Consider the following 288358-nt stretch of genomic DNA (forward strand, 5'->3'; position numbering starts at 1 on the left):
TGATCTAACTTTGCAACCAGCATCCCAGAGAAATGAATTGGAAATGGGGAAAGAGCAGTTGAACAAGAGAATTGAATCAGCAGCAGGTTTGTTTCCTGTTGTAATCATTTGTAATGGGTATCTTGAATGCTGCAGTGATCTGAATTCAGGCTTTCCAGGTGCTCCTTGCTACCCTGGTTTGCAGATATGCTCTAAGACTTTAATGGACTCTAAGCTCAGTAGCAATTCCATTCAGGCTCCTTGGGCACACAGTGATGGCATCAGAGATGCTTCCACTATCAGCGTGGTGATCTTGCAGTCTGTAGACTGCTCAGACATGAATTCACAGGTAAAAGGGGGAGAAGTGTAGGTAGCCAATGGCACATTTATAATGGGCTTTGGTATATCCTGTGGTAACTATCTCCTTCCAAGTATCAGAGCAGAGAGGATGTACAGAGACAGAGTTAAAACAAAGAGGCATGAAAACTGTCACACGGTTAATGCTACTCCTGGGAGTTGCTGGCCTAGAACGGTGTTTAGCATGAGCCCTGTGTTATCTTGCTGAGGAAAGCAGGGTGAAAAGATGGCTAGTGCTGGGAAGTTCAAAGAAGCTTGTGACGCTGCACACTGATGGACCTCTGGAACACAGTGGTGAGGTGTGGGTGGGATGCCAGTCTCTAGAGGGCAGGGAAAGAGGCTGATTTGGTGCTAGAAATGAGGAAAGTAAGCTTATCACTGTTCCCACTAATCACTTTTTGTGCCCCGCAGTGATTTCTGCCTGACCTCCGCGGACAGAGTTCACAGGGGCAGCTCTGATGTTGCTTCCTGTGGATAACAAGGCAGGCTTGTCACACTGTGCTCTGCCACAGCCTCTGGAGTCTACATCTATCTCCTAATCCAGGGAGGCAGAGGGAAGACAGCTGGGAGAAAAGAGGTGTTGAGGGGAGGGGGTAGGTAGAGGAAAAGTCAAAGGGCAATCCTGCACTTCACCTGTCCCCCAACCAGAAACTCTAAAATTACCCTTATGGTTATGAAGATGGTCATTATCAGACCATGTGCTACACCAATGATCTATCTGTTTCAGTATCCTGGCTATGGTGGCCCTGATGTCAGATGCCTCAGAAGGGTCATTTATGGAATAAACAGTCCAAAAGGTAAGTTGCTTCTATTCCCGCTGGTCATGGTTGATTTGGGCCCTGAAGCATAACTAGTTTGCTCCTATTTAACACTAATGAGCATACTCTCATTCTCACTCAAGTATATCCAGAGTTGTATTCATCAGTGGCTGGGTCATCTTGCACCTTTCACTTAAGTGTCAGGTGCTGGTCAGTGGCAGAGACCAAATACAGGCTACTGCTTCCACATAACCCAGTAGAAATTCCCAGATTGTGTTATTCATGTGAGTGCCTGATTCTACTTTTTGTCTTGATAAACCTGTGCTCTCAATGCTATCTTTTGGCAGGGAGTTCCATGGCTTAATTTTAAGGGTTGGGTTTTTTTTGCCTAAATATTACACCATTGTAAAGTTATTGGCTTTCAGTTCCACTGAATGTTCCCTTGTTCTTGCATTCTCATGGAAAGGGAAAAAACAGTCTCCAGATCTCCGGTCACTTTCTTCTCCCCTTCTTAGTACCTTCCTATATCTGCTATATCTTATTTCAAATGAAGTGAACATGACTGAACAGACTGGGGTGGATTCCCCCCTGAGCTCTGACCACTTTATGCAGTCCTGTAACTTTGCCTGTGTAGGGTCCCCATCCATTAGAAAGCTCTTGTGCCTGGGTAGAGCACACAGAAGTAGGAAAAAAAGAATCAAGTCCAGGATGCCAATGTTATTATTTCCCATTCACTTCCTTAAGCACCTTACCACTTACTTTCCTTTTCTGACTGCTGGGATACAGTGAAAGGTCACTTCCACTGAACTGTCCACTCTGATGCCTGGGTCTTTCTTCCTTCCATTAGGACTTCCAATAATGTGTAAGAATGTGATATGATGTCTTCCAATCTGCATTGCCTTGCTTTTGCCAGCACTAGAAGTCTTCAGTCGCCATGCTGCCGATATGCCCAGCTTTGTTATGTCCCTGTAATCCCCACCTTGCAGTCCTTTTAGTCATAACTAACTTAAACAATTTTGTGTCACCTGCAGATTTTTCCACCTTGGTGTTCACATCTGTTTCCAGATCACTGATAAATATGTTAAGCAACACTGTCCTCATTAAGCACTTCATGGCACTCCTCTTTTAACAGTTCCCCACACTGAATACTGAGTATTTATGGCTCCTCCTTGTTTTAAGCCTTGTCCAATTTCTAGCCCATGACATAACTTTACCTTTAGATAAGATTTCAAGGAAATCTTCCTAGCTGTAACAGCAGCAGGACAATAGAAAACTGGCCTAGGGAAACTGTGGAATATCCTTGATAGAAGGTTTTTGACAAGAGGCTGGGCTGGTATCTGTTTGGGATGGTTTAGGAACAGCAAATCCTGTATCAGTCCAAGGACTTAAGACTAGACAACCCTTGAGGTCACTCCCAACCCTGTAATTTTGTGATTTTCATCTGCTTATCACTTGCAACTGAGTTTTCCAAAGTCTTTTTGAGGGATGTTTTTGAAAACATTCTGAAAGTCCAAATAAGTTATGTCAACTGGTTTTCCTTGTTTCCCTGGTCTGCAGATCTGCTCTAAGAATTCCAGGACTCTAAGCTCAGTAGCAATTATGTTTCCAGAGCAATGTTCTCTGCTTTCCTATACAGCTTGAGTTTACAAGAGCCTGGGGTGTGCAGACAAAGCCACCCTGAAAAATCTCTTTTGCAACAAGGGGAGGGGTTATGGGCCATGGCTTTTAATTCAGTGCATCCTGGGTCTTGCATAGTTTATCTTTGGCAGTGATTCCTCCCACACCACTGTCATAGGAAAATATAAAGTGGGGACCTTTCCAAGAACTCATCTGAAATTTTTTTTAACTGTGCTGGAAGGGCAGGCATGCTCCTTCACACAAATCTATCCTAACTCCAGCCCTGCTCTTGAGCCCACAACAGCCACAGGAACTATGTATCCTGCCTTAGACTGGAATGTAGCCCTGTGGAGTCTGCCTCTGCCTGTTTCTTGGGGATGTAGGAGAGCTTAGCATTAAGGGAATTCTCAGCAGCTAATTTAGTAAGAGATTTTATACACTGAGAGCTACACATTGAGAACTGATGCACTTCATGTCTCCCATCATCTTCCTTTTCGATTCTTCTCCTCATTCTGCTGTTCCCAGTTCCCCTGGAGTACCCAGCTTTACAATACTGCTGCTATTCTCTGCTGTCTGGCACGTGCTTTCCAGGTGTTTATACCCTCTGAGTCCTGCTTCTGAGGCCGACCCCTTGATGACAGCTGCCTGGCCGCCTATCAAAGGTTCCATTTAGAGCTGGCCATAGAGCAGACAGAAAGCTGCAGTGTTAGACCCCGAAATCTGACACACTGTGGCCCAGCCGGTTTTCAGTGGGTCCTTGACAGCCCTTCAGCTCATGTCTGTCAGCCCCTCTGCCGGGCACACAGGTTCACTTCCATCTTGGAAGAAGGGGAAAGAGAAACAACATTTCACCAAGTGGCAGGCATGTCGGGGGCTGTAGTGAGATAAGGCTGGATCACAAAGGCAGCTGAAATCCCCAACAGATATTGCATTGCTGGCTGGATTGACAGGTTAAAAATACAGCTAGGGCAAGTGTCTCCACTCCCTCTCTCCCAGAGGGGTTCTCAGTGAGAACAGAGCCAGTTTCAAATGGATCTTGGCCTGTGCAGTAGTGTTGGATTGATCTCAGTCACAGCCTGCCTTTGGAACATCTCGGAGAAATTTGTTTCTGACTTTCCCCTGGGATTTATCAGTGAAATGGCTTTAAAAATAATAATAAACCTGGCAAACAACAAGTAGCAGTGGATGGACAAAACCTGTGTCCAAGTTGAAATATTAACATTTTTCAAATCTGTTTAGTGAAGAAAGCCCTGGGCACCAGTTCAGGTCCTTATGTAGGAAGCTATTTGCAAAGCACAAAGTTCACTCACAGCCAAAACCTGTCAATTTGCTCCGGATGGCAAAACTCCTTTTAAGTGACCAGTTGACAAATGGCCTCAAATAATGATGTCACACATTTCCAGCCCATCTTTCATCCCAAAGCACTTTAAAAACTTAAAATTAATGTGCAAGCTGTAGGGATCATGGCAACCTAAAATGTGTTCAGGCCTGCTATGAAAAGCAATGGTTCTATAGCAGCTACACAGAAACACTGGACAACAGTAGAATGGATATTCTGATTTGTTGAAAAGAGCTATGAGATGTTTAATGACCACAAGCATTCTTCACCCACCATTTCCCCTCATCAGAAAGGTGGTTCTGGCACATCACAGCCTTACACCAAATTGGTTCAGTGCTGATTCAGAGAGAAGACAATATGGCTTTGAGGAGGACCCTGAGCTTTTCTTGGAAATGTCTCTTCCAAAACTGTCCCATCTGTTCTGTTCATGATCCCTCACAGGATTACAGCACAAGGTAGTTTGGCTGGAGGGCATTGTCTGGTATGGTTTTTCTGTTCTGAGAAGGGAGCAGTTCCTTGTTGGCAGTTTATTCCTTGGAGAATGAAGCAAAGGCAGGCCTTCTTTTCTGGCTCATTGGTTCATATTTGTCCCAGATCATGACCTTGTTTTGACTCTTGTGATATGCAGTGTCAGTCTGGCTGGCATCCAGTAGTGAGGGCAATGATGGGGTGTGTGTGTGGGGGGGAGGGGTTGCATGTGTATTGGGGGAAGAAGGGGCAGATCCTCAGAAAAAGTGACTTCAGAGGTGATGCAAATGGAGCTGTAATTCAAATCTCCTGTAATCCCCTAGTCCCAGGGCTCCTGTCTGAGGTCAGAGAGCAAACACCCATGATTTACTGGCTCAGGAGCCAAAGCTGTTATTGATAGGGTTGCACTGCAGTGCACTGTCTCCAGCGTGAGCAGGGGTGAGATAAGAAGCTGGTTCAAGGCTACAAGTGGTGCCAAGGAATTCTAAGCAGGGAGGGGAAGCAGTGGGAGTTGATAACTGTTCCTAGCAAATAAATACAAATAAGTCAGGTGATCAGGAATCCTTAACGAACAATGAACTGAGAGATGATCCATGCATTACTGAAGGTGCCCTGAACTTCTGCAGTCAGGTTGCAAAAAGGAAATCACTCACCCAGCCTCTTCTTTCACTCTCCCATTTCTTTGCCCACTCCCTTTAGTTATGTGGCTTTTTGTATAAGCTTGGAGGCAGTGTAGCACGCTTTCTTTCTGGCACCCTTCCATCAGAAGTACCAGCAGCTCATGAGTAAAGGAGGACCTGTTCAGGCCATATGCCTGAAACTCTTCTGGGGGCTCTTCCGTCTCCCTTCCCAGCCCATCCTCCTTCCCGCTCTGCAGTGGCTATTACTCTGTTCTGCATGTAGCAGTGCCTGTTTCAGTCTCTACAGGGAGGTTAATAAAGGCCTACAGCCTTGAATACCTTCGGATTTTATAAAATAAAAATACAAATAGCAAGTAAGCAACATTCATTACCAAGTGCTGAGCCTTTGGCGGCATGTTGGGTACATCCCCCTCCCCTTAGCATCTCTCTCTCTCTCTCTCTCTTTTTTAATATGTTTTTTTTTAATTTGTTTTGATGAATGAGTGACAACCCTGACACCCGATTCGCTGAGATTAATAGAAACGACACAATATTTACGTCGCGCCGACGAGCAATTATCCTGCCATCTATCTTTGAGATTATCTTTCTGATTGAAAACTACTCATCCGTGTAATCGGAATTATTTGGAATTAGAAGGGAATTTATGGCCCCTCTCTCTCTCCCTCCTGTACGCCTCTGTCTCCATCTTTCTCTATTCCCCCTCCTCTAAATGTGTCACTTTCTTCCTTCTTTTCTTCTTCCCGTTGGCCTTTTTTCCCATTGTTGTGGATAGAATTCCAAGAGGCACCTGGGTAGGCGGCTTCACTCCATGATGAGGTTTGTTTGTTGAGATTTGGTGCATAGAGGTACTAGGATCACTGGGGGGAGGCAGCCAGGAAAATCCTGGAGTAAGAGGAGGAGGGGTGGTGAGGGGCTGCAGGGCTCAGGACACAGGTGGGAAAGTTGGTATTTCCTGTGTGACAGAGGATACATAGGCATGGGGGTGAGAGAGAGGTACCCATGAGCACTGCCCAAGCTAGAATCAAGTAGTACTGGGAGGGTGGGAATGAGTGTGGACACCTCTGCTGTCTTCTCCTTTCTCCTGCCTTAGCTTGTTATGATTCTCTCTTATCTAAGTGCTTCTCACTTGAGATTGGCTCAGTTAGCAGACCAATAACTGAACCGCTCTCAACTTCTGATAAAGTGCTTAGCTGAAAATAATTCTCCTCCTTCTTGGAAGAGAGCGAGATGTCCAGTGCTATGGAACATCCCCTGTTGGGAGGGAACCAATGCTTTGGTGGCTTTCTCTAGTGTCTGCAGTGACCCACCTGCTCTAGATTCCCCTGGAGAATGTTCTTGAGTGTATGCACTAGGTCCTGGTAACCTCTGCTCTATTCTAGTGGCCTCCGGTATGATCCCATGTGCTGGTTAGAAGTAGTTTTTAGAAGTTATTTTGTTCATCATTTTTGTACTAGCCAATTGCCCATCAAGAATGACCATGGGGGGGAGGAGTGGACAGGGACGGAGCCCCGTGACACTACCCATCTGGGCCTGCTCCCCTCTTCCCTCCTGCTGCTTGGGGTCTGGGCCTGCTCCCCTCTTCCCTCCTGCTGCTTGGGGTCTGGGTCTGCTCCCCTCTTCCTTCCTGCTGCTTGGGGTCTGGGTCTGCTCCCCTCTTCCTTCCTGCTGCTTGGAGTCTGGGCTTGCTCCCTCCCTCCCTCCTGCTGCTTGGGGTCTGGGCTTGCTCCCTCCCTCCCTCCTGCTGCTTGGGGTCTGGGCCCACCACCCCGCTCCCCACCGCAGTGGTGGGGGGGAGGGAAGGAGCAGGCCCAGGCCTGATGCAGGGAAGGACCGGGCCACAGACAGACAGATTAAGGGTTTTATAATATTAAAATATCCATGAAGAGCCAGCTGCTAGAACAGACTTCTTGGGACTGTGCAGAACCCTATTGCCCTGGGGCTGGCACTAGCAGATCTGACTGCAGGTTTCATACCTTCACTGGTATAAAAGACAACTGCTGATACCCAACCACTTTTCAGTACTGGAGTGTAACCTGTAATCTTCATGTTTCAGAATGAACCACCCTAGCTAAAAGGTGGCCCTACTTTCCTAAGATATACTTAGTCTAGAGAAGAGAGTACTGAGGGGGAATTTAAAAGCAGCCTTCAGCTGTCTGAAGGGGATTTGAAAAAGGATGGAGTGAAATTGTTCTCAGTGGTGGCAGATCACAGAACAAGAAGTAACGGTCTCAAGTTGCAGCAAGGAAGTTTAAGTTAGATATTGGGAAGAGGATAGTAAAACACTGGAACAGGTTACCCAGAGAGGTGGTAGAAGCTCCATCCATGGAGGCTTTCAAAACCTGGCTAGACAAAGCTTTGGCTGGGATGATCTAGTTGGGGCTGGTCCTGTTTTAAGCAGGGTGTTGGATTAGATGAACTACTGTGGTCCCTTCCAACCCAAACTTTTTATGATTCTATGAGAAGGAAAAGGGGTTGTCCCTCCTTTTTACCTCTCCATCATGGTTGAAGGCCTGCCAGGTTTTTTGCTTGTTTTTAATACACATACAGAGAGTTTTGTTTTCTGTCTGTTGCTTACATTAGCACTTTATATGTTGTCAGTTTTGTTTTCTTGGACAACTCTGTGAAGGATTGGAGTGTGCATGGGACTATGATCATCAGAATGATGTGCAAGTGAAAACTGATTAACAAGGAGGGGAAGTGATTCTTATTTCACTATTTAAAACATTTTGGTTGTTTTTAAAGCTCTTTGGTTGTAATTATTTAACTCAATTTCCCTGTAAACAACTGGGAGAAAAGTTCTTGTTATCAAGTATTCCATTCTTCTCCTCCCACCCCCCAATCAGTTAAGGATTGAGAAAGGGGCAGCGGTGGTATAGGTGCTAAGGCTCATGGTCGACAGCCTAAGATGTAGTAAGTTCAAGGTCTTAACCGAAGTGCTCACAGCACGGCCTGTCAGATTCCAATGAAAGCTACAAATTCCACTAAATGCTTTGTCACCAGGACATGAGCAAGGAAAGGGAGGATTGAGAAAGCTCACAACTAATGTCTAAGGCTTCTAGCAAGTCTTCCAGTAAAAAAGGGAAAGACAGGCTGGACATTCTTGATGTTAAAGGTTAATAAAGAGGAAACATCTTGGATCTTTCTTTATGACTGATAGGATAGAAAGTTATGTGAGCCCTTTTCTTACCCCAATTTTATTTAGTTTTTCATTGCAGGTCACTTCTTAGATGAGCAATTATGGCTTAATTATTGATAGACAAGAAGCGTTACTGTTCATAAATCCCACCAGATACCTTGATCATTACTGACTGCCATCATGCCCAGACGAAAACACTGGCCACAGAAAAACAGGACAGCAAGTGTCATCACTATAGGGGATGATTAAAGGGATGAGTGGGGGGTAGTTTCTTAAAAATGATCAGGACTAAGGTGGAGAGAGCGCAGGGGATATGGGTGGAACAATGTAGACAGCTGAGATTTTTAAGGTGAAACAAGGACTATCTGTATCTTTCACAGCAAAAACTTGAGAAGGGACTTTGCTTGGGTGAGCCCTGATGGGAGGCAGAGGGGAAGGTCTGTAGGTATTGGTGTCAATGCATTGACACACGACCTGAGCAATGAAATAATATAGCCCGAGTTTGTTTAGAAAGAGAGAAACTAAGGTTCAGGTTAGGTCAACAAAGGCCATAGGAACAGGGACTGGTGTAAACAGTTAATAGTGGAAGAAGGTAAGAATTTGGAAGGGGAAATGCGCTTGGAGATTCAGCTGCTCATTCAGCTCGAGAGACACAGTCCCAGATGGGAATCTCAGATCCTTCCGCCCAGAAATTCCCTATGTTGTTATTAATTAGCATAGAAAATATTTTCCTTTCTGCAAAGAGGTTTGTTGAATTGCCAGTGGGATATGGGGTGAGGGGGAAAAGGCTAGTCTATCAAGTAACTATTAATTAGGTTACTTCCCACTGCTGTTGATGTGCTGGGGGTGGTGTTTGTGAGCCAAAATAAAAGTGTCGGGGGGAGAGACATGGGAGAAAGAGGCTGGACAGGAGCCTCTGGCATCAGATGGCTGAATAAACAGGCCCTTCTACACTCAAAGCAGAGGAAAGGCAGAGGGAGAAAAGATGTGAGTTAGAACAAAAAAGATAAATTTGAACAGCAACAGTACTTTTTGGGCCCAGTTACACAAGAGAACTGTTTACTAGGCCTGTGCGAAGCAGCTACAGCTAGTATTCGCTTCGGATTTGGCTGATCTGGGGGCAGTGATTTGATTCAGCCGCGGAGATTCAGCAGCAGCTGAATCTCTGAATCAGCCAGGCCGGGCCCTTCCCCCACCCCTCTCCCAGCCCAGCAATGGCTGCCCCACCTGCTCCAGCTTGCAGCACTTGGGGGAAAAAAGCCCCAGGTCAGCAGGTGCTGCCAGGAGGGGGGCGATCCCCTTGTCTCCCACTGTCCCATGCTACATGGGGGGCTCTGCACAAGCCCCCGAGCCCCTTCACCTGCTCTCCCAGCCCCCTCAAGGGTGCCCTGCATGGGCCAGCTCTGGCCCTTTTAAGAAAAAAACCCAAAAACCTGAAGAAACCCTGGGACTCACCATTTCTGCCTGCAGGGAGTGATCCCTACTGCCCCACGTCATGTGGGGGCTCTGCATGAGACCCCAAAGCCCGGAGGCTGCACCAGGAGCCAGTTCCTGGGCTTTTCTTTGCTTTTTTTCCTTAAAGGGCCAGAGCCCCAGCAGGTGGGGCAGACATAGTGGGGGCCAGGGGAGGGGTGTCAAGGGGCAGAGCCCCCCCATGCAGCTTGAAGCGATGGGAATCACCCCCCTTTTGGCACCACCCAGTGAGCACTGGGGCTTTTTTTTAAAGTACTGAGCTGGGGCGGGCAGTGGCAGCCATGGTGGGGCTGGGGGAGTGGGCAGGGGTCCCCTCATGGTCCCCTCCCCCAGGCCCCCCTTCCCTGCCCCTAGTGCATACCAGCTTGGAGTGGCTGCAGCTCCCTGATACAGCTACCAGGGACTGTCTGAATCATCAAAACTCTCCGAATCATTGCCGAAGATTCGGAGACCTTTGAATCAATTTGGACCTTTAAATTGATCCCCTGATTTGATTCGGTGGCCGAACCTCTTAATCTGAATCGGGTCGAATCTCCTCCGAATTGAATCACCACCCAAAGCTTCGCACAGCCCTACTGTTTACCCCCTGGGGACTTATTTGTTTCCTGCCTTGCACCTTGTCCTGACATTTGGTATGCGTGTAAAGCGAGTGCAGGACAGTTCCTCTATCAAAATAGTGGTGACTGTAGGTGTAAAATAAAGAATAACTAGAATAATATACTGCCATGGGTACAGGTTACCTTCTTCTACTTCATTTGCCTTGGAATAGGAGCCCAAACTGTGTTGACTAATACACTAACGGGAACGTTCACCACAGCTTCCGCTTATTCTCTCTGCTTCATATCACACCACCACACTCACTTGGAGTTTAGAGAGACTTTTTTCTCTCTACCAGCAATGGAAGAATGCAGTCTCAAAAAGTAGTGTAACACAAGAGAGCTAGCCCTATTTATACTAATACCAGTGGGCCCTGCAGTTATAGTGCTGAGAGAGTGGCAGGAATAAAGGAGAGATGAAAAATGTATCTGGCAACATCAGAACAAGTGAGGAATCTATTCACAGAGGGGAAAGAAAACTGAGCAAGTGGGTTACCTAAAAATATCAGTGCAGGCTTCAGATTCCCTCACAGATGAAGAAATCAGTGCAATTACAGCCATTCACAGAGGTGTTTTTAAATTGTTTGTGGGGGTGTTAATGCAAAGAAATGATGATACCTGTGACATTTCATAGAACACCAACACAATCCTGAAGTCTGGCTCAAGAGAATACAGCTGCTATTGGTGTTTGCTAAGAGGAACCTGTCTGGTGAGATGATCGATTCTGGGCACACAAGGGATCTTTCCTTGTGTATGTGGAGTAAAGGAATATGCAAAATATTTTTTCAGCCTGTGCCATCTCATTCCTTCAGAAGCATGTGAACCTGCTGAGCAAGCAGCAGCCAGCAGAGGCAGTCTGAAGTAGACAGTCATAGAAAGAAGCTGCATTTATCCAAATGCTGAAAAAGCACCTCAGTTTATGGTTCCAGCTGCTTGTCTGTAACCACAGCAACTAAGTGATATGTGAAAGATCACTATTATGCATAGCACAGGCTTAGTGGCAGCTAGTGTCCTCAGCCAAAGCAGGAGGCAGGCAGTTTGAGTGGCTAGGATGAGCGCTTGGTGGGAGAGCAATAAAAGATAAATACCGAGTACCACAAAGGTCTGCTTTTCAGGACAAGCTGATTTTTGAGACAGACCTTTAAAAATAATGAATGGTTGGTATTTTTTTTCTTTTATAAAAGTAAAACATAGCATACAACGCAAAGCCCTGTTGGTCAAAAACTCTTGTTAGATTAATCTCAAACTTAATTTTTTCCTTTGAAATAATCTGACCAGACATTGCTCATGCAGCATTTCAGGCAAAAGAGTTCTTTCTCCAGAAAATGAGAAGGCAGATGAATACCACACCTGGAATTGCAAGTGTCTATATATTTGATTATAACCCTGTCTTCTCTCTTATGGGTCACTGGCTTTCCTAGGACTGGTCTTCACACAGGTAATTTTAACTCTGTTGGTCTGGAAATTAATAGATTAACTGGTGCAACCTGCACTGTAGACATAATTATATATGTATAAATGTTCTCATATCCGCATTAGCTGCTTTACAAGAACAAGCTATACCAATATTTATTTTAGCATAATTTTGTCCAGTGATGGCAGTTGTATTACTTTAACTAGAGTGATATACAAAGATGCCTGTAATTAAATCAGTTAAATTGGTACAAAAACTGTGTGGGCCTTGAACTGGGAGCTGTTTGCAGCAAGGACCATATCTTTATGTATGACAGTACAGTGCCTAGCACAGAGAGGCCATGATTCTGATTAGGGCTTCTCAATAGATTCATAGATGCTAGGGTCGGAAGGGACCTCAATAGGTCATCGAGTCCGACCCCCTGCATAAGCAGGAAAGAGTGCTGGGCCTACATTACCCCAGCTAGATACACATCCAACCTTCTCTTGAATACCCCCAGGGTAGGGGAGAGCACCACCTCCCTTGGGAGCCCGTTCCAGACCTTGGCCACTCGAACTGTGAAGAAGTTCCTCCTAATATCTAATCTAAATCTGCTCTCCTCCAGCTTGTGGCCATTATTTCTTGTAACCCCCGGGGGCGCCTTGGTGAATAAATACTCACCAATTCCCTTCTGTGCCCCCCTGACGAACTTATAGGCAGCCACCAGGTCGCCTCTCAACCTTCTCTTGCGGAGGCTGAAAAGGTCCAGTTTCTCTAATCTCTCCTCATAGGGCTTGGCCTGCAGGCCCTTAACCATACGAGTGGCCCTTCTCTGGACCCTCTCCAGGTTATCCGCATCTTTCTTGAAGTGCGGCGCCCAGAATTGCACGCAGTACTCCAATGTTGCTGTGTGATGACTGTTACATAATACAATAATAGTAATGTAAAGAAAGTTACAAATGTAATTACAGAATCATCACAGTGCATCTATAATTAGCAGTAGTAACAATTTTCACCTACACAGTACTTGCAAACATTAACTAATTACTAGGAGATAAATTTTAGCTGTATAGTCATTTTTGTGTCAAAATCTTAATGCCTTTTTTGTCAGGGAACTTCCCTACATTTTACTCCTACTTTTTATTTACCTTTGCTTCTGATTTTGTTGTTATGTTAAACATGGAGAAATTGTGCACCAATGTGTGTCACTTGGCCTTGATTAAAATATAATAAAATATATATGATATTACCTATATATATGGAAGAAATGCATTAAAACCCCCCAGGAAATCATGACTTATGAGGACAGAGAGTGAACCTTACCTTCCAGAAGCAAGGCCTTGGGCAGAAGCAATGGGACAGACTGGTTATTCCAGGCTAGGACCGGTTCAGCAGCAGAAAGAGTTCTGGATAAAGCAACACAAAGGGTCTGCAACTGGGGGGAAAAAAAAACTCCAACAGAAACCTTCCTGAAGCTGTTTCTAAAGCACTGTGAGTAAAATCATTCTAGATGACAGAATCTGGCTAATACTTTTTTTTTTTTTTTTTTTTTTGCAGTGTTAATCTGGATGAAGCTATGGCCTTTTTGAAAGGAGGAAGGTACATGTTGATAAGTATATGTGCTAGTTCCTGTTCAGCAGCTACCATCACCTAGCAGCCAACAAGTGCTGCAGTGGATTAGTGTCTTCCCTTTAGTGCCTCTCAAATCTTGGTACCTTTGGATTTAAGATTTGTAATGTTGTGACCTGCTGCTTTTAAGGGCCAGAGGAATCAGTGCCAGAGGGCTCTGTACAATTATCAGGCCCAGCTGGGAGGTCAGGTGTTCACAAGAAAGCTTTGAAAAGGTGACAGGACAGAGAGGGAAAAGGGAAATGAGTTTATGCAGTAAACCCTGAAGTAAGAGGTTGGAGGGAAAGTGCTTCAGAGGGTGGAATAGCCTTAGTGGGGGCAAAGGAATGGTCTTGTTGGATGGCTTGTTCCAGTATTATGTTAAAGCAGTGGTGCTCCTCCTATCTGGCCCTGTGGGCTGAATGAGTGGCACAAAGCTGATCCATGGGCTGGATCCCATGGCTGGGGTTGATCCATGTGTGCGACTCTGCGTGCTGTATCTGTACAGGGCCAAATCATCTGGCTGCCAGTCCCCCCATGGGTCTGGAAATTTGCCATCACTCCCCTGCCACCAAATTTACAAACATGTGGGGAAACGCATAGGTCAGACGACACTGTTCCACAGCCCAGCAATTGAGCACCACTGTGTTAAAGAATGAAACTGGTCTTGGGCAGGGGCATAGGTGTGGCAGTCAATCTTTCCTGGCCCAGTGAGGAACCCAGGAGCTTGCAGAATTCAGGGCAAACCACCCAAGAGAAGTGGTCTTATTATTCTCCTGCCTTATACATCAAACACATTGTCTTGACAGTATGCTGTCCTGGGTATGTGACACGCATGGCACTTGCTTAGTCTGCTCTTGGCTTAAGTCTCTCTCTACCAAGTTACTTATGGTAAAATTTAACTGAAGTAGGGGTTTGCCCTGGGTGATATCCTCAGTTTCCTCAGGCTTTGTTTGTACTTTGCTAATCTGCATGCACCCCAGTCTGCTTCCTTGTTCAGAATTAGTTCTGTTCTGGACATCTAAGTTCATGCCTGACCTGAGAGAAAAGGGAACTGCTCTTTGCTTGTCAAAACTTGGTGTGAAATCCTTCCAGAAACTTTCTATGTGCTCTCCCATAGCAAATCTGCTATGACTAGGTATAAACAAAGGTTTTGCTGCTTCTTTTTTTCTCTGTTGTGATGAAAATACCACCCTTCCAGCCACTGTCACTGGCTAGCCTAGGGGATGAGGGGAGCTCCAGAGTTGTTCCTGTCCTGATCCAGCCAGACTTTAACAGGAACCAGGCTCAACTGGGAACCAAGCAGGGGACAGAGGGAGGGGGAAGAGAGGGGATGTGGCAGTATCATCATGACCCTTACTTGCCCTCCTGCTGGCAAGGATCATGTTCACTAGGGCCCAGGAGCTGTGGATTTTGTAGCAGGACCTGTCCTTTATTAGCCATGCCATCAACTTCTGGTAGCCCAGTGGGCTAGATGGAGTGGTTCCATGGGCCGAATTCAGCCCACAGGCCATATGTTTGACAAGTCTGATTAAACTGAACCCTCTGTTGAAGGCAGGCTTATCCCTATCTGAACCATCCTGTACAAGTCTTTACCCAAATTATTCCTAACATTACGTAAGCAACCTTATCACACAACTACAATGCACTCTGCCCAAAAAACACAAGGAGTATCTTCACCTACCATAGGTGAAGCAGGGGGATGAGGGCACTGTCCAAGTCCCACCACTGCAAGCATTGTTAAAATACAGTTAAGAGATCCAAGGAAGAGGAACATGCCCTGTGGAAGGAGAGGAAGACAAAGCCTTTCCATACATGATCCATGCCAACCTAACCATGAGGTGAATGATCCCAAATGTGATCGGTCTGACTCTGAGCAGAGAAAGACCCTCTAACCAGGCAGGAGTTCTAGGTTTTTATTTGCAGGAACCAGCACATCCCTTTTAGGTATTTATTTGCAGGAACCTTGTTGGGTTTTAGTTCCAGCAGGCAGTAGCATAGCTAGAGGTGGGCAAGAGAGGCCAAGTTGCAGGGGTGTTGAAATTACCCCTCACCCCTGCAGAGTTCACACCCTGGCAGCATTCCCATGCCAGGACCTCCAAAACAGTCTTCTGCTGTTGTAGCTTTAAGAGCAAACAGCAGGAGTGGACAGAGCACAGGTGGCGGCAGCAGCTCAGCCAGGATTGTTTAGAAGTTCCTGGCTGGGTAAGGCTGCTGCCCTCCACCCATGCTCTCAGACCCCCTCCTCTCTGGAACCCACACCCTGTGCCTCCCCCTCCCTTTCCCCACTCTCAGAACTCCACTCTGAGAGGGTCCAGAGGAGGGCCACCCGCATGATCTGGGGACAGCAGGGCAGACCCTACAAAGAGAGACTATGGGACCTGAACCTGTTCAGCCTTCGCAAGAGAAGGCTGAGGGGGAACCTGGTGACAGTCTATAAGCACCCCCTGGCATAGGAATAACGGCCACAAGTTGTTGGAGAGGAGGTTAGGATTAGACATACGTAAGAACTACTTCACAGTCAGGGCGGCTAGGATCTGGAATCAGCTTCCAAGGGAAGTGGTGCTGGCTCCTACCCTGGGGGTGTTTAAGAGGAGGCTTGATGTCTACCTGGCTAGGGTCATTTGATCCCGGTTTTCTCTCCTGCCCAGGGCAGCGGGTCGGACCTGATGATCTACAAAGTCCCTTCCAACCCTACTTCTATGAATTTATGAACCCCTGCACCTCACCCCCCTGGCTCTCCCACAGATTTCCTCCAGGTTGGTGTCCTGCTGGGCACCAGCTAGGCTCGCTATACCACTGCCAGCCAGGAGCATCTGTGCAGTCAAGTCAAAATTCCCAGCAGCAACTACCAAAAGACTATGATCCTCCTTGCAGCATCCCAGTCTTATCTGGAGCTCTGCTACCTCAATGCTGATGGATGTGGCCTTGCGTGGTTGGGAGCTTTGGCAGTGTCAGTTTGAGGTAGTTTGGATGTGAATACTTTACTTGCTGTCTTGCTGGCCTTCAAGAACAGGAACTGCTCATTGGGTAAAATATGGGGTTCCCCTTCTCTGTACCGAGCATCACAGTGTTGCTTTCTAAACATTTAGGAGATGGTGAGAGCTGCTGCTTTAGCTCTGAATCAGATTCCTGAAAGAGAGTATTCTTGGAGAAGAGAGAGACAGTAGAAAAGTTAACTGACTTTACTAAGACTTGGGGCAGTGCAGGAGGCCATTGACATTGCTTTGGGGATGGGCATTGGGACCTGCACTCCCCACAAGACCCTACACTATAATCTGTGTTCTGTTTCCTGTTTTAGAAACTTAATAACTTTGTGCTGGTGATTTACCTCCTGTGTGTTCATCTTGTGTTACTGATCCATGAGCATATCCTCTGCATGGGTGCAGACAGGAGAACAGGCTTTCCTCAAGCAGACTTCAAAAGCAGGCAAGTAGCTCTGAATCCCTTTTAGATATTTATTCTCAGGCTTTATGGAAGAGAGATGACTCCTGGAACTGCTTTGTTCCTGTGTTACTTAGCAAGAGTCTGCAACCAGGGCTCCTATAGAGGGGACATATCCTTCACTCTTTGCTGTGATTTGGGTCTTTGTAAAATAACTGTAGGGCTTCTTAATGCATTGGGCGAGTGTGTGGGGAATCATTTGGATCGAGGTGCAAACAGGCTGAATTTGGAAGCTTGTTCTTTTTTTTTTTTTTTTTTTTTTCCTTTTTTGGTGGATTGAACCAAAACTACACTCAAAGGAGTCTGGACGTGGCTGGTCTCATGTCATTTTAATGTTGCTTTGCTAGAGTACCTCCTATTTAAGGATCTGTACTTTAAAAAACCCCAAAACAAAACAGTGTATATCCAAGGAGACTCTGTCCCTAGGAGCTCAGTTCCTTTCTATTTGCTCTGGCACCAGAACTAGTTTAAATCTTTGTATCTTTCTCCCCCTTCTCCTGGTATCAACGTTAGTGTGAACAATTACAATAGGTGTTTGCCATAGAGCCATGCTCTCTGGCTCCTTGCTGCCTGCAAGGTTACTGAGAACATGAAACAGTATCCCTTGTTTGAGCTTGACCTTATACAAATCTCAAACATACCAGCAGGCTATTAAGTGCACAGTTAATGCCCTGCCTGCACAGGTGTGTACTGGCTGGTGCTTTTAGGCAATAAACAATGGCAGTGGGTGCCTTTTGGAAATATATTGATGTTGCATTGCTGTGTAGAAAACACATAAGGTAGGTGCCTGCCCCCAGGAGCTTACTAAAATGATTGACTTGACAGGCAAGCAAAGATGAAATGTACACCAGGAAGTAGGAACAGTTAAGGAAGACCCTGGGTTATGATGAGAGGATTTCATCCTCAGTCAGCTTTGGCAGATATACATCTAAGGAGTTCAAGTCTTAAAACAATGGAGATGTGCTACCTGTTGAAGGCAGAGGCATTGCTGCAAAAATGAGCATTTAGGAAAGGTCTGAATAAAACAAAAATAGAAGTGAATGTGACACTACTGTGTGTAAAATACTGAGTGCAGCACACAGGAGCTACATACTTCAATAGAGAGCAGCATCTGGTTGTCCTGTGAGCAAACTTTACCTGGGTCCTTCTAAATTTTATTTGTTTGAAGACACAATTCTTGTGTACTAATGTGAATGCACTATTCTTTAGGCTCCTAACATTGAGTGACTAGTGTAATACTGGTGAATGCAAGGCTAAATAAATTGACAAAAGTAGCATTTGTTGTGCCCAATCCTGCTCCTGTTAAAGCCAGTGGCAAAACTCCTATTAAATGGCCATAACTAAAATCACTGGAATATTAAGAATTAATAAAATACTTAGGAATTAAAAAGGGATCAGAAGTCGGAACTGTTCTAACTCAGAGCTGTTCCTTTCTCTACTGATGGTAAGGAGTTGGCAAGACAACCTCATGGCCTTGAATCATGCTGGGGGAAGAGCTGGGTCCAGAGAGAGAACCTCTTATGTGCAGAGCGTACCAAAAATGCTCTATTAAGAATAGAGATTGCATTAAAAAGTATGTTAATGCAATACAAGTTTGCAGCATTAGAATTCCCCAAAGTTAGGAAGTAAAACAGCTAAGCTTCCAGTGGCAATGCTGACTCCCCTCTCTTGTGTATCCTATGCATTTTATGGTATGTGGGTTTTACAACAACACAAGGAGCTTGTTAAACCAGCCACTGAAACAGAAACAGATTTTTAAAAATATTCCATACAGGCAAAGTGTCTGGGCTTATATTACTAGTAGGATGTCTCTTTTTGCTAGCCTCAATACCATTTCCCTTGTATAGAAGAAATGATCTCTTCCTATGAAATCTTAGTATTTAAGTGGCACCTGTCTGAAGGCTCTGAAGTTCCTACCTTGATGAGGCTGGTAGAAAACATCCCACCTCTTCTGTCATGTTTGGCTGATGAGAGATTTCTGAGATTGCCTTATTGTGATGACCAAATCTCCCTAATGGAAAAGTTCAGCTACTGGTACTTTCCTTACATTCTGGATGTTTATTTCTTAAAAAGTGGTGAAGGGACTCTAAAACTACAGCTCTGATTTTTATTTTTTGTTTCTGTGTTTCGTCTAATGGAAAGGCAACTTGGGTTATATTTGGCTCTAGTAAAATCATGGCAGATGTGTTCAATATGCATAGAAATTGTTTTGTTTTCCCTATATTCAAATTGCACTAAGTCCCCAACTATTTTAATTGTATTTCAAATGTCAAGTCTTTTTGCTGTGGCACTATTTACAATTTGGTCTGTCTGTCTGTCCCATTAGAGCAAAAGTCTATTTTTATTCTTTCTTGCAAGGGCTTACAAATGGCTAACAGGACTTTGCCAAGATGCACCAACCTCCACCCTCAGGTCATCCAGTGCTGGAAATTTCACATATATTGTTGATAGTTTAGGAATTGTAGTTTGTAAAGAAGGGCTTACAATGGAGCTATTTTCAGCCTTAGCTATAGGAGATACTTATAATAGGTGTCTTTTTAAAAAAAACAAATGCAACTAATGAGTGAAGGAGACCACATTCAGCCATGCTTCCAGTTTTCTAGTTACAAAGTTCTAGAATTAGGGTCAGATCCTTTTCCATTTATTAGGCATCTAAGTGGATTTAGGCAGAGAAATGTGATCTTGTTCTAGTCTGCTCAGATCCCTGGAAATCTGTTAGTGCACCTACTTTTGTAACAGGCCAACATCTTACCTTCACGATTTAGAGTAATAAAAAGCAGTGGGCAGGAAGAGGACCCAATCTGTCTTTTTTCAAGGGATTTAAGCAGGGAAGAATAGGGTCATACAGAAAATATTGAGAGATGTAATATCAAAGGATGCTTAGTGTGCTAATTGTGATGCAACTGCTACATCTGCATGTTTCTGTAGCAATACAAGTATAGCAAAACTGCTCCAAGTTTAGCCTTATTTCATTGAGGGTCAAGGTTAGGTTGATTAGATTGCTTTTATCACTACAGGATCATGTAGACATAATAGTATGAATATAGCAGGTACCATATGTGAATAACAGCTTCCCCTCCCTTTTTAAAGTACTTAAAATATACATTTGTCCATACCCTTTGCTGCCTAACAGGTGGAACAGGGTCTGATCCTTAGGGTATGAAGGAAAATATTAACACTTTGTATCCTAAGAGTAACCTCTCCCCCTGCCACATTTTTAAATGCATTTCAAGGTGATTTTTAAAATCTTCTTTCTGCAGTATATCGAAGTGGTGGGAAAGTCTTAAGGCCTCTATCATAGGATTTCTTCCAGTGCTCTGGCACTTTTCTCTGAGTCTGCAGGACACAAAATCATTTTGTGCTGGGATGAAGATGTACTTTCTTACAGAAGGGGATTGAGGTGGGCCCACAGATTTGTTGAAGAATCAGCTGCAGACTAGAAGTTCTATTCTTGATCTCTGACTTCCTTCTCTAAAAGTCTAACAACCACATTCACATGCTCCAGCAGTTAAAAGCAAACATGATGATTCAAGGGATTCTGAGGCTGAGCCACTGAGCTACTGACCACCTTAGTCCTCTGGGCCCTCCTTTTCCCCTTTACGGTTTAATATGACCATTGTGATACTCACTTAATTTACATGGAGCTGGATTAGGTAAAGTCTTGAGGGGATTTAGAGGTCCATGGATGAAAAGGTCAATAGAAGGGCAAGGAACCATTTGGGGGCATTTATGTATTATCTTCAGAATTCATGTAACAATACCAGCAGTATAGGGACACAACATAGGGACATACCCAGGGCATGGGCTGTGGTGATTTCTGATGGCCAATCATGGTTGCAATTGTGCAGTTCCTGTTAGCAACTACTTCTTTTCTCCCACCCTGCTAAGTCAGTGCCAAGGTAAGTTACCCCATTAACCCTGCCTTAGTTACTCCACGGAGCAATATGTATATTAAAGGAAATTATTTCCCCAATGTGACTGCTAACTTTGGATTCCTCTGTTTGGGGGAATCTGGCTTTGCCATGCCATGGCCTGCTTTGCAGTAGTACTGCACACACACGGTTCCATTTGAAGGTACTGTGACTGCTCAATGTCTCTCCAACTGAGACCCGATGTATCTCGTGTTAGACACCCAACATAAGAAAGCCTAAATGACAATGCAGTTCAGTGTTAATCAAATTCAAGATTTGATGTCCTGTTACATAACCTTAGACCTTGGTGTTTATCTCAACAGATATCAATGGGTCAAATATGGCAGTAAAGGATCTTTATGGAAGTCAGTGGACAAGACATCTGTATTGAAATCAGTGGAATCTGGGTTGAATCTGCTGCACTGTTTATGGGGGATAGGAAAACATCTCATATAGCACTTCTCATCTGTAGATATGGGGCTATGTCTACATCACAGATTTACAAAGCTAGGCAACAACATGCTTAAACCTGCTAAATTGCTCCAGATGTGCTACCTCTCAAATGGGAAGCAAGGGGCTTGTGTAGCAAGGCAGGTTGGCTAGTTGGCTGTGTCTTTCTACAGTGCTAATTATCCCAGCTACAGCATCGCATAAATATAGTTATACTGCATCCAGTTGCAGAGGTAGTGCATGGAGCAGCACAGCATATTTCCGTGTGCTGCTGCTTCATACAGTAAATTTGCAGAACCTTGGCCACTGGTCCATTCAGCAAGAATGAGACTATTGGGAATAACCTATAGTGTTTTTGCTTCCCTAAAAACAATGAAGTTAAATCCAGCCATATTTACTCAGGCAAAAGGTATATTGACTTCAAAGGATGCACTGTGTATGCCAGGGCAGTAGGATATGGCCTTACAATAAGGTAATTGTTTTTTACCAGTTATTTTCATGAGGGATCATTAGTGGCATAGAGTGCAGATAGTCCCAAGAAGCTTTAAACTAGTCAGCTCAGGTACCAGTCTCAACTGAGCCACATGGCAGCATAATTGAGTTAATTGTCTGAGTATTTACCCAGCTCAATGGGGCTGCAGTATTTTTAATAATGATGTCTAATGTTATGTGGTGGTAAAAATGTTGGCATGCTGTCTATGCTAACATGTGCCAGCAGAGCTGAACTGGAACAAGCTGCAACCGTGGGAGATAACACCAGAACCTACTGCAGAGAAGACCACTTTGCCTTCAACTTTTTCTACTGTTCTCTCTATCCTGTTACTCACCTGGAGCTGCAACTCAGTGAAGTTTACCTCTGAGTCCAATTACCACCGAGAGCTATGTATCCCGTTGAGATGTCACTACTGCTGCTATGCATTTAGGAGTCGGAAAGGGCTGACCAAAGCCCAAGTTCCTGAAACTGAGTAACTTGTTCTGCTGAGCTAATGGCAGCCAGTGAGGGATGGTTGCTTGGGGGTTTGTCTAGCCTAGAGAGCTTTATCAATACCCTGACACTAGTTTTCAGGAACACTCCTGATCAAATGGAGCTTGGGGCACAGGAACTTTATTTTCAGTCTGCAAAGTTTTTGAGTTTTTTTGCAGAGTCCCTTTAGAAATGGTCTCACCTCAGCACTACTAACCCAGGCATCCATTGCAGTTTATTCTGCAGCAGGAATATAAACTTTTATGGAAAAGGGTTGGAGCACAACACAGAATGTAAAACTCTGCTCCTACTCTGTCAGAGTCCTCAAACTCTGCTTATTTTTTATTGCGTTAATGAGTCAGATCTAAACTGTCATTTGTACTGTTCGGTTTCTCTTTGTGCGCTGAATTTTGTTCACTTGCTCTGCATGCCTCAAGTTGCTGTAAATGCTGCTGGGGAAGTAATTCCCTTGCACTTTCCCTTTCCTATGCCCACGGATGACCGTGGGGACTCCTCCTCCCTGGGTGCAGTGCAGAGTTTAAAGCCCAGCTTTTCCTGCTTTGCTTAAGACCTGGTTATTTTTTTTTTTTTTTTTTTTTTTTTTGTCAGCTGCCTGTTATATCAATCACGGAGCTGGGATCTATTTATAGGTTGGGACTCGGAGTACTGTGTCCTAGTCACAAAGAGAGGCAGAGACGCAGAAGGGACTGTCGGTTGGTACGGGTGGAACCAAAAGATATTTAATCAGCAATTAGAAACACCTGAGGGCAAGGGAAATTCTATTCCAGCCCTGTGCTTCATCTCTCAACCTGCAGCATGTAAGTACCCAACTTCTCCCTTTTATTGTGATTTTTTTTTTTTTTTTTTTTTGGTTCCAAATATCTCCCTGCACTGATCATTTTATCTGGGCTTAAAATCCTGGCAGCATCACAATGTGGCTAAAGGAAATTATTTTTGCCATTTTCACACTGTCAAAGGAAGGTCAGGGTGACCCAGGCGCTGAGGAGTTGATTTCAGAACTTTATGTAAATCTGTCAGCTTCACTATTCAAGTGGGTGGCTTTTGGGTTGTTTTTTTTTCTTTTTTCCCTTCTTGAAATAACCAAATGAAAGTTTGAGTGGTATGAGATTGTTTGGGAAGTAGGAATAGTCAGGTTTGCTGGCATTCGGAAAAGGTCAATGTATAATGTAACTCTGCTTAAGGGCTTACCAAGGACAGGTGTGATTTGACTGGTGCTGGTAAAGGAACCATAAACCTGGAAACTTCAGCAGCCAATTGCAAAAAGAACCCCCTTTTTCTCCCTTCAGTAGCAGTGTTGGCTCAAACCTTCTGTAGCGCAACTGTGAAAATGAAATGTTGTATTACGGAATATATTTGGCACTGAGCAGCTGATGTTTAGCAAGTTTTAAAGTCCCCAAGCAACTATCTGTGGTGACAATAGAAGGGTGCAGTACTTTGAGAAGTCAGGCATGGTGACAATCAAAAGAAGAACTTATTGTCTCTGTGATGGTCGATGAGGTGTTTGCTTTAAAGCATCTAGAATGCAAAATTGTTTGAACAATAGAGCATTTTCGAGTGCTTTTTGTTAAGAAAAAAAGGAGGAGAAGCTCTTACTGTAAAGGTTTGAAAAAGAATTGGCAATTAGTTTTTATTCCTCAGCTTTTTGTATGTAAGTATTAAAATTAAAATAGTTTTTATTAGTTAGTAGTGTTTCATATTTTGGCCTCAAAGATTTGATGATTTTAACTGAATTTAGTTTCAGTTATATTATTTCAATATAGAAAAAACCTTTATTGTATATTTATGAGACTGCTTTGGAATTTCTTATATTTATAGTGTCTGAGAAATGGATCAAGATTACAAATTTTATTTTGCTTTTCAGTGGTTTTTTTTCTAGATTATAGACTTTCCATTAGTGAAAATATCAAGTACTCAGAAATAAAAGATAGTTTTGGCAAAATTGACTGGGGAAAGTTTACAAATAGATCAAATCATCTTTTTAAAGCTCATATAATTTGTTATGGGGTTTTTAAATTCAGTGTACATTTTAATAAGTCCCTAAGTTTTAAACTTGTAAATGTTTCTCTTATTTTGGAAGTTGTTTCAGATTGGTTCTTGTAGAGTTTCTAATCGTGGATGTAATGACTCAAGCTACTGAACTGGAATTTTGATACAGAGGTCAGATAGCAGGACAAAATTGATAAACACGTTGATTTTTTTTGCTTAAGTTAGTAACATTTAACATGATCCTTGCAATGCACAGCTTCCTCTGCAAAAAAAACCCAAAACCCCCCCCTAAAAAATCAAATTACCACTGTGAAAATGCTCACTATAGAAAGCTTAGTTTTGACTCATTAAGATTTTCTTTTTTCAATTCATTTTTTTCAAGTATGCTTGCTATAAACCATAATTTTTGTCTGATACAATACTGCATTTATTGTTTCTTTGTTTCTTATACATCACACTTTAATTATACAAATGAGAGGAGGGTTTTTTAAATGTAGTGAAGAAATGAAAAATGCTGATTGTTAATTAACAAAGTCACTATTATACACCTGATCTTTGGTTTTCTTAAAAAATCAAGAACAAAAACAGACTATTTTAAAATAAAAAAGCAACCTCTTGCCCCACTGCAAATGCGACAAAAATCCAATGTGCCTACATTCAGGCATGACTACAACTACCCATGACTGAACACTTTGCAGAGATCCAAACATTCCTGAACAAATATTCCCAATAAACCCCCTGCGTCTTTTGGTCTTAAGGATATGGGGAATATTTTATTGGTTGGGTTACAATAACAGGTCAACTTTATCCTCCTGCTCCTCTTTTAAACAACTACTATAGGTCTCTTCCTGCTCAACCTGCAGATTCTTTGTCTTATTCTGGCAAAAATTCTAGAAAAATTACCAAGCACCCACTGCCTTATAGCATGCAGATCAATAGATTATCGGACATCTTTTTTATCTTTATGCGTGTTTAGATAAATAAACAATTAGAAAACTTTGATGCATTGTGTGGAAGGCAGCCTGTTATTATTTACTTTCTGCTTCACTAACGATTAATTTTATGCGGACTAAGCACCCATCAACCTAGTCTCCTCCAAACTGACTTCTTAAATGTAATTTGTCACCGGGCTGTTTGTGATTTTGAGGAATGAAAAATCTTGCTTGTTCCACCCTTGTCTATTTGTTTCTTTGACTGTAAAGTAATGATTGACGCATGCATTCTCTCTGCCTTCCTCCCTTCTCTCTTTCGTTATGTATAACTCCTCATGGGAATTATGAATAAAACCTGTTCCAAATGGGCTGCACAGGTGTCGGAAACACAGCATGCCCAGGTGTGTATCTTTAAGTCTCTGAAAATATGGAGAAAACACTCTTCTTAGTAGTACAATTCTACACTGTTGGGGCCCTTCCAAATACAACTCCCCCCCTGCAAAGCCAGCAGCTACTTATTAAAGATTGTGCAGCTATCCCTTGTCTCCCTCTTTTTATTTCTTCACCTATACATCTGTCCATCTCTTTCTCATCTCTCTATTTTTACATTTCATTATGCTCATGCTTGCTCTCTCACTCTCTCTTTTCCTTTCCTGAAAACACATTTCTATCTGGCACAGAAAATAAACTCAGATTGCGGGTAGTTATGTTAATCTAATTCAATCCTCTGTGGGTTAGGAGTGAAATTCTAATAGTAGAGCTGTTGAGGGCTTTTTTGTTAATGGCTTGGGGATTACATTGAGTTAAAGGCTCATTTCCTAATCAAACAGAGAGGGAGAGAGTGACTCCGAATATTTATGAGTCTCCCAGCGCGAGTTAAACATTGAACTCCAAAAGCAGGATTTCAGGGCTGCAGAAAGAGTTAAAACCCCTCAGGGCTGCTATGGAAAAAAAAAAATGAAACCAGTTAAGCCATCAGCATTTTCAACCGCTGTACAACTTCAGTTCAGTAAGAAAAAAATAATCATCTCACAAAGCTAAAATGGAAACTGTAGCGAGATATTTAAAACAAAGTCAAGTGATGCTTCAGAGCAGCTCTCATGTAGGTAGGCATGGAGAGCATGTACAGGCCTAATAGAAACTCCAGATAAATCCTCTTCTAAATGAGAAGGGTGAGCTGCCCTTTTATCCGTTTCTAGAAGACTTGATTTAATTTTTTAATGGAATGTTTCTGGGCCTGTTTGACTCTTGGCCAACCCTTTATTCTTAAAAAATGTGGAGAGGTCAGCACTTCAATCGTGCTGTTTCTGAAGGGCAGACTTGCATGTTATTGAGCCATGTTCTACCCTTCAGATTAGCTGGAGACTTTAGGTGAAACGGTGTAGTTAAGAAATCAGAACCACTGCCATGGGGACTATGGGCCAAATTATTGCTTGAATGCCCTTGTGATTAATTACAGATACCCAGATAGATACTAGTCTCACTGGAGATGCTTAGAGTTCTAATGGGCTGTAGTGGATGCTGTGCTGTTAAGGGCTGGCATGTTGCAACATAGCCAATGGCCTTCTGCCCTTGGGTTGGGTTTGAAACTCTGAACCCATAAAAGATGAACTACAAGACACTAGCTGGTGCCTTGGTAATCCTCCTCCCCTGGAGTATGGAGGGGAGAAATATCTTTTAGTGGTGTGTGTGCTTCCAGGCACGGTCTCTGACTTGCTACATTACCAAGTCATTTTGCTGAATGCCTCAGCTTCCCCAGCTGTAAAATGGGACTAATGATGCTAGCCATCAGCAGCAGCATTGTGTGTTTGATAGATGTGAAGGTCCATGTAAGTGCTAAATAACTGTTTGACAACATATGACAAGCAGGGATTAGACTACTTTCAGTCCTGGTGTAACTTCATTGACTTCAAATGGAGTTGTGCCCAATGGCCCATGGGGGACAGGCCCTATGAGGAGAGACTGTTCAGCCTGAGCAAAAGAAGGCTGAGAGGTGACTTGATAGATGCCTACAAATATGTCAAGGAAGAACACCAGGACCTAGGTGAATAACATTTCAGAACAGCGCCCTCCCTTTCTCTCCCCTTCCCCCCAGGGAAGACATGGACCAATAGACACAGGCTAGTCAAGGAAAAGTTTCAGCTGGACATAAGCAAAAACTTCTTATCTGTACAGGTAACTAGAATCTGGGACGTGCTTCCAGCAGAGGTGGTGCAGTTGTCATCTCTGAAGGCCTTTAAGAGGAGGCTGGACAGATAACTCGTTGAGCTCATTTGAGCCCAATTACCTCCTGCGCATGGCACTGGACTGGACTTGACTTGATGATCTTATAGGTCCCTTCCTATCCTTCTTTCTATGATTCTATGACTTTTGTGGAGATGTATTGATCCAAGAAATAAATAGTGACCAGGGTGAAAGCTAAGTCACTACTGACCACAAGAAACAAAAAATCTTGAGGTGCTTCCAAATACCAAAACAAAACATGGATTCAGATTATATGTGACAATAAAAAATAATCAGTCTCCTCCTCTTGTGTCATCCATAGTAATAGAACCAGTGACAGCACCGGGGCAGAATATTTCCTTTGAAGCTCTCAGGCTGCTTTCTCTGGTCACACTCCACCCTTATAGGATCTTAAACTTTCCTCTTTTTTTTCCCTTCCACCACAATCCCCTCTCTTCTTGGCTGGTGCAATGAGGGTTTTTCCTTCTCTCTCAATCTGTTTTAATCACTGTCTGGCATTGTCTGTGAATGCAAGCATTTCTCTTGCTTTTCTTTAGCCAGTGTATTCTTACTCTCCATCTCCACTGCTGTGCAGCGTCCTGTGGGGATGGTCCCCTGCTCTTCACCTGAGAAGTGGCTACATATTACTGTACACATATAGGGCACATGAGTATGCAGACAGAGTTGCCCTGTTACGTAGCCAGCTCTCACCTGTGTGTATGCACACCTGTGCATATATACAGTTTGTGATGAACTTGGGAATCCATCAATTGTAGCATCTACAGATGAAAAGCAAAGATTGCTTTAAAAGGTCCAGTAAAAATTCATGCCCTACAATTATTTGTTCTTACATGCCATTCACGTTATAAGCTATTTAAAAAATATTTTAATTAAAAAAAAAAAAGTGTTGGTATACTTTTCATATCCCTTCACCTGTTTAAGCCAAGTAACTTAGTTGTTGTAAATCTAGTCACACACAGGTTTAAGAAGAAGCCTCAATAGTCTGAAAATGTCATATTTTTTTTAGAATCTGAGCTCTCAAGCTCTTCAAAGTCTGGAAGAAATAGCTGAGTGTCTTACTGGGAATCTTTCCTCCCTAGTGGAATAAAACACCCATTTGGCTAAACATCAGTCTTTGGTTGCAGTAACACAGGTGCCCAGCAGAGTCTGAATGTCATGTTTGAAGGAAGTGTCATTTGCCGCTTATTTTTCTTCATGGAGAAAAGGGACGTGAATGACTGCAACTTGCAAAGGTTCTTACTATTCCTTGCAGTGAATTGTTTTCTCTTGATAAAAGCATTTGCCAGATCAGCAGAAAATGACATGCTGCCTATCACTGATCAGCTTTTTATACGTTCTAGAGAGGAAAAGGCCAGGAGCTCTGAGTTATAGCCCAGGATTTTCTCTAAAGAGCTCATGTAGTCAGACATTCCAGATGAGAAAAACTTGATCAGCTTTAGGACCTGGACAGGTTTCCTTGCCCGGGGGACCAGCCCCTTTCATTCCCTGCTTTATCAGCAGATTTCTCAGTCCTTCCCATTTCAAGATATGAATCCTTATGTCTCTCAAACCCTTTATGCTACAGTTGCCGTTCCTAGTAGCTTTCTCTGTTGAGGGTTTTTTCCCTTTAGGTGTGTCATTCTTTCCAAGTTTCCCTCTAGTTTCACCACAGTGTTAGAGATCTCTGTGCCTTAAAACAGGAGCCACAAACTGCCTTATAAGGGATTTGGACAGGGGAAGACCCTCTGGGTCCCATTCTTGGCCCTCACTGCTCCTACAGGATAGTTATTCCAGGACCACATTCTTCTCATAGTTAGAAACCTTTTAACTTGCAGCCTAGTTTTATATTCATAGTTAGTTTATAACAATCTTTTATGCCTATATTGTCCTTTAGCTCTAATCCCAGCTCTGATATGCTCTGCCTGTTCAGTATTAGGCAAGTCCCTTTGCCTGTGTTTTTAGTTTGCCTGCCTTAAAATAGTGTTTATGTGCACCTGTCCCCCAGGAAAGCTGTAATGTGGAACAAGGCTTTTTTGGACACATAAAGCCCTGCAGAACTCCACCACTGTAGACTTCTATGCAGATGTACCCAGTGTGTTTTACCTCCTGGTTCATATAGTGCACAACGCACATGTTCTCTACTCTGCCTGGTATTGTGTCTCTCCTACCTTCTCCCTCACCTATGTGGCATCAGACTTCACTTTGGGATCTCTTTGGGATGCCAAAGCAGCTCCAATACTGTGGCTTGCTGTGGTGTTTGTCCACACCTGCTGTTGCCCAGAATGTCTCTTACATGAAAGAGTATGTATGAGCAGGCTCTCGGGGATGGAGTGGAGCACCACTAAACCTCTGCATTATCAAAGCAACAGCTGGGGACAGACCTGAAATGGTAGTTTCTCTCTTAATTTCCTCTTCCTTAAGAGCTATGGTTGCGAAGAGGTTAAATGATAGCAAATGAGGGGCCAGGCTTCTGGGGAATACAGACTGGCTGAGAGTATTGATTGCTTTAGCTTATTGATCCTTCAGGAAGTCATCAGCATGGAAGCAATAGTGCTGTTCTTGCCACTTTGGAGGATTTTGTTCCAAAAGCATCTTTTTGTTTACTGAAGCCAGTGAAGAATGTGCTGCTCCTCTGCTGGCCCTTCCCAGAGAGACTCCAGCCTGGGCAGCCAACCAGCGCAGCAGGGCTTCCCTTCTTGTCTGCCTGATTTTTGAGGGGAGCCTCAGAAGTAGCTTGGTAATGAGGGGCAGGGAGCTTGGTGGGATATTAAAGTTTCTCCCTTGTAGCTCTGTGGTAGCCTCTTACTTCTGGCCAAGAGCTTTGCTTACATTCTCAGTCCTAGGCTTTCAAGCAACTCTGCCAGCACATGCCAGTTATGACTTGCAATAATCCCTGTTGGTCATCCACCCAAGTGATTTTTCACTTAAACAAAAAAGGGTTGGATTCTTGTATCTAAAATTAAAAGGTCACTGCACTTACTAGTTGTGGCACTCCTCCTCTGTATACTCTCTTATGTATGCACAAGCATAGTTACTTCATACCCCCTTTATTTTTTTTGAATCACTTGCTAAAGTTATTAAGCATTTTGCTCATACCTAGACAACTTTCCCTAGCTGTATTTGTAGTTTGTAAGTGCTTTTCCCCTCCAACTACTGCAGAATTCTGCACAGAACAGAGACTGAAATCATCCAAAATAAGGTGCTCGTGTTTTTATTCATACCACATATTAGTTTTTCTAAACCAATGTAATTGCTTTATATATTGGGCCTGTATTTCACTCATTTTACTGTTGGTAACTCTCACTATTTTACTGAGATATTTTACTTAAAACCCCATTTCTGGGGGAGGAGTGATTGTGGGAAACTCTGTTGTTAGTATTAAACCTCCCCCACCCAAAGATTCTAGTGCACCTTATTATGGAGAGAGGAAGTGAGAACATTAGGGCTCAAAAACTAGATGACAAATAAAAAGCACCCAACTTTTAAAATCCTCATCATGCTTTTGAGGCCTACCTCATGACATCTGAACACTTGGGTTGACAATAGTGGGTTTAATACAGTACAAAGTATTGAACCATTACAACATGTTATGCAACCAGTCTGAAACCTATCACAATTCCAAGGTATATTCTGCCACTGCTCCCTTTTTTTAAAGTTCTCATTATTAAATAATTTCCAGCCTCTGGCTGTCTCTTGCACCAATGGCCTCAGTAGTTGTTGTCATTGTGTCTTGATTTATTTATTCATTTGTATTGGGATCAGGGTCCCCTTGGACGAAGGACTGCATAGTTGCAATAGATGGCCTCAGCCCCAAGGCTCTTACAATCTAATTTAAGGCAAGACACAATTGGAGGGTGTAATTAGTGAAGAGAGAGAGTAGGTGGAGGAAGGTGAGGATAAGGATAAGGGAAACGTGATTGTATTGAATCGATATAAACAAATGTAACCTGTTTTGAGTGCCAGGGGTTTTGGTTGCTGCATGGCTTATTACAGGATACAAAGACTTCTAGTTTGTACAGGGCACCTGCCTACTTCTTTGATTTCTAGTTCTTCTAGCTGCTTTGGTTTTTCTGTTAAGCGGAATGCTTAGCATGCTGTCTGTGTCCTTTTACTGAATCCTTTCATGTGCTACCCCCATTTTTCTACACTCTAGTGCTACCTTTCCTTGTATTAATAGCCTTCTTTGGTGAGAGAAGTATATAAGCCAGCAGTTCGTATGCAAATAACTGAATTATATGTATAGGTGATGTGAGGTCACAGAGTTAAAATATATACATCTCAGGCCTTGTTTTCACTGAATTTTTTGTTTTACTGATACAGTTAGTGTGGTGTGTTTCTACTAGTAAAAGCCTCATGTGCCACACTAGCAGAAAAGTGATGGTGTAGACAAGGCTGCAGGTGGGGAATAAGATGGTGGTTATACACAATCTGTACGCACTGTGTGCACCCTATGTAGAGTTGTTTATCTCTCACTGGTGGCATTGGCTGGACCTCCAGGCAAGGTCACTGGTGGCAAGGGCTGGGCTCTTGCTTGTGTATTTGCAGGACCCATGTATTCTGGAGGCCTCTCTATGTGCATGTCAAGCAGTGGCTCAGAAGTACGATGCAGAGGGCGATTGTGTTCTCTCTGAAGTCTGTGCACAAGTATAGGTTACATGCCAGTCACATTTCCCTGTTCCATATTGCACAGGGCCCTGGTAAGTGTGAAGTCAAGGATTCAGTCACCTGATGGGGTTTAATTCCATCCATGTGTCACATTGCAGAATTGCATGCAAGTGGAGGAACATCAAACAAACTGAACTGTAGTGTGTCATCCCTGTCCTAGCTGGATACTTTTTCCCTCTGATTTTAGGTTTTGTTTTCTGCTTTCTCTCTCCTGTTTGCAGGTGGAGGGAAAGTGACATGGTTCCAATGGGAGTGAATTAACCCATGGAGAGCTAAGCACCAATGCAACTCATCTGCATCTAGTATCTGTACAAGTTCATGCAGAGCAAGCTTGGGTACCTCTTCACTGTATGGTTCCATGTAGATATACTTTCTGTGGTGAAGCCTTCAGCCTTTGTTTTTTCTTTTTAGCTGTAGTCCAATCCCAGGTTCTTTGGCATGTGGCAAGAAAGGTAGGTTTCAGGGAGGACAGATGAGCACTAGGGCTGTGTGAAATGGGCCCTATTCGATTCAGATTCGGCCCGAATCGGGGACAGTGATTCGATTTTGTTGATTTGGATCACTGTCCCTAATTCAATCAGCTGAATCCGAATCTGAAGAGAATCAGTGATTTGGACATAGACGCAGTTTTAAATATTTTTTATACATACTGTGAGAGGGGAGGCAAAAGCCCTCCCAACATGTCCCAGGACCCCTCCTGACAAGCCCCGGTACTTACCTCAGGGAAGGAGACAAGCAGCAGCTGCGGGGAAATACCAACACAGGCTCGGGAGTTCCACAGCTTCCTGAGCCTGCGAATCGGTGAGCCCCGGGGGTGGGGCCTCGGAGAAGCGTGGGCTGCTCAAAGAGCAGCTGGGGAGACACAGGTGGCAGAGCCAGGCAGTGGCCCTGAGTGCGGGGAAGGAAGCTCCAGCATCAGCCAGGCAAGCCTGGCTGTAGGAACAAGGAGTCCAGGCTCTGGGAGTAGAGGATCGCTGGAGAGCCACAGCGGGGAGAAGCAGCTCTTCCTCACAAGCACAGGCGAAGCCACAACTGCGCCAGAGAGCTCAGGTTCTGCGGTGGGGAGGGGCAATGAGTGACAGGAAAACCCTGCAGGCAGCCCGGTGAAGAGGGAGGAGCAGGCGGCGGCTGCACTGGAGTCTTACAGGGAAGTGGCAAGTACCACCAGGTGGTGGGATCAGGAGTGATTAGCTCCTAGTCAGCTGGGCCCTGGGAAAAATGTGTGGAGAGATGGATGGATTCCTTCTCCTGTCCCAGGGGATTGAGGGGTCCTGGGAGCCAGAATCCCAGGCACCCATCGGCAGACGCTGAACACCTTTTTCAGTTGAGGATTATCCTAAGTTACAGTTAGCCCAGGCCAGGGCAGGTTTAGTTGCCCGAAAGTTGATCTGAAGACCAGGGATTGACTCGAGGGATTGACGGCTGGAAAGACCCAACTCGGGTCGAGGCAGGTAACGTGGATGAGAAGAGATCATCCCAGGGAAGACTACAGGGAGCAGTGTCTTCCCAGGCCGTGGATGTGGTAAGGGTGGGGTAAAGGGAAGATTTAAAGCCGCACAAAGAAAGGCTAGGATCAAGACCCCTTTGGAACCGCCGATGGGAAATGCCTCCCCATCAATTAACATCAAAGACGTGGCAGGAAAGTAGGGGCAGCGCCTGAAACCATCTTGGTTGCCCCAGGGTGTGGTCTCATCCTGATGTTTTTAGGGAACAAGGCACTGACCAGAAAGGGGCCGAAGCCTTACAACACCTACCAGTGACACATACCTTGAGGTACCAGGTGTGGTTCATGAACACTGTGATGTTGGGGTAGATGGAGCATCCCACAGGAGCGCATGCTCCGCGGCAAACCCAGAAGTGGACTAGAAGTACTTCCGGTTCACTTCCAGGTCCACCAGGGAGCATGCCGGGGTGCCCCCCTGTGGCCTCCCCCAGCTCAGTGATCAGCCACAGGGGGACCCCAGGTACCCCCCCCAGACCCAGGAAGCACCAGTTGCTGGGCCAGGGAGGAGGTGCAGGAGGGGGCCCCCCATGAGCTCCCCGGCAGACCCGGAAGTGCTTCTGGTCCACTTCCAAGTCTACTGCCAAGCACAGTGGGGACCCCCCACCCCACTCCTGTGGGACACTCCATCTGCCCCAGCATCGCAGCACTCATGAGCTGCAGTCCAGCTGCTCACCATGCATTTTACTGTAAAACTTGAAAGTCTTGGGGCTGCTGGGAAAATTCACTTTCATAACTGAGGGTTCAGCTCTGCAGCAAGAAGCCAGTGCTATACTCCTGCTTTACTAGCTGGAGAAGGGTGCTGAAAGGGAGCTGGTTCTGTTGCCTTTTGGGGGCTGGAGAAAAAGTACACTGGTTTTGTGGACTTTAATGCGGAATGGGGGGAAGAAAGGAGGAAGACGGGATGGGTGAAGGTATCTTGGAGTATGGGAAGGTCCTTTTGTTCTTCCCTCTTGCCTTCTAGGTCAGGAATGGTTACAATTTAGTCCCCCAAACCTCACTCCAATAAAATGACATTGTGGAGACTTCATTCTGGATCAGATGCAGTTGAAGTACTGTGTCCAGTTCTGGGGACTGCACTTTAGGAGGGATGTGGACCACATTGAGAGGGTCCAGAGAAGGGCCACTCGCATGACCAGGGGGCAAAAGGGCAGGCTCTATGAGGGGAGACTGTGGGACCTGAACCTGTTCAGCCTCCACAAGAGAAGGCTGAGAGGGGATCTGGTGGCCATCTATAAACTGGCCAAGGGGGACCAGCAGGCAGTGGGAGAGTTCCTGTTCCCCCGAGCACTACTGGGAGTAACAAGGAATAATGGCCATAAGTTGACTGAGAGTTGATTCAGGCTGGATATCAGGAAGCACTACTTCACAGTCAGGGAGGCTAGGATCTGGAGCCAACTTCCAAGGGAAGTGGTCTTCACTCCTACCCTGGGGGTCTTCAGAAGGAGACTAGATAGACACCTACCTGGGGTTGTTTGGCCCCAGTACTCTTTCCTGCCGTGGCAGGGGGTCGGACTTGAAGATCTGCTCAGGTACCTTCTGACCCTACCGACTATGAAACTATGCTGACAAGCCATTTCTCCAGTATGAAGCAACATCTAATGTGGCCTTTCAATGAGAGATGTCTCAGACCTACTGCTCCACACCACAGGATGGGGAGATGTTTCTTGAAATACTTGTGAGCTGTAAGCATTTATGTCCAGCCCTGTATTTGTTACATCTATCACCAGTTCATTGTGAGTGTAGCACTAGCTCCGTCACTAGCAAGAGTACAGTTTTTTATCTTCAGATACTCCTCTTCATTGCAGGGAGGGAACTATACTGTAGCAGAGTCTTTCAGGGATGGGGTCAGTGGTTGTCAGCACCACAGTATACCCCCTCCTTTATCCTAAAATAGTATAGGAGCCCCACTGGATCTTCCTTCTTTGTTGTGTTGTGGGTGGGGCTAGAAACCAGCTCTTCTGTATGATGTCCTCCCTGACAAATGCTTCTGTCAGTGATACAGATTCCCTTATTGGATGATAAATGCTTCAGTTGAGACTTGAAAATAAACTACGAAAGGTGTATGCTTAAAATACCATGGGTGTCTGAAGGGGTACCTGTGCTTGTAGATCCACACTCTGGGGACACAGCTGCTTTTCTGTGTGTTACATGTGCAGTTGCCGGTGTTTGTGCACTCAGGTGCCCCGGTGCATTGTTAAAGGTGTTTTGAAAATGGACCATACTCCTGGGAAAAGGTAACCCATGAGCTAAGCCCCCTATATTCTGAAATGCAATACTTCAGAAATTCCCTGGGGTGATCAGTGGTGCATGCTCCATAACTGAATTAAGAGCATGTTTGGGGCATTGCATATCCCTGGTTACCTTTTTACTGTAGGTCTTCCTTTAAAGATTTTGACACTAAGATTACATCTGGTGGGGATGGAATCTGAGATTCCGGTTGATGACAGTTGGGGTAGTTAATGAGATGTTCAAAATGATATGACTCTACACCTGCGCCCAACAGTCTTCCCTAATAGTTGCACTCAGCTGGCATCCTAGGTCAAATGTTGATGATACTTTCTTTAGGGCAGGGATGTGCTCTCTCCTTGGGTTTTTGTACAGTCGTTAGCACTTCTGGGTAATGCCCCTGGCTGGACTCAAGATCAGAATCTCTGACAGTGCTTGATCTCCTCTTACAAACATCAAGGACCTGACATGATGGGCCTGGAGTGGCAAGTGGCCACGTGTGCATCTGCTCTCTATACCCGACCATAAATATCATTCATACCTCTGTTTTCTGAGCCCAGCTGAAATGTAAAGTAAATGTGAATAACTACCGATATGGTAATGTATGGCATAAGTATATGTTTAAGAGAGAATCTTCTGTGGATATGTTTCAAAATGGAAGCAAGCAGAAATTGGTCCTCCTGGTTCTCTGTTCATCTAGGAACCGCTGCAACTTTGTTAAAGTCACATTTCTGGGAGGAAACAACTCAAGCTACTAACTTGACTGTTGGAGTTCATTTCTGGAATGGAGCAGTGTTCCACCAACAGAACAGCTGTCCTGGAAATGGTTACCCACCGAGGTCAGACTTCTGTCTGTGTGTAATCAATGAACACATGCCAGTTAATCCAAATCCTTTCAAGTTCCTTAAACCAGACCACAGCAGTACATAGAGATCTACAGGACTTTGACCTTTCTCCATTCCTTCTCCTATAGTTAAGGAGGATAAACCATGCTCCCATCCCACATTTAAATGTTTCTTAAAGGGAAAACCTAGAATCTTTTTGAAGCCTTTCTCGATGAGGACTGAAAGCATTTTTTGGTTCCCAAATTTTCTATGGTTATATTGTGTTCTCTTAGAACTCTGGTGATGCAGCCAAGTAACTGTGGTACTTTGAATCAGAAATTCAAAATGGAAAGGCCTGTTAGATCATTTAGTCCCTCTGTGCTACAGTGATCCTTAAGGTATCCTATTCTACTACACCTAGAGGGCAACTGCTGAAATTAGCAGGAGACAGATTCAAAACTAACAAGAGGAAATACTTTTTTTTTATCAAGCACACTGTTAACTTGGGGAACTCATTACCACAGGAGGTTGCACAGGCAGATAATACAGCCAGGTTCAAAAAGGGACTAGACAAATTCATAGGTGATAGATCCATCAATAGCTATTAAATGGAACAGTGATGTATCCTTTGGCATCTCTAATCCAATGATGCTGGATGCCAGGGAGGATATGACAGGGGATAGATCATTTAATCTAGGTATACCCTGTTCAATGCTTTCTCTCTAAAGCATTCATTCCTGTCACTGTCAGAGATAGGATATTTGGGGAGATGGACCATGGGTAGGGCACCTATTATGTTCTAATGCTTTATATGGTTGTAAACACCTCTGCTTCTGCTCCTTCCTGGAGAAAAATTCAGCAGCTTGCTCCAATCTGCTATTAGGGAAAGTTTCCTGATTACTCTATTTGACTTCTCCCTTTTTTAATTTCTTTCCCTTCCTTTTAGTTGGCCTGCCTTGTACAATCTAAACCATTCTTCTCCCCCCTTGCAGTTTTTACTGTTCAGGTATTTTTATAGGTGGATATTTGTCCCCCACCCTGTTAGCTTAGGTGAGCCCTTAGTCCTTTTAGTTTTTAAATCTTGTCTTTGAAGTCAGTTTCTTCAGCCTCTTCCTCATTTGAGCTGCTTTTCTTTTTGAGTTCTCTCCAAGTTTTCTGCAGCTTTGTGATTCCCTTCCTCATCTGGACATGCCAGGTTTAAGCCAGGGTGTAAGGCCAACCACTGGCAGCAATTCTTTACACATAGTAAAATATTTTCTCTCAGACTAGGTAGGGGCTCTGCCAATCTAAAGGACACCATCTGCTCAAGCCCTTCACCTGTGTTATCAGCACCAGTAGAACTCTGGTTGCATTGCTGGCATCTGCAATGGAGATCAACGTCTCCAAGGGTTCAGAGGCCTGGATAGCACGTGCAATCTGTGCTTTCAGCTTCTCCAGTGACTACTGGTTCTTCCCCTCTCCCCAGTCTATGTAAACATGGCTCTTTCATTGGAGTAAATGTAGCTTCTGTTCAAAGTGAGTAGGGAAGACATTCCTCAATGTGCACTAGGCCTTGATAACTAATTTTAAAATAGTCCCTGCCTTACCTATATTTGTAGTATTGTTCCTGTGACACGTGATCAATGAAGCTGAGACAGGTGTGAATGTATTTAGGGTAGATGATGACCTACCCTCTAAAGTAATTTGAACATGCTCATAAACCATCTTTGCTCTATCATAAAAGAGAACCTTATGTGACTCCAACTAATGAAACATTTGGGATGTCCAGTAGATGCATCCTGCACTGTTTAGGGCAGGAAACAGAGCAAAGCAATAGGTCTTTTTCCATCTAAGTTCTCTGACTTTTCAAGTGACAGGAATTGTGAAATTGTATAATCTGTCCCCAGTCATTCTAATGGAATGGTAGATCTGGAAGGACAAAGAATTTAGGTTGACCTCTTCTACTCCAGGAATTTCTTGGCGAGGGAAGCAAGTAATTGACACAAATTGGCTTTTCTGGTACCCAGGGTGCTGGATGAAGGGTTGTGATAGTTCAGGAGGTGAAAGAACATGGCCCTCTAGCATAGTTTTTAGAGGCTGAGGCCCAGAGGAAGAAGTAGATTTGAGATGGGTAACAGAAGGGGAAGTGATGGGATTTGAAAAAGAATCTAGAGTGTGGTGAATCAAAGGGAGGATTCGGAGAACATCAGTATGTGATCTTGGATGACATGGATGACTTGGCAGTGATTAAGATCAATAGAGGGAATATTTTTCAGATATTAGATCAAAATAGTTTGTTTTGGAACTCCACTGTAGTCACTGTGGTTAATTCAGGATTAAATTTGACCCACTGAATTAACAGCTGTAGTGCAACATCCAGAATCTTTTAAGACAACTGAAATAGAAGGCTTTGTCTCCATTGTGTTGTTACAATGCTGGGGCTTCAAGCTTGCCTTGGGCCTCAGGTGTTACCATACTATAAATCTTTACTATAATAATAGAGACAAAAATGGATAGGTGGGAAAAGTACTGGTGCACAGAAATGTAAGGCTATAGAATTAGCTGACTAACCACTATGATCCTACAGTTCAGCTGGCTTTCTCTCCTTTGTAACTCAAAGGAAAGAAAGCTTGTTTGTTTTTAATTTTAGTAATAAGTCTAATTGCTAGCTGGCGCACAGTCAGAAAAGTTTGAGTAAATAGGTTAAAAATACATTTCTCTTTTTAAAATGTTTTCTGCAGAATATCACCAGCCCAATGACATCACTGAATTCAAAACATGGGTAAATTTCACTGGCCAGTTTCCCTGTTGTTTTTAATCTGTATACTGCACAGCATTTAGCACTGTGATATATAAATGCTTTATAGAAGATGAGAGATTAGGCAGGTATTCTCATTGGCATAAACAGGCAGTTTTCCAGGGCAGGGATAGTGGAACGTTTAAGAAATTACCATTACATGAAAACTAGACATGATTCTTCTTAATTGAAGCTGACAGAAGAATAAAAAAGATGATGGATAACATATTCTATAACAGCACTTGTCATCAGTGAATATTTTAGCAGACCAGAAGCAACATACTGTATCCTTGTACATATTGCACTTTTGTAGATGAGTGTTTTCTACAATTTTAAATTGGCAAAAATAAAATAAATTAAGAAATTTCTAAGGCCAAAAAGGGCTGTTGTGATACTGTACGCTGAGCTTCTGCATCACACTGGCTGTAGAATTTCACCAAGTCAGTCTTGCTTCCAGCCCATAACTTCTGCTTGAGTTAAAGTATCTCTTCTAGAGATTCATAGATTGTAAGGTATATCCAGTCATGATTTATAGGCTTAAAGCAATGGGGAATCCAACATAGCCTCAGGTAACTTGTTCCAGTGGTTGGCTACTCCCCCACCCTCTTACTATTTGCAAATGCATTCCTTATTGCTAGTCTGAATTTATTTAGCTTCTGCTACCAGCCATCGGGGCTTCTTACTTTTTCATGCTAGATTAAAGAGCTGCCTCTTGCCCTAGTGTAGGTACTTATAGACTGTGATCATCACCTTTCTGCCTTCTCTTTGATGAACTAAATTGATTGAGCCTCTCAGGTCTGTCCCTGAAAGATGCTGGTTGCTAGGAAATATTGGCTTGGCCTGTTCCCCTCCTTTTAGTTTAGTAGTCCAGAGGTCATGCTGTCCCTTTACTCTAAATGCTGTCTTTTATCTGCACAAAAGTAAAACAAATTAACAAACGTGCAAAAAGTTTAAAAAACTGGTGATGCCCAAAATAAAACTGTTAGCAGTCTAAGTGGGCCTCTTAGTGACAACAGTACACTTGCTTATTGCATCAGTTATAAAAGCTGAGCTCTTAAAACGAGGAAATGGATAGGGAAGGACATCTTAAGATTTATATTGCTCAGAGAATAATTAATATGAGTGTTACTCGTATCCATTGAAAAATCCCACCCTGCAAAAAAATAGGAGTCTTTCATCAGTAATTTCACCAGGTGATGAACACTGCACAAAGTTGTGTCTAGAGTTTAGGTCAGTGTCCACTGGGTGACCCCAAGAGGAATAGGATATGTTCACAGCTATTCCCATGCTCTTTGAAAGAAGGGGTAATTGGGAAATAAATGTTCTTGACCCTCTTCAGAGTATTACTTGGCTAGCTCTAGTAGTGGACCTGTGTGCAGATGGCAAGGTTTGTGTGGTGTGGAGCCAGGATTCCGCTTCCTGTGTTTCTATTTGTTCTCGAGAGAGGATTTTTTGGGAAGTCAGTTCCTTCTCCCACACTGCATACCTGCTTCCTATTTGTGAGGCAGACTGCTCTTATGTTGCCATGCGGAGGAGAGGGGTATTTGTGTGCATTTTGCCACCCTTGATACCTGCATTAAGGATAGTTAAAATTTGACCCTATTTATGTATGTGTGAATGATGCATCTTGATCAGGGTTCAGTGTAGGTGCCTGAATGTGTATAGTTTTACCATAAATTGATACTGGTCTTTTTATTGTTTCTATTAAATTAGAGCTTTATTGTTAGGATGGCAGTTATAAATATTTTAAAAGTCTACTCTGTTGATAGATAGATGAATTGAATTGGTGCCATTTCAGACATAATCATATCTTTTAAAATAAAACAGTCATATATTGAATTCAAGGAAATGCAACTTTGTGTTGGAATTGGGGCTAGTATGGAGAAATGTGCCTTTCTTTGCATTTTCTCCAAATATGCAGTGATGTAAATTAGCCTAATGCCACTGAACTCAAAGGAGCTATCTGGCACTTTATGTTCTAAACTATTCCTTTGCTTGGGTGCAGTCTGATATAGATGTATACATTGTTACTATTTATCAACCTTGCAGGTATAGTTACAGGTATAATTAAGGGGGGTTCTTACTACTTTTGCAGTATAAATAGAAGTGAGGGAAGTTTTCTAATCACAGGTGTACTAGGTAGGGTGGAACTGAATGAGACCAATGTAGGAATGATTGCAAGTGGAAATTTGGAACCAATTTGCAACTATGGCATGTCTGCCAGCCCCTGTCCCCCGCACTCTCCCTGAGCCATGAATGCCAGCCTTGGAATGGGGTTTAGTTGTGTACACATCATGGATTAATAGGGTAACACCCCTGCTTTGTACAGCTCTGGTGGGACTTTCAGTTCTGAGCATTGTTATAGCAGAAAGATAGAGGAAAATTGGAGGGTAGGTGGGAGAAGAACAGCAAAAATAATAAGGGAGCTGGAGGGACTGTTTTCCAGAGGAAAGATCAGACGAGCTAAATATGTAGTGCTTGGCTAAGTGATGGCTAAGGGGGAGACGTGAAAACTACCTACAACTGTTTGAAGGATATAAATGGCAGAGCTGAGCAAACAATCAGGAAAACCAGGCTGTGCATTTGAAAACGATTTTCAGTTTACCCAGGTTTGCCACTCTTTTGTGTTCACTGTCTGCCAAAATGTTGTTCATGCAATCTTTGTTGAATGAGTTCTCATGAAAAGCACTTTTTTGCTCAAATACTTGATTATTGAATTTTAAAATATGGATTCAGGTCAAACATTTTCAATTTGCTTTGTGTATTATATTAGCCACCAAACTCAGTTAAAACAAACAAGCAAACATAAAACAGTCCCAGGTAACTAACCAGTATGGCATGAATCACTCTTCTAAAGGTCAGATATTCAGTTTGAAAACTTGCTTTTGGTCAGTTTTATTTTGGGGTGTGGTACTGGTTCTGTTTCTTGATGGAATGATTTAAGTAAGGGATCAACACAAAACAGTTGCAAATACTTGCAGTCAGCTTTTTGCAAGAGGTTGCATTCTCTCTCTTTTTTTTTTTGCTGATAGTCAACTTTTATTATGGGTATGATTTGCACCTTGAGCTGTTTGTTTGTTTGTTTGTTTTGAATTAAATATGTTTCTTTTAAGCATTGTCAAAACATCTGGGGCCCACAGCAAGAGATAAAGATATAGCTCTAGATAGAGCAAAGAGAGTAGTATAAGGTAGGGCACTTGTTTGCATGTAGGTGGATGTAATAAATGGGAGACCGTCACCATTTTTTCTTGGATGCTTCACAAACCAAGAGAAGTGAGGTTGTTTTTTCAAATATTAGTCCTTAAGCTTTAATAATTACCAAGGAGAGAAATCTTTGTTCTTCTAAGGAATGTCACTTGCAGAACTGTGATAAAATTAAGAAAAGTAAAATCCACATGTTAGAAAAAAATATTTCCAGAGGTAGAATAATCTCCTGGTGAAAGTTTCTACAAGCATTTACAACCAGTTTGGACAAAGCACCGGGAAACAAGCTGTAGGGAGGGGCTGTGCACTGGGGTAATCATTAAATGGACTGTATGATCTGATAGGTCATTTCTATCTCTGACTTTAGAGGCTCTATGAATTTCTAAGTATTTGAATAGTTGTCAGAGAAGGGAAAGGCCTGTTTGGACACGAGGCTTATTTTCGTGTTAATGCAGAATTGATGCATGCTGTCCAGAAAGTGATAGAAATATGTGCTGAGCTCTATAGACACACGTCAAGAAAATGCATCTCTGGCATGCTCTGTGTGTGTGTGTGCGCGCGCGTGTGCACTGTACACAAACTGCAGGCATTGACCTATGCAAACACACACCAAATTATAACCCCCCATAAACAAATTAGCATGCTTTAAAAGGTGAAAAGCTCTATAAAATTGTCTGCCCTGTTGTTTATGGTGTGAGTGGAGGATGCAGTATATTAGAAAAGCTCACATTCCTCTCTTTCTCCCCCTCTTGAAATGGACGTGTGCTCCGTCCATTTCACCATTGTTCCTGCCAGCCCGGTCCCAGCAGGGGTTCCCTAATTAGCAATCTCTTCATTTCCAATCAAAGCACAAAGCGGCCCCAAAAGCCTCTCTTTATGAGGGAGCTGAGCGGTGGCTGGGGACGTGGAGTGGGATAATTGCCTTCGCCACTGGCAGCAGTAAGCAGCCTGGCTAATTCATTATTGTAATAACTTTGCTTGTCCTTGGGGAGAGGGGGGGTTAGGGTGGGGAGGACTGAGCCTGACAGTGCTAGCTGAGGACAGGGGGAAGGGGGAGTCCAGCTAGGGTTCGGATAGGATGGGAACAATTAGCTGGGAAGATGAGACTGTTCCAGATGTATTTTCTCTTCTCCAACTCTAAATAGTCTTGGGGATTTATTTTGTAGCAGGATGGCCAGAACTCATGGCCATATAATGTTAACAGAACCTCTGGGCTCTGCCTGGTGCAATAATCAGACAGTCATACATAAAAGCCTATGGCTTGAGCCCAGCAAAGAGGCTGGAGAGGTTGCTTTTGTTGGGTGGAGAGCCAGTGGGACATCCTTGAATAGGCAGTTCACATAAAACTAGAACCATTGACTTGCCCATATCCTCTCATGATTCAGTGAGTACCAACGGAAAGCTGTTCTCAGGTCAGAAACTGTACCCCCAGTTTGTTCGATGGAGATGGAACCCGGTGTGATTTGAGGTACATGCTGCCATAGTGTCTATTTTGCCTGCTGTGGAATACAGCTTTGACTTCAGCAGGAGCTGTGTTGATTTACAGCAGGCATTGAGGATCTTGCTGTCTCTGTAGAAAGCTAGCTCTAGCAACGTGGGAGACCCCGAAGCCAGACACTCACAATGGGAGGTGCTCTAGGTAATGGAGTAGGAGAGGCCTGTTCGTAGCTACCTCTTGTTACACGAAGGACCTTTCCTTATGTGTGGGACAGCACAAGTCCATTGGGTGGGTTTTTGTTGCCTTCTTCAAGTTATAAACACGAGTCTGAGGTTAATGGGCCAATGGTGTGGGCAGGTGTAGCAAATCCTGTGTACCTGAGTCCCTTGACTTTTCCCATTTACCCTGTTGTCTTCAGTGCAGTTGGGAAGGCCTTTCTGTGACGGTGCATAGCAGTTGTGTTAGCAGCAAGGAATGGATGAACTCTATTGCTTTATGACTCCTTTCCATATCACTTGCAGCTCTTTACTTATCATTTGTCTTATGGTAGTATATTGTGGGGATCAAGTTAGAAATCAAGGCCCTGTTGTCTTGGGCATTGTACAAACCCACGCTGTCCTAAAGAATCAATAATTTAAGCTCCAAGTCCAGCCCTTCTGGCCCCACAGGTTGGATGAGTGGCATGAGGCGGGCCCATGGACCCCCTCCCACCTCTGTGTGCTGGATCCAACATATGTGGAGCCCTGTCTGGTATCTATGCTACACATTTCATCCTCATCTCCTGCAACTGGCATGTGCACATTCTGGACCAGCCAGAATATGTAGCATGGGTCCCACACTGGCTGGAGTAGGTACCTCATGTGGTGAATGTCACAAGTTCTGTATGTGGAACCAGTTGTGTGTGTCACATGGGTCAGCTCAGACCCAGGGACAGCACAAAGGGCCAGATGATGGGGCTCTTTGGGCTGGATCTTTGACACTGCAGTGCTAAACCATTGATTCAGGAAGAGGTCTCTGTTGGGTGGGTAGGGATATTGTGGAACAAATAAAGGCCCATTTGAAGAAAATACCTTCCTGACTTGATGACCTACCTTTGGTGATGAACCTTAAGGTTGACTGTAAGATGAACTTCATTGGATCTGGTAGGTTTCTGCAGCACTTTTTTTTTTTGTCCCTAGTAGGTGCAATTGGCCCCTGAAGCTGCCTTTCCTTCCTGCCTCCCTCCCTTAGGCCCCTCCCCCAAGCCAAAGCATATCAGCTTGGTTAGCTTAGCTGTTCCCAGGTTTATTAGAAAAGGCGTGTACTGGGCCGAAAGCAGTGCCTATGGCCAAGAAGAAAAATACGATTCCTGTGCCTAGTACACTTGTGCTGGTTGCCCCCTAACATCTCTATAGGTGATTTTGGCTGTAGCATGGGTGTGGACATGTACTGTGGTCCAGTTCCTATGGGCATACACAGTGGCTGTTTAGGTGCTGTTAAATTACTTTCTGAGTGTGTTGTGCTGGTTCCAAATTTCCTGCTCAGTGCTGCGTTCTGTGATTCCTACCTGTTTCAGCTACTTCTCTGATGTCTTGTCACTCTTTTTACCCATCAGAACCAAAAAGGGGCAATAAACTGAAAAGGAGGGGTCTATCTTCAGATTCCTAAAGGAAGGACAAATAACAGCTCAAGTGAAAAGTTATAGGGAAGCAAGTCCACGTGGGTCTCAGGTTAGCCAAAAATGAGGAATGTCCCCCCCCTTCCAGCTTCTGCAGGACTTTCCTCCTGTGTGTTGTCTTGTCCCTGCTTTGACTGAATGTGCACTTTTTCTATCACCAGCGCTTGGATAGAATCTGTGGTGCCACAGCTGCTGCATTTTTTCAGCAGTACATCAAAAGCCTGGGAGCAGCCACTCCTGTATTCTGTTCTGCCACAGAACTTGCAGTCTGATTGTGAGCAAGTCACTTCCCCTGTTCATATCTTTCTTCTTCTGTGGAATAGGGACAGGGTTGACCCATCTTCCAAGGAGACTTGGTGGCTGCAAAGTTTTTTGAGATCTTTTAGAAGTGGTGGGGCAATGTGAGAGGCAGTAAGACTTCAGGACATAATGCAGTGATGTAACTGCTGGATGCCAGGTTGTGGACAAATCCATGAGGACCCATGGATAGAACTAGCAGGGGTTTTTCAGCTCTGAAATGTCTCCTTCTTCCTTTAATGTGAGACTCTAAACTGTTGCATTGTTAACAATTGCTTGTAAAGAGGTAGGAAATGGTGGCAATGGGCAGGAGAAGGAATATTAATGATCCAATTTCCAGCTGGGTTCCACTCCAAGGCCTCGCCAGGCAATGTGCATTTTTAATCATAACAAACCAGAATGAGAAGGAGTCGCTTGCAGCTTCACACGTAGGTCTGCCTTTTTGCAGAATGGGATGCTCACACACCCTGGCCTACTGCACAGATAAGATCTGAGCTCAGCCTGGAGGATCCAGCCTGGGTGCGGGGGATAAGATCTACTGCTCAGGGAGATCTGGAAGGAAGGCTATTTCAAGTCGGAGGCAGACCACAAACAGGGTCACACCCACTACAGAAATGACACCCCTATTAAAATTGGCCAAGCCCACAGTAGGAACAGGATTGCTCATGGGAATGAATTTCTGGAAGAAAAAGTGGAAGAATTTTGAATGGGCTTGAACCTCCAGGTCAGACCCGATGGGCCATCAAATTAGACTGGTGCTTCAGAGAGAAGGTAGCCTGGGTTAGAAGCTGGATCTGATCTTAACTGAGCAGAAGCATGGATTGGATTAGGACCTCCTACAGAAGCCATAAAGTACATGGAGCTGAAACAGGCTCTGCCTCACACACACACCTTCACAATGAGCGGAGCTAAATTCAAACTGAACCAGTGCTCAAGACTCCATGGCCTTAGAGGAGCTGCAGTGTCATGTAGGAGCCCCCATGCAGTCCTCTGTGAGGTGAGGCCCCATTCTGTTGTCTTGGTGGTTGCACCAGGCCTTTCCCAGCATTTCTCACAATTCTTGGTGAGTGGGTTCTCTGGTTTCTAGGGGATGCTAATGCTGTCTACCCAGCCTGCTCAGCAGGAGCATATATTGTCACCAGTTTATATGATCCTTTTGTTCCTTACAGAGACAAGAGTATTGAGGGAGCCTGGGAGAGCCTTTAAGGTTCCTTCGCCTTCCCATCGAGCCACTTGTAATTGCCATTTTCTTTCTAGCTATGGAGAATTAATGCTGTATCTTTTGGAAGGCACCATTGTCTGCCTCAGGCAGCCAGAAGGAGTTGCTGTACATGGGGCATGCTCTGATCAGGGCTAAGTGCTCAGTATCTGCTGGGTTAATAACAAATCCTGCCCTTAGCGCTTGGACTCAGAAATACACAAACCCTATTCCATGTACCTGGTAGTTTGTTAGGGTCTGCATTCTAGGATGCAGTCCTTTGGATGCCTTAATATATTCCCCTTGAGCTTGCTTTCTGCCATTTTTCTTGTTTCCATGTTTCCCTTCTACACTCGAGTCTTTCTTTGTGAATTCGTTTTGTGCGAATTTGCTTATATGCAACAGCTTTATTTATACCAGAAATTTGCTTTGTGTGAGACAAATTCGATCTTAAGCGAAGAGGCATGCAATGCAGCTGTGCATGTAATAATGGATTTGCTTTATGTGAATTTGTTTTATGTGAGGTTTTTTTGGAATGCAACCCTCACATAAAGAGAGACCTGAGTGTATATACTTTTCAGTGGGCTTCGTTGAGCACAAGTTCATTTGAACATTGGGATTTAATAGCTGGTAATTTTGGCCACCTTGGATTTCAGTTCTGCAGCCACTGCATCCTGCAATCATCTGTTATTAATGGGGATAGATCTGACACTCAACAAGAACAGGGAAAAGAGAGAATCTCCTTAGTTCTGCCATTGGGCTGATGATACAAACTGAACCAAGATGCTTATTCCATTGGACAGGGCAGGTCTATATAAGATTAACTACTTAGTTAATTAACTGACAAGTCTGTTAACTCCATAGTGAATGTCTCAACTTCTACACAGCACCCCTATTAGAGCGCACAGAATTAATAAACTCTGCAGCAGGGTAGTAATTGTATTCACACATGTAGATGCTGACCAGCTGGCTGGGGCATAAGGATGCTTCAGAGGTGAAGTTGCCTGCTGGCTAGCCCTGCACTGAAGCACCTTTGTACCCCAGCCAGCCCCTCTGCAGCACATTGAGCCCAGTTGGAATTGCCCCAGGCTGGCAGGCTGACCCTGGGGCCCACTGCCAGGCAGGGCTGCTCTGATCAGGCTCCATGCACCATCCATGAATAAATTCTGGAGCTAATCTGGAGTTATTTGCTCCCAGGTGCACATTCAAGCGGTGTGCCCAGGAGCAAAAAAACCCAGAACAGTAAGCTCCAGAGTTTATTCAAGTGCACTGATTGCACGTGTAGATGTGCCCACAGTAGATCATGCTGTTACAGACTTGCCAGTACTTTAAACATTTCTTTTGCTATGGGTTTTCCCTCTGAGGAAGCATTTCACTGATTGCCTCAGCCTGAATGCCCCAACGTGTAGAAATAGATCTGGAGTTTCTCCTTGGACTGAAAGCACCCATTCTGCTGTACCTTTTGTGTTAACAGGGAAGGGAGGGAGGAGAGATGAAGAGACTTTTCCCTCCTTTGGTACCATGGGCTGTGTCTGTGGCAGGGGAAGGAAGACTGGAAAGGGGCTTGGCATTTTGATATCCCAGTGCTTCTGCATATGAGTGTGCTGACCCCAAGGAAGGAGCAGACTGAAGGGAAGTGGGAGGTGGGGTCTTGGAGGAATGGTCAATAGTCCTTATGATTGCACTAACTCACCACAAGGGGTGGTGCAAATTGACCCCTTCATTTGTATGCTGTGGGTAGCATCCTATGCTTCTCTGCTTCCTGATGTGAATCTCTTTCTTTGTGGGAAGAGGAGATTTCTAAAGAACACTAGTATCCAGTGGTGCAACTATGGGGGACAACAGAGGCAATTGCTGTGTGTGCCAACTTGAGGAGGGGGGTTGGTGAAAGAAAACAGCTGTTACTGGCAGCCACGCATTCCTATTTGGTATCACGGTGGGAACCAGAAGGCACTACTTTTGCTTTGCCCGAGGGCCTGGTCATGTCCCCTGACCATGCTGCTGCTGGTATCAATAAAAGCAGAGTTTGTCAAAGCCGTTTTTGCAAGTGCCTCCTGCGCTGCCAGGGGAAATGCCAGTGGGTTATATAGAGATGCGGTGTTTTTTGCTTGTAAGGAAATGCTGTGAAACTGCAGGAGTTGGATGTGAGCTGCTTCCACCAAAGAAGGAAGGGAGCACACTAAAATGACCGGGGTGAAGGAGATGCCTCTTAACTTACTTGATGCAGATGCTGCTTCTGGCATGAGGGCCCTGGCTGGTATGGTTATGCATGCTGTGTTTGCAAAGTGAATTCAGCCAGGGAGGGGCACTTACAGCCACCTGGACTATGGCTTTCAGCCACCTGGATACCCAAAGGTGAACCTGGTTGCTAACAAAACACTTTGGTTTGAGGTATTGACCCTAAATTCCCAAAGCGTGAGTCTGCTTGTGTGTGTGGTTTCTCCTTTCAGCAGGCAGAGCTGATTAGAAAGAATGGGATGAGTTCATATTTGAACCCCAGTAGCTGCCAAACAGATGCAGCTGCTTGTGATTTTTATGATGGCTTTTTAGGTGAGATGGATACAGTTTGCCAAGGAGGCAGGCATTCATAACTGTTGTCCAGGAAAAACTATCGGTGTATTTACAACAGCTTTATACAGCCTGTGCGTGTGTGTGCAGAGAGGGAGACGGAGGAGAAAGCATGTGAGTATGTGTGTGCATGCTTGTGTATGCCTCTATTTCCATACCCCAGCTGCCTGCCTCTGATTTAAGGGCAGGTTTTATTCCCCAGCTGCCTCAGGGCTCCTCTTTTCTGATTGCATTAAAGTCTCCGTAATTCTCCCCTCATTAATGATTGGCATATTTTTACCTCTCACTAAAGGAGCTTGGAGGCAACTCCCGGGGGGCCCTGCTCTCCAAATGAAACAATTTCATCCTGCTCCAGAAACGCATTAAAAAGGGTTTGTCAGGATCTTATCGCTAGTTAGGGAAAGCTAATCAAATTACTTCTATTTATTAGCTGCTGCAGCAATGTGTCATTCCATCAAGCACAGGTACCAGGACAGGCTGGGACTTCACAGAGGGCTCGGCATAGCCCATGCCTTTGCCTCATGTCTTGCAGTTCCTTCTGTTGGGGGAGGCTAGGTCTGGAGTGCTTGTGAGCCTTTCTGCAGTCCGTGCCAGTGCTCCCCACAGGCTTGCCTCTCTTTTTCCACTAGAATCTAGAGTTCTAGTGCTCCTATCCTGTTCCCCCTAAGACCACTGGGTGACTTTGCACCCAAATCCTGTTGCCACTGGTAGTGACCAATATTTGTGACATGCTATGTTGGTCTGGGTTTTTCTCTTGTTATATTCTGCATTAGATCAGTACTAGGCTTACTTATTTTGCAGTCCCTGTTCAGGATACGCCCGGGCCTGAAATAGCTAGAACACCGTGCGTCTGCTCAGGAGTGAGGTGTATTGGTGGACCTGTGTGGAGGGGAATAAGGAAACATATGATATTGCCCACTCCAAGCATTCAAAACTCACCATGGTAGTTGTGGGGTTTTAGACCATTTTATTTGTCTTCCAGTTTTTAAGTGTATAGAAAATATATTTTCAAGCTTTTCTGAACAACCAGGAAATCTAGATAAATTTACCTTTAAATAGCTGAGTTCTTACATAAACCCAGGAGTACAGGTAGGAAGAAAAACACCAAGTTTTTCAAAATTTGTGATAAAATCACAAGAGGCAGCCACCCAGAGGGTGTCAGTTATTTGACAGGAGTTGGGAAAGAAAGACAGCTTTCAGATGAAAGCACTCAGGTTCCTACATGGGCGCCACACAGTGAGTACACATCTCCCTCTCAGACATAAGTAGCAAGCCTACACCTGTGAGCAAAGTTACCCAAGTGTGCAAGTAGCTATTCCGTTGTCACAGTGCACTTGTGCATATATTTGCATGCAAAACTGCCCACGGAAATCATTATATACACCGGGTTTACATAAGAAAACATGACTCAACTCTGGATTTACACTTTTTCATGCTTCCTTAAGGTCTTAAACCAGGAATAGTTTTTGCTAAACACTTCATTTGGTTGAAGAAATGTTTGAGCATATAAGCTAATTTTTCCAGTGAAAACTTTGCATGATGTGGAATGTGTGCAGAGGTATGGGGTTGCAAAAGCTCCCCTCCTATAGTGTTTCTCATAGAAACTGTCATTTCATTTGATTTTAAAATGTTACCCTATGCAAAGTGGTCTGAGGTGAGTACAAATGCATAGAATGAAAGGGTAAACATTCAAATGCAAAACTTTATTGAATGAAAACATTGCATGGCATATGGTTGAGGGATATGCACATGCATCTTTCTGTGTTTTCACATTTGTGCGCACACGCTTGTGCTCACATGCTTATACATGTGCACTTAGGCATGTGTGCCCTTCACATAGATTATTTGTGCATGTACAGTTAGAAAGCTTAAAGATATTTCAGTGCCCTAATATGGTGGGCAATGATCTTGATTAGGGCTAGCATGGGGGAGGTGCTGGTGACCAGCTCTTCTGACTTGGGTGAATTTGTTAAGTAGTCCAAGGGCTGCTGACCTGCGGGAGTCCTGGACCCTGTTCCTGGGTGCAGCAGTTTAACAACATTAGTGAGGGGGCTTGCCCCGTCAGCCCTATGCAGAGAGCCACACTCCAGCATTGTCATTATCTCTGCAGTTCAAAAGGCAGTCCGGAGTGGTCCGTCACGTCCCACAAAAGACCGTATCGATTGGTCTGTCGGAGCGTTTCCTGGGGTCCTTTATATCTCTCTGCCTCGTCGTCAGTAATGAAGAGGCTGAGCACAGGGAGAGTCAGCAGACTCACGGCTGCTGGGATTTCTTCATCTTCTCATCAGGATTTTAATTAGACACGTCCGAGAGGGCAGCACCATGTGAGGGCGGGTGGGAGCTTTATCAAGCAGACCACATCTTTAATTACTGTTTACTGACAGATAACAAGGGGTGGGGAGGATAGTGGCGGGCATGGGTGGAGGGGGAGGCAGGGGAAGGACAACAGCCCCCACGGGATCCACTCAGCGATGGAGAAGGCCTTTCTAAGTGGTGGAAACTGTGCCTGCTTGCCAGGGGGAGGAAGCTGCCCTCTGGTCCCATTGTGATTGCTGCCTGAGGGAGGAGATGTGTGGGAAGGCATGAAATGAAGGAGGGTCATGGACAGTGGGAAGGGTGAGTTAAAGTTAGACTGGAGGGAAATGAGAGAGGTGAGCATTCTCCTTTCAGCTGTGCCATCTACCCCAACATGTGCACTGATGATACGATGTTGAGCATGCACCCTTCCTGCCTCAGATGGCTCTGCTGGCTCCATGTTCATTTGCGGATTTGGAGCAAAACTACATTCTCTGTTCATAAATTCTCCTGTCAGACTTTGCAGCTTCCCCTCTTTACTTCAGACCAGAAACAGAAGCAAACTTCTTCTCTGACACTCTTCACACTCTCTCTGCCCACCCACCGCTGGTGGGAGGCCATGCTCCTGTACAGCTGCTGACATCTAGAATAGGGTCCTTGCAGCTCTGTTCTGTCTGCTTCCCATCTGTTTTGAAATCTGATCTGCAAACATCCTTTTTCTCTCTGGCCCCTGAAATCCCCCTTTCCTTCCAGCTGTTATTTTTCTCTAATTCTGGGAGGACTTTGTGGATGGAGTTTGTAGTCAACCCATGATTTAGTTATGCAGGGATCTCCCGAACTGTGCTCTTCCAATTATATCCTGATTTGCTTGTGTTTGTCCCAGGGCCTAGCATGTCTGCTTGGTGTGAGCATCTCTAGATCTCCCAACTCCAAAGTGCTGAGCCTGATTCATCTTTTGTGCAACTGAGCCAGCCCAAGGGTTTGAGGCCAGCACATACAGGACAGCACAATGTTGAACCTAGAATGACTGAACGGTTGTCTGCCCAAGGCACCATTTAGTGACACGAGACGCTTGGCTGAATCTTACTCCCTCCAGCCAGCTGCTTGTTCTGAAAGCCATGCCACAGGCTCAGCTCCATTTGGATCCAATACAAGGCAGCCCTCTGGCTCCCAGGGATCAAAATACAGCTGCTTTTCCCAGCGTGGAGGGTGGTCAGGGCCAGGGCAGCCTTCGCCTTGGCCCTGATAGACTCCAGCTGATCTGTGCAGAGCAGAGCAAGATCTGAAGGATATGCCCAGGATCAGCAAGGACTCAGTAATTGGACTGTTGTTCTTTCATTTTGCTACGCAGTAGCGAGCAGATTATAGAGCCCACACACTATAGATTTCCTGTCATCCCTCATGAATCAAGTTCCACTGTCTTATTTACTGTCGACCAAGGCCTGTGAATAACATCACCCAGGGATACGCTCTCACGCACTTGTGCAAACACACAGTACAGAGCAGTTGCATGCACCTTCTCTGTCAGAGCTCTCCTTTCCCTCCCATACCCTTTATCAGAGAGAGATGAGACCCTTGTTTTCCGGCTGCATGAAACAGGCACTGGCTTGCCTAAGAGCAGCACAGACCTTATAACAGTAAAAGCAAATCTGTATTATCACAATAATGTTGTTATCTAGACCTAAATTGCATGAAGGTCAGGGAATTCAATTAAGACTTCTTCGGCCGTTTTATCCCTACCCCTTTGTGCATGGTCTTTCCCACATGTGCTGTGCGTACGGCTGCATATGCCTTCATTTCCTGGGAGCAGCATTTGATGTGAATGCTGGAAGGCCTTCACCACTCATCAGATGGGAAGGATGGCTTTGGGCTGAAGGCACAGCTCTGGCATTTGGGACTTCGGGCCTCTCTATTCGTCCTCTGCCCAGCCTGCAGAGGATGTTGCAGCTGCTCTAGGCACCACTGCAATACAAATAATAGACAATCAAATTGATTCCCCTAGGAAGTGCCAACAAGGCTTTCTGGGAAAGTTTCCCAACATTTCAGCTTTAGCTTATGAAAAAGCAGGAGACTGTTGATCCCAAGAGAGTATTGTTTTGGAAAGGGCCACCATCTTCCCCTGTGTCTATAACAAACATGGTTAATAGAGAAGTGTATTTGGGCAGAGATAAACAAAATTGCAAGGCCTTCCTATAGTAGTGTGCAGAATACAGAGATGGTGGCAGGTAAGTAAACATCAGTGGCAGGCTTACCCTTGTGTGAGGAGTCTGTTGCGGCCGACAATTAAATGGGGGGGCCTTGCGTGTTTCAGAGAAGTAGGATTGTGTATAGTAAGAAAGGGGAGTCTGCATCATCTCTCACAAGCTGGTCCTGTTGGTTGCCACTTCTCCTGTGCCTGGCATTTGTGAAGGCTACAGGTTTTCAAATGATAGGTTTGGCCTCTTAGGCCTGGTGGTACCGTAGGCTTGGTGGCTTGGTCTGTTTTTTATTGTTATGTTTTTTGCTGAGCAGGCAAACAGCTAGATCATAGACATGTTGTATTTAAAAGTCTGTAGGGTTACATATTTCAATGTGAGCCTGAGAGACGTACAGGGATCTAACTTTAAATATTTCTATCAAATAATTATTGGAACCCATAAACTATCATGTAATACATAAAGGATGCTTGTTTTAAGTATTTGTCTTTTTTTCCTCTGAGGTCTTCAGTCCAAATCTAGGTATGGCCAGACCCTGCTAAGAACAGCATCGCTCTCTAGTTTAAATCATGTAGCTGCTACACCTTCAGTTGCAACTGTCCTAATTTTTGTCCCAGGTTGCTCTTATAGGTAAGGCTGGCAGTATCATCTGTTTCCAAGGTTTCACATTACTTTTCATAAAACCTTGTTTTCTGTTGTTTATATATTTATTGAATGTTAACTGTTTGGGCTGAACTTCTTTGTTTCAGACTGAAAATATGGTTCAATTATTTCCAAAAATAAAGTAGGGAAAATATATTTTGGCCATCTTTAAAAATTCTGGTGACCTTTACTTTGAGCTGTAAAGACCTTCAGGTTTTGGAATAGGTATGCCATTGGGGGGCGTCTATTGTGTTATAGATGTGCATTTTGCTATTTCTGTGAAAAGCCAACCATGTTTGAACAAATCCTAGCTTCTAGGGGTTCAGTAGAGACCCCTGAGACTTTGGCAGCTACTTTTCTCAGAGACTCTGTCTTTACTGGGCAGGCTTTACAGATCTTCCCTTGCAATTGCAGGTCTGGACTGCTGTGGACTGCGTGGGGTTTGGGTCCAGGCACCTGAGCCAAGAGCAGGGAGCTTGTTTCTTGTGCTGCTCATGACCCCTGGCCCTGCTGAGGCAAGGCAGCATGGAGAACCAAGATGCCTAATTTGAATGCAGAGATGACAAGAACCAGCCTGGAGGAGGTGGGTGGGGGGTTACACAAGGGAGTAGATAAGGATAAAGACCTAGGAGGACAGAAACTGGAGCCAGAGGCTGATAAGAAGGGAGAGTGAGAAACCAGGATTGGGATCTGGTATGTTTGGTGGAGAGGGGGAGGAAGTGGGGAGATGAAACCTGTCTGGGTAAGCATGGTAGTGCAGAATGATGTTGCAGTCATGATGGTCCAGAAATAATGAGATACGCAAGGATTTCTTAGGATACCTTTTATTGGACTGCCTATGTAGTTGGGATAAAGTTAGATAAGCTTGAGCCAGGCAAGGTTAGAGTCAGGTAAGGAACGCCGGGATGAGGAAGTTATGGGGAATAGCTGAACAAGGAGGCTGGGACTGTGAATGTGGAGGGAGAATGAAACCAAAAGTCTGGAAGGGGGCGGGGGGGGGGACTAATTCTTGCTTGGCAAGGAGACTGGGAGTGGGACTGGGAATACTGGAGGAAGGAACATGCGACTGGGATGAGGAACCAGAAATGAGGAAAAGACAAGTGTGAGCTGGGTCCAGTTTGCAAGGAATGTAAAGAAAGGGGCCACCTTTGGAATAAGAGGAGGCTCTGCTCATTAAGAGGTGCTTCCTTCCATGGTTCTCCGATCTCACTGTGCCTCTTATGTCAGCAATTCCTGCAAACCCGTAGCAAGTGCCCCATCCCCCTCTACTTCTGGTCTGCTTAGGCTTAGAGGATGACAGCTGCTCTTTCTTACCTATTAGTTTAAGCAGCAGAAGTCATGTGATGTATCAAAAAGTTCTAGCCTTCCAGTGTAGGTGTCAGGAAGATGCTACCTGCTGGGATTTATTTGTTCAGATTTTGAAAATATAGGTGTTTGTGGCATAATTTTCTATGTTAAAATAACATTTTTAAGACTGCATGGTGAAGAAGATGGGAAATAAGATTAAGGCTGCTGTGTGTGCAATATGATGTAGCTTTTAACTATGTCATTGTAGACTGCTTCTACTACAGGACCCTGTCTCACTCAGGGCACAAAGCGGACCTGTGTTGGGGATGAATCAATAAGGAAAATTGTCTCGTGTTGCAGTGGCTGGAAGGATATAGTGAATGAGGCAGGAGATGTCAGGTAAAGAAAGTGAGGGTTTTATGGGTAGGACTGTCCTAGAGAGTTGGATTCTTATATGAGGCTGGTCAATTTGGCTTAACTTTTCACTGTCTTCATTATGTGTGTTCTCATGTGAGTGCTCAACTTGATGCCATGGGGCCTGGTTTATAGAAATGGTAAGTGCTTGTAGCTGCCAATGAAGTAAAAGGGGGCTGTACCTTGAATGGTATGGTAGTATACATGCTGACAAGTTAGATTCTAGTGTCTCAAACTGTATACCCAAAACTAGTGGAAACCTTTTATGTTCTCTGTGTGCCTCAGTTCCCCTCTTTGTAAATTGGTGATAATGCCATCCCTTCTCACAGAGGAGCTGTGAAAATAAATCTGCTAACCTTTGTGAAGTGCACCAATATTATAGTAATGAAGCCCATGAGAAAATTAAATCTTATCTTCAGAACAACGTTTGAATAGTGTGCAATAAATAAAGGCTGGGGCCACACGTGGATCAACAACAAACAAAAGCAAAATATTGAATTATGGAAGCAGACTCTGTTCTGTTCACTTAATGAGGGATGGTACTATGGAACAAAATACTATATGACCGTGCAGTTAGAGCCTGCAACTTACTGCCTAGAGACAAGGAGAGTGAATTCAGGTTTCACAAGTAACTTGCATGCTATCTTTTGACTTTGCAGTCTTCCTTATGCTTTCAACTTATGTTATTCTTTTTGTGAGTAGAAGCACAACATTGGGTCTGAGTCATTAGGTCCTCACATCCCTTAAAATCATGTTGTTTCCAGTCTGCCCTGTTAGAGTATATGTAGTTTCTTGTAGTTGCATATCAGTTATTTCCATGTGACCAAACTGTAGTACCTTTCTAGGGAGTAGAATTTTTACTTTGCAAGAAGATCCACTGAGGTACTACCACAACTACTAAACTACTAATTTGGATAAAGCTGGTCCATCGTTTGGCCGCATGCAAAATAATTGAAAGTAACTTTCTAAGGGAAGTAGCAATTAGTGGCTTACAGGAGGTGCAAGTAAGCCCTTATCCCTGGTTTATTTAAAAAAAAAACTAGCAAAAAAACTCAAGTTCTTGCTGTCTGCAGCAATGCAAGATAGAAGAATGTCACTGAGATCTATGAAAATGTGACCTAAAAAGCCTTTACTGTGAGAGGGAGAAAAGCTCAGCAAACGTGAAGTTTCTGGACAGAGGGCACAGCCATTTAATGCTCATGTTGCCTACCTTTGGATAATTGCATCTTTGCTAACTGACGATACACATATTCAGAGATGTGTTTTTAAATATCGTGCATTATAACGATGATAACGTGGGTGGTATTAATCCATGGATTAAAGCACTCCTACAGACCTGATAATCACATCCATGATTCTAGCCTTTACCTGTACCATGGTGCTTGTTTCCAGTGGTGAATGTTGCATCAAATGCAGTAAGCAGAACTATTGCAAGTAGAAAATATCAGTATTTCAACGTGTCCCTCCATGTTATTTCAGAAGGACTAGCCACTGTAGATGTTGTAGGCACCTTTCATAAAGCACATTCCCCTCTCTGCCCTCACCACCTGCATCACTTACTGTCTTGGCTATAACTTAGATTGTGTTATAATTTAATCAGGATAAGAGCCTGTTAGATTTCAAATGCCTTTAAAGCAGTGCTTCCCAAACTTCCTCAGCATGACCCCATTTATGGCCCCATTTCCTCAGCATGGCACCTCACTCCTAAGCCACAGCCCCTTACCCCCATTACCTCATCCACTGATGTTGCAACCATGTTTGGGGCCATGACCCACAGTTTGGGAACCACTGCTTTAAAGCATAGTACATACCTTTAAAACTAGATGGTCTTCCTTCTCCAGATCTGTTGACACTTCTTAACATTAACTAGTTAATGCTAGTCCCAGCATGTGCTGTGGGTCACTGTCATTCATTTTGGAAATGAATTAAGCTTGATCAAATTAAACCTTTCTTAATTTTGAATGACTTGTCCTCCTTAATTCAGGTTAATTTTCTTGAGCGTCCCAGCATGGATAAACCCAAGGTGTGGACTGAATGGGATAGGAAATACTGGTACCACAGTGTCCAGGAACTCTAGGGAATGTTCCTGCAGGGAGGGTCTGGCACTAATGGACAGAGGCATGAGGGAATAATTAGCAAAAATATCCTTTATATGTGTGAACAGATGGAAGGGAAAAGAAACGAGTGCCCTCAGGTGGGAGTCACCAGCCACACATGACTGAAGCCTACACTTACCCCTGGGGAGGTACAAACACCTGACCATTAAAATAACCTAGGGCCACATCCTCAGCTGGTATAAATCAGTGCAGCTCCACTGATTTCAACAGAGCAAGGCCTGGGCTCTTATCCAGAATTTCTTGCTGTTCTCTAGGGTAGAGGTGTCAAAACCACCCTATTCTCCAGGCCGGATCCAACCTACCGGGCTCCTGGTGGGCTGGAGCCAGGCAGCAGGGCAGGCGGCTGCAGAGCAACTGTGCTGTCAGCAGTCATCACTTGCCTCCCTGCTGCTGAAGGCCATCTGTAACAGGGCCCTGTATCCCTGATTTCAGCAGAACCCATCCCCAAATTTGGCAGTCCACCAGGAGCCCTGTGGACCAGGGGAAATGGCTTCGCTGGCCAGATTTGGCCTATGGGCTGTAAGTCTGAAAGTCCTACTCTCAGGTTTTCATTTATGAATCTCTAGGTGCTGAGCAAATCTTACCATTCAATCCACATCCCCGGTGCTTCACAGCATGAAGTGTTATTACCTCCATTTTACAGGCGTGGGAAACTGAGGCACAAAGAAAGGATTTGGCTTGTTCTGGAGATTTAGCTCCCAGTGCTGTCTCTAATCGCTAGACTCTGCTTAGTTCCTACATGTCTCGCGCTTTCAGAAGCAAGCGACTAAACTGGGAGTGACAGCAAGGGCGGAATAGTCATACAGGTATAGGTACAAAATGCAGTTGTTTCCATACAGTGCACATAGGTTGTTTTACAAATCTGGCTTTGCTTTCAGTACCCACAACCTTGGGCACATTTGTTTGAAACTATTGTCCTTGGGCATCTCCCTGCAAAGATCACCCTGCTTCTGGAAACAATAGCTTGGGTCAGAATGGGTAGAATAAGCCCCTTAAATAAGTGTGAGGGATGGCACTTTCCCTTGCTTCCATCCACCCCCCTGCGGCGGTGAGGGCATGACGCTGGGCACTGGAATCTGCATGCGACCAGAGCCTGCAATGGCCCAGCAAGCGTGACTTCAGGAGCTCCCCCTCATCAGAGGTCTGGCTCTTCACCGGTCTGTCAAGCGGAAAATGTTTGTTTGCTGCTCTGGATCCAGGATCTAGGGGAAAAGAATAAGTGATTTAACCTCCGCTCTGAGGAAATCACCTGACTGAGCAGGACGCAGAGGACAAATGGGACAAAGGACTTTACCTTATGCGGGGGCTGAGCTGGGGGAGGGAAGAGGCACAGGATTGGATTCATTTATTATTATTTATTATTAATCTTCTAATTTTTCTCTGCTCAGATTCCACAACTGCTGGAAATAAAGATTCTTTTAACTGTCTCAGTGAATCGGTGACACGAGAGCCGGCTCTGTGACATTGACTCTGTCTTTGAGATGTGGAGCGCCCTCTAGTGGTCAAGGATAATCCAGTGTCTGCTGTGACGGGCAGTCAGCTTTCCAGCAAGCAGGATTTCTGCTGCAGTGAACGAAGGGAATCGGATTAGTTACCAGCCAGGTTTTGGACTACTATTGTCACTGCTGTGACTGCAAAAGCAGCCGAGAAGGATGGAACAATCTCTTGGGATAGAAGCAGGGACATAGTATTTCAAGGAACAAATTTGCACTTTTTTTCATTCCCTCAGATTTTCTGGAATTGGGAGAATCTTCTCTCTGCTCCTGGCAAGATAGATGCAAGGTGCCATGTGTCATCCAGCTCACACATCCTGGTCCATTGTTCCATATAGTTCATCCCAAGGGAGAGACGCATCCAAATCTGTTACTGCTGATCCCCAGGAGCTGCTGCACCCAGAAGTGCTTCCTAATGGGCACAGAAATCCAGCTCACAGTCTCTCCTTAGGGAGGACCACACTTCTCTCCCAGAGGCACTAGTATCCATTCCACACCTCTCCTTGTTCCAAGTCAGATGAGTCTCTTTCTCCCAAGGGCTAGAGCCAGTACAGTCCATGCAGGGAGTGCAGGAATTCAGCTCATGTTTCCCTTCTCCTTCCCTAAGTGGATTAACAGGCTGAGGGGATTGTCTCTGCCTGCCTGTCTGATTCAATCTTCATTAGCTAACATGTTTCACCAGCCGCAGTCACATCCTGGGCTGGAGAGTTGTTTGATAGGAGCGGATTCTGACCCCAGCCTCCCAGGCTGGCAGGGGCTATAGCTTCCCTGAGAAGCTTTTCTTGATAGCTGGGCTCTGTGAATTGCGCTGGGGAGCAGGTCACAGATGGGAGCCCTGTCTTCCTGTGTTCAGTTTTCCCTCTATAATAATTAACTTTGGTAGTCACTGCTGATTGCGTCTGGGAGCTGGGCCCCAACACGCTCATGTCCCTGGTGAGCAGGGTGATTTCCTGAATCTTGGAGGTGCTGTTCTTTCTACCCAAGCTTCTTTTCCAGCCGGGGCAGAACGCAGATCTGGGCTCTTTGGTGGTTAGGTTCTGACTTTCAAGCACCATTTCTCAAGTGCACTTAACCTGATGGGATGATTCCCACTGAATGATGAGCCAATGATTAGTTCTCCCCTCCCCAGTCTGAGCAGAGGCTGCTTTATGACAATAGTTAAATCAGTACAAGCTGGTTGGTTTATAAATGCCATGTATCAGTTAGTTTTTTAATGATTTAAGCTTAGGCTTTGTCTACAAAAGAAACTTGTACCAGTTTAATATTTTAAATGAATATAGTTAAACCAGTACAGTTCCCTAGGTGGACACTCCTATATTAACAGAGTAATTTATTCTGATTTATCTGATTCCTAAGTAGGTCTTGTTTAAGCTGAAATAGTTGTTCGCACAGCCCTTTTCACCACTTACCCAAATCAATTTAAAATTATACCATACATTTTACAGGTGTACTTTTGTTGTACAGGGAAAACTTAAAGAACAAGAGAGTGGATTTGGGAGAGTAGAGGAAAAACAGAGCATAGCTTAGAGTAACTCCCATTGAAAAGGTAATTGCACTGATCAGTGGATGGTTGGTATTACAGCCCTCCTGGGCAGAGCTCTCCACTCTCGTCAGTGGAGAGAGGAAACTTCCTGGTAGCATGTAAATGAATGTAGTTGGGTGTAGTTTTGAGACCCATATTTCTGCAAATGTGAAGCTTCTAAAAAGCCCAAATTGTTAACCTCTTTAAAATTCCCCTGGGAAGGGTTATTAGATAAGCATCCTCCTCCTGTTTTCTGTAGTCCAGGCAGCACAGCAAGGTGCTAGTGCATGAGGCTGAGAATTCTAGTAACAAGAATCTGGCCAAAAGCAAAGCTGAATGGACTATCTGTTTATGACTTCCTCGGGGCACAGCTGTCCTCTGTATTGCTCTCTTGTCCAGTGCCGAGTTGGCTCTTTGAGCTTAATGATGAGCAATGCATGAGGAATTAGGTCTATATTCATACACAGACCTTGAAAACAGTTCTTTATAACTTACTGGGTGTGTTTACATGTGCACATTTAACGTGTGTTAGCCTAATTTAAGGTGCATTAAGGGTGCGTATCCACATGTACATGCTCTTAATGTGCTTTATAAATGGTGATTTTAAGCTATTCAAACCTAAATTTGATACCTGCATAAAGCAGGTGTCAAATTTTTCACAAAGAGCTGTGTTGCATTAGCACTGTGGGTGTCCATTGACTTGAGACTACTTTAGTCCCAAGTCAGTCTGCACACCTGCGTTAATGTGCCTTAGCGTGTTCATGTATAGATGCATGTCTAAGTTGCCTTAATGCACATTAGGCTAATGTGCTTTTATGTGCACCTAAACTTGCGCATATAGACATGTCCCCTGGGTAGCAGAGACCCCTTTAAGAGTATAGATAGGACTGGTATCACTGCAGGTAGCTTCTGGGCCAGGGGCTTGATAGATTGGCCTCCTCTTCCCCTTCCACATTTTGGGAGGGTCACAAAATAATTTTCTTGAGATTGCTGTGCAAAGGGATCTGATCTTCCAGAAAAGCTTGTTGGTGTGCACACAATACCACATTAACATGCCCATCCTACTGCCAGTTCAGGAGGTAGTGTGCATGTGGAGTGGGCCCAGCATGTCAGCATAGCCCCACCTTCTGTGGTATAAACATACCCTGGGAGTGACCAGGTTCTCCGAGGCCATCTTGCTGTCTTGCTCTCAGCCCATCAGATTTTCTGAGACCACCTCATATTGTCAGGTTTGATGATGATAACATCTTGTTCCTTTAGTGCTTTCCTTGTCAAAAGATCCCAAAGCACTCTACAAACTATTGAGATGATTCTGTGTAGCACTGAAGTGCAGTCATCTCTGGAATGGGATCCAGTGGCTCTTAAAGAGCCCTCCACTACATTATTTAATGGTTCATGAAGGAAAATGTTGCATCTGGGGAAAAGCACAGAAAGAATTTGGTTGAGCAGCAGATTGGAAAAAAAGGAGCTTGCCAGCCCTCACTACGTAGCTGCCAGATAGATTTGAAGCAATAGTTTACAGCCCTCCCTCCAGCTCTTCTTTCAGAGTGGCCTGGCATTTCCTCACTGGCAAATTACATGTGGCCATAAATCATGACAGGACAGAGTGTCCCACCCTCTGTGTACAGGTGTAGGAACCTGGCTACCCAAGCCCAGACATAGAGCTGTGTTGTCTTCCAGTGGTGAAAAAACCCAGGTTGCTCAATTGCTCAAAGTCACAGTGGTGCTGTGTCCACAGCGACTCCGTGCATGGTGTAAGTGCCAGATCAACGTGAGGAAGCTGTGCCTTTATGACTGCTGGTGTCATCAGAACTGGGTTACCACAAGGATTTCTCTTTTTAAAAAGGGAAGATGCTAGTGCTGTTACAAGTGGCACCTTCCTGCTTCTGAGTAGCTCCTCTTCATCTGCTGCTTCATCAGGGATGTCCAAGTCTTTGTGACCTGCTCTTTATTTTACCTTTTTGCATCTACACATTCCCTCTTGAGCAATCTTGTCTTTCATCAAGGGTGTTACCTGTAATATAGGGATAGGTGAGAACCTGACCCACCTTCACGGTAGGATCTGAAAGCCTATGGTTCCCTGGGTTATTTTTATTAGCTATAATGACTGATCTGAGGGTATCTGTTGGTATATTCAAGTCTCAGTTCTTTCACTGGAGTTCTCTCCATCAGTCAAGTCTGTTAAATGCTTGTCAGGTCCCTGGAGATGCTTGATCTATGTTTAAAGGGAAGCAGTTCAACCGCAAGGAGAGAGAAGTGCCCTCATACTCCAGCACCATTGTTCTTTAGAGACCTCCCTGAAAGGTATTCAAAACTTGCTAGGCAGGGTGGGTGCCTGGAGCCCCCTCAGCTCCATCTCTCTGGAGGCCTGTGGATGCTCTCAGTGGCTTTTCCTGCTCTTACTGGAACTTTTGCATGATTGATGTCACATGGGTGCAAATTGCATTTAATTTTCCTGAGACCTTCGCCTAGGGCTGGCTCTAGAGGATTCCAAGCAGTACCTGTCTTCCTCTTCCTTGCTCCTTCCAAAACTACCCCTGCAGAGATGTCCATCCCTGGGTGGAAAGGAAGTTCATAAATAAATAATCCTCTCTGTCTTTGCAGATCAGTTCAAGGAGCAACAAATACTCCTGGGTGCTTGGGTTGGCTTTTTAAATGGCTTTTAAACCAATTTCACCTTCCTCTGATGACCAGCTGCTTTTTCTCCTGGAAGAGCATGTGCCTCTTTGGGGAGTTGTGGGTTGTTTGTTGTTTGTTTGTTAGTTTTTTAAGGATCTTGTCTCAATGGTTGGGACCTACTGCTCTGGGGGAATGGGAATTAACCCTTTCACAGCTATTAGACCCTGCCTGTATCTTCCAACCTAGCTTCCTTTAATTCCATACTGAAGAGTGCTTCTGCTAACCATGCCCAGTGCTTGGTTTTCTACTGGATGCCTTTCATATCCTGAAGCTGCTGGTGGATATCATTCCTTTCCTCTTCACTCATTTCTTTTTGCCTCTGTGGTTTTAGTATTCCTGTTTGAATTCATTGAGCAGAGCTATAGCTTTACCTACAGATACAACCTATAAGAAGATGGGTCCAGGAACAGTGGCTCCCTGGCTTAGGCCAGCAGCATCCAAGAAGTACAGAGCACAGGAATGGTGCAGGGTCTTTCTCTCCTGGGAATTGCAGCATTTAGCTTATCACCCTTTGCATGAAAGCCTCTAGGGCACATCTAAGGCTCACTTAGAACCTCATAAATACCCATGAATAAACCCTTGCGGTGATCTAACATAGGAGCACTGAGAGGTTAAAGGACTTGGTTGAGGCCTTTCAGTCATCAAGTAGAAATTTGAGAATTAATTAGCCTCTAGCCTGTCAGTCCTTTCTCTTCTAAAACTAGACAACAAAAATGGCAGTCAGTTGACTTGTTCAGTGAAATGCCCCTAATAAGCAGTTGTTAGCTGACCCCGAAAGCAGCTATTACTAATACCCTGTATTAGTATTTGTGTAGTACATGCATGCATGTACATAATATAATACTTGGGAATAAATTATCCTTGTTCCAAAGAATGTCCGGCTCAGTCCAGAGAAGCCCTGTGTGTAGCTGCATTATCATAAAAACAATGTCTATGGTGCATTCAGGTCAGATGTGTGTGCTGCACGGCCAATGTCCCAGTTTTGTCTGTGCAGGTAAGTCCACCTGCTGTTCTGCTGCATGTGCTAGCATGTTCTGATACAGCTTACTTGCTGGGCTGTTTAGTATGTCTGTGTGTTGTGCTGCTGGCAGAATGAAATACCTCTCTGTGGTTGTTCTGCAAAACACTGCCAGTGCATCTGGGTAGAACGCAGCTGCCACATGGCTGACTATAAACTAGAATGAGCAAATGATGTGCTCTGGTTGGTGGTTGGTTTCCATGCTATTGTGGCTGAGGACCAAAACTGTTGTTTTTTTCTTTTTAAACTGCTCTACTTGGTTAATAATTGTTTAATGCCTCTTCCTATGAAATTAGTATTGCCAGTGTGAAGTGCAGGGTTCTTGCTGGACAAGAGCTTGGGATCTTTCACCTGATCTGCAGTCAGGATCTCCAAGTCACGTTTGTATGTCTAGTTTGCAGAACTGTCGATTTGAGGAAGTTCCACGTGACCTGACAAATCCTTTTCCTCTTGCTACTGCCCTTACATTCTGCTCATTGTCTGGCTCTGCAGTCGCATGAAACCACTGTTGCAGTGGTTTCCAGGGGTGTTGTAGTGGCATCTTGTGGCCCCTCACTATCAGTAGGTAGCTCGTCCATCCCTGCTGAGTTGCTGAATATATGAGTAACAGAACAGTGCAAGTTTGATAAACTGGTTATAAATGCTTAGACAGAGCCTATAGATTTCAGCTGAACATTTAATATTTGATGGAAGCGCAGTGGGCTCAGTAGAGGAGCAGAAGGAAGGAGTTAACAGTGCTTACTCATCACTAGAATAAAGCCATAAAGACTTAATATCTTCCCAAAAAAAACCCAAGTCATTTATGAAGATAAACTAGAAGAGCAAAAATGGGCCATTGCCTAGGAAGCACTGAGGAGGCCTGGAAGCAAGGATGCTGCTGGGAGGTTATAGCACTGAGACTAAACTTAAAATACACTGGATTCAGGTGTCATTTTAATATTATTGAGGTTAAACATGACTCTTCTTAAGGAGCAACAAGAGCGGCATTGGGACTTCTAGTGAAGTCCCTTATCTCACTTACGATAGGGACTTGATTGCTGACATCCTTGGCTTCTGTCCACGCTATGCCACAACTTCAAGGGCTTATAATTTTAAAATGCGTCAAAAAGTGGAGAGGGCAGTCAGCCAGGTGGGTTCAAGTGAATATCTGTAACAAGCACAGACTGAGTTTCCTATTTGTTTTTATCTAACAAGTTCAACTAGTGTGCTGGACTTAACCCAGCTGTGGATGAAATGTTGCCCACATTACAACCCCTCCCCATGGGGGTACAACACTAGGGTCATAGTGACGTTATGTGGCTAGGAGGCATTTCAACAATAGAATACCAGGCGGCAGAGCAACTGATTTGGTATCTAGGTATTTTGACAGATATAGATATGGAATAATGGGGTATGGGAGGTGCTGGTGTGGAAAGGGATTCACTGTCAAAGCTGCTGGAAGGAAGCTTGTCCTATACCATTTGTGACTCTAACCAGAGCATTTATAGTTTCTTGTTTGCAGTTACAGCACTTATGAAGCAGGTGTGGGTAGATGACTTGGGATGGGGACATCTTGTTTCAAGTTGTACCTGTCCTCAGCTGACTGGGCATCTGGTGTCTTGGCATCTCATCAGCTGTTTTGTTCCATATTACTTGGTGTGTTGTTTACAAAGGTTAGCCTGGGATTGCAGGTTTGGTGACCTGATACGAGCCTCTGTACCTCTTTATGGTGAGGTGAGTTCTTAGGATTTCAGGGGAGAGTGGATGGGTGAAGGCAAACCCACGGCCTTAATGCACAGACAACAGTTTAAACAAGCTGAAGGGTGATCTTCAGACTTTTCCACCTTCCTTAGGATTGGGGCCCAAGTGGAGTTGAAAGGGAACTCTGAGCAAGCCACTTCTTCCTAATTGCTTTTTTTCCTGCTAATTCTCATAAAGCAGTCAAAACTGCGATACCTGTTCTGGGAACCAGCTTAGCCCCCAGAGGCACCATTTTTGTTTCATTGTAATGTTGGAGTCCTGCTGTCTATGAAGCTGCAATGCTCTCGCTCATCCTTCAGGGAAGGGTGGTGGGGAGCAACCTGATTGTCCCCCTCCATCCCAGTCAGAAACTATGAAACACAAAACACTTCTCTTCTTCCCTACCCAGCCCATTCTCTCAACAGTGCTAGCCGCAGGGCATTTCAGTTTTTGCCGTTCTCCATTGGAATGGTTAACATGCATCCCTAACCGCACATAAGCTAATGATCCTTTGATTCGTTCCTTGTATCTAATAGCAAATAACTATTATTTCTTTTGACAAGAACAGACATTTCTTTGTGATCAGATGAGAGCTTGGCCTTAGAAACATTTGGTTCCTGAAGGTTTGTTTTTTTTTTTTTCTTTTGGGTTAGAGTGAAAAGTGTTTAAAAAGAGAAGCTAAAACACACCTCATACCAGAGGAGTGAATGAACATCCTCTTAACCTTTTCCATACCCCTGACTTTTTTATCCTGGACTGTGGAACAGTGTAAAAGGTGACCATGTTCTGTTTGACTTCTGTTGGAGAACTTTGAAGTCTCACTGCTGTTGGTATTGGTGACATCCCAAGTAAAGGTATTTCAGGGTCCTTTAATCCTTTTATGTCTCCTCCCCGCTAACCCAACAAATGACCCAGGTGCTGCCCTCTTGACTGCGCAGTGGCTCTGAGGTCTCAGGGGATAGGGGAGGCTCCATCTCTCCCCTGCTGGGGAGAAGAGAGAAGCATGCTAATAGAAAATAAGTAACTGTCAGCCCAAATAAGGTCACTTGCCAGTGAATGCCTCTCTTGTGTTCTGTCCTAGCAGTGTGGCCTGATCAAGGGCTGAGTGTAATACAGTAAATGGAGGAACTGCAGGAGAGAGTATCACTGGTAGGTCAAAGTTAAAGAGCCAAACCATAACTCTCATCCAGGTCTGCTTGGTCCAAAAGATCCCTCCATCTGCCTCTATAACCATTTGCCTCTTTTGTTGGTGCCAAGCTGCTGGCTGCTGTAGTTAAATTGGACTTATGCAAATATATATTTAAAAATCAGATTAATAAAGATGTTGGCAGAAATACTGTGAATCCCAATGAAACATTTTGGGGGTAAAGGGCATGAGTTGATTGTTCAAGTACTCCCTGGTTCTCTTCTTCCCTCTCACCTCTCTTCCAATCTTCTTTTTTTAAGCTGGAAAATAAGGAAACCTCCTCAGCTACATTTAGTTTTTTCTATTTGGCAATATTCTCCTTACCCAGCTCCTACCCTGTATTTGCCATCCCACTGAAGATATGGCTCTCTGTCTGGAATGCTTTTCTGTGCATGTACTTGTATTGGGGTGTCAGCAGGAGCATGCTCAATTCTGGAAACTGAGCTTGCCCTGCAATTACTACTAAAAAGGGAAAGCGGGTATAGAAGAGTAAAACAGCACGAGCTCCACAGAATAGTGACTGCTGTTTTGATTGTCTTCTACGTTCCCACCGAGAATTTCTAACTGGTTATCTTTATCTCTGTCTCAGGACTGCTTAACATAATTGTTTACAAGCATCAAAATAGGGAAAAATTAATAGTTACTTTCCTGGATCTAACAATCTTGAAAAACCACAGTTTGGGGACAGAATTTTGAGGTTAGAAAAAAGACAGGGAGCCAGTGACTTGACTTGATGCCCTGCTCTGCCACAAGTACGTTTGCTTTATGATTTTGGGCAAATGACTTAACCTTTCACTTCTTCAGTTTGTAAATCTCTAAAATGAAAACAATGAACTGACCCATCTCCCAAGAGTCTGATAACTACCAGTTAGTAATGTCATTGGTCTGAAGGCTAATAGTAATCTGAATGAATTGGCTGGTGCATATATTCCTTTGTAAAAAATAATAATAACAACAAAGGGTTAAAGTTGCTTGTGTGCAAATCCCATTAACATAAAAAAAGTTTAATCTACACACATCCATCCATCTTTCTGCGCATCACTAGTACCCCATCATAAATGCATAGCGCACACCCCTTGTCTCACTCTCCAAATTAAAAGTACATTCTTAATTATACTCTTGGTAGCTGACCATTTCAGGTGAAGAACAGTCTGTGTGGAGCTGGCCTGATGTTAGGAAATTGTCTTAGTGGTGTATGAATCATCTCAATGGATGCAGCATGCATTTTACATCATCTGTGTATAGTAGAAGTGTTGTAGCCATGATGGTCCAGGCAATATATGGGAAGCAAGGTTTTCTGGTAATAACTTTTATTGGAATAACTATGTGGCTGGGGAGATGTTAGACAAAGGTTTCAGGGGAAAGTGGTAATAGTCTTCCCTATGCTGGTCTTTTACAGGCACAGAGAGAAGTTACAATTTTCACCCAGTCTGGCCCCTGGAAGTGCTGTACAGCTGAGACCAAAAACAAGTGCATAGCTGCAGAGCACTTTAAAAGGGCCTGATCCCATGACAGTCCCATGACATTACATGAAGGTTCAGTTGAAGATGGTCCTAAATGGAGCACCTTCATTAATGTCTGTCAGCACATACTGTTGGCGGGGCCAGGCAAGACAAGGTGGGAGCAGAGGGGGAGGGCTCCAATCCACTCATCCCACCCTCCAGAGCTGGCTGAAAAAGCCCCAGACTGAACTCCTTCTGTTCCCTCCCCTGCATCACCACATTGTGAAGACAGAACCAGGGCAGGGAGGCGGATAGGCAGGCCTAGGAGAGAGCAGCTCTAGACATGCAGCCACTCCAAATTGCAGCTGTATTCCCCAACCCCCAGGACCCAACAGTGAGCATCTGTTGGGTCTGGGGGACTGTTGTAACTCATAGTGGTTCTTGTGAAGTCCTGTGAGTTACAGCAGGGAACTACACTTATGTCTGCCTTATTTGTTCTGGCATGTGTCTGAGAGGGAGTGGTATATGCTACCAATAGCTGAGAGAGATTCCTGTTTAGCTCCCATAGTTTGAGACCATGCTTTGGGACTAGAGGATTAGTGTTTTAGCCCCACAACCACTGCCATTGTGAAGCTGAGTGACGATGGTGTGCAGCATAGTGACATCTGTGAATTTCTAGTTAGCAGTATGACGAGTAGTGTCATAAATGGTATAAAATAATGATTTTTTGTTGATCATGCCAATGTTATTTGCCTAGTGGATTGCTGTGCTAACACAGCTACTCTGCCTTCAGTACATGAGCTAGCTGTGAACTGCATTGTGCCTTGTAGACATACAGTGACTCTCTCCCCAACACAGACTTAAGAATAAGTGCAGCAAGTTACTCTGCCCATCTCTCTGAAGCATTGCATCTAATTTCTCCTGCATGCAACTTCCACCTCCCTGACTTTCCCATGAGAATATTGCGAGTAATCATATTGGATAGGTACAAAACAATGCTAGATCTTTGCAATCCGCAGTATTTCCTTTATCCACAAAACCCACAGTTTTATCAAAGAGTAAAATCTGGTTTGCTTGGCATGATTTGCAGGTTGCTCTGATATTAAACCAAATGAATTTTCTGTCAGTCAATCAGTCAGCTTGTTGGAAAGTTGACCATTATTCCATGATAAATGTTAAAAAGTAAAAATTAATCTATCAGAAAGTAGCTTAGTCATTAAAGAACAGAAAAAAATATCTGTCCCTCAGCTCTCAGAAGATCAACTTAGGTGATATGAATTTTCTGGGGTTTTTTTAGAAAGCTTGGGGAATTGACACTGAGCCAATACTGATCATTTACATATAGGACATTTTCATAGTGAATGAAAGTCATTATTACCTGCTGACTATTTTCATGAAATTGACTGCAAAAGTATACATCTAGATGCCCACATTACGAAAACCACCAAAACACTTACCTCACAAAGGCTTACTTTTTAGCATACTCTGTACAGGGACCTAGAAATACAGTGGAGGTCTGGTATTTGTATTTTTACCTCTTCAAAGATGATTCTTTTACATAAGGTCTAGACAGATTGACAAATGTAGACCATGTACGTGGGGGAAACTCACCTGGATGCTGTAGTGCCCACCTTGCAGCTGCTATCCATTCCCCTGCAGATAAAAAGGCAGTATTTCAGTTTTCTGGCTGTCAGTCTGACACCCTCCACCATCTTCCCTATTTGTTTAGAAAAGCTTCTTCAACAAAGAACTCTTGCTCTTAACTTAACAGGTCTCAGAGAGGGCAGCATTCGGGCTATTGTTGCCATCTTTGATCTCTTTGTGGGTTATGGAAGTTAGAAGTTTTCTGAAGCTGTAATGAAGCCTCTCAAGCTCCAAAACCAGCTCTTTGAATTCCTGGACTTCTCTGTCTGGGGAATTCAAGATGGTGGATCCAACAGAGCCCATAGAGACTGTTCTCTCAGACTCCTGATGAGGGTGAAGGACTTTGTTTCTACTTCAGAGGTGTGGAATGGTTCATTTGTTCCTTTACATTGGATCTAAAGTGCTAATATTAACTTTTGCACCAATAATGGATCTCTGCAGCCACTGCACAAATTTCCACCTCCTGTTCGCCTGGGCAGTGCTCTGTCAGCAGGAACCCATTATCAGAACACAAACCCCCATTGTGTTAACATTATCAGTTAATTAGACCACATGGAGCCTGTGCCAGTCAATTGCATGGCTCGTCTCGCTCATATGTTAGGCCCTCATAAAAATTTAAGCACAAAATTTGAACAGTTGGGGAAAGCAGCACCCCTATGAAAGACTAGTCACTTGTTTGGCCTCTTATCATGTGAAATTGCATGATATGCTTCTGCTCTCTCCACCAGTCAGGATGCAGTAAGTGGGCAAGACTACACAATGAAGGAATTGGTTTTAGTAAAACGAGAACCAAGCAGAATCTGTTACCACCCTTGAATCAAGTTTTGCCCATTTTAAAGTGGGAGAGAGCTCACCCAGCCACATGGCCCTTGTGCCTTTTTCTATCTACTCTGTTGTGATCATGTGTCATTAGAAATTCTCATCAACAACACATCTGGATACCCTATTGCCTTCCTTTTAGTACCAGTAGTTACTGAATGGCCTGCTCTCTGGGCTGACCTCAGACTCCTACAAGAAGTACTCAGTTGCTTATTCTCTCCATTCCCCAGTCACATCTCCTTTAAAAATGGCAAGTTTATCTGCTTCTCCACTCTGATATGGAGTCCCAATAATCCTCTTGCTAGGCCATACAGACTTGCTACTCGTAATTTAAAGATGCTCTCAGAGTGCACTGTGGTCTTGTAAAACTTGGGTGAGTCAAAGGCCTTTTTTCATTCCAACAGAACTTCTTAACCTTATGGGCAGGGGGGGCTTTTACACTATATAGGGAATGGTTCTGCAGTCCTCTGGTATGCTCTGAGGCATAAATGCTGACCACTCCACCTTTCCTTTTTGAAAATGGGACCAGCAATAACCCAGTAAGCCAGTGATTGCCTCTATACCATGGTGGAGAGAATAAATAGCTCATTTCCCAATGGAATGGAAAGGCCATTACACCTCTTGCACATCAGGTTATGTGGACAGTCAGAATCTTTAGGTAGGGAAAGATTATGAAGATATGGTTGTGAAAGCTGGGGAGCACAAAGCTTTGCATAAGCTTCTAAGCATACCTGTGCTGAATCTTCAAGACTTTTTTTCCAATTTTCTATCACTAGCTTTAGTACACAGTGTAACCATTATTTTCATACAGCATCTGTAAAAATAATTTTCTGGTCTAACAGAACTAAGGGACTAATAGTAGAACATTCTCACAATATCCAGAGTTTTGGCTTAAGAAATAAAGCCTCAGCCTCACCTCTTTATTTATGCAGCATTAAGCAAGGTTGATGCTTTGACTGTATACAAATGTATTTTTTCCACAGGCTCACTCTTTAATGTACAATAGAGCATAAATTAAGGTTTCCTATCATGGACCAAACTCTTGCTTTATCAATTCAGTATCCCATTTCTGACAGAGATGGGCCAATGTATCTTGTGCAAAAAATGGCATTAAATGTCTCGCAGTGCACCTGGCAGTGTTGTATCTGGGAGGGTGTAATACACAACTAATCCCCTTGCTATTATTTAGCATGAGGTTTGTTTTTTTTTCTTCTTATTTCATTGTCTTGGCTCTAACAGGTGAAATGCTATTCATGTTCAGAAAGTCCCAAAATGAAGGCGCACAATTTGTATTGATGGCCTCCTCAGCCATGAACAGCTTAATAATATGCTGCATTATATAGATCCTTTCCTTTTTATTTGTGTTTACTAAATATCTTATTCTCTTGGGAAAATGGTCAAAGAGGGAGGTAGAGCTTTTACTAGAGGAATCTTGAGTAACGGGATCTCACTTATCTGCAGTCCACTGTTATCAAGATTCTGCTGTAGTCGGATATCATAAATGAGTCTTCTCTCACTCCTCTTTTGAAATGTCATCTTCTACAAGTCCCACGATAAGGTACCTCTAACCATTCTTGTCATGCTGCTGAGGTGGGTTTTTTTGGTCTGTTCTAGCTTAAAGTGAGTTGTGAGAATCCAGCATTGTTCCCAGGTGAAGTCATACCACTATTTTGTACAAAGCTTTAATTATAGTTCTGTATAGGGTTAGCTCCTCTGTAAATGTAAATCGATGTAGCCATATTGACTTAATGGGGATTTATGGAGCTATGCTGATTTACACCAGGTAAGGATCTCTCCCATTATTTTCCTCATTCTTTATCTCTGTGTCCTGCCAATACTGAGCCCCTTAGCTTATTTGACAAGCTTCAGACTAAGGTGGGCAGGGTATATTACTGTATACTTAGTCAAGTCAAATTTTACCTGCTGTTCTGCAATCCTCTTCAGCTGAATAGACATGATCTGCTTTGCACTCTGTATATCATTCATTGTCCACCATTATGGGCTCAAATTGGATTCTAATTTTTTTTGTAAAGCAATCTCCTGTTGGCGCTCATTTAAGTATTATTATTATTATTATTATTATTTTTTTCTCCTGGAACATGAGAGCAAGAGGGTCTGCTGTCTTCTTGGTATGATTTTGCCTTCAAAAAGATATCTATGTTTCTTGATTATTTATTAAATGAATTAATTTTGGGAAGTAGCAAATATCAGAAGATAAAGTAGAAAACAAGGCAGAGAGAAGTAAAAATGTCCAAATCTAGCTTAGAACACAGAGGATAACAACAGACAAATAGATCCTGTCATACAATTTGTATGGGACAGACTTCAGCAACAGACTATGTAAATTAGAAGCAGGTGTATGACAAATGCCTATGTTCATGATTAAGAGTGTTTGGGTAGGTTTGGTTGAGTCAAGTTAAATGCAAGATCTGTAGGTGAAAATTTGTGTAATCAAGGTGGTATGGGTGTTACGAGCTCCTATGGTCCAATAACAGCTGGTAAGTCTGTGTAGGGCTTTGAAAATGTCCCTGTGGGCGTAAGAGTAAGGATGTATGATAGGCGAAGCCTAAGATTTGACTGGGTGTATAAATGAATGGACATACAATGTGCTACCCTGAAAGACTGATCCTGATTTTATTTACACAGGTTTCATATCAATATAAATCCATGGATTGTACTGATATTACTGCTGACTTATGTTGCTGTGAGATGGGAATCAGGCCCTATTTTTTTTATATGGGTGTGTGAATTTGAGGGTTTGTATTTGATTGTGACTATTAGAGAGTGTGTACTTAAGTATGCAAAACCAAGGCTATGTCATTATTCATGCCCAGCATAGACTTGTATACACATATGGTCTTGTATTAGATGTGTATTTGTTCGACTGTGTATTCACAGTATACATATAAGTCTACAGGAGGAGTAATGTGTTTGATTGCAACAGTGCATGCATCTATGCATGTATAGATTAATTTATATGTGGGTGTATTTTGGTGTATATTTGGACTACCATGTGTGTAAGCACATTGGCATGCACGTGGCTTATAAAGAAAGCACCTTTCATGTCAGGATCGGAATATTTTGCTGATACTAACAAAACTTCGTAAGTGACCCTCTCAGAGAAGCATGGTATGTCGGTGAATAAGACAACTGAGAGGTACGTGTCACAATAAACTGCATTTTCAGACTGGGTCAGGGGGATTGTATTTGATATTACTGTTATCTGCATTGCTAAGGTGCCCATCACCATGGTTTCTGACTACAAGGCATCATGCTTTGATGAGTGCCAGTAAAGCCAAGAAGTTAATTTCACTTGTTAATTCAGACTTGTACATGCACATTCAGTTTGGTTCAACTCAGCAAGACTATTTTTGGCATTTCAAGCTATCCAGGTGCAGCCAAAGTGTAAACAGAGAACGACCTCTCAGGTATCTGTCAGGAGTAGGCAGGATCCACCCGGAACATGGCTTTTCTCCGTGCTTGGGGTTTGATCCCTTGGGTCTGCCTGTCAGCAATGTGCATTTAGGATCCAGTGACAGGCTGCTAGATAGAGCAGTGCTGTCGCTGCTGTGTCTCTCCTTTCTCCCAGCTTTTCTGCTGTGCCTTCTGATGAAAGCAGTTTTTCTTGTTCCCAATCACTTGAGGAAATGGTCAGGAGTTGCATGTGCACAGTAAGCACAAGGTTTTGGGGCTGACTCCCCTTGGCACTCTTCAGTAGTCACAGGCAGTGAGAGGAGCATGCAGGCTGTGCATTTGGAAACAAACAAAAACACAAAGCAAACCCACCAGCCACAAGGTCCAGCTCTCGCTCAGTCCTGCTGTCAGAGTAGAGGGCAAGCAGGGACCGTGTAAAGGACTGAAGGTCACTTGCTGTCCCCCTGGTTTTGTCTGGCTGGCAGTGGGATCACAAGCCTTCTGGCTGTGTGAGCAGCACTCTCCTCCTCTGCTGGTATTAGCCCATGTGTGGGTATGTGAGTCTATTGAAGTCTCACTTGCTTTACCCCCCACCTCCCTCCTTCTCACCCATCTTCCCCCCCCAGTTCTGCTCTGTCACTTCAAGTCCAGCCCCTGAGAGCGAACCAATAGCAGCATTGCCATATTCATCAGTCTCTCAGTCTTAAAGCTACAGTGGGGTTAGTGGGAACTAAATCTCTTGTGCCTGTGTCCTCTCAGCTGTCTCCTTTCCCTCTGCTTGTTTCAGTGTGTCTGAATGAGTGTGTGTGTGTGGATGTGCGTATGTCTTGCTCTCTCTCACTCTTTCCCTCTTTAACTGTCTCCTCTCTTTCCTCCCCACCCCCTTTCTCTCCTTTCTTGTCCCTTTGCTTGGAGTCTGGTCCCCTGTCTGTGGCTGTCTTTCTTTCCCTTCACTCTCTCTACAGTGCGATTTAGTTGCTTTTCTCTGCCAACTGGGAATGCTTAAACTGGACTGATGGACATTTCCGAACTTTGCATCTCAGACCCTCTCAGCTACCACAACCAGTAGGTGCCCGCTTTGTCTGTTGTTTTGTTTTGCTTGTGTTGGAAATAACGGGATGGCACTGGTGCCCTGCATGAGCCGGGGCATTGTCCAGCTGTGAGTTGGGAAGGGGAAAACAGTTTTTAATTTTAATTTCCTTTTCTTCCCTCCTTGAGAAGAAATTCTGTCACAGGTTTCCCACCTTTTTGACAAATGCCATGGAGGTGGGAAAGGGGCTGTATGACAGGGTGTAAATATTTAGCTCCTGCCAGAGGGCTACAAGGATGCAGATCTCCATTCAGAACAGGTGCAGAGAAGAAAGCTTGCTCAGAGCTGCTGCTTTTACTTAAGGAAACCTCCCCACAGTTTGATTGGACTTGAGTTACTTTAAGTGAGTTTTTACGATTGTCTTCTTGTAAGTTCTTTCTTTAATGCTTCATATCCCGGGAACCCAGGCCAATAAAATACGGAAAATGTGCAATGTGCTTCTGTTCTCGTAGATTTACTTTCTGTTTGCGCTCAGGGCTAGCTAAATTTTCTCTTGGATGAACTAGTGGGTGGGAACATAAACAGACCTATACTGTCCACACAAAGTAGATCCATTAAAACAGATATTTTTACCGGCTTCACTGATTTTAATCGAAAGGTAAAAGCTTCACTTGATATTCTCTCAGAAATGTGTAGCCATCCTAGGTTGGTGACAGGGCAAGCAGTATGGCGAAGAGTGAATGGAGTGGAGCAAGCATCCCAAGCTGGAACTGATGACAGATACCTCAGCACCTGCTAGGGTTCTTATTCTTTGTGGGTTATGCTAAAACGTGCCCATTACTGTGATATGTAAAATCATTAAGTTGGATTCGATCCTTTCAGGGAAGTTGGGAAACGAGACAAAATCCTCTCCCCATTTGTATCTAAAACATAGTGCAATTCATTTTCAAGTGCGTCTCTCCTCTCCGCTAAATCTGAGTTGCATCCTCTTTTGTGTGTTTGTGTGTTAATTCATGTGTCATCTACAAGAGCTCCAGATGTCATCAGCAATGGACGAGAATCATTTGGCTGGTTCATTGTTTAATAACTGAATTATAAATAGTGGAAATTAAAATTGAATTAAAAATTTAACATGATGACTTTTGCCCCCCTCCTTGTTATAGTTATCTTTCATCTTCCCCTTATTCCCCACACTGGTTTTCTGCCTCTTTCCCTTTTTCCTGACCCTTTCTTATTTCTTTTGTCCTTACACTCTTTCCTTTTTCCCTTACTCCCCTGCTTCCAGCAATGTCATTAAAATTAGACATTTTTAATGGAAATCATCCCTCTAACCCATGTGGATTTTGTGTTCCTGTTGGTGCTTCATTTGTGACTGTTCTACTTTGAATTAAAAATAAACAAACAGATCCTTAAGGGAAATGCATACTGTATCCCATCAAGTATTTTTAATACAAAGTCAAAATTAGAAAGTGTGGTTACCACTACCCAAAACAGCTTGATTTGTAGCGTGATAATCACTGACTGCTTCATCAGCTCTTAACTTTTTCTGTTCATCCATTGTACTTTTGAAATTCCAAAGAGGAATCCAAATAGCATGTACACAATAAAAGTAAACTGTACGTTTGATTACTGTTAGCAGCTTTTACTATTTGATAGTCTTCCTGGACAGCCCCTGACAGCAGTGCATCCAGAGCACTTCAGTTATGCTTGTGCCTCTTAACTTTAGCTTCCGAAGAGACTAAGAAAGGTGGCCCTGGAAGATGTGCCACTGAGACCCTTAGCTTTGAAGCGGGGTATGAGGACTGCCCTTTGAGATGGAAAAACTTTTGGTGTGAGGATGGAGAGAGAAGAAACTAAATTGAGAACATTAGGGGGGAAATCCCATTTTTTAAAATTTAAAAACGTAAAAAAGTTAGAGGCAGAACAATGTTACAAATGCTATTGAAGCTATGGCAAAATCTAGATAGTCAAAAAGAGGGAGGGAAGATGTAAGAAGCCTTAAAAACACATCTGTGCAATGAGTGAGTTTTTGCTTTGATTTACACCTAAGTGTAACTGAGACAATATTTTAGTGAGATTGCACAGGTGATACTCAAGATTGAATTTGGCCCAGTGTATATATATTTACCCAGTTACCCACAGTGTGTGAATTCTGCAGGTATACTGTATAGTGAATTTTAAAGGTTAATATGTGCTTGTATCTTTATCTACTTGTGTAGCATGTTACTCTAGTTAAAATGATTTATTATGGTGAATATTGGCTATTGAAATACTACTTCCAAAACTGTTGCACTTGATTGTGTTTCCTTTTTCACAAACTGAACGTTAAATTGAATACAAATTTTAAAATACGAGAGATGTTTCTTTATGTTTACATTTTGCCACAGTAGGAGCACCAGTAGGCTTGGTGCACTGGGTGGTCCATATAATTTCTTGGGAGTTGTAGCATACATATTAAATATGGACAAGAGCAAGAATGAAGCAGAAAAATTAAAAAAGGTATACCCCTCCATTTCAGAGGCAAAAGATCTAAATTTTACATGATTTCCAAATCCAGGATAAGTCCAAACAAGGAGTAGCTAAGCAAAGGAATGCCTCGCCTCTAATCAAAGACCATTATACTTAGGATTTTGCCTTCCTTGAGTAGTAAACATCCCCTTTCCTTCTACCTGTGTGCAGGTTGACTTGACAAGTTATACAGGGAGTCAAGAAGGAAGTTCTGGTCTTTGCCATGCATTGTTTCCTGCAGTGTGATATTTTGCAATGACAATGAGGAGGCATTTGTTCCTAAGTGTTTACCGTACGTGTGTGTGTGTGCGTGTTTGGTGTAGATACTTGATTTGAAGCGCTTTAGAATACTATTTTGAGCAACCCCCTCAGTGTTTCTGTGTACCAGTTTGGGTAAAGTTCTGTCCGTGGCAGGTGAAACGGCTCAGAGGAGGACCCTTTTGTAAGAATTAACAAACAAACAAAGCAAATGTATTGTGTCTGTTGTTAATCTCACAGGTCAGGGCAGGTGGAGTTAATACATTAGTTACACTATACTGACAAAGTCTGTCTGCAGTTTGTTATATACTCCCCATGCGCCAGCACATACAAAATGTGTACATACACAGGCATATTTATGCATATAGGTGTACATTAAATGCCATTACTGTATCTTCTGGAAGCGCGTCTATCGCTGTTTAACAGAGGAGTAAAATCTGGCGCTTTTACCCTTTAGTTTTAGCTTCACTGTCCCAAAGGAGAGGAGAGGTTCTTTTTTCTGTCTAATTTTAGTCACTGCCTGAGATGTTGTTGATAGGACTGTAGGAAAATACCACTGACATTTCAAATTAGTATCCTTTATAAACAAGAGAAACTGACCAAGTTACCATAACAAGGGGAAAATAAAAATCATTGGCAAGTAAGGGCATCCTGCCAGATGTTGTCTTTTTATATATTTCATATAATATAAAAAGAGATGCACAAATTGCTGTTCTAATAAATATGACAATTATTTTAGAATCAGAAAACAAGTAAAAAAGAAAAAAGGGATAGGTTCTTTAAGTGATGATAAAGAGACAGTATTGGAATTCTGATCCAGTGAAGGCATACATTCAGGAACTTTAGAGACAATAAGCAAATCTGTTGTTTTTGTTGATTCTGATTTATGGACTGAAGAAATGTGATTTGATTTTAGAGGTTCTTGGAAACCTCCATAGCCAGAGAATGAGAAAAAATTTGAGTGAAGCAGTGCATGCAGCTGTTTGTTTCGCGCATCTCTAAAAATTTGGACTAGGGAGGAGAAGTTGTTTTGTTTTTATTTTATTTTAATTTATTTCTTAAATTTTATTTCATTTAATTGGCAGAGTAAATTGAGAAGCATTTATAAGGAAAAGGAACTAGGATCTGTGTTCCCTGAGCAGATTTCCTCTCTCAGGTTTGGGACATGCTGTATTAAGCTTGTCAAGTATTGGGCTGACCCTGGAATTTGGTAATTCTGTAGGATTTTATTGGATTTTTATTAACATTCCTATCCCTTTCCAAAATTCCATGTTTTTAAAGAAACAGTCTAATCATATAAATTATTGAGAAATGTGGAAAGATCAATTTATTTTTAAACGCCCCCCAACACCAAACAGGAATTTTTTCATTGTATTGATTTGAGGTAATCGATAGATATTGCATTTAGCTCAAGAGGGAAAAGACTTTGGAAAGATTGCATCAGAGAAACTTGCTGTGGCAAAGATTTCGGATCCTAGTCCCTTCCTCTCAAAGAGAATGTTCCTTAGTCCCTTCTCCTCCCTTCTCCTCGATGACCCTCAGCCGTTTCTCTGCTGCATTACTTATGTCTGATTCCTAGTGTTCTTAATTTCACGCTTCTGGATATTTTTAAAACTCTGAATAATTTTAGCCCAATAAGGAGTAACATGCTAGTGCTAGCCATACTCTCTCCTAAAGATTTAATGCTTTGAGAGGACATAAACTCTCTAAGGAAACACAAGAAGGGGGAAGACGGTATATCTAAACCTAAATGAACACAGTATTCTCTGCTGGGCTGATGGACGTTCTTGGGATAACACCTTCAAGGAATACTCAGTGCCTAGGATGCTTTTAATTAGGGAAATAGAAAAAAATGTAGAATATGCAGGCTATAAAAGCCCAAACTCCCTTCTCCTATTTCTGTCCACTCTATTATGTGTTCCAGAATCCAGAGCGCACTATTTGCAACAAGGGTTTTGGTTTGTGTGCAACCCTATTGTAGATCTTGGAGACTGGGCAGATTCTTCCCGGCAAGTCCATCTCTGTTTTGCAGAATTAAATTAAATTCATTTTGCAGTTGGAGAATACAAGGGGCTTTTTAGTTTGCATGTGCAGTTAAGTAGTTTTAGCAGCTGTACAATGCTTAGCACCAGGAGTGTGGTGATGGGTTCCTAAGCACTCTTCCCATACACATAAAAATAATCATCAGAGGTTTCATAGAGGACCAGGAGTGTGCTGGCTGTGATCATCTAGCTATGATGATTTTTCTACATCTTGCCTTCTTTCCATGCCCTACTGTATTTTAGTGACAGGCATGGGGAACTCAAGGTGTCAGTTTGACTTTGCAGAGTGTGCCAGGGTCTGCAGGTGGAGAGAGAACACATTGTTTTGTTATTTAGGAATGATGATGACTGCCCTGGTGAGAGCTTAGTTAAGTGCTGGCAATTAATTTTTGCAACATTAAATTTTAGTAACTTGTTCCTTTATTTTAAATTTTGCTCCCCCTGTATTGCCCCTCTGTAAAGTTCCTTCTTCAGAGCACAAGACATGTCCACAAAATGACTTGTGCTGCTGAAGCACAGTGTACTTTGTAGATCATAGAGTGCTTGAGAGCTCTGCTGCTGAAAGTGACTGTTCGTGAGGAGGAACATGCCTGCTAGAGGTGGAACGCACTGTATAATAATATATTTGTCATGTTTGTAATTGCAAATGTAATTAGCAAACAAGCTCAGGGGGATTGAGGATTTGAAACTTTCGCTGTACATCATTTGACCCTGTGTTGGCTGGACAGGAGCTTGTGTACGGTTAACCCTTGCCAGTCGTTCACACTGCTGTTCTTTCAGTTTTGCTGCTGCTAATTTCTCTATTCTATAGAGCTGATTGTGCTTTGACCAGCATTGAGCATATATCTATAACTCTTTTTGTTTAGATTTAAAATGATCAAGGTCTTTTTACTAATATTTCCTAATCCCAAGTGCTTCTGACACTTCAAAGCATTCTGTGATGCCCTTCATGAAATGCACTGTGTACAAATAAGTCCTCCAATGCATTGTGTTATTCAGTGCATTCTGATCACCGCAGGCAAGGTTCCCGTTCAATGGCCCTTTGCTCTTCGCAAAGACAACTTGCAAAAATCAGGTGGCAGGCTGTTATCACACAACCTGCCTTGGCTCTGGGTCCCTGCTGAGCTGAATTTTTCTTGCTCTCCTCTTTTTACCCCCTCCTCCTTTTAGAAGAGGAACAAGAAATCTCATTATTACACTTTGTGGGAGCCCAGAAAATGCTTTCTGTCTGGAAAAAATATTCCTGACCCACATGGATGTTGGGAACAATAGAGCTAGAATCCATTCATAAGAAAGTCACAAACTTGTGTTTTGTGTGTATGTATAGAGAAGGACAGTCCTTTGCTTTCTCATGCAAATTTCTTCATTAGTTTCCTTTCTGTCCCTTTCTGTGCTTGGGATTCAAGTTGCAGGAGCATTCCAACACCGAATTGTTCCTGTTTCTGTTCTCCTGTGTGAAAGTGTAGAGCTAGAGCGAGGTGGCCTGTTTTTGTCCAATTTTGCACTGCTGGTGAGGTGTTCATCCTTAGGGCACCTCCCTGATTTTACATCCTGTTTAAAGAGGCTGACAGGGGAGAGATGACTATTCTGAGGGGTTTTTTTATAGGAGGATAAGAACAGTACATGATACCTTGTCTAAGAATCCTGAATTTTCTATCCTGGGAAATTTATGTCCAATTTACTGAACATTTTAAGTGTCAAACACTTCCCCCATATATAGGAAAACCTAGATTTTCCCCATCGGGAAGCGAGAGTGCCTGGGACCTCCAGCTTTGGGTATCCTGAATAACAAGAGAGAATCTCTCATCAAAGTGCCTTTCGTTCTAAATTAATTATTTACCCATAATGTAGCTGTTTTATTTGGAGATTTGTTGTTGTTTTTCTCTCATTCTCTGAGGCTAACCTACACATATACGGGTTTGGCAAGCATTATTTTTTAATTCCTTCTGTTTTTATCCTGACACTTGAAAGTTCCCTTCAGTAATAATGAGCCTCAATCTTCGGTGATGGAGCCGTCATCGTGAACAATACTGGTGAGTGTATTGTCTCACTGTCCTTTTACTCAAGAGAAAGGTCAAAAGAACAGTCTTAAAAATTGTTCGGCTCTCCTGTTATCATTCTGCATAGGGACATGATCATTTTAAGAACATCTCATTTTTTTCCCCCTCTGCAAATATCTGGGGAAGAGCGAAGGACAGAAATACCTTTTGCATCAATTGCCACCCATACATAACCATTATTTTTCATGTGTTTTCCAATGTGCTAGCAAGAATAATTACAAACCAAACCTTCCACTGAGCTTTATGCCATTTTCATATTTAAAAAATTAGATGCACAAAAATGAGGAACAGGAAGAATTTTGCTTTAATTAATGTTATTTTTTAAGTTTTTCTTGCATTTTTTTTAATCCATTCAAACTGACATTTCAAATGATCAACGATATTGTTTATTTGGTGATTTGAAAAGATGGTATCTTTATCAGAATTTCACAGACCTCCAGACACAACTGTTCAGAACCTCGGTTGGTCACGTTGGGTTCGGGGGTTCGTTTTAGAATCATAACCTTGCTGGATAACAACATTTTGGATTGCCCGAAATCCCTTTTTTTTAGACATATACACATTTTTCATATTTTGTCCGCTTGTGTTTATGTTTTTAAAACATCCATGAGTCAACCCCTCCCCCCCAAAAATAAAAGCACCCCCCCCAGAAAACCCACTACAGAAGAGTTCCTGTGTCTTTCATTTGCTGCTTGTTTCTGAGTTGTATACAATGTTAAAAACATTGCCTGACTTTTAACAGACTGAAGAGAGGGAGAAAATGAAGATTTGTTTACGGATAATGCACAGATTCAGTCCCTCCCTGGCCCCCTTCCCTCCTACCCCCCAGGGCATTGCTTTCTTTTCCCCATCCCTCACACTTGCCCCTTCATTCAGTCTCTTAAATGTTTGTTTTTCTGCTATTTGGTTGTTTATTGGGAGATAAGGAGAGCTTTGGTATAGGGAAATGGCAAGCAGAGGCTTTGGTGAAACCAAAAACTGTAATGCCCACTGTCTGGCACTCTTTCTCAGTCAGTTTGGTTATCGTATTCAACTGTAGTGCACAGGTTTCTGAAGGAAGCAGGACACTTTGTACACCTAACTGGGCTATAAAGCAGTGACTTCCAGGTGACTGAGTGAATCCTGCAATGCAGTCTAACTTGAGACCAGGGTCAGGGAGGAGAGGCACAGCTGTCTGATACAGTCAAAACTCACCTTCACTGCCAAAGGAGTCCCTGCACGGGGCCCTTGTACTCTGGTGCTTCAGCTCCAGAACGGATGTTAACTTTGCTCTGTTCCTTGTGGGCTCTTATCCAGGCCCTGCAGCCTCTCCCCACACTCTGCTCATGTCGAGCAAATTCTTTTTGGTATTGGTTGGTGGAACCGGAGCGTGCTCCGTCCACTCCATGCATTGACCTGGTATAGCAGTGCTTCCAGGACCGGTGCAAAAAAAAAAAATCCAGTTTAACAAATTGTAACAAATGTGGCTTTCTGAAAAGAATGGTGAGATGTATTGATGTGTCCACACGTATTATTGCTTTATACAAATGATGTACGAATCTCCCATAGAATAATTGATGCGAGTTGTGCAGTTACACCATACACACTGCACTGCACTAAAATGAATAAAATGAGAGAAACTGCTTCAGTTGCACATAGATATTTTTATGTGTGTATATATACACACATATGTATTTATTTAGATATAAACACACACATACTCTGTATGCATAAGTATATTTATAAAGGAAGTGCATCTATGCCGTGTATGAATTCATATAAATGTCTCTTCTATAAAGTGTGTGTGTGCTGTCTACATGCATGTGAATGTGCTAATCTACAAAAAGATTTGGTGCATCTAGGGACATATATTTGTATGCGTGTATATGAAATTATACATACCTTCCTTGAGGACCTATTCCAAGGCTTAATTAATCAATGATTGTAGAACTTCTGAGATCCTGGGATAAATGATCTGTAGAAGTGTACAGTAGTCTAATGCTACCTAACTAAAGTGTATATAACATCTGTATTTATAGATATTCTGTGGTTTTAATTGGAATAGATATAATTAGGTAGTAGATATACAGATAATAAGATTAGATGTCATCGGATAGACATGGCTAGCTATTCTATTTATTGATCCACCCACACTGGGATCTCTGATTTTAAAGAAGTGAAGTGATATTTTCTTTATTAACATGCAAGGAAGAAAAGGCAGGGGTGCAAAGCATAGAGGAAGCTGTGAAATTCTGGTTTGTTAAAACTGGGTACTTATGTCAAAGCTGGAAGCATCGGTGCTTGGGATTTTTTTCTTCAATTTAATCTTGAGATACCTCATCTGAAAATAACTTTTATTTTGGCTTTTCTGGATTTTAAGCATGGCATTTTGGTGGGGAAGGCACAAAATGTACCATACTTCCCGTCATGGAATTCGTCACTTTTGATAAAAGTTATTTGTTAAAAAATAAAAAAGACAAGTCCCACTATCAAAGCAAACAAACAGTATTTCCAGTCATCCTGTTTTCATATGATAGAAGTCTTTGGTGATTTAAAATGAAAAGGTAGTTATTTTTGTTTTAGCAATTACAGTTAAGAGGCTGGCATTGCTGAAAGAGCCATTTGCCCTGAACAGTGCCCATGGCCCTTTCTCTCATTGTAATGGGGACCCATTTTTTTTTTCCCTACTCAAATTCTTTCTATAACAATGACTTAACTTTTAAAAGCTACACGCTGCATTGTATTCTACAACTACCTTTTTTTCCTTCTTATATATTTGCAAAAAAAGAAGCAAGTTCTCCCGTCCCAATGACTCAATATTCTATGTATTTTTATGCATTCATTTTTTCCTTGAAATTTTTACCTAAGGTGTTTAGGGGAAAAAATAGACACAGCCTCACTTTAATTGTTAGTTGAAGGGAGAAAAAAAAAAATCTGCTTTTGGCTGTTCTGTGCTGTCGATGTAGAGATTCTTTGCTCAATCTGTGTAAAATGTTAGATTCAATTCCCGTGTTGGACCAAGAGTTAAAAATTAATTCATGAATAATAAAAACCAATCAGTCTTGTTGAGTTTAAGAAGGATTAGAAGAAAGGTTTTTGTACAGAAGCAGTTATATATCTTGGTACTGATATTGTTGGACTATTAGATGTTGTACGAGGTCCCACTGGTTATCTGATAATAGTAGCTGATTTGCAAATAGGATTGTTATCCTGATGACTAACGAGTCTAATATTGGGTGGATTTAAAGAGGTTGGTGGCTGGTGTCTGTTACAAGTTCTTGACCCTCTCCTAGGAGATAAATTATTTGATTCAAGATTGTGCTGCTAGAAAGGGAAACATAATAAAATACGTATTTTAAGAGTGACTTATTTGCGAGGGCTGGGATTTTCAAAGACTCCTTTGAGATGTAGGTGCATACTACCTTTAAACTTCACTGGGACTGGGGGCATTTGAGTGACCATAAAGTGCTGGGCCTATACAACCATTAAGACAGTCTCTGTCTTGGAGAGCTTATAATTTAACAAACAGGCATAGAAAGGTAAGGCACGCTGGCACAGCTAAGAGAGGAGTTGCATTCAGTAGTCCTCCACCTTCAAAATGTTGCTGTTGCAGAACACATCCTTCCCAGATTAGGATCTCCTGTGTACTTCAGGAGCACCTGGCTGGAAATTTGCTACCTATTAATTTATGTAATTCAGACAGATCAGAAAAAAAAGTCTCAGTTCTTATATTTCTCAAAGACTGGGTTATCACTGAAGAGAGTTTCCTTGCCCTTGAACACTGCCAAAGAGCAGTGTGTGTGCAGTCATCTTTTTAGTGCAGTCTTCTGCGCAAGAATGTGAGTTAAGGTGTGAGGGGGCAATAGCATGTTTTATATGATAGTGTCAGAGCACATCCAAGTGTGTGGGAGGCAGTCATAGGGCAGAAGCCCCAGGGTGTCTTTCTAAACAGGCAAGAGATTCACCATGATTGGTTGAGGAGAGGTGCTTATGTGAGTGAGGAAGGAAGGTACAGCTGAGTAAAGGGACAGGGCCAGCTTATGTCCTTCAAAAGTCTGTTCCTGTAAAAGCGCCTCAAGATTACATTGTGCAGGCGATAAAAGCACCTTGAACTAAAAATGACTACTCTGCTAAGAGGGTTTGCTGTGACAGGATCCCAGCTCTTGTGCCAAACGCCCACAGGACCTCCTGCTTTGGGTGGTCATTGTGGGACATTTATCACTGCAGAAGGTTTCAGAAGTTACAGGGCTTGTGGTCCCCTGTTTAATCTGAAGGAGACCTGGTGTTAAATAGGGGGAATAGGAAAGATGCTTATGAAAGAATTGCCATTCGGCTGAGACAAATGGATCTGCATCCTGTATAGGGAGACTGGTCAGTGACAATCCTCATTGCTTTAACCTGCTTCAGGATAACTCTGCCCATCATTCCAGCCCATGCACCAGGATGAGGAAACGAAGAACTCTACAGCCCCCTGCAGGGCTTCTCTGACACTGCGCCGGCATGCTGCTTTCTCAGGAATGAGGGTTCCCGGTTGTTGAATTACTGGGAAGAGTTACAGTATAATTTCAGATTATTTTCCAAATATCATTCTTAGAAATAATCAAAAACAGTAAGTGTGAATTTCTTTCAGTAGTTTATCCTGGCAGTCTTTATTCCCTGTTTTAGGCACAATCATAGATGTTATAGAAGGACTTAAACATTATCTAAGCCATCTCCCTGGGACAGTGCAGGATCCCTGCCCATTGTACTTTTTTTTTCAATAATCTATCTCATTTACTTGTAAGGACACAAGGCAAGAAGCTTAATTCCTTTCTTGTGAACTGGTTCCACAATTGTATTTATTTTTTTAACCTGCTTAAATGTTTTATTTTCTCATTTCATCCCATTCTTCCTGGTTATTTCTTCTTACCACCATGCTAAACAGTTCAGTTATCATTTGGCCCAGGCTGCCTGCCTTCCACTCATTTGTGATGTCTTAAAGCTAACCAGTTTGTCAGTAACTTTCTGATGATGTGATGCCCAGAAATCAGTGCAACCTTCTAGGCACTGTTATACCTCCAGTTCTAAGTATATAGTAAAGAGCTGTCACTTTCCTGTATCATAGCAATTTAACAGGATAGCGGGGTAGTAGTTGTGATTCAGATCTCCAAGCTGTGTTACCTCAGAGTCCATGATAAGCTTAAACCTTTATATGGTCCAGTTAGTAGAAGGGGGACAGTGAGGTTTACTGTAAATTTGGTGTGTATATTCCCTATGATATTACCAGCCCAAGGCATGGGAATTTTGTTAGCTAATTGTTATTTCATTTTTTCTAGAACAAAATTTGTTTGGACTAATTTAGGACTATGTATTCAAATTGTTTAAGTATTCTCTTTATTCAAGGTTTGTCATGGTCCTTCTTTCTTCCAGATTGTTTATTCTTAATTTATACTTGTTACACACCAACTTAAAAATAGAAACTCTGTCATTTCTTGGGTTGTCACCAATCCCTGTCCTCAATCATTAATTACTCTATTTTTTACCAGGGTATGATGTCATGATGTCCAATAGGACTGGTCTCAATGTAATTGCATGCATTTCCAGAGCTACAATTATGTGATGGATAATCACTAGGAAAAGAGCCCCAGTAGCCCTAGAACAAATTCTTGTTGGCTTCTCAGATTGAAGACCCATGCTAAAGCGACTGACATTCCCAATTTACTTCTTCGTTGGGTAATCTAAGCTGTATTTCATAATGTATAGGGGAGACTTGTGCAACTGATTCCATTTTACAGATAGTAATTAATTAGTAATAGATTGCTACAGGTTCTTTAAAGACATTAACCACTATGGGAGGCTGTTGGTGCTAATTTTAGAAGGAGATTGTTGGTCAGACTATAAATGAGAGATTAGGTTAGGAGAGGTCATCAAACATAAACACCTTTGAGTCCTGCTTGAAGGACCAGCTCTTGATGTTTAAGCCGTTTATAGTGATGTAAGTGAGAAGTAAAAATGGAAATCATTGGAGGGGTTAGTATTAGACCACTCAGCTCAACATCCTAGTAGTGGAAGATACTCCTGAAATGGCTTTGAGAGACCTCAGTGAGAAGGAGAGTCACGCTCTTGCTGTATAGAGAGGGGAACCAGTGATCCTCCCTTTGCAGAACTGTGCCAGGTGCTGTTATTGACTCTGATCACGAGCTGCTGCTTTCAGAGTTCAGATTTCATGCTTCTAATGCATGAAACTATTCCATCATCCCTTTGGGAATCATTTGGATTATGCTGGAGAAAGTAACCTAATGGTGACTGGGGGACAGTTTGATGCATGTACGGACAAAATGCCAAATGAAGTATGAGAAGAGATGAAGTGTGAACTTGAAGAGTTGCAAAGAATATTATTGGGATAAAGACATAACAGAGATGAACAAAGCAGGGCTCAGGTGAAGCACTGCATCATATGGAGAATCCATGAAAGCTCTAAACCAGAAGATGCTGTAGTGAGCATGTGAAGAGGAAATCCTTAGAAGAGGACTCAAGCAAAGGGTGGCAATAGGAGACAAAACGTCATCTCTGGGAAGTTTTAATGAAAGCGGCAATTGCAAGAAACCTAAGTCCAGGTTTCAGTCCCATATAAGCTACACAGTGCCACCAAACTGAGCAACAGTAGAGTTCCTACAGCAGCAGATGACCTCAAAAGAAAAGGTTGAAGGAGGATACTAAGAACCTCTCTGCTGAGCAAGGCATACTGCCTGAAATCTCTGCCTGGGTGGAAAATTTAACTAAAAGACTCCCTATCTACTCAAAGTCCAAAATAAGCAATATCTCAACAAGATCTATGAAGAAAGAGCTTGGGGGAGAAAATAACTGTACTGCTGAAAAAGGGATTAGTGCTTCACCCATATCTTTCAGGCCTCAAGGGAAAGCAGCAATGGCTGGATGACACTGTAGGAGGTAATTGCCCATTCCTGTCCCAGATTCATAGAATCATAGAAGTCGGGTCAGAAGGGACCTTGTAGATCTTCAAGTCCAACCCCCCGCCTGAGCAGGAGAAAAACTGGGCTCAAATGACTCCAGCCAGGTAGGCATCAAGCCTCATCTTAAAGACCCCCAGTGTAGGAGCCAGCACCACTTCGCTAGGAAGTTAGTTCCAGATCCTAGCTGCCCTGACTGTGTGAAGTAGTTCTTACAGATGTCTAATCTAAACCTACTCTCCTACAACTTGTGGCCATTATTCCTTGTTATGCCAGGGGGCGCTAGGGGAAACAAGTTCTCTCCCAAACCCTGCTGGTCCCCCCTAGTGAGTTTATAGAAGGTTACCAGGTCCCCCCTCAGCCTTCTCTTGTGAAGGCTGAACAGGTTCAGGTCCCTCAGTCTCTCATTGTAGGGTCTGCCCTGTTGTCCCCGGATCGTGCGGGTGGCCCTCCTCTGGACCCTCTCAATGTTGTACACATCCCCCCTGAAGTGAGGTGCACAGAACTGGACACAGTACTCCAGCTGTGGCCTGACCAGCGTCGCATAGAGGGAGAGGATCACCTCCCTGGGTCTACTTGAGATGCACCTGTGGATGCACGACAAAGTCCGGTTAGCCCTGCCAACCGTGACCTTGCATTGTCGGCCCATGTTCATCTTGGAGTCAATAATGACTCCAAGATCCCTTTCTGCCTCCGTGCTCTCAAGAAGGGAGTTTCCCATCTTCTAAGTGTGCTGGTGGTTACTACTGCCCGAGTGCAGCACCCTGCACTTGTCAGTATTGAAATGCATCCTGTTTTTGTTAGCCTATCCAGGGCTTGCTGCAGTCTTTCCCTCCCTACTAGCGTGCTCACCTCACCCCAAATTTTGGTATCATCAGCAAATTTAAACAAGTTGCTTTTCATGCCGTCGTCCAATTTGCTGATAAAGAAATTGAACAGCGCGGGCCCAAGGACCGAGCCTTGGGGGACTCCGCTGTGCACTTCCCCCCAGGTCGAATATGACCCGTCCACCACCACCCTCTGAGTACGACCCTTCAGCTAAACTGCAATCCATCTGACTGTGTAGGCATCAATGCTACAGTCACCTAGTTTTTTAATGAGGATGGGTGGGAGACAGTGTCAAAAAAAAAGATTGAAGACCTGAAGGAGATTAGGAGGTACAAGATGGCTTTATAAACAGGATCCTACAGTAAGTCCCTCTTGTTTGAAGACAGAAGATACAATGGAGGTAGAATAGGCGAGGCAGGAGGCAAGTCGCAGAGCCTGGGACTAACTACACTACAAGTAATAGATGAAAACTGAAAAGTGAAGAAGTCAACCCAATTGATGTGGTGGTCATGTCCCACACAAAGTTATTTCATAGAGAAGTAAGGATGGAATGGACTTCAAGGGATCATCTAGTCCAACTGGGGATCAAACTTGTGACCTCAGTGTTATGTAATGAGGTTTCCAGCTGTAGGTTGAAACTGATAAAATCTGACAAGCTCCCCATATTTCTGATTAGCTTTTCTAAATGCACATGAAAAAACCCAGGTCAGGGGCTGTTTTTGTGGAAGGAGAATGAGTTTTCAGGTGCTTATATGCAGCAGCTTGAGGAGGAGAAGGACTTTTTTACAAAGCCTTTGAAGTATTTTACTCCTGGAAACACAGCTGGGATTTGCCTAAAAATAAAGACTTAACTCCAGCCAAAATAAATGGCCCAAACTTTTCCCTGTTCTTCTAACAAATGTTTTACATCTAACTTGTTATATACAGTTTTGGATCATGCTGCTGAAACAGATTTTTCTGCAGGTTTGGAAAATGCACTGTGCTATCTCCGTCTCAATGAGAAAGTGGCGGCCAGAGTACAGTTAGGTTAGGACAAGGTCTGGCCAGTGCACAGTATTTTTCATCCATCTATGAAGCTTTCTTACAAAAATACACAGACCCTTTGTGCTAAATGATACAACTGTCCTCACTTGAGCCTACCCCTCTCTTAAGTGATCAGTCCTTAGAGCCGCATTACTATGAGCAGCCAAAGCTGAAGAATGACACTTTGAGCTGTGCCTGAGACCTGGTGAGAGTCAGGAAACAGGATATTTCAACGTGCAGAGGAATATGAATGGAGCTGTTGACAATGGAAAGATCCACCATATGTTTTGCCATGTGCCCTGAGGAATGGGAACCACACCCCTGAATTTTAAGATAAGTTTATGACAGGTAGTTGGTGTCCTTGAAGTTGGTGAGAGAAGACACATTCATTGGAAGCTAATGCTCTGAAAGGGAATCGAGTCCCACTATGAGACTTAATATGATGTGACAGAGTAGATTCATGAAAGGGTGCTCAGCAAGTTTGTAGCCCCGGCTGGGCACTGGGAGGGACCAGAAGCCCCAACTCATTGCATTGTATACTTGTTGCTGTGATTGTGATGGACAAAATAAATGAAACTGTGATAGAACAAGTTGGGGTGGGAGGGGAGAGGTGGAACTTGCAGCACATCGGTTGTGAAGGAGGGAAGCAGTGATTACTAATGGCCTTTCTGAAGTTTTTTCTGTCCCCTGCTCCTAGGGCTCACATTCCCCCCTCTTATGACTTTGACTCTGTTCTGACCCAGTCCTCAATCCTGTGCAGGTGGATGACCCAGCCCTCCAGTTACTTCCTTACTGTTTAATGGCAGTGAGGAGCACCCATCATTCTTGCTCTCACTTGACTTCTTTGTTGATCAGAAATGTTCTGTACTGAAAACAAACCAAGCTATGTGAGAACAGATCATGGCAGTGACTGTCTCTGCTTCTGACATTGAAGGACTGGGCTGATTTGCTCTATAGTCTCCACACTGATGGCCGGTTATGTTTGTAAAGGATATTCTGCCGGTGTTGTAAATGTCCATGTGGTAGTAGGCACCAGGTGTTTTTTGGGGAGTGTTAATCATCATCATATGCTTGATGAATGTTGTGTTTAACATAGACACAGGGGCATGCATGCCAGTATGTGTTGAGGGGTGGGATGTACGTCTTATTTCTTGGGGTTTGTATGTATGCTATTGTGCACATGTATGTTGTGCCTGTTTATTGTACATATATAATTCTGCTAAAACATGCAAAGAACAATTTATACCTAATCCCTCCTTAGCATAATTCCTGCTATCTTGGAAAGGGGCAGAGGCTCCCAGCCCAGTGCAAGTCCTAGCAGTTTAGCAGAGGAAGTCTCCATCTGGGCTCTGCTGTTAAAACTAGTCCCTAAAGATACTGAAGGCCCAGATTGGAATGCAAACTGCAATAATATGTCCATGCTCAGCAACTCTGCTACCAAATGGTAACCTCCAGGAAATAGAGGCCTCTTCTCCAGTGCCTGGTCCTGAAGAGGAGATTGGAAGTCCCAGACCCATGGAATTATTTATTACTGTATAGTGCTGGCAAATGTTCAGGGTACTTCAGTGATATGGATTTAAATGGTGCCTGTCCTGACTTGCTTCCCATTCTAAAGGACAAAGAACAAAAGAAGGATGGAGGATGGAGGAAAAGGATACAGCAACCTAGGGATTAGATGCATAAACCCTCTGGCTCCATCCAGGCCATTTTGCTGCTTGGGCAGGATTGTGCCCTATGGCATGTTTTCTAGTACTTTGTCCTGCCAGAGGAACTGTGCTCCCTGTGCCTCAACAAAATGTGCACCTGCTCGGAATAAGCAACGAATACCTGTGCAAGTGAATGATAAGCAAGCCAAGGCACTGTGGTTTCATGAGGAGCATGCGGATGGTAGAGGCATATGCCCACCCTTTGGAAGACTCCAGGCCTGTTTCAGACCTGTCCTGCTACTTGGTTTGGGGCCTATTTTGACATTTGCTTGTCACTCTGGGAGCAGGAACACAGCCTTTGCTTCTGGCAGCATGGAATAAATATTGTTCCATGACCAAAGCGGCCAGTTAGTCTCTGTGAGACATGAAACGGCAGCACTCAGAAAAATTAACAGCAATAAAAGTACATTATACAATTCATCAATCTTTGGTTTCCAGCACTGGAGTGATGCTGCTTGGGGCACATGGGTTATACCAGGGTCATCACTTTCATTAGGAAATTCCTCACCCTACTCCCTGACCACAGCTTCCCTTTCTCAGGGGCTCTTTAGTCCTTGTCCACTGAACTAGGGGCAGGCAGATGCTTGGCATCAGCGCCCAGGGCCAGGAGCTGCTGTTCAGTTTGAAGCACAGTGAAAAATCAGAGGCTGTTAGGTCTGAGTGAAAACATTATAAGTTTCCTCTGTGTCAGTACAGGCCAGTTCTGATTTTTAAAATGAAATATGGCAGCTAATTAATCTAGATCATGGTTTAATCGCCTGTGGTGGGTTTTTATAAAAACATTTTTGTGTGAATTTAGTGCTCATGAAAGTGAGGAACTGATATTACTCTGTAGACAAAGGCACAGCACAGACAAGCTGCCTCCTTCAGCCCCTGCCAGGGCTCCTCTGTCTTGGCCTGCAGTTTCTGCTATTCAAGTCCTGACCCTGACCTCCATTGTTACCAGTGAACTACACACCAGCTATACAGCATACCTTCAGACCTCTGTCAAGCAAGCTCGACCCTAGCCTGTGACACTTCGCAGTGCATTGTTAGCCCAGTCACAAAGACTGAGGCAGACTAGCATCTCTACAGATTTATGGTCTGATGCCATAGGCAAATGCCCATTATTATTTGTATTATGGTATCACAAAAGGCCCTCAGTCAGATTGGGGCCCCACCAAACTACATGCTGTTCAGAGATATGTTTCCTATCTGGAAGAACTTTTAAGCTGGAAAGATAAAGAGTAGACAATGGAAAGGAGAACAGGTGGAAACACAGAAAGGGTGATCAGGTGCACGTCTTGTCAGGGATGTTGTTTGCTCAGAATGGTAGAAGGCAATGAATGGGGAAGATGAGAAAAATCTATTATAGACATTGTGTATATTTGCATGTTTTAAAGATTATAAAAGATAGAGCGTGGGCTCTACCTGCCTGCTGCCTAACCCATCCATCACTAACTGGCTATTTTTTGAGAGCTGTTGTGGTAGAATTGGATCTCAGTGAGGGATGTTGTTGTAGAGGGTGGTAGCCTTTTGATTCAATTGTGGGAGGCTTTCCCACATGCAAGTGACATTGTTCAGGAAGGCTTGTAAGAATTGAAGAGGCTGTTTGGTGGACAAAACTGGCACATTTGATGGATCAGAGAAGGTGTGTGGGACAACATAGCAAGAGGCTGTCTATTAAATTCTTTAGAGTGGTTTAAAAGTCTGACGTTCTCTTTTATGTTATATGAGAGTTTTCAAAAATGCCTCCATCGTTAAATACCAACCACTTGCCCTCTCCTCACCACTTTTGCCATTGTTCTTGTCCAGGTTTACAATCTTGTCTGACAGCTCATGGTAGGCAGAGTTAAACCAGGTTAGTAATGTGTGAAAGGCAAGTAGGGTGATCTGTGGGGGTGTGCAGAAGATGGTACTTGGTGATCTCAAAGGGCAGTATTCTAGCCTAGTGTGAGGAGGGTGCTGACTCTCAGAGGAGATGTCAAACTGCCATTCTGAATACTGTGATCATTACCTGTCCTGTGGCGTTGGGGTGTTGGTCAGGTGGGCTAGCAGCAAGTGTCCTGAACAGATTCCGACTTGGATAATCCCATTCTGCCTCCTTGGATTTCCTGCAGTTTCAACAGGACACAAGATTCTTCTTAACTTCATGAGTGTGCCACATCACTTTACATGATAAAGTAGTTGCAGCTGTCTACCTCAGAAGTGGCTATATTTCTATGGTGGGTGAAGTGATTCCTGCACATGGGCTTAATTTGTGATTGGAAGATGTCATATGGTACGTGTTAAGTTACTGTATTCCAAAGCAGACAACATTTTGCTTTCTACCCCTAGTGTTCTTGTTACTGATCAACTAATACAAAAATGCTTATTCTCATGTGGGGTAATAACTGTATGTAGGCAAAAAAAAAAAAATAAAAAATCCAAAGCTAAAACCATAAAATGTTTGCATATCGATAACATTTAGCAGCACTGTTTTGAATCCTAAATATTGACTGATCTCAGGGATCTATTCAAGATGCTTAAAAAATATAACTAGGACAAAAATATTGTTTCTCATTCTGTAACTGTCTGGAACAAGATGAGGTGGTCATTTTTTGTTGGGGATACAGAGACTGAGTCTTGAAGGGACAGCAAATCAGCATGCAGGCATCGAATGCTATGGCTACTATTCACTGAACACTGACTGGGAGGGAATGAGCTCCATCTCAGTACTGTAGTCAGGAACCAGATGAACTTGAGCCTTAAAACACAACACAAAGAGGATGGATTTTGCTGGGCTGTGTCTGAGCCATGAATCTCCCATTGGTTTAGGTGACGGTATATGGGGTGTGTGTCGGAGAAATGGCAAGATATAGAGATCACTTTGAATTCTACGTGGAATTCTATGGATTCGCTACGTGGAATGAGCTCCAAACTTGTGTGAAATGACTCTGACTGTATTGTCAAAGGGAGCACATGCTGAGGTCACCAAATGTCACTTAAATGGTTTCAGGTAACCAAATGTCTGATAGGTCAGAAAATGAAAGAATGATAGATCAGAGCTATCTGTATCTGTAATACACTTGCACTTTGTAGCAGTCACATGTACAGCCTCTTAAGTTTGGCTACTTGCTAGAAGGAAGAAAAGTAATGTTTATATGGTCTTTTAGTGTTACCTGTTCATTCTTACAAAACAGGGACAATAGGAACCATGGGGGCAAGCTGTAAGTTCAGATTCATTTTAATACAGGTCATTTTAATAAGGTGGGATGTGGGATTGTTTCTCTGAATTGACTTTGTAAAGGTGATGGATAATTAGGATTAATTTTTGAGCATTTGATACATGAAGCTCATTGGCTAGTGACCCAAACCTGATCTAGGTGAGAAGGAGAGAAACATCAGGCAAGGCTAAAGATATAAGAATCACCTGAAGGAAGAGGCCTTCAGTCTAGATTATAGACAGACTCTATGGGATGTGTTTGGCTTTCTCAGCTCTAACTTCCATGATTCTACAAAAAAAATGGTGAGACAGGGCACCCAGCCCTCCTGGAGGGACAGGAATCCTGTGGGCTGCATCAAAGATTCTTTTTCTGAGTGAAGTTCTCTCCTTCCACTTTCTTTATTAAGAGGAACCAATTTTAGATCACACAGGGGTCAGGGCATTGCAAAAGGTGAAGACACAACTTTCACAACTCCTATCCAGTCCATAAAGTTGTTCCTCTCAGAGCTGCTGTCAGACTCCCTGGCCTGACAAGAAGGATCCTTTTCCTTTCATACCTGATTTCCTTCTCTCTCCTCAGGGGACTTAAGCTGATGTTACTGCGGGGTGAAGCTCATTCATTCCACTGGTGGCTTTCTCCAGGAAACTTGAGTTTAGTTCTAGGAGAAATGTTTATAGAAGACAAGACAAAGAATTGGCCTTCAAGAATAATTTTTTTATGAATTTGCTGAAACAAATGCTTGCTGTTTTCATTTTACAAAGGGAAATGAAACCAAAAATTGACCTCTGATGCTTTCTCCCCGTTTTTAATTTGTTCATCAATTTGCAGGAAATCAAAAAAAATTGCTAAGTTGCAGTTACGAATGTTCTGTTTACTTGTCGGTGAGAGACGGTGTGTGCCACCATACTGGTGAAATACATGCACGGTCCTTGGAGTCAGATAAATTTATCCTCATAATTGTTCCCTTTTCTATCTGTTGTTTAGTGAGGACCCTGTTCTTGTGGCTGAGGTACAGCTCAGAGAATCAAGGTTATTTTCCTCACTCTCTTACAGGCTTCCTTTGTGATCTTGGGTAAAGAACTTGGGGAAAGTCTACCCTGCAGTGTAGTGTCACGGGTGTGTTGTCGCCCTTCTCAGCTGGGTGAATTAACTATATGGAATTCCATACAGCCACAACTAGACTGTTTTCTGCTACCTGAGCTAGCTCATTGAAAGTGACTTCTCTGTGCCTCTTTCCCCTCCTCTGTAAAATGAGAATCGTAATATTTCTTTTCTCCGAGCTCTTTAGGGCAAGGACGGTCTTTCTGTAGGTGAAGGTATAGTGCACAGTGAAATCTCTGGGTACGTCTGTAATAATCATAAGAATGCCTTTTAATAATAGAGCCCTTGCTGCTCTATCCACAATCCTACAAATCAGACTGCTTTACATTTTTGTCTTGGCAGAAGTGGAGTTCCCAAAGGTGGATGTCATAAATGCTGGGTTCTGTAACTACAAGGATGCACTTGTAAATTCAAGAGGAAAGCTTTTGTAGTGTAGCACTGCACAAGCACTAACTTGTAGACACTTTTCAGGGGGAATGGCAGCCACAGATTTATTCCTCTGAAGATGTCTTTGCGTTTGTATGTCTCTTATCTGTGTCTGTACAACCTGCCCCTGAATATATATACTGAGCTATGTAAACACTTGACTTCTGTACACAGACTAGGAAGCACAGCTTTTGAAAATATTTTCCCACCTGGCCTTTCTCTTCTATTAGTAGTTATAGGAAAATTAATTAGGATTAAACCCTGTAACAGATGTATGCACACACCCACCTGGTGCTGGAACCATTTTGTATAGTTGTGGATAGACCTATAAGTGAAAGGATTGAGGTGTCATTAGGCTTCTTTTGTTGTTGTTGTTAAAATGTCAAGAAGCTGCTGGGCAATATATTATTGATTTTATGTTTTGTTTGTACTTCTAGTGACCTTTAATCGGGATCCAGGAACCCCATATCAGATGCCACACAAACAGCTAGTAAGAGTCCCTGTCCCCAAACAGTTTAATGCCTAATCCTAGAGTGCGCAACAAGCGTGTGAAAAAGACCAGTGGGGATGAAGAGAAGATTGGGGTAACAGTGGCAGGTCACATAGTACAGGCAAGGGTGAGTCTCAGGGTGAAGAGTACAGTCACTAGAACTTGGTGGAGGTTGCAGTGTTGCCAACACTTGTGAGATCATTGCAATTCTTGTATTAGTTGGTATTTATTGTGGTCCCCCCCTTTTATAAAGTCCTGGGTCCTGGAGTTGAGCAGTTCCTTCAGAATCTCCAGTTCAGTTTTTGCAGTAAGTTTCTAGCCCTCACAGGTGCAGAGAAAGGATGGAAACATGACTCAAGTGCACCTTGGACGGCTGGGAGGAAATCCAGTATTTTTTATTCTTAGGAGTCTCACAATTGTTAAGGTGTTAAGTTTTGGGGGCCTGGCTTGTGTGCTTTAATGTTTGAGTTGGTAGCTGTGAAGATGAATTTGCTGGACAGGTCTGAGCAATGGAGCAAGACATAGGGGGTCAAAATGACAGGTCTTTGTGTGACCAACTGCATGGTTGAGATAAAGTTAGACAAGCTTTTGAATGTAAGGAATTCAAAATGGCTGAAGATATTTTTGCCCCCCACAATTTCTGGACCATCAAGGTCTTTGTGCTGCACTCATGCAGAACCCCATGACCCACATCCACCGACTGCATTAACCCATGCAGATCAGTAACTAGAAAGGAATGATGCTGTTAATGTTGGGGTGGGTGCATCAGCCCACAGGCTTGGAGGTGAGGCATGTTGCACCCTAAGGAAGCTCCCTATGCATGGTATGTCTAACACGACAGATTGAGAAGACTTCCTCAGACTCATTCTTGGATTTGCTGCTTGCCGACAGCAGAGCAGCAGTATGTTGCTTTGTTCCACTTGGAGACTAACCCCTGCTCTTCCCTATCTATGGAATCTACACTTGTTTCTTCCCAAGCTCTCCTCCCCTCTGGGGGTACATTCCTGGAAGAACTTTGCCTGTGACACAGCAGATCAACAGGCTGAGACTCAAGTCCCCTCCCTTGGATCAATACAGTGTTGGAGAGTGATGTTGGGGCTGGCATTGCCTGCTCTTTTCAAGTCTGGCATTGATTAGCTGCAGCCTGCAAATAGCACTAAAGCCATAAAGCTCCGTGACCTCAATAACCCATCCTCAGGAGCCTGCCAGAGCCAAGGGGCTTCTTGCTGCCATTGCAGCCAATAGAACCATTTCATTAGGCTGGAAAGGTTAATTGCATTGAAAACTGGCATCACTGTCAGTGCATGGCTGTCGTAAAACTGCACAGCAGTGTGAGGCCTGAAACCCTTTCTGGGAACATGTGGAGTATGGGCGGGAGGGAGTGAGGAGTCCATCTGAGCATGAACCAGCATCACTCCATGTGCCTATATAGGAATAGTCAAAGACCCCTCTCAAAGCTCCTCTCTTTTCTATTCTGCTCCTCCACCAGCTGTCCTTTGCCTCCATTCTTGTTTTCTGCTTTCCTTTTATGGCTCTACATCTCTCTTCTCTGCTGTGGTACATCCTGTTTGGAATTTGGGTTCTCACTGGTGAAATCTGGTCGCCTGTTATGCAGCGTTCTGTAGAGCAGCAGTTGCCAAAAATGTGGCTTGCTGGCCAGGTCCAGCCCTCAGGATTCTACCACAAATCTGCTGCTCTTGTGGTTAACAGAAACCAGCAGCCCATAAGGATGACATGTTATTCCTAATAGCTCAGATCAAGATGGAGCATTGCAGGCTGGAACTCGTAGTCCCTGTGAACTGCAACTCTGTCATTTTAAGGCAGTTGAATTCTTCTCTATTTTATTCCAGTTCAGTGCAGAGCTCAAGCTTCTGGTAAATTGTTGCTACAGTCCTTGGCTGAGCGTAGTTTGGGTTCCCCCTGCTGCAAAATGCCATGTTTACATCTTGCATTCTTTCCAACTCTCAGCTGGAATTGCCACTTTTACTGAGCACCACAGGAAACTCTGATTTTTTTTTTCTTTTAAATCTTGGCCCTTCATCTCTAGTGTTTTATTTATTTCTTTGTAAGTTTATTTATTGCAAGATGGAAATGACCTAATCTGGTGTATGCCCTGGCTCGTGGAAGGAGAGTTGCATTCATAGCATCATAGAATCATAGAAGTTGGGTTGAAAGGGACCTTGTAGATCTTCAAGTCTGACCCCCTGCCTGGGCAGGAGAAAAACTGGGCTCAGACGACTCCAGCCAGGTAGGCATCAAGCCTCGTCTTAAAGACCTCCAGGGTAGGAGCCAGCACCACTTCCCTTGGAAGTTGGTTCCAGCTCCTAGCCGCCCTGACTGTGAAGTAGTTCTTACGGATGTCTAATCTAAACCTACTCTCCAACAACTTTTGGCCGTTATTCCTTGTTATGTCAGGGGGCGCTAGGAGAAACAAGGTCTCCCCCAGACCCTTCTGGTCCACCCTAGTGAGTTTCTAGATGGTCAACAGGTCCCCCCTCAGCCTTTTCTTGTGAAGGCTGAACAGGTTCAGGTCCCACAGTCTCTTATTGTAGGGTCTGCCCTGTAGTCCCCGGATCATGCGGGTGGCCCTCCTCTGGACCCTCTCAATATTGTCCACATCCCTCCTGAAGTGGAGTGCACAGAACTGGACACAGTACTCCAGCTGTGGCCTGACCAGTGTCAGATAGAGGGGGCGGATCACCTCCTTGGCCCTACTTGAGATGCACCTGTGGATGCACGACAAGGTGCGGTTAGCCCTGCCAACCGTGACCTCACATTGTCGGCCCATGTTCATCCTGGAGTCAGTAATGACTCCAAGATCCCTTTCTGTCTCCGTGCTCTCATGAAGGGAGTTTCCCATCTTCTAAGTGTGCTGCTGGTTACTACTGCCTGAGTGCAGCACCCTGCACTTGTCAGTATTGAAATGCATCCTGTTTATGTTAGCCCACCCCTGTTAACCTGTCCAGGGCTTGCTGCAGTCTTTCCCTCCCTACTAGCGTGCTCACCTCACCCCAAATTTTGGTATCGTCAGCGAATTTAAGCAAGTTGCTTTTCACCTCGTCATCCAATTTGCTGATAAAGAAATTGAACAGTGCGGGCCCAAGGACCGAGCCCTGGGGGACTCCGCTGCCCACTTCCACCCAGGTCAAATATGACCTGTCCACCACCACCCTCTGAGTACTACCCTTCAGCCAATCTGCAACCCATCTGACTGTGTAGGCATCAATGCCACAGTCGCCTAGTTTTTTAATGAGGATGGGGTTGGAGACGGTGTCAAAGGCCTTGCTGAAGTCCAGAAAGACTACATCCATGGTGACACCTGCATCCAATGCTTTTGTGACCTGATCATAAAAGGCAATTAGGTTGGTCTGACATGACCTGCCCCCAATGAAACCGTGCTGGTTGCCCTTGAGCATCATCCCTGAAGCCGGCCCATTGCAGATGTGTTCCTTGATGATCTTCTCAAAGAGTTTCCCTAGGATTGAGGTAAAACTGACGGGCCTATAGTTGCCTGGGTCCTCCCTCCTCCCTTTTTTTAAAGATGGGGACCATGTTGGCTATCTTCCAGTTATCTAGCACCTGGCCCGAGCACCACGAGCGCTCGTAAAGCCGTGCCAAGGGCCCTGCAATAACCCCTGCTAGCTCCCTCAACACCCGGGGGTGGAGAGCATCTGGACCTGCTGATTTGAACACATCTAGCCCCTCCAGAAGCTCTCTAACCCGGTCCTCCCCAACCTGAGGTCTGGAGGCGTTCCCCTCGAGTCCGTCTTGCATCACGGTGGGGAAGTCCTGGTCTCTGCACAAGAAAACGGAGGTGAAGAATTGGTTAAAGAGGTCTGCTTTCTCCTCTGGCGCAACCACCAGATTGCCCAGAGGATCTTGCAGGGGCACCACGTTTCCCAGTGCTTTCTTCATCCTCCCTAGATATTTGAAAAAGGACTTTTTATTATCTTTGATTTTGGACACTAGTTGTAGCTCTATGTCTGCCTTAGCTTTCCTGACAGCCCCCCTACAGGCCCGAGCAGAGGAGGTATACTACTCTTTGGAGATAGCACCCCCCACCCCTCCACTGGGTGTATGCCGCCTTTTTGGCAATCAGGCATTCCCTGACACCTTTGGTGAGCTGGGGGGCTTTCGGGCACTCTTGCCCCACTTGCTTCTTGTTGGGATGGTCACCCCTTGGGCCCTGAGTATCGTCTCCTTAAGGAACGACCACTCATCTTGGGCACTGAGCTCCCCTGCTCTCGAGAACCCCAGCACCTCTCCCACTAATCTCAGCTCGTTGAAGTTGGCCCTCTTGAAGTCTAGGGCTACCGCCTTGCTGGAGGCCCTTGACACCCTGCACTGGATGATGAATTCCAGCAGGCAACGATCACTATCACCCAGGTGGTCAGGAACCTGGAGGCCCCTTACCAGGTCGTCGCCTGTGGCCAGGACCAGGTCCAACAGGGCATTTCCTCTGGTGGGACCATGCACCTCCTGAATTAAGTGGAGGTCCTGTATCTCGGCCAGGAACCTCCTGGAACGGTCCAACCTGGCTGACTGTTCCTCCCAGCAGATGTCCAGGTAATTTAAATCACCCATGACAACTATATCCCTTGCCTTTAAGTGCCTCTGCAAGCTGGCCTGAAAATTCGCAGTCCAGCTCCTCCCCTTGGTTGGGGGGTCTGTAGTAGAGCCCCACCGTTAGATCCCTGTCCCCATGGCCCCCTTGTATCTATTCATTTTTAAGTTTATTAGTTGCTGGTTAGAGGGTCATATTTGATCAGATTTTTTGTGGACTTCTACATTTTTTTAAAATACACAGCAGGCTATATAAGCCATCAACCAGTGCTTGTCAAATTAAGAACTTCTTGAAGCAGCTTAAAAGTTTGTGAGGGTCTAGGAAACATGTTTTCTAGTAGCCAAAGAGGCAGTTTTCTGTTTGATAGTGGATGGGTCTCACGGCTAAGGCACCAGGGCTATGCCACAGGTTTTCTGTGTAACCATGGGCAAATGCTTTTGCTTCAATGTGACTGAATTTTCCTCTCTGTAAGAGGCAGGTGACTGCATTAATAGGGTTATGCTATGAGGTTTGATTCATTGCTGTTTGTAAAATGCTTTCGTATCCTCTCATGGAAGTGGGTTAAAAGAGGACAAAGGATTGTTCACCTGCTTGGAGCTGTAGTCTTGGCAAACACACAGCCTTCACTTCACTCATTCCTTTGGCTACCAGGGACTGGGCAACAGCTGGGAAATTTTATCCCCATTTATAGCTGCTTAAATAAAATCTTTTTTCCTTCTGCTTGTCTCCCACTATTGATTTTCATCCACCCACACTATCCCCCAAACGGGAGCTTTGTTCCTCCTCCTAATTTCTGCCAGGCCCCATGTAACAATGTGGAATGTCAACTTTAACAAGATAAGCAAAATGTTTAAAAGACAAAAATTTCCACTGTTGGAAACCAGAAAATGGGTACGTGGGGGGACCAGCATGTGGGCTGCTGCCTTTAAACCCAGGTCCCTTCTAGTAGACTCAGCCACATACTAAAGCCAGGACATATTCATTGCAATATCACAAAGGTTCAGGGTTATGATGTCCTGTCTTAGCCAGTACCACATCAGGATCAGTGTCCTACCAGCACGGGGCAGCTGTCTTGGAGTTAAAACACATCTTCAACCAGAACCTTTCTGGCTATCCAGACTCCATACTTCCTGGAGATACAGCAGTGTTTTGCTGTCAGAACAAAAAAAATCCCCACTTTTAATTTATCCTCAGTCCCCCTGCCTGGGACATCCCAAGGCTCAGTAATTCCCATGTCCCTGTTGCCCTCCATCAAGAAAAGGAGAATATGGTGTGCAGGGACCTTCTGCCACAGCTTCAAAGGAAGAGAAAGAAAGAAAGAGAGAAAAAAAGAAAGAAAGAGAAGACTAGAGGTTTGAAGCATGAAAGTGAGACAGGAGGATGGGAGGAATGTCTTGTCAGTGTCAAGAGGGTTGTTTTGTGTTTTGAAATGCGGTTCCCATGTGCACTGGGCTTTCTGTGGGAAGGGCACTGTGAAGAGCTCTCTCTTTAATACAGTGTGTGCTTTATCTCCGCAGACTTCTTGCAGACTTAGTTTAAAGATCTCAGCTCAATACCATTAGTGTATCTCTGGTGAAGGCCCTTTATAAAATTGATTAGAAAGTGGGCTTTTGCATGTGTGTGTGTGGGCTCTAATCTGATTTGAGTCCGAGATTCTATCTTTAATTCAGTGCATCGCGGCAACTACCTCACGAACTTCACTGAGAGTCAGGGCTCCTAATTTGGTTTGAGAATACATTAGCAAAACGAGCTCAGAAGGCCCCTTTTGAGAGAGGGGGGTTCTTTATGGGGAAACTGGGTGGTGGTGGGGGAGGATTGACTTGATGGAGAAGTGACGTGGATTTAAACAAGATCCTGGGCATGATATTCTTGCAACGGTTCTGAAAAGGAAAAAGAAAAGAAAAGGAGGACAGAGCAAGATTGATTAATTGCTAGGCCTTGTACAAATGATGGAGAACAAAGTGAACCTCAAGTAGGCTTAACCCTTACTACTCCAGCCAACAAACAATGCCAAAGGAGCTGTTCATTCAGCACTATTTTCCCTCTTCTCTGCTCCTCCTTTCCCACCTTTCCCCTCCCCCCGCCCCGATCTGGATTTCTGCACCATGCAGACACTAGTGATATGGAATCAAAGATGCATCTTTGGGGACTGGGCTGATCTAAAGAAGCAAATGATTCCCACCCACCAGTTCTGCCTTCATTTTCAGAGGTGACAGTGAAAGCAGGAGGTAGTTAACACCCATTTTGCATTGGCCCTAATAGGGAACCGCCTTGTGTATAATACTTACCTGTCATACTTGCCACATTTCACTCTAAACATTGAGAATTCGTTGGTTACTGGGGGTCAGGGATTGTGTGGCAGTCTGTATACTGCAAAACTGACATTTTAGTAAAAACCAAAAATATCTAAAAGTCACCATTACTCCCCTTCACTTATAAAATGATTAACATGCAATTAAAAATATTCATTAAGAGAAAACTATTGCTCTTTTCTATAGGGTGCTATGAGATTAACTGAGATTGACAAAAGTAAATATTTAATATGAAATGTTAATTGATACGCTATTAAACATACAGTGGATGGTGTATTAATTCAGCTTTACAGCCAAGGTTTTGCATAAACAGATCTGGGGGGAAATCCAAGTTCTGCCTCCATCAGTAACCATACCACATTCCCTTTGCAATTAGGTCATGTTTTATGGCTGTGAGTATGCAAACTCTTAATGTTTTAGGTCTGCAGCTGCCCAGCTGTTGTAAATCAGCAGACTTCATTTGCTTTGAGGGAGCTAAACCATTTTATACCAGATTGGTCCCTGATTATGGGAGGTGAGGCAAATTCTCAAACAGAGGTGCCTGAATTATGCCCGCAAAATATTTGCAGACAAACATACACAGACAAAATGCTCAGGCACAGAAAAAGTTGCTTGAAGATGCAATAACGTGTTCATAAGTGCAGTTGAGTGTATTTTATTTCTCTGTTTTCTGTGTCAAGTGTACATTTGTGGAAGCACCAATATATTTTGTGTGGAGCAACTGAGGTATATGTGCTTGAAAATATGGCTCCCTCTGTGCAACATGTGTGTGTTCCCACTGTTGTAGAAAGTGTTATGCAGGATTTCCTGGCTTTGGTACCTCTAAAAGCTTAAGCATAATATTCCCTTAGGATATTATCTTCCATTTGATTACTTGGATTAAAAAAAAATGCGAAGAGAAGAACTGGGTTGAGGGCACAATGTGTTAAGCAAGTTGCTCTATACTTTGCAGCAACTCATTCCTTCGCATTTCTGGTAGGTCACATTTTGGATGGAGCACTTGATCCCTGTTTAAAAATAAGGAACAGTCAGAAGTGGCTTCTTAGTAGTTGAAGTTTCCTGGATATCCCAGAACGTTCTCGTGGATGGCCATACCACTATCACTTGCATATGAATGGGATAAAGCTGTAGGATTTGACCATCTGGAACATCACACCATAGTTTTCAGTCTTATCCAGGTACTGCCAGGGTCCTGCAGATTGTATCCCCATATGGTTAACTGGTGAGTTTTGTTTTTCTACCTTCCCTGAAAAATTACCAAGGTCAGCTATTTTAGTTCAGTAGCCTGCTCTAATGAGCTATAGTTCTATACCAGCCTTCCCATCCAGTCAGCACTGCAGTGCAGAGAAATAATCCAATTTTGCTCGATTATTAATAATTACTCTGTACTGCTATTTTTTCAGTAGATTGATTAAAATAAACCCTGATGCAATGGGATACACCATCCTTACCGGTGTTCCTTTAGCCCTGGTCCTCTAGGGATACAGGGACCCCACATGGTTATGTGTAAGGGATTGTGGTCAGTAAGAGTGATCTCTACAAAATCGCTTTAATAGTATGCATTCTTAGTAAAATATTGACTGCTTGCTTTATAAATGAAGCTGAGCAGAATTCATCCATCTGGGTTTAAGAATTCAGGAACCCTGAATTTTATTTTGGGTTTTGGATATATACCCGGGAGAGAATCTGGTATGTATCTCAAACCCCTGGGTTATACCTAGCTGACATTTGAAGGCATACAAAATAACTGAGTCTTTTGCATTTTGTTTTTCAGAAGCACATATCAGCTCAGGTTTGCATACCTGGGAGGATTTCACTCTGGAATTCACCCCTCATTACAGCCTTGTGAGAGCGTGCTATAATCCAACCAGGAAGTTCCCTCTAACATCTGGAAATAGGCAAAGGAAGGGATCATTCAGTCCCTCATGGCCTGAAATTCTATCCAGCAGCTCTTCAGGGACAGAGGAACGTTAAAGCGTTTGCAGAATTTCCAGAAACCTAACCACCTCAGCGAAATTACATACACAAAAATAGGAAAATTAACATTGATAGGGACAGCTGTTTACACTGGAATTGTGCTGGGTCAGAAGCAGTTGCTCCCAGGGCTGAAACCCAATCCTTGTGGGTTTCTTGAGTGGCTCCCATTCTGTATGGTATTAAGCTTTTATCTTTACACAGGTTTCTTATAGATGCTTGGGCCTGAGTGATCCTGCAGCTGTATCCCAGCCACCTAGAGGGATTAATTTAGTAATTGATGTGACCGATACTTTTTCTATTGAATAATTACTGTCACTGGAGGCTGGGGTGCTCCTGTGTCAGGTGGCCTGTTCTATGTAGCGGATAGCATATTTAATCCTTGTCTTAGCTTGGTGTCTTACCTGAGTTCCTCCTGGTTTTCTTTCTTTTCTGGGGGCGTTGCTGGTGCAAAACATATAGTTGGGTCTGGGCAGAATTTTTTGCAATGAGTGAAAATTAAGCTCTTTGTTTGCAGGTTATGAATCCAAGTCAATAGATGAGTCATCCGTACATAGAAGAACTTATTTACTGAAGAACACCTATGGGGTGGCCTGAATAGAGTGGATGAACCTACTCATAGCTGACAGTGAAATGACCTCTCTGGGTTATACCACTGGCTAACAGTGGGGACTCAGGTATTCATTGTTCCCATTGATACTCAGAGGAGTTGAACTGTAGTGATCACCAGCTGGTTAACTAGTGCCACAGTCAATCCCCACAGCATGGCCTGCCATTCTGTCAGCCTTGTTCTCTGTCTTTTCCTTGCAATAACTGTGCCTTTGATCTAATTGTTTCAAGAAGGGCTGATTCAGCCAAGGCAGGCAGGCAGGCCTCTAGCATATGGAGAAGGACTTTGCAGATCCACCCTGTCAAAAGAAAGGTACCGGGTAGTGCTAGTGTCCACTATATTCAGCTAAATACATGCAGGTCTTGTATCTTTAGATCTAATTCCTTTTGAAGTCAATGGCAGCTTCTCTATTTAACTTCAGTGCAAGCTGGACTTATTTTTGCAGGATTTTCAGTGGAATTACAAAATATTGGGATTGGATTTAGGTAACAGACAAAGTGTCTCTGATCATGTCAACCAATTCTTTCTTGGCAGATTAGAATTCTATATAATTCTGCAGTTTGTGTAGGAACCCGTGGTCCCTGTTACAAGTGAATGAGCAAGAATTTCTGTTCACGCTCACGTCAAAGTGAACAGAATGTTCAATTACTTTTTACAAGTTGTTAAGATACTAGAATTTCTAAGCCTCTGACCAGACCCTAGCTCTGAGTTCATTACATAGCAGGAAAACTGATGTAAAGCTTTATGGTAGCACATGAGAACACAGACCGAGATTTGTTCATAAGCACTAAGCTTGCAAAACAGGGTGGTTGGTTTTGGCTGCATGTGGCTAATCTTTGCCTTGTATAAAGCACTGAATAATTAATATATGAGTTAAGGACGCAGCTGCTGCTGTACTCTTGAATTTCCAGGGCTTCTCTTTTAGTGTTTACGGCTTTTTAAGATTACTTACATTTACTCTGTATGTGCCTCTCTCATTTATATGACTGGGGAAGCCAGTGAGGAAATGTCCAAAACATTTTTACACATATATGAGGAAAACATGAAATGTTGTATCTGGTGCACATAAGGGCAGAGCAAGGCAAGACTGTGTGCTATATCTTGTATCTGTTGGATGGAGTGGGGACTAGAGCTGACTGAGTTTTGGACTTGCCATCTAATGGGGTCACAACATTGGCATTTCCATCTAACAGGGGGGAAATATTTTTATCTGTTTCATATAAAATATGATGTAAACCCAACACTTGACCATTTTTAGAAAATAAAAATTAAAGAAGAGTTTTTTGTTTTAGAAACTTTAAAACATTTTGTTTGGTTATTTTCTGAACATTTTAAAAATGAATTGATCTCAGCCAGTCAAAAAAACAGTTACAGGGTAATACGTGCAGCCTATAGGGAAGCTGCATAAATGCTTAGAAAATAATAAAACAAAATTTGGTTTTATTTGAAGTCACTCTGAAAAAAACTTCAAAAAAAGAATCTTGAACATGACCTAATTTTGTATTGAAATAAAAATTACAGTTTTTGGCAAAATAAAGTTTTCCTGAAAATTTATCCACCCACTCTAGTTAGGATGTAACAGCAAAATGGATTTATGACGATGGGGTCAGGAGACAGGAGGAGTGTGAAATGGGACCTAGGGAGATAGAGATAGGATTAGACAGTGTTAGAGATAAGGATATTGTGCAGATTGGGTCACAGGGTAATGAGTTTAAGGTGCATTAAGATGGGGTTGAAGGAGGACAGAGTTGGTCTCAATAAAACTAATACTTAATGTAACAGATTTATAAAGCGTATGTTGTGTTTCTTTCTTGGCTCATCCACATAGAAGGAAATGGCTGCATACTTCTGTCAACTAATGGAGTTGCCCTGTTAGTGGAAAAATTAGAGGTCTCTGTTATAATGCTGAAGGAATAGGCTCAGCTTCTACCAGCAGCCTATAGTGGTGATTCTTTTGTGAGGTGCTTCAGTCTGTCCATCTGTCATGGCACTTTTAAGGCATGCATCCCATGTTACCTATACACTTTATATCTTCAAAGCACAGCATAAATGTCAGCTAATTTATACTCTGTGTTTCTGGAATGTGGGTCAGTCTGTACTGTTATCTGCATTTTCCACCTGGAGAAACTTAAAGGCAGTTGATATGACTTGCCCAAGTCTTTTGTGGAAGTCGGTGTTAGAGTTGGAATTAGGATATTTCCTGGCTTCATGGTCCCTCATCCCCCCAGCACTTCTCGTGGGACCTTAGCCTTGGTAGGCCATACTGCATTTCCCACCACACCATCTTAAAAGACTGGGGGATACTAAGCCAGCCTCCTTCTGAACAGCCCATCATCACCAGTTCTACACGCTCGTGGTCCGCACCCTCCATCATCCCATCCTCATGTCCCACCCAGACACCAAGTGGTGGGACGCCCTCATCCTTGCTGGGGGTCCCTGCTGGACAAGCTTGTATTCTATTTTGGTCCTGCAAATCACTGGAGACCGCAGCTGGTGGCTCCACCATGGACATGCATCTCTCATGGTTCATGGACTCTCCCAATACCTGCCCTTTCTGTGAGCAGAGGGAGACCCTGGCGCATACCTACTTAGACTGCACCAGGCTACAGTCCATTTACTGCCTCCTCCTGAACCTCCTGCTGAGGTTCTGGCTGCACTAGTCCCCTCACCTTTTTCTCTTTTGCACTCCCCATTGGTGGCCCTGCCAAGTCCTAGTACTTTCTGGTCAACCTTCTCCTGGCCCTAGCCAAGCTGGCAATCTATCTGACCAGGAAGGAGGCTGTAGTTAGGTGGATCCCCAGGGATGGGGGGCCCGCTATCCTGTCCCTGGTCAGTTCATGTCTTTGGGCAGAGTTTCATTGGGCAGTGTCCACTGGCTCCTTGAACTCATTTGAGAGCCAGTGGGTTCTTGGCACTCTGCACTCTGTCTGGTGTCCTCTGCTCAGTGTCTTCCCTTGGTGAACTTGTTTTGATCCTTTGACCTTCACTCCTGTCCCTATTTTTTCCTGTAGGTGTACCAAGGGATCAGTAATGCGCCCTTAGTGGCACCCCCCTCATGAAGGGGGGAGCTTATAGGTCTACTTGGTGGTCTTTGGCCCACATACCAGAACGGCACATCAGAAGGCCTGTCTCTGTAGCCAGTGATCTGTGTGGTAGACTACGCTGGCCTTCCTGTGAGTATGATGAACTCATGATCTGAGACATATAGTACCACTCTGGGATACGCATGGGATGAGGGCATACAATGAGTTAGAGGAAGATGCGATTCAGGAAGCCATTATCAATATAGTGAGTCAGCAGAGGAAGCTCAAAAACAGACTGGCAGTAATAGGTCATATCAGGGGTAGGCGAAATGGGCTGTATTTGATTCGGATTCAGACTGAATTGGGGACAGTGATTTAATTCATTGATTTGGATCACTGTCTCTGATTCGATTTGGCCGAATCCGAATCTGAGCAGCAGAAGTCTGCTGCTTCCTGGGGGCCCGCATCCGAGACATTGCGGAGAGGATCCCGCAGCTCCTGCGGCCTACAGACCACTACCCCATGCTCCTGATTCATGTGGGCACCAATGACACGGCTCAGAGCACCCCCAGCCAGGTCACGAGGTGCTACAGGGAGTTGGGAGTGGGGCTTAGGGGTCTGGGAGCTCAGGTGGTGTTTTTGTCGATCCTCCCAGTCTCGGGCTGTGGGCTGAGGGGGGAGAGGAGGATCCATGCAGTGAACCAAAGACTGCGGTGCTGGTGTTATCGGGAAGGCTTTGGCTTCCATGACCACAGCCCGCTCTTTGGAGAGAGAGGCAGCGAGCTGCTGGGAAGAGATGGCCTCCACCTCTCTCCCCTGGGGAGGAGGCTCTTCTCAGCCAGGCTGGCTGACCTGCTCCACCGGGCTTTAAACTAAGCCCGCTGGGGGATGGAGGGACTACTGCCCCTGCTGGCCCGCTGAACGGCCCTTGCAAAGCCAGCGGACCAAGGCACTTAAAGGGGCACTTAAGGGAGCCCACCCCTGCCCCAGCCCTGGTACAATCTGTGGGCAAGGCAAGAGCCCCCAAGGGCACACTTGTCTGCCTGTACACTAATGCCAGGAGCCTGGGCAACAAGCAGGATGAGCTCGTCCTCCTGCTCAGTGCAAAGAAATATGATGTCATTGGGATAACGGAGACCTGGTGGGACTCCACCCATGACTGGACCATGGGTATAGAGGGCTATACTCTGTACAGGAGGGATCGTGTTGAAAAAAGGGGCGGGGGTGTAGCTGTCTATGTGAAGGAAAGCTACATGTCCCTGCAAGCTGATGTTGGCGACCGGCATGGACAGCTAGAGACCCTCTGGGTAAAAATTCGTGGGGAATTCGGCACAGGGGACACAACGGTGGGAGTCTACTACAGACCTCCCACTCAAAGTCCCGAGCTTGACCAGGAGTTCGCCCGGGAACTGACTGAGGCCGCTTGCTCCAGGACCTTGGTTGTCATGGGTGACTTCAATTACCCGGACATCTCGTGGGAAGATCACTCAGCTAAATCTGAGCGGGCGCAAAGCTTTCTCTCATGCGTGGATGACCTCTACCTGACTCAAGAAGTCTATGGGCCAACGAGAGGCAAAGCGCTGCTTGACCTGGTACTGGCTACGGGGGACGACCTAATCGGCGACCTAGTGATTGATGGGAAGTTGGGTGACAGCGACCACGAGCTGATCATCTTCACCATCTGCCGTAAAGCTGGCAAGTCAGTCAGCAACACAGAAGTCCTTGACTTCAGAAAAGCTGACTTTGACAAGCTCAAGAGGCTAGTCAGTCAGGCCCTCAGGGACCATGACCCCAGGGAGTTGGGAGTTCAAGAAGAGTGGTTGCTTCTCAAGGAAGCGATCCTCAGTGCACAAGCTAAATCTATTCCAACATGGAGGAAAGGCAGCAAGAAGGCACAGCAGCCCCCCTGGCTCTCCAGAGACCTAGCGGACCTACTGTGGCTAAAAAGGAAAGCCTACAAAGGATGGAGGATGGGATTCACCTCCAAAGAGGATTACTCCGCGCTGGTCCGGTCCTGCAGGGAGCAAACCAGGAAAGCCAAGGCTGCAACTGAACTCCAACTAGCTTCAAGCATCAAGGACAACAAAAAGTCCTTTTTCAGATACGTGGGGAGCCGGAGGAAAAGCAAGGGCAATGTTGGACCCCTGCTAAACCAGATGGGGCAACTGACAACTGACGCCCAGGAAAAAGCCAACCTATTAAATAGGTACTTTGCGTCAGTCTTTCATCAGTCACACGGGATGCCCATGCCCGCTATGGGACAGGGAAATCTGGGTGAGGGGGATCCCCTACCCTCCATCAATGCTGACCTCGTGAAGGAACACCTTGAGAAGCTGGATACCTTCAAGTCAGCTGGCCCTGACAACCTGCACCCCAGGGTACTCAAGGAGCTGGCGAGCGTTATAGCCCAGCCCCTGGCACAGATCTTTGAAAATTCCTGGCGCTCTGGTGTAGTGCCCGAAGACTGGAAGAAGGCCAATGTGGTGCCGATCTTCAAGAAAGGGAGGAGAGTGGATCCGGCTAACTACAGGCCCATTAGCCTGACTTCTATCCTGGGGAAGATCTTAGAAAAGTTTATTAAGGAGGCCATCCTTGAGGGACTGGCCCAGGCTAACATTCTAAGGGACAGCCAGCACGGGTTTGTTGCGGGTAGGTCTTGTTTGACCAATCTCATTTCCTTCTATGACCAGGTGACCTATCACCTGGACAAGGGAGAAGAGATTGATGTCATATATCTTGACTTCAAAAAAGCTTTTGATCTGGTATACCATGATCACCTCTTGGCCAAACTGGCCGGTTGTGGCTTTGGCTCCACCACGATCCGCTGGCTGGGAAATTGGCTTCGTGGTCGGACCCAGAGGGTTGTGATTGATGGCAGTCACTCATTGTGGTGCCCTGTGACCAGTGGGGTCCCTCAAGGCTCTGTCCTGGGACCCATCCTGTTCAACATCTTCATTAACGATGTGGACATTGGAGTCAGGAGTGGACTGGCCAAGTTCGCCGATGACACCAAACTTTGGGGCAAAGCATCCACGCCAGAAGATAGGCGGGTGATCCAGGCTGACCTGGACAAGCTCAGCAAATGGGCAGACGAGAACCTCATGGTGCTTAACACCGAAAAATGCAAGGTTCTCCACCGTGGGAGGAAAAACCTGCAGCTTCCTTATAGGCTCGGCAGTGCTACGTTGGTTAGCACTACAGAAGAAAAAGACTTGGGGGTCATCATTGACCACAAGATGAACATGAGCCTGCAATGCAATGCTGCGGCTAGTAAAGCGACCAAAATGCTGGCTTGCATCCATAGATGCTTCTCGAGCAAATCCAGGGACGTCATTCTCCCCTTGTACTCGGCCTTGGTGAGGCCGCAGCTGGAGTACTGCGTCCAGTTTTGGGCTCCACAATTCAAAAAGGATGTGGAGAAGCTTGAGAGAGTCCAGAGGAGAGCCACGCGCATGATCAGAGGTCAGGAAAACAGATCTTACGATGACAGGCTGAGAGCCATGGGACTCTTTAGCCTGGAAAAGCGCAGGCTCAGGGGTGATCTGATGGCCACCTACAAGTTTATCAGGGGTGACCACCAGGATCTGGGGGAACATCTGTTCACCAGAGCGCCCCATGGGATGACGAGGTCGAACGGTCACAAACTCCTGCAAGACCGTTTCAGGCTGGACATAAGGAAGAATTTCTTTACTGTCCGAGCCCCCAAGGTCTGGAACAGTCTGCCAGCGGAGGTGGTTCAAGCACCTACATTGAACACCTTCAAGAGTAAATTGGATGCTTATCTTGCTGGGATTCTATGACCCCAGCTGACTTCCTGCCCTTTGGGCAGGGGGCTGGACTCAATGATCTCCCGAGGTCCCTTCCAGCCCTAATGGCTATGAAATCTATGATGTGATGCTGATTTGGAGAATCAGTGATTCGGCCATAGACACAGCTTTAAATGTTTTTTCTACATACCTCAAGGTACCAGGTGCAGCTTGTGAACGCTGAGATGCTGGGGCGGATGGAACATCCCACAGAGGTGTTGCCCCCTCCCCCTCCAGTCCGCTGCTGAGTGTGCAGGGGGGGCGCCCCTATGCCTCCCCAGCTCAGTGATCAGCTGTGGGGGGAGCCTGGGTGGGCCCCCTGACCCAGGAGGCACCAGTTGCCAAGCGCTCCTCGGCACACACCGAGCGCTCCTCGGCAGACCCAGACTTGGGTGTGCTGCCAAGTGTGCTGGAGAGCTCCCCACACTCCCATGGGAGGCTTCATCCGCCCCAGCATCGCAGCATTCACGAGCCTCCTGGTACCTTGATGTATGTAGAAAAAACATTTAAAGCTTTGTCTCTGTCTGAATCATTGAATCTTTCTGAATCTCTCCAAATCAATTCAAAGGGTTTCAGTTTGATTCAGAGAGATTAAAATGTCTCCTGATTAGATTTGGATTTGGAAATTCAGCCACCAAATTGGGCCAAATCTCTGCCAAATCAAATTGGGGACTGAAACTCTGCACGGCCTATTTGGCTCTGAGGAGAAGACTTGAAGAGCACAGAGCAGCCTGGAGGGAAAGGGAGTTGGGATACAGGCTTAGTCTGAGGTCAGAGGGAGGTGGGTTGGCGCACAAGCTCCAGATGAGGTCGGAGGGTGTGGAGTTATAGATCCTGTCTTTCTGCATCACATTGATCTCATATACTGAGTGTTTCATTTATATAATGTGGATATTTTGTATGGATTTTTTAACCTTCAGATGGCCAGTAGTTTCCCACTTCGTAAGAGAGAGAGAAGCTGAGTGGCACTGGGATGGAAAACAGACTTCAAGTGTGGGTGAAGGCACATTTCTAAGCAAAATGGCTTAGAAATTCAGAACCAACTTAAAAAGAGCACATTTAGCTTTTCTAGACCAAATCAGAAGTAAATGTATTATCACAGTAGGACTAATATTATGTTGGTACCTAGGAGCCCTGGTCATGGCCACCAGCCCCTTTGTCTTAGACGATCTATAAACACAGAACAAAATGTGGCCTGATTATCCTTTCCTATGTCTCTTGCTCTAGACATTGATAGAAAATGTGTACCAAATCCAACAAAGCCAAAATGGTGGTGTTTTACAGGCACTTTGTGCTGGTGTGAATGTCTGTTTGAAGATCAGGGCAAGGAAGAGTCAGCTTTATTGTGACTTTAACCTTCCATAGGCAAGTGGAAAATCCTGACTGGAGTGATGAGACTGACATTTTTTTTAAATTCAGGCATGTTCCCAAGGGTTTTTTCATGAGAAAGAGCATGCATGGAAGGGGGAGAGGGAGGCACCACATGCCATATTTCATGTTCCTTTGGTATTACAGAAAGTGGCAATTTGTCAGCCCAGTGGGGTATCTAAGAGGACATGTTCTTGTGGGGTAGAGCGATGTTGCAGGGAAATGTCTGTTACAGTAAGCATACTTATTACTTAACTCAAAAAGGGAGCATTTCTTGTGTTATATGTGAAGTGGCCATCTGTCCACTTCTGTATGACAAAATATTCCAGTGGCACTGTGGGATATGTTATCTCAGAGGCATCAGAGGGAAGGCTTTTGCTGCCTCAAGGAGAGACGAGAGTCCTGTAGAGAAGAATTGGATGGTACATTCTCCTCAGTGCTGCAGAACAAACTGTTTTGAGAACAAGAAGTGGCAGAATAATCTAAATGCCAGATGTGCTCTACAGAAGGGTCTTATTAATGGATGTCTTATAAGAGGCCTCACCTCTGGATTTTGGTCACCTCTGTGCCTCTATTTGTGTGTGTTATTAGTGGGCTGTATTATTTGGCTATTGATACATTTCAGTTGCTTTTAACCAAAAAAAAAAAAAAAAAAAAGAAAGGGACTGTATAAAAATAGGACTGGTTTAACAGATCCTGATACCTGTCATGGGAACGGGGTTTGAAACTTTTGTAAACCTAACCTATGCCATGTGATTTGGACCAGAAAGATCTGTGTCTTACCCACATTTGTGTGCCCACATCACACTCCTACTGCAGCAGTCCCACAACTGTCCATGATCACTCCTGTCTCTGCATCTCTTCACAGTTGCATTCAGAACTTAAAAACCTTTTTCCTCCCTCCAAAGCTGAAGTGCAGTGTCCTATTTACAGTGTGTGTGCTGCTAAATCCCCAAATATCCAGGAGGAATATCCAGAAGGTAGACTGACTTACAGCTAACACCACTGGCCCATAATCTCACATTGATTTCCATTCCTTATGTCTCTCAATTGCTTCTCCTCCCTTCAAACCTCCTTGTGAACATAGATCATCTGCTGAGTGGACCGTCAGGATTGCCTGTGTGAATATATATGGCCATTTGAATGCTGGAGTGGACATAGGCCCCCTTGGAGACTGACAGACATTTTGCCAGCAGGATGTCTCATGTTGTAAATGTAATTGTGGTCCTGCATATTCTCATCCTGCCTCCATCCTATACATGCTTTTCTTTCTGCCCACGTCTGTCCCCCTTCAGCCCAGGACTGTCTGTCCGTCTCCCTCTCCTTCTCCGCATCTAATGGAGGGCGGTAATCCCGTTAGGTGCTTGCAGCAGGCACAGCCGAGTTTGCTCAGAGCGCCTGTGCCAGGTCGAGTGTCATTGCCAGCAGCGCTCTTGGCGGGATGAAGGTTGCATTAGTGAACAGTAATTGAAATGCAAAATAACATTTTGATCGAGCGAGCAGGCTGTTTATTTATCAGATCAATAGCCAAAATGCCCCATCTGGAGAAGTCAGCGTGATAATAAGTGATAGCATTCCAAGGGCAAATGGAACGCACGCAGCAGGGAGGACACGCCGTCAGGGTGGGCTGGGCTGTAGGTATCTCTGAAACACCCTCCATTCTGAGTCCCCTTCCCCACAGAAGGCAGCCCCCCTCCACGAAGGGCTGTGCTTTCTTTTCTGCCCCTCAGGAAAGAGAATGTTGTCTCTTCAGACCATCAGATCTGAAACGGCACAGACATTTGTCAAACCACAGGAGATAGTCTCCCTTTCACGTCCCAGTGGAGATGGGACTCTGATGCTGGATGCAGCTTGCAAGCATTGTTGGGCAGAAGCTTTCTTTTTTGGCTTAGTGCATTTTTGTCTGACTATGAAGCTCTGTGTGCAATTATGGTGCTATGTAAATGTTGAACTGGAGCTGAGCATGTGTAAGAAACTCATCACCATGGTTTCCCTATGCAGTGAGAGCGGGAGACATGTAGGGATGTGTGAGGGAAGTGTACTGTATGTTTGTGTGTACCATAAACCTGCATTATATATGTGTAGTATGTATAATTTTAACAGCCTGAATTTGGGGGTGCTGAGTTCATTGCATGTTCCTAACTTTAATTTAATATTCACAGTGCCTCAGTATGTTCTAGTTAGACACATGCACATCACTATAGAATGTGACTTGTTTCAGGTTATTTTCTACTTTGGATGAAGTCAGGTCAAGTTTACGTTTGTTTCATAGAGCTGCCAAACGTTAGAAACAATGGAAATTTGAGCATATTTTTGTACGTCCTGATATACGGAAGCTTCAGTTGAGAGTTGCCTTCTCCCATGTATCCTGAATAAAGCCCATTTCAACCACAACAAAGGACATAGTCTTTCAATTCCACCCCGGACTTAGGTAGTCTATACTGGCTATCTAAGCAGAGATAAAGCTCCTTCCCTGTGGGTTACTATGTGCCTGTCTGTGTTACCGTGTCTATTTCTTGGCTTCTTTTTGTTCGTTATAAAGGGGAGCAGGAAATGAAATTGCCATTGAAGTTGTTGCGAGTTTGCTGCATCTCCCTCATATCCCTAAGGAATAATACAAGGGAAAGGGAGAAATTCCAGGGATGAGAGGATTTAATCTTAACTGAAAGGATTGCTTTGTTTTGTTTTGTTTTGTTTTTTACTGAGTTTATTTTTATGTTGCTGTTCTTTCTGCCCACATGTCAGCTAGAACTTGCTAAAAACAATGGGGTAGTATTGGATATAACTAACATAAGAGAATAAAAGAATTGTTCCTTCAAACCCTTGCCTCAGTGTACCTGAGACCTGACTGCAGAGCTGCTTATGTTCCAGCCCTGGGTGCTACACAGCTGCATGAACAAACCTCAGCCATGACCCTATGATATCGTTCCATTTCTGGATTCCACACTATGTACAGATATGGACACAGACGTGTAGACGTAGATACCTACATAGATCAGTTATGCTACAAATAAAATCTGCAGAGCTCTTCAGAATCTGTTGGGATGAAAGGTTCTCTGTAAAGTATGGTGTTCACTATATAATATAAGGGCCTGTTCACGGTGTGTGGCCTTCATTAGTGGCCTTTGGGTATGCTCTGACCAGTAGTGAACTTGGCTTTCTCAGTCCCAGATCATACAGCATAAGAAGTGAAATAGTCTTGTAGCCATTTCTGTTGACACTTTCTGATTATTGGTGTGTCTTTCCAAGTCGATGTTTCTGCTCTTTGTAATCTTAGTTCTACTAGTCCTGGGGTGGTTTGTATTTTAGGGGCCGGGAGTATTTCAGATTGACCCTGTTTTGGGGTTTTTTCTCAAAATTCTGTAGAGCAGCTCATTGCCACTGACACTCTCTGTCTGAAATAAGAGAGGTAGTTAGTCATGTTAATGTAGGAAGGCAGGGCAGGGTGGCACCATACTATGGGCACCTGTACACATGCAGAGGGGTTGGCTCTGACACACTGTAATTACAATGCTACTGAGTCTGCTGAAGCACAGTAATTTCTACACTCCAGCAGACTCCAGCATCACATGTATTAGCAGCCCCATGTGGAAAACTTTCAGATACCTACTTCTGCCCAGGCCCTTTGTTTCCTCCTCTAAGCACTTACAACCTCCGAGAGAAACCTCTACTACTTTTATGGGTATGCGGAGGAGAGACTGTGAGGTCTGTGCTTAGTCTAATCAAAAAACAGTTTATTATTATCTTGAACTCTGTGTTAGCTCTCTTACCTATCTGACTCAAGAGATGAGCTGAGGCAGAGCCTGGGTAGGGTGGAAACTTCTTTGTCAGTATGAGGGAGAAGTGAGAGGAGGCTGGAAAATAAAGAATGGTATGGCTTTAACATTAAGGTTCAAAGCCCAAGCTAGAACTGTAGGCAAGTTCTAATGCTACTTTGTAAAATGTGTTTTAAGTGCAGTGCTAAATACTGACCAAAACTTTTTAAAACTTGTACAAAACTGAACTAAAAATCTTAGAGATTCATGGCTAAAAATACTCCCAGATGTTACAGAGGTGTTTGGTGCACGTAAGCAAATTTAGTTGTAATAGGGATTGGTAAGTACAGTGGGTGAAGATATTCTGTGTTCACTTAACTCCTTTTTAATTTGTCTCCATTAATTACGTAGAGTGAGGCCTATGGCTGGCCAGTGCCTCACAAATGTACTTCACCCAAGTCTTCCAGTGGAGCTCAGTCTTGATCTGGAGTTTCCTTTCCTTTTATATATAAATCCTAGATTCACAACATATCTGTGCTGCTGTACTTTAGTCTTGCTCTGAAGCATTCATTTTTCTTCCACCCCACGCAACTCATTCGGATTTACTTAGTGCTGGATTATGACATGCTGAGGCCCTAAACTATGTCCATCGTAAGAGGTCCCATATGATAAAAATAATCCACAGAACCCATGAAAATGGATTTTCATGTCATTTTAAGATGAATTATTGAATTATTGTTATTTCTGCACAAATTTATGAACTCAATATGAATAATAACTGTGGAGCCATATATATGTCATATTAGAATGAAAATGTCCTGTTCTTTTCTTAGTTAGAGGTCCCTCATATTGTGAGGCCCTAAGCTGTAGCTTAAATAGCTTAAACCTAAATTCAGTACCGGACTTGCACTTCATTCATAGCACCCTTGCTACTATGATCCTTATTCCACGTACTGTTCAGCCAAGAACCTAGATGTTCTGTGGCATCCAGATCATGTCAAGCCTTATGTCCAATCTCACACCATCACCCTACTTTTGCACCCTCTTAGCCTTATTAATGCTTCCAAGAAAATTAGGGATAGAAAGGCCTGATGGAAAAGCACTAATTACTCCTCATTATTTTCCATGCTGTAATTTGTGTGGGATGCACATTCAATCAGATTTCCAGGATCAGTCTGGTTTTGAGTGATCTTTCTAATGATGAACTCCTTAATTATAGATTTCTCCAAGAGCTTGGGGTGGTTTCTGGGACAGGTAGTCCTCCCTGGTGGGTACTGGAGGGAAGGAAACGGAGGTGATCTGCTACTCCTGCGCTGGAGTTTGGGACATGGAATAAAGGAAAACTAAAAAAGAAAAGAAAAAGAAATAGAGTGACAGACCAAATGGTGAGAATATTGGGTGCAGTGAGGTCAGAGAATGGGTTTCCAGCTCTGAATAAGCCAGGATCCAGTTTTCACTGACATATACTCAGTTACTCTACTAGTGGCTTTTCATCTGTGTTGCTGGTTTGACATGCCAGAATTCTCTGTCAATTCATTCCTACTTCATTCATCATGACTCCCTCCCCAAATACCTTATGCACTCCAGTAATTCCTCTCTTACTCCGCTAATATCACCTCTCTGTATTGTAGGGCCAGTTGAAAGCAGATGCTTTCCATGGAAATCGGAAAGTGAATCTATGCCACAAGGAGGTGCAAGGAGGCTGGGCTAGACTGCACAATTGAGAAATAGAGATTTTCTTACTAATGGTTTTCAGATGACTTGAAAGAGAATGAAAGATGCCAGTGCTGAGAGAGCAGAGTGGGTCGCTAAAATGGTGGAACCTTAGTCAAGGTGCTTTAGGTTGCCTTTCTTTGCCCTTGGGAGAAGCTGGAGCTGAATTCTGTATCTGAAGTGGTGTCTGAAGCAGTCTGTTCTACCTAGGTCATTTCAAGACTTGCCTTTCTGTATCATCTGAAGGAGATTAAGAAGGTGAAGTTTTTTTCTGTAAATACTACAAAGAAAAAGAGATCCCAAGTTGCAGGACATAGAAGAGCTGAAGGGTGGCTTAGAATTTCAGCAGGGGACAGATTTGCAGATGTAGAACTGGTAGACTAAAGTGCAGTCAGACTGGAGATGTGAAAAGTAGAATGCTAGGTAAGAACTTGGGGATAAATGAGAATTGGTGGGTCAGTCCTTATCTTCATGTTTGTTAAGATTTTACCAGCAGCTCTTTGTTAAAAATATTAGTCCAAATGATAAAGCAATTCACTTTGGAGGAAATGCTTGCAGTGCATCAGAGGGCAAAGTACCACTGGAAGCTGACCTGTTAATGAGAGTGAACTGACATATGTCACTGCTCTGTATTAATTCCCTCTTCATTTGTGTAAATCTTCTTGCAGAGAAATTTTGAGGAGGAGGAGAAGGATGGAGGCTAGCTGGGCATCCATAACATCTCCATACATCCATAACAAGAAGTGTTTTATTTTTAAAGCCAGCACATGGGGGCAACTTTTATCATGTGATCAGACCTGGCTTACAGCAGGTCTATTGATGTGTAGCTGGGATTTGGTTACACAATGGCTCAAAGGGATAAAATGTTTCCTGGGTTTCAGACAAGTGCAAAAGCCTGAATTTGAGCATCTCCCATCTCCCAAACTCGCCAGGGAGCCTGGCTGTGAGCCTCCACCACCCCTTCCATGAAACGAATCAATTTCTTCGATTTGTGTGAAAGAACTGGGTTTCAGCCAACATCCCACATCAATAGACCTAATATAACCCAGTTCTCCTCAGGCCACCAGTGGGACTGCCCCTTGGAGACGGTCTCGAGACAGGCTTCCCAGGCTGTGGAGCTTTTGATTTCACTGGCTGGTTCATTTTTTTACAGTTTCAGTCTAACTCCTTCAGCTTCCCGACTCCCGAGTTTTCTCCCCACCCACAAGAAAATACAAAGCCAAAAATTACATGGGCAAGCTGGATATAGTGTATTTGTACTAAAGAAACCAGATACAGATCATCAGCAAAGAAAGGAACAGCAGAAAAATACTGTGGGTTGCATTAGTACTGTATGGACACTTTATAACACAACTCGGATACTTTGCACTTCGTTACAGCCTAATAATGCTCCATCCAGATTTGTGAATCTGGGCCTCAAATTTCAGTTAGCTTGTGGCTGTGAATTGAAGTTGTGCAGTGCTTGATGGCTTTTCATCCCGATTCTGAGCAAATTCAGCACTCTTTAACTAAATGGGTTTTTTGAGCCCCAAACTGAAATGTAGTTTTTGTGAATAAAAGAAAAACCTATACAAATACAAATGTCCTTCAAGCTGAAACACTGAGATTTGCTCTGCTCTCGAGAAGAAGTGCAAAAGATCTGTCAAACAGAAATGCCATCCAAAAGGAAGTGTTTCTGGGAAGCTAAGAAGAGCTCTTAGAAATAGCACCTATAATTTAGGCCAAAAAAGAGCTTGAATTACTGTTGAGATTCTTGGACACTAAAGCACTATACACAAAATCCTACAGGTAAAAAAGAATCAAAATCCTACTTGTTGGAAAAAGCTGGAACTTCATAGTCATGACCCCTTCCCCCCCTTCCAGCAGTGCTTTGTGCTGCCTGCTTATAAACCAGAAACACTTTCCTGCCTCTATGCAGAACTGAAGTTTTCCCTGCACAGTGTGTATGAATCCCAACAGGATGGTCTTGGGATGAGCTAACTCACATGGTCTGTGGCAGGTTCAGCAAGGCAAGGTTTCAAGGGCAGTTCTTGGTGTCCTTGGGGTACAGACTTTACCCTGAAAAGAGACACCAACTTTATCAGGAGACGGTGTTGTGATAATGACATTCTCCATCCTGGTGGAGCAGCATTCAGGTCTCAAACTGAGTAGGTAGCTGATCATGAATTACTTTAGGTGCATCTTCCCTTTAAGTGACATGTTCCTTGTTGACAGATCCTGAGTGAATGGAGACTAGGGTTGCTTCCAGAAGCTACATTTTGTCATGCATTTGGCCTCCTGAAATGCTCTATAACTATGCCCTGACAGAAGTACATAGCTGCAGGTGCTTTGAAAGTGCCTGATAATGCAACAATCAACCCTCATTACATGAGGATTCAGAGGAAGGTGCTTCAAAGTGGAGTGCCTTCATCAACTTCTGTCAGTACGTGCCGGGAGCAGGGCTGGACTGCATCAACCCACCCCATCCCTGGTGCTGTGTTCAGGATGGGAAGGGGAGAAGGGAGGGGAGGGAGCTCCATCTGGGGTTTGCCCAGCCTGCGCTGGAGGGTGGGGCAGATGGATTGGAGCCCCCCTGAATTGGGGGAGCTCTAATTCACCTGCCCCACCCTCCAGCGCAGGCTGGGCAAACCCCATATGGAGCTCTCTCCCCTCCCTTACCATCCTGAAGACACCACTTGAGCTGTGTGGGGGAGCTAGGCAAGAGAGGTTGCAGCTACACAGCACAGCTGTTCCAAACTAGAGCTTGATCCTCCAGCCCCCTGGACCCAACAGTGGATGTCTGTTGGGTCAGGGGGATTGCTGTAACTCAACAGTTCCTGTGAAGCGCCATGAGTTACAGTAGGCAGTTGCACATCTGGGCTGTCCTTGGTGGTGGAAGCTGCCAGACAGGGTCTGCCTAGATGACAGCTCATCTCTTACCATATTGCTCCCTGGCTTGAGTCCTTTGCAAATGCAGACCAAAATACATTGGCCACTGTTGCATCCATGTGACATTTTAAACTCCTGTCTGATTTGTTGTTGGTTCTACCCCCACATCCCTTATTTTCTCTCAAGCATACTTATTTCTGGGGTTTGGTTTACATTTCCTTAATGTATTTACTGCAATTGTAGGGTGAAATCTCATTTTGAGTTGATTTTGTGTTCATGTTTTCAATCCCTTTAACTCCCCTTGGATTATTTCCTTATCCTCAAGAATCTTTGCATCTCCTCCCAGACTAGCATCATCTACAAATTTCATTAGCTTTTTTTTTTTTTTTTTTTAACCTCTGTTATATTCTACTAAAGTGGCTTTGAAGGACAGTCAAAACATCCAAACTTATCACAGTACATAAACTAAAATTATTACCCAATAATTTTTTTTGCCTCCTTTTAAGGTAGAGGAAAAATATTCCCTCTTTGCATATCTCAAATATACCACTGCAGACCCTGTTTAATCAGTAGTGCTTGTGGGAATTAAAATTTCTTCAGCTTTTCCTGGTTGAGCATTAAAATGTGTTGTTGAAAATGCCATTTGTGTCACAAACTGGTATTTTGAGGTAATTAGAAATATAACAGAGGCCTCATAGATATTTGCCAGCAGAACTTGTAACAAACCGTGAAACCCCCGTTTCATGTTGCCTGCAGGGGGTTTAAATGTTATGGTAGAATGATTAAAAGCATCAAGATTTCATAGTTTGGAATCTAGGTTCTCCAGTAAGAGCTACCAGAAAGTCCCCTTCGGACTCTTTGGAATGCTCTGAGTATCCAGAAGAGAAGTCTTTGCAAGTAGATAATAACTGTGATGCCCATTGCCCACCTGAGAAGGGACTGTATGTTCAACAACTTCTCTTCCTTCTCTCCTGAATATTTGCTGTTGCTCAGGGGGGAATTGTTTAGTGTGTGTTCATTTTAACCATATTTTGCCTCTTAGAAATCCCAACAACAGTGCGTGAGTTTGTACATGATTTGGGCACAAGACACTAGTGCCAGGTCTGGCCCATAAAGGGCATAACCTCCAATAACCTTGCTTGCTTTGACTGCAGGAAGTTTATAGTCTGGTGCCAGTGATGAAATACTACTGTTCCCAGATGAAGGCATCAGCATTGTTTACCTTTGCCTCTAATTTCCCACTCCTTTGACATAAAGTGTTCCTGGAAGGAGCAACAGGGCAAGGTTCTTGGTATTGCTCCCACCATTTTTGGCTGCTAAGGTGTCATAAAATGACTAGTTTCTGCCTGTATATATCTAGCAGAGAATCTCTGTGGTGGAAGGGACCCCCTCTCTGGCATAAAATCAGTTCTTGTACCAGCTGCCGTACTCCAGTGTAAAGGATTGTGCTGAGAGAGGATGGATTCTTTGGCACGAGTAAGAGCACTACTAGAGGTTAGCAGACATTGGCTTCCTACAGTCAGAAGTCTGGGACTCAGCAGCAGTGTGTGTGAAGAAGAGGAAGGTAGCAAGAATGAGGATTCCCTACAGAAGACATCACTAGTAACATGCTGTAGAAATAGGCATAGGAGGTTTATCTAAACATGTCCAACTTTGTGCTGTTCTTTATTATTTTCGTATTAGAAAATTTAATTAAAGGCATCTTACAAGACAGTGTTTGCTACCTTATTTTTATAAAGACAATCTTTTTCCTTTCTTTAGTGCTGTTATTCCAGTGGCTCTTCCAGCACTTAATATTTCTGATGTTCCTAAGAGTGTGTTAAGCCATAGGCAGCCCAGGCATTGCATAGAAAAGAGGAAGGATGAAAGGCAGGAGAGAAGCTAATAAAGAGCTGAAAAAGCTTGCAAGTGCCATCCCATTAACCTAAGTCACCTAGCAAGATAATACAACAACTATTAATGAGTAAAATCTGCAAGTGTCTAGAGCCAAATTCTGTTTTTGTCTGCTGCCATTCTCCTCTGTCTGAAATCAATGGGATTTATAAATCTATGTCTAAGGGCAGGATTGGGCACATTAAGGGTAACATCACAAGCAATAAACAGCAATAGGTTTATGAAAGGAGAGAGCAGCAGACAATAGACTTTCTTGATACAATTAGATAATTAGTGGGCAAAGGATATGCAGTAGATAGACTCTCTGAACTGTATTCAGGCTTTTGACATAGATCCATGCAAGATCTTATTAGGGAAATTAGATCAAATTGGTTTGGATACAAATCCTGTGAAATGGATCGCAGAGTAGCTGACAGTGTGTAAACAGAGGGGCAAGAGACATTCTTTATCCCTCTGGGTGTGTGTGTCCAGGGGGTCAGCAGTAGGTCTGCCTTTTCTTTTAAATCTTCACAAATGATTTGAAGGAGCATGTAAAAAGTGCAGCTGTAATAATCACAGTAGTCTCCAAGTTGCAAATGTTAAAAATGGAGGGAAAGGAGTGGTGGGGGGGGAAAGTTAGAGGAGTTTGGCAAGATGAGCAGAAATTGGTAAAGTACGATTTAAAAAAACCCCATGGGATGAGGAAAATCCCCAAATGAGGTATTGTATTTAATGGGAGCAGTTATGTTCAGAAAAAAAAACGGGTGGGGATAGTGGTTATCAAATGACATTTGTGTGTGTATACACTTATATGCATGTGTGCCTATATATAGATATAGATATATATGATTGATATAGGAAAGAGAGAGTCCCACTCCATACAGCTCTGGTGTGATAGTACTTGAGGATCTGCATGTATTTCTAGGCTTCTCACTATAAGAAATTGGAGAGAATCCAGAAAAGGGCAACAAAGATGCTAAAGGGATTAGAGGGAATGACCTATGAGGAGGAAAGGTGAAAAGAATGAAATGTTTAGAACCTCTAAGCCTGTTACATGGGCACAGAAATAGTAACGGAGCTTCCTGTGCCAGCTCAGAGGAGAATTGGATCAGGTCTCTTGCCTTTTATATTCCTAATAAGGTAACTAGAGCCGAGCAAAATGGCTCCTGTTCACATCAAACTTTTTGTAGGAAAGACAGAAGTGTTTGGCTGCTGTTTAGCTCAAAATGTTGCTTAGGTGAGCTGTTTCCAATTTTTACCTCACTTTGTGCATTTTGCTGTCGCTGCCTTGGGTCCATTTAAAAACAACCACAAATGGTACCACTCAAAGACAGTTCTTTATCAGGTGTTTTCATGGAACCAGTGGAAAGTTTCTCATAACCTGTTGAAATTGTGTAAAGTTATTCACATAAATAAATTGGAGAAACATGGGCTGGATAAAACTACTACAAGTAAATAACTGGCTTAATACTAATAGCAGGAGGATTTGAGTGGAATTCCACAGGGTCTGTCCTGGGCCCAATGCTGTTCTTTGCATTTATTAACTATTTGGATACTGGCATAGAAAGTTTCTTGAGACAGTTTGCAGATGACATGAAACTGGGAAGCATTGTAAACATACTGGAGTATGTGAGAGCAATTCAGAAGGATCTTGACAGACTGGAAAGCTGAGTTATTGCTAACAGGCTGAAGGTCAATGCAGAAAAATGCAAGATGCTATACCTTGGGAGAAATAATCAAAAACACAAATACAAACTGGGGGGACACCTGGCTGGATGGCAGCTGCATAGAAGAGGACTTGGGAGTCTTGGTAGATCAGACTCAATAGAAGACTAGCTGAGGGAGCTAGGCATGTTCAGTTTGTGGAAAAGCTGCTTAAGAGGGGACATGATAAGTAGTCTTCAAATACTTGAAGGGCTGCCATAAAGAAGAGGGAAAGCACCTTTCCTCTCTTGTTGTGGAGAGAAGTATGTGGACCAATGGTTTAAAGTTGCAGCAAAGTAAATTTTAGATTGGCTATCCAGAAAAACTTCTTTACTGTTAGAACAGTGAGGCAATGGAATAGGCTGCCTAGGGAAGTTGTAGACTCCCCATCACTAGAGTTTTTCAGGAAGAGGTTGGACCAGTTGCTCCCTGCGCTCCCCTCCCCACACACTTTTCCTCTGTGTCATGATGTTTTTAAGCTTCCCAAGAGGCATTTGGTATAGGCTACAGCTAAGGCTGAGGACTTCAATTGCAGTGTGCCAATTCTCCTGCTAGGAGCAAAGCCAGAGGTTCTGGGCTAGAGGGTCTCCACTGCTCACAGTCATATTTGGGGTTAGGAAGGAATTTTACCTCGTGCTTAGATTGGTATGGACTTCAGGTTTTCTGCCTTCTTCTGTAGTGGGGGGTGTGGCCCTCTACCTGGGACCTCTTAAGCATATATTTAAAACATCTTATAGAAGTAGGACATTGGCTGCTGTGATTTCCCTGCTTCACCTATGGCAGGTTAGGGTGTAAGTCATTGTTGTGTCAGGGTTGAGGGTAGTCTTACGTAGAGTTTAGATTATGGTTGTATGGGTTGGTTTGGATAGGGACAGTCCCGCCTCAGGCAGGGGTTGGACTAGACCTCTGGAGTCCCAGCTTTACTTCTCTATGACTCTGACTCTCTCTATAAGTTCAACTTTGTCAAGCTTTTCTCAGTGTGCAGAGTTTCTGGGGACCCCAGCACTGTGCTAACACTGGGAGGTGGTGGGTTGTGCACATTGTGACAAAGCATATAAAATAAAAATAGAGGTCCAACAATGAGCTATGGTATTCTGGTTGCCAGTTCAATTTCTTGTTGAGACATGGAGCCTTTTACCTTTCGATCACCGATCCAGATCTGGCTTGCCCAGTAAGCCTTAGTCATTATTTATCACATTCTGTTGTTAACTCTCTGACCCATGAGAAAAGGCTTGGGGAGACACCAGTCTTCATTCTAAGGAACTGATGACAGCATCTGAAAAACCAGTAGTACAGGGATCTGTATATGGCATTCAGTTAGAGGACTGAACCAGGCCACGGAGACAAAACTCTTCTCTTGCTCCTCTAGGTCAGAACCAGGCACATCAATGGGAGAATAAGAGGAAAACCCAACCTTCTGCTCTTCACACCCAGCCTGTTCTGGCTCCAGTGTTCTGGGCTGTCAGTCCTCTACCAAATCCACTATTCAAAATATTTAAAAAAAAAATAAAAAAAGCTTGAGTGTTGAGAGCCATGGCTTCTTTTCCTGTCTGGCTTGTGCCAGGCCAAGAGATGGGCTTACCTTCGTGAAACTTGGTTACAAACCATTTTTGAAAAAGGAAACCTCAATATGGAAATAAAATGGAAGGCACTTCCTGAAATGTTCCTGAATCTCAGCCAGAGGGGATGCAATGCATTTTCCTATATCATATCACTGTGGAGGAATTCACACTAGTTAATGCTCCTATAACTACCCCTAGCCATCACAGCTCTGTTCCTTCAAATAGAGTTGGGATTTATATAATTGAAAAATGCTATTAGATTATGCATGGCAGCAAGCTGAGCATGGATCTTAAATGACTTACATGTGGGATAGGCTTTTCCAAGGCCGTGACAGTACCAACTGAGAAACTTGGTGCAGTGTTTCTCAGTACACTATTGGGTTCTTCAGCCCCTTTGAATCTCATTTCTGTTTGACTCAAATTCTCCCAGACCTTAAACTTACCCGTTTTCAGTATCCTTTTCTCAAATCATATAATATAATCTGCCACCTTCTGTTCCTCATTGAGTGTGTGATTTCTTGACTTCTCAAGATAGAGACTGGGATTCTAATTCACCAAACTAAATTTGGAAATTCAGCTCAGATCCCTGTCAGATCTTTTTCATAATCCCCAGTGCAATCCTGGGGGGCTTGCCTTGAGGTACAGCATCAGTCCCTTTGTCTGTCTGTGGTGCTAAAGAATCCTATGGTTGGGAAGAACCTCAAGGGTCATTTAGTCCATTTCTCTGCCTGAACAATGTGCTTTTGTACAATGCGCTATTTATAAATCATCCAGGGTAGATACCTATCTGGCCTCCTTGTGAAGACTGCCAGTGAAGTGAATTCCACAATTGCCCAGGGTAGCTTGTTCTGCTATCCTGCTGGTCTCACACTTAGGAATTTTCCCTGAGATTTGATCTAAATCTGCTTTGCTGTAGTTTAAATCCCATTACCTCGTGTCCTGCTATTGGTGGCAAGAGAGGACACTTTTTCTCTGTCTTTTTCATGGCAGTTTTTCAAATACTGGAAAACTGCTATTGTATCTCCCTCTTGATCATACCTAGTTTCTTCACCTTTTCCTCATACAGCTTGCATTTCATCCCCTTTATCCTTTTTTGCTTTCTTGTGGATCCCCTGCAGTACAGAGTAGGCAACTGTTGAGCTTCTGGGTCATGGCGTATGTGTAAGAGATCTAGCCAGGTACCTGATGGATCTGCTTGAATGGAGTCCTGAGACCATCACACCAGAACCTTTCACATGTACACCTAGGTAAGATCCTTATAATGCAGTCAGAAAAATAGCCACAACACTGCAGCTTGTGTCTTACTAGTACTGAATGGAGTGGTATTGTCACCTCCTGTCTTTTGTATACAATGCTTCTGGTAATACAACCCAGCAGTACAGTTACTTTTTGTTGTGACAGCATCACAATGCTCTGATATTGAGTTTCATTCTACCAGATCCTTCTCAGTAGTACTGCTATCCTCCATTCTGTATTTTATGTACTAGAGTTTTCTTCATTTGTAGCATTTTACATTTGTCTTTGTTGAACTTCCTTTGTTGTCTATACCTCAGTTCTTTAATTTACAAAGATCTCTTTGAATTATAATCCTATCTTTCAAAGGGTTTACAGACCCCTTCTCAGTTTTCTCATCTGCATTTTTGCTTGGTTTACTCTCTATCCATGTATCCAAGGGCCCAGAACAGCCCTTTGTAGAACCCCACTTGAGACCTCCTGCCAGTCTGATATCGATCCATTCTAGGTACTCTGTTTGCAGTTATCCAACCAATTGTGTATCCCCCACCTCCTCATAGTAATTCTATCTGGTCCACATTTCTCCAGTTTACTTTTCAGAATGGTGTGTGAGATGATCAAAACCCATACTGAAGTCCAGATATGTTCTGTCTACCACATTCCCCTTATCTACCTCACTGAGTTACCCTGTCAAAGAAGGAAATCAACTTAGTTTGGCCATGATTTGTTCTTAGCTCTACCATTATTGAAGCCAAATGCACCAGTCTATAATTACCTGGAATCTTTCTTTTCCCCCTGCTAAAATTGGGCACCATATTAGCCCTTCTTCAGTTCTCTGTGACCTTGCTTGTCATTTTTTACTTTGCTGACATTGCCAGCAACTCTAAGACTTCTCCAGCTAACTTCTTCAGCACTGTGGGCTGAATTCAGTCAGGCCTTGTGGACTAAAATTCATTGAAATTTGTCAAAAATTCTCTGACATACTCTTTACTTATTATTATCTGCTAGCCTTCCCTCTCTTTGTTTATGTTAATATCATTAGTTGTGTGCTCACAGGTTATGGATTTTCTTCTTTGTATGAAGACTGAAGCAAAGCAGATGTTGAGCGGCTGCACCATCTATTAAACTGCTGAGAATAACACACTTCCTTTGAGCAGCAGGGCCATAGTTTCTCTGGCTTTTCTTTTCTATCTGATTATATTTGTAAAATCCCTTCTTATGTTTCTTAACATCTCTTGCCTTAAAACTGCACCCATATTTTCTTCTTTGCTTTCCTGATTTTGTTTGTCCTGACTTTACTCTTTATCTAACCTAACTGATATCTCCCTTTTACTTTTCTCATGTGCTTTTCTCATTTCTTCCTTTCCTTAGAATCATGGATTCTATAAAACTCTGATCACTTTTTCCTAAATTTCTGACCACCTCCATATTTATAACCAGTTCATCCCTTCTGATGGATTCAGGCTTAAATTTGTGACTGAATTGTTTCCTCAACTTGCTTAAAGCAGGAGATTGTCCTCTGACCACCTTAAGAAATTGCCACCACCTTGCCTTATCTTTATAATTTTGGGTTTTTTTCTTTTTTTCTTCCACCCATCAGTTCTTTGGTATAGTAAATGGCAGCTGACATGGTTTTGTTTGAGCTTTACCTTTTGTTATTACCCAGCCATGATATTAAAGTGGTAACTGTTATTGTGTCAACTGGTCTTGAGATCAGTGATGGGGAGTGAAGCCAGCGGAGTTCAAGAATGCAGTCACCATGGCAGCTTTCATCTTTAATCTGGAGATGAGGCTATGGAGGCTTAAGGTATTTCCCAGCATATAGAGTAGTATTCTAATCCAAGCTAGTAAGGCAACTTTTGACGCTGAGAATTGTAGTCTCTTCAGCTGCATAGAAGATGAATGCAGCTTCAGTCAGCTAAATGTTTTGCAAGATGCTGTGCCCTGTAGTCCACTGTAGCCCTTTGCTGGGCAGAGCTTAGATGACCAGGAACTCTTCAGAACTGCCTCCAAGAAGGACTGATGGATGGACTAATGGATGGCTGTGTTCCTCTTTAGTATCACTGGTACAGAGAAGCCCAAGAGTGAGAGCTTCCAACTCACACTGTCATGGTCAGCAGTTTCTCTAGGTAGCTGAGCTGTTGGGCAGATCTACTTCAGGTGGCACAAGTAGGAGTTCAGACATGCTGGCCTAAATAGAGAATATAGGAAGGAAAATTAGGAGTCTTGGTTAGAACTAAGTTGTTGTTATTGTAGTCTTGAGACCACAAGATTCTTTGGGTACAATATCATGAAGCTGCTGCATATGTGCACACGTGTAGACCAATACGCAATCACAGCACTCATGTATAGAAATAAATAACAGCCCAGCCATCTATAGACGTGTGCTTTAATCTTGATATACAACAAAAGCTCTATCTTGTCCTCTGTCATGGCTTTACCTCTCTGGTGGCCGGATGTTGCTATGTATAAATTTATCAGGTAAATGGATTGAAATTAGAATTAGAAATGCAATGATAAAATACCTAGATAGCCATGATATAGTAACTACAAACCAACAGAGCTGCCTCAAAGGAAAATCATGGCTCTCCAGTCAAATAGAATTCTTTAAGCAGCAAAGAACCCCCACGGTATCATTTGTTTGGCTTTTCTAAGGGTTTGACAAATTCCCTCACAAGTGGGGAAACTCAGTAGTCATGGGATGAGAGGTTAAGTACTATTATGGATTTAAAAATGTCTAGGGACAGACATTCAAAAAGCTTGAGCCTGAATTGATTCAATCTTTGTAGGTTAGTCTAACCTGGCTAGGCTGAGCCATTTTGTAACTGTACAGACATGCCTTCTGGACTGAAGAAATGCAGGCATATGCATGCAGTGGCTCAGGCTAGAAGCTGGAGAGCAGGGTGGGGAGCACTAGAGCAGCCCTCCCTTCCCTTCCACAGTCCTGAGCTGGGGGGGGGCGGGGGAGGAGGGGTCTGTGGCCAGGCCCTGCCAGAATGCTTTGATTAGTGAGGGGTGTAAACCCAGACCCTGCCTGCACTGTCCCAGGCTTTTCCCCGCTCACTGCTCAAGAAGTAGGAGTATTGCCAGACCTGAGCCCCAGGTTAGCACTCTGAAGCAAAGGGCAGGGTGTGCAGTGCATGCAGCTCTTGATGATACTGTGCTTTTCAATCTCCCTCTCCTTGCTTCTTCATACTGTCTGCAGCAAACCTGACAGGTGAGGGAGCCAGCAGGGAGCTGATAACAGAACATTTATCAGCCCATCAGCAAAGCAAAAGCCTCTCTCATTAGTTCAAGCTTTTCTTAAACAGCTTCTTCCAAGGAAGGAATGGAGGGACATTACCAGCTGACCTGTTGATTCGCCCCAAAAAGCCCTAAGCGGGCACTGTTCTGGCTGCCTGTCCCAGTGAAATTGGAGACACACACACAGACTCCTCTCAGCATGAGCTAGCATATCACATGCCTACAGTCTGTTGGGGTGGGATCTAGGCTATGGAAATGGGGGAGGGAGGCAGGGGGGATCCCTGCTTCAGCAGTGAGGGGTGGGGGGGAAGCCAGGCAGACCTTGCTGTGCCTGTGGCTCCACCGGAGCTCTGGATAGGGACCAGAGGGGCAAGGTCAGGCCTGTTCTCTGCAGAGAGCAAAGCCCAGCCTGCAAAGCATCTGGGATGCTGGGAGACTCTGGTTCAACTTAAATCAGCAAGGGGTCTGGGACAGACATTGCATAAACCGGTTTGACCCAAATAAATTATCATTTATCAGCTTCTGCAGCCTCTTTTCCAGAGGGGATAAGAACGGATTTACAAAAAGAAAGAAATGAACACAATAATGTACACTTCTTATTGCAAGTGAATTTACAATCTGAGACAGTCCCTTCATGTCCATTCCTAGGACAGGATGACGTGAACTCTGCTTGCTTGAAGCAGTGGTAGGGAATCCCAGACTGAGGGACCCTTTCACATGTATGGCACTGCTGTAGATCTCCTCAGTGCAGAATCTCTAGTGTCTCCCATCCCCAAGTGTTCTTAATTGCAATCAATTTTGCACTACTTGTAATGGTGGTGACCGTGCCTCTTCATCAGATTGTTTGCCACAATTTGTGTTGGTCTGAAAATTTCAAATGGGAAAGAACTATGCTGGGGATGTCCAATACCTTTGTTAACAAGAAACAGAATTGCAACCCCTAGCAAACCAGACTGATGTCCTTTAACAAGTCAGATGAGACAAAAGGCAGAAAGGACTGGGGCAGGTTGAACTAGCTTGAGATGATTGCAACTGGATCAAAGGCAGGAATGGGTTGGACATAATGGTGACCATGCCCTGCCTGATATTTCTGCAAACTAACAAGTTCCTGTGCTCTCTTCCCGCAGGCTGCTTGGCAGGATGTCCACAGAGGAGCGGCACCTCTCCTCCAGCTGTGGATCTTTCATCAAGACTGAGCCCTCCAGCCCATCTTCTGGCATTGATGCCATCAGCCACCACAGTCCCAGTGGCTCCTCTGATGCCAGTGGTGGCTACGGCATCACCATGGGTGGCCACTCTAATGGCTTGGACTCACCACCCATGTTCAATGGTGCAGGGATGGGTGGAGGGTCCTGTCGCAAGCGCTATGACGACTGTGCCAGCGCCATTATGGAGGACTCTCCCACCAAGTGCGAGTACATGCTTAATGCCATCCCCAAGAGGCTGTGCCTGGTGTGTGGGGACATTGCTTCTGGATACCACTATGGAGTGGCTTCCTGCGAGGCGTGCAAAGCCTTCTTCAAAAGAACAATCCAAGGTACAATGGGGTGGAAGGGGAGTATGAGAGAGTGAGGCAAGATTTGCTCCAGAGGGGGCCACTTCTGGTAGCTGCAGATGCAGGCAAACACATTAGGAGATGCCTGCACTCAGAATCTTAGAAAATGAGGGTTGGAGGAGCCTCAGGAGGTCATGTAGCCCAACCCCTGCTCAAAACAGGACCATCCACAACAATATCATCCCAGCCAAGGTTTTGTCTAGCCAGGTCTTAAAAATCCCCAAGGCTGGAGATTCCAGAATCTCTCTGGGTAACCTGTTCCAGTGCTTTACTCCCCTCCTAATGAGAGGTTAATAAAGTTTTTTCCTAATATTTCACCTAAACTTCTTTTGCTGCAAGTTGAGACTGTTGCTTCTTGTTCTGTCAGCTGCCACCACTGAGAACAGTCCAGCCTCATCCTCTTTGTAGCCACCCTTCATGTAGTTGAAGGCTGCTTTTAAATCTGCGTCCCCCCCACATCGTCTTAAAAGCAGCAGAAGCCAAAGCCAGCAGGCCCCCTGCTTGTGGGTGCAGCTTTATAGGCAGAGAAGGCCTGCTGCTCCCAGAGCTGTGCTACTGCCAGTAGTTTTTTATTCGTGTGAGAGGACATGATTGAGTTCTGACAGCTGAACTTTATAGCATAGATAAAGCCTTAACTTCCACCCCCAGCAAAGCTCTGCCAGGCTTCCAACCTTTTCCCTGGCCCCATGTGAAAAAAAAAACCTGGATGTGAACTAGACTGCTGTCCTTTTGCAGCTCAGGAAGTGTTGTCAGGTTCCCAGCGTAGCAGGAGGATCATGACACATGGCAAAACTGCTTTGCTAAATGCTGCTGTAACACATGTAATTCCCAGGAGCTCACCAGCTATGCAGTGAAGAGCCAGAGCTCCCTGTTTCAGGAGGGGACCCTGACCTATTGCTATTAGGGGTGTTGGGAAGTGGGGGGGGAAAGCGGGGGGCAGAGCTTTGCTGTCAAAGGGTCTTTGTTTGGCATAGACTTATCTGAAGAGCAGATTCTTTACTTGCAGAGGGCATCAGAATAGGGCAAGGGCCTGGTTAGTGATTTGAACTGGAGCAAAGCTTGAGGGAAAGAGGGAGTGTAACATAAACCCATCAATCCTAGTTTGTGCTAGTGAGTTTAACTTTAGAAGCAAAACAGGCTTCACTTAGATGCAGAACGGTAAGTGCAAATACAGAGCCAAGCTTATATCTTTCCTTTTTGAACTGCACAACACCTAAAGATTTTAAGCTGCAGTTTTCAATCACCTAGTAGTTTTGGAAACTCAGGGCCAGATTCTGTTTCACCTGTTGATAGATGGACGTAGGTGCCTAAGCGTGATTCTGTTTCACCCTGCTTCAGTCCCTGAAAAACAGTTCATATAAAAAGGAAGTGGGCCCTTCTCCTTGCTGTAGTTTTTTGTATCTCAATCTTAAGAGCAAGGTGATGGTGTGTTACAAAAGTCTGCAAAAGTAGATGTGTTCATGGATTTTCAAAACTTGAGTAGGATGGTACAGAATTGCACTTAGTACCTAAATTCACTTACTCAAGTTCCTTTACTCCCATGAAATGAATCAAAGATACATGTGAGAAGGGCACTTATTATATTTAATTCATTGAAATATTGGTCACTTGCACCTGATTACATCCCATCCCTGCAGACACAGCTATAGGGAGCAACCTGTGGGGTGGCCTGTTTATGTCTCATCACTAACACGCTCTGTAGAAGTAAATATCCTACCTGCCCCAGAGAGACGCATTGGTCAGTCTGTTGGGAATTTCTTCTCTCATTATAACGTTAAGAGAGCATGTGCATCTGCTGGGCTTTCTATGCAGTATTTCCTAGGGTTGGATCTGAACTTTTACATCCATTCCTGACTGTCAGCACTGAGTCATGTCCTTCCAATTGATTCATTTGCTATGTCTGTTCTGAACAGAAAGATGTTAAAGGCAGGTGATGACTTAAGACCTGAGGCCGGGGCATCAGGGGACACTTATACGGGAAGAGACTGAAAGGTTAACTTTCTAAGGGAGCAGCTCCAGAGAGCTTCTGTAACAGAGAAGACAGCTTGATCTGTTAAGCTTCCAGACAGGACGGAGAAAGGTGCAGCGAACTTGAGGAGTTTCAGGATGAATTAGAGGGGAGAGGAGGATGGACAGTAATTGGAGCCTGGAGCAGCCCATGTGAGATGCACAGCCTGATTTCAGCAGAGGGAAAGAGAAACTCCTTTCAGTACAGCATCCTTGCCTGCTGCTCCCTAATTGATTGCCTGTTAACATGTAACAGATGGGAAGAAAGAGTTAAGTGAGGATTTCTCTGTCTCGCAGCCCTCTTACAATGGCTTGGCCCAGCAACTGGGGAACTGCAATGCCCTTCTCCATCAGAACAGCAGAACTCAGCCTCATGCAGCTGAGGTGGAAGTCTGTATTCCATCAGGGTGCTGAGAGCTGGAGAGAGATAGGCAGAAGTGGGGAGGAAGCAGGCCTAGGTTTTGGTTTGCAAACCAGTGAAATAGGCAGATTCTAGGAGCAGAAAAGACTCCTGTGCAGCATGCATTGAGCTGAAGACTAATTGAGCTGTGAGGTGTGAGCATAGCTGGAGGCAGAAGAGCAGAGATAAAAGCACCCTTTAGATACCAGTAAGAATTTCTAAATCAGCATCCAAACCTCTTAATATGCCTTTTTGCATGTGAGAAGCCTGCAAAGTGTGTGGTATGTGTGCTGGGGTATAACCTATCACATCACTTGTTAGCATAAAGAACCTTTTTGTGGCTATGATGCCCAAGAGGGGTAGTGCCTAGAGCTCCAGTAGATTCCACAGCTGTGTGCCTGCTGCAAGAACCTAGGCAGACAGGTGCCATCTGGAGGTTGTTTTCAGTTCTGGTGCTGACGTCCTTCACGGCCTTGGACAAGTTAGTTTACTCCTCCATGCTTCCGTTTCTCAGTCATCAAGACTAGGGACAATTCATTTGCATGGGATAGCTAAAATAACAGCAAGCACAGGCCAAATGCTTGCACTGTCCCATAGTCAACAGACTAAAGAAGATGAGGGCTTTGAACTGTAAGGCAGAGGTTCACCTGAGAGCACAAGTCATTGGTGCTCCACAGCTGCACTCCCTGTTGGTTTCAGAGTGGCATTTCAGGATGCAAAACCCAGTGGTTTGGGAAAGGAACATTTGTTGATCCTCTCGCTCCCTGTGCCAGTGCCCCACTGTGACCAGGGAGGACACTCCTTTTGAAGCCTTTTTATTTAAAAGGTTGACAGAGCTTGTTTTCTTATATCAACTTTAGTACTCACTCTTCCCCCTAAGCTGCTAGACAGCTAGAGTTATGATTTGGGGAACATCTGAGCATGCTGTAGGAGTCATCTCTTTTTCAAGTTGTGGGAGAAGATGGGCTTAAGGAATAGGAGGGTAAAGGCTCATTATAGACAGGGCCAGTTGGAATTTTCCCATCACTGATTGTCTGCAGCTTAAAGTGCAGACCAGCTAGGTTATTGTGTAGTGGATGTTCAATAATTGCCATATTTTCTCACATACAATATGCACCTTTCCCCCAACAACCAGCTGCTGGAAATTGGAGTGTTCATTACTTGTGAGAAATACAGTAAGAGCAAGTTCTGCCATTTATTGGTGAAACCAAAAGTACAATCTGACAGAGAGCAGAACAGTGAGGATGCTTTATTCCCTAGCTGCTGCTACTCAATTACTTACGATATGGAAAGTTCTTTTTTCCCTTCACCCCACCTTTCAGAAACAAGGTATTATGTTCTGGTGTGTAGCAAATACGATATTTGTAAAACTAAAAATGTCTCAAAGCTCCAAACAGGCAATAAAATACATTTAAATGGCTGTACTCCCCATTCCCTTTCTAGTAGATCACCATGTATTGTCCTCAAAGGCCCCTAAAAGCCCAGCAAGTTATATCACAGGTGGTACTTGATCTTGCAGTTAGTAGAGACCCAGAAAAAGACGTGCATTTTACATCCTGTTCTAACGGGGCAGATTCTGGATCTTGTAAACCTCACCCTCAGGCCACATAGCTGAACACAATTGTCATGATGCAACACAGAAGATAGGTGATTTTTGAAACAGCTGGGGCTTATACCATTTAGGGATTAAAATATGGACAATGCAGCTCATTCACTTCCCTGGGGTAGGTAGGATGATTTATAAAGCACTTGTAACAAAACCAAAGTTTTCTAGCGTTGCTGGCTGATGTTCTACTTTGACTGGCCACTGGGAACTTCAGAGCAAAAACCTAAACTACTGATACTTGCTGAAGGTGAATCCCCTTGGCAGTGGACAACCTATGACAGGACTGAGCAGTTGTGTTTCCTTCCAGTAGAGAAGAGTGGTACATGCATGCGAGTGTTCCCACTAGCCCTCTTTCATACTTACCCCCTTTCTGGGTTATTTTTCAGCTCTAAGGTCACAGCTCAGCAAGAGAAATGTTTAGGAAGTTCCTTTACAGCAGCATTGATACAACCTCAGTGTTCTTGCGTGCTGCTGTCATCTCTTGGCAGAATCCTCCTGATACTGCAGTCCACCAACTCTGACGAGATGGCCAAACCTGCCTCCGAATTCTGTTGTTTTTATCTGAAAAAACAGACTCTTGCTAAATGCAGACTTACAAAGGGCTCTCAGCAGGGTAGTTTCTGTGGGGCCTGTTAAATTATTTATGTTTTCTTGTTACATTCCTATGATCATTAAAATACAGAAAAGCACAATAATGGCAAAGTATTGCGGGTCCTTGTCCTGCAGGCTATGGCATAGGCACAGACTCTGGTGTTCCTAGGGTGTGCCACTGATTCCAGTAGTGCTGTGTGGGAGAGCAGAAGCTCATCTGCCTGGAGCAGTTAAAGGAGTGACATCTCTGAAGAAACTGTTGACTCCAGCTTTATGCTTGTGACCACCATGATGTCATCAGACACTCTTGATGCTCTCATCTGCTTTCCAACTTGCAGTTCCTTGTTAAATATTCCATCCTTTGCTACCTTGAAACTTAGGCTGCTGAATCTATATGTGTGCACCTTAGTAAGTCTCCTAATTTTACAAAGTGTGGATGGGAATTGCAAGATGCTCTGCATTTTTTTAAATCAGGCTGCTTATTTAGATGCCCAAGTATAGGTTTAGGAGTCTTAGGATCTTAATCCTTTGCACTCTTTTCTCTCAAATGACCAGATTTTCCCTCAGGTTTTCACAACTTTTGATGCTTGAAGTTCCAAACTAAAGGGGACATTTGTGATAAAGTTAAACAGAGTCAACCCTGCAAACTATCAGTGTTAACATAAAATGAGCAGGAAGAGGAACTGGTGCCTAGGGAGAGGCATTGCTGAACTGGAGCCTTTACTGGTGAAGAGGTCCCGCTAGATCATTTCCAGTATCTGATCCAAATAAGTAAGTCCAGCAACTAAACTGAAATCAGAGATGAAAAGGTAAGCAGTGAAGGGGGAAGAATGACAGAAGAGGATAGGGGAGCATGAAAAAGACAACTCAGGGCTAAAGCTGAATAGCTTTAGTTTGAGGAGCTTCCCCAGAAACTTCTGTGTCTGATCCCTCAGACATCCCCCCAGTAAGCTGGAGATGTTTGCCTGAGGGCAGGATCAGTATAAGTGGATAAGCAGAGGCGCAGTCCATATTGGGCCTTTCACTGGCATACTATTTCTGAGCTCATCTCTGCAACAGAAGCTCAGTAGACCTCTTAAACAGGAGCTTTGTGGGATGCTGCCAAGTTCTCAGGGCCCAGGGGAGCATTCCTCGCTCCTCCCTGTCCCAGCAACACGTTCTTTAGACACAGTGAAAAGGTGGAGTTGTGCAGCTGCAGCTGGCACTCATGCTTTTTTGCAGGCACTTTCTCCATATTAGTGCATATGAGTACATTGGAAATTATGCTACACACTTCTTGGCAGCCACTGGTTCCCATTTTACAGAAAATGAGGTCATTTTAGTGCTCTCCACCATAAAGAAATCCCACTATCTAACATGTTAATAGTCCATTGCCCGGTCCTAGCATCCCCCAGCTGAAACCCCCCAGTGTACATTTCAGGCATTACTGAATCCAAGCTTGCAGGCCCCTGGAAGGTGGGCCAGTGTTCACTCCCTTTTACAGCAGGGCTAACTGAGAGAGGATGTTATTTGCCCTGTGTGGCCACAAAACAAACCTATGGCAGAGCTAGGAAAAGGGCAGAGCCTTGCTTGAATTGCTCTGCCTTCAGCAGTGTCAAATCATTTCTGAGGTAAATAACGTACAGTGATGTCAGGGGAATCCCACCAGCTGTGTTTGGATCAGAGATAAACACGGGTTTAAGCAAAGAAAGCTCCTGTAATGAGGGGCAGTTCAGAACACAGCCTCTTAGAAGGTCAGCCTAACCCCTTTTCTAGCCTTCTAATACCCAATGCACACGCAAACTTGCCACAAACGCATACCCATGCATACAGGCTCTCATGCCTGAGCAGAGGTGCACTGTTCTGCAGGGAGTTGCTGACCTGCATGGCCTTCTCCCTCCTTTCCCTCCCCCCAGCTGTCACAGCGTGCCCAGAGTCCTGCTAGCCTCCCTTCCCCAGAGCACCCGAAGCATGGTGGCTGCACTGGCAGCATGACCGCCAGCCACGGAGAGCCTGCTGGAATTCCGATGAGTTAATCTCATCACTTTATCACAGGGCACTTACAAAAATTACAAGGCAGTATGAGCAGCTCAGCTGTGCTGGCAGCCTGCCACAGGGCCCATAAAAGAAATTGAGAGACAAAAAAAAAAAAAAAGTTAAAGAACTTTGCTAAAGTTGGGAAGATAGTTGTTTTTCTTGGATGAGTTTGCTTGGCTGACGCTGACTGCGTCTTTCTCTCCTCTGTGGTGTCCTTATTTCCTCCCAAACTACAGAGCACTGTCAAGAAAAGGAATCTTCCTCTGCTATAGCACTTAGTCCTGCCTACAGCTGATAACATGTTTTTGAGCCAAGTGTACGCCCGATGTAATTCTGCGCAACTGAATGGCGTTCTCACCCCAGTGGGGGATTCATGTCAGAGGGAGCACAATGAGCCTGATCCTCAGCTGGCTTGGCTCTTTGTGTTTGCACACAAAGTAGGTATAAAATTGCTGCTGTTCTGATTTGGTGGCATATGCCACCTACTTTGCACAGGTACAAATAAAGGCACAAGGCAAGAGGCGGGGAAGAATCTGTCACAAGATATGAAAGGAGCCTAGAAGTAGATATAGAGCGTGGAAGTGGCATAAGGAAATTCCAGCTTCTGGGTGTGTGGTTTGGCTACCTGGGGAACATGTAGGCAAAAAGTCTGCTACACAAGGGACCACTGTTTTGTCACTTTGAAAGGCTGGCCTGAGAGGTAATGAACAGGGTTCAAATTGTACTTTGACTGTGAGGCCTGCAAAAAAATTGGGCTGCCTATCACAAGCCCTAATAAAATCAGAGACACCCCAGGTTATGATTTTCAAATCTTACAAGGGGGGCTCCTGTTTCTTATGAGAGATGGGGGGTCAACCCTCCCTGAGCTCCCCTGTAATTCAAACCCCGGTGACGAGCATCCCTGGGCTCTGAAGTGGTTGCTGTGCACAAATGTCATTGACACATGCATGGACACACTAGTCTTTGCAGGTTAGGTGGTTAGTCTGATGGTATTGGAGCTTACTCAGGATGTGTCCCAGTGTCTTGCTTGACAACTGTATCATCAGACCAGGGTCTCTGGGAAACTCCAGAGTCATCCTTCAATCAGCATGTGGTGAGTTTGAGCCATAGCAGGATGAGCCATTACTGTCCATTTGATATAAGAACACGCAAAATGCATAGCAACACAATAGGTTATAGCTGCATAATGAGATGATTACTTGGTGCCTGATGCAAAACAGAAGTGATAGCCATACTCCAAACTTGTGTAAAGCAATGGGACTTGTCGGGGGATGAGTCCTTGCTTGGAAAACAGGAAGGCAGTATAGACCCAATTCCTTGGGATGAGGCTGCTTCATTTCCTCACTTGTATGAGCTTGTGGCCAGGGCCTTGAGGCTTTTGAGCCTTTGGCTTCCTGGGTGCATATATCTAGAGGAGTTCATTTATGACCTTGGGATCAAGCCTGAATCTTAATTTCCATTTTTCAGAGATATTTGATATTTGGCTGGATATTGTCATTCAAGTGCTGTCATTTCATGAGTTACAGACGCAACAGAAGCTACTTGTGCACTGCTTTCTGCTTCTGCATAGTGTCTGTGTTTCAGGGATGGCAGGGCTGTGGGTGTGCAAAAGGGCAAGGCCTGAGAAGGCAGCCATCATGGTGGAGATCAGGGCACAGGTCATACAAGACAAGACCGAAGGCAGAAGATCCACATCCTAGATGCAGTCAGTCCTTATCCTATGGGACTTACAGTACTCCTGGCACCAGGTCACCCAGCAGGGTCTAGATTTCTCCAGCATAATACTGGTGAATCCCATGGTGCATCCTTCATTTTGAGTCTCCCTGCTCTGTCCATCTTTAGCACATTCCCAATCAGCATCTTGATGGGCTTTAATTAAACTTCACCTCCCTCATTCTAGGTGGCTAGTGGGTACTATTGGACAGTTGCCATTAGACAGGGGTGAAAAGTCTTGCCCTAGACCACAAGAGTCCACTGCAGTTCCAGTAAAAGAATCCAGGGATTTCCTGCTCCAGCTCCCCAAAGCCAATCTCCACCTACCATCTAGTTGGAGATGGTAGAATCCAATGGTCCTCAGTCCCTGACCTTTGTTCTCATGAGTTAATTTACACTCCTTGTCCGGACTGTGAGTGGGACTTTGGAGTCTGAATCACTGATTCCTGCTCCAATCCATCAGAAACACAATCCTCCCCAACTTGAGTGTCGCACCAAGAAAACCTGATTGAGCATCTCGTTCTAACCACCAGCCTTACTGCCTCCCTTAAATACATTATTGCCATCACATCGTTGTCAGCTTTGGATTACAAACCTCCTGTTTTCACTCCACATATTGAGCAGTCCACTTAAGAAAAATCATCTCTAGAGGGAGTGGCAGGCAGTGAGACAGCTGTCTCTCTGCTTGTTGTCTTCTAGGATTAAATAACTGTTCTGCAACTCCATGACCTAACATCACAATACTTTCATCTTTGTGTCAGGCCACTGCATCTGTGGCTGGTGTTGCCTTCTTGGCTCATGGTAGTATGCAGTGCAAGCAGGCATAAACTTGGGATGCTTCTTTTGCCCTTTAAGCCTTGGAAGTGAAAACCAGGCCCATAGCAGTTGAAGAGAAAGATGACTCCCAGAAAAGGGTGAAAGTGAAAAATGTGTTTGGAAACATGGGGGACACTGTGCTGAGCTAAGGGGCAAGAGGTAGGTGTGGCCAGGGGTCAATAAAAATGCAGTCAGAGATTATGGAATGGGAAGCTCCCATCTCCTTTAGTAGCAGAATTCTCAAGAGAGGACCTATTTGCAACATAACCAGGCTCTTTCTACCTTCAGTAACCAGATCCTTGCCAACGGTCACTCAAGTTCTGCCACATCCAGGACTGGGTTTCAGGAGAATTGGGTCTAGTTTATAGTTTCTGATTATACTTTTTCATGATTTTAACCCCAAATCAGGCCAAACTCAAAAGCATTCAGCTTGCAGTGTTCGGGTTGATTTGGACCGTGGATTCAAACTCAAGGTTTGGGGGGGCCAAATGCCATACACAGTGAAACCAAAAAGAAGGTTTGTATTCAGGTCCCAGGAACTGAAATGCATTAAACAAGCTTATCATCACAAACCCAATGCTTTCTTTGCCCTGTAATGTGATGGATCACAATGCCCTATAGCCACACTGGAAATAGCCTTCTCCAGCTCCAGAAGCAAAAGATGGGAATGATCAGACCCAGTTCTAAAGCGCAGAGGAAAGCACAAACCTCATGTGAAATGGTGGGACTGGGACATACCCTGGAACTGAACTGGGCCTGTGCTAAGTGCTGGCCTTTCAGGCCCAGGGTTACAGTAGTAAGTGATATATGCTTGTACTAAAGTTGTTGCTTAAGTAGTAAACAGTGGGTCTTGCTTACCATGGTATCATATGACTGAAGACCTGGCATCTACAGTCACCCCTGCAGGCTGGATTTCTACTGAAGCTCCAGGGCAGGCACTGCCTTTTCTTCAACATTGCATTTGTACAGTTTTTTGACAAATGGGTCCCAGCCTGTCTACTTACCCCAGACGCTCACCAGTGACATTTTCATTAACCACTCAGTCTTGGGTGTATGAATGAATGAATGAATGAATATGTAGCATGCATGCTGGTGATGCCTGTGGCCTGTTGGGCTTTACCCAGCACAAACCAGATGGACTGTACAAAGGCCATTAAGGCAATACCTGCCATTGAAGGAGGAGAGCAAGAGTGACTCTCTGTCTGTTTGATTGCAGGGAACATTGAATACAGCTGCCCAGCCACCAATGAGTGTGAGATCACAAAACGGAGGCGCAAGTCCTGTCAGGCCTGTCGCTTCATGAAATGCCTCAAAGTGGGGATGCTGAAAGAAGGTAAGAGAGAAGGGCCAGGGACTTGGGATGACTCACTCTCCTGGCAGGAGCCTGATCCTGAGTGTGACCTTGCGACAGTCCCTAGATTGGCTATATGTGAAAAATCCCGGTCTTTCCCAATGTGAAGGCTTTATAAACAACTCAGGGTAGGTAGGGATCTACTTCTATCAAGAGACAAGATTTGGCTCTTTGAAGCATAGTTCTAGTTTCCAAAGGCAGAACAACAGCAGAGAAGGAAGGAAGCAGAAAGCAAAGTCTGAGATCAATCAGGGAACATATGGTAGGAAGCAGAAAGCAGAGGAGCGGATTGGGCAGGGGCAGAAAACAGAGCAATTGTTTAGCCAGGGGAAGGGGATTGGAGTGATGCTCAGGGAGGGTGCAGAGCTGATTTGTGGTACACCTGTCAAAAAGATTGGCCCTCATTGAGCTAGGGCATGACCATCGATAGCATACAATTCTTCTCTAAAGAAATCCCAGACAAGAAAACATGCCTGAGCAAGGTCATTGCTGTATCCTGTTGGCTGAACCAGGACCTATACAATGGGAGTGGGGGTTTTAACTAAGGATGGCTCGTTAAAGATGAGTAGTCTGGGCTGTTTATGAAGTATGGCAGGGTTCGTGAAGCCATGTCACAAAGTGCAGGGAGAAGCTTCCAGCTGTTCCAGTTTGAGGGGAGGCTTTAGGAACATGGTAGGAGGCACAACATTGTCCATGAGCTGGGGGTCCCTCTGCCCTTTGTGCCTGAGTCTCTCAGTCTATCGATCCACTCAACGCTCTCTGAACAGCTGAACAGTGCTTGGCTTCTTTCTTATGCTTCTTCCCCCCGCTCCCTTATCCTCATCCATTCAAGGTGAACCACTGGGAATTCAGTGGCAATTAAACACATTCTTATGGATTGACTTTAAGGCCTAATTTCCCTGGCATCCTGCTGGGAGGGGAGAAAGGGGGAAGGGAGGAGAGGAGAGTCATTGCCTGGAGCTCTCTGCATTGCTATATCTGCCTAAGCATGGCAGCCTCAGTCTAACCACAACAAATAGCCACTGGCTACAGACTACGCAAGTCCAACGTGCATGAGCCAAGGCAACCAGTGCACTGCTCACATCCAGTTGCACCCTATTAGCAGCCAGTGATGAATTGTAAAATGTTATTAGAGTTTGCATTACTTGCAGTAGGGTGCTCATTTTTTGAGATGCTGATTGACAGCAGCTAGTATTGTTAGGAATGTAGATTAGATTTTAAACCTTGTCTGTGTGTTTTGATGGATGTGTAATATCTATGGGTAGAGATCTTCCTACCATAGCTGTCCAGCTACCAATCTCAGAGGGGGCAGACCATCCATGACCTTGCTGTTGAAGGTGATGGAGTTCAAGTAGGATTCAGAGAACATACCTATTTGCGGGGTAGGAAAGTGACCCCTTGATACCTGATTTTCTGCATTCAGTATAGCAGAGAATGAAATATTTCCTGGCCCCATGTGCTTTTCTGAGTTATTGATGCTTCCTTGCTGTCATACCTTTTATCATCAAACTGCTTTAGTAATAGAGTATAGCAGTATTCATCATCTACTGGACTGATCCAGCACCATTAAAGTGAATGGTGGTTCGCTATTGCATCCATAACTTGGACCTGTTATATTTAGGTATAGAGCAGGGGTCAGCAACCCCCAGCACACGTGCCAAACATGGCACACAAGGCCATTTCGCTCGGCTCGGCACACCACCGCCAGCCCAGGCTCTAAGCAGCTGCTGCCAGCCACAGAGCCCAGGCTGCTCCGAGCAGGCAGCTGGGAGGCTGCAAGCCCTGCTGCCAGCAGACTGGGCTTTGTGGGCCAGCTGCAAACAGCTGCTCTGGGCTCCAGCATGTTGGCACTCTGGCACCTTCCAAGGTAGATATTGTGTTTTTTTCGGTACTTCAGCCAAAAAACGTTGCCTACACCTGGTATAGAGTATATAACATAAAGATGTATTGACAGGACTATGATAGATGTCCATAGAAAAATATATGTGGGGAGGGGAAGCCAGACCTAGTGACAGGTCACAGGGCTCCTGAGTTCTCAGCTGCTTTTGACACTGCTTTACTGTATGATTTAGGGCAGCATTTCTTAACCCATGGGTCACAACCCAAAAGTGGGTCACAAGAGTATATGAAAGGGTCATGAATAAACTTTCAAAATGGATCAACAAGCTTTAAAAATAGATTCTCCTTTAAAGGAGAAAAACATGGGAAATGGTGGCTTTTCCTTTGCAGGCTGGCAGAGTTCCAGCCTGCAAGGGGCTACTTGGAGCCACCCCATGCCCCACTCATCCACCCCCTGCTCCACATACTGGGGAGGCTGGGTCCTGGGGATGGGGGGTAGTAGGTTGAGAGTGAGGGGCACTGGGTCAGGACTGGCCATTGATGTTTACAAATGGGCCATGGTACAAAGAAGGTTAAGAAACACTGATTTTAGGGCATGTTCTTTCTTTCTCTCTCTCCCTATTTTCCCATCTGTGAAATGAGGGTCACACCAAACTGTTTTGTGGAGGGATTCTGAGGATGGATTAGTTAATTTATATTAAGCCCTGTGGAAGTGCAAAGTATTATTATGGAGAATTCAATCGATACACATCTTTAAAAGCAAAATCCAAAAAGGGAGAAAAAATGGTTTTATGGCTCTTGGTCTCCACAGTCAGGAGTTTCTGGAAAGAGCAAATCCATAATTGTTTAACTTTCTGCTCAAAAATGCAGAACTGACAAGGGATTTAAGATTATAAAGGGGTCATTGGTCTTTCCCACCTCTGATTTCCATCCTTCTGTGAGATCAACCATGCCATCTCCCAGCCCAAGCAGGAGTGGTCTCTTTTGTATGTTTTCTAGTGCTTTATCCAATTTGGTTTTAAAAGTCCCATGTGATGAGGCTTCCCTGGAAAGATCGCTCTTTTGTCCCATAGAGCTCACTGGGAAGAAGCCCAGCTTTGTTTTTGCCCTTTTATTAATTTCATCTAATTATTTCTAGTTCCCCCTATGCCACCGTCTTATATTGCACCAGATAACTCCTCTCTTTCCTTTGCCTTCAGACATTTCAAAAGGCTGCTAGTGTGTTCCCTGCCCCCTGCCTCTGGCTGCTGGCAAACTGTGGAGTGAGTACCCAAAGTCAGGATGGTCTTGTAGTTAAAGTTAGCATCCTTGAGTTCTGTTCATGGCTCCTTCATTGACTGCCCGTGGGCCAGTCACTGTAACAGTTGTGTGTACAGATGCTGACCTTGCTCATAGAAGGGGTGGGATACTATTGTTATATTTGGCCAGCAACTGCTATGAAAAGGGAAATGTGCCTTTTCCTAGTTATTTTGCATGTATTATGTACTTAGACCGTTCTGCTTCCTGGGTTCAGCCTTAGCTTCAAACAGAAGGGATATTTGGGAGCAATAGGCAGCGAGGACACACACAGGTGGGGTAATTCTGATCCTTGTTTTACTCAACTTGAAACTTTTGGCAAGAATCCTATTGTGGGAGCAGGCTCAGGCTCCCTTCTGGGACTTTGCCCCTTTAAGATCCAGCAGGACCTTCCTTTGGTTGAACGCAGCAGTGTAGGTTTGTTATGGCAATGCAAAAAGTGAACGAGAAACAGGCAGGAAGGGAGCTGAGTGAGCGATCAATATGTGTCTCAGATATCCAGGCCTCTTTCTTTAAGAGAGCTCTGATCAATGCACTGCAACCAGGGAACTGCATGGACACCAGAGCCTTGTCAGCTCAGGTTCTCCCAGCATGACGCTGAAGAGCACGGGAGACTCGCTGGGGAGAGCAACCTGGACAGAGCTTGGGGCAGGAAAGGGCAGAGCCCCACTGGCTCAGATGTCTGAAGCATTTGCCTGCTTGTCATCTTGCCTATGAGACTCACTCTCCCTTTCCATTGAGATGGTACTAATTGACCTCTTTGTTAGCAGTTTCAGCAGAGAGGCCAAAGACTCCCAGACACGGATCCTGAAATTTCACCTGCCCCCCAGAGCTGGTGCCGCTAGGGAAGGGCTTATTGCCTGGCATATCTGTGCTATTTAATGCTCTGTGTCCTTGCCTTAGCAGCATCTTATAGAAGACAGTGCAGGGGCAGGCATAGTTCTGGTCTTTTTGCTCCCATAGAACAAAAACTGGGGGAATCTAAAGTAAAGACTCTCCTATGAGAGTCCTCAAAGTAGCAACTGTGTGTGTACACACTTGCAATGGTTTGGTTTGGAAGGGAGCACACGTTTCATCAAGACTGGGATGGCTTGAACCCAGACGCTTCCCTGATATTGTGTCCCAGACACGTACCAGCTGGAGCATAGCTCCTGCTCACTCCATTTGGGCAGCGCTTAAAACTATCGTTGCTGTAAGTGCTTGTACTTTGTTACCGGTACTTTCCGGTTGTGGATGTTTGTTTGTGGTTGCAGGTTTCTGGAGTTCTGCACTTCTGACTTCAGCCTGCGCCGTATCAGATGTGGAGAGAGTGAGCCCCCTCCTGTCATGCCCCAGTCACTCATTGCCCTTCTGTGATAGTTTCTCAGTTGTGCTCACAGTTTTCTTGTCTAAAAGTGGAGGCAGTGATTAATTTTAGATAATGAGAAATATGTGTAAGTGGGTTCAGTTGAAGGGAGTTTAAGTTGAGATGCAAGCTAACAACTCCCAGCCTAGCTTCTCCGCTTTTTGACCCTGATGTCCTAATCCTGTGTGGGTTACCTCACAGGGTGTTGCCATGGCAGTGACTATGATGCTAGCTTTCCCCATAGGAGCCAAGCGAGGAAGCTTTTCCTTTAACACCAGTATCATGAGCAGGTAGCAGATGTGAGGAGAGGTGTGATGTACAAGGGAGAGGTGGCATGATGTCAAGCTTCCCCTGGGAAAACCCCTCTTTAAGGGCGAAGAGAGTGGAAGGGGGGCTGCTTGCAACCTCCTTAGAAGTCTCACAACAGAGAAGTTGGCAAATCAAAGGAAAGAAGAGATGGTGCCTGTAGCACAGAGTCCACAACAAAGCCTCCAGCCCCCCACTGGCCAAGCTTGTGAGCAGCTTTCCAGATGGAGCGACCCAGCCGTCCTTTGTCAAACAGGCCCTTCCTTTCTCGTTGTGTGGCATTCACAGCGATGATAGCCCTGTGGAGAGCTTTCCCCATCAGGAATGTTTGCCCTCTTTCTGAAGCTGTGCAGCCAGCAGGCAGCTGCCACCACTTGCTGTTTTTGTACTGGTGTCATTTATTCCCAGTGCAGCTCGACACACTCCTGGCAGGTTACCAAGGCTTAACCCAGGCCGTCGCTTTCAGCTTTGAAAGAGAAACTGTCTAATCTTTGCAAAGCCCTGTCCTTTCAGCCTCTGCTCCCTTGATGCTGTTTTTCCTTTCGATTCCACTGCAGAGGACTATAATCCTGCATTTTCGAAATCTAATAGGAACCAGAGCAACTGGGGGCAGGGGAAGGACTCTGAGGTCAGGGGAGCTAGATCCCCTCACAAAGCATGTGCATGTGTGTGCATATGGGAAAGGCAAAAAGGAACATGTCCTCAAAGTGCATAGCCCTGTAACACTCCTGCTGGGTGTTTGTCCCTTCATTCTTTTAAATCTTCACAAGCAGTAAGGATGTGCTTTCTATTGCTGACACACGGCCATCTCCCACTTCCTGCAAAGCCTGTGATGCGACTTATCTCCTGGCTTATGATGAGCAAGTTTCTCAGAAAGGCTAGTGGCTTCTCTCTAATCCTACTGGAAAGGAAAAATCACTACCACAGTCGGTACTTGTATGCTCCCAGCAAAGGACAAAGATGGAATGAGCTGTGGAGACAGGACATCCTTTTCACTTCTAGAAACAGTCCCAGAAGGTTGAGGGTGAAGAACAGTACAGCCATTGTCCACAGTGCTCGTAATCCTGTGGATAATAAGAACTTTGCTATCCATGGATGTTAACTGGCCACAATCTGTCAGCACCAGATTTGCTTTAATATGTTGAACTTAAAGGGCTGAGAGGAATTCACTCAAGGAGGGGCAGTTGCTAGGCTGCTAATTCAGGGAAAGCCATTCTATCTAAAGGCCTAAAGCCTGTTCTAAGGAAACTGGCCAATGACTGGGGTTTGTCAGATGCCCCTTCTGATCTGATACTTCCGGGGCTACTGCAGGAAGCTGTGCACTATTCCTCCCAGTTGGTGTTACATCTTAAATCTAGGAAGTCTTCCCTTACAAGGCTGTTCACTTGTTGCAGACAGCAGGGGATAGCCTCAAAGTCTCCCAGATTTTCCAGCATTTTACTCTTATGAACTGGACACCATAAAGGCAGGACCTGGCACTTCCAGTTTAGGGAGCTGTGGATTGCAAAGATTCTGTCCTTCCAGAATGCCTGGGAAGGGAAGTCTTTTCCTTCTGGAAATACTGTAGGGTCTGGAAAGTTTGCAGACACTGAAGGTTCCCCTTGTAGCTATATTTCTTAGGTGAGTGTCAGTAAGAAGTGGATGAGGAGAGCCAACACATGTGAAAGAAGGTGCTTTTTTCACAAAGGAAGGAAGAGGCTGGATCTCCAGGAGGAGAAGTGACAGGTTCCCAGGGGCTTGCTGGGACAAGGATATGGTTTATTTCTTTACATACGCAGATCCATTCTTTCCAAGAAATGCATCTGCTGTTGAGTAGAGATGCCATGGATTCAGATTCCAGATTGAACCCTTCCTTTCTTGGCCTTAGCTACTTGCCTTTCTAAAGGGAGTGATGCAAAATGAGTTAAAATTCAACAGAGCATCCAGCTTCTTTCTGTTACAAATCCCACAAGCTCTTGGACTCTTATCTGTCTCATCTAATTTATTCCTCCTGTACTCATCACTAGAATACTTCAGCACCAACACTATAGGGGTAGGTAATGAAACAAAATATGAAAGAAGTGAGCAGACAAGAACCACAGAATTTATCCAATGAGCCTTTGTATTAATGGTAGATCTTCCCAGGGCATTTCCAACCTCTATGGGGACTGTTTCAATCTCAGGAACTTGCAGCTTCATATCAGCTAGATCTTTGCACTCCCCAAACCTCTACCTGTCATTACACTGGGGAGGTGGTCACTGCTCACATTTAGAGGTGACACAACCTGAGGGCCTATAGACAAGAAAGCCAAATTTGCCTTTCACCACAAGCAACTATCCCTCACAACTTGATCTTTCTTTTGACAATCCCAGTCTGTAGGCTGTGAAATCCTATACTCAATGGCACCTTATTTAAGCTTAGCCTCAGCTCTGCTGTTTCTGGGCCTTATTGCATGTAGTGGTGGGGTGCCCCCAAGAGTTTTCCAATTGAAACAAATTCACTTCTTCCCCTGGACAAGCCTGGCCTCTTGTGCTGTGTCTGCCCTTTAACTAAACAGAAGATGTCAGGCATTGGCAATCTCAGTCTACTTCCCTTTAATAACCACTGGATTCATCCTTCAGTAAAGCCTGGTAACTGGATAAATAGGAGAGTGCATTTTCAATGCTGTAACTAAAGCTGGGGTTCTTCATTTCTGTTTTTAAATTTCAAAATCTCTCAATGGAGCCAAATGTTTCCAGAACCCTCCCTCCTCTCCTCTGCCTGCCCCCATTCTCACTCCCAGACCATGTGTTTTCTAAAAGATATTTGATTTCAGTGAAAGCTCGGCTGACATCCATGCAATATGCTCGGGCTCTCTCTTTGTGATTCCTGGGAAGGATGAGGACTCCTCCGGGGATTCTGGGTAATTGGGTTAGTGGCCAGCTCATGTCAGGAAATTAAAAGGCAGCCCCGATCAGGTTGCTGCTGCATGGGATTTAATGGCTTTGTATTTATAGAGTATTCTGCCTGTAGCCGGTGCCAGAAATATCACTATTCTAGGCATCCAAATGAAGAAAAAGAATGAAAAAGGATGTTTCTTTCTCCAAAATATGCCTGTGTTTAAAGCCAGATAGACAGACTCCAGGCTCAGAGTTGCAGGATCCCCAGGTGCAGTGAGTGACACCTTGATGTCTGTATCATCCACACCTGACTACCTTCCATTGCAGGAACACAGCTTGCCACACCTCTGCACTGTTTGGCTAGAGCATTAACTAGCCCAGTATCCTACCTCCTGCTGTACCTGAACAAAACATTAATCTCTCTAGGCTGGTTCCCCTCCCCCCCATTCAGTCTAGCTCATTGATCTGTTTCGTTCAGTATCTAGCCTGCTGCCACACCAGATTGGACCACTCTTCCGTCAATTCTTGTGTATAGCCTCCATTAGTGGTACATAGCTGTTGATTAAGGAAAGGGGTTGTCTGTCTGTACCTGGCACTCAACAAATGTCTTGTATATAAGGGTCTTTGGGGAGTTTAATCAATCTCAATCTCATTTCTCCCCCCATATGTTACTCTGTGTACCACACAGTTGGGGGGGGGGGAGAGATTTCTTTTAATAGCTTAGTAAAATGGACATTAGGAAAGGATGAAGGAAGGCCCCAGCTGTGCAAAGGTCCTGATCCATGAGGTACCAGATTTTAGCCACTTTTGGCAACACTATGTTACAGAGAGTGCTGCCACATAACCCCAAATGTGTCTGAAGTCCCCAAGGCATCTAAGGTGCCCAACAGTGCAAAATATTTTCCACTGGGTTGTGCAGGGCCATCCAGGTCATGAGAGTACCTAGCAGCTCAAAGCCCATAGCCTGGCAGGACTCACTAACTTGCGTTCAAATCCCCTCTCTGCCTGAGAAGTGGGGATTTGGATCCAGATCTCTGTCCTTCCAGGAGACTGTCCTAGCCATTGGGCTATAGGATGTTCTGTAGTGAGCTTTTCCCCCATAGATCCTGGTGCAAATGTTGCACTGCATATAATAATAATAATTAAATATTGATTGGTCAAAAGAGGAAAGTCCTGTGACTACTTCGTGTTTTGCACAAGAAAAGATTGATCCTAGTTAGGTGACTAACTCCAGGGAGAGGTTCATGGCTATTAAATCCTGGAGATTCACAGGGACAGATCTGTTTTGTCCCCATTTCCTTTTGCCTGGTGGTTCCTTGCTCATCTGCTGGGCCTTTGTGGATCTCATGCTTAGGTGTTCTAGTGCCTAACTCATGACAGTTGATTCTACTGGGCAGCAGTGCCCTTAGAAAGATCTTTGTGGATCTAACTAATTCTCAGTGAAAGCTAATAGGACTTGGTCTTGGTGTCATTTGGGCTGTTAGAAAATTCCCTCAGTTTTACTCTCACCTCCTAGTATGTGATGCTTGTGTGTACCAACATATCTTCTCCCAAATCACGCGTGGTGGTGCTCCCCTGAAGTGTGCGGTATCCAACAAAGACTTGCACTGGAATCTCAGGACTGTATATTGATAATGCAATAGCACATAGGGGCTCCAACCAGGAGCTGAGCTCAACTGAACCAAGCACTATAAAATACCTAGAAAAAGCAGAACCCCTGCCCTGATGAGAGTGCACTTGTAAGAAAGTAGGTACCATGTGAAGGACTGGGGAAAAGGGTATAGACCATCTGCAAGTGTGTGCACTTCCAGTAGAGACCAAATGTTCCTTATGTTTCTTTACCCACAAGCTGTAGATAACTGGCTGAATTCTTCAGGCTTCCCAGCCAAGGTGGGTCTTGACGAGGGTTCTGAAGTGGGGAGTTGGCCGTGCAGGGCGGGTAAAACACGTGTGAGGTACAACAAAGCATGTGCTGCGGAGAAGTCTGTGAGGAGCTGACAAATCTACAGCTAAAGCTGACATCAGTGGGAGAGGTAAAAGGGGAATGGATGTACTGGACACTGCATGGTATACCACTTACTGCAAGCTTGTTGCAACACTGTTGTGCCATTGGTCATAGGTTTACAGTATCCAGCACAGCCATGCATATCAGGATACATTCCTGACTCCTTAACCAGCAGGCTCTGGTCTAACCAGGCTCTGGTGTGAGTACTTGTGTTGACATTTAAACAAACAAAATGATGGAAGGAAAGGCATTGTAGGGCACAGCTGCTAATTCAGCATGAGGGGGCTGGTCTAAGCTTGCCCCTGAAGTCCCCTTCCATCCCTGTGGTGTCTTCAGTCAGTCAGTGCAGTCAGCAGCCTGCCTCTAGCTTGATTTTGATGTCTGTCAATACAAGTGGCCAAAATCCATTCTCAGTGCAACCCCAATGAGAGTGATGAGTCCCTCTCCAGCACACCTGGGCAGCAGCAAGGGAGAATACCCATCCAACTGTCATGCGACTCAATTAATGTGTCCACAAGAGCAGGGAGCATAACCTAGGCTGGAAGCCCTGTCTGCAGGACAGACGTCAGCGCCGGCACAGCAGTGGTGGTAGAACACCCTGGTGAAGACACAGCATATGCCGACAGAAGGAGTTTTCTGCCCATATAGCTGTATCGCCCCTTCAGACAACAAAAGACAAACTGATAGAAGCCCTCTTCTGGTGATATAGTTACACTCACAGAAGGGGCTTCATGAGCATGGGGCTACACTGGCTAAGAGGGGTGTGATCTTCATATTCCCCTAACCAACATAACTATACCAGCAAAACTATAGCATTGCCTGAGTGCAAATGCTGTCTGCCCTGATCCAGTCTGCCAACTGGCTCCTAAAGGGTAGATATGGCTTGTACCCTAGACACACCTGTGTTTCACCCTGGCTCTCACCAGGAAGGGTAGGATTTTACCTATTTCCCTATGCTTCTTATGGTGTTATTTGTCTGACATAGGAAAACAGTGGACAAGACAACAGCACATGTGGGAAGAGGTCTAGAGGAAAGACCAGATAGACAAGGGGGAAAGGACATCTGCTTGTGAGAGATGACCATGTATATAGAGCTCAGACTTGTCATATTTATGTTTTATGGGAGGTTGCAAGTGATGTCTTGATCAAGTGGTCATGTATGAACAAGAGAGCCAACCTGGGGGAGGGCAAGAAACTGCCTTGGCAAATGAGGAGAAACAAAAAGTACATCTGTTAAAAATAACAGTTCCTGTGGAGGCTCATTGCATGTGCCATCCAGCCAGTGAAAACCAGGTCCAGGAACTGAGCTTTAACATAGAAGCAGCTGTCAGACTAGGCACTGCAAAAGTGTCCTCATCCCTCTGGCTGATCTGCAACAGGCAGATCCTCCCAGTCTGAGGGCTACTTTAAGTCATGCTAGCTAATTATGACCCTTAAGAGGCCATTCCAGCAGGGAATCATTGGGTATGGGGATACGCTAGCCATGTGCTAGCGAAGTGCTGCTTGGGCTGGGAAAGGCTGCTTTAGGCAGCATGCAAAGATGCCCAACTACAGCCAAGCCTCTATTGGTGCATTTCAACATTTTGCCTCAGTTACTTTTTATACATAAAACCCTTAAATAACAGAAGGTAGATATGGCTCACAGGATTTTGTGAAGGCCCATTCAGCTCCACTTAGTCCTAAGCATGACTTTTCTCTTCAGTCCATTTGTTTAAGGCTTTTATTAGGTGTGATTTTATATGGCCATCTTCACCTCCTTCTCCCTTAAACCCCTCTACTCCTGTCATAGCTCTGTACCCTGACATATCCCACTGCAACTTTGATTTGCGGTTCAGGGAAAAACACAGGCTGTTCAGAGGAAAATCACAGCATATCGCTGGCAACCATGCTTCCCCTCCTTTCTGTATACTTTCTGTATACCCTCCCACCCCCCCGCCCCACTGTCTGCACCCCCCACCCTTCTTTGATCTCTAGCAAGACATGTTAGTTATGCCTCTGCTGGTGAAAACATTAGGGCATCATGTCTTGACTGGTTCGTTCTTCTTAGTGCTTCCTTTACCTGTGCTCTTCTCCATCTGGGCACAAGCCATTCCATCAGAGTCCCTTGGCTTCATTCCTCCTCTAGCAACATTTTCTGGCTCAGATGAATCGCTCTGTTACTATCAATTCATGAGCATGTGATAGGACTTGATAGAAAGTGATGTGAGGCTAGTAATTCAACACGACAGCTGATATTGGGCCTCGGATGCATTTCCCACTGGCAAAGCTGAGCTTCACAGAGATTTTAAAAGTATTTTTAGTCCCCCCAAAATAAAAGAGAAACTAAACCTGATTCCTGGTGCTGCTGCCGTTGCATACTCGGCTATTTTTGCTTCCGACAGACTGGGCCTGGGTCCAGCTTTTAAAAAAAGGCTGGAATTATTTTACTTCCATTAAGAAAAAAACCCCCAAGCCTGATGTTATCAAGTCAGTGAGAGGACATCTGATCCCGAACTTGTCAGGCAGACGTCTCTCCGAGGGGGCACGTCAGAGAAATGCAGGGAGCTTGAACAGATCAGCAGATCGGCTCTTGCACTGCAGAGACTTGGCACTGGCACAGACCTTCTCTGTACACAAGCTCCTGGAACATGAGTGGCACCAACAGGATAGTTAGAAAACTGACAGGCCTACTCAAGACAGGATGCTGGGTTGAAAAGGACTGGACACTGGCAGATACGTGGTTACCACTCCTCTGTCCTAAGACCCACATTGGTAGTGGGGAACAGACAGCATATACCACAAGTCTAAAGAATCCGGAACAATGCGGCAGATACTATGGGTGGTCCTATGGCAGGCAATAGGACTACGATACAGGGGTCCCCTCAGAAATGACAGGACTGGGGTGTGCCAAGCTTTTTGTTACAGTTTAAGTGGATCTGTGAGATTTCCATCCTGAACAGCCTCCATTTCAGAAGCCATTGCTGCCCTAAAACTAGTACAGCACAGATGAGCTGCCCCAGAACTGCCCCATGCTAGTATGCCACGTAGCATATGTGGAGAGCCTTCCTCTGGTGTGAGAAGAGAGTTAACTTGCTATGGCCTATCAGGCCTTCTCTCTTTGCTGAAGTTGTCTGCTGGGGGCCTTGAATACTGATGTTGAGGATAGTTTTGTGATACAGACACCTTCCCTGCTAAGAAGTGCCCTGTGGCAGCCTTGGCGTGAAATGGGCTGGGTAGGTCATCTGGCACTTGGAGAGTAATGGGTTGTCATTGCTACCAGGTTGGAAGCAGTAAATCATGCAGCAAGTTGTCCAGTAAGATTTTCTCAAAGCAGTTTTACGCACTGCAGTCAAACGTCAAGGAAGTTAAGCGGTTGGTGTGAAATGCAGAATGTTTCACCACCAGGTGACTTTGCAGCGACCTTCCTCTCTCTTTCAAGGCTCTGCTCCTCCCTTCTTGCTCTTTTTGCTCCACTTCAGTCTCTCATTATTTCTTTTTCATCTGCCTTGTCCTATTCTCATTTCTGAGCCTTCTCCCCTGCTGCTCCAGCTCCAAGACCACCCCACCCAGTCGGCTTCCTCTTGCTCCTTTTCTGTGTCCTTCTTGGAAGCATGATTCAGCCCACCCCTTTCTCAACCATATTTAAAAAATGAGTCAGCAAATGAACCAACAAAACGCTAAATCCCAAGGAAACAGGAAGGTGCCTGAACAACCCTGCTCAATTTTTGGGCTTTTGTTATTGACTCCACCTCTTCTTCCATTGCTATGTGACCACTTCAGCTGTTAGTTTCCTGGAGTAGCAGGGTTTTTGCCTAGAAGCTTGTCTTGAGCATTTCTTATGCACTGCACCAATGACAAATAGCAAGACATGTAATAAGTGCATGTCAGTCTGTTCACTTGCTGTGACACTTTAGACCACTCTGTTCAGTGACTGGGAGCCAGGAGGAGCTGGCCCATATATGGGCCACTGTGCTCACAAGCTCTTCCAGGCTTGTGGCAATGGTGACAGGGTGGAACAATGGTTGTGTAAACTGTTATTTAAAGTGTTTACCTCAAGGAGTGTCAAACAGGATGGGGAACAGGAGAACAGATTGGTTCAAAATTAATGAGCCAAAGTCCTTGGATGAACAGACCTATATCCACTCAGCACGAGGAGAAGGACAAATCTCCTTGAGTCTCTCTTATCTCTTTTAATGCCCTTAAGTTTTTGTGTCCCTATAATCTGATTGAGAGTCCCTAATACTGTTGCAACCTGTGCAACCATCTCACCAGCCAAGCATTGGGGCCACTGCCCCCATCTGCATGTGTCTCCTTTTTAAGAGTGACTTCATCCTCCTATTTTTTTTCCTTTTACTGCATCAAAATGTACCACAAAGAATTGCAAACTGGTTTCTTGCTTCTGCTGCTAGGTGATGCCACCTTCCTTGCTTTTTAGCAAGGGGCAATGGACAGCTGTGTTTCATTTGGAAAGTCCTTTATGGGCCAGGGGACCCTCCTGCTTCCCCTGTCAAGATTTAAGAGGTTTATTTGGACTGCTTTCCAGATGTGGAGCCAGTTCCCACTCAGCTGCTGATTCACCACTTCCCAGGAATGCATATTTTCCCCCTTACTGACCAAAAGGAGGCACTGCTTATTCTGCACAGCAGGGCGTGGAGACCTTTTGAGGTTTCTCTCCTTCGCAATCAGAATACATTTATATACATAGGAAAGTCGTAGGATGGAATCTAGGTGGAGGGCTCTCAGCCATCACCACTCTGTATCACTCACTGAACTGGGTTGTGCTATTAGCAATAGCCTTTGTTGTCCCTCTGGAAGTCAGCCTAGGACAGTACAAGTGATGGTGTGGGACATTAGGTGGAGGTTGTGTCAGCACCAGGCTGCTGTGTTGCAGTATTACTGCTGCTAGTATAATGGTATAAAGGTTTCAGTGCAGTGGTAGGTTAACAAAGGGATGGCTTGAAACTTGACAGATTGAGCCTCTTTCTGCATAGACTGTCTGGGAGAACAGTAAGAGTTCCTCAGATTTATTCATCCAAAACGCTCATGTTTATTACTCAAACATTTAGTCACAATATTTGTTGTGTAGTGTGGCTGCTCAAGGAAGTCGCATGAGTTTATTTCTGTTCCTTGACTGGATGATCACACAAGTGTGTGTGGTGTAAATATTTGCATAAAATTCAGTTTGACTCTAAAAATCACTTTCAGTGGCTGTTTGTCACAGCTGAACTCGATAGTTGCCTAGTTTCATAGATATTGAATACAAAAGACCAAGGGTCTGGTCAGAAAGAATTTACTTAATCGAGACAAATATTCATGGATTCTTTTCATTACTGACCCACATTTCATACTGACAATACTGTATGTGCAATTGCTGTCCTTATGATATTGATTATTGATGCCAATATTGCTATTTGAATAGATATGAAAAATTTTGGTATTGCATTCAATGTTCTGTTTGCAGTCTAACTGTCTGTATTTTAAAGAGCCACAGCTACATTTCTTCTGTGTTTCCCTAGTTCCATGTTATCTTTGCCATGCTATGGTAAAGATTGTTTCTATTTATATTTAGTTCTTTTCTTATTATAGTTGCCTTGCTTGATAAAAATGGTAACACCTTGGTTCTGTTCATATTTCTTAATCTCTTTGTTATGGGCAGCTTTCCTCAAATATAGATGGTAAGAGGTCACAGAACATTTAACTTTTCATTTTTAAGAACAATGTCAAGGGGTTTTTTTTTTTTTATAACTTCAGGTTCAGTTGACATTTCTGAGACTTCCTTTTTTAAAAACATGATCATCCCGAGGGCACTGAAGGCTGAAGCCCTCAATTTATCCACCAAGCAGTTATTCAAAAGTAGGGGCAAGCTAATTTTTGTTTTCGTTAATGTGGTGGAGAAAGGTAACTCTTTCAGTGATGCTATCAGGCAGCCTCCTGCTCAACCTGGGATTGATGGGACAGCTGGATTCAGTGATCTGGTCAGGGAGATTCTGCTGGATATGGGAGGACAGGCACTCCTCCTCTCTTGAACAATATTCCAGACTTCATCATGGCACTGCTAAGAGGTTATCAGGATTTTCTACCTCTTGTATCTGCAGGGGTTCGCCTGGATCGAGTCCGTGGGGGGCGCCAGAAATACAAGAGAAGACTGGACTCTGAGAGTAGCACTTACCTGAGCTTACAAATACCCCCTCCAGCCAAAAAGCCATGTAAGTATAACCAGCACACTGTGTTCTTTGGGTCTGTTTTCTCTTGGTGCCACGAATCTGCAGGTAGTACTATGCAGATAGCATCCCTTTCAATTTCCATTTATTACTGTCAGACAATTCTTCCCCCTCTGACTGTACTGTAGGTGTGGAAATGTGTGTCCATCCTATTGTTGCTATATCCTTTCTAACCCTAGATCCTCACTAGAACTTTCCCAAAGAGAGAGACTAAGCATATAACCTCAGTGATGCTCTGGTCTTCACCTGACCTATGAAATTAGCCCCACACCCTGATCTCTCTCTAGCTTATCATCAGCTGGTTTCTTAAATTTCTCAGCTACTGTATTTCACATCCCTTGCCCTCTTCATATCCCTCTTGGCTCTCTACCCAAGATAACCAAAGAATTTCTTCTTACAGTAAGTTTGTGCTTTTGTCAACAGTAAAAAGTGCTGGTTTAGTGCTGAAGTCTCACTGATTCTAATTTCCAAGCCTAAGGCTAACTACAATGCAATCTACTTTCTGTGAACAAAAAAAAAATCCCAAATTCAGACTCCATGGTACCAAAACTCCCTTCAGTCCTGGATTCTGCCAACTGTAGTCTCAAAGCTTCCTCCTCTTGAAAGAGTATGCTAGTAACTTCTCTTTTGCAATCTGCAGTGACTAAGATCGTCTCCCACTTGTTGGTGGCAGAGCCAGAGAAGATTTATGCCATGCCTGATCCTACTATGCCGGAGAGTGATATCAAAGCACTGACAACCCTCTGTGACTTGGCAGACAGAGAACTGGTGGTGATCATCGGCTGGGCCAAGCACATCCCAGGTAAAGTGGGGAATTTGGAGGTTTGGTATAAAAGGAAGGGTGGGGGGTGATTGATTTGGTCCACTACTTTGCCTTTAGTGGGGTGTTCTGACACATTGATGGGTTGAAACTATTTCTGGAAAAACCTGCTGATGGTGAAGCCCTAACTGGCAACATGCCCAAATACAATATTTACATATGTAAATCGATTAGCATATGCACATAATGCCTTTAGGTTATGTGGTAGCCTTGTAGATGATATAGTTCAGCTTTCAGTAGTACTTGAAAGTGAGTGGTACATAAACAATCCCTGGGATGATGTGGTAAACTGTGGTGATTTTGTGTGTAATGTTACATTGGATCCAGCCTGTCTTAGATCATTGTGTCTGTAGATAACCAGGGTGACCAGATGGTGTACCTAATGGTATAACATCTCATAGAAATGTAGGTTGTCATAATGCCACTTTGCTTATAGTACAGGGCTCTCGCTACTCTCTGAAGGGGAAGCTTTCCTCGTCATACGTATTTATCCTAGTGTAAATCCTACCCATCTGAAAGACTAGTTCAGAAGCCATCTTGGAACCCCAGTTTCTTGTGCCAGTAGGGTATAGGGATATCTTTATGGCAGTGTGATTGACCTTCAAGGCTGATTGTAGTATACTACAGGATCCTGCGTTGTTTAGCGAGCAGACCAGCACTGTTTCATGCTTCCAAGTAGAGTACAAGTACTTCAGTAATAGAACCCAGGTTGAAGGAATGGCCATCACCTTCATTCAGGTATGGGAGGCTCTCAGAGGATTTCTGACGTTAGACAGTTATGTTGATTCCTCAGTATGACCTTGTGTTAACTACCATGATGTAAAGAATCAAGGAAAAGTGTCCAGCATCGTGGGTAGAGGTTCTGAGTGGACCAGGAGAATGCATGGGTCAGCGTGGAAGGAATGTCAAATGTGTCCTCTGTGCTCACCTTGCTGCGTTGCAGAAGACTGCTTCAGCTAGACATGCAGCATGAATAATCCGATACAGCAGTCTCATCCCCACCCCCGCCTTTCTTCCCCCAACCAGGGGAACATTTTGTACTCAGCTACTGGATGTAATCCACTATCAAACAGACATTTTAGATCTTATTAGACCATTTGGGAGTATGTGACAGGGTTTAGTTGTCCTAGTCTGGCACACATTTAGTTCAGGTAGCACTTTCTTTCTCTAGTGTTTTCCTTGTTCTCTCTATGGCTGCTGCCTCTCTCTGCTTCAAGGAGCTATTTTCCAGTAAAAAATTCCTATTGCTGGATTAGGAGGTTGGTGGCTCCCCTTAAAAAAACTCCCTGGGCTGCTTGAATTGGTGACTCTCATGCACCTTAACTGTAGGGCTCAGACAAGTAGGTCTTTCTGAGGACAGTGTTTTCTGAGGAGAGGTTAATCCAGGTGGTGCCCTTCTTAAGAGATCTGCAGTATCAGAGATTACCCCACTCACTAGCTGTGGAATCCACATTGGGCTGATTCAGCACAAACTGGGTTATGTTGCTGATTAAGAGACCTCAGCCTGGATTGCTCCACTAACCCAGCATCTGGGGAATGTCAACAGGGAGGGTATTAACCCAGTGCAAATGAAGGCAGTCATGGGGTTATGTGGCTGTGACTGTTATGTCTAGATGCTGCAGTCCATCCTTACTAGCTATGGTTACTGGGGATGCCCAACCATAGATCCATAACCACCTACTACTGCTTCACTCTGAACAACCCTTGTTGGGAAAGATGCACATTCCATCTCTGCACTGCTGCTGCTACTCTCTTAGAAACGCAGCAGAAGAGCAAGGTGACTCCTGCTTTCTAAAGAGGGATCTTTTCCTTTTGAAAGGACACAGTCATCCTGCAGCCCTCCTTCCTGTAACTCCCTTACCTTTCAGACACCTCATAATACTGTAGCAAACCAGCCACTGTAGTCAAAGCAGCTCACTCCTGATCTACAGCAATATCCATAATCATGTCATTTTTAAAGGCAAGTGCTTGGGGTGATTGTATAAGAGATTAGAATTAAAAAATAAAATGCCAGCAAGGCTTGGCTTTTTGGTTTCTTTTTTTAAAACCTCCTTTTAGCAATGTGAAATGAATGAAGCAAGTGGGCTGAGTCAAAGCAAGGAGGAGGGAATAACTGTCACAGAGTGGCCAGGCAGCTTGGTCCCTTGGCTTTGTATAGAATCCCAGACCCCAACACTTCCTCACATCATGGCTATCAGATGCTTGGGCTCCCACATGCCTTGGGTCTTAGACGCTGAGAACACAGGGAAAGATTTGTGGGGTTTTTTGTTCAGCAAAGGGTAAGGCTGAGACCAACACCCTAAGGACCCAGTTCCCAATACAAACTCCTCCACAGTGTTAGCAAAATGAAACTGGTTAAGCTTAAAGCCACTTTCCTGCAAATAGGAACAGGAAAATGTTAGATTATTAGCTCAGTATCTTCCCTAGCCAGGTGGTGACCTTCCCTCTGGATGAGACCCCCTTCTCCCTTCCCTTCTCCTGCCTGCCCTCTTTGTTAGTCACCTTTGTATTTCTTCTACCTTTTCCACGTGCCTGTGCAGGAAGGGATTTCTCTTGAGAGGTGATGATGATGGAGGTTCTCCCAAGATGGCTGTGGTGCTGTTCTTGTTGGGAAGACGCTAGCACCAGCACAGAATGAAATATGACAAGTGGAGTGACAGCAGCTGTGTCTGGAGTGGCCTCAGATCCTATAATTACATCTCCCTTTATTACCTGTGCTAATGGTACTGTAGGATGACAGAAATCATAATAAATTAGCAGATTATGAACTTCACTTGCCACAAATTAAGTGGGGGTTTTTTAAATTCTGGGAGCTCAGAGCTGCCAAATCACTGAAATAAAGTAAACAAATCTGAATGTCAGATCAGATAGAGCAAATAAAGCAACTTTTCACATGGGATCTGGCAGCCACCAGCTGGAGTACAGGAGGGAAAGGTGTGTGTGTCCATGTGCTAGAGGTGACCCAGTAAAGTACGGGGAAGTAGTGAGGGAATGCAGCTTGGACTCAGCACTGCAGGCACAGGATGCTTCAGTATGAGGCGCGGAACTTGGGAGGTAGGAGAGGTGTGGGGCTGAGTTGATTTCCCAGCGTCTTTCTGGATCAGGTCCACGTAATGATTCCTGGGTGCTGGAGCCCAGTGGAGAAGATTTACCTGTCTTTCATTTCTGAAGGGTTCTGGGTGCTGTGCTGGAAAACAGCTCCGATGATGCAGTAATGTTCAATTGCTAGAGATTCTTGGATGCTATGAAGCAGCGGCTCTAGTGCAGTCATGTTTCACAGCAGGAAAATCCTAGGTGCTATAACGCTAGCATGGCTGTGACCTTCCACACACAATTTTTGTATCAGACTCCTTGGGTTGCATTCCTTTTGGGGCTGTATCTTTGTTGGTCTAAGCAGTAGGCATGTGCGAAACAGGCCCTATTTGATTTGGATTCAGATTTGGCCCAAATCAGGGACAGTGATTTGATTTTTTTGATTCAGATCACTGTCCCTGATTCAATTTGGCTGAATCCAGATCTGAAGATTCAATGCTGATTCTCTGAGACCTGGAGGTTGATCAGGGGCTGTTTCAGCCCCATACAGCAATCTAGGACAGCTCTGACTTCCACCCAGCAACTTTCATCTGGGGAGACAGAAGTAGGTCCCTCCTCCTGACTATGCGCTGCCAGGGGATCCCCCCTGTCAGAGGACTTCTTGTGTAGGCAGCTTTGGCATAAAGGAGTGAGAGTGGAGAAAGCAGCATCTGGATGAGAGCCCCCAGTGTTATTTATTTATATCACTTTACACCAAAGACAAGTGGTTTGTGGCTCTGCTGTGCCAGGCACTTCTTAGTAGGGCTGTGCAAACCATCAGTCACTGATTTAATTCGGCAGAGATCTGGCCCGATTTGGTGGCCAAATCTCTGAATCCAAATCAAATCAGGAGACCCTTTAATCTCTCCTAATCAAACTGGAACCCTCAGAATCGATTCAGAGAGATTCACAAAGATTCAGCGATTCGGACATAGACACAGCTTTAAATATTTTTTCTACATACCTCAAGGTACCAGGCGGCTCATGAGTGCTGCAATGCTGGGGCAGATGGAGCATCCCATAGGAGTGTGTGTGTGTGTGGGGGGGTCCCCAGTGTGCTTAGTAGCAGACCTGGAAGTGGACCAGAAGCATCTTAGGTCCACTTCTGGGTCTGGTGGGGAGTACGTGCCTTAGTGATGGCAGTTTCAAAGATTTCATAGATTTGATAGACATCAGGGCTGGAAGGAACCTCGGGAGATCATCGAGTCCAGCCCCCTGCCCAAAGGGCAGGAAGTCAGCTGGGGTCATAGGATCCCAGCAAGATAAGCATCCAATTTACTCTTGAAAAGTTAAATGGCAGCCTTGAATTGTTACCAATCAGCTTGAGTAAACAGGAGTTTTCCAGCATTTTTACTGCTTCTGGCGCTCCCCAAAGATCTCTGCCTGAATTCCCTGGGCCAGGTTCTAAATGGGGAGAAGGCAGCGCAAACCCAGTTATTCCACGCAAGTCCCATGAAATTCTACTAAAGGCTGTCACTTTAAACGAGATCAGCATCTGGCCTCTTGACTTGGAAATCTCTGGCAGTAACTGACCTTCAAAGGGTAGATCCAAGAAACCAATGTCCCTAGGTCCATCTAGTGTACACATACACTTCATTTGTACCAGCAGGCTAGTGGTTTTCCAAGCTGTTCTGTAGCTGCCTGCCCTTCGTGCAGATATACAGGAGGGTCCCCAAGTTATAATACAAAGGCAGTATAGGAAGCAAGTCAGATTTTACTCTTACCTGGTGTGCAGCCCCTTGGGGCAGAGGATGCCTGGGTCCAGCATCTCTCTTTAGGATGGGCTATGGGGTTCAGAGCCCTCCCTTTGGGGATAAAGATTGAACACAAGCAGCAGGAATTAATTGCCTTTTTGAGGAATCGAAACCTGGTAGAAACATCAGAAAAAGTAGATTAAAAGTGCGTGATGAAAAGTGAATTTGGGGTGCAGAGGTCTCAGGGGACTGTTTTAGGTGCAGCTGGCATTTTGGGGAAAGGATCTGCTCCCTGCCTGGACAAGCAAATGTGAAGCTGAGGACAGGGAGGTCAAGCTAGAGGATTTTAAACAGGGAGGGAGGATTGCAGGATGGAAAGACTTAGGAACACTAGTGGTGAATTATCAAGTCAGAGATGTGTTCATGGAGTTGGGCAGGTCAGGAGATTGATGAGTGAAGCCAAGGGAATCGGGGGAGAGAACTGTTTCCAAGTTGTGCCAATCTGTTTCTAGTTCACTCATGCTCTTTAGCAAGTTGTTCCTGTGTGCCAGGGTATAACTGTCCCCCTTTCACAGATGGGGAACTAAGGCACAGACAGATTAAGTGACTGACCCAGAAACTGAAACAATTGTGTCCTAGGTTAGCACTCAACCCCTACACGCTACTTCCTTGCTAGCATTAGGTGATAGGCTGATGCAGGAGTGGTTTGATTCACGGAGTAGGGAATGGTGATGGGGGGTAGGTGGGGGAGAAAAAACAAACTAGAAACTTTGGAAACCAAAACTACAGCAGCTCTGCCCAGGACAGAGCCCCTCTCTCCCCGAGGGGATAAAACCAACTACACATGTTGCCAAGGCATCAGGAATCCAGGGGCCAGGGGTCTGATGCCCACAGCTCATCCCAGCACCTTCCCATTCACTCATTCAGGAGTGCTGCATTCAGGAGCAGGGATAAAGGGAGCTGTTTACTAGCTGCCAAAGGTAGGGAGAGAGCAGGGCTGAGACAAAGGAAGAAGCAAGTACCACAGAAACAATCACAGAGTTAAACACAGAAAGGAATCCACATTGTTAGCTTGCAGTAGGGAGCAAATTTGTTACAAGTCCAGCTGTGAACACAGATCCTTACAGGACAGCCACCTTTGTGGCCAGCTACAGCTGCCCCTCAGACCCACGGGGGGCACAGGACAGGCTCATTTTGCTATCTGGAGAGAAATCTCCAACACTGGGGGATCGTGTGAGGCATCCCTCAGGCAGTGGTGCTAGAACAGATGCTGTGGGACAGATTGAACCCCCCTGGCTGAGGGCTGTCTGCCTCCCTTTGCTCTGTTTGGCTAGTATAGGATTTGCAGTTTTGCTCCCTGGTGGCTTGGGCTCCTCTTCAGCTGCTCCCTCATTCCCTCCGGCACTCCTCCCCAATGGCTTATCGATTCCTCCCCCCACCCACCTCAGACCTCACACACACAACACGTGACAGCTGATTGGTATCTGTTAATTAATGTGGCCGGGGGGGCCTCTTCTCTATTCAGTGGCCTGATAAGGGAAATTGGATGTCCAAGGGCTGCCATGCCATTATCACCCCTTGCTTCCCCTGGTAACACAAACACAAAACATGGCGTAGTGATAAATAAATCCCACTAACCCATCCCTCTGCCCTCACTTCCCTGGGCTGAGATAGTGCAGATAGAAAAATGGAACCCACGGCCAGTCGATACAGCAATCACTGGGTCTTTTGTTAATTGCTGACTTGATAACAAGAGAAATCAAATGATTATTCAGGTGGCTGGTTACTTAGACCCAAACACAGGCCCAAGTGTGTGTGCAGGGAGGGCTGTGGGAATAAAGGGCATCGTGCTAAGCACAGATCACGGCTGGCAGGGCTGGTGGCTCACAGACAGGCTGAGTTCAGAGGGGGGTGCCCAAGGTGAGGGAGCCAGGGGCAAAGACAGGAAAGAGGCTGAAAAAGTGGTAGAGAAAAAACTGGGTGGGGTTGGAGAGAGAAAGTCTGGGCATGAGTGAAAGAGGAGAGAGAACCCAGCACCAAGGGTTTGGGTGTCCTCCATCGTGCTTTCACATACCCAGGGTACTCCAAAGTGCCCTGAGAGACTGGTTGTATGGGCTTAGGCAGGATTCATCCAAGCTACTGATGCCTCACTGCTTGTTTGAGCCACTGAGACAGTCCATCAGCACCATTCATTTGAGATCCAGTAGTGGACACACTTTCTTTTGTTTTTTCCCTTCCCCCCCAGGGCCAGGCAGCAGCTTTCCCTTTTTGTGTTATGCCTCTTGAGCAGCTGAGGGCAGTGCTCTCTCTGGGCCTCGTTATACCTTACTCTGTAAGCTGAACAAAAGTTAATCAGCTTAGTGTTGTTCAGCTTTGTGCAGCAGTTGCACTTTAAGGTGAAAAACCACCTCTGACTTTCCTTCACCTGCACAGTGGTGATTTGCCACTAAGAGGCTTAGTGAACAGGGGCAGGACTGGCTCACTGCTTGAGCTCCAATGGGCCTGATCCTTTTTTTCTCTAGAGGCTCCCCTCCACCTGTGCTGGCAGTCAGCCAGGCACCATCTGAGCACTGAAAAGGGTCAGGACTTTGGAGTCCAGCAGCAGCACGGGGGGTGGGGTGGGGTACTCCAGAGGGAAAAAAGCCCAGGCCCCAGGGCTAAGCTTAGCGGCTGCAACATGGCAGTCCCCCTGCCTGGCTCACCCAGCAGTGCCCATGGTTGGCAGGTGCCTGAACCCTTGGTTGCCTCCCAAGCCCAGCAGGGATGGGAAGTCCTGTCCCTGAACACCCTCCCTGCAGGCACATTCCTGGACTCCTGGGCCTGAGCAATGTGAGCAAGCTCCAGGGCTGTGAGGCTGGCTCTGCCTGGTAGAAGCAGCAGGTTAGAAGCACCTTGCCTGGCTCTGCTGTGCCCTGGAGTCCCCACTCACTCTCAGGAGGGGCCACTGCATCCTGGGATGCTGGAGAACTTCAGCTTGGGTTGAGCTGTGGGGAGTGGCCATACCTTAATGGAACAGGACCAAAATTAGGTGGACTAGAGATAATCCTGCCTTGGAGTGGCATAACTTTAAGTCAAGGGTTGTCAACTGGGGATACGCATATCCTCAGGGTACTTAGAAAGGCTGCAGGGGATATGCATGGGCAGGTGGTTGGGGAATGTGTGTGCCCCAGGGCGCTGTGGCGGCATCTTCCTCAGTGCGTTCCCATAGTTTGCCTCTTACCCGGGGTGGGGAGGAGCACACTGAGTGCTGCTGGCCCCACGCAGCACACCGCAGTACCTCTGCCCCACCTCAGCTTGCTCTCCTCCACCCCCTTTCTGGACAGCAGTGAGCATCTGAATGGCAGGTGGGAGGGGTCGGGGGGGGCGGCACCTGGGGTCCTCCCATGGCCGATCACCGAGGGGCAGTGGAAAGGGAGTGTGCTTCTGTACCTGCTCTCAGGACCAGGCCAGAGAGGGCAAGGACAGTGGTGCCCCTCTGCCGGCCTCACAAGTGCTACCTGCCTGGCCAGACTGGGGGAGGGGGAGGCTCACGTGCAGCAGCCACTGCTGCCATCAACACCCACTGCCCTGCACCACTGCCACTGCCATACCTGCACCGCTTTCCCAGGGCTGGTTGTACATGCAACTCTGCGGACTGCTGACAGGCAGCGTGCAGTTGGCCAGGCGCAAGGCCCGTCAGCCTGATTCAGTGGCTGAATCTCTGAATCGAATCAGAGGACCCTTTAATCTCTCCAAATCAAATCAGAACCCTCGGAATCAATTTGGAAAGATTCGGTGATTCAGACATAGAGACAGCTTTAAATGTTTTTTCTACATACCTCTAGGTAGCAGGTGGCTCGTGAATGCTGTGATGCTGGGGTGCAAAGAGCATCCCACAGAAGCATGGCGGGTCCCTAGCACGCTCAGCAGCAGACTTGGAAGTGGACCATAAGCACTTCTGGTCCATTTCCAGGTCTGTTGGGGAGCATGCAGGGCCCCCCCACCCCCCGCACACCCACCAGCTCAGTGACTGGTGCCTCCTGGGTTGTGGGGGGGCACCTGGGGTCCTCCCATGACTGATCACCGAGTGGCCCCCCCACTTGCTCCCCAGCAGACCTGGAAGTGAACCAGAAGTACTTCTGGTTCCCCCCCACGCTCCTGTGAGACACTCCATCCACCCCAGCATTGCAGCGTTCACAAGTCACACTGGTACCTCATAGTATGTAGAAAAAACATTTAAAGCTGTCTATGGCCGAATCAGTGATTCTCTGAATCAGCATTGAATCTTCAGATTCGGATTCAGCCAAATTGAATTGGGGACGGTGATCTGAATCAACTAATCAAATCACTGTCCCTGATTCGGGCCAAATTAAATCAAATAGGGTGACCCCACAGAAGCACACTCATGCATCCCTAGTGGTTGCTACATGTGAGCCCCCCCTCCCATTTAGCCCCCCCTCAGTGCCACTGCTATGCGCACCCCCAGGAGGGGCATGTGCCCCTGTATTTGTGCAGGCTGCTGCTGTGGGCGGGGGCCGGAGCTGTGCTAGGCTCGTCCCAGCAGTGGGTGTTGGGCCACGCTGCACTCGGGCTGGGCAGCAGCAGCGCTGGGAGGGAGGTTGTGTGGGTGCTACAGCAAATTCTGGGGTGGCTACAGCCCTTCCTGTAGCCTTTCTTCCAGCACCACCACTGGCTGCCCCAAGTGCAGCCTGGCCCAGCCCCCTGCTAGGAAGAGCCTGGCACTGCCCTGGTCCCAGCCCACCACGCATGCAGATATGGGGGCATGTCCCCCATCCCCATGCTCTCCCAGGGTGCACACAGCAGTGGGAGCTGCTCCCCACTCTCCCTGTCGCACCCTCCAGATGAGCCGCTTGCAGCTCCATCTTGCAACCGACCCGCCCCGGCTGTGCGGCTCCTGCTCCAGCACTACTCCCTCCCTCACCGCAGGAAGAGCAGGGGGAAATGCACCAGCAGGCAGTGCTGTGGGAGGACGGGGAGCAAGGAATGGGGTGCATGTGCTACTGGTGGTGCATGAGCATTGGGCTGCCAGGGAACAGAGGCAAGAGGAAAGTAAATCCCAGGCTGGAAACAGAAAAGTGGCAAGTGCTATCAGTATCGGATGTTGTGACAGTGGAGAAGGGGAATGAGTGGTTGGGTCTCAGGTGGCAGAGAGCCTTTGCAGCCCTTCCCAGTCTAACCCAGCTTGTCATTTCCCTGCCAGGTTTCTCTAATCTCTCCCTGGGGGACCAGATGAGCCTTCTGCAGAGCGCCTGGATGGAGATCCTCATCCTGGGCATTGTGTACCGCTCACTGCCCTACGAAGACAAGCTGGTCTACGCTGAGGATTACATCATGGATGAGGAGCACTCCCGCTTGACAGGGCTGCTAGAGCTGTACCTGGCCATCCTGCAGCTGGTGCGCCGGTACAAGAAACTCAAGGTGGAGAAGGAGGAGTTTGTCACACTCAAGGCCCTGGCCCTTGCCAACTCAGGTAAAGTCATGGCTGGAGAGGCCACCAAGGCCCAGAAGTGTTTGGCACTTGCCAGTGCTGAGTAAGTCATGATGCTAGGATGTCTTTGGGGAGTCTGGGTACATCTACACTACATATACCCTCAGTACATCGAGGGAGAGCTTCATCCCTCATCCACCTGCTTCTGCTCTCATGCACCAGACCCATCACTCCAGGGTTACCCCTACAGTCATCCTTGATCTCCCTGTATCTGATGCATCTGAGAGCAGCTGTGGGCATGTCCCTGAAAAAGTGGGGGTTTGGCATGTGCAAGTGAAGCAAGCTTGGAATAAAGTCCCAGCAGTACTGGGGCTGTGGGGCAGATGCACCTCTGGGAACAAGGCAGTGGGACTGGAGGTGATGAGTTGGCTAGCACAAACAGATCTGTTATGGATCAGTTCTCCCTTGCTGTTTGCTACTTTTGCCCGGCTGACTTTTGGCTCGGGAAATGAGTTCCATACCCCATTACCTCTCAGAACAGGGCCTGGGATAAAGAGGGTGGAGTGTCTAGGAGTGGTGGAGTTGAGATAGGAAAGAGGAGACTGCTCACATGCTGACTCCCACCTCCATTCGGGCCCTGGGTTAGGGGGAGTCAGCTGCCTTTTGGAGACTGAAGAATGGTCTAGGGCAGTTTTCCCCACTACTGTGCTGGTTCCAGCCAGTCTCAGGTCAATGGGACAGGTTGGTTCTGGGGCTTGAGGAATGCTGATAGCTTTCTGAGTCTACTCGAAGGCCTAGTGTAAATCTGGCTTGGGGTTGTGATGACTGGTAAAGTCAAACTGAGGCACCACCAGGTTTTAAACCTCACAAAAGGTGTGGGGGGCTGAAGTTCAGTTCCATTTCTAGTAAAGAGTGACCCATTATCATTTGGCAGCTGTTCCCTGGCCAGCGTGAAATGAAGAGAGGGGTCTTGATCTCCTTCTCAGTAGGCACAAGCTCACATCACCAAAGCCATCACCACAATAGATGCCTGAATGGGTCTCAGAGACAGAACTCTTTAAGTGCAAAAAGGGAGCTGGAGACATCTTCAAGACAAGACATATGTGGCACTGGCAAAGATGAGGAAGAGGGAGCCACCCCACCCTGCCCCTGTTCAAACCACCATCTCCTAAGCTAGCACCTTTCACCAGTGCCAGTTCATGGTTTCATGGTAGTGTGGGGTCAGAAGGGACCTGAACAGATCATCTAGTTTGACCCCCTGCCACTGGCAGGAGCACACGCTGGGATCACATGACCCCAGACAGGTGTTCATCCAACCCCTTTTGAATTTTACCCAAGGTAGGAGCGAGGACCACTTCTCTAGGAAGTTGTTTCCAGATCCTAGCCATCCTAACAGTGAAATAGTGCCTCCTAATCTCTAACCTGAACCTATTCTCCAGCAGCTTCTGGCCCCTGTTCCTCATCACCCCAGGTGCTGCTGGGGGGGAATAGGGCCCTTCCTATCTGCTGCTGATCTCCCCTAATGAGTTTGTAGGCAGCCACCAAATCCCCCCTCAGCAAGCGGAGGCTGAACAGGTTCAGGTTTCTCAGCCTCTTCTCACAGGGCCTGCCCTGTTGCCCTTCAACCAAGCGCGTGGCCCTCCTCTGAACCCTCTCAAGGCAGGCCACATCCTTCTTAAAGTGCGGTGCCCAGAACTGGACGCAGTACTCCATATTAGTTAAAATATTAATTTAAGAGATAGCAGCACTATTCAGAGCTAGAAGAATACCTGGGATGCTTCTGCGAGAGTTTGTCCCAAATAAAAGGGATCTGGGGAGCTATATTGGTACTGCACATGTAGCTAAGAAGGTCTTGCCTCACAAAGCAATCCAACCAGGAAAAGTCAGAACTGGAGATGAGGACTGCAAGGTGAGGAGCTTCCTGCCTCAGCCTAGTTTCATAGAGTTTAAGACCACAAAGGACCACTAGGGACAGACTTCAGTCCCATTTGGGCACCTGAGTGGGAGTTCTGTAGCTGTACAATGTAGCAGTTCTAGTCCCCTTACAGTGTGGATGTGGAAATATGTGTGCCTAAGTTATGCGAAAAGCCCTGCCAGGTGAAGATCCTCCCCTGTTCAGTTTGATAGCAAAGAGGTTAGGGCACTTGTTCTGGAAACTGGAAGTCTTCATTCAAGGCCCTTTGTCAGCCAGATGAAGTTTGAAACTGTACCTATGACTTTCCAGCCCAGGGTGCCAACCATCATGTCACAGACTGGGTACAGTCCAGACCATTCTTAAGAGCTCCTTTTGAAGCCGATCTACTGCTCTTTGCATTTAATAGTTATTAGATAAAATGAACAAGAAAAAATAAAGAAGCTTCCGCCCTGTTAGGAATAAGAGCTCAAGCTAGAACCCTAGACCTGTTCTCCACCAGGTAGTATCCATCTCAAGGAGCTACACACTCTCTGGCTTGTCTTTCTGCCTCCTGGCCCCACATATCTCCTTTTTTTGGTTGCCCAGAAAGCCAACTTTGAAAGGAGCACTGGAGAGTTAGCTGGACAATACTTGATCTGTGTCCTGGTGTCTAAAGCATGGTGCTAGAAAGTTAGAGAAATGCAGGTTCATGCCAACCGGGCAAAGTGGGTTCTGAAACCTTAGGTCTCCAGGTTAAGTGCAGTAACTTGTCAGGCCAAAAAGGTATCTAGACTTGAAGACAGAAGGAGATGAACAGCACCTCCCTGCCCTTGCTAATTTATTCCACTAGTTAATTACCCTCTCAAAAATAGGTATAGGAGCCCTTACTAATAGGAATTTACCTGAATTTCTGTTGAACTGCTCATCTGTTTTGGTCCCTCTCTCCCTTCCAGGATTCTCTATTCCTTCATTTGTAAGCTGTTGCATGGATTCAAGATTACAATGCATGTTAATAGGTCTAGCTTACCAAGTGATACAGATCAGACTCTGTTATGGCCCTGCCATGCCTTCACCATTAGTCACCACTCTCCCACTGCGTCTCAGCCATATATCTTATTTGTAGTGATTTTTTTTTAAAATGTACTTGCCAGTCATTGAAAAATGTTGACCTATGTCAGGTCTACTACTGATCTCTGCAGAACCCCTATAGCACACCACCAGTCAGTGATGTTTCCATTGACAGCTGCTTTGAGAGCTGTCAGTTAGCCAATTTAAATCAATGCATGTCCACTCTATTGATAGCCCCTGGTGCTAATTTTTAAAAATCAGAATGGCATGTAGGACTAAATCAAACATCTTGCAAAAGCTGAAGTTTATTGCACTGTTCCAATTATCTTTATCCACTGGTTTTGTAATCTCACCAAAGAATGAAATTAACTTTGTTTGGCAAGACAACACCTATAGCACCTAAAAACCATGATGATTGACATTAATTATATTTCCAACATTTAATTCTTAATAAAAGCCTGAATCAGCTTTTCCATTATTTTGCCCAGGCTTGCTATCAGGCTGGCCTGTCAATTAACTACCCCTTTTTCTGAAACCTGGCATATTCACACTTTTCCAGTCTTAAGACAGTTCCCTGGTATTTTAAAATTTCATTAAAAATTAACATCAGTAGGTAAAATCTCTTGGCCAGTTCTTTTAGAACTCTCGGGGCAAGTTAGCTGACAACTGACATTAATATGGTTATCTGTAGGAGATGTGTCCATCATCAGCCTCAGATGATAATGGACTGGAAAGTACTTCACCATCCTCATGTGGTACAAATAAGTCTATCATCACTTCCAAATATAGACAAGCAGCTAGTGAACTTGTGCCTTGTTACTGATGTTACCATCTCCATATAGTAATAGGTATGTACTCCCAGGGACTAGTCGTGTGTCCCCAGAACCTCCCAGAAACAGGACTTCTGTTGTGACTTTGAAAAACTGGGTCCACGCTAGTTGCCAGTCTCTCCTCCCTCACCCATTCCCATGGGGGTCACACAGCATCCTGCTACATCTGCTGAAGGGACACAGAATACCTGCCACCATGTCAACATAGTTATGCTGTTTTGGCTTGGGAGAGAGATATGGGACTGTGTTTGTACAGCATCATGCCTGGGCTAATTAGCTTGGTCACTCTGGAGAGCTAAGTTGAGTACAATATTGTGGCCTGGTAAGGCTGCTACTCTTACCAAAATCAGTAGTGTAGTCTTCTTTCTGTCTTTGGAGCTGCCTGGACAACCCTGGGATTTGCTCCTGAGAAGTAGGTGGCTTTCCTTCTACAACTTCTAAATTTTCTTTTGTTCATAATGTATTTAAGAAACTCCTCCTTATTGTCCTTCGCCCTGCCTGCTATGGATTTTTCCCTGATGTCCTTCACTTACATTATTGATTTTCAGCACTTCACAACTTCTGCTTTATATAAATCGCCATCTCTTCTCCCTGTCTCCATTTGTTATATATTGCTTTTTTATTTCTAATTACTGTCTTTGCTTCACCTCTGAACCAGGGTGAGCTTTTGGCCAAATGTGTCCTCTTTCTTAATTGTGGGACCGTGACTTTTTGCCCATCTAATAAACTCTTCTTGCAGAACCAGTCTCCAACCTACAAAGAAGGTCACTGGCTTATGAAGGGAACAGAGACCTAAGCAGTGATGGGGACAAAGTTACAGCCACAGTCCCCACACTAACAAACTGGCATACTAAAGGGTGAATATTGTAGGATAGCACCAGAAGCACCTCAAGAGAAATTACTTTAAGCAGGGACACACAGACACTTTGGTCTCTTAGTGCTACCTGAGTTCTTTACAGCAGTGACTTAGCACTTAATGTTACTTGGGGCTCCCCATGCTCACTGAGCCATGTCCTGTCTGAGGCACTATCAGGCAGTCCCTGGGCCAGGACACATTGGAGCTGACAATCTGTAATGGGAGTGGAAAGAAAGTGAAGAATGACAGAGACATTTGACAGTTAAAGTGAATGACTCTTGCAAGCTGCTGCATGGTTCTGCTCTGTGAATCACAGAAAGCAAGAAAAGGGTTGAAAAATGCTGGGCCAGATCTTGCTCTCAGCTAGCACTTGCAACCCCTTTGAATGTTTTGGGGTGGCCTGGCCCAGTTAGGAGCAGAACTCTGTCCACTTGATTGAAGTGAACTCTGTCCACTTTATAGACCTGGTATTTTTTGCATAGGTGAATGCCCCCTTTTTCCTGTAATTAAAACTTCTCGTGATGCAGGCACCCTCAGAGGCTGGGTTAATGTTGCACAGTCAACTCCGAGTCTGGCATTTAGCCTGCATGTGCTTCCCAGCGTCGGTTGTCTTCTTTAATACATACCCAGGAAGTCCCCAATTTCCCACAGGTTATGGGCACACCAGTGCAAAAGATAACCAAGAACAGTGGGTTAGCTCTCACCTCATCTGAGGAGCTAAGCATGGACAGAGCCATGCTGGGAAGTACTGTACATTCCCAGACCCGTAGCTGGTCGCCAACTCCTCCTGAATGTTGTGAAACATCAGAGAAGCACTTGGAAGAATGCAGGGGGTTTTGCTTGTACATCAAGAAGAGTGAAGACCATGATCTCCCAGCACTTTCATGTCCAGACTGCTGGCAGATCCTGAACCCCCAGTTACCACTTGGTGCTGTACTGAACAGGCTACACCAACAGGGATGGCATGACACTGGGCTGCATGCAGCAGCTGCCAGTTGGATAGCCCTGTGCTACAGTGTAAGCCATTACTACCCACTCCACCTGGACCTCTGAATTGGCCTAAGCCTTTGCCTTCAGGGCAACATGCTATATTCAACAGGGGCCATTACTTCCTGTCCCTAATCTTGTCCCTTTGCCATTTATTCTCTTTGTTCCCCTCCCCTGAAGACAGGACCATAGTGCTGAGGTGGTTTGAGCAGAGAGCCAGAGCAAGGGGTGAGCTATGCAGAAGTGTCTGTGATTGCGAAACACATGGAGCCCTGCTTATGGGGGATGTGATGGGTCAGCTCCCACTTAATACCTTGTGTCACATGGAAAAGGGGAGAGAAACAACAGGCCCTGCCTGCAGCTACTTTTTTGACAGGCTGGCTGTCCGTTATGCACATGCTCTGGCCATGATGCCAGGGTTTGTGGAAGTGAATTGCGACTTCCATGCCATAGCCTCCTGTGGGACATGGCCAGGCAGCCTCCCTCCACCTTGACACTTTGACAGCTGTAAAAATTCATAGCCATTGATTTTGTAATTAACAGTTTATCAATGCCATCGACACCAGCTCACTGATGGATTGCAAGGAAATTAATCCTGCAACGTTATTTTATTTTTTGCAGTCAGCTGCCAATTGAGAGCCCCAGTCAGCACAAAGGAGGCTGGGTATTATTTGGGGGGGGGGGGGCAAGTAGGTTTGAGCTGGGTCTTTATTTCCCAGTTCTCTTTCTCTGTGTGTGAAGTTATTATGTGCCCTAAGGTCTCCTCCCCCTTGAAGTCAGGTGACAAGAGGCAAGCAGCACAAGGGACACTGCTAGCCTGTTCCTCTGATGCACTGGCAAGACCACTCTAAAGAGCAGAGTTACCCTGCCCCCTCCTGACACATGGAAACATGACAAGGGGCCTTGTACTTCCAGTGCCATGCTGCAGCACGTGTGTGTCTTGGATCAGTCCAGGGCACCGAAGATGGGGGGAATTGTGATGCTGGGAGGCACATTCAAGGTGGTGGGTGGATATTAATGGGGATTTTTTTAAATAGGTAGACTTCTCCATTTCTTTTGGATTCACTGCACCAAGGCCGGAGTTTTTAATGATGGGTTTGATATACAGTGTGAGCCTTCAAGCAGTGGCAGGGAAGGGGGTAAAGAGAGGAGGGGCTCCTGACTCCAGGGAAGGGACAGACAAGATACTGCTGAACGTCTGCCCTGGGCCAGCTCTTCCAATCTGACCCACTCCCACTGTGTTGCCACCTCTGTCTGTCAGCATGGCATCTCCTGGGGAATTAGGTATCTTAAATTCTTCCCAGGCCTCCCAGCCACTGCTCTCAGCTCTGGGCCAACAGTGGCTGTTTCACCAGCTGGCAACACTTGACATGATATGAATGCCTCCTGAGCATTGTTTGTGGCAAACCATGAGGTTGGCCTATGTAAAGTGAGGAAGGCCCTATTCAGAGCCTCCCCTGCTGAGAACCTGGTGGAGAAGTGGAAAATCATCCAAAAGATGAGCAGAAAACTTTCTGAGCAGCTTCTGCACACACACATATACCACACATGACATCCTGGGCATGACCTCTGAGCATGCACATCACCCACACCCTGCACAGCCACACAGCATGCAGCTAGCTCATAGGCGCTAAAGCTGCTCTTTATGCAAAATCACTCCTGAGTGCTAAGCACCAGCAGCACCCCCTCGCTGCTCTTGACTCTCCCCATTGGGGTTAGAGGGCAGTAGCCAAGTACAGCCCAGCCCCAAGCCAACCTCAGCTGCATGCACTTGTCAAAATGGCTGTGCACCCTATCTGCTGCCCTTTTGGAACCTGCTGTTCCCCTGAGTGGTGACTGGCACAAGGTTCAGCACTGGAGGCACGTGCTCATCCCTCACATATGTGACCTGAAGCTTTCCTACCAGTGAGGTGCTTTCCAGAAGCTGCAGTGCCAACCTACAATCTTAAATTCAAATGAAGGCCTTTCCCAGGCCGTTAGCTGACTGGCTGTCTCTGCTCTCCTCCCCTCCCTCAACCTCCACAGATTCCATGCACATAGAGGACATGGAGGCAGTGCAGAAACTCCAGGACCTTCTCCATGAAGCCCTGCAGGACTACGAGCTGAGCCAGCGCAATGAGGAGCCACGGCGAGCAGGCAAGCTGCTGCTGACCTTGCCCCTCCTGCGGCAGACAGCCGCCAAGGCCGTGCAGCACTTCTACAGCATCAAACTGCAGGGCAAGGTCCCCATGCATAAACTCTTTTTAGAAATGCTAGAGGCAAAGGTCTGACAGCCCCAGTGCCAGCCCGCAGCGGCCGGGGAACAAACTAGAACCAGACACGGAGCAATCGAAAACAGCAGCAGCAGCCGCCACTGGCTTTTATCTCCAATCATTTATTATGGAAGAATTATTTAATGTCTCTGTCGGCTTGGCTGCAGAATCTCATGTACAGAGGGGGAAACTCTTTTAATCAGTCACCCATGTCTCTTTTTTTGTTTTCTCGGTGGGAAACACCAGAGCACGCTCTTGCACTTGCGGAGGAGGCCAGATGGAAGCAGCGATGCTCTCTGCACTATCCAGAGCCGCCTGCTCCTCAGTTCCCTCCACCAGCTCCAGAGGAGGAGTGAGGAGGGAATCAGGGAATGAGGAAGAGTAGAGACACTATAAGCTTTGCTGGTGTTGGGGGGGGGGGCAGAGAGAGAGCACGAACAAGCAAGTGAGCGAGGGGCACCATGGGTCCTGCTGCTTGTCACCTTCTGCCAGCTGACAGGACCATGGGGCACGGGTTTCTTTAGAGAAGAGCATTATAGGACCTCTTCATCTCAAAATGTCTGCCTCCTGCACTCCTCTAGCTACACCTAACACTTGTACATAGAGGCCCCACTTCTTACTGGGAAAGTTGCTCCTAACCATGTAAGATATTCTGCAACCTTGTACAGTGTGTCATTCTGCCTGCCTGCTACCCACCCCCACACAGTCCCCACAGGCTAGTGAAGTGGCAGGACCTGTCCCGAGAAACAAGTCTCCTTCTACAGCGGGAACAAGCCTGACATTCTGCTTCAGTGCTGGCATCACCTGATAATCTCTGCATCGTCTCATATGTGGTGCTATTTAATCTCCTTCTGCACTTTTCACCCCATAGTGTCTCAAGTCTGCCTCAGCTCAGAAACTAACCCTCTGACACTCACATAGGTGCTTGTGCTAGAGCATGTGGCAACTGGGCCCAAATACAAACATGCTTCACCCCTCAAAAAAAAACCCAAAACACACCTGGGCATGCCCTCCCCTTTCTTTGAACATGCGACATTTGCTTTCACACAACTCCAGGCTAGTGGAGACGAAGGGAACTGTTTGCCAGAGAAAGTAACTCCATGCCTGGGAGCCTGCTGTTGGGCACCAAATAAAAAACCCCCCAAAACAAATGAGATGGAGGTGTTCAAACCTTAGCAACTACATCCCATCTACCATATCCCTTGCTCAGAATTCCCGAGTCACTGCATACTTCCCGATGTGGGGCCAGCTCCAACAGTTTATTCCTTTAATGAAATATTGATTGGGAGGGATTATTCCCCACTTGTTTGCCATGTCTGGCCCTTGTCCATCAACTGGTTTAGGTAGGAACTATTGTAGCTGAAGTGGTTGTGGAGAAATTTGGGTGGCTAAGAATACTTGAGATGGCTAGTCAAGGACTTCCTTGTCTACATCTCTTGTTCAAAGCCTGCCTGAGTTAGTGATAGCAGAAAATCATCATCTGTTGGCTGTTCACGAGCGTGGGCAGGGAGTATTTCAAGTCAGGTCTACCCTAAAATCTAACTAGCACTAACTGCCCCCATTGCTGGCAGGCCCAGGAGAGATAGTATGAGCTGAGTGGGCATGGTCCCAAAAGAGGGGGAGAGCAGGCCGTGCATTAAGCTCACTCTCCACAGGAGCAGGTGTCACTGCCCAGGCCTCTTCACTCAGGATACAGTTACAGTTCATCTTGTGGCACATCATAGCATTACCCATGCTCACTCAGGCACCAGAAACACATTAGCTGTACTAGCACTGTGCTCCCTTTTTCTCAGCAGAGTATGTTAGACCCTAATCAGGTGGCTAGATTGCCTCTGGTCCCTGATCTAGCTCTGCAGTATGCCCTGGTGCTGCTCCTTCAGCCTTGTTTACCCAGTGCTACACTCAGAAACGGGAGGGAGATCCCTGGGATTGCACACTTTAGAAAACACGTAGAACAAAGCACTAAGCACTGGAGCCAGAAGCCACTTGGGAAATGTGACAGGTCCTGCACTCCCTTCCCCAGGACAGAGAGCAGACAACAGCCTTGTGCTTTGAACAGACTCCTATGCTGAGCACCATGTCTCCTCCCAGAGGCTTCTAAGGAGCAAAATTTCTAATTGTGTGAAACACTCATGCAACTCCCCATGATGGAGAGGGCACTTGGCCACGTGTGTGATCATTGTGTAGCCATCTCCAAGTGCATACTTTACCTTGGCAAGTGTTTCTGTCTGTTTGGCATAAGTACCTTTACTAACGTACCAGGCTGAGCTGTGGCCAATACACTGGGTTCCCTTCCATGCCATATTCCCTCCACCTCCTTCTGGCAGCAGCATTGCACACCATTCTCCGTCATTAGTCCGGCTTCTTTTCTGTGCAACCTGACTGTGAAGGCCAGAGAAGAAGCTATAACCATCACTGGCCTCAACGTCAGGTCCCTGAAAATGGTGCAATTTTGCTTGCATTTGTAAAAGGGATTCTTCCTATTCTGCTAGCACTGGGATTGTTTCTGAATAAAGAAAGGCTAAGCCCAAATGAAGAGAAAAAAAAAAGAGCCTCAGAAGAGGTGGCAAGTCTAGCTCCCATCCCACAGTTGCTTGTTCAGACTATGACTAGATTACTGAGGGGATTCTTGTCTTGGTGGGGGACTGTAAAGATACCAAAGTGGTAATGGCAGAAAGCACCATCACACACCCCTCCTCCCAAAAATGTGCCACCAGTGGAGCTAGTCAGACCATAAAGGTGTTTTGCTGTAAATACTCTTCTCAGAGAAAAGCTTCAAGACCCTGGTTCTCCATGACCTCTGCAGAACTTATCTGCCCAGAGGTACACTCACAGCTCATACAGCTGTTGTGGCAAGCAATGAAAGCATTTCAGCAGACTGGAATCCAAACTGGGAAGTCAGTGTCTTAGCAAGTGCCACCGCCCCCCCCCTTTTTTTTTTTACAGGAAAAGGGGATATGAACTTCTCCTGGGATTTGTGAAGGGAACACAGGCATGGAATTCACCCTAAAAGCCCCCCACAGCCTTACCTAAGAAACAAGGTCTGGGCTCTTTGGCTACAGTGGTATTCAGAGGCAGCATACCCCTGGGATTATTGTACTGCCATTATACTAGAGCTTAGATACAATGAGGGTGGGTGCTCAAAAATAGAGACTAGAACCTGGCTTTATGGACCCTGTCATGCTCCAGCCCTCTCAATGCACTTTGAAATAGGTTGTAGGGCTGCAGCAACTGTTAAAGCCATTGCATGCTCAGCAGTCTCACTCGCACATGATCTGGGATTCAAGAATTCAAACATTAAATAGGAATCTAGGACAGATTCCCTTAGATCCCTGTAGGGAATCTTTACCTAGCATCCAAGTCACCAAGCCAGTCCTGTACCATTGTAACTTCACATGTGTAAGAGAAGCTTGAACCTGGCTTGCTCCTGGGTACTAAACATATGTAGTAACTGTACAATAAGACTCAGAAGTAATAAACTGGAAGCCTGAGTCCAGCAGTCATTCTTGTGGGAGCTGTATCACTACTCCCACTCATACAGCAAAAGTTTGTGTGCACAGGTAACAGAAACCCAAGCACCTGCCAGATACTATAAAAGCAAAGCAGCTCTCCCCAAGAGGCTTCGATGAGCCAGCTTCTCTTATTTGGCCACATTCCTTTAGGTTTCTGGCTTCTAAGCAAAATACATTTCACAGGGATCATTTAAGGTAACTGGTGCAATGACACATAGATTTACGTTTGGAGCAAAACTATGAAGTGACAGAAGAAACACTGAACCACAACCTCACATTAGCAGTCAGGATAAATAGGGGGTGTTACTTTCTCGTCATAACCTAACTAAGGCATAATTGTTTTTAACTATTACAAACATATTTTAAAAATCATGCTGCAGAAGTGTAAGCACTAAGCAGCTATTAAAGGAAATGGCACTGAGAAAGACCGGAGAATGTAACTGGTTGGAATTTTTCCTCAACCAGAGTTGAGAAAAAAAAAGAGCTTCCCCTTGTATCCACAAGCTACAAACCAATCACGTGGTGCAAGGCCACCTGTTCTTGTGGCTGGATTATATGGGGAAACCAGAGAGCTAGCAAAGCTGTGAGAAGGATGCAGGGAGTTCTAGTCAGACAGTGAAAGAAACCGTATCTACTCAACTATTATCTGCTCCTTAAAAAAAAAAAACAACCTGTTAAATAAATCAATTGTATTCTTGTGGTACAGGTCATTTCGAACAAAACAAGAAATAAAAAAACACAGATATGTACAAATGAAGCTAGCCCAGGTGACTTTTTTTTTGGGGGGGGGGGGCATGGTTATGAACTTCCTCATGCCCTGTATAGGGGTTGTGTTGTGTTGTGCTCATGGCATCAGGCTCTTGTTAACAGTTAAATGCATGTGGCAGTGCTCAGGTTAAAATCAGTAAGAGGAGAATGCATGCACTTGAGCTGGCACCTATCACAGCCTTGGTCAGTCTTGCCTGTTGCACTTTGTCCCTCTATCCCGAGCTCCACTTTTGTAAGAAATGAAAATAAGTAAGTGATGAAAAGCTTGAAGCTGTTCCAGTGAAACCCAGCGGCGCTCATCAGAAATGTCATCACTGGCTGAAGCCCAGCAGTGACAGAAAGAATGATGCATGTTGCAGAGCAGCTGTAAATTGCCTACAAAATGGGTGAGTAGCAAAGTGATGCAACTCACACTGAGGCAGATGTACACAGCCAGTCTAACTCAGGGTTGTCCAACTGGTGGCCTAAGGGCTGCCTGTGGTTCATGAGGGGTTAAGTTGTGGTTGCGGCTCCCCTCGTCATTCCAGCTGCAAGAACAGCTGAAGTCTCCAGGCTCCCCTACTCCCCTCCAGCTTCTTTTGCTTCCCCCGACCCCAGGGGGCAGGGCAGTGCAGTGTGGATGGCCAAGGGTCAGCCAGGGGGCCACATGGGCACAAAGTGGAGGGAGGGGGTGTGGGAAGAGGAGGGAGCATCCACATGGCATGAAGCCTGCGGGAGGAGGGGGCTATATATGGCTTGCTTGGGTGCAGCTTGCAAGTATGTGGCCCTTGTGGATTTGGCTCATGGGGTGTTCAGCCCTTGGTTGTGTAGCTGTTGGACAGCCCTGGTCTAACTAATGTGCTAGAAAGATGGAGGAATTTTAGTGTGGTGATTTAGGCACAAAACTGAGAATCAAGAGCTCCAGTGGTTCTAACACTGACCTATGGCAAGTCATAGTTTCACAGTTGGTAGGGTCAGAAGGGACCTGAGCAGATCATCGAGTCCGACCCCCTGCCATGGCAGGAAAGAATGCTGGGGCCAAATGACCCCGGCGAGGTGTCTCTCTAGCCTCCTTTTGAAGACCCCCAGGGTAGGAGCAAGCACCACTTCCCTTGGACATTGGTTCCAGATCCTAGCCACTCTGACTGTGAAGTAGTGCCTCCTGATATCCAGCCTGAACCTACTCTCGGTCAACTTGTGGCCTAGTTACTCCTGGTAGTGCTCAGGAGAACAGGGACTCTCCTGTTTCCTGCTGGTCCCCCCCGATAAGTTTATAGATGGCCACCAGATCCCTTCTCTTGTGGAGGCTGAACAGGTTCAGGTCCCGTAGCTCTCCTCGTAGGGCCTGTCCTGCTGCCCCCCAATCATGCGAGTGGCCCTCCTCTGGACCCTTTCAATGCTGTCCACATCTTTCCTGAAGTGCAGCGCCCAGAACTGGATGCAGTAATCCAACATCCACTTGCCTGTTTTAGCCATTCATACAGAAAGACTCACACATCTAGGCTGGGACACTTGACTTTAGCTTTTGAGTTGCCCATCTGTCAGGCTGTGTAGGGATATCTTGCCTCCTTGGGGCACCCCTCATTTATCTTTGCTGTATACTACCCTCCATGTATATGTTCCCACGACCCCCATGTTGAAAAAGATTGCCCATAGCATCCCCTGGGAACTTGTACCTTGACCAAACTAAAACACTGACAGACTTTTTTCTTTCCTAGGCAGAAGGCAGGGCAGAGGGTCCCCTATGACCTAGCTATAGTACCACACAGAGAGCTTCACAAAAAAAGGCTAGGCCTTCTACTGGAAAGCTCAGTGCTAAACTCTTTCCCTCCAGTAACAGTAAATTAGGAACTTGTGACTTACAAAAGGCAGTGGAACAATGTTTCATTACAAGTAAATGCTCATTGTAACAGATTTATAAGAATCATCACACAAAACCTGAAAAGCTCCCTTTTCCTAGGGCTCTGTTAAAACTACACCCAAAAGACAATGATCTCCAGGGTGTTGGAAGGTATTCACATAAAAAAAATGGGGTCCTCCAAGGGACCAGAAAGATTATTTGGCAGGAAAAATTCAACACCAGCTTGGGAAGAGACCAATCAGCAGGTCCCATTCTGACACCTACCATTAGATTTCCAAATACCTCAGCACCCAGTGTACAAAGGCACTCTTAAATCTGGCTACGTAAGTGTCTATCTGGGACTGAGCCCTTATGAAAGAGTGACCCATGTTGTGCTGTTAAAAAAAAAATCCATCCTGTAGCTGCCCATTTCTGTGATGATGCTTATCAGAATACGGGACTTTCCAGTCCTGCCTTCACAAGCCCAATATATCCTCTGCACTGAAAGTACATGGGCTATAGTACTACAGTACACCAGAACTAGAAAAGATATAGAGAAAGGCTACAAGGATGATTAGGGGCAGAGACAGGCTTGCATACAGGAGAGACTAAATAAGGTCTTTTCAGTTTAGAGAAAAGATGATGGAGGGATACAACAGAGGTCCAAAATATAATGAATTATGCAGAGAAGGTATGTAAGGATTTACTATTTTCCACCTCTCACAGTTATCAGAACTAGGGGGAAGACAATGACATTATTACAGGGGCAGGTTTAACACACAGAAGGTTTTTCTTTTTCATAGTGTGTAGTTAACTTGTGGAACTCATTGCCACAGGATGTTCTAGTGGCCAAGGTGCCAAAGAGAATTAGACAAATTTAGTCAGGGCATCTCTCTCAGTGAGTATTAAACATAACAACTGGGGTTGCCATCTCTAGATTAGCATTTCCTGGGTCTTTAGATGCTGAAAGCTCTAAGAGAAGAAGAGTAGAAGTCAGCTCAGTCTGGATAAAGTTCTGCATAAATATTCTTCCCCATGGCATCTGCTCCATCTATAGTAAAATACAGGATACTGGGCTACATAGATTTGTGGTCCAACTCATTCAGGCATCTTGTATGTTCTTATATGCTAGGAAAAGGAGCAGCATATTGCCATTTGCCTTGTTAGGACAGCTGTCTGGTTACTTTGCACCACCTCACTTGGGTACTTGACAGATCAGTATGAAAATAAGGTTCCTGTCTGGAAGAGTTTACAGTCTAAATGAGAAGGAATATTATTTGTGTGTGCGCACTACTTAAAGGTACATATTAAGTATTTCAGTCATTCTTTCTGCCACAGCTCAGTGTGCAATTAGCATTTATCTTCAAAACCGGTCTATAAAGAGTAACGGTTAAACTGATGAGTTGTTTTTTTCTCAGAAAAAAAAATCATAGGAGTTCTCCCCTCTTTAACAATTTAACTTTTGCCCCAATAGACACCTTTTTCTTTTTCTTCATCTGAAACTGAAGAACTTAAAAAAGAATTGTGCCCTGTTCCCAAGAGCTCGACTGCAGCACAAAGCAAGCTTTGGAAAAAAAGGTGGCTTTCAGAGACACTCCTTGATATAGCTCTTTTTCTTTTTCTACAAAACTTGGTTTCTCTCTTTGGAAACGCCCATTTTCTTGGGTCCCAAATCAAAATTCTGTGTTCCAAACATTTGCAATCAAAACATTTACTTTTATGCAAACAGTCTTGGAATAGAATGCATCCTTATAATGAAGAAAATTACACCTGGAATAAATGTAGTCCTCTGATTTCAATGAAGTGACATTACATTTCCAATATGCTTTATCATACATTCCCTGATGTGGTTGCAATTGTACAGTAATAAAGGCAGAGCAACGGTTGGATAAAGGCAAGCCGAGACAGAGCAAACCAAAAACACTTTGCCTATATTGGCAAGACTCCCCACCATCCCCCAAGCCCGGCGCAAAAAAAATCAAGCCTCTGTTAAAGCGATCATTTAGGACAGGACTACATCAATCACGTTTGAGAGAGGGGTTAATTTACAACACCTGTCAATTAAATCAAACACAATACACAGGTTGTGAATAATCTTAATGCAATGAAGAGTGCCCTGTATTTGGAGGGAAAGTGATATGTCTGAAGCCAAAATTATCACCACCTCCATTAATTGCATCTTTCAGGGTTATAACTTCATTTCCATTGCAGGACTGAATCAGTCAATTCTGCAAATAATTTGGCATTACCATTTCCATTATCAAGCCCCAATACATTAACTAAAACATAAACAATCATTATACCAACAGATAGGGCCGTGGCTAACTTAGATTGGATTGGGAACATGCACTCTCAGCTAGATACAAGGACCAGCCCCTGCTGAGCAGATGTAATCAAGGCTCCAATCTACCTTCTCTCCCCCTCTCCCCCGCACCCCGTGAGGGCTCAACAAACCCCAGACCAGAGCTCTCTCCCCTCCCTCATCGTACAGACAACACCAGGGGTGGGATCACATGCAGGGACTGGCAGAAGTTAATAAAGGTGGTCTACTTTGGAGCACCTTCATCTGAACCCTTATTACATGAGGGTTGATTTGTCACACAGTTGGGCACTTTTAAAGCTCTCTGCAGCTATGCAGTTCTCTCAGATTATGGCTGTAGAGCATTTCCAAGGGACCAATCACACAACAAATATCACTTCTTTCAGCTCTGTATGTTCCTAGAGCTCCACCAAACATTTACCCTCTCTGGAATATCATTTTATTTTTCAAGGGCTCCATGATGGTTACAGAAAGTGACACAGGCTTTGCAAAACAGTGTCTAGACCAGCAGCATAAATTGGGGGTGGGATTAGCAGGCTGCTAGCCCTAGGTGCTAGTATAGTGGGGGCACCACAATGTCCACACACCCAGTGGGCTGCCACTAAGCTGCTGCTTTTTTGAGTAATTGGAGCAGGTAAGACTCCTGACCTTCCCCCCTGCCCTGCTCTGCACCCTCTTCCCCCCTGCCCACTCTCTGGCTGGGCACGAGTCCTGATGGTTATGCCTCTGGTATAAACTAACTGCATTTCACTCATATAGAGAAGCATAACAGACATCCAGCTTTATGGAAAAACAACAAAACCTGTGTCCTCATCCTCCACCTCTCCAAAGGCCTCTCTTCCTCCTGCCTGTTCTTGCCATTTTATGGGTCTGGTATATTTCCTCCCCTTTGCTGGAAGCGCCTTTTATACAGTCTCAACCCCCTCCCTCCCCCCCCCAATGTGTCCACAGTGAATTCTTGGCAGCTCATGTGTGTCAAAGATCAAAGAGCCCAAAGAGGACACTGGTTCCTGGGGGCAGGAGACAGTTCACTGTTCTAGGGGTCATCCCTGTCAGCTGGGATCCAGCGTTAACAGCCTGGATTGCCTACCATTACCAGCATGCTGCTTACACCTCCTGGCATCTCTGCAATATGGAGGGGAGCAGGGAACAGAGAAAGTACAGTACAGTTTTACAATCAAAATGTTGTTCTCAAAACAAAGGGGAGTTTGCAGACTAACTGCAATGTATGCACACACGTACACATCCACTGCATATGGTAGCAAGATATGTAAAGTTTCTGCTTCTCTTGCAGATCACTGTGTGCAGCATTACAGTCTCTTCTGTGCCTCACAGATGCACATGGTGGGAACCAACCACAGAAGTGAGACAAAGGCTATGTCTACATGGCACTCACTCCATAAGAATGTAAGAGGTGCAATACTGAGTCAGACCAATAGTCCATCTGGCCCAGAGTCCTGTCACAGACAGTGGCAACAGCACATGCTTTAGAGCAGTAGAAACTAACTGTTTTGGCAGGCATGCCACAAATTAACCCCAAACCTTCACCAAGAGTTGCTCTGACCCCTTTCCCCTGCCCAATCTGCCTCACTGCTTTCCATTCCCAGCCCCATGCTCTCTGCCTGATTTGCTGGTCATCTTTCTGCTTCTGGCCCTATCTGCTGCTGTGCTGCCTGTCCCCTCCCCAATCTGCTGTGTGCTACAGACAGAGGCTGCCTGTGACATGTGGCACCTGTGCTACAGGTTGGCCACTACTGCTTTATAGGAAGTGTACATTTAGAGGTCATGTATAGGGTAATCCATTCCCTGTCATTCCCTCCCTGGCATCAGCTATCATTGAGTTAGGGATGTCAGAAGATACATCCCTGACCATTCTTTTTAATAGCTATTAATGAATCTTACCTCCATGAATGTGTCTAATCCATTTTTAATATAATTATACTATCTGCCTTCACAACCTCTTGTGGCAACAAGTTCCACAAGTTAACTACCCACTGTGTGAAAAAATACTTTCTCTTGTTTGTTTTAAGCCTCTCCTGTTAATTTCAGTGAGTTCCCCCTAATTCTTATACTCTGGGACTTGGTGAGCAACAGTTCACTTTATCGACACGCTTCATGATTTATAGACCTCTATCATATTCCCCGTCAGCTTTCTCCCTTTCAAATGGAAGATTCCTAGCTTTTTTAATCTCTTCTGGTACAGCAGCTACTCAATAGCCCTGATCATTTTTGTTAAGCTCCTCTGTACATTTTTAATTCTTCTATATCCTCTTTGAGATGAGGACACCAGAATTGTACCCACTGTTCAAGATGTGGATGCACCTTGGATTCAGCTTATGTCCAGACTAGCTTTAAACTAGCTAGCTCAAGTATTGCCAAATAGTGAAGTAGCCCAGAGGTCAACCTGGGCTAACCAACATGGGTATGTATATGGGTACACTACACCATAGGCACATTTTGACAATGCATTGTAGACACATACAACCACTCACCATGGCACAATCCACTGAGACAGGAACATGGAGGCAGCTGAGTAGACTTTCCAAAACTTTTCAGGTTGTCCCTTCTGAGACTCTGGAAATATGTCATCCTAGGCAAAATAGATGCAACTAAAGAAGGTAAAAACAGCTATATTGGGACAGCTAGCCCCATACCCTGTTTCTCCCAATGGTAGAGTGCAGATGCTAAGAGAAAGAATATTTAATCTGGGCATATTCAGAATGATCCATCCTTGGCTCTGCTCCTTACAGCTTCCAGCATTAAGAGACCTAGGATGTCCTGATGTTGAGACTATTATGTCTAATACACTCAGTAGACTTATCCTCCATGAATTTGCCCAATCCCTTTTTCAGCTCTCTTAAATCATCAGGCTGAGCCAATGTTTTCGGAAGCTTCTCCATAATAATAATTTTTCAAGTAGAAACTGCTGAAGTAGAGCCTGCTATTGTGTATGTGTACTTAGGGTTATCTGCCCCCCTATGTGCATCACTCTGAATTTATCAGCATTGAGCTTCCTCTGCCATTTTGGTGTCACTAAATTCTTGAAGATCTTTATGCACATCTTTAAAAGCACATATGATGGTCTATATACAAAAGGGAGAAGCAGGAATGAACATAACAGCAGGAGAAATGGAGCAGTGTAAAGAAAGTGTGACGCTTGAAATCCCACAGTAAGTAATAAGCACAGGCCTTGGAGGAGCACAAAAACAGAAGGCAAGCTACAGAAGCTAAACAAGCAAGAAAGGAGTTTGTGGCAATACATTTCAAATGACAATCCATTGTACTTGCACCCCTGTGAGGTGAGTGGCCTGGTCAAGGAAAGGAATGCCACCAAGTAAGCCCAGCAATTCCAGTACCAAGCCTGAACTCAGCTGTGACTGCCTCAGATGAAGATGTGTCTAAAGGAAAATGTCATCTCTTGCTGGTAGACAGGTCACAGATCCAACAGGACTCTGAACTTTCAACAACACCTTCTGAAATGCTCACCATGCACTGAAAAAGAGAAAATCTGCGAAATATGACAGCAGATGGCATCATTCATAGAAGAGTGAACAGCAGACAGGGCTTGCTCCTTAGTAACTAACTATACAGGAAAGAAAACAAATCAAAGGGCGCAGACTGAGATTTTACATTGATCCAAAGGAAAGGAACACAAATATTAAGAGGGAACATTTTAACCTGCCCACAAGGAATGAATCGTTTGCTGATATGGCAAGACTCACCTTCTCCAGCAGTTCAGATGTATGGGCAGGTTTATGTTCTCCAAGGGGCAGAAAGCTCTGAGATATGTACCTTCAAACACATGGCTTGGCAAATGCTGCTTTTTTTGATTATGCTTTGGAATTCAGTGCCAAAAGCACTGGACCACAAAGCACCCCAGATCCTAGAAGGCTGCACAGGAATAAATGTGTGTGTGGCCTGGGTTAGTGTTGCTACTAAATATCAGGAACGACTGTGAGGATTCCTGGAAATTGTGAGAAAGTTCCTTGAAAAAGAGCAAGACTAAGTGTAAATGTCATACAATTGCGATCATTTACTTGAAAGAGAAACTGATCACAAGGGTATAATGCGTCCAAGACTTAAGTGACAGAACATGCTGAGAAAAAATGTAAAGACTACAAGGCATGTTGAATAATGTTAGTCAATTCACATCCAACTATGCAGCTTGGGCAATTCACTTAAGCCAATTCATTCACAATAATGCATAATGAACAAGCATGAAACATTTCCAATGTCTGAAGTACATACTGACCTCAAGACTACTGTTGGAGTCGAAGCTGCTGAGAGGAATCAAGCTGTCTATAGAAGCTTCAGAAGGATGGGAGACAGTCATACAGTTACAGGAATGAGGCAGAGGCTATGAATAAATGAACAAATGACAGTGGTGGGGACTTACCAGGAAACAGTTGATGTGTGGTAACTGTCAGTGTCCACTTTTACTCCTTGGTAAATTAAATCTAACCTGGGATAATAGCTCTGGTTCACTGAAGGGTAGACTACAATGCTTTAGCTTTCACTTACCATGGGAAAAAAAGCAGACATGCAGAGAGAAACCATAGAGCAGCTGCTCCAAGGTGAGTCTTTATCTCTTTTTTACTCACTATATTTGTTTGTCTATACCTTGAATGGCTGGCTGTAGCATGTGCTTTAAGAACTGAAACTGTGACAGAGAGAATGTGCAAGAAATGAGATATAGTTTGGAAAGGGGCTATATATGATTTTAGAATCCTCTCCTACCTTTTTATATCCTACCACATCTTACATCACAGCTGAAACTGGTCCTAAACCAGTGATTGCAATATAGAAAAATGGGTTTGGAGGAGCACCATAGAAATATAGCACAAACTCACTATAATGAACTACATGGGACCAAAAGAAAAGTTTGTTAAAAAAGAAGTGTTCACTACAGTATGGTTAGTCATTTTGCTTCATCATAATAATGAAAAATATAAGTTCCTGTTATTGGGATTATTAAAAACAGGGGGTTGTTTTAATAATGCTTTTCCTATATATAGCAACTACTTTGCAAAATGAAAAAATATACAAATCCTGGAGTTCCAACCAGGACCCAATTTGTTAACAGCAGACAAACTCTCAAGAGCATGCCTATCTGATGGCAAATAATTAGTTGATTTGATAAAAAAAACCCCCATACAAGTGAACATAATAAAACTGTACATGCTCTTTCATGAGGATCAGGACATGAGATAGAAAAAAGGACGGTTTCAAGCATGAATTGCAATCTGGAGGGAATGTCTGGAGAAATCACTGCTTTCCATCTTCACCATCACAGCACGAAAGACTGACCTTTGACTGGCTGCCACAGTAACCATGAAAATGAACGCTGTTATTTCCCACAGCAGTGAGAAGGAAAAGCAATGGAAAGCATTCACAAAAGGCACCTTGGAACTACTAATGCCAAAAGGAAAGCTGGAAGAGTCCTGCTCTGGCTAGAGTGGAAGAGTGGTACTGATGAAATAGCAAACCAGCAGGGAACCAGCCTGAAGTCCAGAACTGCATAGCACTAAAAGCCTATGAGACCCCCTGGAAACCTGCTGTTTCAGGAGACAATGTTGGACTAATTTGTTCACCCTGGGAAACATGGCCACCTGCTCAGCATAAATTGTTTTAGTAATACCACTGCTTTAGTTGTGATCAAGGACATTGCATCTGTGTGTTCAGGTAACAGAGCCTGAAGCAGGAGAAGGGACTGACATTGGATTACAGTTCAAGACCAAAGTCTCTCTGAATTTTTCTAAAATTGTGAATTTCAACACAAGCCATTTATAGTTTCATAGTTTCTAGGGTCGGAAGGGACCTGAGCAGATCATCTAGTCCGACCCCCTGCCATGGCAGGAAAGACTACTGGGGTCAAACGACCCCAGCAAGATGTTCATCTAACCTCCTCTTAAACACCCCCAGGGTAGGAGCCTGCACCACTTCTCTTGGAAGCTAGTTCCAGATCCTAGCCGCCCTGACCGTGAAGTAGCGCCTCCTGATATCTAACCTAAATCTACCCTCTGCCAGCTTGTGATCGTTATTCCTGGTCACTCCTGGCGGTGCTCGGGGGAACAGGGACTCCCCCAATGCCTGCTGATCCCCCCTGACTAGTTTATAACAGGCCACAAGATCCCCCCTCAGCCTTCTCTTCTGGAGGCTGAACAGGTTCAGGTCCCGTAGCCTCTCCTCATAGGGCCTGCCCTGTTGTCCCCTGATCATACGAGTGGCCCTCCTCTGGACCCTCTCCATGCTGTCGACATCCCTCTTGAAGTGTGGCGCCCAGAACTGGATGCAGTACTCCAGCTGCGGCCTGACCAGTGCCGCATACAGGGGGAGGATCACCTCTTTGGACCTGCTCGAGATGCATCTGTGGATGCATGACAAGGTGCGGTTGGCCTTCCTAACTGCCTCTCCACACTGCCGGCCCATGTTCATCTTGGAGTCAGTGATGACCCCAAGATCCTTTTCCGCCTCCGTGCTGACAAGAGGGGAGTTCCCTAACCTGTAGGTATGGTGCTGGTTGTTCCTCCCCAGGTGCATCACCTTGCACTTGTCTGTGTTGAAACCCATCCTATTCTCATCCGGCCACCCTTGTAACCTGTCTAGGTCTGATTGTAGCGTTTTGCATCCTTCCAATGTACCCACATCCCCCCACATCTTAGTGTCATCAGCAAATTTGAACAGGGTGCTTTTTACCCCCTTGTCCAAATCACCGATGAAGATGTTGAATAGTGTGGGCCCGAGGACCGAGCCCTGCAGAACCCCACTGCCCACGTCCTTCCAGGTTGAGAAGGACTCGTCCACCACCACCCTTTGGGTGTGGCCCTCCAGCCAGATGGCGACCCATTTGACTGTGTGGGTGTCTACACCACAGCCCCCCAGTTTCTTAATGAGAACGGGGTGAGAGACAGTGTCAAAAGCCTTCCGGAAGTCCAGGAAGACTATGTCCACTGCTACCCCTGCATCTAATAATCTGGTGATCTGATCATAAAAGGCCACCAGGTTGGTCTGATAGGACCTGCCACTGATGAACCCATGTTGGTTGCCCCTAAGCATGCAGTCCCCTGCTGCCCCTCCTGGATGTGTGCCAGCATAATTTTCTCGAACAGCTTGCCTAGGATCGAGGTAAGACTAACTGGCCTATAGTTTCCCGGGTCCTCTTTCCTGCCTTTTTTGAAGATGGGGACCACGTTGGCCCTCTTCCAGTCCTCCGGTACCTCACCAGAGCACCACGAGCGCTCGTAAAGTTGTGCCAGGGGTCCTGCAATGACCTTGGCCAATTCCTTTAGAACTCTAGGGTGGAGATCATCCGGGCCGGCTTACTTGAATACGTCCAACCCCTCCAGAAGCTCCCTAACTAAATCCTCGCTAACCCGTGGCCCAGGTGTGCCTCCCCCCCGAGGGGGGCCCAGCAGGGAAGTGGCTGTTCTGGTTCCTACTTAGGAAGACAGAGGCAAAGAAATCGTTAAACATGTTAGCTTTGCCGCCTAGTGTGACGACCAAGTTTCCCATCGCATCCTGCAAGGGCCCCACATTACCCGGGACCTTCTTTTTACCCCCTATGTATTTAAAAAAGGACTTCTTATTGTCCTTAATCTGGGAAGCTAGCCCCAGTTCCATCTCTGCCTTGGCCTTCCTAACTACCCCCCCACATCCCCGAGCAACTACAGAATAGTCCTCCCTGGAGATGACCCCTTCTTTCCATTGGGTATAAGCCTCCTTTTTAGCAAGGAGACATTCCCGGATGCTTTTGGTGAGCCACGGAGGCTTGTGTGCTCTCCTGCTCCCTTTGATCCTCATTGGGATTACCTTCCTTTGGGCTTGGAGGATCGTCTCCTTAAGGAGCGACCACTCTTCTTGGACACCTGGCTCCCCTCCCCTCCGGGACCTCAGCGCTTCTCCAACTATCCTCCTTAGCTCGTTGAAGTCTGCCCTCCTAAAATCTAGGGCCGCTGCCTTACTGTAGGCCTTTGCCACCTTGCGCTGGATGGTGAATTCCAGCAGGCAATGATTGCTGTCGCCCAGGTGGTCGAGCACCCGCAGCCCCCTCACCAGGTCATCACCCGTGGCCAGCACTAGGTCCAACAAGGCGTCCCCCCTGGTGGGGCTGTGCACTCTGCACTCTGGCCAAGAACCTACGTGAGCGGTCAGACCTGGCTGACTGTTCTTCCCAGCAGATGTCTGGGAAATTCAGGTCCCCCATGACTATCACATCCTTAGCCTTCACTACCTCTGTGAGCTGACCCAAGAATTCCTGGTCAAGCTCTTCTCCCTGGTTGGGAGGTCTGTAGTAGACCCCCACCATTAAGTCTCTTTCCCCTCGACTGCCTTGTACTCTAACCCAAAGCACGTCAGACTGCCCCTCCCCTGACTCCTTGCTAATTAACGAGGATGTGTATTCCTCCTTAATATAGAGCGCCACGCCCCCACCTCTCTTTCCTATCCTGTCCCTCCTGTACAGCCTATAGCCCTTGACACTGACTGCCCAATCATGCGTTTCGTCCCACCACGTTTCTGTAATCCCCACTGGTGTCAGCCAGCAGGAGGGTGAGTTCCTCAGTAGCCCCAGTTCCAAAAAGCAATTGGACCAGCAACTGAACAGCGCATGAAGAACTTGCTGAAATAGTTAAGTGATACAGGAGAAAATCCATTTGAGTGCTAGTCAGGCTTCAAAAGAACACTGCTGCCATGTGGAAAATCACTGGCAGAAGTGTGATATAACTGACATATGCAGCACACATTCAATTGCCACAGATGAGACAAAACCAAGGGATGACAAATAATTTGATGCTCTTGGCCAAGAGATTAGGCAAGTAAAAACACACACAAGTTATAACAGAGACATTACCCCTTTAACCACAGCAAAATCAAAGACTGTATGAGAACTTGGGAAGAGAACTGTTGAACTGAACTAGTTACTAGTTAAGGTAATGCCTTCATGTTAAAAACCTATCAAACCCTCTTCTAAAAGTGCCCAAGAATGTGAATATCACTGCTTGTCATGTTGATCAGTCCTATCACAGCGTCTTGTTGTGTATCCATATCTGTATCCAGCTGTTGTCTACTGTCTCAAATCTGCTGTTTCTTACAAGGTTTTTTGGAGCAAGAATTGCCCTCTTGTTATACATTTGTGCAGTCTTTGGCACCATGGGATTGTGGTCCAAGGCTGGGTTTCTAGGTACTACCACAACATAAGGAACAAGATAAAGGATGTCCCTAAATATACTTTACTTTAGAGAAGGTATGAAAGGCTGTTGACATGCTCACGCACCCCGACTGAGGCTGCTCCAACACAAAAACAAAAGGTGTTAAATCCTTGTATTTGTTAGAATTTGTTCAATTTGAGAACCTAAAACAAACAATTAAAAGGGGAACGTTCTACTGGCATGGAAATGGTGGCAGGGAAAGGCAGTTAAAGGGTTAGAGCCAAATCTGAGGTTGCCACATGTCCTGGAGGACATCATATATGCAAGTGCTGTTGATTCACTACACACACTCACACACAGAGATCAAGGCAAAAAGCCAGACTAGATTACAGCAGCATGAGTGCTGAGTTGCTAACTTTTCCTTTGTGACCTCTTATTAAACTAAAATCTGCCTCAGTCAGCAGTGAAATAGGTGCCAAGTGTGAATGCTATTGCCTCCTCCATGTCAAAAGCACATTTGTCTGGCTTCATCATCCCCCTACAGGTCATTTAAAGCAGATGCCTCCTCCACTTACTCTGGTGGCTGCCCTGTCCAATGTGTGAATGCTTTACCTGGCAGTTCTGCGGTGTTCTTGTCAAGGATATAGGCCACCACACACACAAAAACCAAACAAGAAATTGCCACAGGCCCTGTACTGGTTGCCTGTGTGAACTACTGAGGTTCCAATGCTGTGTCCTGGGAGAAAGCAAGAGCTAACCTAGTTTAGGATGCTGCTGCTGCTGCAGGAGATGAGAAGTGGTGCCTGGGTGTCCTTCAGGAAGGAGTTCTGGTGACCTACCAGGAGATAACTGGCTACCCAGCAAGGCTGGAATATGAAGTGCCTGAGAAATAAAAGAGTGAGAGTATGATGGAGTGATAACATAAAGGGAGGCTTCAGTAGGTCTTTGGCATCTCAGACTTGGCTGAGGATTCAAACACCTTGGGCAGCTAAGCTGTTCTCAATGGTGGCAGATAACAGAATAAGGAGCAATGGGTTCAAGTTACAGCAAGAGAAGTTTAGATTAGATATTAGTAAGAATTTTCTCACTAGGCGGGTAGTAAAACACTGGACCAGGTTACCCAGGGAGATGGTGGAATCTTCATCTTTGGAGGTTTTTAAGATCCGGTGAGACAAAGCCTTGGCTGGGATGATCTAATTGGGGATGGTCCTGCTCTGAGCAGGGAGTTGGACTAAATGACCTCCCAGGGTCCCTTCCAACCCTCATTTTCTCTTCTGATTCTATGATTTCTCAGTTATCAATGCAGAGTAGATTAAAGAATTCTGACTCTTTCTTACCATTCTTCCTTCTTTCCCTGCCAAGCTTATGTCTTAGTGCAGTATGGGTAGACACTGGGAATAATGGTGCTGAACTGGGCTAGACGCAAAATACCAACTTCAAGTTGGCTTCACCAACTATGTCATTGGGATAAAGTTAGGCAAGTTTTGAAGGCACGACTTCCTCAGGTCATTCTTTTTGAAGGCGGCTGTTTCAGAAGTGCATCCTGCTTGTGATGCATTTCCATATTGGAGATGATTCAGAAGGGGAAGAAGGTTATGAAGAAGCAATGGTAACAAGTGAGAATCACTGGACTTCTAGAAAAATGACCTGGCAACATCAGAGGAAAAATCCACACTCAGAAGTGAGCAAACATCAGAGGCAATGTGGTAGCTGTCAGGAGCAGAGCAAATGTCAAGCATTTGGACAATGCAGAAATACTAATATGCTCAACTGTTCTGCAGAAATGGCAGACATGAATTGGGGACCAAAGAAAGACTCTCTCTTCAACATAATGATAGAACTATGTACCATAGACAAGGTATACCAGATCTGATAGGTAACTATCGGAGCCATCAGCTAATATTGGCTGAGTCCTACCCAGGAAGGGAAAAATGCTACCAAGCATTCATCAGTATTGTGAAATGCAATTGGAAGAAGAGCAGGGAAGGGAAGGGAGAATAGGAATGAGAGAACAGGACACTTTCCTTCCCTTCTGAGTAGGCCAGTGCAACCAGTTGGATCACCTGCTCCCTGCTCCGGTAAGCAGAAGAGAACCATGCCATGGACAGTTTATCATCACTAGTCTTATGCTCATCAAAAAGGCTTCCAACAGGAAAAATATGGCAAGTAAATAGGAAGCTGACATGCTTTCAGAGTATGCAGAAAGCAGCATTAACACAGGAATATATTAATGTTTTCTGCAAGGTTTCTGTCACTGACCCTCACTGTCTCTATGGCTACCCTTTCCCTTCCATTTCCAAAGCAAAATTTGGGCTGCTTTTCCTGCCACCAGGATTACAGAACAAATATGCCACACAGAAAGAAAACGTGATGGGTGTTGAGGCTTTGACTTGATCCCAAAGCACCCCTTACCCTTCACAAGAGATGACAAGGGGACTTCCATGTTTTTCAGGTAAACTTTCCAGTCTGGAAGAACCTGGGTACCACACAGAACAACAAAGGGCTCTTCTCAGCTGGCAAGCAGACACCTGAGAAGAGGAGGTCCAGTCCAGCAAACTCTTTCCTGAAATTCCCCGACCCTACTTCCCTCCTATCCATTTATTTATTGCAGCTTCAAGATATGAAGATGAAGACAACTGTTATTTCAGACTCCAGAAACCCTTGATAGTCCAGCAAAAGAGTCACACTTGGCTGCTTGGGGCTGGGGGCAGTGGGGCAAAGTGACTGGCTGTTACGGGATCATGTGCTCTGTGAGCAGGCCCCAGCAGCAGCTCTCAGGTAAGAGAGTCAGAGACAGTGTGTCTGTGTGTGTGAGAGCTGTGTGGATAACAGGGCTGGGGGGGGCGGCAGGAGGCTCGAGATTGGGAGTGAGGGGAACTTGCAGGGCTGGCAGCAGGGTACAATCAGTCAGGAGTGAGAGGCAGCAGCAGGGCTGGGTGGGCTGTGGCTTAAGACTGAGGGACAGAGGCAGGGCACGGGCATAACACTGCCCCCCTACAATCATTAACCTCTTCCGTCTCTCCTCTCTGTCCCCTCCCCCCCAAGGCCCCTTTTTTGATACTGGAAATATGGTAACACTAGTTGTCTTAAATATTTCTAGAATAGGCTTATGGGATGATCTGGGTGCTACAGAACACAAAGCCTGGCCTTAAACCAAGTACATTTCCTGAACACAAGAAAGGACTGGTGCAAAGAAAGCATTTAGCTTTTCTCCAGTGCCCTTGTCTGCTGGCCAGGGCTGGCACAGGTAAGCTTGATTCCTCCCAACCCAGCAGGCAAATATCTGTTTCATAGATTTCATAGACATTAGGGCTGGAAGGGACCTCAGAAGATCATCGAGTCCAGCCCCCTGCCCCAGAGGCAGGAAGTCAGCTGGGGTCACAAGATCCCAGCAAGATAAACTTCCAAACAACCCTTAAAGGAGTCCAGAGTAGGTGCTTGCACCACCTCTGGCAGCAGTCTGTTCCAGGCCTCAGGGGCTCTGACAGTAAAGAAGTTCTTCCTTATGCCCAGCCTGAAACGGTCTTGCAGGAGTTTGTGACCATTTGACCTTGTCATCAAATGGGGCGCTCTGGTGAACAGGCATTCCTCTAGATCCTGATGTACACCCCTTATGTACTTATAGGTAACCACCAGGTCCCCCCTGAGCCTGCCCTTTTCCAGGCTGAAGAGTCCCATAGCTCTCAGCCTCTCATCATAACGCCTGTTTTCCTGCCCTCTGATCATGTGCGTGGCTCTCCTCAGGACTCTCTCAAGCTTCTCCACATCCTTTTTAAATTGTGTAGCACAGAATTGAATGCAGTACTCCAGCTGCAGCCTCACCAAGACTGGGTACAGTGGGAGGATGACATCCTGGGGTTTGCTAGAGAAGCATCTATGGATGCAAGCCAGACTTTTGCTCACTTTGCCGGCTGCAACATCAGATTGGTGGCTTATATCTGTTGTGTCACTGGGCATAACCCTAGGTAACTCAGAGGGATGGAAGACCACGAGTGTCGATGAAGCCCCTCTGCTCTAGGGCCAGGCGAGCCAGGGCCCCCCCCTTGCCCAACCTTTGTAACACTTTCTTTGGCGCCTGTAATCTCCTGTCCTTCTGGAAAACAGGCGAGCTAAAACTGTTATCTGTGGAATGCAAGGGCACCGCTCGGAGAGAGAAGGGAGGAAGGAAAGGGGAGGAAGAGGGGGGCCAACTAGTGGAAAACCACTGCAGAAAATTGACCAGGGTATAAAAATACACTGTTGCAGGGCTAGGGGCGCAGGATTTGAGACCATACAGTCTCCCTGAGCCTTTTACTTGAGCTCAAATAAACTCTGTCTACTTCTCCCCCCAGTGTGTTTATTTGGCGCGACGCACACCGGGCAACGAACCCAATTGTTGCCTCCCTCGGGCACCTTGTGCCGGCAACATATTCATCTTGTGGTCAATCATGACCCCCAAGTCCCTTTCGGCTGTGGTGCTAGCAAGCTGCCGAGCATATAAGCATGCTGTGGGTTTTCCTTCCCAAGGTGGAGTATCTTGTATTTCTCAGTGTTGAAGGCCATCAGGTTTTTGTCCGCCCAATTTCCAGGCCTGTCAAGGTTGGCCTGGATCACCATCCTGTCCTTGGGTGTGGACACTTTACCTCAAAAGTTTGATGTCATCAGCGAACTTGGTCAACAACTTGTTGTTGTTGGGTTTTTTGTGGGGGGAGGGAGGGAGGGAAGCACTCTAACCCATGGCACTTTGTATAAAGCACCGGGAGTTAGCATGGCCCCTAAAACATCTGTAGGCACCCTAAATGCTCAAGCCATTCTAATGCAGTGCAGAAGAGAACTCGAGACAGATAATATCTGCAAGACTGTAATTGTGAAGTGCAAAATTAATAAAATGTGGTAGGAGGTGAAGAGCCAGCTTCCCAGTGGGGCTCTGGCATCAGGTATGGAACCAAGAAGCTCAACCTCAGGGAGCAAGGCATCTAGTGCTCCATATCCATGCTGCTTTCAGAGTCAAAATGGGATCTAGCCCCTGAGATCCCAAGAAAATATCATACATAGACCCAAGGATGGAAAAGGGCGAGAACAGAAGTGTGCTTACACTGTGCTTCAGCAGAGATATTTTTCCCACTCTCACCCAGATGTTGGGTCCAAGAGGCCTTTGTGAGCTGCTCCTGGAGTATTTAAAGTATATTTAAAAACTAGCTTCAGTACAAATCGAGGGGGTCCCCGTCAGGGACAAATGCTGAATGCCCATTGCTTTCACACTGTCTCTACTACAGCACTGTCTTTGTATTGTCTTGCGGATAACACTATACAAATTATGGCTATTTAGTTAGCCGTGTCAGTGACCTCTGCACTTGACAGACAAAGAGGATGACCTGGTTTCTGCTCCGAAAAACTCTGTGACCTGAATTGTTGACAAATCCCTTGCATGGCTTATTATTACTGTTCAAAATTATTCTCTCTCTAGTCAAAGCTGCTTTTGCTTTGCAAAGAAGAATACATTCAGGAAATCAAACATTAAAAGGAACCCACTTACCCCCACCACAGTGGGCTCCAAAGCAAAGTAAACTTTATTTAGCCTCTCATGGGAAAAGCCATAAATGTTTTGCAAATGTATTGCAGACCTAGTCAGCTCCCCAGCACTCTTTGTGTCATCTAAGAAGGCAGATCAAGCATTAACATATCTCTCTTTAGCTGTGCATCCTTCCGCATCAGTTTAGCTCAGGTCAAGAAACCATCTCCCTTCCTGCAGCCTTGAATTAGTTTATTAATTGGAGATATTTCATAAACAAAACCACAACAGTAACTGTCAGGAGATGCAGCCTTTTATCCTTACTTCCATGGGGGTGGGGATCCTTCATTTTAAAATGTAGCACTGCTTTGTGCAGATGCCAGGTGACAAAGCAGGAAAGAGTTTGTAAAGTCATCTGCCTACCTTAGAAATACAGCAACAGTATAACCCTCCGACCCCCAACAAACAGCTTGTCTGTGTACAATCATATATTGTGCAAGGAGTCCAGAAGCTGCTCCTGGAAAGACCTGGAAGGACCCATACTACAATGCAAGTGCTCTGGTTACACAAAGCTCACTGGATCCTAGGCCTCCCTGCTTAGATTTGAGGATGGACTGATGCCAGCACTGGTAGTTGTGGGGCAGTTACATGCCAAAGCCAAGCCTGTCCATAACTGATTTCATTAGACACCATGCAGCAATGGGCTTTGATCTTCACCAACCTGGATTTGGACTCCAGTGACTGACCTCTGATGAAAGACATTCTACCTTACTCCTCAGTCTCCTTTGGAGAGGAGAAAAGATCAGTTAAAGAAAGGCAGGCAGCCCCTTTGCTAGCACTGGGAATTCCCCTGAGTGACAGGAAGCAATTCTACAGCAATTGCTTTGTTTAAAATGCAAAATGTGGATGTGTTTAGAGGAGGTATCAGCATCAATCACTGTATGCAAATGCAGACCACGGAGAAGAGTTTCCCCTGTAAGTCACTCCTCACTGCCCTAATCGAGTTAACGCTAGTGGCTTAGGGCAGGCTGCATGCTGATGGGCTGGTGATAGTCCTGTCCCAGGAGAAGATTAATAAAAGGCTGCAAGAAGCAATCAGCCTCAGCTGGGACATCCATCTGGGGGTGGAGGGAGCACACAGAGGCCTCTTCCTCTCTGGCAGTCATTTTACCCACAACAAGTACCTCTTTTGCATCATGCAGGAGAAAAAACATGACTTCTACAAACATCTCCTCTAACCCCACAACATGCTTACAGAAGAACAGTGGAGCATGTTCCATGTGGTGAACTGCATGTAACGAAAGTATTTATAGTGAGGTGCTTTAGTGAATTGCTTCAACAAAGTGTAGGGAAAAGTTTTCATTTTATGTAGGCTCTGCCAATAATAGGGATATTTTTGGAAAATCTCTCACCACCACTCATATTGGTCAGTCTGAGCTGTTAGCAATGTTGGGATCCCTAATGGAAATGCCTGGCTGGGCGCTGACACCTTCCTAAAACAGTGTCAGCTGATGACATATGATGCAGTTCAGAACTGTTTTCAAGAGCAGGCACTTTGTCTGAGGGGTGTAGACAGGGCCATGGAGGGAGTGTCCCAGCTACAAGTAGGTTCCACTGTTAAGTGCAGCACTTAGCACTTCTCTGGCAGATACAGGAGCATAAAGGATGGTAACAATATTCATTAACAATAGGAGGAAAAGGAGAGTAAGGGGAGAACAGTTTGTTCACAGCTTCTTCTGCAGCAGGCAAAGGACATGAATGAAGAAGAGAGGGCTCCCTATTGCTTTAAAGTCCTTTTCATAAGCCCATAGTTGCCTACATTTTTGTTCCCATTTCGTCCTACCCTCGCTTTCACTCCACATTCACCTCTTTAGCCTCTCACTATATCACCCCTGTCATTAACTCCCTCTGTTTTCTCCTTTGCCCCTTCTCCCCACACAAGCTCTTCCTTCTGGAATTGCTCCAAGTTTGCTTTCAACTAGGAGCTTCCCCCTCCTTCAGCTGAATCCCTCCTTCAAACACACTTCTTTTGGAAAGGCTTCCTTCACTGCTGTCTTGTACCACATCTGCCCCCCTCAGAGGTTGAATTATTGTCCCATGACTCCTGTATGTCTGCATTACACTGTCAGCTCCTCAGAGGCAGGAATCTCGTCTTTTATATGTCTGTAAAGTGCTCTGAACATTTATGGTGCACTATAAATAAGGATAATAAGAGTCTGGTGCTGGCAGCCTTAGCAGATGCACAGGGAGATGACGCTGCCTTGCCCAAAAGAGGAGAAAACTAGGCAACGAAATCATTCTGTTTGCTGTACAGTTTCTGTACCAAACCAAGCTTCCTGCTACATGAAGTCCAGGGCCCATCAAAACTCCACTGAGCCTGGGGACAGCAAAGCAAAGTCCAAATTAGAGAAGCATGAGCATCTGATCTACAAAGAACCAGAGGGTTCTTAATGCAGCACTTCTGATTATTGTGTTGTAATGAACAGAATAAAGAGTTCAGGTGACATACAATGTCTGGTAACACCACTCCAACACATGTGAAGAGCAACTCCTTGACTCCTTGCACAACATCTGACTGTACACAGACAAGCTGTTTGCTTCTGAGGACTGGGAAGAGGGAAGGAGCCTTGTGCCCCTAGGTCACTGATTCTAATTCAGCCTTGTGCCCGATCTGAAATAACTTATTTGGGTTTGAACCCAGTTCCTAGGGAGGGAGGTGCCCATAACCCAAGAGCCATGAGCACTGACACTTGCAATTGGTTCCCTTTGAAGACAGGCTCACCCAAAGCATCAAGGAAGGAGTGAGCCAAGGAGCCTGAACCCTCTCTCTGGTCTAGGCTGTCTCCAGTGCAGTATGTCACCCGGGGCACGTCTACAAGTGCAATTAATGCGATTGAATATACTCTGGCTTAATTTGAACCAGAGTAAACTAATCCTGATGTCACCATCTACATGTGCATTTAAGCATAGTAATTTACTGTGCTGCCAAATACCCCTTGTATCTGATGGGACTACCTGGCAGCACAGTAAATTAGTCTACTGCATCCTAATTGCTGCACCTGTGTAGACAGTGATGCTTTACTGTGCAGCAAATTAGTTTGCTGTGCAGTAAAGCATCTCATGTAGACGTGGCCCCTGTGGACCAAATACAATACTCCCAGTACCAGAATGCCATGCTCTTGGGTTCCCGAGGCTGAAGCACATTTTTTCTATTCTGGTGGAAGCAAGCGAAAAGAGAAATGGATCCTGCTGGCACCATCCACATTTATGAAGTGATCAGTGGCAATGCCAGTTCAAAAGAAGCCTGCACTATCTCCTGATCTTTAAATTAAAAAATGGCCATGTAAAAAGGAAATGGGTAGTATCCAACCTCACACTGCCCTATGCTGTGGTCCTGATGCCCTGAAGTGATACTGGGAAATTGACAGACTTCTAGTCTGCAGTTAAAGGGCTGCTCATAAATTATTTCTTGGCCCTAGAAGTCTTTTCCCAGTTAAGTCATTCCCCAGAATGGACCCCCAATGCAGGCACCTGGCTGAATGTGCTACAACATGAGTGCCTGTACCCAGGTAGGTGATGGGAATTTGGGAATGGCCTCGTTGACCCCATGCTTTCAATCTGAGGCCCACACTCAAGCATCCCTTTCAACAGGCTTTTTCCTGAGCAAGATATTGATACTTTAGCCTTCACCAACAGTTCTCCCCTAATATCAGGGTCACATCGCTCCCCCAAAACTAATGAGCCCAAACCCTATTCAAGCCATGGTTCTTTGCTTGGGGAATTTTAGGGAGGGACACTGAGTTGGAAGGACATACGTGCATTTCCAGGCCTGGTGTTACCTACTGGTGGGGAGCGTTTGCTTCTTGGATACAAGAAGTATCAGTGCTGGGGAGGGGGTGAGCAGAAAGCTGGGCTGGGGAGGGGGGGAATGTGAACAGAGGGTTTTGACTTTACAAGAGGATGATAAATGATAACAGCACTAGGAACAAAACCAAACATCCTTCATGCTGTCAGAGCAATGAAGCCAGCATATAACAAGACGTGGGCACAGGGCAGTGCAGCGCTTTCCAGAAAGACGCACAACTATCAAGTTACTTCTGCTCTGAGTCAACAGACCAATTCATCTTCCTTGGGCTCCCATGGAATGGGGGCAGTGGATGGAGGGGGAGCTGCTTCTCTCTTGTTAGCTCTGAGCCTCAGCCTTTCCAGACTGTATTGGATTTATCATCTCTTTGCAAGGTCGAGCTAGACTTGGGAGTCAGTTCTGAAGGTCTGCAAAGGGGACTAAGCAGGCTTCTTTGGAAAGCCTTGACTGCTTGTGTGCTTCCCTTCATTTCCCAGCAGTTAGCAAGGGGCACTAAGGGGGTAATACTGAGAAAGATTTCCCAAAATAGGTTTACAGTGCAAGGAAAAGGAAGATGAAGGAGCAACCAGCAAGGAAGGGGGACTAGACCTAGGAAAAGGGATGCCAAGGTACCTGACCCTTCAGAATATATTTCCACCACAGGTTTCTTCTGACTCCCATCCCAACTCCATGTGTGTCAGAGCGCAAGTAATTGGGACAAATGCTGAGAGGTTACTGGTGCACATAGCCTATTTCTTTCATCATTGAGAGACAGAGGGCTGTTACACAGTAAGTCTGGGCAGTTCCTGGAGCTCTTAACACCAGAATTGTCTACACATTAACACCTGAAAGTAGTTTTAAGCACTCATTATGTCACTCAAAGTTATGCCACTCCAGTGCAGGATTATTTCTGATCTGTGCTACCCAGCCACTCTCGGCTACACCTTAGTGTAAGTAAACATCCCATGTGTGCCCTCCCTCACTGGCCTGGATCAGGTCCATTGCCCCTCCTGCTCTCCTCAGTACCCCAGATCCCCACTGACTGCCTCCCCCCCCCGCCTGCCCCTGCCTTTATTTGTGGCTGCTACCTGCTGTCTGTCTCAGGGAGCAGGCATGGGGAGTTAACCTGCCTGCCCAGCTGCTACTGGACTGGTCTCAGCCTGAAAAGCAGCAGCCCAGAGGTGACCTGGGCAAGCAAGTTAACCCTTCCCTGCCTGCTCCCCTGGACAGACAGTGTGGGCAGCCACAAGTGGGGGGAAGGTGGGGCGGCGAGGAGCCCGGGAGAGTGGGGACAGAGGGGAGTCCTGGGGGGCAGGGGGAAGCCTGGAAGGGGGGAGGGGGAGATTCTTACCTTTCAGTCCCCCAGGCCTCTTCTGACCTAAAGTGCAACGGCTCCAAAGTCTAGCTAGTACTAGCATTGATCAACATTTGTTAAATACTTGTGACACTCATAATGTAACATGTAAAAAGACCCAGAGAAGCTGTTTAGGACCAAACTCCAACCTTGTTTAGCATATCACCACTGCTACACCAAGCATTTTTTCTCCAACAAACATGGCTCAGCTTTCACATCCCCTCACCCTAGGAAAGACACAGGTAACTATCATTATTTACCTTGGCAGATGAAGAAATTGAGGCACTGAGAGAAGTGTAATGTTCCAGGATCAGACATAGGACAAGTTGGAGCCCTGGGGCCCAACATCCTATATGGCGCATAGTGCTAGACAGGGATGATCAAGATAGCTTTGGCATCCCACCCACTGGGCTAATTAGCCCAAATGAAAAGCAGGATCGATAGCCGAAATGAAGCACCACAGTAACATGATGATGTTCCTTTGGATACCTGTGCTGCTGGTGTTGTGGGGGCTTGATTGGCCAGGCCCCAGTCCACATGTCTTTGGTTTGCTGCACACAATGCACATTAAGCTTAAAGAAATGACAGTGTAACTACAGAGCCTTTAATCACTGTCATCCAGCTCATCAAATCGGCTGGCAGAGGGGAAGTGCACAGGGGTTCGCATGTTCCAAATTGCAGCAGAACACTTGCATCTTTTGCACCATTGGTCTACATTGAAACACTGTAGAAACTAATCAGATTCTAATGATAGCATAAAAAAACCCAATCACCAGTTACCACACAGATACCCATGCAGGTGTGCTACATTTCACTACTTTGGTATGTGTACCAATTAACTGACCTCTTACTGTTTAACCTTTCTTCAAACCTTCCTGTCTCCCTGGAAGGTGTGTCACTAGACATATCCTCCAGGTGAGATCTGTAAGGGCCTTGAAATGGCTGTTTATTATATTTTTGGTAGCCCATCTGAGCCTGGTCACCTTTCAGAAAGGGGGAAAACCTGATTAGAAGCTGAGGCCTCATTAAACAAAGGAGAAAGGGGGTGAAGGGGGAGGGAGACTTGCTAGAAACTTAGACCTCATTGAGCCAAGGTTTTCCTGAAGCCTTAGCAAGGTAGTGTCAGGGATACAGGGCCTCTAGTCTATTCACAAGTTTTATTTATCCATAGGACCATATTGTGCTGTGTAGATATGCCCCAGGCTTTCTTTGCTCCTAGTCCTCCATATTGTTCACAGAAAATGTGGTTCAAAAGGAGAAATTTTCTCAAAAAGTTTTACACTTTTGACAAACCATGCCTGTGCTGCTGGCTTGTCCACACATTGTGTCTCCACCTCCCTCCCCCCAGGGACATGTCTCCCATCTCACAGGCCATGAAAAGTGGGTTACCAGTTTTGGTGACACCGACTTTGGGACCCTCTCCTATATAAGTCTCCTGGCACCTCTGGCTACTTTTGAGTAAAAACTTGATCTGTTCAATAACAAAATACAAAGAGCTCATTCAAGCCCAAGAGGTGACCTCCAGGAAATGGAAATCCAACTAAAGCAAAGCCCATGGAAAGGAGCGTAGCGGACAAAACATAAGGTGGAAACTGGAATGGCAAGGGGATTGTGAAGCAATTAATTGAAGTCAGATGAATAAAGAAGCCCTTTGGGTAAGTGCACTGGAAGCAGGAAGCTTGTGAGAGAGTCAGTGGATCTGCTGGGCTTTGGGGAGAAAAGAGAATACCTGCTAAGGACATAGAAGAGAAGGTAAATGATTTCTTCAGCAGAGTCTGCTGGGGACAGACCTACACCAGAAATCTCTTTCCAGGTAACAAAGAGGAGAGTGAAGTATCACAAGAGGAATGCTCCAACAAATCCCTAAATTGAAGAATAGGAAGTCCCCAAGACTAGACATCATTCACCCAGGAGTCCTGAAGGAGATGAAGAAAGGAATGGCTGAGCTGCAAACACAAAATGCATTATATAAACAATTTAGCTACTAGATCTGAGGAATGAAGGGTAACAAACATGGAATACATGCATACACCCCACTTCTACAATGCTTTTGTTTAATTGAAGACCATGGGGTTACAAGGAGAGCAAAATCAGACCGTCTCTGAAAGGAGAGACTTCCCAGAGTGCTGTCAGGTGTTCTTTAGAAGAGTTGTGCATTCCCCCTCTTTTGGATATGTGCCCATTTCTCCAGAAACAGCACAGCCACTCACAGCCCCATTATTCTTTGTTAGCCCTAATTAAAATTCTGCAGTGTAATTTGTAAAATTCCCAGTAATGATGAAGAACAATCGGGAGGTGTCCTCAGCCACAGACCTGCAGCTCTGGGTTCGTTTTTCTACTTCAGGGCTGGTCCTTTACTTACCTTGCTCACAGCTGCTACTAGGTAAATTCCCTGGGACCCTGGCCTTGTGCTGTTATTGCCAACACAGTATCTCTCAGATATTTCCAAACCAGAGCAGAACAGTCTAAGTTTGTGATGCCTATCCTATGCCCTTATCACCGAGATGTGCTGAGGCAGGCTACTCCTGTGCCAGTTGCACCTCTGTTCTGACCCATAGAAGACTCTTCATTTCCATTATTCTGCTCTAATTCTGACTCCCACCTACAGCTCTGCTAGAGCCCCTCAATTCTGTCTTCAAACCCTCATTGCTGTTCCAGTCTAATCCCATCCCAGAAAGCTCTGCTAATCCTCTCTGTTCTGCCACCACAGACCCTTGCTATTCCAACTCCTGTCCTCCTATCTGTACTTTGAACACCTGTCTTTTTACCAGCTCTCTGGACTCACTTGTCTTATGAAAGAGGTTTAAAGAATTTATGTAACAACTTCCCAGAATGTTATAAACCACCAAAGCAGAATTTTGCTGGGAATTATAAGAAAATATAAAGTGGTACCCTTGACCTAACCTTTTAGATGCAAAATCTCAAGATGGAGATGGAGGGGGAGCTACTAATAGTCCTTTTTGGAGCTTCTAATATTCGTCTTTTGGTATGGACTCATTACATCATAGCCTTATTTTTAACCAAGTATTTGACCCACTAGCCCACCAAAATGTACAATTATTTCACTTTTATTATGCAAGTGCAGGAAAAACAAGCAGAGACTATAGGTACCTCATTTAGATCCTCATCTAGATCCATGAAATTGGGGTCTACATGTCCCAGTATACAGTATATAGCACTGCATGTAGTGTTCATTGGCCATACTACTGACCTGAAGGTAAAGGCTACTGTAATTTGCTCCATTTATGAGTTACCAGTCTGCTCTGGAAATGGGCAAGTAAATAAGTCACAGCTCCAACTATCTGGAAACTTAACAGTATAAGGCAGCCTGAGGTACATGCAGATATCCTGCCCCATTCAACAGGTCTCCTGGGCTCCGGTGAGCATTCTCCTCAGTAGATGCATGTGTACCCCACGGGAGCACATACAGGGTTAACGTTCTTGAATTCCTGCCCAGAGACAAATGGTTTGTGCTGAGGAACTGCTGCTGGGAAGGAAGGAAAAAAAGCCCCTTTTTTATTATTCCAAGGTGCATTTTAATTTGCACAAGCGACGTTGTGTCTGTGATGGATTACACCAAGGGAAACATTACAGCCCAGCAAGCTCGGCAGGGGAAAAAAAATAAGGGAGATATGGGGAGGATTAAAAACAACCTATTGCAATGCTGAATTCTGATCAGGGGTCCCAGAGGCTTCCAAACAGGAGCAGGTGGAGTTCAGAGTGCCAGTGAGACAGAGGGACATGAACTGGCATGGGGGTGGGACCTGCTGGGTCACTGAGTCCAGGCCCCTGCCAGTGCAAACAACCATGTTGCATGAACCTCTTCCTAAGCCAATCAAGCTCCATCTTAAAACCAGCTTGGTCTCTTGCCCCACCACCCTATTGGAAGGCCATTCCAGACCCTCATTTCTCTGTTGGTTAGAAGCTTTTTTCTAACTCCCAACCTAGATTTATGCAGGACCAGTAGGTACCTGTTTGTTCCTGTGCCAATATCTTCCTTTATCCTAACTAGCCCTTCTCCCTTCCTTCTGTTTGCTCACTTGATGTGTTCATAGATAGCAATTATGCCCCTCCTCCCCCTCCTGGGATTCAATTTGCTTTTTTAGACTCTTCAGGTTCTCCCTGATCACTGCACCTGTTCCAGTCTGAGGTCATTTTTCTTAAGCCTTGATGACCAAGACTTTACAGATAAACTCTTACCAGGACCTTGGATAATGGAATTAAAACCTCTTTCTACTGGAAATACTCACCTGACCCATTCTAGGATAACATTAGCCTTTTTTACAGCTTCCTCATTTTATTCACACTGTGTGAGCAACTAAGCCAGACAGGTCTGTATCTTCTGATAAGTGTAGGCTGGGCTTTCAAATACATTTTGAGTAGCCATAGTATGTTGCAGAGTAAATATGAAGATACAGATAGGCATGTATCCATTACAATACAAAATTCTGCAGGGAATAGAAGGAATATGATTGTCCCCCTCTACCCATTCTGACCTTTTCCACCCCCCGCCCCTCTTCCCCAAAAGTCCAACGTACTGCAAATGGTCAGTCGTAGAAAGGGGACAGTACTGTGAAGTACTTCACTGCTGGAGAAAAAGTACTGGACTAGATGACCTTGATCTTGAGTAACAAACATCAGTGGTCATGTGTAGTTAAAGGAGATGCATTTTGGGGCATAAAGAGCTTGGGGCATTTATCAATAACTATAAAACTGGGATTCAGCAGGTGTCTTTAGAATGCACTAAGTAGCAAATGACAGTCAGGGAAATAAACTGCATTAGACACTCACTGGTAAAACAGGCCAACACATTTTTTTTTTGCACCGTGAATTGTATAGAGAATTTTGAAGTGACCACAATAAAGATTTATGGCTTAATTTATACAATGCACCTTATTATAAAAACACAGGGCACGTCTACAAAACTGGAAAGAAACAAACCTTCCAGAATGCTCTCATTAATAAACACATAAATAAACAGAACAAGCCTGCCTTAACTAACTGAGCCTAGCTTGGGATAAGTGCAGAGAGCCTATAACCATGAGAAATTTCAATGGGTGCAAATGGGGACTTAACACTTCTCTTGACTGGGGTCTAACTACCCACTATCACAGGGTCCTGAGTCAAGGAAAAACCTGAAGGAAAAGAGGACTCCTTCAGAAATTATTCACTGCCAGCGCAGCTGGGTTCTGCTGTATTAAGCACATTCTAGAGTCAAGGGTTTCTGCTGAAAACATTTGGCCATCACAGCATTCAAATAAAACTATTTCGATATGCCCCTCCACATGCATATTGTATATGCCTGTGCAATATAAGTAATAACATGATATGTTTATTAATTCTCACACTATAAATACAATTGTATAAGAATCATATGATTATGGAAATATTTTACATAGTATATTTGATACACATAATATACAAATGGCAGCTCAGAGCTTCACACAGAGCTGTTAAGTATCCACAGCTCCATGATCCAGGATCAAATGTGCTCAGTTTATGAAGTAAAATGATATTTGCACTAGCTGCTCCCAGTACAAAGATCTCCTGGGCCCTGAGAGTCAAACTGGGCTCTACCACACTATCATCTGAGGTTTTGCAAACCAAATTTTGTCCCCAGTGTCATAAGTACACCACATTATCTCCAGCAGATTTTTACAGAAGTAATTGCAAATTCATTCAACCTGACCCATCCTACCCATCTAGGGTTGTACCAACTCTGCAAAACTAACAAAAATAGAAACAGTTCTTTCTGACACCAAAGGCAATGGCTCTTTTGAACTTTGAGACACACAGGGTATGGATCAGCTGAGAAGAAGGTAGAATCTTCAGACAGTCATTTGTCAGAGAAGAACTACATTTTGCTACCTAAAAATTAGGAAATGCCAGCCAATGTCTTGTGGCACAAAGATAAGCAACCCCGGAAAATCATTTTCTCCCCACACCAAACAAAAGCTCTGCTAAAATAAGCACCAGCACTGTTTTTAAACCTCTCCTCTCTCTTTGTGTGCCTCACTGCACAGCTTCTAGCTACTTACCCTCCACAGTTATTCCCCATCTTTCTGTAAATTTAAAGAGAGTATGTATACATCCTCATACAATACCCAACCTTAACTCTGTCCTCAGTGCATATGCAGTGTATTCATACAAACTAAATAATCTGTCAAAAATACAAACAACAAATGACATATGGAAAAGCCAGTGTCAGCATACAAATAATTTGCAGGAGGAAAAAGAGCTAAATATATTAGAACTATTCTTCACAGTGAATAATTTGAACAGCTTGAGTTGTAAGGCTAGCTCCCTTCCACACTGCTAAATTCACTGAAAAACAAACAAAAAACCATTTAGTTTCAGGGGCCCTGTTAAGCAGGAGCTCTGAAATGAGTTCAGCTTCCTCCTTGCCCTGTTAATCCCAAGTCCCGCTGGTTCCTTCCTGTTCCAAGGAATATTCAAGCAGGCAAAAGCAGTGCAGCCTAATTGGTTTCTTGATGTGACGGACATATAAGGGACTCAGTTAAAGAGCTTGGTGATAACCTTCCCCACTGAGATTTGTTTTCAAGACACAGAATGAACGTGGCAGGAAACATAAGTTCAGACTGGAGATCTCTCGATAGGAGAGGAGTCCTCTCTTGCAGCAATGGAATCACCAGCACCAGCTCATCTCAGCAGGGACCAGACTATTCCTCTCATCCTTTACTCCTGCTTCCTTCTTAATTTAGTTTTGTTCTAATGGTCCGTAGTTCCGTAGTTCAGAGCAAAGACAGGAGGGTCACATACTCAGGGACCAGATATTGAATAATGAAAGGAGAGGAAGCACCTCTTCAGAAGTCACTATCAGAACAGTGGTTGGACGGGGTGGGGTTCAGATGTATTTTGTTATCAAAATTGGGAACTGACTGTTGGGCTGCTTGGCTTTGCCTCATTACACCCAAGTGAAGAGTGACCCAAGAGGTGATAACTTCTCATGACTGCTCATTGTCTCTGAGGTGGGGCTCTCACCCCTGTTTCTAGTGGAAGAGCACATGCATGCCAACTGGAACCAATTGGCCCATTCAGTTCAATTCATTCAGCAGAAAAAGGATTCTCATCTGACTTCTCGTAAAAGTCCTCAGTGGCAAGGCCAAAATACAGTATTGGGCATGATGTGCATATTAGGGTGGCAGTGGGGGGCAAGGAAGAAACCTATGCTACTACTGCCTTTACTGTACTTGCTCTGTGGATAAAGCCTCAACCACCAGAGCCCCTATCAGATCAGCTCAGGGCAAACAGAGAACTTCACAAGTCTTTACAATACTATTTCATCTAGTAGCCAACCGCAAAAGCCTGCTACTTGAGCTACAGGATATGCTGCCTTCACTGGCAGCAGGAGAGTGGGGTGGACTGGGTTCCTGGCGCAGGTCAATGGGGATGGATAGGGGAGCCCAGCCCTCCATCCTCCTCTTTCTGTCTCATGCCCACACTGGAAAGCTGGGTATCTCTGACTTGTTTATGAGCTACAAAGAGGGAGAGCAAAGAAGATGCCTGTAGGGTAATGGTTATGACACTTGCTTGGGAGTGGGGAGTATCAGGTGTTAGTCCCTGCTCCTAGCAAGGGTTCTGTATTTTATCCAATCCCAGTCCAGTGGTGGAGGCATAAGCAATACAAACAGTAGGGATTGCACCCCAGCTGGCCAGAGGCATGGTCTTTCTTATGCTTTCTCCTGCTGACCCATGAATCCTGCATTCCTCCTGGCCCAGGGACACAGATCCAAAACAGGAGACAGTAGCATGCTTAGTCACTTGGCTGGGGCACTAGCTTTGGGTTTCAATTGCGCCATCCCCCACCTCCCCCAGGTTGAGGAGGCCTTGGATCCCAGGTCTCTCATGGCCTGGAGAAATGCTCTAACCACTAAGCTATTATAGAGCAAGGGGGCAGTAGCAGCATCACCTAATTGTAACATGGAAGAGGGAGCCAGTCCCATGTCCAAAGGAATGGTTTGGGCAGCTAGGCTCAGGAGAAGGCTGTGGACTGTGAATGCTCACAGATGTCTCTAACAGAAGTGTAGGGAGATGTCCAAATTTAGAATAGTGCTGGGGTTTCAGGCACACCCCTCTCTTCATTGTTTCTTACTGGTAAGCCCTAGTGTTCTTCCCCTGACCTCATTCAGTGCTCTGGCTGTTGTGAATGCTACCCCTTAGCACTGTCCAGTCACCTATGTCAGGGCTGTGAACTTGGTACTGGTGCCAGTGTCTACATCCCTTTGTGGATCTGGGCCTGCACTCTACTTTTGGCTGAGCACTGTCTGGCTTTGGTGAGGATCAGTCAGATACCTGATGTTACTTAAGCAAAACTGAATTGTTAACATTACTAAAGAGGCCCCATGCCATTCAGGGTTTCACAAATTAAAACCAACAGTTTAGTGATGTGGCCTCTGGAGCAGACAGTATTTGGAGGTCCATGCAGTAGATCAGTGGTGCTCAAACTTTCAGCCCTGTAGTCTGGATGAGTGGTGCAGGGTTGGCTCATGGGCCAGATACCTCGTGGGGTCAGTACACAAAGTTGAGTCATGCGCGCCCAGGTTGGGCTGTGCACCAACTGTGGCCTATTCCTATGGATCTGGATCAGGTCCCACACACCCAAATTGGGCCCCACACTGCCTTGGCCTGGCTCTGCACACCTGGATTGGGCCCCAAGCCCTGGTTCCATGTGCCTGGATTGGGTCTCACACTGCCTCAGCCCTGTACTGTCTTACCAACTCCACACACCTAGGCAGGGCCCCACATTGTCCCAGCCTAGCCCCATGTGCTGAAATCCAGCCCCATGCTTCCCCAGTTCTGCACACCCAATCTAGCATGCAAAGCCATGCTATCCCACCCACTGGGCTCCCCACAGGTCTGGAAATTTGTCAGCAAGGGAGCAGTAATTAATACTGCCACTGCTGCCCTCCACCAAATTTTTGGACCTGTGGGAAGCCCAGCAGGCTGGATCTCAGCTCCATGGGCCAGATCTAGCTTGCAGGTTGGGGACTGAGCACCCTGCAGTAGATTACTGTCTTGATGGAAGGCAGGTTCGTTTGACTGCATCCTGGGGGGCTCACTAAGAAAGCTGGGTGGTACTTCTGTGTGTCACAGGCTGTGCTATGTTTAAAATTCCTTCTAAGCAAGTATGATTCACATGGCTTTCCTTCCAGCACATTATGAGCAGCTTTTCTTGTGTTGTTCTGCCCTGTTAGTGTGCATAACTCCTGTGCTGTCCAGGCACTTTGAGGAGACACAGCCAAGTGGTGATACCGACAGCAAGTATTTGGGTTCTGTTTCCACTCTAATATCAACACACTTGGGTACTTGAAAACACAGTATCTTCCCCCTCAGAGCTGGTCCTTTTCTCTTTGGCAACGAGAGATTCAATCAAGAAATTCCCATGTATTTGGAATGAAGCAGAAATATTGTCATATTATGAAGCACAACCTCCTCCTCAGACACCTCTGGCTGTGGGGTAGTAGCATTTGCAGCCTGTCAGCAGCATAGCTCGGGGCTGTTATTTCCTCACTGCTGTAACACCAGTGGACAGAATGGAAGAATAGCTCTAATAGACAGCAGCATGGTTTCATCCAATGGAAGTTGTGCACATGCAACTTAGTGTGGAGAGTGACCTGGAGAACAGACCACAGGGAACCACTCCACCTTGGAAGAGGAATAGGCCAAAAGATCTACAGGATTTTTTTCAAGAAACAGCTATGGCATTAGGGAGAGCTCTATCAGGCAGTCTCCCCCAATCTTTTTCACCCAGGCTCCTCACCTTTTGCCTCAGTTTTCTGCTGTATCAGATTTAGGCAGTGTCCTGTCATAGCTGTGTTACATTACTTGAATCCATAAATGAACTGGAAAAGGGCATTGATGTAGAGCACCACTGTATGTTGTCTGGGTGTGTGCTGCTTTCCTGTTGGTTCAGAGGGAGAAACTGGTGGGTGCAGCCTAGTTTTTAATACCCGAGTGTCACTTTTTTCACATGTGGATTGAGCAACTCCTGTGCACACCAACACCCAGTGCACCAGTGTCCTTAGGATGACACAGAGGGCTACTGCTAATGAAACATGCCATCATGATATGGATCCAAGTTCATGCCCCTGACCTGATAGGAGGACTATGGAAGAAACCCATAAAAACTCTACAGGAATGGAAGAGTTTACTGTTTAGTGAGCCGCTCTCGCCATTCTGGCACCGATAAGATCCAGAGAGCTGCCTCTAACATCAGTGGAAGAACAGGATGGAATGACACAGGGTCTTTGAGGGATGATGTCAAAGGTGAAAGCATAGAGCCAAGAGGGTGTCCAATGCCTTTGTGCAAAGGGAACAAGGCAACATGCAGCCAAATTCTCCTGTGGCCCCATCTGCTCCATTGTTAAGTCCTCATTTCACCAAGCAGAGTTCAAATTAACTGCTGTGTATATTGTACAGTGACACTTTTAGGAAGGAGCACTCCTGGAGTAGAAATAATAAGACCCACTGCCAAATGTGCTTGAGCCCCCTTTACTCATGGATTGTGGCATCAGCTGATTGCTCTCAGTGATTTATCACTTGGTAATCTATCTCCCCCATCCCAGCTCAAAAATCAGCTCTGGATAGCGGCTCTCTCTACAGTGAGGCAGCCAGAGTCAGAGATGTCACTTCACCTCTCCTAGCTTCTGCAGGGTGAATGAGTCTCTTCTTTACAGATCCAATATTTCATGGCAGCCTGGTTTAAGATCTTACTGAAGGAATTAGGGGTAGGGAGTGCAATCCTTCGTTAAACTAATGAGCTTTTAACAAGAGAAGCTCCATTCATTACCCAGTGCTCATCAGTCTAAGACTTGCACAAAATAGTTTGCTTTATTTTCTGCCCACATCAACTAACTAGCCCTCAAAAAACAAGGTTATTGTCCCTATTTTAAAAATGAGGACACAGGGCACCTACACACGTGCCTGATGCCTGTCCCTATGCACACAAATTACTGGATTGGAGAATTACTGTATGCATTGGAGAAGACTCGATTAATTGAGTCTGCTGGAGTGTGCTAATTAGTACATTCCAGCAGCCTCAGCATCTCATGTATTCAGCATCTCTGTGCTTCAAAATGGCGCCGGGGCACTTTAATTAAAACTTGTCAAATGAGCTTTATAGTGCCCCGCCGCCATTTTGAAGCATGGGATGCTGAATACACAAGACACTGTGGACTCTTTAATTAAAGTGGATCCTGAGAGCCTCTGTAATTAAAGCGCCCCCACATCCACCCCGGTGCATGTGTAAAGACACCCATTGACATGTTGCTGGTGGGCTGAACTAGTGTACATAAAATGGTTATTTCAAATTCTCACTGTAATTAACACAAGCATGACTCCGTTCATACCAAGAGACAAAACGTATAGACAAGAAAATACATTAAAACATATTTACTATTCAGATGTTTGAAATAAATTTGCAAGATATAATTTTTTTGTGCAATTTGCAATCAAACTTGCCCAGTGTCTAAATTAGTAGAGATACCTAAGTGAACTTGAGGCCTTGTCTACGCAGAAAGGGTTTATTGCTATAACTATGCCAACACACCCTCCTAATGTAGATATAGCTTACATTAGCAATGGAGCACTTTTATTGATAGAATTCAAACCTGCCTCTGAACGAAATAAGCTGTCCTGAGAGAGTTGGTGATGGGCTGTTCCTCAGTGTTTGTAGAGTGCCTACCTGCCTGGGGTCCATGGCAGATTCTGCAACACAAATTAGTACTAATAAAACAATTGCCCAAGAAGCAATGCATTGCAATAAAGATTACAATTTCCTTGGCTGCAGCTGATGCAGCACAGAATGTAACCACAACATACAGGTCTGGTATGTGCAATGCTCACTATATTGTTCAAAGACAAGCAATAAGTAACTGATAGAAAAACCTGTTTTTTACACAGTGAAAATCCCACCTTGTACCAATAAGTCATTACAAATAAGAAGGGATTTGATGGAACTAGAATGTGTTGCCTGCCTAAAAACAGTACCCAAAATATCCAAAGAGTTCAGGTTAAGGAAAATAATCCACATACCCCCCTGGCAACCCAGCCAGCTGAATTAGGGGGAGGCGACAAAAAACATTTCTGCCATCCCCTTCTCCATATTAAAAAAGAAGAAAGTGGAAAGTAAAAAAAAATACAGAGAGAAAGAACCTGGGAGGGGGGAGAAAAAAGCATTTGTAAAATTAAAAAGCAGGGCCCCATCAGATTGTGTCGGGCAGGGGAAAGCGTGTCGTAGGCAGGAGTAATTGGTAATCGGAGCAGAAGTGAAGAAGGGGATGATTTATGGGAGCATGGAGACAGGGGTGGAATAATTTTTGGAGCAGAACGGGGAACTTACTGAACGCCTGAAACTCAGCTACTTATCCACTCGTTCTCGTGATAAATTAGCTCTTGTTTAAAGTAACCGGAGCTCCATTTTTCATTCTGATTACTACACTTGATATCTCTCTCTCTCCCTCTGTTTCTCTCTGACCACTGCCCCTTAGCAGGTTCTCTGAGCTGAGGCAACGGGTTTATGGAAACTCTTCACCCCTCCATCACACCGCCCTCCCTCTCTCCATACAATTATTGTAAGGTTAACTCTTTAAGTATCTCAGTGAAAGGCACAGTGCCTTAAACTCTTTCTCAAGGTGGGCCTGGTAGCATAGGGAAGATGGTTCTCTTTCTCCATATGTAGCACAGGGAAGGGTGAAGGACTCCTGTGCTAACATCAGTGGGCCTACCACTATGTAGCAGTGTGCTGCATCTGCATGTGCCTTCACTATATTTGTTTTATGGTAGTGCCCAATGAGGATGAGAGCTTCACTGGGCAGGGCACCACACAGACTCCTACAGAGACTCTGTTCTTGACTGGAGAACTCACTGTCCAAGTTGAGTCAAGATACACCAGGTAGCAGAAGAGGGAGGAAGAAGTTAACAAAGATAGGAATGTATTTTTGCCCCAGCTCACTATGCGCACAGGAACAAATGGCTTTAAGAATAAATTTTAAGATATAAACAAATACCAGTAAATGGCAGGCACATCTCTGGCACCCACAGACTCAGTTATTGTCCAAAAGCATCTCAGTAGACGAGAGTCTTGAGGAGGGGTTTGAAGGAGAAGAGAGAAGCAGTTTTACAGACTGGTTTGGGGAGAATATTCCATGATTAAGGATGTTCCAAGTGTGGGGGAAGGCCTGGCTGCCTCCTTCTGTGAGCTGCTCTTACAGACAAGCCCGACATCATTAACAAAGAACAGAGGATGCTGAGCACTGCCATGAGTCAAGAAGGGATCTGCAAGGATTTAGTTCATTGTTATTGTTAGATAGCATTGTGACAAACAAGAATGAAGGGGTATTCAGTCACAGGGAAATGTGGCAAAACAATCAGGACCTGGACACACAACATATTTACACTGGCATAACTTGAATCTGTTTTTACCACTGTGGTAAATTACACCAGCATCCAGAGTGGGCAGATGAGCACTGCATTTTAGGGTAGCAGACCATAAGCTGCTGTTCTGCCTCTTACCCCTAGTTAGTGGGAGAGTCAGTAATAGCTTGTTTGCACTGAGCAAATCGCTGGACATGACAACTGCCCAAAAGTAAGTTTCTCCCTGAAGTTACCTGAGCATAGGAGGGCATTTCATCTGTCTTCTCCTTACTTACACTGGTATAAACATCAGTTACAGTGGTGTAAATATGTAATGCACCAAGGCCTCTAGGCAGTTCATTGTCATAGCTACTATTGGAACCAGGAGTTTAGCTCAATTCAAGAGAGAATTTGGCATTTTCATGGGGAAGATGAATGTCCGCGACTAGAAGAGTAAATACTAAAAAATAAACCAGACTTTTGGAAGTGATATTAACAGTTCAGTGTTCGGGCATGAACACTATAGCCTTCAGCTATTCAGGGTACAGAAGGATATTTCCTGGCAGTCAGGTTATTCTACAGATGCCTCCTGTACGTATCTTTGAGCCTTTCTCTGAATCAGCCACTGCCAAGGACTGGATTCCTGACCAGAAAGGCCTGCTAGTCTGATCCAGCGTGGCCTCTCCTTTGTTCTCATGTGGGGCCGTGCAATCACAAAATACAGCTGAACAAACTTTCTCCTCTCTGCAGGACTTGCATCCTGTGGACACACCACTACTGTACAACTGGACTTCAGACTGCCTGCATAGGTATGACAGAGACTACATATGTTGCCTTGACAGTGAAGGAGTTGCATTCTGGTGAATGTTGATGGGCTGGTAAGCCCATCTGTCTGTAAGGGTGCTAGAAGATGTATTGCTGAGAATGTGTAATTGCTCTTCATTTTAGGAGCCATGAGTCCAGCATAAAACCCTGAGAATGTACTGAATAGCTCTAGAGGTACAGATACTGTTCAACAGTTACAAAACATACTGTATTCTTCAGACCACTAGTTAAAAGAAGGGAACCCCAGTAATGAGTTCCTTGTACTGAGATTAAAGATACCATATTGTATAATGTTCACTGAATACTTTACTTCTCCAAAGCACTTTACAATCTTTGCCCCAAAGTTCAGAAGGCCTTCAATCAGTCTCTGTTTTGGCAGCCATATTTTTTGGTTGAAAATAAATATGTGCACAAAACTGAAAGCTACCATTTCAAATTCAGACCTGCTTTATCTAATGAATCCTCTTGTGTACTCTTGGAGGTAGGCAAAGCCTTGAGACCTAACTTTAGAGGCAATGTGTTTTCCAAAGGAGAGTGCCAAGAACCAAGAGATTTTAGATTTGATTAGCCCTTGCCCATCCCACCTGCAGTGGGGGGATTCAAGCTGGGAACAGGAGCAATTTGCTGGGAATCACTTCAAAACTGCATTGAAAATTTGTTTGTACAACCTAAATAAACGCTGAGGTTCTTAATAGCGCTAAACTGATTGGGCCGGCAAGAGCTGAGGGTAGAACACATAGTAGCTGGGCACAAAATCCAGGTGCGGTTCTGCCAATGAGCCTTAATTTTCACCAGTAGCATCCTCCATTATTCCAGTCCTGATCCTCCTACCACCAATAGTTCTGTCAAATCATGCCAAACTTTGTGGCCATTCTATGACTTCTATTATGCATAGAAATAAGACATGCTAGTAAGTCAGAGAAAACTTAATTTTCCAAAACTGACAGATCAGTGTAACAAAATATCATCTCCTTCCCTATGCTAAGATAGGAAAATGTTATATATAAATATACTTTTCAGGATAACAAAATGCACCCTCATTGCTGCTTATTTGTAATCTGGTATGGCAATACATCTTGTTTCTATATAAGAGCCTTGAAGGCCTATCTTAGAAATGTAACACTCTCAGCACCCAAAGGCAGAATCCCAGCATACGCTACCCCCTGGGAGCCCACCAATATTAGCAAAAGCATCATTTTAATGAGGAAGTGGATTTGCCATGCAGCAGTTCAAAGCTAAAACCCAGATAATGTCAAGAATTTGCAATACCAGGAAGAGCTTTAAGTATTATTTTTAAAGGGCAAGATGGTCAGGCTCCTTCATAAAACAAATAAAGAGGGATTCCCTACCCTGGAGAGCATATATACAATTTAAGAGATGCCTCCTGCAAGCATTTACTACCAGGCATATGGCCTGATCTAACTTCTCATTACATTCAGTGGAAAGGGTTCTATGGGAGATCATTCTGACTTGTGTTTTGCTACCTTGAGTATTCCCCCAGTGACAGCAATGTGGCTGTTCTCTCTGGTGAGCGATCTTAGGGTTGGGTGCTAAATTAAAACGGTCACGGAAGGTGACGATACAGGATGAAAATTTCCCTTTATGTATTTCACACTTCATCCTCTCAAAGACAGAAGATTGTGCAGTTTCTTTTAGGTGAGCATGTTACATGACACTTGTAACCTTCAAGGATCCCAGGAGGTTTTGGAGGGTGGATGGGAATGGGGGAGGTTACACTTGCTAATATATTTTTTATTATATATTTTATTATATTAAGTAAAGGGCAAACTGATCACTATGACCAGACAAGGACATTGAGATTAGCCTTCCTGCGGTGATGGGCAGTTTCTTACCTGAAGTCCAGACAGCTAATCTTCCCACCAATGTCCAGACAGCGCTCACTTTATCTGCACAGAGAAGCCTGTCCCATCTCTCCTTCTTAAACCTTTGAAAGCAAGAGACTAGATTTTTTGACTATGATTTCTGAAAGCCGGTGTGAATAGAGCAGGTGACGCTGCTTAAAGTTTTGCTTTTGGAGGATGTCATTTTTATACAAGGGCTGCTGGTGAGACATTAGAAAGGAAAGATTAAAGCTGAGAGCCTGGAGGATGAATCCATCTAGAACATTACAACCAACAGAATTTCTTCCTTACTCTACACAGTTAAAAGGGGTTGTTTTCAGGCACTGAAATAGAAGTCTAACTGTATTTTCAACAGATAATCCTCAGAGCTGTGAACTGGATGAAAGGGGGAGGAAAGAGTATCTCTTCCTGATTTCCAAGAAACCAGGAGCTCTTAGAATGAGTCCAGACTCAGTGGCACAAGGCGGGAAGGTTGGAAATGACTTAAATGAAATTTCAGTTCTAAAAAGTCTGATATGGGACACTGGAATCAGTGACTGTCAAGTTCAAAGAGAGCCACTCTCTGTGCCTTTCCACTTTTCCATGCTGTGGAGTATTGGCTACTGGCCTCCTCCAGACAAGTGGAGATGCCTGTCCACAATCTGTCACACATTTTGGGATATTTCTATGTGACTGGCATCAAAGAAATGTAAAAAATTTAAACAATGTCCTCCTGCAAGAAGGGATGGTTTCTGGTCCAGAGGTATCGAACAGGAATCATTCTCTGCTTTAGAGACATGGACAAACTCAAATGGGAAAATGTGGGAAAGAGCCCATGTTTCTAGTTTCACATAATGGAAAACATAATGCTTGACTGTGTCATTTTGTTTCTGGGCACAAGGTAGCACAGCTAAGCATCTCACTTCTGATACTCAAGAGTCAGACACAAGGAAAACCAGGAACCTTTCTCTTGGAACACTTCAAATACAACTGCACACAATTTTGTAAAAGAGATTAGAAGGAGTATTCTCACCATAGATCCCCAGAAGAAGGGGCAAATGGGGCTGGAGATTGCTGCAGAAACCTTAACTATGCATTTTACTCAAACCCTTGTCAATTTCTGGAAGATAGATAAATAGAGAATTAAACCTTCGGTTTTGCAAAATAAATCCACTCTGCCCACTCTGCCCAGTTGGGACTGCTGCTGGATAAGCTTTCAAGCATCAAGTGCCCTTCCTCAGGTCAGGACATATATACACACATTTTCCTTGTTTAGAACTGAATCAAAACTTCATGACTCTAGCACGTCTGGCTACATCAGCCTCCACTCTGTTTTCTGGCTATCACAAGAAACAGAAACCAAAATGATGATGGTAAAATCTGTCCTGACAGGATTTCCACTTCATGTATTTCACATCCACAGGAGATGAGAAGAATCCAAACTCTTGGAAACTGACCTCACCCCAGGACACCAAACCTATAGACCGTCATCCACTCCTGGGACTACTTGGATTCTAAACAATATGCATGTTAACCTGGGGACTCCAGAACCAGGGACCATGGACTGGGTAGAGGGGAGAAGAAGGCAGGGAGAAGAATTCCAGGAACACAATGGATATATATTTTTTTACAGAGCCACCACTGTTCCTCTCCATGCCCCCTCCCCTGGCAAAGGTGAACTGCATATCTTTAGTTAATAATTAACTTGTCATGAGCTCCATCAATATCCCATCATTGAAGTGACAGAGGAAAGGGAGGCAATGGGGGAGGTGATCAGTGCGACATGCCAGCTCTGCCCGCAGCCCGCGATCTCGTCTTGGCCATAATAAATAGGATGAAATGCGCTCCTGATAAATGCCCATGTCATGGAGAGATTTTACCTTCACTCAGAAACAATGTAATATCTCAGCTATTACCCAAAATAATTTATCAATGTGTAATAGCTTTGTGCAGAGCTCAGATAGGAGGGGAGCAGCGCTGCCTGAGATGGATGGATCCTACCTTCTGCTTTTAATTTTTAATGCTCGTAGGCAGCTTCACATTAAAGGCCAGGTGTCATATATAGACTTAATGTAAGAACGGAGTTCATGAATTCTAATCAGGAGAGAATCTCCCTCTCTCTCCTCTTGCTTTAGTCACTTTTTTTATTTATCAATTTTCCTCACCCCTCTCAGTCCATTTCTCTCCCAGCCTTCATCTGTATTTTACTTACTGCTGCCTGAATAACAGGGACACTCTTGGATTTTAGCCATATCATGTCTGGAAACTCCACCAAAATTTAATGGCAAGACAGTGGTCCCAATCCTTTGCTGCCTCAGTCTTTGCATTGTTGTTTCTACCTGGACAAAGTGACCCTGGAATTGCTCCTACATTGGACTAGAGACATTTTATACCTTGCAAAACATGGACCTGTGACAATCAGGTAGTCAGAAGTGGAAAGCCAGGTCCTCAGCCTGCAGACCACTCACATGCACAGTAGAATTTAAACATCAAAGTGCTGGTCTGATAGGTGCAGTGGGAGCAGCAGAGTCCCAGAGTCCTCTGCCCTTAGAATAAACTGTTTCACAATTAAAGCAGGTTTAAATTACAAAGTTGCAGTAGCAAGGAGAAAGGGATTTGAATAATGCAGGTTTATTCCAGGGCTTTATTCTCACAGGATTCTTAGTCTCATTGCATACGTGTTTGTCACACAAAGGAATCTTCCCAGCTCTCTGGAAAATGCTGTGAAGTCAATCCATGCTCGAGGAATACCTTTAAGAATGTAGGAATAGTTGCACTACATCAGAGCAAGGTGCCACTTTTTAGTGTCTCATCACTGACAGGGGCCAGTACTTGTAACTTTATAGCCAGTTACTGACATTACACTTTTACTGGTATAAGTGATCAGAAATGTGTCTGTACCCATAACAGAACAGAAGTTCAGTGCACACAGGCTGGTTTGGAAATGGTGGGACCCAGGCCCACCCCCACCCCACAATTAAAGAACGAATGTATGTTCTGTTCGCTACCAATCTAAACTACACCACTTACAGAAAACCACAACTTAGACTAATTCTGCCTCGGGCTTTTTGGATGTCTATACCTAGCCTATAAGATGATGTAAAATCCCTCTTACAGACACTTAGACAATACCAATATGCTACATCACAACAAAGATGCTAATAAGAAACAAGAGGAAACAACATCATTATATCAAGAGTCTGAACCAAACCTCCTTGGCTGGGCAATGCTTGAAATTGTTATTGAAGTGGCATATCTGAACAGTGCATAGGGGATAAGACAAGGGAAATACTGGTTTTACACACACACACACACACACACACACACACACACATACACACACACACACACATCCATCCAGGGTTGGGATGTCCAACAGGAGCCAATGTGAAAGCACACAAAGAGATCAATGGGAAAAAAGAGGTCTTAAAAAGGCAAGAAAGGCAAAGGAAGAGTCTGGCTAATATAACTGCATAGGTCGTCTATGTACAGGAGCAAAAGAAAACAGGCACACATCATAAGCAATGCTGCCCCTGGGACTGAGCCCTCAGTTTGGTAGGCACTGGTGGAGGGGGCTATGTTGCTAAATGTCAGTACAATTATCCCCTTGATGTCTCCATGTCATTAAACCACAGGAGTCAAATGGAGCTTAGGCTGTTGATTTTGCAGTTATTAAAACATTCCTCTTTCCACCAACATAGACAACATGATGTGACCCACTCACTGGCTATTGAAAGGCTGAATGGCTCATCATTCCTCTTTGCCCTGTGGGTCAGGAATGAAGCCAAAAGATAGGAGGGCAGGGGTGGGGGGAAGCTTATGCTAGCACTACTAGATAGGTCTGTTTTGTGGACAACGACCCATAAGAGTTGCATCGATGGTGGGTAATTTCTCTTTCATTTCCCCTCATGTATTTGTCTTTTTTAAATAAAAACAATTTGGGATAGAGACTGGTTCTTCATCTACATCTGTTCAGCATCCTGCATATTTGTGCTACTGTCAGAACATATATCAACAGTACGGCTGTTACTGTGAGTGCACTGGCTATGATAACAGACTCTAAAAGGAAAAAACAATCCCATCCTGCTTTCTTGACTAGTAAGGGCTCTTCATGTGCCACAGTGCTGGATTTAGGTTTAAGCTACTTAAGCTACATTTTAGGGCCTCACAATATGAGGGGTCTCTAAATAAGAAAAAAACAACCAACTCATATCAAGTTTTATAATAATCAGTTGGTAAATAAAGGAGATAAAGGAGATATGGGAAATGACTCTCTAAATACAAACATTTTCATTACATACATTGGGTTATTTTTAGCATATAGCCTCTTAAGCTGGGCATAGATTAGGGCCTCAGCATGTCGTAATCCAGCACTGATGTGCCAGCCAAATAATACTTGTCTTCCTCTGCTACTTCAACCCCATTCTGCAGATCATGCATTCTTGGGGCCCCAAGCCTGCCCCCTTTTAGACAATCACAATTTCTAGCACCTTACCAGTTTCACAGTTCTTCTCCTGAGGTGAGCGATGCTCTCTCTAATGGGGATAAAAGATGATGTCCCAGATGAGCAAGCCTACTGGAGAACAAGATTCTAACTCTCTGTCCCTAGATTGTGCTGAAGAAACCACTGCATACAACTGAACATGAAAAGCTCCAGGCTGAAGCCTCATGTAGTTCACATAAGAGAATGCCAGGCTCTGGGCAGCAGACCTGGAGATTTCAGGGTAAAAGAAAGTACCATGGATAGTGCCTATGGGAAACAGCTGTGGAGGCTGGAGGGCAATAATACTAGGCCATGGTACTACGGTATCTCAGAGTGATAGAAAATGCACAACCGGTTCTAAGTAGCAGTCCTGGAAACTGCAGGTTCTTTCTTAAGGAGTAAAGACTCTGACATACCCAAAGAAGGCATTTCAAAGGCTGCCACATGCTGGTGTCTCACCACACAGACTTTGTGCCCTTGCTTCCCCACGTACCATAGTGAGATCCTGCTTAGAGCACAGCACAGTCAAGATGCAGGCATCCCTTGGTACAGCAGCTCTAGGGTGTGCTGTGTGATATACACTTCCCTGAACTAATAAGGAAAAGAGATCTTGTTTGAAGACAGAGAGAAAGATAGTGTTACTCTCCTTGAATGCTACTCACTTAGTGGCTTTGGCTTGGCTCCAAGCCAGTTGGAGTGCAGCATGCCCTTGTCTGCGCAGAATGAAAGTCCATTGCTGGCTGCCAGATAGCCTCAGGCAGGCAGTGACTCCAAGGAATAAACTCAGATCTTCAGACTCATCTTACCAATGTCCCAAGATCATTCCCAGCCTTCAGGGATTGTGGGAGGGAGAGGGAAATGCCAGCCCCCAGGTAACACTCCCTTGCATCACACAGCGTGAGCCTAATCAGGGTCTATTGCTGTCTCATTCCATCGCTAACACTGTGACTCTAACTGCCGTGTACTACAAATTAATTCATTCCTTCAGGCCTTGCTGTTCAGTAACTGGCTGTCACAGCAATCTCCCAAGGAGCTAATTGAGAGTTGTGATCCGTGCAGTATTTCCATTAGTGCTGTAATGACAGGCAGCCAGACACACACGTGCACACATGCACAGACGCTCACACACAGAACAGGTTCCTCCAGCCCGACAAGGGGAAGCAGATAACAGGCAAGAACCATCTCTAGTATTAAGTAGCAGCTGGGAAAAAGGAAAAGTGGTGGATCCAGCTTCCTTGACTCAACAGATTAGTGGCCCCCTAAACTTTGCCTAATGGAAGGTCTATGCAGCAACCTGCCAGGGGCCTGAGGCAGATGTTTTTTACTTGTTTTAATGGATTGGATCCCAGGCACCTACATCTTCCAAAAAGTGGTGCTACCCCCAGAGGCTACAAATCCCTGCTTGTAAGTCACCTGAATCTGAATGAATTTCCCCATTGCACAGGGAACCAGTTATCTCTCCTGCCCATGCTTCCTCTATACTGTCCATGATCATGGGCTATACTGTACAACAGTGTGTGTGTGTGTGTGTGTGTGTGTGTGTGTGAGAGAGAGTGTGTGTGAGTGTATGCACGCGTGTACCATGAAGGGCATTATCAGATGACAGTATCAAATAGTCTTACACAGGTTCTGTTTAACAGACTTCATAGGAAGGGTTAATTGAGCAAAAGTGCTTTTTGTCAGTGGTGATGCAGTTCTTTAAAGCGTATTTCAGCAATGAAGTCCTTTTACTGCCTCAGTCCCTCAGTGATAGATTCACTTTCTTACATGGCAATGGCATCATTTCCTAAATTTATGGGAGCTGAGCCCCCTGCAGGGGAATTAAAACAGTAGCACCCTCTGTAACTACCATCTGCTGCTAAAAGGCTTGGTGCTCTTATTTACATATCTCCTACCTTCCCCCCACCAAATGTTTCTTGCCCCATTTGGGGGCACATCTCCTGTATATCCCTGCAAAATATATTCTTAGCAAGCAAACACAAATACTACAGTGTGCAGAATTGGGCATGCAAGGTAACTTTTGTCCCAGCTCAGGCAGGAGGTGCCTGATAGAAACAGGAAAAGACAAGTTGCGTCAAACTTATGTTCTTTTGTTTTGCACTGACATTTCCAACTCTAGCATTAACCCTTTTATCTGTACGGCTTTGTCTACACATGCCAAAAAAGTCCACATTTAATTAAATTGCTTTAGAAACTGGTAAACAGATGCAACCCCTTAATGAGTGTATGCAATATAAGTGGCTTATAAATTATGGCCAGCATAATATAATAATATAAATATAAATTCTGGCCAGCATCTTCATAAATTAGGTGAAGTTTCATCTTGCACTTAAAGCATGTACTCAGTCTGTGCTAGATATGAAAAACCAAAATGACAGTCGTTACTCTGAGTAGAAATTATTCTAGAACGAGTCTTGTAAGAAATTTAGCACTGGTATCAATCTTCCCTGTGTCCAGAATTTCACTAGCAGGATTGCAGACTCTTTAAGCTTTCCCCCATAGCTGAAATTGTATGCACAGGCTATATTTAAATAAATTAAGTTGCAGTTAAGTTATTAAAATAATTACATCCAGTTATTATATAGGTTACAGACAGGGTCAAATCAACAATACTGGGCATTCCAACAAAGGCCAGTGTGACATGAGCAGTAACTCAAGCAGACAGGCACATGGAGAAAACACGTGCCAGGAGAACCTTGAAAAAACAAACACATCACAACTCAGGACCTGGACTCTTTACACATAGCTCTACTTGGTTCACATAACTCTGTCCTACAGTCCCTTGATTGATAATTCAATTGCAAACAAAGGGGGTAGATTCACCTGAATATTCAAACTACTTGGACAGTACTGTGGCTAGGCAAAGCAACTGTAAACCCAATGTAACTGTTTGTAGTGTTATGACTTCCTAATAAATCTGCCCTCCGTTTACACTGTTGAATATAATTTAAGGTTGTTACTGCATAGCTTCATCATCTGAATAGCACACAGGAAAAGTTAGCTTGGTATACATTATGCTTTAAATGCAACAGTTAAGGCACCCAAACAGCCTTAACTCTGCCCGGTAGTGTGTAAACTTCTAATAAAGAAGAATCTTTCTAAATAAAAATATTGCAACAGCAGAAAAATGTTCATTTGAAAACCAGTCTAATTTAATATGAGAACCACAAAAAAATTCTTAGTTGCTATTCCTTAATTAAACATGCCTATACTAAAATGCATTTTAGTGTATCTTAGGTGTTAACTTGATTTGGAATTTCAGTGTTTGTAGTGCCTGGCTTGGGCACAGTTACAGTGTTCCTGTAACCTTTATTTATTGATACACATTCTCAGCTTTGAACCTTAGCCCTTAACAGGGAAGGTTTTTCTTTAAGAAAAATCATCAACAACAATTTGACAAGGAATTGAATGAAACTAAATTAATATAGGGCATTGCAACCTGAAAAAGTGTTCACACAAGGGGGGCTTCTCTAATTAATTAAATCAGTTTATTTAAACCACATTAGTTAGATCAATACAAGACTCAATTCTTAAACTTTCCCATGCAAACTAAAGAACTTTGTCTATGTCCTGTATAAACATGCCTATCACTTCCTTCAGAGCAAACATATTTTTCTTCTTTATTAGCAAGGAATATTACTCCAAGACAGCAGATTGGTTCCTTATAAAATAAATCAACTGTGCAAGTCCAGTGGGGCCAGATAATTCTCCATCCATACTTCACTTTTCTCCTTTGGGGCATGTCTTCATTGCACTTATCATGGGCTCTTATGCTGGAGTTAGCCAAAATTCCCTTGCTATTTTCAGACAACTAAATCCCTTATGTTGGGAAGCCAGAACTGCTTCTGTGGCAAGGGGTGTATGTTAGAGCCCAGGTTCTACTTTAAAGCAAGCTCAAACTTTCCCACTTTGCAATTGAGATGCAATTGATGAAGGATACAGTCCTCCAATGCATCCCAAAAGTTTCTGTATTTTCTGTGCCTTCCATCTACTCACATCTTCTTCTCACATCTCCTGTGTGAGGGAGCTGTCTCTTGGTTTATGTACACCTGGTTGGTGTTAGTCCATCATGTGACTTGCTGCACTTCAGCAGCACTTAGCTCACCTCTGCCAAACAGCATTACAAGCTACTGTCAAAGCAGGCTGCTAGCTGGTTAGAGAACCTCAGCAAGGCCTTGGGTGACGTCTGAGCACAGCAAAGCACATTAGTTTGAGAAATGCCCAAAACCATTATAAATGTGATAGACGCATAAAGGGGCTGGCAGAAGAGGTGATCAAATGTAACGAGCAAATGAAAAACTTTAAAAGGCATCTACTGCTGGGCAACAGATGCCAATAGTGCAAGTCCAGTAACTCTCTGTGTACCCACTCATCACGCAAGGAATCTGGTTGAGAGCTTGCACTGCCAGAGTACAGAGCCATTGTGTACACTGTAGACAGCAAGATATTGAGCAGGAACAGCCTAAGGCAGAATTGACAAGAACACCACAGGAGAAGACCCCAGAGGTGGAAGAATAGGAACAGATCCTGGAACACACCATGGTGCTGAAAGAGATCCTGGGGCAGGTGATGGAGCCAGATGGACTAGAAGACAGCCCCTGATCTGCTTAGCAACAGGCTCAAGGGATAGGATGGAGATGGAGCAACACTGAAACTGGAGCCAGGAGCTGTGTCTACACAAGCAGCGGACTGTGCAGTTGTTACTGTGCAGTCATTTAGTACTTGGTTATGCATAAGTAACCAGCGTTACTGCACAGTACAGTCACCACACATTTTTTTAGATGCTGCTGTGCAAGTAGCACCTCATGTAGACATGCCCAGGGCCGCATAAGTGGACATCAGCCTCTTTTTGTGGGAGAAAAATTTTGGCAGAAGTTGGAGGGATTTCTGGGTTAGGAAATCCACATTCCTATATCTCCCCAGAACCTGTGAACTAAGAGGGGGGAATGTATTTCAACATCCATGATCTAGGCTCACCACTGTTGAACTGATTATTAGAGGAAAAGAAGTTTCCAAAGTAGAATTGCAAACTTAGCAAGTATAAGTGCATAGTTCAGCGCACACCACTCTCTGTCACACTAGTACATTGTTATAGCCACACCATTACTAGCATGACAGCATTGTCCCAGACAGCCTGAATTAAAAATCCTTGCAGTTGTATTTTTTAATGTCAGCACTTAGACCCTGATGGTCTCCATTTGTAGCATGCTGGCTTGTTGTCAGCAAGTTTCTGCATCCCAGTTTTCTAATACAGCATCCTATTAATGTTCACCTGAAGCTTCCCACTCCTGGCTGGTGATACGTGAAAGTTTTTCAATCAGGAGAGCTTCGTATCAGAAAACTTCCAATCCCTACTATCCCTCTCCATTCTCTGATCCAGTGTTTAGTTAGAAGGCAAAATCTCCTTCATATAGTATCCAAAGCTATTACTGAAATGGCTTCTATCATCCCCATAGCTTATATCCACATCCTGCTACAATAAACAGTGCAGCCTCTCAGCCTGCCTTAGATCCAGGACTTGGCACAAGCTGGAATGGACAGAAGAATGACAGAAGTGGAAGTGTCTCTACATCACTGCTGTACATTGTTCTGCTTAGCTTTCTTTGATTTGCAAATCACATTTCTGTTAATACAACTATGTACACTGTTGGGTTTTTGTCTGCAACAAAAGCACACTGTTGGTCTCCTGTTGCACTTACCATTCTTCCATCACTTCCTCTTGAACCCTTAAAAGGGCCTCCTTAAAGTACAGCCAGCTTTCTTGGACTCCTTTTCTGCTTGCTGTTCAAGGGATCCTGCCCTCCAATTCCTCAAGTTTGTTAAAAACTCCCTTTCTGAAGTCCAGTGTCCTTATTCTGCTCTTCTCCTTCCTTCCTTCCTTCCCTTAGGATCTTGAACTCTGTTATAATTTCATGGTCAGAGGACATGTCTACATGAGACATTACTGTGCATTTATTTAGTACTTCTATAATCAAGTACTAAATAAATCCACAGTAACCAGAGTTACTGCACAGTAGTGCTGGCAAATGCCTTTTTAGTGATGCTACTGTACAGTAGCCTAATAATACTGTGCAGTAGCATATTAGCACTGTTGGTGCTGGGACACACTATTGCGCAGTTTTATTTGGCTGCTGCACAGTTAGCATCTCATGTAGATGCATCCACTGTCACCCAGATCACCTTTCACCTTCACATTCTCAACCAATTCCCTCATTTGTGAACAGTAAGTCAAGAAGTGTTTCCCCCCTAATTGGCCTCTCTACCACCTATATCAAAAAGTTATCCCCAAGGATAACACTCTCCAGGAATTTGCTGGACTGCTTGTGCACTGCTGTGTTTCCCTCGCAGCAGCTGTCCCAATAATTAAAGTCCCCCATGAGAACCAGGTCCTGTAATTAGGATGTGCAGTAGGTTTTATGTGCAGTAGTGAAAGTCTCATTACCTCCTGTGAGGTTGCTCTATATATTATCTTATATTAAAAGGGTGATGGTAAGAAATAGAGGCACAAAGAGAAACTACTTACTCAAGGGCAAAAGGGACTTGGTGACAGAGCTAGGCCTGGAATTTGGTTTTGGGCTTTCAGTCCTGTTCTCAGTTCACTTTACCATGAAGCCTCCCAACCAGGTATTTTTGTCTCAAGAAGCAATTTTTATTTTTCCTGAGTTTAGTTTTGTATCTAGTTAAGAATACACATGGACATGAGGCCTGTACCTGAAGTCCTGCCTTTATAATTCTAGCTCTTTCTAGTAAAAAAAACCCCAAACCCTCACAATGTGTTTCCATTTCTTTGTGGTTGGTTTATGGGATTTGACAGCTGTTAGACTCTATCCAAAATATCAGTTATATTTGGATGTACTTTAAGCCAAGCCAGGCTTTAGGAGATACATGGAGCAGGTAGGGCAGGAGAGAGCAATACTTTGTTGTTCGCAACACAGCTTACACCATACAATCCTCTAAAGCCAGGCTCACATCACCAACTTTTGCCAGTGTAACACTGTTGCTACATCTATCAAGGGAAACAAGAAGTGCAATTTGCAACTGATGCCACCATGCCAACAAAAGTCCCTAAAGCTTTTGCCAGCATGACTGTCTTGCTCAGTAGGCGGATAAGAGTATGTTGGAACTGGCTGTTCTGAAAAAGGCATAGCTTTGCCAGTATAACAATGAGTCAATTAACTCGAGGAATACTTTGTTAATGTATCATGCCAAAAGTCATCCAAGAGCAGCACTGGCTGTAGCCACTAGCCAGTAACCTACATAGAGCCTGGAGTCTACCATGCGACAGTTACTCAAAACACATTCATGGTAAGTACAGAAAGCATGCTTCAATTGGCTCACTTTCTAGGAAGATGCAGTTCCCTCTCCCAAGAATCTGCAATTTAAACATATACACACATGCATGCACACTACAATACAGGCACAAACAGCACACAGATCTTGGATCCCATTGCATATTTTTGGTTGAGAGTTAATCATGTTAACACTTTGCAGAATACCTGTGTTCATTAAAACCTAAAGATTATGTAATGTAAAACAGACAAGGAAAATAAGTGTCCTTACTAGTGCCCACTAACAGGAAGACAGTCATGAACTCCAAGGGCTTTGCTATCAGTCAACTTCTAACCACATCCAGCATTAAATGCTCAGGCTGAACTAATTACTCAGTAGGACCTGGCCAATTGAGACAGAATAATAAATAATAATAATAATTAATATAATAACACTTAGCACTTATACAGTACTTTATATTTTCAAAGCACTGTACAAACATTCACTAATTAATCAATTAATCAAGAAGCTATAAAATTAGCTACATCAACTAATTAATTAATCAAGAAGCTATTAAAAGCCTGACTGAAAGGATATCGATTGCTGCTGGAAATAACAATGTAATTACAATGTTGTGGTGCAAAGATAAGAATTCTGGAGCTAGAAAATAACATTCAAGAATCCACGTGTTAAGTGGAGATGGATTAGAGATGTGCTCTTGGAATAAGTGACAAGGATGCAGAATTTCGGGCATCAGCCACAAGTGTGAATCTTTAGCTGAATTTCTGAAGCCCCATAATAGCCTCCCCACACATCCTCCTATGCCAGATAAGAAGGTGAATGACCAAGATGGTAATGGCTACATTATCCTGTGAGGAACACCTGACTTGAAGAAAGGTGGAGAGTATGAAGATCAGTCAAGGATCTGGACTGCTCATCCTTGTATCAGCTGTGGTCTATACTACAGGTTCCAAGAGGTCTACCAGGAAGAAAACTAAAACTCGTCCTTTTTTGCCAGTAAAATTAACAGCATTCCCTCAAAGGTTAAATTAATGGCCTTACTGGCATACGCTGTTCAGGCTGAGCTATGGAAACTTCAACCTGAGAAGTCTTTGCAAGTGCCACTCAAGACTAGCTATTGAGAAGTTTTCATCTACCCAGTCATACAAGTCTTAGGCTTTCAACTGAAAACTAATTTGCAAAAGCTGTGCAAAGTCTTGGTTATAAAAATGATGTCCAAGACTGGATGTGGACAATCCACTGATAGCTTAGAAGATCATCCTCAAGCCTGTAGCACAAAGAGTATTCTTCTCTATTAAGATGAAGATGGCTCCATGAGTCCTACCTGGCCTCCAGATCACTGGCCACTCAAGCTAATCAGTGGAAGAGCAGACAGGACGTTCCCTACTAATCTTACTCTTGAGATATGATTAAACTGAGCTGTGGGATTGTATTTTTACTTACTACTTTATACCAGGCCCACTTATATTTTATTAATTTTTAATCTCTCTTCTATAATGGCGAACAAACAGAAGAGAAAGCAGAATATTATAGCCCATAACACTACAGGACCTTGACAAAGAAATTGTCAATATAGTCAAAACAATCATATTGGACATTGCCTTCCTCTAAAACAACACTCACATTTGGGTAGACAGGACCTTCTGTTCAAGTGCACACATTGCCTTCAGTTGGCATTGGCTCTTCCAGCACAGAGTACAAGAGCTGTCAGTCTCAACTCCAAGCGCCCCAGTCTCAACTGGCACAAAATGTACCAGATTATAATTGTCTCTCCTAAAAGGGTTAAAAACCAGAGAGACCACAGTTCTGTATGCTATTCTCTCTTTTGATTCAGGCACCCTTGTGCCTGCCTCAAGATGGAGAATAGTATTCTTGGACCTATAGTTTTACACAGGGTGCACCTGGATACAAAGGGTGACATATGGTGGGGAAAGAGGCTGGGGGACTGCAGGCACCTTTGGTTGGTCCTGTAGCATCCTGATGTGAGAGCTGGCTTGGTGAATTGGGTCCTTAAAGAAGGGGCAACTCAACCTGCATATGTGAAGCCTGCAAAATTTTGTACAAACAGAAATTAATCACATAGAATCCTATTTTGAAAAGAACATATGTAGTCTTTTTAGAAAGGCTTCACTGGACACGTACATGGCATAACACCTGCAAAGGATCTGTCCTTTTATTCCTAGCAGTAGAGTGGTAATTCTTTTCTCCCACACTGTGCAGCTCTTGCTTCCACTCTGCTGCTCAGAAAAAGCCCATACACCCTGACCGAGATCACTATTTATATTGGATGCCCATTAATTGCATTGCTTAGAATGATTTGCTGTGGGTTTTCTTTTTTTTTTTATTCTAGCTGCATTATGTCGTGATCTGATGATTGATTGGGCTTTGTGAGCAATCATGAGCCTAAGCCTATTGCTGCTAGCTTGATAGAGTGTATATCTCTATTTCATATTCAATAATGATGAATGGTCATGACTTACATTTATATAGCGCCTTTCATCCAGAAAGATCCCAAAGCGCTTTACAAATTGATTTACCGTGCAAACTATGGGGTTTATTCTCTGCTTCATAAGCTCGTATAAATCCCATTGAGTTACTTGCACTTCATCACGGTACTTGGTATTGCCCAAACAAAGCACAAGAGCTCTTTATAATACACCTAGGAGGCAGCCAGGGGAGCAGTTATAAAAATATGCAAGTGTTCAGGGCCTCAGTGTTATGCCTCATCCAAAAGGCAGAAACTCCAGGAGCTCGGTGTCCCCTAACACTAAGAAAATACTACTTAGTAAACTGCTACCAGGACTTCCTATAGCAACCTATTCTTTGGAGGTCTCCCATTTAAGTGTTGACCATACCTCATTCCACTTAGCTTGTCATTAAGTGACATCCATACACAGCCCAAATAGCCAGCTCTTTGTTCTCTTAAAATATTGTTATGCAGAATGTTACAAACAGGTGCACAATAGGAACTGCTGATATATAGGTACCCAAGGTGTCAGTCCGTAAAAAGAGTTAAAGATGCTATGCAGTAACTGTACCCAGAAAGTCATTAAAGGCACTATTTGGATTACAGCACTCTCCTTTGTTTACCAGTTGAAATGCTTAAGTTTATTTTATGTTATACAAAAGGAGAGTCAGTGTGCACAATCACCTTCTAGACCCTGGTCTCATTGAATAGCCTAGCATGATTGGGCTTTCCTAAGTGAAAAGGCAGGCCTGAGGAAGGAAGAGTGGTACAGAGTATAATTAGCAGAGATTTGTGAGAGGCCCCAGAAAGAAGCAAGACTGCTTCTGGAGCTAGGCAGAGGTCCTTTATCTGAACTGTCTGCAAATGGAGGAATGCCTTTGTTACCATTTTTCACTGCTTTCTGCTTAATGAAACAAGACTTGTGCATGGTTGCAGAATGAACAAATCTTATGAAATCTGATGCTATGTTACCCATTTATCTTCCAATAGGAAGCTTAACTGCTCAAAGCCCTTTTCAGCCACTTCTTGGCCAAGGGGCAATGGCATAGTGACAAAAATATTACCCAAAGTCCCAAATCTTCCTTAAACATTACTTTCATCTACCATCAAACCACAGCTGAAGCTCTTCCCAAATGGACTCACTAGAAACAGAAGTGACGGGAGACTTCCACCACTGGACAGAGGGATGGGAGTGTTGTTCAAAAAACTCATAGTCACTCAGCCAAATGAGGTTGGCAGTCATTTTACATCTTCATGGTGCTTCCATCTGGTATTTGTAATGGAATAAGGGCATCTACTTTTCTTCAGTTTGGGGGGAAAAACAAAGATGATGGAACTTAAGCGTATATGATGCTCATGACAGAGGAGTGTAAAGAGTTTGACTTATGCCAGGTATATGATAGGTGTGTGTAAATTTCTCAGGTGCAATTTTTCCACCATACCTATTTTTTTGCAGCTTCTGTCCCTGGTCCTCTTCTGTTCAAAGACAAAGTATGTTGAATTATTCAGTGTTTGCATGAAAACATCCTTTAGAGACCAGGCTATGATGGCTCAACTCATTCTGTTAGAATCCAAGAAACAGTAGTTTGCAGGTCAGGGGAGGCAAAAGGAATTAGCTTACTGTTAAAACCTCATGTCCCACCTGTATGAAAACCAATCCTTTTCTCTCCTTGATCTGCCAGTGAAGCTATGCTCAGTTACCACAATAATAGGCACAGTAGGAGAACTGAAGAGAATGTCTTGACAAACTTACTATGTTATAAATTGCTTGCCAAAGTTACCATTACAATGGAATTGAGAAAGAAGAGGAGAACACAGCCTGAAACAGAAAATCTCTTCTTGAAAATACAAGCAGCCTATAAAGTTATGGTAGCTCTAGTGACAGAGACATTTTGAAGGCTAACATAGAACCAAACGATCAAGTTCCAAGGCACTACGTGCATTCTAGGAGGAGGTGTGTTACACGGGACATGTGGAGGGACACGGAGAGAGTAACTGGGCAGAAATAAAAAAACAGATGCAATAAAGTACAGAGCCTTTCCATCATCTCCAAAACCAAATGACTTGTTCATTGTACACATGTACCACAGCTGACCCAGGACAGTATAGTGTAGCCATGCTGGGACTGAACTTCCAATCAGACTCAGAAACTCTAGAAGAGCTATGAGTCATGGGGTTTCCCTAAGAGGCCAGAGATTTTCACCCACTGTTGTATTCACTGGACTATTGCCCAATCTAGGTTTCTCTCCCTGAATCCAAGTTTATTTTTTTTAAACTTAGTTCGAGAATTCAAAAAATGCAGAGAAAAGGCCAGTTGGTCATTTATTACTTTCACTTGATGCTGACCTGACATGGGCTTATAGTTCCATTAACTTCAATAGAGAGAGGTGCCCAAATTCCATGGAGTATAGCTACAATTATATTTTTAAAACAATTATGCTATAAGAACACTACATGAAAAAGGAAATGTAAGAATGAACGCAGCTTAATTCAGCCCCCTTAAACACAGGCATCATGATATAGTCAGTAACTGTAGAAATCACATACTATTCTTTCCACGCAATCTCCATTTCATTGAGTGAATGGGTAGCTATTCATTTTTTTTCTTTTATGTTCCTCATTGAGTATGTGGCTCTAAGTTTTACTGAATACACACCATTCAAATTCTAAACTGAATATATTTTCTAATTTCCTGAGGATCTGCTACAGTGCTCTTACCAAAGTATGAGTGATTAGCAAACATTAATGAATTTCTCAACAGAACATGCCTGTGAGACTAGGTATCAGTTATCCCCATTATGTGGAAGGAGAACTGAGAAATGGAGTTTAAAGCCAAAGTTGTCAAAATTGTTTGCTAATGTTGTGCAATGAAGTTGAGGGCCTGCCATATTCATATTAAAAGCACAGCTAACACTGATTTCAGGTATAGTTATGGATACTCATTTGTCTGCAAGTTTGGCCTCAGGTATCTTGTGTTGCCACCCAAAAATGAGGAATATACAATATATATGGCCACCTAAGAACACTTCATTTAAGTGACCAGACCAGGACCATATAGGAATGCTGTAGCAGAGGCAGAAGCAGAATTCAGTTCTCTGCCTTCCTGCAATCCCCTACCTCATTAACTGCACACCTTTGATCTTCTGCAACACACAGGATAGAACTCCTACAGATAACTTCCTTCACTACATCACCCTGATTCACACCATAGCAGGTCCATCATATGCCAGGAATGAGGAAGGGAATCCTTGTAAAACAGTACCATATGATCATGTGAGTAGATCTGGTTCAATGCCAGGTTTAGGCAGTATGTAATAATGGATATAGACCTTTCTGCTTTTGCACCTCCAAAGCCTGTCTGTACATCTTCCCTCATACCTCCACATTACAGTATAACTCAGGGATGGGCAAAATACGGCCTGCAGGCCATGTGCTCAGCATCAACTTCTTCCCTGCTGGTGAGCAGGGGGTCGGGGCTGTGCGCTGCCTGCTGCCTGTACCGCGGGGCTGGGGGGCACTGGGAGTGAGCAGGTGTGGGAACCAGTGGGAGCACGGGGCCCGCACCAGTGTCCTGGGGCCAGTGCCGGCAGGGCCCAAAGCAGGGTGGCAGGAGTGTAGGGTCCCAGTCAGCAGGGGCTCTATGGAGCTGGGCCAGTTCCCTGCTCTCCCTGCTGGTACAGCCTAGCCTGGCTCCACAGACCCCTGCCAGCCTGTGCCCCGCTTTGGGCCCCACTAGTGCTGGCCCTGGGACACTGGTCCCAAGACATTGGGACATTGGTCCCAAGATAGTGAGAAGGGGGCGGGGCACGTATCAAGGTGCGGGGCTACCCATGTGGCCCTCGGTAGCCTGCCAAAACTGGGTATGTGGCCCTCCACCTGAAATAATTGGCCTCTCCTGGTATAACTGCTATCACCACCACCTTCTCCTCCACTTTGCTGTTGAGCTGCCAGCAGGGCATGCATTAAGAGTGTCTGTCAGAGGGAGACTTCCTGGTTTTTTTTTTTCGTGTCTTCCTGGCACCATAAAGGACTCTAGAGACTCTGAGAAGCAATTTGCAGAGGGAATCCTGATCAGCCTTGCAGCTGTGAGTCCGTGGAATGCTCAACCCTTCTGCGCTGATGACTCATGCACAGCCCAGTTGGCACTGGGGAGCTGGCACACGTTCATTAAACAGCGGCTTCAGAGAATTTAGCTGCCAAACACTAAATATTGCAACTGATCAAGTGCAAAGATTTTCTAGAAACTGAAAAATTGGTCATTTGGGATATCTGGAATATCAAAAGGCACATGCTTGTTCCCACTGCTACACCTTTCTGGAGAGACTGGATGTATTTAAATCAGCTGGTCTGGATGATCTCCACCCCAGAGTGCTGAGGGAATTAGCTGAGGTCATTGTGGGACCCCTAGCATGGCTTTATGAGCACTTGTGGTTCTCTGGTGTGGTGCCAGAGAACTGGAAGAGGGCCAATGTGGTTCCCATCTTCAAAAAAGGGAGGAGGAGAGGCTACGGGACCTGAACCTGTTTAGCCTCCACAAGAGAAGGCTGAGGGGGGATCTAGTGGCCTGTTACAAACTAGTCAGAGGGGACCAGCAGGCGTTGGGGAAGTCCCTGTTCCCCCGAGCACTGCCAGGAGTGACTAGAAATAAGCTGTCAGAGAGTAAATTCAGATTAGACATCAGGAGGCACTACTTCACTGTCAGGGCGGCTAGGATCTGGAACCATCTTCCAAGGGAAGTGGTGCTGGCTTCTACCCTGGGGGTCTTGAAGACAAGGCTAGATAATCACCTTGCTGGGGTTTTTGACCTCAGTACTCTTTCCTGCCATGGCAGGGGGTCGGACTTGATGATCTGCTCAGGTCCCTTCCAGCCCTACTAACTATGAAACTATGAAACCCTGCCAAATTCCAATCTCTACTCCAAAATAAGGACCTGCTAGAGTTTTTAAATAGAACTGCTCTACAAATTCTTTGGCATGGACAAAGCCTATTATTCCTTATTTTCATACATAGCTGAATTTTTTAGATGAAGGTTTCTAAAAGAATTCAGCCAGAAGCAAACACCCAACATGCAAAATTTCAGTTCAAGTTAAACAAATTATACGCAACTGAAAACAGGACCTCTGAGGTGAAGCATCAAGCAACCATTAACTCTGAAGGTGGTACTACTATCAGCTCTACCAACAATTACACTCGAGCATCCAAAATTTGATGTCTCACAAACAAGCAAAGATCAAGTCCCTTACCCTATGAGTGTTCAGTCTTGATTTTACACAACACTACAAGAGAAGTTCATAAGCAGAACAAGAGTGACAATGATAACATGATATTGCTGTTCAACAGAGCATGTACACATGCTTTTTCTACATGATGAATGCCTTCTGAGATGGCCAGAACAAAGCTGCACCTTCTTGCACCAGGACTGAAGACTAGTTATGGTTGGGATGACATTTCAAACAAGATACACTGTATCAATATTTTGGAGGGCATAAAATATTCACATAAGAGACAAAAGTACACTTCTTTTAAACTCAAGCTGGTGACATGACCAGTTTCTGACCCAACACTGATTTGCATTTTTTGTATTAGAGGATTTTTTCTAGTAACTAGATATTTTGAATAAGTTCATCATACAATACTGAGCAAGCATCATTAATACAGACTTGGAGTAAAACAAGAGCTTCAGTAGAGCCCGCGCTTAGTCAACAGTTGCCTTTGCTACAGACTCAGACTCTGCTCCTCACACTGAACACACATTCCCCTGGACTGCTTGCTCCCGGTAAACACACAGAAAATTCCACATGGTGTCCCATCACGTCCTGAACAAAATTTTACAATAACTAAAAAAAACCCTGAACAACAAAAGAAAAATCAACAAAAGAAAAAAGACATTTCACATGTCCTGAACTTGTTTCTTAGCACTTCTCAAGAAACAGTGAGAAAGTTCCAGTAAAGCCAGCATGCACAGTCAGTCTCTTAGCATTCCTCTGCTGCTGGATTAGGTGTTGCATTCCACCCGTGGTGCTTGCTTGCAGCTTCAGTGGGTGTATGGGAATCCAAGTCAGCTGTAGGCAAGTGCAACAGGAAGGCAAGGGTGACAGATGCAGGCCTGATGCCAAAGCAAGATGCCTGACTCCCAGCAGGTAGCTTTTCCCCACTTCCCCATCCCACTCTAGACTCAATCAGCAGAAGAGTAGAGCTCTATATCTCTAGGTTCCTTCAAAGAATCCTCTCATGCTACAGTTCTAAATGCAGAAGGTCTCCCTGCCACTGTATCTAGATCACATATTCCACAACCTGACCAAGTTCTTCCAGCTGGATGGCTCCTGACTGAGAACATCAGCCCAGTTCTCAGAGGACACCAGACAACAGTCTAACGGTGACAGCTACAAATCTGCACCAAGCTTGCACCTATGACACTGATATGGGGGATTCTGGAATGCCCTATGGTTACTTAGTCCTGTAGCTTAAAGCACTATATATTAGAAAGAAAAGTGACAGTAATGGATCTCAGACTTGAAGAGAAACAAGCACTTTTCCCCCAGAAACCTGGAAAATCATAGAATTACAGAAAATTAGGGTTGGAAGGCACCTCAGGAGGTCATCTAGTCAAACCCCTTGCTCAAAGCAGGACCATCCCCAACGAGTTCATTCCAGCCAGGGCTTTGTCAAACCAGGCCTTAAAAACTTCCAAGGATGGAGATTCCACCACCTCTCCAGGTAACCCGTTCCAGTGCTTCAGCGCCCTCCTAGTGAGAATGTTTTCCCTAACATCCAACCTAAATTTTCCTTGCCACAACTTTAGACCATTGCACCTTGTTCTGTCATCTGCTACCACTGAGAGCAGTCTAGCTCCTGAAACCCCCCTTTCAGGTAGTTAAAGGCTGCTATCAAATCCCCCCTCAGTCTTCTCTTCTTTAGACTCAATAAACCCAGTTCCTTCAGCCTCTCTTCAGAGGTCATGTGCCCCAGCCTCTGAACCATTTTTGTTGCCCTCCGCTGGACTCTCTCCAACTTTTCTGTAGCAGGGAGCCCAAAGCTGGACACCAATTGTGGCCTCACCAGTGCTGAATAGAAGGGAATAATTACTTCCTTCAATCTGCTGGCAACACTCCTACTAATGCAGCCCAGTTTGCTGTTAGCTTCACAACAAGGGCACATTATTGAATCATATCTAGCTTACTGTAACCCCCAGGTCCTTTTCTGCAGACCTGCTGCTTAGCTAGCTGGTCCCAAGCCTGTAGCAGTGCATGAGACTCTTCTATCCTAAGTGCAGGACTTTGCAGTTGTCCTTGTTGAATCTCAAGAGATTTCTTTTGGCCCAATAATTTAATTTATCTAGGTCACTCTGAATCCTAGCCCTACCCTTCAGTGTATCTACTACTCCCCCCACCTTCGTGTGATCCATGAACTTGCTAAGGATACACTCCATCCCATCTTTCATATGGTTAACGAAAATATTGAACAAAAACCAACTCCAGGACCAACCAACCCCATGAGCACTGCATTTGATAACTGCCCAGTGGAGTGAAAAAAAAATGTCACACCTGAAAAGACATTGGCAGAATTGGTGTTTTTTAATCCCTTGGCAGGTAGGATTTTGAATGTGTTACTCATCAGTGACCAGATTCACCAGCAAAAAAAAAAGGGGAAACCTTATCAAGATTGTGGAGTACATGATGAAAAATCCAGGAAGTTGCTATGAATTAGGGAAATGTCATTAAATTAATTAAAGCTGCAGTGTCTGCATACAGGTTCAAAAACAGCTGTCTGCTTCATGTAAACCACCACCACAAGTGGCGTTAATTGGCTCCCTCACTGGCACTCAGCAGAGAAGTCAAGATCTGAATGGATCCTGGAGGCTGAACTCCTCTCACCCCTGAGAAGACCTTTCCCTCTGAGGCAGGAATGTGTCACATTAGCAGAGGGTGGCACGTATGGGGAGCCTGAATTGCCTTGTATTTACCCTGGGGATAGATAGAGAATTCTGACAGACTCTAGAGCTGTCAATCCAGACACTTCCCCTACCACCGCATTCACACAACAACAATATTGTAAAGGAAGAAACAAAGCATGGGCGTGAGGGTCCAGAAATCAACACACTTCAGATGCACTGTGAGAAGAAGAAACAGTTGATAAGCAAAATACTTAAGCTTTAACTGTTACCTCCATAAAAGAAAGAAAAGTGAGAACTGCCATGCTTAGCTTATTTAACCCATTGCAACCAAACCCTGATCCGTCTCAGCTTCCTCTTCCAATCACTTTGTCAAGTGGGTAGAGGAACAATCATGTAAACTTGCCCTCTACTACCAGCTGACAAGAGGTTCTGAGTACAACGACATTAAAGCCAGGGCTTCCCAAATGTCCTAGGCAGCCACTTAAACAAATCTAAGACCTTTCTGTCCCAGTCAGTTCATACTTCTGCCATTCAGCTATACCTGTCCATTCCCCCATTCTGTGGCTAGCTTGCAATTGTGCAACAGGAGTTAGAGCAGCCTGAGCGCCGTGGCAGGTTAGATCTCTCTGGTGAACAAGAGTTGGGCAGTAGCGTAGCAGGAGTCTAGAATACCTGGAACCAGGCCTGGAAGCAAACAGCTTGGCTGGGTCTTCCTACAAGAACAGAAACAAAGTGACTGGGATTTTTCCCTCCCTGGCAAATAAATGTCAACAGAAGTAGGAGCCGGATTTATCTAGGAAAACATAATCCCTTCTAGCCTCCCAGTGTGGAGGAGCACACTGAACCTCCCCATCCCCCTCAGCCCTTCCTCCCTCCTTCCCACCCACTGTAGATATACAAGGCTAAGTTGATGAGCTGTTCAGCTTAGTGTGAAATGTGTTACATTTTCCCCCCAGCTGCTTCCTGATTGCAGTATTTACTTTTAATCTCCTCTGCCTCAATGCCCGATAAAAACTTTGTCACATTAGATGGTGACAGATGGGAAAGAGAAGGGGGGGATCACTGCAAGGGAACGTCCTGGCTTCCCAATAATTTTTCACAACGCCAATTATGTCCTTCAGTGCTTCCCGGCATGTGCACCCATGTCAGCAGAGAAGGAAATAGAAAGGCATAAATAAAGACAAAACCAGGCCCTGCGTGGCTTTAATCTGCAGAATAACATTTCTCATTTGGGTGAAATATTGTTGGATTCTCTCTCTTGCTGACACACACACACACACACACACACACACACACACACACACACACACACACACACACACACACACACTTCAGAACTGCCTGCCCTCTGCTTGGACAGTTCCTACCCTTGCAAGCAGCTCACCAGCATTTTGAGTATGGGATTATGCATATGCTTTGCCTACTGTAGGGGTCCCTATGGCCAGTGAGCCAATCCCTGGCATCCTTAAGGTAAACTGTCATTGATTAAGGAGGAGCCCCCATGATGGCTTCCATCTAGACTAGTTGAACAGCCATTACAGTCAAAGCAAGTTATATTGTTGTGCTGGAAGAGCCCTGGTGGCTGCCAACAAGCATGTCTGACCTATAGGCAATCCAAGACTTCACTGAAAGCAATGGGCGTGCCAGACACTTTTCAGTCAGGCTAAAGGAAAGAAATAATTTATCTCCTTTATGGGGTGAGATAACTGAAATAATAAAAGCCACTGCTCAAGGTACTCAGCTGCAAGGAAAGGATTAAAACAAATAGTAAACTATGGAAAATAAGAGGGATTTCCCTGGCCTTGGAAAAAGGGGTCCAGACATTGACTGGCAGAGCAGTGGATATGAAAATATAAACTAAAACTAGGGAAGCAGCATGGCCCTGAGAGCAGAGAAGCTGGGCTCCTTGGTGCAGGGACCAACTAGAAAGCAGACTTGGATTTCTGAACAGGAAACTGGCTCATTTGTTCTAATGTTGGGGAAATTGGACCTTACAAAAAAACAGGATTGCATCAGAGGAATTACTAACCCTCTCATTCATTTTTTTCCACTGCAAAAAAACCAACATAGCAAATCCCCAAATACTGGCTAGCCACTTGGTTCCAGGTGCAACAGCAGGGTAAGCCAGGATTTACAACATCAACTGGACAAGCAGTAATCCTAAAAGCAAATGAACCAGCAGTATCTTGCATGGTCTGGGTGGCCCAGTGGAGTAGAATAGTAGCTGCTCATTTCTTGATATCCATGCTTCAATCCTGGATCAGTTTCACAATATACATGAGTTTGATACTTTCATATCATGGTCTGACAAGTTGGAGATGCTCTACCCATGGGGATATGCAACAGTCAAATAGCTGGGCTTGGTGAAGGTCAGGATTCAAGTGTATCAAGAGAGCTGAGGAAGGGAGGTGTTGACTTGTATTAGAACAGCTGAAGATGAGTAACAAAGAAAATGCTTTATCCTGAGTCAGAATACTCATTAGGAGCTAGAAGGTATTAGGATGCACTTTACCAGTTCAAAACCAGACATCAGTGGAGGGCAAGAATCACTGATTCAGCTATTAAAAGGGTATCTCTGGGCACAGAGTGGAACAGAAATGCTGAAGGGAGTCAATAAACTGGTGAGTATCACACATTATTTTCAGGAAGATGTCAAGCTGATAAAGTGACCTATGCTAGTGCTGGCACAGGGAAAACAGGGCAAGTGTTGTTTCCAGTTAAACCTTTTTGCTGTAGGGTGACTCTGTACAAAATATCCTGGCAGAGTGGTACCAAATCTAGCATTCACTTCACCCTGTGCCATCTTCCTGTGACTGCCTAAGGCTGGATTTCAGTAGATAGATTTATATTTATGGTCCTGTCAGTATAGACATGCGTCTGCATATGGCTGCATGGGCAGGTTTACAAAACTAATTATGCCAGGATGCACAATGATAATGGGCATGGCTACATCATGCAGTTATAATGAAAAAGCCCCCTCTCTCCATGGGCAGAGCTGCCAGCCACGTAAGAAATGATGCATCTCTTAGGAGCTCTCACCCTGAAATGGAATAGTCCCAGTAGAGCAAACAATCAACAAACGAAGGAGCAAAAACTGTCTACAGCCACTAACAGGAGGAAATAACTAAGCAGAAAGAAGGAGGGAACTAGGTAATGGGATTTAATTAGAAGGCCAAAAGGAAAAGCAGGGATCAAACACATTTTTAAAGTGTACAGTCTTGTGGGGCAGGGATGATATAGGTCTGAGCTTAATTTGAACCTCAGGGCACATTTGCTATGTACCAGTAGCTATTAAAAAATAGCATCATCTGTGCAAGGAGAGCCATATTAAACCACCTCTGCAGTAAGGACAATAGGACTCAGGCTAACCATTTCACTGCTGCTCCTTTCTAAATAAGACTGGTTCTTATACACGGGCAGCGAGGCTGCTTCAACATACTGTAATTACAGCATGTTGGAGTAGATTTGATTAATCACGTCTGCTGGAGCATGGTAATTACTGCGCTCCAGCAGATTCCAGCATCACATGTATCAGCATTCTCCGTGCTAAATAAATGGTGGCGGGAGCACCCTAACTAAAGCTCTTTCAGGGAGCTTTAGTTAAAGCGCCCCTGCCACCATTTTTCAGCACAGGGACGCTGATGCATGTGACACTCCGGGTGCTTTAATTAGAGTGCCTCTTGGAGCTGCTTTAATTAAAGCATGCCCCGCCCCTCTCCCCATATTCCTGGAACATGTCTAAGTGCCCTAATCACTTGGGTTTAGCTAGAGCATGCTCTGATTAGGAAAGCTTTTAAAAAAGAAAATGTAAGAGCAGCCTGACCTTTCCCTGCCAGCCTCAGAGTCTGAGTCAGGCACTCCTTTCTCTTTTGGGATACAAAATCAGCAAAATGCTACTTGGACAAAGTGAATAAAAGGGTTTCCACCCAAAAGGACCACTCAGGACTTGGATCAGATATATAGCCTGATCCAACTCCCATTCACAAGCAGCAGGCGTCTTCCTCTTAACTGTGATAGGAGTTGAATTAAGCTCTAGGGACATGTATTTCTCCACTTTCTTTATGGTGGCACACTATTTTGGTAGAATTGGATGCCTCTTTCTAGGAACTGGCAACAAGGCTCTATCATTTGCAGGAAATGGTAAATACCAGGAGGATTTTGCTATAGCACACAGAAGTGTAGGAGAGAGAGGGAACCCTTTTAATGCACATTTTACCTTTCCTTGTTTACCCCTCCCTCAACCTCAGGTCCCTCAAACTTTATTTCAGCTGTCTGCTCCTGGATATTCAAATGGCTGGTGGTTGCCTATTTACCTTGATTTGATACTGAAATCTCTCATAACTGCAGATCTTGTGGCCATTTTTAGACGGAAAATATTTCACTGCAATAAACAAAATTTAATTACAAAATTAAGAAAGGAAGAACAGAGTAAATATATTGCCAGCCTCTCCCCCAGATTCAGGCTTTCCTTTATTCAAGGGCAATGAACTTCCTAATGATGGGAGAGAAATGACTACCTGATATTCAGTGACCACACCAGACAGCTGTGCTCCCATAAGGATTCCACACAGCAGTTCATTAACTTCTGTCTCCTGAGGAAAGACAAGAATTCTGTTTCTATAAGGGCTTAGCTTTGCCTCTTTCAGACTGTTTCATCACTGGACATCACTACTGCCATGGAGGGAAACACTGGTTCCTGAAAGTAGCAGAGAATTCACTCCACATGACCTTGCAACCTCATTCCCCTAAGGAGTGCTATGGTAATGCACAACATCAGTAGCAGTTTGTTGACACATAGGCAGGCGAATAATCTTCTCATGAGTTACAGTTCTAGCTACATGCCCATGGGAAGGCACTGCAGGTATGATGGAGGATCCAATTCCTAGATTCATTTCAATATGGAGGGAAGGATCCTCTTATTTTGCCATCAGCTAATCCCCATTCAAGCCAAGACACCATTCTGGAAGGAAGAGGGGAGAGTCTGATACCAACTGAAGTGTACTTGTGTGTAGATCCTGCCAGCCTGCCTGTATCAGGTTTAAACAGTACTCCACTGTCAGCAAGCTCATGCTGACCAACGGGAGACTGTGGATTATGGAATACCTGTGGTTCTACAAGGTCCTGAACAAGTTCTGCACCAAGTACAGGCTACAGAACGAAGGCCCTACGACTATGTCCAATCACGGAAAGATAAAGGAAGCGGTCAGAAATATGCTGAAAACCATGGAGCACTGTATGGGAGTGAATCTTCACAAGGACCTATGAAAAGACCACAGAGACCTGAACTGGCTAATAGCCCATCGTGCACTCCCATTGATGGTATGAAGACACAGAGAGGGGCAGAGAGGTCAATCCAGCTGCCCCAGGGAGGTCTGCCAAAGCACAACAGAGACCATCAATCACCTCCTATGGCTCTGCCCATATGCCAGGGCAGTGTAGAAAAAGGTAAATTGGCTCTGTGAAGCAGTGACAGGGGTTGTGCTGGTGACAAGAATGGCGGTGCTATATGGGCACCTGACTAAACACCAGGGGACCCCAACAGCCCACTTCAATAAGTTAGTGTCCTATGTCAGGATCACCCTGTGGAAGTCCAGGAACCTCCTGGTATACAGGCACAGGAAACTCGAGGTACCAGACTGTGTTAAAATGGTTCTGAGCAAGCTCCAGTCCTACTACTGGAAATTGGTAGGAGAGGATGGGGAGGATGCAGCCACCTCTGCCTGGCAGAGAAACAGTTGGCACAGGCTCTTCAAAGACTCCCCACTCGAGGGGAAGTGGACAGTGACGGTGAAGGAGACAGAGAGTCAACTGGGTTGAGTAACAGCAAGAAGGACAGCTGTAGTGACAGCAGCAGCAGAACCAACAGCAACAGTGAATGAACCGAGAGCTCAAAGCTCGTAACTGGTACTAGAACCAAAGGAACAGTGTAAATATAGCAAGGAAAGGAATACGGATGGGTGTGCAGATGTGATTATTGTAACGGGTGTGCAGTTGCATGGATGTGAATTTTTGGGGATGGGCTTAAGATTTTGAAAGTGGGCTAAGGTTTGTGAAAAGCCGTATGCTAGATGGTGTTTATGTGTGTGTGTGTGTGTGCGCGCGCGCGCGCACACACACACACTTATATACACACACATACACACACAATTTTTATTTTTTATATAATATATATATTCAAAAAATAAAAATTCCAGTGTCAGCAAGCCTAACTCTCCCTTGCCTCACAAATTGTCCCAGCATTCACCTCAGGGCAAAGTGTGTGCTTAAACAAGTATAAGGGAGTTAGGTACACAGTTCCCAGTAACTTCCCTTAGTTTCCCCTAAAATTCCAGTTTTATTTCACACTTGGCCTGCTCCCTGATATAAACAAAAGCTACTTCCAGAACTAGGTACATTAATTTGCATGGTCACTCTCATTGTAATAACATGACACCTGCCCTTACATACAAGGCATATGCAGATCAAGAGACTGGCTACCCCTTACTCAGCTGGTAATATCCAGCTATTTATGACATAGTAAATACTGCTTAGTGGCTGGATTATATTTTCCATGTTGACAGTGCATTATGACCCTTTTTAAGCATCACCCCTGTGGTCAACTCTTGTGTACAAGAAACAGAAGAGGACACCAGCGCTTGCCTGGAGGAGCTTTACAGTCTAATAATACCATGTAATCGTGCCATCTAGATATAGCAAATACCTCAGGATGACTACATAAGCATTTTGTCTGAACTTGTGGGCAGGTCAATGTGCTATACATGGGAACTGTTACAAGAGCAACTACAGCAGTCTTTGAAGAGTCTGCACCTAAAGTCATTACCAGGAAATCCTATTAAATTACAATATAACTAAAGGATTGTTTCCAAATATTTGTGTAGTTGTCACTGAAAGTATTACTTCTTTTCTTAAAAACCAGCACTGCTCCTAGAAAACTTTGACAAACCATTTGTTTTAGAATCAATAACCGGCATATCGACATTTTGTGTCTTTTCCATTTTGGTTCCTTGCTATATTAGGATATTTACATGACAACAGGATCTTTTTTCTATTCTGAACATACTTAACATGGACAAATGCTGGTAATATACTTAGGGGAAAATCAAACCACATGAAAACAGAAGCCAAGAGAGAGCTGGTTAGAGAGCAGTGATCCAGAGAAGGACCGACAGGTCAGAACAGATACCAAATTAAACAAGAGCATGCAGTGTGATGCTATTACAAATGCTATTTTAGGACAAATCTATAGGGACATCCTTTGTGAAACTGATGGGGAGGTGATAATTTCTCTTTATTTAGCCTGGTGAGAGTTCTGAGGAGTCACCTCACTATAGGAGGCACATACGAAACCTGGAGAGAGTCCACAGGAAGGCACAGAAGGGATTAGGCAGCCTATCTAGAAACTGCATGGGATAGAGGCAGCAAAGATGCTGTTACCAGCTGCCTGTAAGAACCTGACACCAGCACAGAAGTGAAAAGAATCAAGGGGAGGAATTTATTTATTCAAGAATAATGGCCTAAACTTATTTCAAGCAGAATATCCCTAACTGTGAGGTCACTGTAGTCAGAAGCTCCCTGGATCAACTGAGTAGACAAAGGTCATGGTGAAAGCCCCCATAACCTGCTGCCTCCTATTGAGCTGTATGTTCCCTAACCTACCCCAAAGCATGAGAGACTTGGGAGAGAAGCTCAGTATGAACACCTGTCCCTGCTCCCACTGAAATCAACAGCAACAATTCCCATCCACTTCACTCACCAGGAGCAGGATGTGCAATAGAGAAGGAATCTCAGCCACCAGCCCTGAATTACCAACACAGGGATGCGAGTGAGGGCTGGGACTCCCTCTTTCAAGCAGTGAAAAATTCCACTCTGCAGAAGTTTCAGAAGTCCCAGGCCTACAGCTTTGTGTGCAGCTAGTTCAGGAATAACTGTGAATGTGCTAGAGTGAGGTAGGGGGGCTTGGCGCTTGTCAGGCTTTGTGAAAGAAGGGGGGTTTCAGAAAGATTATCTCACAGTTCGAACTCGTTAATGAAAGAAATAAATTAACCAAGCTCATTTTTCAGGGAATTCTTGTGTAAACTGGAAATTTTCCAGTCTGTGAGCCCTGAGCTGGGCTAACCCATAAATCACAGCAAGCAGGTTGTCTGTATAGTGAGAGCAGCCACATTCAGGGATGTGGGGGAAAGGACTCAGCATATGTTCATGGAGAAAAAAATTATGGAAGCAAAACGGAAAAGACGAATCCCTACCTCGCCCACCACCGGAACAAAATAAAAGGCTTGGCCTCAGGCGCTACAACATACGCTGTCTCCAAAGAGCCCCCCAAACCAGGGGAAGGCACCTGAAACGGGTCAGCTTTTAATTGAATACAATATTAATTACTGCGTGCACCATTAACGGTTTGTGGGATTTGACTAATTAATGTAATAGTTTCTGAGTCACGCTCATTAAATATGAAAATTACACCGGTGAAAGGTATCGGTTTCATTATCAATCTTGTATGGACAGGAAGAGGGGGGGGAGGAAGGGTTGAGGGGAAAGATTCCCACCCTGACTTACTGTATTATTAGCTCCCTCCTCTTAGAGCTCATTGGGGTGAGGAGAAAGCACAAGAAGAAAGGAAAATGCAAGAGTCACTGGAGAGGAAAAGAGGCAGTGTAGTCTTGTGGTGAGAGCCAGAGACTGCAAGTCAGTCAGGTTGCAGATTCCCTTCCATCCGAGTTGGAACGGTCACCAAATACTGAGTGACTCTGCCTATGACTCAGTTTCCTCATCCTCTAAATTATGCATAATGATCACACCACCATGAATGAAGCAAATCAGGAGGCTTAATTCTGTAATGTATAGGAAGTGCTTTGTCCTGGGGAGGGACACAGCATCAACTATGATTAATAAAAATCAGTCCCAGGCAGCAATTAATTTGGTGGGCTACGCTGAGCTGCTTTGCCACATGAGAATCTGGAAGTATGTGTATAATGCGTCACCCGCATGGGGCTGCCACTGCAGCACAAGCAGCAAATCTGGCTTTGGAGGCAGAGCTGGGTGGAGTGTGGCACTCCCAGGGCATCCCAACAGTCCCTCTCAACCAGCCTAGGCACAGTTTCACTGAGCTCCAGAGTACGGAATCCAGCACGGAAAAAGTAAGTCAACATGCAGGTGTTGGCTTGTGTTGTGGGGGTGGAATAATGAGACTTCAGACTCTTACCTCTCCTCCCAAAATGAAGCATAATAAAGCAGAACACTGAGAATAAGAGCACAACTGAGCCAGCAGGCAGGAAGAGCTCGTGAGCGTAATAATAAAAGCCTAACATCACTTAGGGAGACATTTTCCAAACACCATGGAGAGAGGTAGGGGCACCATCCCTGTTAACAACAATGAATCAATGCTGTGTGGGCAGCCCTTTGGGACCACAAGGAGTGGAGACAATGCCAGCTCTATTATTGTTATTGCAGTACTTTTGGCCAATTCCTGATGCGCTTGGCATGTGCTTCAGGGTGTGGCCCCATGCCAGAGCTGCAGGCCCCAGTACAGTTGATGCTTAGCAGCCAAGAACAGGGGATAGATACAAAGGGGGTGAGGGTGAGGAAGGAGGGGAAGAAGCAGGTGAGGGAAGAGAAAACCAATGAAGAAAAGAAAAAGAACAAAAACCTCCATTATTTGCATATAGAGGTGAAGGGGGAAAAGTCTCAAAAATCCTGGGAAGGAAAAAGAAATAGAAATTAAACTAAGGAAACCCAGAAATCAAGAAGGGCTGTAAATGCTGAAATTTTGTTTTTTCAACAAAAAACTGGGCCCACTTTAAGTAGCTGACAGCTTTAAGTAGGCAACAGACTGAGGCCAGATCTGCTGATACCTGGTGGAGTGGCCTGCAACCTGTTATAATCTTGGCCTTGGAAGTGAGACTGAATGGAAAGCAGGCAGCCAAAACACCCATGGGCTTCTGCAGTTCAGCTCAGGGGCTCCTTCATCTGTAATCCAGATGTGTAACCCAGGTCATAACATATAAATGCTTCATTTTGAACAAGCAGCAAGGTAAGGGCCTAAGGTCCCCTGAACTCTCAGCTTGTTATGAAAGAGGAAAGTGGCTATTATCTTTTCTATTTTATGCAGATACCATGTGGTTCTTGGGCTACTAGTAAGATGTCAGTTATTTAGTTCAGGGGTGTCAAACTCATCCACAGGCCAGATAAGGGGAGCAGATCCAGTCTGCAGGGCAGGTTGGGCCCGCAAACCAGCTGCATGTGCCAGATCCAGTATGCAGGGTCAGACCCATCAGTCAGTCAGTGTATACACAATTGTTGAGCCATGCAATAGCGTCCTTAGTGGCCATGTGCATTTCCTGTAGTCTGCCACTGAACTTAGTTAGTGGGCAGCCATTGACAATATATGACATGGTGTGTGTTTTGCTACAGCTAAAATCTGGATTGTCGCAATGACCCCAATGGTAGAGGGTGGCTGCACACATGGGTTTACGAGCACTCGTGGTGCTCTGGTGAGGTACCGGAGGACTGGAAGACGGCCAGCGTGGTCCCCATCTTCAAAAAAGGCAGGAAAGAGGACTCAGGAAACTATAGGCCGGTTAGTCTCACCTCGATCCTAGGCAAGCTGTTCGAGAAAATTATGCTGGCACACATCCAGGAGGGGCCAGCAGGAGACTGCATGCTTAGGGGCAACCAACATGGGTTCATCAGTGGAAGGTCCTGTCAGACCAACCTGGTGGCCTTTTACGATCAGATCACCAGATCATTAGACGCAGGGATAGCAGTGGATATAGTCTTCCTGGACTTCCGGAAGGCTTTTGATACTGTCTCTCACCCTGTTCTCATCAAGAAACCAGGGGGGCTGTGGTGTAGACACCCACACAGTCAAATGGGTTGCCAACTGGCTGGAGGGCCGCACCCAGAGGGTGGTAGTGGATGGGTCCTTCTCAACCTGGAAGGACGTGGGCAGTGGGGTTCCGCAGGGCTCGGTCCTCGGGCCCGCACTGTTCAACATCTTCATCAGCGATTTGGATGAGGGGGTAAAAAGCACCCTGTTCAAATTTGCTGATGACACTAAGATGTGGGGGGATGTGGGAACATTGGAAGGATGCAACAGGCTACAATCAGACCTAGACAGGTTACAAGGGTGGGCGGATGAGAATAGGATGGGTTTCAACACAGACAAGTGCAAGGTGATACACCTGGGGAGGAACAACCGGCACCATACCTACAGGTTAGGGAACTCCCCTCTTGTCAGCACGGAGGCGGAAAGGGATCTGGGGGTCATCATTGACTCCAAGATGAACATGGGCCGGCAGTGTGGAGAGGCAGTAAGGAAGCCCAACCGCACCTTGGCATGTATCCACAGATGCATCTCGAGCAGGTCCAAGGAGGTGATCCTCCCCCTCTATGCGGCACTGGTCAGGCCGCAGCTGGAGTATTGCGTCCAATTCTGGGCACCGCATTTCAAGAGGGATGTCGACAGCATGGAGAGGGTCCAGAGGAGGGCCACTCGCATGATCAGGGGACAACAGGGCAGGCCCTATGAGGAGAGGCTACGGGACCTGAACCTGTTCAGCCTCCACAAGAGAAGGCTGAGGGAGGATCTTATGGCCTGTTATAAACTAGTCAGAGGGGATCAGCAGGCATTGGGGAAGTCACTGTTTCCCCAAGCACCACCAGGAATGACCAGGAATAACGGTCACAAGCTGGCAGAGGATAGGTTTAGGTTAGCTATCAGGAGGCGCTACTTCACAGTCAGGGCGGCGAGGGTCTGGAACCAGCTTCCAAGAGAAGTAGTACAGGCTCCTACCCTGGGGGTGTTTAAGAGGAGGTTAGATGAACACCTTGCTGGGGTCGTTTGACCCCAGTATTCTTTCCTGCCATGGCAGGGGGTCAGACTAGATGATCTGCTCAGGTTCCTTCCGACCCTACAAACTATGAAACTATGAAACTGTGAAACCTTGCAATGTCCAAAACCTATTCAGTAAAGCTCACTGATGGCGTGGCAGGTTGAAGCCAGGTGGGCAGACTGTAGGATCTGTAATAAGGAACTTGTTTGTTGGTAATGTTGACCTCCATTCCTCACATCAGAGGGTCTCTGCTGCACAGTCCTGGTGCAGCAGTTTGGACCACAGTGGGTGTCGTGATGGTAGATGTGTAGCAGGTGGATTTAAGTAATTGTTGTACAGCAGAAGGCTTGGATTGCCATAGATTTGCTCCAGTAGCTTGCTAGTTGCATCTTCCCATCACATATGATGTGTAAAAATGTTGCTCAGGACTGGGAGCCATGGTAGAGGGGCCGATCAAAGAATTCCTAAGATGATATTCATCGTTGAATGTAGCTGCACATCAATGAGTTTGATGTGTAATGACTGGTTCTAAACTGGTGCACAGCACTCTGCTACAGAATACAAGATGGCAAGAGCTGACATCCTTACCGTTGAGGCTCTTGCACTCCACAATCACCCAGACAGCTTGTTAAGTAGGCTGTTGTGTGTCTTAATTTTCATTACTGTCAATTTTAAAGTGTTCCTGGTAGCAAAATGTCCAGCCTAGCATCATGCCCAGCCTCTGACCATCCAGGTAGATGTTAAACTTCTAGGCAGCACTGGCATTGTGTAGGTGGAAAATGTCTTACTAATACTTGGCCGGAAGCACTAAGTCTTGCAGGTCAGACTGGAGTGGACACTGCATGCAGCACATGCCCTAACCTGGACTGTATGTTGCTTTCAGCATGTGCACCAGCTCCAGCTCCAGCCCCATGTACCAAGTGCAGAACATGCTGGCCTGAGCCCCAGCCCCAGCCCCATAGCATATGGGGCTGCTACTTCTTTTTTTTTGCCCTTGTGACACAGTATTTAGCAGAATTTGCAGACTGGTTGTATTCTGAGAGGGCTGTGCTGTGAGCACTTCTGTTATGGCCTCAAACTTGCAACTACTGAGCTATTAACCATGCACCTTAGCACTTGCACCACCCCAACCCCTGGAGCTTCTCTGAAGCACATTGTACATGGCATGCAGGGCCTTGTGAACTGCATGTGGAGCCTGTACCAGACTGGCTTTTCATACTGGATCTGGCATGAGGGGCCAGTCTGTGGGCCTGATCCAGACCAGCCCCAGATCTACTGTGCAGGGCCAGTCTGGGGCAGGCATTGCATGTAGCCCACACACCAGCCTGGCCTCATGCACTGTGTGCAGCATGCATACTGGTTCCAGTCCCTACACTGTGTGCAGCCTGCACATTGCATGCAGCACGTGGGGCCAAGGCCACCGTATGTTCCATGAAGCATGCCAATTCATGACCCAATGCAGCATGCCAGGTCATGGATGATAGGACTCCATGGGCTATATCCAGTCTGTGGCCCTTACCATTGACACCCCTGATTTAGACTGGGTGACCAAAATGTTAGCATCCCTGGTCTAGGCAGTTTAATCCTAAATGTGGGTGTCCCCGATCTAATCTATATTTTAGATTATCAAGATGTCACATCCCCTTGTAAGCATCTGAATGAAAATTGGGCTCAGCTCTTTTACACTTCCACAGTCCTGTTTGTTATCAGGGGGACAAATGACTGGTTGTTAGTGTAGCCCAGGTAACTCAGGTATATACTCCCCTTCTCCAGTTGAAGGGAATTGTTAGCTGGCAGGTGTGCTGTGGGGAAACTGCAAACCACTCAGTTTCCCTCCATCCCTATAGAACCAGGCCAGGACAGTCAAGGGAGTTACCTATATACACATTTATTTACAAAGCATGGATATAAAATATGTACTCTCTCTCTCTATCTATGATATCTAAACAAATAACATAAACAATACTCTCTGGGTAAATGCTATAAAACCTTACACCAGTGCTCCAGATACAGGTTAGTATCTGATCTGAAACAGATAAACCCCAAAATAAACATAAATAGCCAACAAATAAACTATAGATAAGTATGGGTGAAGATAAGTAACCCACAAATAAATACAAATAAACAACAGGTGAAATAATAGCAACAGGGGGTCCCAGCAGAGCCCTAGGACTCTACTCATCTACTAATTTGCAAATATGAGAGTTCACAAAATATAAGGCATGACATCACACCACTTATGGCGCAAGAACCCCAAAGATAAACTTAATCCCAAGGGGAAACCCCAATGCCCTTGGGCTTTTCCCAAGCCCTACAAAGAAGCTGGTAACGTTAGGGGGGCCCTCCCCTTAACTAACCAGGGGGGGACTCCCCTTCCCCTGTGGAAATCCTCTTTTCCCTGGAACTCACGACTCCCAGGCCTGGAGGGTGGCCCTTTTCCTCTGTGCCAACCTGCTCTCTCACCTCCAGTGGACTTTGGGCAGGGGGGAGGGGATCGCTGTCGCCTGGAACAGGGCTCCTCTATGCAGGGCTTCTGGGGCCTCTGGCTCAGCCCTGTCTGCTGGCTCGGCAGCCCGAGCACTGTCTGGCTCCCTGGACTCAACCTTTTGCTATGGGTTGGAGGCCTGGCCTGCCTTGTGCAGCACCAGGTTCGGTCCACTCCCAGACCCTCCGTGCAGCGCCTCCTGCACCAAGCTCCCAGCCTCATAACAGGGGTTGAGGACCTGAGCCAGCCAAGCGCTCCAAAGATCCTGCTCCGTGCACTGGCCTGTGCACTGTGCGTCTGGCCGCCTGCCAGAGGTTACAGACCCAAGCTGCCTCATGCTTCTCCCAGGGTCTGGACGCTGTGCACCATGCTGCACACTGAGAGCCTAGCCATTGGAGCCATCCGCCATTCCCCACTGATGGAAGTCTTCAGGGGCGCTTCTGGGCTACTGCTTTGCCCTGCTAAGCAGCTCTCCTCATCTCTTCTAAGCCCCCCTCTTCTCACTCCCGGATGTGCTCCCCTCACGCTGGGCACGCAGCTCCTTTTATACTCTCCAGGGCTCTGCCCCTGAAGTCTTTCCGACCTGTGTTGAAGTCTTCAATCAGGTCCGGGCTGGGGGGGAGTTCCTCTCTCCCTCCCCTCAGGAAAGGGGCATGACTTAATCCTCTTGCTGCCTCCTGATTGGTGGATGGGCTCCACCAATCAAAACAGCAAGATTTCAAGTCTGGGACTCAACCCAAGCTCTGAAAGGCAAGCCTGCTACATTAATATATGTAAGACAACTTCCCACTATGCATTTCCACCTAGAATCGGAGCTCTTCTTGTCTGAACCAGCTCACCATGGAGAGGTCCTCTTTTGAAACAAACAGGCTTGAGCCCAGGGTTTTGCTATGCTCCCTCCTGATCCTTTATTTGAAAAGGGACTTTTGAATTTACTATTAGAGTTCACAAAAAGGTCACCAGACTTTCTCCTAGGACATCAAACATTCAGGTGTCCTTCAGAACTGCAGTCATAAAGTCTGATCAACTCATATTTTACGTACTTTAGGGACCACCATGTGAAACTAAAGAACAACCCTCCTCCCCCTTCCACTCCAAACTAGTTTGAACTTTGACATTTCTGACATGAGACAAAAACTAAGAAGCCCTTTCTGTATTTTAACCAAGAAAACTTTGGGGCAGTATGCCACAGGCACCTGTGCTGATAGCCACAGCCATTCAAAGTGTGTTAGTATTAAAGAGAGGTGGATGAGAGAAATTAAGGATTTTCTCCCACTTAGGATAGGAAGAAAGGTAGAGACCTGAGGCAACAAAGAGAGACAGGAAGGCTGTCCTAGACAGGGGGAGCAGCAGAGAAGAATTCTGTATCAACACAGAGATATGAGAAGGAGCAGACAGGGGCCCAAGGCTTGACAAACAGCAAAGACAGACTTATGTAGCAGCATTAAAAATGGATCCACCTGAAGGAATAGGAAGGGCTGCCCTGAAGAGGGGCAGAGCACGAAGAGACAGAGTTTGTCCCAGTAGGGACACTGTTTATGCTGAGGGCAAGTGAAGCTATTTTGGAGGTAGCCCTCTGGGAAGTGGGAGGGGTGATGTAACCCCAGCAGGGTTGGATTGAGAGAGGTTAGCAAAAGCCAGGGAAGAGCCCTGGCCTGGGACTGGCTGAGAGGCTTGGTTAAAAGAGGGGAGCAGTTTTCCCAGGGAAAGAACAAAGGAGAGAAAGAGAGTGGGTGGGAGACAGACTGGAGACCAGGGAGAGGATCTCCTCACGGCCGCCCCTCTGAGAGCCCCTGGCAGAGTCCTGCAGAAGTAGCAGCAGGGGCTGCACCAAGTGCGCTGCACCGTGTCCATTCTCCCTCCCTTCCCCTCTGAGCCCTGCCCAGGCAGGACAAGAGAGGAGCTGCCTGCGTGGAGCTGACTCCGAGCCTGGGAAGACCCTCCTGCAACCCCCTGTGTGGCTGGATCAGCACAGGCAGGAGGGGAGGGGGAGTCCTGGCTTACAGGGGCAGGGTCTGCTCCAGCCACCAGAACCCCGGGGGCAGGCAGAGCCCAGGGAGGGGCTGCATCTGCCAGCTGCTGTAAGGCTGTGCTAGGCAGAGGAAACTGTTACATTCTGCAGCCCAGACACTGCTCCCTGCTGAGTCAGGGAAGACGTCTGGGCAGGAATCAGCTCCCTTGCAGGGACCACGGGGGAGGAGCTACTGCCTGCTGCATCCAGACCCCTGGAGCTCCTCAGATGGAGGCCAGCACCGGGGACTGCTCACAGATCCTGTGCAGGGACAGACACAGTCCTGCCCCCTGAGACACGCTGCCAGGTGCAGTGAACACGGTCCACAGTATACAGTGTACAAGTTATAGACTGTGGGAATAAGTTCTCGGTGGTTTATTAGTTGGAGTATCAATGTATTTATGTATTGGTTCCTTATTTATCATGGGTAATTTGTATACCTTCCCCTAGTGTAAAGTGTATCCAAGAAGTATTAACCCTTAAGCCACCATCCCCAGGTCATGCAGCGTAACATTTGTTCTATTGCCTTGGTTATATGCTACCCTGTAAATAATTAACTCCTATAAATAGTTTTATAATGATCTGCAAGGTTGTTTGATTGTAAGGGGAGGTCTCCGCTTGGGGTTCCTGAAGCAGCTACTAAGGGAGCTGAGCAGGGCCACTGGCTACCGGGTCCCCCCCCAGGATCCCACTATTCAGGTGAAGGCGTGGGTAGTGTCACACCCAGGGTTACACTTAAATGGAGAAATCTGGTCCAGGAGAGCAATTGAGTCATCCTAAGAACTTTCTAAGACACAAAGGGACACTTATTTTCTCCTATTGAACTAGTTGGAGACATTTGGCAGTGCAGATATTCTGGTTATACTTTTCTGTATATATGAGAGAGCACCCAGGAAGTGATAATTTATGGGTCCCCCAATAGTACCCCGTTCATGTACTTCAGTCCAGTCCAGGCCTGGCATGGCCTCCTCTAGAAGTAAGAATTTGTTTTTATGACTCATTAAACTGACCTTTCCAGTGAAAGTTGCCAGGACAGCCAGTTGAAAGTCTATTTGACCACTACAAGCTGAACTGTTGGCTCATATTCAGCTTATTGTCCACTGTAACCCCACGTCTTTTTCTGAAGAGCTGCTGTGCAGCCAGTCAACCCCCAGACTGTACTGGAGCATGGGACTGTTCCATCCTAAGTGCAGGACTTTGCACTTGCTCTCATTGAACCTCATGAGATTCCTTTCTGCCCAATCTGTCAATTTGTCTATGTCACTCTGAATCTGAGCCCTACCCTCCAGCATATCTACTACTCCCCACAGCTTGCTGTCATCTGAAAATTTGCTGAGGGTGCACTCTATGGCATCTTCTAGGTCGTTGATGAAAATATTGAATGAGACTGGTCCCAGGACCGACCCCTGAAGCACTCCACTTGATACTGCCTGTCAACAAGACGTTGAGCCGAGCCATTAATTACTGCCCTCTGAGCCCAATGCTCCAGCCAGTTTTCTATCGACCTTTCAGTCCATTCATCCAACCTGTATTTCCTTAGCTTGCCTGCAAGAATGTTGTGGGGGACTTTATAAAAAGCCTTGCTAAAAGCAAGGTATATCACATCCACTGGTCTCCCTGCATCCACAGAGCCAGTCATCTCATCACAGAATGCAATCAGGTTGGTCAGGCATGACTTGCCCTTGGTGAATCCATCCTGACTGTTCCTAATCATCTTCTCCTCCAAGTTCTTAGAAATGGATTCCGTGATGATTTGCTCCATGATTTTTCCAGGGACTGAGGTGAGGCTGACCAGTCTGTAGTTCTGACAATCCTCCTTTTTCCCTTTCTTAAATATGGGCACTATGTTTGCCCTTTCCCAATCATCTGGAACCTTTCCTGGTAGCCATGAGTTTTGAAAGATGATGGACAGTGACTCTGCAATAATATCAGCCAACTCCCTCAGCACCCTTGGATGCATCCCATCCATCTCCACGGACTTGTATATGTCCACTTCCATAAAGTGCCTAACCTGTTCTTTCTCCACTGTTGGCTGCTCACCACCTCTACCCCAAACTGTGCTGCCAGCTACAGTAGTCTGGGAGCTGACCTTGCCTGTTAAGACTCAGGTTAAAAAAAGCATTGAATACTTCAGCCTTTTCTGCATCGTCTGTCACTAGGTTGCCTCTCCTATTCAGTAAGGGACCCACACTTTGGGTCCTCTTGTTACTGACATACTTGTAGAAACCCTTCTTGTTTCCCTTCACATCCTTAGCTAGGTGCAACTTCAATTTTGCTTTGGCCTTCCTGACTTCATCCCCGCATGCCCAAGCAATATTCTTATACTCATCCATAGTTGTTTCTCCAAGTTTTCATCTCTTGTAAGCTTCCTTTTTGTGATTTAGTTTACAGAAGAGTTCCCTGTTAAGCCAAGCTAGTTTCTGCCATACTTGCTAGTCTTCCTGCACATCAGGATAGTTTGTTCCTGCACTCTCAGTAAGGCTTCTTTAAAGTAAAGCCAACTCTCCTCAACTCCTCTCCCCCGCAGACTGGCTTCCTAGGGGATCCTGCCCATGTGTTCCCTAAGTGAGTTGAAGTCTTCTTTTCTGAAGTCCAAGGTCCTTACTCTGCTGCTGTCTATCCTGCCTTTCCTCAGGATCCAGAATTCAATTATCTCATGGATGCTGCTGCCCAAGTTGCCATCCATTTCTACTATCTCCTATCAATTCTCACCTGTGTGGGAGCAGTAGGACAAGAAGAGCACAGCCCTTAGTTGGCTGCTCCAGCACTTGCACCAGGAAATTGTCCATGGCCCTCTCCAAAAACTTTCTGGATTGCCTGCACACTTCTGTATTGCCTTCCTAACAGATGTCAGGGTGACTGAAGTCCCCCAAGAGAACCAGGGCCTGTGATCAGGAAACGTCCACTAGCTGTTTGAAGGAAACCTCATTTACCACTTCCTCCTGGTCTAGTGGTCTATAGCAGTGGTTCTCAAACTTTTTTTTTCATGTACCACTTGAAAATTGCTGGGGGTCTTGGCAGACCACTTAATAAGCTTTATTTTTCTAAAAAACAAAGCACACAACTCATATTTTAATGTCAGTAGTCTTACCTTTGTAATACGATGGATGTGGCTGTTTTTTTGAGCAAAGCTCTGGGAAGTTGGGTGTAATGTTTGTCAGCTTTAGCCTTAGGTCACCTTTCTGCAGACCACCTGAATGGAGCTTGCAGACCCCCATGGATCACAGTTTGAGAACCTCTGGTCTATAGCAGACCCCGACCATGACATCACCCTTGTTGCTTTCTCCTCTGATCCTAAGCCAGAGGGTTTCAACAGGCTTATCTCCAGTTTCATACTGGAGTTTTGAGCAATAATATGGCTCTTTTACATAAAGTGCAACTCCTTCTCTTCCTTACCTGTCCTTCCTGAACAGTTTGTACCCATCCATGGCAGAGCTCCATTCAAGCGAGCTATCCCACCAAGTCTCTGTTATTCCAGTCACGTCATAGTTCTAGGACTGTGCGAGGACTTCCCGTTCTTCCTGCTTGTTTCCCAGGCTCCGTGCATTCATGCACAGGCACCTGAGGTAACTAGTCAATTGCTCTGATTTCTCAGGAAGAATGAGAACACCTCCCCTGCTGCCCTCTCCTGCTTGCTCTTCCTCCAGGTCTCCTGCTTCCCCACATATCTCAGGGCTTTGGTCTCCATATGACAGTGAACTTAGTTTAAAGCCCTCCTCACTTAAGTTAGTGAGCCTTTCTGCAAACATGCTCTTCCCTCTCTTCATCAAGTAGATCCCATCTCTTCCCAGCAATCCTTCTTGGAACATCATCCTGTGGTCAAAGAAGCCAAATCCCTGCTGGCAACACCACCTGTGCAGCCATGCATTGATCTGCAGGATGCACCCACTCCTGCCCAGGCCCCTTCCCTTGACCAGAAGGATCGAAAAGCACATGGCCTGCACCCCTGTCCCTTTCACCCTTGCACCGAGAGCCCTGTAGTCACTTCTGATCTGGTCAGGGTGTCTCCTGACAGTATCTTTGGTGCCCACATGGATGAGCAGCATGGGGTAATAGTCAGAGGGCTGGATGAGTTTCAGTAATACTTCCATGACAACTTGGATCTGGGCTCCAGGCAAGTAGCAGATTTCCTGAGACAACAGGTCAGGTTGGCAGATGGATCCCTCTACCCCCTGCAGAACAGAGTCTCAAACAACCGCCACCCATTGCTTCTTTTGGTAGCAGTTGTCTCAGTCCTTCCCACTGTGGGAAGGCCTGGCTTGTCCTCCTCCACCAAAGGAATGTATTCCTCACACTCTGTGGCTAGGGCTCCATATCTATTCTCCAGATGAACTGCTGCAGGTGGAAATGAAGATTTCTGCTTGCTGGCAGAGGTCACAGACTTCCAGCTTCCACTTTCTTGGGAGTCCAGGATGGTAAGCAGTCCTGTCTGGCCAGAAACTTCACAGGTGCAAGCACAGGCAGTGGCAGAGGCTCTGGCATTGTGACATCCTCCAGCCATTTCCCTGGATCTCTTAATCTGCCTCTTCTCTTACTGCTGTTCTTCCAAGCACACCTTCCCTAGCAAACTTGCCTGAAAGCTGGCCTGTTTACAGCTCCTTGGCCCCAAAAGGTTTCTTTTCCCCCTGCTTCCTCACACAAAGCTAAAAGGCTGTTCCCTAAAAGTTGGGGGGGAGGGGAAAGGTGGGGGGCAGCAAACTGCCTACAAATTGCTTGCCCTGTTTGCTGGCTACCTGGTTGCTGTGGGGGGAGTCTCCTTTTATACCCTGCTGGGCCTGGACTGGCTCTGCCCCCTGTTAGGGCTTCTGTCAGGCACAGGCAGCAATCACTCAGCTAGCAACACTCCCAGGTTCTCACAGTACACACCCCAAACACACACACAGCCCACCAAACAACATTCAGCAAGCCAAACGCACAGGCAGCTCTGGATCACTTACCTTCCCTGGGCATGATCTGGTGCCTGGTTTCTCTTCCACTTCCACTTCCCCTTCCCTTTCCTCCTCTTGTTCCCAGCAAAGGGCCTGGAAACTGCTTGCCCTGTTTGCTGCCCCTGTTCACTGGCAAAGTAAGTTTACTTTGGATATTTGGAAAAACTTATTTCCTGTTAAAACAGTGAGGAACTTGAATATACTGCCTAGGGAAGCTGTGCGCTCTCCATCATTGGAGGTGTTCAAGAAGAGGTTGGACAGCCACTGAGTGGGATACTCTAGGCTGGGGTAAGCAATGATTTGGGCTGGAGGGCCACTTGAGCAGTTTCAGTGATACCATCTGGCCCTAACCTATTTGCCCTGCACCCACCACTGGGGTGCTGGATGGAGTGCCGGATGGAGTGGGAGGTTGAATGGGCAGGGTCTCTATGGAGAGCAGCCCAGGATGCCTGTGGGCAAAGTGCACTCAGCCAGGCAGATGGGGTGGGGCTGCAGATGGGCGAAGACTGGCATCCAGGAACAGGATGGGTGAGCAGCAGTAGGGCCAGGACTGGGGTTGAGGCTGGGGTTGCAGGGTGGTGACAGTGTGGGGCTGGGGCCTGTGGCAGAGCCGTGATCCTTTCCCCACTCTACCCCAGGCCCTGGCTCCATGGTGTCACTGCCCTCTGATCCTGGCCACACCTGCCCATCCCACTCCTGGATGCTGCTCCCTGCCTGCCCACAGCCCCATCCCATCAGCCTGGCCAAGTGTCCCCTGTCCAGGGGGTCCTGGGCTGATCTCAATGGAGACCCCACCCACCAGATGGCCCACTCTGTCCAGTACCCCCCAGTGGAGGGGGTGGGGCAGACTGGCAGCAGTAGCTGGGCAGTGAGCTGCTATCGTGGTAGCTGCTGGGAAGCTGAGTCCAGCTGCTGTGCCACCCCCATCCTACTGTACACCTGGGACACTGGCCTCACACATCATGGCCTGGGCTGCCCCCTGCCTCACGGCTGGGTGGGGCTGAGAAACCTGCTGCAGGCTAGATAAAAAAGCCTTTGGTGGGCTGGATCTGGCCTGTGGGCCACATTTCACCCACCCCTGATCAAGGCATAACCATGCCTATATTCTACCATGAGTATTTCCCTTGCTTCTGGGCTTTGCTGGTTGCCTCCCACTCTGCTTTTCTACTGTGTCAGGCTGTTTTTAAGTCTTCCCAGAGGCTTTGGGTGTTGGCTACAGCCAAGGCTGGGGACTTTGGCTGGGGTGTGCCAATGTTCCTACTAAGAGCAAATCCAAAGCTTCCTGCCTAGGGGGTCTTCTTCCTCCACTCAGGGTCAGATCGATCACCATATATGAGGTCAGGAAAGAATTTTACTGCATGCTCAGATTGCTACAAATGTGGAGGGGGGGCGTTGCTTTGCTTTGTAGTGGGGGTTGTACCCCTCTACTTATGAAATTTAAATGGACGTCTCCCACTTCCCAGGACAATGCCGAAACCAGACAATGGGCTGGAAAGAGCTGAGGGTGTCCTGTGTCCCTGCTGCTGAAGCTGCAGCATTTGGCAAGGAATGAATGCAAAAGTCAAGGGACCAGAAGGAGAGCAAGAGAGCCTGACCCTTACACTGAGAGAGGGAGCCTCTCCTGGGAGGGAACCCTGGGTTTCTACCCCTGCTCTAAACTTTGTTGCTCAGTAACTCCTTTGAAAGATCACTCCTCCAGCCTAGCAGAATTCACACACACCAATCCAGTGACTATTTAATGCAAAAGGCAGAAACAATCAGGTTGGCTTTTATTCCCCAACTTTTGTGACACACATTAGCTGCTTTTCTAGCCTCAAGCAGGCTGGCCTAGGTTCCTACTTTAGGTATGGACAGATGTGCATGGGGAGTACTTTAAATTTGGAGTGCTTCAGCACTGTACAGATGTAGCCCCCCTCCAACCCCTATCCCTGGAGCATTTTAAAATGGCCACAAAAGCAAAGAGCAGCCAGAGGAAGCAGCAGCTAACCCAGGGATGGGCAATTATTTCACACAGAGGGCCGCTTACTGAGTTTCAGCAAGCCATAGAGAGCCACATGACAGGCAGCCAGGGCCAGATATATATTAATTTTCTAAGTTTTTAGGGGTCCCACAAGCTGGATAGAATGGCCTGGTGGACCACATCCAGCCTATGGGCCACATTTTGCCCACCCCTGAGCTAACCAGTACTGCACCCTGTGCATGACTGCACCCCCTTTACTGCCTTCCCTACACCCATAACTTTTCCTACTCCAGTTCTAGGGAGGGAAGAGAAGTGACAGCAGTGCTTGATGAAAGAGAAGCCAGAGCATGGCTGCTGCAGGAGGAGATGTGTGTTAATCAACCAAAACCCACCATCGTCTGGTGGCAGGAAGGGAGGTGACATCTCACTCTGTAGCAACAAACTTGCAGTCACTCTAGCTTGTACTGCTACTGCTTCACTGCCATCTCCACTGCTGGAGCCACAGCCTAGAATGTGCACGGCATGTGGGATGGAGGTACGTGGGAGAGCAAGGTTCCCCACAACCTCCATTTCAGTGCTCCCCAACCCTTAGGCAGTGCCTGGAGCTTGTTCCCCACTAGCCCGCTCATGGTTGTGCTTCTGACAGCAGCAGCGCCTGCTTTTGCGGGATCTCTGCATGCCTCAGTCTCCAAAGATTCCCCTGGAGAGTCAAGAGCACTCACCAGCTGTCTGTCCTGCTGTCCCCCTCCTATCTCGAGCAGCAATGAATCACTGTGGGATGCTGGAGGTGGCAGACATTTCCTTGCCTATAAATCTGCTGGTTACAACTCCCTTATGCCAGTGAGAGGTGTGAGAATCTATAAATGGCTGCACAGCACCAGCACAGCAGCAGTGCTGTCACTCAGGGATCCCTGTTGTCCCAGTGTAGTCATTCAGGGATCCCTTCTGAGTAGTTGAGGGGGGGGGAAGGGATGTCTCAGGTCTTTTTCAGCTGAGCAGAGAAATGTTACTCTTTTTTGAAGAGTCACTTTTAAAGCAGTGCTTTGGGTGTAAACACTTGTACCCCCACTGTTTGTAGGGCTTGCTTCAAAGGCACTAGCAACATGGCTGTCCATGACTTTACAGTTAAATGCTCAAAAGGTAAGTGCCCCTATGTTGGCTAATAGGGCCAAATCCTATTTCAGCTAATGGCACATAGGGTCTGGGTACAGAGTGAAGAGAAATTTCTAGCCGACTTCCAAGCAAGGAAAAGGTCACATGCCCATTTCCATACTAACCTGGAAGAGTCAAGCCTGCCCACTGCTCACAGTACATAGACGACAGAGATCCTTGAATCTGCTGTTGTTCTAGTGCTATACAGGCATTTAGACTCGTACTTCTCAGAGGCATGAGGGAGCTGTAACCAGCAGGTTTATAGGCAAAGCAAAATTTTGTATATGAAGGTTAACACAAACTGACACAGCCTTTTTTTGAAAAGAGACCCAGGGGCATCAGTGTCTCTGTATTATGCAAAACTGTGCTCTGCATGAGTTTGGAGACATAGACTTGTAGCCTGTTACTTTGATCTTTATTTAGAAACTCTTGAGGATACAATATACCAATGGATCATACAGCTGAGCAGCCTAGGAGTCTTTTTTATTTTATTAAAGTGAAGACACCAGAAACACCCAATTGTTGAATTCTGTCTGCACTCTCTGAAGGATGCTGAGTCTGAGAGAAAAACTTTGTGCTATACTCACCACTGATCAACTCATTTACAACAGGCACAGACCCATCATATCTGAACACCTCCCCTTATCTCTGCTCACCATTCTCATCCTGTTCTGTGCTATTGTCCTGCATTTTGTTATATCTGCACTAGATTGTCTACAACTCAGGGTGAAACTTAAATTGGTTTATGTGTAATGTCTGTCCCTAGTAGGGGTGTGTGAAATGGGCCCTGTTCAATTTGGATTTAGATATGGCCCAAATCAGGGACAGCGATTCGATTTGATGACTCGGATCACCGTCCCTGATTCAAATTGACTGAATCTGAAGATTTGATGCTGATTTGGAGAATCAGCGATTCAGACATAGACACAGCTTAAAATATTTTTTCTACATACCTTGAGGTACCAGGCACAGCTCGTGAATGCTGCGATGCTGGGGTGTATGGAGCATCCCACAGGAGTACAGGAAGGCCCCCCCACATGCTCAGCAGCAAACCTGCAAGTGGAGCAGAAGTACTTCTGATCCACTACTAGGTCTGCCAGGGAGTGCAGCAGGGGGGGCCCCCACATCCCTCTGGCTCAGTGATTGGCTGCGGGAGGACCCTGGGTCCCCCCCAGACCCAGGAGGGACCAGTCACTGAGCCAGAGGGGAGGTGCGGGGTGGGGGGGCAATTGTGCTTCTGGTCCACTTCCAGGTCTGCTGCCAAGCATGCTGGGGACACTCCCCCTGCCCCCCGCCCCATGCTTCTGTAGAATGCTCCATCTGCCCCAGCATTGCAGCAATAATGAGCCACCTGGTACCTTGAGGTATGTAGACAAAACATTTAAAGCTGTGTCAATGTCCAAACCACTGAATCTTTCCAATTTGATTCTGAGATATTAAAGAGTCTCCTGATTCTAGTTGGATGCAGAGATTCAGCCACTGAATTGGGCTGAATCGAATCAGCAACCGAAGCTTTGCACAGCCCTAGTTCCTAGCCATATAGACTGGCAGAGTGAGGTGGTTTGTTATAACAAAATGACCATGCCAGCCGCTATGACCCAGTACTTAAACAGTGGCCGGTAGCAGGACTGTCCAGAAAACAATTCTAGCCAAAATATAAACACTTTTGTTAAAATTTAGACTGGAATTCATTCTTGACTGCAATGAGAACAAGATCTCTAAACATTTTTCCACCCCCCTCTTCTCTATATAAATATACCCAGCTGAGAAAGATCAATGCCAGGGAATTAAGGCATTCACCTAGTTTGTGGAAGATGGGTTCACCCATGAAACAATAGGCTATGCTGAGGTCCGTCTCTCAGCTTGCTCTTGGAACAAAGAAACTTTTGTTAAAAAGTTCCCAACCAGCTCCAGCCAACAATGTCCTCTTCCCATTGCTATGGAACCTTGTGACATGAGCATTGCTAATGGAGCCTTTCTATTGGTGACTCCGCCCTCCTGTTATGGGTCAACCACCTGCTTACTCTCCTGCCACACCTTGATCTTGACTGATTGATTGATGTAGTTAGCAGGAGGCTGCCCACTTTACGCGCCCCCGGTGCCAGGGGGCGCTATCTGCGGCTCCTTTTCCTCCCCTACACTGCAGCCCAAGCCTCGCAGATGGTACTGATGTGGTAGTCATCCTGATCCCTGCTGTGATTTGGCCCTGTCCTTGCCTTCTCTCGGGGGCTTCCCGCTGCCCCCCCCCCTTTGCTCTGGGGCTTCCTACTGCCCCCTCCTTTGCTCTGGGGCTTCCCGCTCTTCACAGCCCTCTCTCCGTGCTTCTCACTGCCCCCCTTGCTCTAGGGCTTCTCACTGCCCCCTTGTTCTGGGGCTGGAGCCAATGCATCCCAAATGCTACACCCTCTCTGGTGCCAGGGTCCCCACACTACTGTGGAGCCCCTATGAGGCCTCCTCCAACCCCTAATAGCCTCACCCAGTCCTCCGGTCAAAACAGTGAACACAAAAACACAAAGTCCCCAGGCTATAACATAAAAAGCTAAACCGTCCAGCCAAACAACATTCAATCCCTACTCCAATACTCCAACCCATAGCAGCAATCAGGGGATGCTCATGCAGTCGGGCTTCTCCCCTCTGCCTGCACTAGCCGAGCTCCCCCTCCCTTGGCTGCCAGAGGGGAACTGCCCTCCTGTCCTCACACCTGGGGCTTAAGAAGAGCCAGGCCCTGCCCCTTCCTGTCAGCTGGCTCCCCACCAGTTGCCCTAGCAACCAGCACCTGTGACTCTGGCTGCCCTGGTAACTGGCAGCTGAGCCTCCCCCTTCTTGCCACTAGGGGCCTCTCCTGAGCTGTTTCTGCTCTCAGGCACAGGGCACCTGAGTGCTCTGTGACAAACCTCTCTTCCACTTTCTCAATGTATGGGTTAACAGGAAATTTTCTCTGTTAAAAGCTAAATCAAAAATGTATGCTGTATGTTGAAAGTTGCCACCTCAGGACCTTTTCAATCAGTCTTTTGCCCCTTCCCCAAGTATCCTTCAGCAAGCCTCAGTAATATCATAGAATCAATGAGTCGGAAGGGAGCTAGACAGATCATCTAGTCCGACCCCCTGCCATGGGCAGGAAGGAGCACTGGGGTGGGCAGGGGTCATAAGACCCCAGCCAGGTGCCTGTCCAGTCTTCTCTTGAAAATTTCCAGGGAAGGTGAGAGCACCACCTCTCTGGGAAGCCCATTCCAGGCTCTGGCCACCCTTACAGTGAAGTAGTTCTTCCTAATATCTAACCTAAACCTATCCTCCCTCAGCTTGTGGCCATTGTTCCTGGTGACTCCAAGGGGGGCCCTGGTGAACAGACTTTCCCCGAGTCCCTGCTGGTGGCCACAAGATCCCCCCTCAGTCTCCTCTTGCAGAGACTGAAGAGATTCAGGTCCCTCAGCCTCTCCTCATAGGGCTGGCCACGGAGGCCCTCAACCATACAAGTGGCCTCCTCTGGACCCTCTCCAGCTTCTCCACGTCCTTCTCAAAGTGCGGCACCCAGAACTGGACACAGCACTCCAGCTACGGCCTGACCAGCACCGCATAGAGGGGGAGCAAGACCTCTCTGGACCTGTTAGCGATGTCCCTGTTGATGTATGACAGGGTGCGGTTGGCTCTGCCTATTGCTTCATCGCATTGGCGTCTCATATTCATCCTGGAGTCAATCCTGACTCCAAGATCCCTCTCTGCCTCTGTGCTGCTGAGGGGGGCAGCCCCTAACCTATAACCATAATGCTGGTTCCCTCTCCCCAGGTACAGCAACCTGCACTTGTCCTTGTTGAACCGCATCCTGTTCAGATCCGCCCACTTCTCTAACCTATCCAGGTCTGCCTGGATGTGGTCTCTGCCTGCCGGTGTATTCACTCTACCCCACAGCTTGGTGTCATTAACGAACTTGAACAGGGTGCTTTCCACACCCTCGTCCAGGTTGCTAATGAAGATATTGAACACCAAGGACCGAGCCCTGGGGGACTCCGCTGCCCACACCCTCCCAGGTCGACATTGACCCGTCCACCACCACCCTCTAGGTGTGCCTCGGCGCCAGTTTGCCACCCATGTGACTGTGAATTCGTCAATGCCGCAGTCCCTCAGCTTGCCCCCCCGAGAATTGGGTGGGACACTGTGTCAAAGGCCTTCTGGAAGTCCAAGAATATGACATCTACTTCCTCCTTCCCGTCTAAGCTCTTTGTTACCTGGTCATAGAAAGAGACCAGGTTAGTTGGGCAGGATCGGCCTTGTACGAACCCATGCTGGTTACCCCTCAACATCACTTCCTCTCCAGGGCTCTCACAAATGTGGCCCTTGATAATTTTTTCAAAAACCTTCCCCACGATAGAAGTGAGGCTGACTGGCCTGTAGTTGTCAGGCTCTTCCTTCCTCCCCTTCTTGAAAATAGGGACCACATTGGCCCTTTTCCAGTCCTCAGGGACTTGGCCCAAGCACCAGGAGTCCTCAAACAGCTGTGCCAATGGCTCCACAATGACACCAGCCAATTCCCTCAGCACCCGCGGATGAAGGTCATCCGGGCCCGCCGACTTGGACACATCTGAGCCCTCCAGGTAATCCTTAACTAGGTCTGAACTAACAGTCGAGGGACTCGCATCCTTCCTGGGCCTCTCTAAGCTATCACCCGAGAGCACGTGATATTCAGTCTTTAAACTTGCAGGCTTCTGCTGCCTGGGTCACCTCTCAATATGCCCCAGTAATATACAGTCTTTTAACAAAATAAAGCAAGTAAGCAAAAAAATACTGTTCTGGACTTTGGGGTGGGTCTGCTGTGGCTTCAGCCTTTCCACCACAGGCTTGCCGTACTCATAATCCAGAAGTCTCCCATCTCTGGTGCTTCTCTGCCATACCTCTTCTGAATCTGCCTGCTTAGCCTTCTCGCAGCTGCAGCTCTTCTGCCTTATTTTAAGAGGACAGGTCACCCAGTTACACTGTATTATTAATGTTACCCAGTTTGGAGTATGGAGAATGAAAGGCAGATAAGTTGATCTCCCTGAATGTTCAAAGATCACAGCACTGCATCGTTATGGAAAATTACACCCTTTTGTTTTAATGAGATGGAAAATAGAATGTAATTATTGGATTCTACTGACACAGGTACAGACTAACTGCCAACAGGAAAGCTTTGTCCATATCCCATGTCCACATGAATGCAGCTATGGGAAAGCGCTGTCCAATTTATCTCACATGAGACCCAAGTCTCCCCCAGTGTGGACCCACTCTGCTGGCCGCAGCACAAGAGTATGATAGTAATGGCTGGCTCAGCTCCATCACCATAGGGTGGTGCTACACATTCAAATCACTAGAATGTAATGACTATTACAGTTAGTATCTGTTAGGAGAAAACTCTCACCTGAAAGGGAAAAACTTTGCGATGCCACAAGGACACTTAATGTACTAAACTGCTTGAATGTGTCTGCTTGTGTTTTAACTGTTACTTGATAAGAGTTAAGTTGAATGTGTGACACCACTCATAGTCCCCAATAATGGCAGCACTTTGCATTTTCATTCTATTTCCTGCTCTAGGTGACCAAACTGTCATAGCAGACAGGGCTCCAGTACCTTGTCGGGGGAGGATGGCAGAGGAGAAATGAAGGCTGTAAAAAGGTCCCCACGTTTCACTCCAAGTCTTGCTTTAGTGCAAGCTCCTACATAGGGTTGTAAGTAGCCAGATGGAAACAACCACCATTTACCCACTCATGTGATCCCTTCACTGTATTTCCTTCCTAGATCTTCAGGCTCATACGTGTCCTCTCCAAGTCCTGCCTTATTTTTTTGCTTTTATCCTTTTGACTTTTCCGTTCTTAGACTATTTCTTTCCAGTCTCTCATCTGCACAGTGTTTTGCCCTCTCTTTTTAATCTATTTCCTCTTTCCTCTTCCATGACAATCTCATATCTCCATCATCATAATCATCTTTCTTTCCCTTCCCCCCTGCAGAAAGTCTGCTGGGACCTGAACCAGAATTGGACTCCTGCTGCCTTCCCTATCCTATCTCCTCATAGAAGATGAGCAGCCCTAGGGGCTACTCCAGAGCCAGAACTCCTGCCACATCTTCAACAGTGCCCAAGGTAAGCTGATTTGTTCTCAGAGCTCTATATGTTGAACTTCCAGGACATGGTGGAAAAAGGAAGACAGTTCTTCCTAGCAGGATGGACTAGTTAACCCCAAAGGAGGTTCTTAATGTCCATTCTCAAAGGCCTCCCCAGGAATTATAAACCTCTCTTTTACCTACAAATATTGAACAATGTTCTTTGGGACTGAACTCTACATGACAGTAGGCAAGAAGAATAATATAATGCCTCTGGAGGAAGCAGACAGCTTCACATCTGCTGGTGCTCTGGAACATGCAAAGTTCCAGGAAAAGGATGAATTGCTAGGGGCTCCTGCTTGCCCAGCAGCAGCTGGGGGGAAGGGAGAGGATTGATAGTCCATGATTCATTAGAGCCTTTTTCCTAATACATTATTAGGTAACACCAATCCCACCCAGGCTACTCCCATCTAAAGGGATTTAGATATTTCTACTTCTGGAATATCCTCCTGTGTATCAGTAATACCATCTGGGGTACCCTTCCACATACATTCACAGTAATCTACAGAATTTCCATCTCTTCCATATACAGAGGGGGTGGTGGGAACACAGGATTTCACACTTCAAATGCCTTTCCTAAACCAGAGCTAAATTTCCAGTGCATTCGCTCTAAAGTGAAGACAATTCCACTGAAGACAAAGCTACTGGGAATTGTGCCTTCCCTTTACTCCCCTCAAAAATGGTGTCCCCTGTATAAGTAAAAGAAACTCAAATGTATGCAACTTGACAAGCCACCAGATAGCCTTCCTGACACCATGCAGTTTTCCAAAGGCATGCAAAACATTAATATGTATGAGCCCCTAGCCCTGACTTTAATCACAGGCTGGCTTTATGCCTGGATTCCATGGAGAGTCTTTGCCGAAGAAAGTTTGCAGCTGGCCCAGCCCTGGCTGAGCTTCAACGTCCCCACTGACTATCTCCACTCTCCATTTGTCAATTTTAAGTGATAATTTCTATTCAATCTGATACATATTATAAGAATATAAACAAATGCCTCTCGCTCTATCAGGGCCATGATCACTTTCCTTTATAGCCATCATTTATTACATGTGGACAGATGGCCGTTCTGAGGAATTCCAAAGAGGCTATCACCTGGACGATCACCAGGAAACACACTCACATTTACACTCTGCCCAAACAGATGGGGAAAGGAAGCTTGTGATTTATGTCAAAACTTCAACATGCTCCAAAATTTCTTCGTTCTTCCTCCCCCCATTTTCAAGTCTTTCGACTGAATTTGAATCCTTCGAACCTGGCTCATCAGTACAGCCATGAGACACGGGACTTTGGGGAGGGATGGGAGGAAATGGAATTCACTCCCTAGTCCATCCCCGCCCCCCACCACTATATGCCCCCCAAAATCGTATTATTCTGTCTCAGAGAGGCCCAGAAGCTATTCACCAAATAACATTTGCTTATATAAAATTGGAGATACGTTCTTTTCTCAGGTACTGAACACAACACCTCTCCAATATTTCTGAATCACTTGGACAGAAGTTCAAGTTACTCAAAAACAGTTTGGAAGAGTAATATCACTAAATACTATTCAATGCATCTATAGTGATTTTGATCTTAAACTTTTTATATAGAAATCACTTTGCCTCCCCTCTAAAACAGAACCATAACTGAGGTAGAATGTGGCAGCTGGCTTAATAGTTCAAGATGAAAATGAACAATAATATCACCTCTAAGTAAAAAGATGAAAAATAGGAAGACAGAATACAATGAACATGGCAGGAAATAGACAAACACAGTTTGTCAGATCTTACATAAGAGTCCTATGGAATTTTTTAATAGTCACATGTAGATGTCTCTTCCAGTAGCACACTACTCTAACGGTGCCTTAGCATGTTCTCCTTCCCCCTGTAAAAGTCCATGTTGAACTAAATATTATTTACTGAATTACCTGTGCTGCTCCAAAAAGAGAAAACCTAGGGTTTGAATCTCCCAAGTAGTTCTGACTTTGTTTAGCGGTCAGGTATGATAAATACTATGACGCTTTTACCTGCCTGCCATGGAGCATCCTCTCACAAAGGTGGTTCTTAAAATAGATGGAATGAAGCTGAAACAAAGGTGGTTCTTAAAATAGATGGAATGAAGCTGAAACAGGATGTTTTCCCTTTTCCTATTCCTTTTGCACATCCATGTCTGTTCTCCCATCTGAAATGCCAACAGATAATTTGGATGGTACCATGGGCATTTATAGACATGCTCCAGGAGGCAGGGGAGGGGATTAATTAGTGCATCTCTGGGAGCTGTGCTAATTAAAAGCGCCCAAAGCATCACATGTATCAGCATCCTAGCACTGATACGTGTGATTCTGGAGTCTGCTGGAGTGCGGTAATTAGTTACCGTGCTCCAGCAGACTTGATTAATCGAGTCTGATTTGACGCATTGTAATTACAGTATGTCGGAGCAGTCTCCCTGCACATGCACAGGGGCCCATAGTTTCATAGTAGCTAGGGTCAGGAGGGACATGAACAGATCATGTAGCCTGACCCCCTGCCACAGGCAGGAATGAATGCTGGGTTCACAAAACCCCAGACAGGCGATCATCTAACCTCTTTTTGAATTTGCCCAAGGTAGGGGCAAAGACCACTTCCCTAGGAAGCTGGGTCCAGATTTTGGCCACCTTAACTGTAAAATATTGCCTTCTGATCTCTAACCTAAACCAATTCTCCATCAGCTTATTACCATTTTTCCTCGTCACCCCAGGTGGTGCCGGGGAAAAAAGGGCTCTACCTATTTGCTGTTGATCTCCCCTGATGAGTTTGTAGGCAGCCACCAGGTCCCCCCTCAGCCTCCTCTTGCTGAGGCTGAACAGGTTCAGGTCCCTCAGTCTCTCCTTGGTGAGTCCTGCCCTCTCACCAAGCCAGCGGCCCTCCTCTGGACCCTCTCCAGGATGACCACATCCTTTTTAAAGTGCGGCACCCAGTACTGGATACAGTACTCCAACTGCAGCCTGACCACAGTCACAAAGAGGGGGAGCATCTTTGGATGCATGACAAGGTATGACTGGCCTTGCTGGCTGCAGTCTGGCATTGGCAGATCATGTTCATCTTGGAGTCAATAATGACTCCAAGATCCCTTTCTGGCTCTGTGCTTTCAGGAGGGGAACTCCCCAGCCTGTATGTATGCTGTGGATTCCTTCTCCCAAGGTGTAGCACCCTGCATTTGTCTACATTGAACCCCATCCTATTCTTGTCTGCCCACTTTTGTAGTCTGTCTAAATCTAGTTGCAGTCTCTCTCTTCCTTCAAGTGTGTCCACCTCGCCCCACATCTTGGTGTCATCAGCAAACTTGGACAATGTGCTTTCAATCCCCTCGTCCAAGTTGCTGATGAAGATGTTAAACAGTGTGGGCCCAAGGACTGCGCCCTTGGGGGACCCTACTACTTACATCTCACCAGGTTGAGTACGACCATCCACCACTACTCTCTGGGTGCGCCCCATCAGCCAGTTTTTTACCCATCCAACTGTGTAGGCATCAATGCCACAGTCACTTAATTTATTAATGAGAATGGAGTGAGAGACAATATCAAAGGCCTTCTTAAAATCTAGAAAGACTATGTCCACAGTGACACCATCATCCAAGCATTTAGTTACCTGGTCATAAAAGGCAATCAGGTTGGTCAGGCAGGACCTGCCTTTGATGAACCCATGCTGGTTGCCCCTGAGCATGATCTCCCCTGCTGGCCCGCCACAGATATGCTCCTTGATGATTTTCTCCAAGATCTTCCCGAGAACTGAGGTGAGGCTTACAGGCCTATAGTTACTTGGGTCCTCCTTTCTCCCGTTCTTAAAATTGGGGACCACATTATCTAGTTTCCAATCCCCTGGCACCTGGCCAGATGACCACGAATGCTCATACAGTCGGGCCAATGGCTTCGCGATGACCCCTACCAGCTCCCTCAACAACCCTGGGTGGAGGGCATCTGGACCTGCAGATTTAAAAATGTCCAGCCCTTCCAAAAGATCCCTGACTACATCTGCGCTGACCCAAGGCCTGACAGAGCTATCCCTGAGATTGTCCCTACCTCTGGTAGGAGGGATGTCCCAGTCCCTGTTCAAGAAAACAGAGGCAAAGAAACTTAAAAATATCAGCTCTCTCATCTGGCGTAGCCGCAAGGTTACCATTTGAGTCTTGCAGGGCCCCTACATTGCCTGGTGCCTTCTTCTTGCTCCCACTGTGATTTATAATAAGGGGTCAGCACAGGTGACTAGTGTTGGACTTCCAGCATGAGATACATTGGAAAGGCATCCATGCCAGTTTCTCCATGCAGTTCCCTTTAGCAGTTCAGTGATCCTGTGAAGTAAGTATCCAGAGCAAAAATCAGCAAAGCCACCCTGTGTCCTGTGAGCATGCCACTCTGCTTGGGGAACGAGCAGGCTTCTGGGATGGCTCAGTGAGGCAAGAGTTGATTCTTCCTGCTTAAATTTTAAGTACCAAGGCAGGGGAACTGGCAGCTTGCTCTCTACATCCTGGAGTCCAGACTGTGTGCATAGAAAGCACCATTTTAAGTAATTTTCCCTGGGGACAATTCCCCAGAGAAGCTAGGGATATCTAGCTTCTGTCCATCAAAAGGTTTGCAGTAAATTTCAGCACAGGTATAGCAATACATTAGAAATGTTAAATGACCAGTCAGCACCACCCTGCAGAAGGGTACCTCACTGCCTGACGCAGCCCCTTGTGCTTGAGCGTGGTGCTCCAGGCTTTTCGCTTTTACAGATAGGCTTGGCAGAATAAGATTTTTATTTTTTAAATAATTTTGATGCATAATATTTATTAGGGCTGTGTGAAATTTTGCCGGCAGTTTCATTTCGACGCAGTTTCGACTTGTTTTGAGCTTGAAACAGCAAAATCAAAACGAAACAGAGCTTTGAAACAGCTTGAAATGAAATGAGGCAAGTCAAAACATTTTGAAATTTTCAAAACGTTTTGAGTTTCAAAGCTCAAGCTGGGCTTGCCTGCAGGGAAACAGAAAGTAAAGTAAGGGGGGGAAAGGGGGGAAGGAGTGCTCTCGTTATTGACTGTGTGGCTGGCCAATGACTGTCATCCTTTTCTGAGGTCTCTTCCAATCCCAGTTCCCTGGGGGTGGGATGGAAAAACTGCAGAAAAGGCAGCATTATTTGAACTGCCCTGCTCTCTGCCTTGGTGTCAGTTGAGTGAGAGCACACATACAGTGTTGTTAGAAATATTATTAGAAACGCATAATGAATAGAGTGTTGTTAGAACTGCACAGTTTGCATCTCGTACCTGATAAGCAGAAACACCACCAAGGACGTTCCTCCCCCCCGTTTTGGCCAATTTGCTAGTTTTTCTTATACTAAATCACTCTCTACCCCCACACTCCCCCTGACAATTCACATGCAGATTACAGAAGCTGGAATTCAACTGACTGTGTCCTTGAAAGGGGGGGGGATTTCAACTCTTGGTGACCTAGAGAGCTTTCTGAGCGTGCGTAATTAGCTGATGCATATATGCCTATCCGCCCCGCATACTTAAGTAGTTAATTATAATACACATGCGACGGATGAAGTGACGTAATCACATATATGTTTGTATGAACTGGAAATGAGCTGTAAGAGTTCCTGTTTCTGCACATGTGCCCAGGAGAGAGAGTATATAGTGCCTGCTGTGGGTTTCCTCGGCGGCAGAGCGATCTGAGATTTTTTATCTCTGCTCTGACCCTATTTGCAAATACACCTTTTGTGCTGCTAATAGTGTGTGCCTGAGAATTATTATTATTTGCGAGCCTCCAAAAGAAACGAACCGCAATTTTTGCATCAGTGTCACCCACCCATGTCACGAGTTTTGCTTGTCAGCAGGTTGAGGTGCAGTTTCCCCAAAACCCCTGCACCTGTCTCCTTGAAAGCTGGCAGGCTTCGAGGCCACAGCAGGGGCTAGCAAGCCTGTAGCTTTCACTCTGCCTGCGCCTTAACACACACAGTGTCATCCATGTCACGAGTTTTGCTTGTCTGCAGCTTGAGGTGCAGTTTCTCCAAATTCCTGCACCTATCTCCTTGAAACTTGGCAGGCTTCGTTGCCTCCGCAGGGGCTAGCATGCCTATGGTTTTGACCCCACTGTGGCTTAACACCTATACGTGACATAAGTTTTTTTGCTTTCAAGACTTTGAGGTACATTTCCCAGAAACCCCTGCACCTATCTCCTTGAAACTTGGCAGGCTTCATGCCCTCAAAAGAGGCTACCATTTCTGCAAGTTTAATCCAAAGCAGGGCAGAAATGACAACATTATAGCCTGTTCTGAGCTTCCCCATTATAGCTTATGAGCAAAATGTCAAAATGTTGAAACAGCAAAACTGTTCCAACGAAATGAAATGGAACAGCGACTTCGAATTAAAATGGAATTCAAAACGAAATGCTTTTCCATTGAAACACAAGTCAAAACAGAACAGTGTTATTTCACACAGCCCTAATATCAATGTTTACTTTTAAGCATTTTTATTTTTATCAATTTAAATGCTCAGGATTGCACAAAATTAGGGAGGTGGGGGACAGACAATTTATTAATGAAGGTATACTATTATTATTGTGCAATTTAACTGCCCACTGCAACAAATGTAACTACTGTAGGACTCTCCACTGAGCAGCAGATCTGCCATCAGTCCTAGCTTTGCTCGCCCATAGCCCCAGCATCCACTTTGTTACTTCCTCTTCCTTTGTTCCAAGTCCTCTGGGGTTTCTGGGAATTCCAGTCCACACTACAGTCAGCACAGTTCTGTAGGACTGCTCCCCATTATCACACACTCCATTAGCTATCTTTTTTTTTATGTCCCCTGTTTATAAAATTTGCTTATTAATGATGGAAATATTTTTTCATTGGTCTGTAAGTGTGAGGTGAAATTGACATTTTTCAATATTTACCAATAAAAATGGAATCCTGCCAATCCAGACTACCAGTCCAGGCCTTGCAATTACCTGTGTGATGCTGCAGCTTTGAACCTGAGGCCTCAATCTGCTGTCACATGCCTAGTCACCCAGATTGGCCAAGGCTAGCCTGAAACTTCCTTCAGGGCCTAACTTCCAACCCACTCCATCATCAGAGTGATCAGTCAGGGTCAGCAGACCCTCCACTTCCCATATATAAACTCCTAAGCCAGAACAGGAAGTGTCTAGACAACAGGAGTCAACTTGATGTGTGTCTACATGAGATGCTTTACTGCAGATTGACTAATTAGCTCTACAGTAAAGCATCACCATCTACATGTGTTGCTATTAGGCTGCAGTAAACTAATTAACTCTGCTGTAAGATAGTACTGCCTCACACAAGTACTATCCTACGGTGGAGTACTTGTGTGCAGCAAAATGCACGTGTATAGATACTGACTGGGTTTGGCTGGGGCATGAGGGTGCTACAGTGCGAGGCTGCCAGCTGGCTAACCCCACAGTGTAACACACGTGCCCCAGCCACCCCCTCTGCAGCATGTTGAGCCAGGTTGGAACAGCCTTGGCTGGCAGGGGGCCCCAGGAGTCAGCCTGCCAGCACAAAGCTGCTCCGACCTGGCTCAATGCACCTGGGAGCAATAAAGTCAGACACAAAGTGTGCCAGAGTTTATAGCTTCATGCTAACTGCCATGTAGATGCATCCCGTGTGATATCCCAGCTTCTTGACTAGGTTCATTCCTAGACCCTGCTTTTGGCTTGATCTCCTGGCTTCCCAGCCTGGTTTGTCCTTGGATTCCACTTACCCATCCAGACTCTCCTGCAGGCCAGCTCTCCAGCCAGCTCATATTTTGTTGCCCCTCTTTATAATTTCCACTTACCCACAAAATTCCAAACAAGGCAAATAAAGTCTCAGCAAATAGAATCCCATATAGCACCATATCTCAACACCACACCAGGGCTCTTTTCTTTCAGAGGCCATGTGTAGGCGAAAGGAGGAGCATGTGTGCTCAACACTTTAAAGAGGGTTAAATGCTTTTGCACTGCTTTAATGATGTTGATGTTTGCACGCATCAGCGGTGTATTGTGCAGTAATTTCAGTTGCTATAGCAAATTCAGCGGCATAGTGCACCTTAAATGACTTGGAGCGCAGCAATCTAAAACTCCCCTACAGCCGTGGGGCAAAGCACTGGGCTCCATGCAGCTCAGGGGCTCTGCAGGAAGCCTGTACAGGCAGCCTGGCAGCAGCCCGGAAAGGCAGGCTCTGCCAAAGATCTTTTTTTTTCTCCCCTGGAGTCTGCCTGCCTGCCTGAGCTGCACAGGGGCCTGGTGCTTCCCTCCATGGCTGCGGGGCACCCCCAGGACCGCCTGAGCTTGGTGTCTGTGGGTGGGTGCCACCTGATGGGGGCTGCTGATGCTGAGGAGGAAAGCACCACCCCCACCTGCAGCCCGGGGACCATTCCACTCACCAGCAGCTCACCCCCCCGCCCTCCGACTGCCAGAGAAGGAGGTAAGTTCAGGTGTGTGCATGACATGGGGGTTTAAAGGGCCCTAAATTGAAGAGGTGCTTTTAAAAACCCACTGCTTCAATTTAGGGCCCCTGTTTCACCTATGCATCCCCAGGGGGCTCATGAGACCAAGGGGCTTCTTCCCAGGGTCCACAGCAGTGTTCAAGAAACATTCCCACGCATCCCACCCCAAATTGCTTAACTTGCTTCCATCCACCCTAAGCTTGAGCTCTTTGTCCCTCTTGGGGATCCTTCAGCTCCCTATTTTTCTTTCTGAGTGCCAGCCTACAAGGCTTCCCTGGGGCCTTAATCCTTTTCCAGGTCCTAACACTGGAACCATTTTCATGCTCCTCTCCCAACAGGGGCCTTGTACATTATGTTATTTTGCTATGCCTCTCTCAGGACTTTTCCAACTGAGCTGTTTCCAGCGCTCAATACCTTCCACAAGTGTGCCTGATAACTCAGTTATCTGCCCACTTCCAGGCGCAGCCATGAATGTTTTGTGCACTCACTAGCTTCATTACCCTTTCCTTGGCCAGTATGGGGTATATACAGCCACACTACCTTACATGGTGGTGAGCAATGCACACGAAGAGAAGAAACTAAGGCATGGGGGGTTCAAGTCATTTGAACATGCTACAAGAACATAAGGGGTCCCTTGATTTGAGTTTTGTGTTCAGCCCAAGGCATACAAGGTTCTTTGGGTAAACATGATATCTTTTATTAGATCAACTAAACAGTTGGAAAAATTATTCTTTGTAAACTTTTAAGCACAAACACCCTTCTTTAGGCACAGAGAGAGTTTGTAGTTGCTTTATGTGCTCTTCTGAGTGGAATCGAAACCCAGGAAAGCACACAAAGCAACAACAAGCTCTCCCTGTGCCTAAAGAAGAGTATTTGTACCCGAAAGCTTGCAAAGAATTTTTTTTCAACTATTTACTTGGTCTAACAAAAGATATCACATTTACCCAAAGAACCTTGTCTACCTATGTCCTTAGACCAACACAGCTACAACTAACAACCCTAAATGCTTAGCCCAATAAGCCAGTGAGCTGAGTGCCTGAGGCAGATTGAATGAAACTACTGTCATGGGTCCAGCCTGTGGCAGGAAGCCACCTTTGTTTCTCCCCAAAATCTCTGTGCTGTGACAATTTGATTAGGATGTGCCCAGCAGAGGAGACACACCCTTACCCTCTTTAGGTAACCTGAGCTGGCTACATTCCTGAGGGAGGGGGGAAACCTGCTCCCCCTGCCCACCTGACTGGTATCAGCTACCTGGGTGAGGGGCTTCTACCTGGTGGGCTAGAGTCTGCCCGGCAACTAGTGATGTATTTCAAATTGGTTGGCCGACAGACAACCGGAGCTGGCCTTCACTGGACCAGGTGAATGAGGTCACAAGGGCTATATAAGTTAAGACTGCCCAGGAGGAGGGGGCAGCAGCTATGCGGTGGACTCAGACTTAGAGAGGAGCTTTACCATCTGAAACG

At 45.2% G+C, this 288358-nt stretch overlaps 1 protein-coding gene across 3 annotated transcripts; it reads left to right on the forward strand.

The window, feature by feature from the left end:
- The first annotated feature begins 22816 nt into the window (after positions 1-22816).
- On the forward strand, positions 22817-185795 carry ESRRB (estrogen related receptor beta). 3 transcript variants are annotated; one of them, XM_090033749.1, is made up of 8 exons: positions 22817-22952; positions 32183-32296; positions 135860-136269; positions 146653-146769; positions 162512-162622; positions 163278-163439; positions 173424-173693; positions 181312-185795. In XM_090033749.1, the coding sequence occupies exons 2-8, from the start codon at positions 32280-32282 to the stop codon at positions 181554-181556; spliced, it is 1332 nt and encodes a 443-aa protein (XP_089889875.1). In that variant the 5' UTR covers positions 22817-22952; positions 32183-32279; the 3' UTR covers positions 181557-185795. The 3 variants fall into 3 exon arrangements, with proteins under 3 accessions (XP_089889875.1, XP_089889876.1, XP_089889874.1); XM_090033750.1 differs by lacking the exon at positions 32183-32296; XM_090033748.1 differs by lacking the exons at positions 22817-22952; positions 32183-32296 and adding an exon at positions 76513-76604.
- Positions 185796-288358: the final 102563 nt, after the last annotated feature.

Source organism: Crocodylus siamensis, chromosome 2 (assembly GCF_052110815.1).
Source record: "Crocodylus siamensis isolate JL-2025a chromosome 2, ASM5211081v1, whole genome shotgun sequence".
NCBI lineage: Eukaryota > Metazoa > Chordata > Crocodylia > Crocodylidae > Crocodylus > Crocodylus siamensis.

What these genes read in the sequence shown, in the direction of transcription:
- ESRRB (XM_090033748.1), top strand. Translation starts at nt 76,555, where the DNA reads ATGGACATTTCCGAACTTTGCATCTCAGACCCTCTCAGCTACCACAAC. An exon ending in CTTCAAAAGAACAATCCAAG is followed by an intron (nt 136,270 to 146,652) that starts GTACAATGGGGT and finishes GTTTGATTGCAG; the next exon opens with GGAACATTGAATACAGCTGC. An exon ending in CCCTCCAGCCAAAAAGCCAT is followed by an intron (nt 162,623 to 163,277) that starts GTAAGTATAACC and finishes TGCAATCTGCAG; the next exon opens with TGACTAAGATCGTCTCCCAC.